The following is a 288,358-nucleotide window of genomic DNA, read 5'->3' on the forward strand; positions in this document are numbered from 1 at the left end:
CCGGGGCGTGCGCGCTGGGCCCGACGCCGTGCCTCCATGGAGGACCTTCCCATCGCCGGGCGCATGCGCCGCTGGCGCCACCATGATTGGCCGGTCAGGGACACGTAACTGGGGTCAGGAAGGTTATCAGCAGGTCCTGGCTGCTCCGTTCCATATCCCCTTAAGGAAGCGGCGTGGCAGAGCCGCGAAACGCGCGTCGGGGTCGTTTTCCGGCGGGATCCCTCTCCTCTGTCTCCCCCCTGAGCTGGTAAGCTGATCTGTGACCCTTTACTTATGCTCTTATGATTGTCTCCATTGTGATCCGATCGGATCACTGTGATATTTACCGCTGATCAGGCTTGCCACTTCATTTAGATATAGCACACTTAGTGCTTGTATTTTCATCTCTTGTATGTGGTAATTGCTTAGTGTGGGGATTATAGAGGAGTGGGTTTCCCTCCCACTCTTGTTATCCGTTGGAATTTATGCACCTGATATATTACTGATATGCAATTTTTTAATGTTTTGTATCAATAAAGAGTTGTTTATATTCTTACCATATGCTCCGGATTCTCCTATTTCTTATGTATATTATATGGAGCGGATTTGATTTGTCTGGTTATATATAACACACTTGTGTTCTCTCCCAGACTATTAATATGATATTGGGATTTGTATTACTATTAATTGTCTCTGTGTGTTTCACAGTTTTTCCCATTGCAATTATGGATTTCCGTGCACGTGACCGCACTTGACGTGCACAGCTCAACGAGGTGTTCCACGATAACATAGAAGGGGGTAATGATGGGCCCAGCAGGGAGCTGCAGGAAACTATTGTACGTTTCAAGGATCTTTTGCGCAAAAGAACGCGTATTTGGTGGAATCACGAATTTCTGGACAGATACATCCAAAAAGACCTCATCCCAAGGGGACTTCGTATACAGGTTTTTCCCTCATTCCCCATAGAGGATGAGGATTTTAAGGGGAAATGGGAAGATCTTACCAATAACTGCTCAAAGGGCTTTATGATCCTCCTCAAACAAATGAATCAGAAATCACTGGAACTTATGGAGGCTGAGATTGATGGCCTACAAGCCACCTTACATAAAGATATGACAGGAGATGCCCTCAAAAAATTAAACGATGAGGTCGACGCTGAGCTCCAAAGATGGGCCAGCGATATCCAGTCCACCAAAGCCAAAAAATTCCAGCGAGACGCCCAAGATAAACAACTGTCTCGAGTTTATAGATGGCGAAATCCAATTGGATGGTCTTGTGCCAGATCCAGGAACAATTATCAATCCAGATCTAGATCCACCTCTATACGTTCCAACAGATCCATCTATGATGATGATATAACTACTATTTCCCAACCCAGTGGCTCAACCTCTGTAGGATCTACTAACAACAAAAGAATGGCTACAAGACAATTTGCCAAAACTAAGACATCTGGAGGGAAGGCCGCCCAGGTAGGTACGCAGGGGCGGTTGCAGGTAGTTAATCTTTCCACACATGTCCTCTCGGCGGATCAGGTGGATGTTCTGGGTAGGGGCTTGACATTCTCTCCCACCAACTCTTTTAATTATTTTGCAGCATTAAAGGACCTTCATTTATTTTCACGTAAGCTGATCCTCAAGAAGCTTCATACCAACAGACATACCTTTGAGGAAATGAGTGATACTGAAAGGGAGACCCTTCGTGATTTGAAGGATTTGCTTGAGGAACAACACATACCGAGTTCAAGTAAGTTTCCACCTTCCACGCGTCCGAGATCCGCCAGATTCCCCCCCTTGTCCCTGTCACCGGCAATAGAAATCTTCACCAAACTGGTGAGTGAAGATTTCAAAAAACTATCCTCACAGCGGACGTTTGATAATTTAACGTCACAACAGCGCCATGCTATAAAACAACTCAAAGAAATGAAAGATGTAGTATTTAAACCGGCGGACAAGGGGGGAAATGTGGTGGTCTGGCCGTGTGTTAAATATGAGCGGGAAGTTTTCCGGCAGCTCAAGGACTCTAATACATACCTCAAGCTATCCTCCAATCCCATGGTCTCCTTTTCACGGGAATTACAAAATATATTGATTGGGGCCTTTGAGGCTAATATTACCAAACAGGTACTTGATGGATTGACCATCAAGTCACCCAGGGTCCCAACATTCTACCTATTGCCCAACATCCACAAGGATGCCCTCGACCCTCCGGGACGTCCGATCGTGTCTGGTATTGACGGTATTTGTGATCCCGTCTGTCAATTCATTGACTTTTATCTCAAACGACTTGTTGAGACTTTACCATCGTACATTAAAGACACGACGGACGTCCTGTCGAGGGTTGATGGCATCCTTGTGGATCAAGATACAATTCTTGTTACTGCCGACGTCGAGGGTTTGTATACGTGCATAGATCACTCCCATGGGTTGGATTGTGTTCGCCGCTTCCTGGGGGCCTCCGACCTGGACGGCCCTCTGTGTGAGCTTATCCTCGAGCTGGTGGGGTACATCCTCACCCACAATTTTTTCGTCTTTAAAGATAATTTCTATTTAAAGAAACGTGGCACAGCCATGGGCGCGGCATGTGTGCCCTCGTACACCAACCTCTTCCTTGGCGCCTGGGAGAGGGACATTTTTGGCGACGGGGGCCCACTCTCCGCTGCCCATGTGCTGTGCTGGTACCGTTATATCGACGACATTTTGTTTTTGTGGGGGGGGGTCTGCTCACCAGCTCGAGGATTTCATGAAGACTTTGAATAACAACATGCAGAATATACGGCTCACATATACCTCTAGTGAGGTTACGGTGGACTTTCTGGACGTCCGTCTGGAGGTTGATTCTGACCGGCGCATCCAGACGGATGTTTTCAGAAAGCCTACCTCTGTTAATTCTTTACTACATGCCACTTCTGCCCATTACAAAGCCACTGTGAGGGCCGTCCCGGTCGGACAGTTCCTCAGGATGCGGCGAATTTGCTCCTCTGAGGCTAGATTTGAATCACAGGCGAGAGATCTTAAACAGAGATTTGAGGATCGCGGCTATAGCCGCAGGTTTATCAAGGCCGGTTATGACCGTGCCCGCCAAACCCCACGGAGTGATCTGTTGCACTCTGCCACTCGACGTCGTGCTGAAGGTGGAGGTGATCACATCAGATTCATCCCCACCTTCAATCATGAGTGGGAGAGTATGCGTTCAATCCTCAAAAACCACTGGCCTGTTCTCAAGACTGAGCCCTCTCTGCGTGCTACCCTGGGCGACCTACCTCTCATGACCCCGAGAAGGGGTATGAATCTTGGCAATATGCTGGTCAGGAGCCATTATATTCCTGCACCAACAAATTCGTTCGGTACAAGTGGTCCTCGGTTGGGCTGTACTCCATGTGGGCACTGTCTTGCCTGTGCCAATGTCCTGCGCTGTTCTGATTTTAAATCTAGTGATGGGTCTAGAACTTTCCAAATTAGACAGCGTATTTCCTGCGGGACTACAAATGTTATATATTATGCCACTTGTCCGTGCCCGAGGATCTACGTGGGTCTTACCACACGTGAACTTAGGGTCCGTGTGCGAGAACATGTGCGGGACATTGGCGCGGCCAGGACAGTGTCCACATTGTCAGATTTAAAAACAGTCCCCCGACACTTTAGATCACATCATAACTGCAATCCTAAATTGCTTTCGGTTAGGGGGATTGACGTACTACATCTGGGCGTAAGAGGTGGTGACAATAAAAAACGGCTAGCACAGATCGAAACAAAATGGATCGTCTTGCTGGATTGTATGACCCCTAGAGGTCTTAACGAATCCTTGAGCTTTGCTCCTTATCTTTAGTAACTTATCCTGTTTACATTGGTGCCCAACTTTCACCTGCCGGATTAATTTCTTTGTTTTTAATTTTGTTTTTAATCATTGCTTTTCGCTCCTTTATTATCAGTAATCGTTTCCATCTATGGGCCTTCTACTGATTGCTGTCTCCTCCCCCTCCCCTTTGGCCATATGGATCCAACACTCCATCATCTCTGCAACTTTCTAAGATATGGATATCTTCTACGGACAGGAACGACCCGCTCTTTGGCTGCACAATATTAAAGGACTTATCGCATCTATACACCATCCTTAATTGTTTCGTTTTGTGTAAGATTATACCTGCATATGTATGTACAGTACTGATGTACTGATTTATATTTATATATTACTGTTTCCTTTTTTATTTGTGTGGCTTTATTGTTATACATCTGTTTTTTGTACGTACTATGTACTAGTGGCAGTGTCCTGTCCGGGATTTGGTTTACTATTGCTGGCCAATCTGGGCTCCGGCCTCTCTGTTTGACAGGCAGAGTTGCTGAGGCCCTGTGCTGACAATTACTTTTGATAGTAGTTTCGTCCTTTATGTCCCTTTTCCCTTTTTTCCCCCCCCTGGTGGCCAGATTATTTGGGCTCTGACTCTCCCTTATGATAGGCAGAGTTATTGAGGTTTCATGCCGGACATTATTTTTTGCGGCACTTGCTCTTTTTATAAGTTACTCCCTTTTGGTGGCCGTGCGCATCGCCCGGTGGATGAGCGGCTCCCTCATTTGGGTGGGCGTCTATGTGTTCTGTGCGATCGCTCTGGGTTAATCCCTGGGGCGTGCGCAATGGGCCCGACGCCGTGCCTCCATAGAGGACCTTCCCATCACCGGGCGCATGCGCCGCTGGCGCCACCATGATTGGCCGGTCAGGGACACGTGACTGGGGTCAGGAAGGTTATCAGCAGGTCCTGGCTGCTCCGTTCCATATCCCCTTGAGGAAGCGGCGTGGCAGAGCCGCGAAACGCGCGTCGGGGTCGTTTTCCGGCGGGATCCCTCTCCTCTGTCTCCCCCCTGAGCTGGTAAGCTGATCTGTGACCCTTTACTTATGCTCTTATGATTGTCTCCATTGTGATCCGATCGGATCACTGTGTTATTTACCGCTGATCAGGCTTGCCACTTCATTTAGATATAGCACACTTAGTGCTTGTATTTTCATCTCCTGTATGTGGTAATTGCTTAGTGTGGGGATTATAGAGGAGTGGGTTTCCCTCCCACTCTTGTTATCCGTTGGAATTTATGCACCTGATATATTACTGATATGCAATTTTTTAATGTTTTGTATCAATAAAGAGTTGTTTATATTCTTACCATATGCTCTGGATTCTCCTATTTCTTGTGTTACAATGTAAGTCTATGGATCCTCGTTCTGACGCTCCATAAGCTTATATTGTAAAACCCATTTCTGGGTCACACAGAGCACAGAGTAGCAGTATTTTCTTTTTTAAGTCCAAATTCACTCGAATACTAAACCTTGCAGACCAGTCGTCTTCACATATTGTGGACATTACTGGCTAAATGCTGTCAAAGGAATTAATTTAGGATCAGGCTGAAATCATTTGACTCCTGATTCTCTCCGGTTTCTAATAGACGTAGCTGCTTACATTGTAGCCGGGTGCTGGAGAGAATTACTCTCCGATACAAAAGAAACTTCTGTATGCTTCTTTAAGGCAATCTGTAGGTATAAAACTTGACACTCATATATGGTAAAGGGATGATTTTTATTGATGGCAACAATCCAGGAAACAAAGACGTTCTGGTCTATACAGTAGACCTTCACCATTATTCGGATTTCCCAGGAAACATTGATTGGTCAAAGGAGACAGCGCAATGGTCATGATGGGCCGTTGTGCTGACAATTTGCGCTGTCTCCTTTGACCAATCAGTTTTTCTTGGGAAATCCGAATATTGATGAAGGTCTACTGTATGGACCGGAACATCTACCGTATATACTCGAGTATAAGCCGACCCAAGTATAAGCCGACCCCCTAATTTTGCCACAAAAAACTGGGAAAACGTATTGACTCGAGTATAAGCCTAGGGTGGAAATGCAGCATTTACCGGTGAATTTCAAAAATAAAAATAGATCATTCTTGCCCCATAGCTGTGCCATATAGTGCTCTGCACCGTTCATTATTGCCCCATAGCTGTGCCATATAGTGCTCTGCACCATTCATATTTCCCCATAGCTGTGCCATATAGTGCTCTGCACCGTTCATATTTCCCCATAGCTGTGCCATATAGTGCTCTGCACCGTTCATATTGCCCCATAGCTGTGCCATATAGTGCTCTGCACCGTTCATAATTCCCCATAGCTGTGCCATATAGTGCTCTCCACCGTTCATATTGCCCCATAGCTCTGCCATATAGTGCTCTGCACCGTTCATATTTCCCCATAGCTGTGCCATATAGTGCTCTGCACCGTTCATATTGCCCCATAGCTCTGCCATATAGTGCTCTGCACCGTTCATATTTCCCCATAGCTGTGCCATATAGTGCTCTGCACCGTTCATATTGCCCCATAGCTCTGCCATATAGTGCTCTGCACCGTTCATATTTCCCCATAGCTGTGCCCCATATAGTGCTCTGCACCGTTCATATTTCCCCATAGATGCTCCACATATATCTGTGCCATTGCTGCTGCTGCTGCTGCAATAAAAAAAAAAAAGCCATACTCACCTCTCTTGCTTGCAGCTCCCAGCGTCCGGTCCCGGCGTCTCTCCGCACTGACTAATCAGGCAGAGGGCGGCGCGCACACTATATGCATCATCGCGCCATCTGACCTGCACAGTCAGTGTAGATAGATGCCGGGAAGATGGAGCGGCGCCCGGCGGCTGGAACGTGGACAGGTAAATATGCGATACTTACCTGCTCCCGGCGTCCGGCTCCTTCTCCCGGACAGCTGTCTTCGGTGCCGCAGCTTCTTCCTCTATCAGCGGTCACCGGCACCGCTGATTAGAGAAATGAATAGGCGGCTCCACCCCTATGGGAGGTGGAGCCGCTTATTCATTTCTCTAATGAGCGGTCCCACGTGACCGCTGAACAGTGGAAGAGCTGCAGCACCGAAGACCGTGGGACGGCAGGGGGAGCGCCAGGATCACTGGAAGCAGGTAAGTATGCCTCAGCGCCCTCTCCCTCTCACCCGCCGACCCTGCCGCCCACCTTGACTCGAGTATAAGCCGAGAGGGGCACTTTCAGCCCAAAAGTTTGGGCTGAAAATCTCGGCTTATACTCGAGTATATACGGTATTTGTTTTCCGGATTGTTGCCTTCAATAAAAATCATCTCTTTACCATATTTAAGTGCCAAGTTTTATATCTACATAATTTCTGAATAAGACCCAACTTGATGGCCTACTGCCAGGAGTGATGTGCTTTATAATTATCTTAAATGGAATACGTGAGCACCCCAAATTATTGGGGGAAAAGTTCCAATACAGCCACACTACCAGCTCCTTTGCCTGTGTAAGAGGGTATTGCTGTTATGGACAGTAACACTCTGCCACTTTAAGAGACAGCACCCCCTTGTCTGGTGCGATGGAATGTCCTACTTCCCCCTGCTATAGACGGTGAAGATAAACTGCCATAGGATGAGGGGAGGAGTTGAGCCTGAACTGTGTGTGTGAGCTGAAGCTGCTGGAGAGAACTGTGTGCTGTTTGCTACAAGAAAGGTCCCACAGCTTGGGACGAAGTTTACTTGTGAAATTTGCAAGACAAAGGTGGCTGTCCTGTGCTAGTTTGTGAAGCCACGAAGATACTGAGAAAGGGACTTACAGTTTCCAGGAGCATCCCTAGGATCCAGAAGCAAGGAGAAGACCACGTTTCACAGAGCTGACAGAAAGCCGTGCGCACCATCATATTGGACTTCTGGGGGCCCCCCTGGGACTGGACCTGAGTCCCCAACATCACCGTGAGTCTGTTCCTGTTTGGTGCACCTGTTAGGGCCTAGTGTAGGCTTCAGCAGTCAGTACACGGGAGCCGTGTGGCCTGCTTAGTAAAGGCCAGGGAGGTTATACATAGAGTAGCATCGTTATTTGTTAATTGTTTAAACTTGCTTGTGAGACATATTCTGAGTCTGTAATAGTTGTAGCACCGTGCTATTTTACAGGAAAGATAACACATGTACATTGTCTTTTGCCATTGTAAACCCCTGTTTGCATCTTCCTCGTTCCCTTCCTTCCTTACCTTCCAATAAATCTACCCTTTGTTGTTTGCACCTCATCTTGTGTACAGTAGTCTTCCTGCACCGTGGTCCCCTAGCCATCGCTTCACCTGTATCACACAGCATGGTGCCGTCGGTCAAGCAGAAGGTGGCAGTGCTTGGCGGGGAATAGAGCTGGAGCGACAGAGGCTTGAGATCTACCATAGCTCTTCAGCCTCATTTGCGTATAAATTAGAACTCAAATTTCTCATTAGCGGAGGAACAGACTGGCCATGTAAAGGTTTTGCTGGACTTGTCTTTGAAAAAGCTACATGTACAAATAAATAGTTTGGGGGATGAAATCCTGCTGACAGATTTCTGTTAAGCAATGCCTTGTAAGCTTTGTTTGTTACTATGCGATGAACTTATTTGCTGTAAGTGGCGAGTGAGTGAAACCTGGAGCGCTGCCAGTAGGAACTTGCTCCCTTGACTTTGTATGTAGCTGTTAAATATGAGAAGCATTAACCCTTTATACTCTCATAGTGCATACCTTTGTGTGCTCCTCCGCATTGTGGACAGGTGCAAAAGTTGACTACTTTTTTTGAATATACCCAATAGCTTACGACGATTTACTGTCCACTATTCCTCCGCTCAGTGTGTCTTGGATGCAGTGACGGAGAGCTCACTCGTCCAATCTAGAGCAGGGGCGTGCTGAGTTGTCACTATGTTGATTGACAGCTCAGCCATCCAATCTGAGACTGTGAGGTGCTGAACTTCCTTCAGGTGTTCCCTGACCTAAATGATAACGCAGCTAATTAGCTAAGATGTCAGTCTCAGATCTCTGCCAGTCATAGCAATTGCTCGGTGGAGCATGTTTGCCTTGTATTCCTGTGCTCTATTTATTGATCTATTGCTGCCTGACCTTGGACCTCGTTTTGACCATCCGTTTGTCTAGCCCCTTTGCTCTGAATCGCTACCTTCCTGGTATTCTGACCTCGGGCTGTGACCTGACTATGCCTTTGTCTTTCCCCTTTAGTTTACTAACAGCTCTCTTGGTATCTGACCCCAGAACATTTGACTACCCTTCCTCACAGCTTGTCCATGAGTAGTGACTAATATCACATTTACACCGCTATGGACCATTGAACCATCTAATAAAAAGAAAACGATTTTCAGCAGGGTCTACGAAGTATATGAAGTGCCGAAGATTGACATGATCCATGTAACTCCAATAACAACCAGTGATTTAGCCAAGTGCCGCCACTTCCACCCAAGGTAACTTTATTTATTACACAAATAGGACAGTTTACAACGCACAACATTAAAGTATATATAACAAAACAGACATTTTTTTGTTTAAAAAAAGTGCTTACACATCTCTTTATAAATAAATAGTACATTTGGAGTATTTTATGTTGATGGGTAACCTAACCATCAGATGATTAACCTCAACGCACAATAATGACTGCCCATTGGATAATGCTTTGTTGATGACCTGGATGTGAATAGACTTTATCCTCTGTCACCATGATCTTAGTTCCATCCCCAAACTGGTTGACTTCCAGGTTTTTATTGACATTTGTACTGGTACCACTGATAAATAATTGGCTGCAGGACATTATCTATTACTCATTTTTGCAGTGTATGTATGCAGGGAAAAAATAGCATAGTTTGTGTCATAGTACATAACAGTTTCTAGAGAAGCAATGACTTAGCGTTGAACTAGGATCGCCAAGTCAGTGATGCCAATGCCACTTCATAAGGTATGTAGCTTATCATCTTGGTTCTTGTATGTTTTTGCAACTTTTTGTCTTGGTTCTTGGATGTTTTTGCTGGTTTTCTTCATAAATTTGGGTATTTGCACTAACACCAACTGAAGTATCCTTCACCTGTAGACCCAGATGGTCATAGATCATCTCAAAGCAGTGTAGGCCTTCTGTCAACCTTAGAGGTCTAAGGCCTCATTCACACGTCGGTTTATCTCGTATGCGTGCTATCTGTATTTTTCACAGATAACACTCATATTTATAATACTGAATGGAGTCGTTCACATGTCCCAGATTTTTCACGGAATGGAAAATTAAGGAGACACGTCCAATTTTGATCGGAGTGTACGGTCAAAATCATCAACTTGGACAAGTCTTTGGGTTCGTGAAAAAATCAGACAGCACTTGGACGCCATCTAAGTGCTGTCCATTTTTTTACTTACTGCTAAATAGGAGTAGATACGGAAACGTCTTGTTTGGAGAAACATTGATGAAACTTTGACCCAACTCTGAAAGTAAAAATTTAAATACTGATGAAACTGTGATAAAAAAAAACCCTGATCAATCTCAGACCAATTTGCTTCTATGAGAAAATCACTGAAGTCTGAATGAGCCGTTACTGGTAGGACTCGCCTGAACCAGAGAATGGAAGGACAGCAGCACTCTGCCACCTTTGTTATTTTTTCCTACGTGACAGCGCTCTTGGTCATCCATCAATAGCCAGTCAGTAAAAAAGGGAAAGCCGGGAATGCCAAAAAATGATACCCTAAGTTATGCATAGAGCAAGGCTTGAGGGGCAGTGGTTGAGTTCAATGGACGCAAGGTATGGATATATGTCATATACTTCCACATTCTGCACTGGGTATAACAGAGTATCCGTATTGCCCCTCTTAGTTCGCCCAAAGACCTCACCAATCATAAATAAGAAGACGAGTGATTGACAACGCTAGACTGAATATCTCAGGCTGACACTACACTACTGAATCCTTGTGAAGGATCGCTACTAGACGAACTGTCGCCAATCAGGAGACGTTGAGGCAGGAAAGTTATGTAGCTGTTACTAGAAAAGGACAAAATTACTAATAAATAAGAGTGAATGATTGTAGGCAATTTTATAGTAAAATCAGTCCACGGAACTGTGGAGAATGTTTGCCGTCTGCCCACTGATGACGTCCATGTGTAGAATTGGCATTCAATGCTCGGCATAATCTGGCTGGCTTAGTTTAGGTAACTTATGATGGAAATACTGATATTGAACTGTATTCAGTTAGCGGACAATCACTTTCTCAAAATGCCTGACCTCGGTGATGGTTTCTTACCTTAGTAATAAAAAAAAGTGATATGATCAGCTCGCCCATCCACGAGCGCACAGGATCCCAAATCCAAGAAAAAGCAGTCCATAAAAAGATGAGCCAGCACTTCCAATAAAATGCATAACTTTATTACAAAATTAATTCCATCAGTAAAAACATAGTAGAAGGAAAAATCCCCATTCTGGAATGGATAAATGTGTCATCCGAGGAGAAACTCTCAAAAGAAGTCTTATTCATAACCAGGTTATGAATAGAAAGTATCATTTGAAACGCATCAACCAGGACATTATTTTTTTTCTCGGGACATTCTCCACGGATGAAACATTTAGTATCACTTTGAAAGGAGTCAACCAGGACATTACTGTAATTTTCTCTTGGGACTTTCTCCTCGGACAATACATTTATCTATTCCAGAATGTGGATTTTTTCATGAATTATGTTTTTACTGATGGAATTAATTTTGGAATAAAGTTTTGCATTTTATTGGAAGTGCTGGCTCAACTTTTTCTTACATTAGTGCCACATGTGTAATTACAGAGCAGACAACTTTGGGTGCAGTTCTTCAGATATTATCAGCATCTGTTTATTATCTAGGTGATAAGGAATGTCCTCTCTCCTTTTTATGCTCTGAATTCTCAACTTCACCATGAATAGGAAGTCAAACCAGGTACGTGACAATGATGCAGGTTTAACATTCAATATGAAAAATAACTTGGAAGTAAAAAAAAAAGCCCCATCAGGAAAATGCCTATCCATATGCCTTAATAGGTCACATACCCGTGATCGAAGGGGGCTGTTGGCTCTAGATACTCCTCAATTACCCATGACTTGTTGATTGCTTTGGGCACTATTTAAAGGGAGTCTGTCAGCACATAATAAAAGTTCAAGCCAAGTGCATCCTTGTCATGGTCAAACATTTCAGTGCAATTTCCCACCTATTTGTTTTCTACTTATCGCTGCCCTTCTGTGGCTCCTGAAAAGCCAGAGCTTTCAATCAATGAATTGGGGTGGTGGGATGAAAGCGGAGCAAAGATAGATGGAAAACAAGTAGGAGGGAAGGTGCGCTAAACCGTCAATGCTTAAAAGTGCACCGAGTGCTTACTTTTTCCATGCTGGAGCTAGAATAAAACGGGTGTCTTAACGATTTGTCGTAGAGATGAGTGAATGTATTCGAGTGGAACTTAATTCTACTCAACTTTTTGAAAAATTCACCTTCGTCAAAATACAAATTTTTTGTAATTTACTTTCAAGTGGACTCTGCATTATGGTGTCCGACCATAAAGGGCTATCGAAAGATTAAAAATAAAATCAACACTTATATTCAAGTAACCACTCACCTTTCCAACCTCACCATCCTCTATCCAGTCCTCGTCCCATTTTCTTATCACACTTCTCGTCCCACTAGTCCATAACTTCCAGCTCTGAAGAGACCAGGGACGGTTCTACACACATGCGCATGTATGGTCACAGGATTTCAGCGCAAGTGGCGGTGATAAGAAAATGTGCCGATGACCTTGTGGGACATTGTCAGGAGCGGAGGGACCGGAGAGTTGAGTGGTACAGTGAGCAAATGTATTTTTTACTAATTAAGGCTTTTTTTATGCTTTGGGGTCTGTGGAGACCTCAGAGCATAATAAAGGACATTCAATTTCCAGAAAATAACTTTGCTGTGTATTGAATTTCCTAGAAAAATCTGGCGCAATCTGGCGCAATCTAGCCTTATGGGAACCTGCACAAGAAAGAATTGTCACCAGGCCAGATTTTGATTTTTCGGGTGGGCTTCACCATGCTCCGTCCCGCCCTCGTTCTGCACATGTTTGCAAAGCTGGCAGGGAATGGCGTAAAAACACCAAAAGGCGCAAAACACTACATGAATCAGGCCCCATAAAATTCTATTGATCGATATACACATCCTTTTTAAAAATGGATTTGTGTTTTCGATCTGTGAGATTAGGATCACGTTCTATTCTCCGTTTTGCGGATCTGTCTTGGTCATTAATATGTGGGGATCTGTTAAAAATAGATGAGCGATGGTAGTCATACTTTTTAATTCTGTTTTCTGTCTGATGTTGCATCCATTTTTTTAACTGATCCATTGCTAAGAGTCAATGGATAATGGATTTGTGAATATAGCCTTACTGTGAAGAATGAGGACCTAGTGGTTTACTTCTGAAGATGTATTGCTTCTGTTGGACCATGACGTTGCATACGGGGTCAGATGTAGTGGATCTGCCAGGTGCATGAGGACTTAGACCCAAGAACATTACTTAAGCTCAGAAGAAAAACCTGGAGCCTGATTCAGAATCTGTACAATTAGTGCCTTCTTAAGGAGTAGAGGAGCCTTTGACCCCCTCAGACACCAGGTCCAGGTACGTCCCCTACCTCTGCATCCCCTATATATGGTCCTCTGATGAAGCCATGTTAATAAAAGATGTCAGAATTACAAAACAACAGTGGATGATTGTGGTTGACTAATCCACAGTAAGTGGACACGTGCGGTGTCGTGCATCTCATATTCAGTGACTGTTTACGCACCTGAAAATCTTGGCAGTGAAAGAGTGCTCGTAGAAGAGGTTGTAAAGTGTCTGATTCTCATTACAATCAATCCATCATTTACATAATTATTCCACCTTTTCTGTACAAGTATGACATAATTATGCCGAGTTTTTTAGCTAATTGCTAAGCGCTATTTTTCAGCTGATCACCGGTTTATTTGTAGAGCCGCTATGTCATGAAGTATATCCGCTAAATGTCAAAGACCCGGGAGAAATTTCCCTGCCTATTCAAAGGCATCTTTGTGCGCAGCATAGCGCCGTACAACATCTCTTAACAGAGGGAGTCCATTGTGAAGGATATCTGAAAAGAGGCCTCTTGGCGTTGACTGTGTTTATATTTGTAGACTCGTCTAAAAGCAGCTTTAGCAATATATATCCTCTAGGAAAGGTTGAATGGTGGTTACATGTATTTTTTTTTTTTTTAGATTTGCTAAGTAATTGGCAAATATTCTTGGCACGCTCAGCCAAGTGACAGAGGTGTATGTATTACACAGAGATGAATATAGCTGTTTATAGTCGCTTGTGTTAGCGCACAGAGGAAATTATTTCATTTTCATCATCCAGAGTTCAGTTGACTTAGTAGAAAGCTTTACTTATGCAAAATCCAATAAGATCACTGTATAGTCACAGCTTAAGATTCCAACCTGAAGTGGACATTCAGGCTGCCTAGACTAAATCGCACATTTTATAATCAGCCATATAAATACTGGATGAAACCCAGTACTCTGATCCTCAAAACCCCAATCTAACCTACAGTCAAGCAATAGATTTTCAGGTGGTGGTCCTAAGAGGGCTCTTTGGCTTGATGTCAAAATTCTTTGAAGATCTATGAAGTTCAGACCATTCAAGGTTCGTGATGGTTTGATAGTCCAGATTCACTTAGTCCTCCCCAGTTACTGAATATCAGAATAATCATGGATTGTAGGTTGATAGTTCTCCTGGAATTCATGTGTCCATTCCAGTTAGATTTGCAGCCCCTAGTCTACATCTTCCCATAAGTGCTTTCCGTTTTTGGACCTTCTAGTTGGACTATTTGACATTAGATGTGATTAGTTCTTCCTTTTGCGTGAATTCTTGAGTGCAACCTTGGATGAAATGCACTAGGACAAGCACAGAATACCTCTACTCTATCTTATCATATATTTTTGTCCACGAGAGAACAGGTAGGACTGGAAATTTACAGGCAAAAGAATGCAGGACATAGACTTCTAATGACTGGTAGAAAATTGATGGCTCCTACCCTGTAACATAAGAGTATCTTCGGGCAGTAGCAGGGCTTTGTGTCCCCATAAGGGGATATTGTCCAGTTTACCTTAGGCTGGGTTCACATCGCGTTGGAGCCACACGTCAGTGGCTCTGACAGGGCTTCCATCTGAAGTCCTAAAAATGGGATTTGGACAGAACCTCCAAGCAGGACCTTTCACTCTAATGAGTCAGACAGAGTCTTTTTATACTCTCTCCGGCATGGTCGACCATGCTTTTTTCACCTTCTCAAAAAGGCAGACTCTTCTGAAACAGCAGCCAAACTGAGGACAAAGTGAATGGCCATGTCAGGGGTTCCACCAAAATCTCATTTTTGGGGGGAGCTAGAGAAAGAATCCCGCTATGGAACCTAAGCACAATGTGAACCCAAGCATAGATATAGAACCTCCGTGAACTCTATTTTTGCCAGTCCTACAATACATAAGTCAAGAACCGTCTGTTGCCGCATCTAGTTATTATTAACTATATCTCCATCTTAGACTAGTAAAAGACTCACTCTGGTCATGAGCTTCATGGCCCTAATTTATATATTAATATTTTGCATATTATGCAAATTTCAGACTAGTGTAGAGAGCGTCACCTAAATTCAGCACCGACATACAAGATAAACATTAGATCACCTCTGAAGTCTATGGTGATGTAGGTTCATGTCATTAGAAGCATGGTGGTCCGATGTCCATAGAAGATGCTTTAATGTATGAGTGAAATGTCCTTCATAGGGTCCCTATAATTTTTGTATATATATATATATATATATATATATATATATATATATATATATTATATATATAATCTCCTACAAACACCTCTGTCACTTGTTTTTAAAATGCCACAAAAGGTCTATAGGTATGATTTTATAATATTGACTTTTTTACGTTGCTTTTACAGAAAATGCAAAATGGTTATGTTCTCCTAAATATGGTGATCTCCAGCCTATTGCCTGCTAGCTGCCGCAAATCTACAACCACAGTGTCCTCAACATGCTTCAGTTTGTGGCTTTTCAACAGCTGAAGAGACACTGGTTGACAACCACTGTTCGAGTACATGTATATATAAAAAAATTTTTTGAGGTGGATCAAAAATCATAAGTTTTTCAAGCCAAAACCATTCTTTGCTGCCTTTTCATTCAACATTGCCTAGCTTAGAGGATTTTCCTTCAGGATCCTCATCAAAGAAGTGACATGCACTTAATTTTTTCCAATGTGATGTTTTCAAAACCTCTTCAGAAAAAAAAAATCTAAGCTTAAATCCTCATATGAATAGCAAAGTGAATTTCTCATAGAATTGGAAGAGTTTTCCAAGAGTATTTCAAGATGTTTTTGAAGAGGATCCACTCCCAAAAATATTCCTAAAATATGTATGTTCACACTGAGCTTTTGGAGGAGTTTTTTCAGCAAGTCCAAATCCTCCTCAAAACTTGGAGTTTCCGTGCCGTTTCTGCTAAAAAAATTCAGCAAAAAGATTCAGTGTGCACATATCCTTTATTAGGGCTCGCGCAGACAGCTGTAGATTCTCTCATCCAAGAGTATCGGGCCAATTATGCAAATGACACTCTGATCCAACTCTGATCCAAGTGTGATCACAATGTGATCCGATTCTCTTGGATGAGAAGATGTTGAAAACAAATTCTCCATCTTCTCAATTGAGTCAGTGCGCGGAAATCGGACTCCAGCAAGAAGTCATGAGTGTAGTCCAATGTTTTCCATGCAATCATTGACTTGCATGGGTGCGATCTGAATATTGGATTAAACTTGCACATGCAGAGTCTGTCAGAGGAAAAAAAATGGACATAGGCTAACATCGGTCCAGGTGCGATACAATGTTTTGTCGGATCACACTCCGATCGATAATACCGCCGTCTGCGCGAGCCCTTAGGAAGGACTGTTGGCAACAGGGCCATGTCAATGACCACTGGAATGACCTGTAACGGTCACTCCAAGGCTGTATGGGGTAGAATAATAAGGGCTGCCTTTTTTCCAGAAGCATCCATAGTCTAGTAAGATCTTTTATCAGACAAGCCATAATTCAAGAGTCCCTGATTTGGGGTCAACTTTACGCAAGCAATAATTACTAGTAACATTTTGGATTCCTATGTGGTAAGACCAGAGCCATTTAGGTGTCTATGAACATACATGTTCCTTCTCTGGGACAGCACTGCAGAAACATTAAAAGAACCAAATGATTAAGGTCGTATGAAGGAGCTATCAAAATAAGTGAGAGCCCCATAAAGACGATAGGCAGCACTCAGGTGTGCACCGGTTTGATATTGCAAGCTAGATATCCTGCTCCAATTGTCTGGTTACCATGTTCCTTAGAGGATATAGCATGCACAGATCTTTTACAAGTCACCCACTTAGGGTGTGAAGCAGTGGCGATCCTAAAGCAAAAATCAAAATGCCCCCCACTCCCCCCCCCATTGTAGTTCACAGTTTTCAACCCAGGACAGAAGGACATGTTCTTTTTTCCCTCCACACCACTGTTCCTTATAAACTGAGCACCTGGAAATTATGGAGTTGGGCATTCTGACCTAATTAGTATGTTGCTTTAAATCTTTTCTTTCCATATTGACTAAACCGGTAACCCTGCTTGTCACTCGAAGGCCAAAAAGCACTGCTTGTCACCCATCACCAAAAAAAGTTCATGAGACCTTCTGAGTTGGATTCCCATAGAGCCACATTGCTGGTGAGCACAACAAGGAGTCATGAAAGCCATAACCACAATCATTCAGAGGTAATAATTTAGAATCTGCTCTACAACATATCAAAGATCTGAACATCAGGACGGTAGTACTAGTAATCACATGAGAAGAAAACCAGAGAGCCATGGGTAAAGGAATAGAAACTTTGGGAGGATAGACATGTTATGTTAGAAGTAGATCTAGGTGGTATTTTCTGTACCGGCAACCAACTCAAAACCAAAAAGTGGTTGGCCTGTCTCTCCACATGAGGCCAACCACTATTAAATGTGGGCCATCCAACCAGATTCAGGATCTCCGATGTGGTCCACCATCTATCTTCTTCTGATCTTTAATCTTGCCAAGTTCCTGAGGTCTCCTCATTTTGATGTAATTGGTCTTCAACACAAATGCAATGGATGAAAAATTCAGTCTGAGGGTAGCGTTCACTTGTACGTGTGCTATAAGTTAATACCAATGTCAAACTCTCTCACAAAGATGTGTTGATCCTTATTTGCTTGTCCCGGGAGGAGAAGTACATGTTGTTTTCAAGAAAAATGAAAGTTTCTGTTGTGTATTGTCCACTTTCCTCGAAAGTAAAAGTCAACTGGAACACAATGTCCTCTGTCCTAATCGCCCATCTCAATTGCATTCTTCATGACCCCGGCTTAAAGGGCTGTGTGTCATCACCAAATGGTAGAAGATGAAGTTCAGTACTGAAAAAGGATTACCTGCCATAATAATACAAAGACTAATTAGTAATTATAAAATCAATTACCCTTTGACCACTAAACTAGTGCCGGGGAAAAATGGAGTCATAATCCATAGTGAACAACTGGTTTGAGGAGCTAACTCCAAAGGGACTTTGGAGCATGAAATAAACAATAGCCATGCTTTTTCTCTACATTAGTTTTAATTAATCTCCTCCAACTTCTCTGTAAGGCCGTGTGCACACAGAACTTTGTTTGGAGCAGAAACTGAGAAGAATCGGAATAGTAACTCTCCAAATCCTCCTCAAAAATTCAAAACTCTTCACAAACTTGGAGTTTCTGCTCACTTTACGCTTCAAAGACTCAGCAAAAAAAGACTCCATCAACACATAGCCTTTGTTTATGTGCACACCGCAAAAAAGCAGCATTAAAAAAGCAGAAACTCAAAGTTTTTGAGGAGTTTTGAGTTTTAAGGAGAATTGTCAGCGTTTGTGCTCAGTTTACGCTCAGGTTTTGCTCCAAAAACTCGTATAAAGAATCAGTGTGAATATGCCCTTAGGGATATGTACACACTGAGGTTTTTTTGGTGAGTTTTTAGAGTGAAAACTTTGTATAACTTCCTCAAACGTGAAAAACTTCTCAAAATTTTGAATTTTCTGATCAGTTTTTGCTCCAAAAACGCAGTAAAAAGACTCAGAGAGCACACACTCTACTCGACTGTACTGGTCCATACGTATGATCGACTGTACTGGTCCATGCATATGATCGACTGTACTGGTCCATACGTATTATCGACTGTACTGGTCCATGTGCATGGTCAACTGTACTGGACCATATGTATGATCGACTGTACTGGTCCATGCGCATGATCGACTGTACTGGTCCATATGTATGATCGACTGTACTGGTCCATATGTATGATCGACTGTACTGGTCCATGCGCATGGTCGACTGTACTGGTCCATATGTATGATCGACTGTACTGGTCCACACGTATGATCGACTGTACTGGTCCATGCGTATGATCGACTGTACTGGTCCATATGTATGATTGACTGTACTGGTCCATATGTATGATCGACTGTACTGGTCCTTGAGCATGGTCGACTGTACTGGTCCATATGTATGATCGACTGTACTGGTCCATACGTATGATAGACTGTACTGGTCCATACGTATGATTGACTGTGCTGGTCCATGCGCATGATCGACTGTACTGGTCCTTGCGCATGGTCGACTGTACTGGTCCATATGTATGATCGACTGTACTGGTCCATGCGTATGATCGACTGTACTGGTCCATGCGCATGATCGACTGTACTGGTCCATATGTATGATCGGCTGTACTGGTCCATGCGTATGATCGACTGTACTGGTCCATATGTATGATCGACTGTACTGGTCCATATGTATGATCGACTGTACTGGTCCTTGAGCATGGTCGACTGTACTGGTCCATATGTATGATCGACTGTACTGGTCCATACGTATGATAGACTGTACTGGTCCATACGTATGATTGACTGTGCTGGTCCATGCGCATGATCGACTGTACTGGTCCATGCGCATGGTCGACTGTACTGGTCCATATGTATGATCGACTGTACTGGTCCACACGTATGATCGACTGTACTGGTCCATGCGTATGATCAACTGTACTGGTCCATATGTATGATCGACTGTACTGGTCCATATGTATGATCGACTGTACTGGTCCTTGAGCATGGTCGACTGTACTGGTCCATATGTATGATCGACTGTACTGGTCCTTACGTATGATAGACTGTACTGGTCCATACGTATGATTGACTGTGCTGGTCCATGCGCATGATCGACTGTACTGGTCCATGCGCATGGTCGGCTGTACTGGTCCATATGTATGATCGACTGTACTGGTCCATTCGTATGATCGACTGTACTGGTCCTTGCGCATGGTCGACTGTACTGGTCCATATGTATGATCGACTGTACTGGTCCATGCGTATGATCGACTGTACTGGTCCATGCGCATGATCGACTGTACTGGTCCATATGTATGATCGGCTGTACTGGTCCATATGTATGATTGACTGTACTGGTCCATATGTATGATTGACTGCACTGGTCCATATGTATGATCGACTGTACTGGTCCATATGTATGATCGACTGTACTGGTCCATATGTATGATCGACTGTACTGGTCCATATGTATGTTCAACTGTACTAGTCCATATGTATGATCGACTGTACTGGTCCATACGTATGATCAACTGTACTGGTCCATATGTATGATCGATTGTACTGGTTCATGCGCATGGTCGACTGTACTGGTCCATATGTATGATCGACTGTACTGGTCCATATGTATGATCGACTGTACTGGTCCATATGTATGATCGACTGTACTGGTCCATATGTATGACTGACTGTACTGGTCCATATGTATGATCGACTGTACTGGTCCATATGTATGATCGACTGTACTGGTCCATATGTATGATCGGCTGTACTGGTCCATATGTATGATTGACTGTACTGGTCCATATGTATGATTGACTGCACTGGTCCATATGTATGATCGACTGTACTGGTCCATATGTATGATCGACTGTACTGGTCCATATGTATGATCGACTGTACTGGTCCATATGTATGTTCAACTGTACTAGTCCATATGTATGATCGACTGTACTGGTCCATACGTATGATCAACTGTACTGGTCCATATGTATGATCGATTGTACTGGTTCATGCGCATGGTCGACTGTACTGGTCCATATGTATGATCGACTGTACTGGTCCATATGTATGATCGACTGTACTGGTCCATATGTATGATCGACTGTACTGGTCCATATGTATGACTGACTGTACTGGTCCATATGTATGATCGACTGTACTGGTCCATATGTATGATCGACTGTACTGGTCCATATGTATGATCGACTGTACTGGTCCATGCGCATGGTTGACCTGCGCTCCATTCACTGTCTATGGGACTGTTGGAAATATCTCGACCCTGTACGTGGCATCCTAGTTACATGTCAGCACTGGTTACAACTTATAATATGTCACAGCGGCCATTTTTCTCACATTCTCGGCGTACCCCTTTAATGTGATACATGTAGATCATGGATAAGTACGCCTACAGAGAGACGGCAATCTATAAATATCAATGGTGTCTTTCCTGTAAGGCTATGTGCACACGTCAGGATTTTATGCGGAAATTTCCTGAGCAAAACCGGAGATTTTCCGCATAAAATCTGCACTCATTTTTCTTGTGTTTTGCTCGCGGTTTTGTCTCGTTTTTTATGTGGTTTTTGTGCAGATTTTTTTGCGTTTTTTTTCCGGAGCTTCCCAATTCAATAACATAGTGGGAAATCCGCAAAAAAATCTGCAAAATAAATGAACATGCTGCGAAAAATCCGCGAATAATCCGTAACGTGTGCACATACCCTACATTCCTCCCCATGGGTGGCGGCCCTTACCTTGTCTCCTCTGTTAGACAGCGTGGCTTCCATGTCACTTTTGAGATGCACAGGAGGAGCAGCATAGGGAAGTCTGCAGTGCACCTGCCCACACTGTACCTGACCTGGAAAAAGGTCAATATCAAAACATGCTATTAATATAAATGGCAGCCATGAAAGAAACAACACAATCTATAGAAGTATACACATTCATGCCACTAATATACACAGATATTAGTAGCTCTTTCCACAGATAGCAAAGGGTGCAGTAATGGCAGTATACTGAATCCAGGAGCTTTATCTGGTAAAAATTGCCAGGTTACCGACCACCGCTGCGGTCTATCAGAGGTGGACTGTCCCTTAGTCAAGGATCCATCCAGCTTCCGTTCCCCTGTGCTCCTCTGATGCTGCCTCTGTTTCCACCATCAAACAGCGCACAGTTCCGGCCAGTGGTACAATGACTCTGCTGCTCCGAACTGTCAATCATTCAGCAAACAGGAATCCGCGAGGCTAGGGAATGGCGCACTCCTGAAGAAAGGAGAGGCAATTCACGGTTTTAGGCTGCACTACCAAAGTGAAGATCCTTGATCCAAAGATATATTGAGCCTTCATTTTTAATTCCACAACGCGTTTTGATGCCGGATTGGCGTCTTTATCTACAATTGATTTTTTGCACTTGATAAAGACGCCAGTCCGGTGTCGAAACGTGTTGTGGAATTAAAAACGCTTGATATATTTTTGGATAACGGCTCTTCAGTTCGGTGGCGCTGCCTACAACCATGACTTGTCTCTTCTAGTCGAGCATCCTGGTGAAGTTATTCCTCCAGCCACGGGGCAGCGCAACCGGTATTAACCTTTCACAGGACTTATGCCTACACAACTCGCTCAAGTGCGCGTATACCTTTTCTAAAAGATATCACCGTATGGTCTGGTGGTTCTACTTAAAAAAAAACTCAAATTGTAAATGCCCTGTATCCGGTCCGATGGGTGGTATTTCGTCTTCTTTCCTCTATCCCATCCTTCCCTGCTGTCCGCAATATTTTCGTGAATTCGAGTAGGTGTCCTCCATAGTTCACGCGTACGCAATGCAATCTTGCCTCGCGCACGCGCAGTATGCTTTGCCCATCTGCGGGCAAAGCCGAAAAGCATTACTGCGCATGCGCCGGCTCACTATGTCCCAGAAGTATTTTGCTGTGTTCCGGGACATAGGGCGCCAGCGCCGGCGCATGCGCAGTAATGCTTTTTGGCTTTGCCCGCAGATGGGCAAAGCATACTGCACGTGCGCAAGGCAAGATTGCATTGCGTACGCGCGAACTATGGAGGACACCTACTTACATTCCCAAAAATATTGCGGCCAGCGGGGAAGGATGAGGTGGAGGAAAGAAGACGAAACACCGCCCATCTGACCGAACACAGGGCATTTACATAGCCCACCAAATTCAGGTGACAGATTCCCTTTAAGGCATCTTTTGGTTGCTTCACCTCAAGGGGGTCTATCCTGGCCTATTTAAAGGGGTCGAAATTAAGAATTTCCAGCACTGGTGTTGAAAGCTCGGGAGGAGCTGAAACGTTCAGATTCTGACAAATAAAAAAAGACAAGATTCACAATATCTCTGAGTGCTGGGAATTCTTCCCTTCATTTATCTTATTTCCACCTACACCACAAGAAGTGGAGTGCCGATCACCATTTGGATTTTTTATTTAAATGGGTTGTCTGACAAATATAGCTTTATGTTGTTAGACTTTAGAAATACCCTGGTTTAGGGAAAGAGGGAAAAAAAAAAAAAAAGAGACAAGTGCGGCGCTTCCTCTGAGCGTAATACGTTTTTACCAACAAGTTAAAAACATTTCTTTTATTTGTAGTTATGCTCACCTTCTATCGGTAAGAAATGCACGTTGAGATTCTCAAGGAATCAATTCTTTAGGCAACTCTTCTTCGTATGTTGTATAATCCAATAAGGTGTGCAGCTCACTTTGGAGAACTATGTGTTGATCCTGCTTCAGATCCACATAGGTGGCAATTTCAAAGAGAAAAAAAAACTCCAAGTAAATGTGGCGCTAAGCACCTACGGATTTTTTGAATTCATCCACTTCAAGTGAAAAATGTTAAAAAATTCATTTATTTTCTCAAAATAAAATATATTTGTAAATTTTTTTAAAAAACAGTAGAACGCGTTTCGGCTGCTATTTTTACAGTGCAGCCTTCATCAGGTAGTAAAAAAACAAAAAGAACAAACAATACAATAAGCACTATATTTTTATAGTGCTTATTGTATTGTTTGTTCTTTTTGTTTTTTTACTACCTGATGAAGGCTGCACTGTAAAAATAGCAGCCGAAACGCGTTCTACTGTTTTTTAAAAAAATTTACAAATATATTTTATTTTGAGAAAATAAATGAATTTTTTAACATTTTTCACTTGAAGTGGATGAATTCAAAAAATCCGTAGGTGCTTAGCGCCACATTTACTTGGAGTTTTTTTTTTTTTTTTCTCTTTGAAATTTATGTTGTTAGATAGTGATATTTATAGATGATGTTACAGGACAAACGTGTGCTACAAGTCTACAGAATGGGCTGAATTTCTTAGGTTCTTCAGCTCATTTCCCATTCACTTTAATAGGAGCCGAGCTGCAGTACCTGAGAACGGCCACTATGCAGTGTATGGAGCTCTGTGTACATTCACTGGGAGACGCAATCGGCTGATCATTGAGCGTGTCGGGTGTCTGACCGCCACCGATCTAACATTGATTTCACAATAGGACAGGAGACATCATCAATAGACGAGTCCTAGACTTCTAGTACAAACGTGGGGGTACTTACTTTCTATATATCCATGTAATGTCACCATTCTGGCTCTTTCTGGACTGCTGAAGGGGGAGAAGTGAATGTCATCTGAAAGTGAAGAGGTGAGACGGGTTGGTGTAGGGCCGGGTGGAGGCACTGTATGCTGAGGCGTGTGTTTTTTATGTCGTGCTCGGCAGTTCTGAAACCAAACCTGGGGATTTTAAATTGTTTTACAAAAAAAATCAGCAAATACATATTGTATCAGTTATGGATGATACAAACTATGGAAACAATAAGTATATGTGTTCAACTTCTTGAGACTGAAGGAACAATTGACAAGGACATGGTATAGTGATGATCAACAACAACATACAGATAATCGACATCTACCGGTCTATAGAAATATCGGCACATTTATCCATGTAGCCGCCATCACTAGTAACGGTTATGGTGACAATCAGAAGCTCCAATTGTTATTGGTTATGTGTCAGAGAACATGCGCATCATCCTAAAGTCATGGTGACCAGGAAAAATGACCATAAATTAAAGGAATTGTCTCACTGGTCAACCACTCTTCCAAACAGAAGTTGGACTGGTGATCAGATGATACTTTGGGGCTGGGTTTCTTTGATCAGCTGTTATGGCCAGAGGAAGCTTTGTCTGGCCATGCTGATTTAGCATTACATACAGTCCCATGTATTTCCATCAGGACATCCCTGCTTAAAAACGATTTGTCAGTAGGATCGACCCTCCTAAGCCGTCTATATGGACTTGTAGGTCATAGGAAGCTGAATAAAATGACACCTTGATATCTGCGATCCGATGTCTTATTCCAGAGAAATTCACATCTTTCTTAATATGTAAATGAGCTGTTAAGATCTATGGGTCGGACATAGATCTCCCTGAGAATGTGTCTCCAAAGCGTATTGTAAATGAAAGGAGTCATTACCAGTGTGAGACCTGTAATGACTGACAGGAAAACCAAAGAAATGAATCGGAGCATAACTTGGTATACATGCAAAGTGTTAGAACACGTTCATACTGTGGCCATTTCATAAACAACCCCCTCACCAAAAATAAATAGAATATACCCTATAATAAGTGAACAAGAAATTAGTAATAGTACATATAAATAACATGGGGGACTTAACATTATTTTGATCAAAAAGCGTAAAAGCCATCCCACCACGACAAGGTGACTAATCGCAACGGTTCTATCCTGTCTCTAGTATTAAAACCTTACTTTATGCTATCTGACCTCAATGTGACCCTTTCTGTGACATACGTGCCCATATAGACAACTTAGGAGGGTTGATCCTACTAACAGTTTCCCTTTAAGACAGCCCTCTGCTAGAAAGTTGCTACGTGCCGCAGGATTGGCCACATCAGAGATTAGCTTCCGCTAAGGTATATAAAGCATCCAGAAATGTGGTGCAAGAGACCTTCCAATATTTCCCCTTTAACAGGATTGTGCAGGCCTTAGATATTGATGATGACCTACCCTTTGGATATTTTATCAATATTATATCAACGGTTGAACTAAGTAAATTGGAGCTGACCCACAGTACCCGGGAACTGAAACCAAACAGTGTATGGAGTTGCAGTTTCCCGATTCCGTACTCTAGTTCCAGATGAGTTCCAGTGTGTCGAGATCAGACCCCATCAATCGGATATTGATCACCTATTTTAGGGATACATCATCAATATCTAAGTTCTAGATATCATAGTTCATTAACATGGTTTTTGGTAATTTTACAGATAATTGCCTATCCATATTACCACTCCAATTCCCTAAAAGTTTGGGATGCTGTGTAACATGTAAAGAAAACTGTAGTGTAAAGAATTGAAAATATCTTATCACCCTATTTCATTCACAGACGAACATAGATCACAGATCAGAAGTTGAGCGTTGGACATTTATCCATTTTATTTGAAAAAATTAATTAGAAATTGATGGCAGCACCATCTCGAAAAAGTTGTGCCGTGACGGGTCTACCATTGTGTAGCATCGCTTCTTTTTACAACAGTCTGTAAACGTCTGGGAAGTAAGGAGACAATTGCCGGAGTTTTGGGAGAGGAATGTTGCCCTGTACTCATCTTATGTTGAATTCTCGCTGCTCCTCAGTCCGGGGTCTTGGCGGGAATTTTTGTTTCATAATGCACTGAATGTTTTCTATTGTTGAGAGGTCTGGACTGTAGGAGGCTGGATCATAACCCAAACTCTTCTTCTGTGAAGCCATGATGCTAAGATGGACGCAGTATGTGGTTTTCCATTGTCTTGCCAAAATATGTAAGGTCTTCCCTGAAATATTCAATGTCTGGATGGAGCATATGTTGTTCTAAAACCTTCAATATAAGCCTTGATAGCGTCTTTCAAGGTGTGTAAGCTGCCCATGCCATAGTCACTAAAGCTACCACATACCATCAGAGATGCAGGCTTTTGAAATGTGATCTGATAACAAGCTGGATGGTCCCTCTCCTGTTGAGTTCGCAGGACACGACGTCAGTGGTTTCCATAAAGCATTTCAATGTTCAATTCATCTCACCACAAAACAGTTTTCCATTTTGCCTCAGTCCATTTTAAATAAGCTTTGGCCAATTTCAAAGTCTTTGCAATTTTATCTTGAGGAACATTTTTCTGAAATTGTCCCACAGTTTTTAGACAAAGTTGTTCACAACTTCTGACCATCTTTGCCTTTGAGAGACTCTGCCTCTTGTCTATAACATGCTCTCTTTTTTTTAGTCATGTGACATTGTTGAAAATTGACCCTCCAACTGTTTTTCATTAGTACCACTTACTTTTCCAGCCCTTTGTTAGTACCGTTCCAACTTTCTTGAGATTTGTTAGTGTCGTCAGTTTCTAATTGAGTTAATTTTTTCATCTGAAATGGAAACATATGTAAAGCTCGTCTCCTGATCTGTGATCTATGTTCTGCTGTGAATAAAATATGGCTGAAACAGATTTCTAAATCATTCGATTCTTGTTTTCTTTACATTTTACAAAGTGTCTCAACTTTTTGGGGGAATTGGTGCTCCAATTGATTAACCATTCATGTATAAATGTTAAGGACCTATTCCAATCACCGGACATAAAGGCGGTGGCTCATTCACTGCAATACCTGGCACAGCAACGTTCATGACGATGTGGCCAACCTGCAGACCCTGGCACAATCATAGTCCGGTGGTCTTCAGTATGCCAGGCACTGTGGTGAAGAGGCCACTGTCCCATTGTTCTCCTGATCTCTGAGGGTTTCATGGGTCTGATCTACATTGATCGTACATTTGATGTTGTATGTCAAGGAAAACTTTTTAAAATATTTTTTAACAAATAGCTTTGCGTGTCTCATACTGACCTGGATAACTCTTCTGCTCAGTCCGGTCATATCTGCAAGTTTCTGAAGTGTTTGGGCATCGGGATTATTATCCTGAGCAAACTGTGCCTGCATCACCTGGAGAACAGAGTAGATTAGTGGCAGATTCCTGTACGTTCCCTGGCACTGAACCCGTCAGTGAATCTCATACCTGTAGCTGTTCTGCTGTGAATGATGTTCGGGCCCGTTTTGCTGGTTTTGGCTGACTGTCCTGTTCTGATGGTACTGCCCCCTCCAAAGTAATCCCATTTCCTGAAAATACACATATTTTTCACTTGTTTTAAGGCTAAGGGGGTCCTGTCACCAGCATATTTTCCCTGTACCTCCGAGTATTCTGCAATTCATTCATTTCACCATCCAGTTCCTGAGATATGAGTGCTTTTATTTGGTTCTAATTTTTATGTTGTTTTTTTTTTAAAGGGGTGTGGCTCATAGAGTAACAATGCAGAGTAGCCTAAAGACATGCCCATGAGGAACCTGTGAGCCACTCCCCTTAATAAAGATCATTAAAAATCAGCACTGAATAAAGGTCCATGGAATTGAATGGTGAATTTTAAAAAAAAATGGAATAATCAGGGGGCAGTGAGAATGAAATAAGAGCAAAAGCAGGATCCTTGACCTGGTAACAAGTCCTCTTTAGGCAATGATATACAATGTAATAAATTACATTATGACATTGATGAATGTCTACATTCGTCTATTCACACCACTTGTAATACAGATAAGTTTACGTGTTACCTACGTTAGTTTGATCTTATTACCCTACAGTTTCGGTGGGTGATGATTGATTTTTTTTTCACTTCGGGTGACATAATAGTGGTGACGTGTTTCTATTGTATTTTTCCTCTGATTGTTCCTCTCCTGGTTACAAATAGTGATGTAAAATACTGATCGAATACTGATAGTGTGAACATGGCCTTAGCTTGATTGACAGCGCTCAGTTGCCCAAAGTGAGCGCTGCCTGAACTGAATTCCTGGCACTGCGTATGCACACTGACACTGCAGGGTCTCAGCAAGCATGCGCACTCAAGATGAGTGCCGACAAAATTGTCTCCTGTTTGCTTCAGCCTCCAGATACTATGTGATGCTTTGTGCAGTGAATGGATGATGCAGATAAGGAGAGATGGATGAGACAGTGACCGCACTGATGCCTTGTGTGTACCAGTGCTCGCTGGGCTCCTGCAGTGTAAGTCAACCTAAGGCCGGGGTCACACTTGCGAGTTCAATGCGAGAAACTCGCGCATCAATCCCCGACACTGCCGCCAGCACTCGGGACCGGAGTGTGCGGCTGCATGTATTTCTATGCAGCTGAACGCTTTGGTCCCGAGCGCCGGCGGCAGTGCTGGCGATTGATGCGTGAGTTTCTCGCATCGAACTCGCAAGTGTGACCCCGGCCTAAAGGGAAGTGCAGTGGAGAAATTTTGTGCCCCTTCTTCTTTGCACACTCGCTCCGTTAGATTGGATGGAGACGTCTGTGATCAGCACTTTTCAAGTCTTGTCACAGATTCTCGATGGGATTTAGGCAAGTCAGAGGCAGAAAGCCAATCATTTATTTTGATAATGGATGTCGAATGGAGCAGTATAAACGCTACAGCTTTGTCCAGAGACCAGAGGGAAGTCCCATATTCTTCTGAGTATGTAATGTTAACCGTACTATCTATATATATATATATATAAAGCTTATTGAGTATAATGATTTGACATCCAGTCGGTGGGTCATTTACAGAAAAAATTCTGGCAAAAAAAAGTTTTCAAATTTTTGTTTGCCAAGGGTCTTAGGACTTAGGGTGGGGGACTATGGGGAAACATTGTCGTCCATTCTGTCACCCGCACAGCTGGCTGCCATGACTAATAGGTTAATCATAGCTCTGATGAATAACACACAAAAGAAGGAAGTCAACAATGAAAAAGAAAATAGTGCAACATAACAAGAGCATCTTGAATTACAGAGAAAAAAACTCAATATAGAATAGGCTTCAAAGCGGTGTCGACAACGTACCATTTTCCGCTGCCCTTTTCAGGTTTTCAATCATGGTGTCGTAATGGATCCTGCATAAAACCTTCTCTTCCACAAGGCCAAACTCTTCCCCTGTAGACAGCTGCCTCTTACAGGAGTAGCACGCAAAGCACGCTAGGTGGTACGCATTTCCCCGCGCTCTTCTCACCCAGTCACTGGCATAGATCTGTCTGCCGCATCGCGCACACTTCGTTCCAAATCGGCTGCAAATTAGAGAAAAATTTTGCAAATTTTGTAAGCATGCGCTCCGATAATTTTTTTTTTCCCCAATATATTCTGCATATAAATTTTATTTGTTAACTGGATTATACTAAGGAAATCTTTGGGAGCTAAATAGATTGAAGATTAATAATAAACACTGATACATTAATCACATTGATGACGGTATTACATGCAGACCCCAAAAGCCCCTTATATAAATACACATGTAGACCAGACTCCTAAATATATATAGATGTAGCCAAAACCTATTTAAAAATCTATATACCTCTGAATATATCAAACCCAAAAATAAATATGGCACGGCATCAGTTCTAAATAAATCCATACCGCAGAATAAATACTGTATATCTTATATTAGACCTCAGAATACAAGCCCCTGAATAAATATGAATACATACAGATCTAAGACCAGACGCCAAAAATTAATAGACCCCCAAAATAATTATTGGTGCGAGACCCTTTAATTAAGTATAGACCCCAGATAAAACCTTCATAATAAATATAGTCCATAAACAAATACAGACCCCAGACTAGATACCCAAAATATATATGGACCCCAAACCAGATCCCAAGTCCCTACACAGATCATCTTACACTGTCTGGCAGTCCCCATTGTAACCGAAAATGACCCCAATCTGACTGAATTTACAGTGGGGCAAAAAAGTATTTAGTCAGTCAGCAATAGTGCAAGTTCCACCACTTAAAAAGATGAGAGGCGTCTGTAATTTACATCATAGGTAGACCTCAACTATGGGAGACAAACTGAGAAAAAAAAATCCAGAAAATCACATTGTCTGTTTTTTTAACATTTTATTTGCATATTATGGTGGAAAATAAGTATTTGGTCAGAAACAAACAATCAAGATTTCTGGCTCTCACAGACCTGTAACTTCTTCTTTAAGAGTCTCCTCTTTCCTCCACTCATTACCTGTAGTAATGGCACCTGTTTAAACTTGTTATCAGTATAAAAAGACACCTGTGCACACCCTCAAACAGTCTGACTCCAAACTCCACTATGGTGAAGACCAAAGAGCTGTCAAAGGACACCAGAAACAAAATTGTAGCCCTGCACCAGGCTGGGAAGACTGAATCTGCAATAGCCAACCAGCTTGGAGTGAAGAAATCAACAGTGGGAGCAATAATTAGAAAATGGAAGACATACAAGACCACTGATAATCTCCCTCGATCTGGGGCTCCACGCAAAATCCCTCCCCGTGGGGTCAGAATGATCACAAGAACGGTGAGCAAAAATCCCAGAACCACGCGGGGGGACCTAGTGAATGAACTGCAGAGAGCTGAGACCAATGTAACAAGGCCTACCATAAGTAACACACTACGCCACCATGGACTCAGATCCTGCAGTGCCAGACGTGTCCCACTGCTTAAGCCAGTACATGTCCGGGCCCGTCTGAAGTTTGCTAGAGAGCATTTGGATGATCCAGAGGAGTTTTGGGAGAATGTCCTATGGTCTGATGAAACCAAACTGGAACTGTTTGGTAGAAACACAACTTGTCATGTTTGGAGGAAAAAGAATACTGAGTTGCATCCATCAAACACCATACCTACTGTAAAGCATGGTGGTGGAAACATCATGCTTTGGGGCTGTTTCTCTGCAAAGGGGCCAGGACGACTGATCCGGGTACATGAAAGAATGAATGGGGCCATGTATCGTGAGATTTTGAGTGCAAACCTCCTTCCATCAGCAAGGGCATTGAAGATGAAACGTGGATGGGTCTTTCAACATGACAATGATCCAAAGCACACCGCCAGGGCAACGAAGGAGTGGCTTCGTAAGAAGCATTTCAAGGTCCTGGAGTGGCCTAGCCAGTCTCCAGATCTCAACCCTATAGAAAACCTTTGGAGGGAGTTGAAAGTCCGTGTTGCCAAGCGAAAAGCCAAAAACATCACTGCTCTAGAGGAGATCTGCATGGAGGAATGGGCCAACATACCAACAACAGTGTGTGGCAACCTTGTGAAGACTTACAGAAAACGTTTGACCTCTGTCATTGCCAACAAAGGATATATTACAAAGTATTGAGATGAAATTTTGTTTCTGACCAAATACTTATTTTCCACCATAATATGCAAATAAAATGTTAAAAAAACAGACAATGTGATTTTCTGGATTTTTTTTTCTCAGTTTGTCTCCCATTGTTGAGGTCTACCTATGATGTAAATTACAGACGCCTCTCATCTTTTTAAGTGGTGGAACTTGCACTATTGCTGACTGACTAAATACTTTTTTGCCCCACTGTATATAAACCCTCCACTTTTTTGGCTTGGGACAGCAACATTTGGAAGCAAAATTTCTGCAAATTGTGACTGTGCTGGCAAATGCGTGAGCGTTGGCCTCTATGGATGGTGTCCCACATAGTTGCCTACATTTCTTTACCCCTGGTCCTTACGGTGGTCCTCCTCACCTATTGTGCCAGTATACAGCTGCACAAGGTACAAATGCAGTATATCAACACTTGCATATCAATGTCCCATGGTACGTACCATAAGCATACATCTATTTTTGGGACCCATAGGACAGACATTGCAAGCAATTGTTCTTCTGTGGCTAGACGCACTTCTAAAAATTCAGGTGAGCTCATATGAGGCAGTTGGTCGGTTAGTTTGACTAATTCGGAATAAGTTTTGCTCAGATATTGATCCGGCAGATTAAATTGGGAGACTTCAGCTCCTAATCCAGCAGAATTGTGAATGCTTGTCTAGGCTATAACTTAGGCCGGGATCACACTTGTGAGAAACTCGCACGAGTCTCGCATCTCAATACCCGGCACTGCCGCCGGCACTCGGGAGCGGAGCGTGCGCGTGGCTGCATGTATTTCTATGCAGCTGGATGCTGCGGTCCGAGTGCCGGCGGCAGTGCCAGGTATGGAGGTGCGAGACTCGTGCGAGTTTCTCACAAGTGTGATCCCGGCCTTAGGCTGCAGCTGAGGACTAACACAAGAAAAATAAAGGAATTCACTTAAAACGTTACTCAACTTGTCAGTTAAAATAATTACTACAAATAAACTGCAGTAATATAAAAAAAGACACGGGGGGGTCTGTCACTCTCTACTTCTCCTTCATGAGTAGTGTGGGCCGGAGTCTGTAACTCTCTACCTTTTTTCTATGTGTGGTGTGGGCCCTGTCACTTTCCACCTGCCCCTCATGTGCAGTTTGGGCTCTGTCACTCTCTACCTACCCTCCATGTGTACTGTGGGCCCTGTCACTCTCTACCTACCCTCCATGTGTACTGTGGGCCCTGTCACTCTCTACCTACCCTCCATGTGTACTGTGGGCCCTGTCACTCTCTACCTACCCTCCATGTGTACTGTGGGCCCTGTCACTCTCTACCTACCCTCCATGTGTACTGTGGGCCCTGTCACTCTCTACCTACCCTCCATGTGTACTGTGGGCCCTGTCACTCTCTACCTACCCTTCATGTGTACTGTGGGCCCTGTCAATTTCTACCTGACATTCATGTGTACTGTGGGCCCTGTCAATTTCTACCTGACATTCATGTGTACTGTGGGCCCTGTCACTCTCTACCTACCCTCCATGTGTACTGTGGGCCCTGTCAATTTCTACCTGACATTCATGTGTACTGTGGGCACTGTCACTCTCTACTTACCCTCCATGTGTACTGTGGGCCCTGTCACTCTCTACCTACCCTCCATGTGTACTGTGGGCCCTGTCACTTTCTACTTCTGCTTCATGAGTAGTATGGGCTGGAGTCTGTAACTCTCTACCTCTTTTCTATGTGTACTGTGGGCCCTGTCACTCTCTACCTACCCTCCATGTATACTGTGGGCCCTGTCACTTTCTACCTGACATTCATGTGTAGTGTGGGCTCTGGCACTCTCTACCTACCCTCCATATGTAGTGTGGGCCCTGTCACTTTCTACCTGACCATCATGTGTACTGTGGGCCCTATCACTTTCTACCTGACCATCATGTGTACTGTGGGCCCTATCACTTTCTACCTGACCTTCATGTGTAGAGTGGGCTCTGGCACTCCCTTCCTACCCTCCATGTGTAGTGTGAGCCCTGTCACTTTCTACCTGACTTTCATGTGCAGTGTGGGCTCTGGCACTCCCTACCTACCCTCCATGTCTAGTGTAGAAACTGTAACTCTTTTTCTGCTCTCCATATCAACTTGCTATCCCTGCCTAGTGTAGGCACTATTGCGTTCTACCTGCCTTCTATGTGTAGTTTACGGTTTGTCACTTTTTACTTGCTTTTCATGTGTAGTTTAGGCTATGTAACTCTCTAACTGCCCTTCATATGTAGTGCAGGGTTTGTCACTTTCTACCAACCAGTCCTGCATGTCTAGCGTGGGCTCTGTCACCCTCTACCTGTCCTCCATGTGTATTGTTTGGTCTGTCACTCTCTATCTGTACGAATAGTGCAGGATCTGTCACTCTACCTGCCATCCATGTGTAGTGTGGGTTCTGGAATTCCCTACCTACTCTCCATGTGTAATGCAGAGACGGTCAATCTCTATCTGCTCTCCATGTGTAGTGTGAGCTCTAGCACTTTCTACCTGTCCTCCAAGTGTTTTGTGGGGTCTGTCACTCTTTACCTGCCCTCCATGGCTAATGAGGACTCTGGCACTCTCTACCTGCATTCCTAGGCAGCAAACTGCAAGCCAAGTTCTGCAGCTTTGAAGGTTCCGCCCTCCACTTCAATATAAAATAAAACGCTCAAAAAATAGAAAAAAATGGCAATTTGCAGGGATGAAATATTTTTCTTCTCTCCCCTCTGGAAAGAACCCTATGTAACAGAAAAGATGAGAAGAAGGGTTAAAAGAAGTAACCCATCAGCTCTTCGTATGATGGGGAAACGGATGCCCACCTCTTTGACGTATGTCTGTGCAGTTCACATATACACAAAATATTCTAGCCCATCATCTACAGCATGTGTGGGGAACCTTTTTTTCTGCCAAGGACCATTTGGATACTTAAAACATTTTTAGCGGACCATACAAAATTATGAACATTTAATTAATCCCAATGTGATGGTTTAAACTGCCTTTATTTGATGAGGCTTGTGATCATGTGATCATGTTCATCACTGTTCAAGTAAAGTTTATGCAACTATAGCAGCAAGAGGTCTGCTGTATTCATCACATAGGCGACACCAAGACTGCTGTATATACATCCCATAGGATACACTTCGACTGCTATTTATACATCACTTAGTTAATAGTTAGACTGCTGTATACATCATAGCATACACTGAGAATGCTGTATATACATCACATAAGATACTCTGCTGTATACATCACAAACGTGACTCTGAAATGCTGATATATATATATATATATACTGTATACCACAACATCACATAGAAGACATCGAGACTGCTTTACAGTATATACACCCCATTGGATACAGAAACGGCATTATATACATCACATAGGAGACATTAAGACTCTGCTGTTTACATCACATATGAGACACAGACTCTCCTGTATAAATCCCATAGTATATATATATATATATACAGTGGGGCAAAAAAGTTTTCCAGAAAACATTTGACCTCTGTCATTGCCAACAAAGGATATATTACAAAGTATTGAGATGAAATTTTGTTTCTGACCAAATACTTATTTTCCACCATAATATGCAAAAAAAAATGATAAAAAAACAAACAATGTGATTTTCTGGATTTTTTTTTTCTCAGTTTGTCTCCCATAGTTGAGGTCTACCTATGATGTAAATTACAGACACCTCTCATCTTTTTAAGTGGTGGAACTTGCACTGTTGCTGACTGACTAAATACTTTTTTGCCCCACTGTATATATATATATATATATATATATATATATATATACATATATATATATATATACATACAGTACATACCAAAGGTTTGGACATACCTTCTCATTTAAAGATTTTTCAGTATTTTCATAACTATTAAAAATGTAAATTCACACTGAAGGCATCAAAACTAAGAATTAATACACGTGGAATTATATACTTATCTTATATTCTAGGTTCTTCAAAGTAGCCACCTCTTGCTTTGATGACTGCTTTGCACACTCTTGGCATTCTCTTGATGAGCTTCAAGAGGTAGTCACCGGGAATGGTCTTCCAACAATCTTGAAGGAGTTCCCAGAGATGCTTAGCACTTGTTGGCCCTTTTGCCTTCACTCTGAAGTCCAGCTCACCCCAGACCATCTCGATTGGGTTTAGGTCTGGTGACTGTGGAGGCCAGGTCATCTGGCGTAGCACCCCATCACTCTCCTTCTTGGTCAAATAGCCCTTACACAGTCTGGAGGTGTGTTTAGGGTCATTGTCCTGTTGAAAAATAAATGATGGTCCAACTAAACGCAAACTGGATGGAATAGCATGCCGCTGCAAGATGCTGTGGTAGCCATGCTGGTTCAATATGCCTTCAATTTTGAATAAATCCCCAACAGTGTCACCAGCAAAGCACCCCCACACCATCACACCTCCTCCTCCATGCTTCACGGTGGGAACCCGACATGTAGAGTCCATCCATTCACCTTTTCTGTGTCGCACAAAGGCACGGTGGTTGGAACCAAAATCTCAAATTTGGACTCATCAGACCAAAGCACAGATTTCCACTGGTTTAATGTCCATTCCTTGTGTTCTTTAGCCCAAACAAGTCTCTTCTGCTCGTTGCCTGTCCTTAGCAGTGGTTTCCTGGCAGCTGCTTTACCATGAAGGCCTGCTGCACAAAGTCTCCTTTTAACAGTTGTTGTAGAGATGTGTCTGCTGCTAGAACTCTGTGTGGCATTGACCTGGTCTCTAATCTGAGCTGCTGTTAACCTGCGATTTCTGAGGCTGGTGACTCGGATAAACTTATCCTCAGAAGCAGAGGTGACTCTTGGTCTTCCTTTCCTGGAGCGGTCCTCATGTGAGCCAGTTTCTTTGTAGCGCTTGATGATTTTTGCAACTGCACTTGGGGACAGTTTCAAAGTTTTCCCAATTTTTCGGACTGACTGACCTTCATTTCTTAAAGTAATGATGACCACTTGTTTTTCTTTACTTAGCTGCTTTTTTCTTGCCATAATACAAATTCTAACAGTCTATTCAGTAGGACTATCAGCTGTGTATCCACCAGACTTCTGCACAACAAAACTGATGGCCCCAACCCCATTTATAAGGCAAGAAATCCACTTATTAAACCTGACAGGGCACACCTGTGAAGTGAAAACCATTCCCGGTGACTACCACTTGAAGCTCATCAAGAGAATGCCAAGAGTGTGCAAAACTGTCATCAGTGCACAAGGTGGCTACTTTGAAGAACCTAGAATATAAGACATATTTTCAGTTGTTTCACACTTTTTTGTTAAGTATATAATTCCACATGTGTTAATTCATAGTTTTGATGCCTTCAGTGTGAATGTACAATTTTCATAGTCATGAAAATACAGAAAAATCTTTAAATGAGAGGGTGTGTCCAAACTTTTGGTCTGTACTGTATATAAATACATATATATATATATGTATATACAATATACTAGACCCCCAAAGGAACTTATCTAGATGTGTTGTGAGAACTTTGAACCCGCAAGTTTTTCATTAAAGTTTATAACGCAGAGCCGTGAAAATAAAAAATCTTTTTCTTCCCACAAAAATGATTTTTTTCAGCCCCCAGTTTTGTATTTTCCCAAGGGTAACAGGAGAAATTGGACCCCAAAAATTGTTGTCCAATTTGTCCTGAGTATGCTGATACCCCATACGTGGGAGAAAACTACTGTTTGGGCACACGTCGGGGCTCGGAAGGGAAGGAGCGTCATTTGGAATGCAGACTTAGATGGAATGGTCTGCAGGCTTCACGTTTGCAGAGCCCCTGAAGTACCTAAACAGTAGAAACCCCCCACAAGTGACCTAATATTGGAAACTAGACCCTCCAAGGAATATATCTAGATGTGTTGTGAGATCTTTGAACCCCAAGTGTTTCACTAAAGTTTATTATAACGCAGGGCCGTGAAAACAAAAAATCATTTTTTTCCCCACAAAAATGATTTTTTAGCCCCCAAATTTTTATTTTCCCAAGAGTAACAGGAGAAATTGGACCACAAAAGTTGTTGTCCAATTTGTCCTGAGTATGCTTATACCCCATATGTGGGAGAAAACTATTGTTTGGGCACATGTCGGGGCTCAGAAGGGACGGAGTGCCATTTGGAATGCAGACTTTGATGGAATGGTCTGCGGGCTTCACGTTGCGTTTGCAGAGCCCCTGATGTGCCTAAACAGTAGAAACCCCCCACAAGTGACCCCATATTGGAAACTAGACCCCCCAAGGAACTTATCTAGATGTGTTGTGAGATCTTTGAACCCCCAAGTGTTTCACTAAAGATTATTATAACGCAGAGCCCTGAAAACAAAAAATGATTTTTTTCCCACAAAAATGATTTTTTAGCCCCCAAATTTTTATTTTCCCAAGGGTAACAGGAGAAATTGGACCACAAAAGGTGTTGTTCAATTTGTCCTGAGAACGCTGATATCCCATATGTGGGGGTAAACGACTGTTTGGGTGCACATCGGGGCTCGAAATGGAAGAAGTGGCGTTTTGGAATGCAGACTTTGATGGAATGGTCTGCGGGCGTCACGTTGCGTTTGCAGAGCCCCTGATGTGCCTAAACCGTGGAAACCCCAATTCTAACTCCAACCGTAACCCCAACACACTCCTAACCCTAACCACACCCCTAACCCCATCACACCCCTAACCCTAATCCCAACCCTAACCATAACCTTAACCACAACCCTAACCCTAATCCCAAACCCAACACACCCCTAACCCTAATTATAACCCTAACCACACCCCTAACTCAACTGTAAATGTAATCCAAACCCTTTCCCCAACTCTAGCCCCAACCCTAACCCTAACTTTAGCCCCAACTCTAACCCTAACTTTAGCCTCAGCCCCAACCCTTGCCCTAATAGGAAAATGGAAATAAATATATATATTTTATTTTATTATTTTCCCTAACTAAGGTGGTGATAAAGGAGGGTTTGATTGAGGGTTTTTATAGTGGGTTTTTATGTTTGGCAGCTTTCACACACTAAAAGACGCTTTTTATTGTAAAAAATCATTTTTGCATCACCACATTTTGAGAGCTATAATTTTTCCATATTTTGGTTCACAGAGGCATGTGAGGTCTTGTGTTTTGCGGGACGAGTTGACGTTTTCATTCATCCCATTTTCGGGCACATGACATTTTTTGATCGCTTTTTATTCTGATTTTTTGTTAGGCAGAATTAACAAACACCAGCTATTCATGAATTTCTTTGGGGGGGGGGGGGGGGGAGCATTTATACCATTCCACGTTTTGTAAAATGGATAAAGCAGTTTTATTCTTCAGGTCAGAACGATTACAGCGATACCTCATTTATATATTTTTTTTATGTTTCGATGCTTTTATACAATAAAAACTATGTTATATAAAAAAAATAATTATTTTTTCATTGCTTTATTCTGAGAGCTATAACTTTTATTTTTTCGCTGTATAGCAGCTCATTTTTTGCTGGACAAGATGACGTTTTCAGCAGTACCATGTTTATTTATATCCGTCTTTTTGATCACGTGTTATTCCACTTTTTGTTAGGCGGTGTGATGATATAGCATTGTTTTTTGCCTCGTTTATTTTTTTTAAGGTGTTCAATGAAGGGGTTAACTAGTGGGACAGTTTTATAGGTCGGGTCATTACGGACGCGGCGATACAAAATATGTGTACTTTTATTGTTTTTTTATTTACATAAAGAAAAGTATTTATTGGAACAATATTTATTTATTTTTTTCTTTATTTAGGAATTTTTTTATTAAATATTTTTACACAGTGTCATTTTTTTTTTTTTTTACTTTTTTTTTACATTGTCCCAGGATGGGACATCACTATATAGTGTCAGATCGCTGATCTGACACTTTGCAAAGCACTGTGTCAGGTCAGCAATCTGACAGGCAGTGCAGAAGGCTTTTTCGGCTCATGCTCTCAGCAGGCGCTCACAAGCCACCTCCCTGCAGGACCCTGAAGGACCACCGTGGCCATCTTGGATCCGGGGCCTGCAGGGAGGAAAACGGAGGAGACCCTCGTAACAACGTGATCACATCGCTTTGTTCTGAGGGTCTCAGGGAAGCTTCCCTATGCCGACAGAATGCTGCGATCATGTTTGATCCGTGAACGCTCCTGGCACATAGTGCCAGATGTCAGCTGTGATAATCAGCTGACACCCGGCCGCGATCGACCGCACTTCCCCCATGAGCACCGCTGATCGCATATGACGTACTATCTCGTCCACGGGAATTAAGTCCCAGGTCACATGGACGGGATAGTACGTCCGATGGCAGAGAGGGGTTAATCCATAATAGTTATTAAGGTTGAAGGAAGACTTTAACCCTGCTGTTTTGTTTGCATTTACTATACACTTGTAGTGTTCCGGGTCACTATGACCTGGCTTATTAAACCTTGATTTTAGACACTCTAACTCCATTTTTTTTATACTTTTTGCTTACTAGACTGTTTGTGAACATGTTTGGTAGTAAAAAAAAAAGAAAAATGAACTAGAAATCTTTTATTTTTGTTTTTATTCTGAAAAAACAGATCCATCCAATGAGCAAAACGAAAATAGAAAACTACACATATTTTGTAAAAAAAAACCAAAACAAAACAATCAAATCAAATATTTTGTGATAAAAAATTAAAGATAATAAACATTACAATGTGAATATATTTACATGATCATATAAATTTACGGATTCTTGCATGACAAACAATACACATGATTTTTGCATAGAAATGTTTTACAGCCAGAACATGTTATACTCGTCTTGTTGTCACAAGTAGAAGGGCAATAGCTGCATCTTTTTCTTTTGATGCCGGAAGAGGCCATGGGGGTAGAAGCACACAGCTGCTCTCCATAGAAACTGAAAGGTAACATGTCTGGCCTAGCATATGTATACTGATAAGAGCAGAGAAGATAAGAACCCTTCTGAAAACAAGCAGATAAGCCAGGAAGACAGACTTACTTAGCAAAAAAAAATTATTTGCAAGACTTTACAGCTCAGCTTTACAAAAAAAATGTCTTAGGGTACGTTCACATTTGCGGTTTGCGCCGCAGCGTCGCCGCCGCAACAAAACGCATGCGTCGTGCGGCCCTATCTTTAACATTGGCGCCGCATGGGGCCGCATGTGTATGCGTTGTGTTGCGTTTTACGCCGCATGCGGCGTTAGGGCGCACCTGTCTGGGCGCGGCAAACGCAACATGTTGGATTTTTTGTGCGGCGCCGACCTTTTAAAAAACGCATGCGTCGTGCGGCCCTATCTTTAACATTGGCGCCGCATGGGGCCGCATGTGCATGCGTTTTGCTGCGTTTTTGTTTGCGTTGTGCGTTGCGGCGACGGCGCTGCGGCGCACAACGCAAATGTGAACTTAGACTTAGACAGCGCGTTCTGAGCAGTCTGTTCTGCGCATAATATACACGTGTAGTGCACACCTAGTGATCTCTCCGGATGCACTCTACATTTTAGAATAGACTGCGCACCAAAAATAATCAATATAAAGCCATTTTTATGGTGCGCAGATCTCAATGCATACCCCCGGTAGAGCGCGTGTACGACCCCATTGAAATAATTTAGGAAATAAATCAAATAATATACAATAGTAGATGCAATAAATAGACCCAACTGAGGTTATAACTCATTTATTTCACTGAAAATATGGCCTCACAGCTGTAAAAAACGATGTCGGGTCACTATGAGCCGAACACAAGAAGTGTAACTTTTTTCGTGTAGCAAAAAGTAAAGGGAAAAAAAAAAAATACTCATAGGTAGGTCCCACCAAATGAGGAAAAGTCAAGGAGTCTCAAGTTTTATAGACTTACAGAAAAAAATCTAAAATCTATGACCCGAACAGAACAGCAGGGTTAAGTCCATCTAGTTCAACCCATCGCCTAACCTAACATGCCCTAACATGTTGATCCAGAGGAAGGCAAAAAACCCATGTGGCAAAAAGTAAGCTCCACATTGGGGAAAAAAATTCCTTCCCGACTCCACATACGACAATCAGACTAGTTCCCTGGATCAACGCCCTATCAAGGAATCTAGTGTATATACCCTGTTACATTATAATTTTCCAGAAAGGCATCGAGTCCCCACTTAAATTTAAGTAATGAATCACTCATTACAACTTCATACGGCAGAGAGTTCCATAGTCTCACTGCTCTTACAGTAAAGAACCCGCGTCTGTTATTATGCTTAAACCTTCTTTCCTCCAGATGTAGAGGATGCCCCCTTGTCCCTGTCTTAGGTCTATGATTAAAAAGATCATCAGAAAGGTCCTTGTACTGTCCCCTCATATATTTATGCATTAAAATAAGATCACCCCTTAAATAGCCCCAAGTGTAATAACCTATCTTGGTATTGCAGACCCCCCAGTCCTCTAATAACCTTGGTCTCTCTTCTCTGCATCCGCTCCAGTTCAGCTATGTCTTTCTTATACACCGGAGACCAGAACTGTGCACAGTATTCTAAGTGTGGTCGAACTAGTGACTTGTATAGAGGTAAAATTATGTTCTCCTCATGAGCATCTATGCCTCTTTTAATGCATGGGCGGCAAGGTGGCGCAGTGGGTAGCACAGCAGCCTTGCAGCGCTGGGGTCCTGGGTTCTAATCCCACCCAGGACAACATCTGCAAAGAGTTTGTATGTTCTCTCCGTGTTTGCGTGGGTTTCCTCCAGGCACTCAGTTTCCTCCCACATTCCAAAGACATACTGATAGGGATTCTAGATTGTGAGCCCCATCAGGGACAGTGATGATAATGTGTGCAAAACTGTAAAGCGCTGCGGAGTATGTTAGCGCTATATAAAAATAAAGATTATTATTATAATGCATCCCATTATTGTATTTGCCTTTGTAGCAGCTGCCTGACAGTGGCCACTGAACATGAGTTTGTCATCCACCCATACTCCAAGGTCTTTTTCATTGACGGTTTTGCCCAGAGCTTTAGAATTAAGCACATACTGTAATTATACATCTTATTACTTCTACCCAAGTGCATGACCTTACATTTATCCCCATTAAAGCTCATTTGCCATTTATCAGCCCAAGCTTCTAGTTTACATAAATCATCCTGTAATATAAAATTGTCCTCCTCTGTATTGATTACCCTGCAGAGTTTAGGGTCATCTGCAAATATTGAAATTCTACTCTGAATGCCCCCTACAAGGTCATTAATAAATATGTTAAAAAGAAGAGGGCCCAATACTGACCCCTGTGGTACCCCACTGCTAACCGCGACCCAGTCCGAGTGTGCTCCATTAATAACCACCCTTTGTTTCATATATCTGAGCCACCTCTTAAGCCACTTACACATATTTTCCCCTATCCCCATTATTCTCATTTTATGTATCAACCTTTTGTGTGGCACCGTATCAAAAGCTTTTGAAAAGTCCATATACACTACGTCCACTGGGTTCCCTTGGTCCAATCCGGAACTTACCTCTTCATAGAAGCTGATCAGATTAGTCTGACATGAACGGTCCCTAGTAAACCCGTGCTGATACTGGGTCATGAGGTTATTCCTCTTCAGATATTCCAGTATAGCATCCCTTAGAATGCCCTCCAGGATTTTACCCACAGTAGAGGTTAAGCTTACTGGCCTATAATTTCCGAGTTCAGTTTTTGTTCCCTTTTTGAATATTGGCACCACATTTGCTATACGCCAGTCCTGTGGTACAGACCCTGTTATTATGGAGTCTTTAAAGATTAAAAATAATGGTCTATCAATGACTGTACTTAATTCCTGCAGTACTCGAGGGTGTATCCCATCCGGGCCCGGAGATTTGTCAATTTTAGTGATTTTTAGACGCCGACGTACTTCCTGCTGGGTTAAGCAGGTGACATTTAATTGGGAATTTTTATCACTAGTCATTTTGTCTGCCATAGGATTTTCTTGTGTAAATACTGATGAAAAAAAGTCATTTAGCATATTGGCCTTTTCCTCATCCTCATCCACCATCTCACCCAGACTATTTTTAAGGGGGCCAACACTATCATTTTTTAGTTTCTTACTATTTATGTAGTTAAAGAATATTTTAGGATTATTTTTACTCTCTCTGGCAATGAGTCTCTCTGTCTCAATCTTTGCTGCCTTGATTTGCTTTTTAAAGAATTTATTTAATTTTCTGTATTTATTTAATGCCTCCTCACTACCTACTTCCTTTAATTCTCTAAATGCTTTCTTTTTGTCACTTATTGCGCCCCTTACAGCTCTATTTAGCCATATTGGTTTCCTCCTATTTCTAGTATGTTTATTCCCATACGGTATATACTGTGCACAGGTCCTATCCAGGATGCTAATAAACGTCTCCCATTTTCTTTGTGTATTTTTATGTCTCAGGATATCGTCCCAGTTAATTGCACCAAGATCATCTCTCATCCGTTGGAAATTTGCCCTCTACTACACATCTTATTAAAGGATACATGAAAACTTATTATTTTGTGATCACTATTCCCCAAGTGACCCCCAACCCTTATATTTGCTATGCGGTCTGGCCTGTTGGTTAACATTAGGTCTAGCCGTGCCCCCCTTCTTGTTGGCTCCTGAACCAGTTGTCAGAGGTAATTGTCTCTCATAGTTGTCAGACACCGATCACCTTTGCTGGAACTGCAGGTTTCTGTTCCCCAATCTATTTCAGGGTAGTTGAAGTCCCCCCATAATAATGACTTCCCCTTGAGTTGCAGCTTTATCTATTTGCTTTACGAGGATATTCTTCGTTGCTTCCATTATTTTTGGAGATTTATAACAAACCCCTATCAGTAATTTATTATTTTTTCCCCCTCCCCTAAACTTTTATATTTTTTAATTTTTTTTAAAAAACTTTTTTTTTAAACTTTTGGCAAGCTTCAATAGTCTCCATGGGAGACTAAAAGCTGCCACAACCGATTGGCTCTGCTACATAGAGGCGATGATCAGATCGCCTCTATATAGCAGAATTACTCACTTGCTATGAGCGTCAACCACCTCTGGTTGTCATGCCAACCCACCGGTGACCCATGATTATGTGACAGGGTTCACTGGTGGGAGGATTTCCTGCCTGATGTCCGGAAGCATTTGTTAAATGCCGCCGTCAGAGTTTGACAACAGCATCTAACTAGTTAATAGTGGATCGGGATTCCACCCGTGGCTATTCTTTTTCTATGAGGTAGCGCGTGTGTATCATTTGTTATTCTGGGAACATGTCAGCTTTTCAAAACAGCTGACTTGTCCCGGGAAAGTTGTGGACTCAGGGCTGGAGCCTGCATCAAAGGGAGGGAAGCGACCTCCGCCGTACTAGTAAAGGTCGTAAAGAGGTTAATGGATGTCAAGATGTTTTTTTCCTGAAACTCTGTGCCCTTCTTTCTCTACACATACCTTTGATCATTGTGGCCAAAGAGTTCTATTTTAACCTCATTGGTACACAGGACTTGTTTCCAAAATGCATCAAGCTTGTTTAGATGTTCTTTTGCATACTTCTGATGCTGATGTTTATGGTGAGGACACAAAAGAGGTTTTCTTCTTATGACTTTTCCATGAAAGCCATATTTGTGTAGATTTCTCTGAACAGTAGAACAATGTACCAGAACACCAGAGTTTCATAAATCTTTCTGAAGATTTTTGCAGTCAAGCGGAGGTTCTGATTTGCCTCTCTAGCAATCCTACGAGCAGTTCTCATTAAAATTTTTCTTGGTCTTCCAGACATTATTTCTTAATTACATTTCATACTGAGTAAAGGGCAACTTGAAAACACTTTGCTATCCTCTTATAGGCTTCTCCTGCTTTGTGGGCCTCCACCATTTTCAGACATTTTAGACCTTTTCAGACCTTTCAGAGCTTTTAGACCTTTTAGAGACCATTTCCCCTTCAACTTGCTTAACTCTTCATAATAACAGTAATTTTAACCAAGGGTGCACAAACTTTTACATGCCACTGTACTTCATATAAGATACACTAAGACTTTACTATATATATTTCACAGAGAATACACTGAGAGTACTGAATGCATCAGAAAGGATACTCTGAGACTTCTGTATATACATCACAGAGGATACACTGAGACTGCTGTATACATCACATAAGATACACAGAGATTGCTGTATATAAAGTAAATATACCACATAGGAGATACTGAGACTGTTGTATGCATCGCATAGAAGGCAGTGTGGCTGCTGCAAACATCTCAAATGCCAGAGCAACTAGCGTGCTAATCCACTTATCCCGACATAATCCAACATTGCATACACTGCAGCACTCACTAGTGAACGCGTGTGCGTGTGCTCTACAGAAAAATTAAAAACAAACATACTGACCATTTGGATATTAAACCAGATAAAATCAAGAAGTGTATTTTACTTTTTAATTAAAAAATAACCTTTATTTACACATATAAACACGCAACAATAAAATAGTGCCTCTACACCAGTGACTAATAATTCTTAAAGGTCAGCTGAAAAATGTGAAAAATTAAAAAGCCAAGAGCTGGAAAAGCAGCCAAAGCACTGATGCCCACCAGGAATCTTCCGATGGACGGTTCAAATGATCTTGAGGGCCACAGGTTCCTTGCCCCTTATCTACAGTATGAATATTCAAATGATGAATGTACTTTCAGAAAACTTGATCTCATTTAGGATCGGGTGCTACATATTCAATCTGAAAATCACAAAATTTCAAAATAATGATGTCTGTAAGGAAAAAGGCTCAAATGAACCCATTGAGGAATTTTATCCCATGTTATACTGCAAGGCTCGTTAAAGGGTCAATTGTGCCTTGTAGGATTGCTACTTCCAATAGGTGGCGCTAGAGTTCACGTCTTCTTCCTCTATTAAGAGACAATTTGCATATTTAATTCCTCAGAGGAGCATGCAAGGCATTTAAGTCTCTTCATGCTGGCGTGCCAGACCTGGCATGTCACTCTCCATAAGGAGAAAACTTACCCCTTAGATCCCAGTCTTAGCATCTCACCCAGCCAAATCAGATCTCATACTTTGCAATGATGAGGAGTAATACCCCAAAACACCGTGTCTGCAACTTCAGATTCTGATTTGGCTTTTATCCTAAGTCATATTGCAAGGCTTGTTAAAAGGTCGATAGTCACTTGTAAGATTGCTACTTCCAAAAGAAGTCCTCTTCTTCTCTGAAGAGACAGTGTGCATATTTAATTTCCCAAATGAGCATGGAAGGCGTTTAAGTCTCCTCATACTGGCCTGCAAGACCTGGCATGTCACTCTCCATAAGGAGAAAACTTACCCCTTAGATCCCATTCTTAGCCTCTCACCCAGATCGCATACTTTGCACTGATGAGGAGTAATACCCCGAAACACTGTGTCTGCAACTTGAGATTCTGATTTGGTTTTATCCTAAGTCATATTGCAAGGCTTGTTAAAGGATCGATATTGATTACTACATCCAATAGGTGGTGCTAGAGTTCAAGTCCCCTTACTCTCTGAAGAGACAATGTGCCTATTGGAGGTGTAAAGATATAACCTTATTGTTACAACACGGGCACGAGAGAGGTTTTATAGTGATCTAAAAATCAGACAAGGTCATAAGACAGCCCTAAGCTGTGACCATCCATTAGGTGAAAGTTATGGTCAGAATCACAGACTTTCTGATCCGCAGCTGTGGGCAGGAAAATCACGGCTTGTTCACAGCAAACACAGAGCAGTCATTTGCAGCCGATCCCACATTTGTAACAGAGATAAAAATGGAATACAAACACAGAGCCGTACTTCATATGACACAGTACAAAAACAAACACATACTAAAGCAGCCCGCTCATTCATTACAGACGACATTTAAATTACACTTAATGTCCTTGTATTTGTTTAGATTTTACATTTTATGTTGGCGAAATTAAAATGTTTTTCTTTTTAAACATCAGAAAATTATTTAAAATACTTTATTATTTATTACATTTTCTGACCACTTTTTGTAATTCAATGAATATGATTCTTAGCTTTTAGGGGAAAGAAAAAAATGTAAATGAATTATTTTCCTACTCTGTTTGAACCAAATATTTATTAAAAGTGAATTATATTTCAATGGGTTGTTCTGTATACAACATACATCACCACTGTGCGCAGCAGGGACTCCGCTCCTCCCTCGCACTGCCACATTTTCTTGAATCCCACCACCTCCAGGAGATCAATGCTGTGCACCGCAGTGACACCCCCTTCTCCCAGCCCAGGACCCGCAGCATCTCCCCACTCCTGTCGCCGCCGACTTCATGCAGCGAAACCCTGCTCCTGCCTCCTGTGACCCCACTCACCACCCCCTGGTAAGCTAAATTCAGACTAATACAAACCCTCATTTTTACATTAAACATTATTTTTTTCCCTATTTTTCTCACCTAAATTTGGGGTGCGTCTTATGGTCCGCTGTGTCTTATAGTCCGAAAAGTACGGTAGATGCTTCAATACAAAAGAAAAGGTTGAGGTCTGACTATTGTGGCTATGTACATGTTAATTTCCTAAAAGCACAGAAATTAGGAATCTGACTTAAAGGGAACCCGTCACTGGGTTTTCACAATATAAACTACGGCCTTCACCTTTACCTCCTCTTTTACAGTAGTCTAACAACCTGCATATAAGCCTTTATCTCCCTCTTCATAGCCCCAAAAATACCTTTTATAATCCCCTCTTACTCGTAGTCTGGTCCATTGGACGTCGCTGGTCTTGCTCCGCACCTCCTCTCTCACCACAATCGCTGTCCTCCTGTCCTGCTTCATGTGAAAGATGCATCCTACGTCATCCACACAGCGCCCCCATTCTTGTTCCTGCTCATGTGTACTGAAGGCAGAGCAAAGTACTGTAATGTGCATGCGCCGGCTTTACTTCCGGCTCATTGGCGCTATTTTGTCTTCATCTGGCGCATGCACGTTACAGTACAATAAAGTGCACCCCGGCAAGAGTGAGACTGGAAGCACGGTGCGGATGACATAGGATGCATCATCCATATGAATCAGGGTAGGAGGACGGCAATTGCGTGGAGGGAGGAGGTGGCGATCAAGACCAGAGACGTTCATCGGATTGGACTGTGCTTTATGGAAGGGATTATAAAAAGTATTTTTTGGGCTATGCAGAAGATGTTGGAGACTCGTATGCAAGTTTCTAGACTGATGTAAAAGAGGCGGTAAATGTGCTTGACGTAATGTATGTTAGGAAAACCTGGCGACAGGTTCCATTTAAACAATAGGTCCTTTTCGAATTATACATTTTCTTTAAATTTCTAGCAGCATCCCTTCCATTACAGCCCTGTAACTAGATCCTCAGCAGATATGTTAGTGGTCATCCCTAGAGGATCTACTGGGCACATGTCCAGTGCCAAATGGTATTCATAGACTACTGGTTACAAAGGAGCCAGGAATAGCCCGCACATGTGGGTTTCCACGACCTCTTAGGTCTCTAATGTTCAACTTTGCAGGAAATTATGTCCTAAAGGAACTTTGTTGTTGTCCCTTTACCCCGTACCTGCACCAGGGGTGTCATCCACCAAACGACAAGTTGTATTTACTAGCGGGTCTCTACACAGAAGAGAAATTTTTTTCAACAAAAACAAATATAGTTTATGTCATTAAGCATACATAAAATGCGTAATATCTGTGTTTGTTTTTCTTCTTAATTTAGCATTAATTGTTTCAATGCAAATTAGATTTACATCCCCCGCCGAATGGAGTTCTTAAGAATGTTCGACAGATGTTGAGTAGAGGAACGGCAGTTCAGGCCCGTTGTCTCAGCTCTGCGGATACCCCTGCCGCCGCCGTGAAAAGGCTGGTTGCTATTCTAGCTGATTGCAAATTAGTTAATCAAGATCGATTGTTTCAGAGCAGAAAAAGACGTAGGATAATTAAGAAGAAAATTAGGCTTCATGGGAAACAAAAATGGAAAAAAAACATTCAGCTACATATGTGGCTTGCAGCTGAACATTAATAAACGAGGCTGCATTCTTATTATAGGGAGCCCCCATACTGTAAGTGATGTATTATGTAACTGGCGCGACATTGATAGATTTATGCTGCGAGTAAGGACAGAACAAAGCATTCAATGATGGCAGGCAAATCTAAAATGAAAATGGTCTTTTCCAAGTATTAGGTACAGTTGTGTGAAAAAGTGTTTGCCCCTTCCCTGATTTCCTATTTTTTTGCATGATTGCCACACTTAAATATGTCAGATGTAACAAATGTAAATATTAGACAAAGATAACCCAAGGAACCACAAAATGCAGTTTTTAAATGAAAGTCTTTATTATTAAGGGAAAAAGAAATCCAAACCTACAGGGTCCTGTATGAAAATGTAAGTGCCCCCCCACCCTTAAAACATAAATTAACCGTGGTTTATTACATCTTTGGGTAGCAGAATTCAATTTCCCCAGCCACACCCAGACCTGATTACTGTCACACCCATTCTCAATCAAGAAATCACTTAAATGGGACCTGCCTTATAAAGTGAAGTAGACCAAAATATCCTTAAAAGCTAGACATAATCCTGCGATCCAAAGACATTCTGGAACAAATGAGAAACAAAGTAATTGAGATCCATCAGTCTGGAAAAGGTTATAAAGACCTTTCTAAAGCTTTGGGTCTCCAGCGAACCACAGTGAGAGTCATTACACCTATGCGAATATTTTATGTCATTATTTAGTAAAGCTTTAAAAAGGGAAGGATCTGGTTAAAAATAAAAATGTACCCCCTACCCTGGTCAAGGGGTTGTCTAAGAATAAAAAAGATGACCGATTCCGGAATCTAGGCTCGTGACGCCATTTTATCCTGCATTTATGTATGTCACCCAAAAATTGGAAAAAAATGTTTTCTTTATTGTGTTTTGTATGTTTTCTTTATGCACTGAAGTACTGAGATCACGGCTGTCTTCGGAAACATTTTGGACCATTCAGGCAAATAATCAGGGCCCCCGAATTATTCATTCTGCCCATTAATCTACATTTTGTATTCTGTTACTTACATTCTTCCATAGCACGGCAGCACACTGCTTAATCATTGCATTATGTGATCTTAATGTAGCCTCTATATTCTATACTATATATTTAGTTTCTCCATGAAAGTGAGAAAACAGAATACTTAATTGGTGTGAAAAAAGGGCCCCGTTAGGAACTAGGCTTGCCCATTGTTACCAATCAAGGTATTTTTGGACTCCTTTTTTACCAAGTGCCCTGACAGTATCACCTGCACTGCCATGATGTGGCTTTAATTGATGTATTGTGGAGGCATTATCAATACTGCTGCACCATGCCAGCACTGAGACATCCTCTCCTCCAAAAAGGTGAAATCTAGACAACCCATACTACACCATCTACACAATATAATACAGCAGTGTTTTTCTACTAAATATAAGAGCAGCATGATGTAGGGGCAGAGGCCCTGATTCCAGCAATGTATCACTTACTGGGCTGCTTGCTGCAGTTTGGATAAAATCACAGTTTTATCTACTGCAGAGCTAGCAGTTTGCTAAATGCTGAGCTCTGCATAACCCCACCCACACCACTGATTGGTTGATTTCTGTGTACACTGTGCATAAGCAGAAACCTGCCAATCAGTGGTGGGGGGTGTGGTTGGACTACATGGCAGCAGGTTTACTAGTCCTCTAATGATGATCTCATGCTGATAAATCACTGATTTTTTCAAAACTACTCCAATCAGCCCATGACTGCAAACAGGGTCTTTGTCCCTACATCAGATTACATATTGGTGGAACAGATTTCCACATATTGGCTGCCAGATTAGATGGTGAAAACCTTGTGAAAGAATCCCTTTAACTGCTACATCTGACAGTAACCATAATAATGGGGTTTTCCTATCTATGTCATTTACAGCATATTGATTTTTTTAAATGTCCTAAATGTCTTATTAGTGGGGGCTGCCTACTGGGACCCCCCAACTACTAAGCTGCTATCACCAGCTCAGTTTAACACACTACTTTTTAAGCAGACCGGCAAAGAGTCACACAAAAGCCTCCGTTGTGAGAACCATTCCTCTCGAGCCAGCAGGCACCAGAATAATTATTAGTTATTACATTAATCATGAAACGCCGAGTTTTTCGCAGATGAATTTAATATTTTAAATAGTTACTTCAGGTTAAGCATGGTAATATAGAAAATGAGCTGAAAATTAGCAAGCAGTAAAAGGTTAGATTAAAAAGTATACTGTATTTTATATAGGCTAAAATTCTATTTATAGAGGAGGTAAAGCGAAATGTAATGGTCATGTAACAGTAATGTCAGGAGGTAATAAGCATCTAAGTGTGGCTGTACAAGTGTGCTGCAGAAATACACCAGGAATAAACCAGTGACCAGAGAGTACAAATAACCATTGTTAAATAAATGTACTTAGCTTTTATTTTCCCCACTTACTCTTTCACCATGCTGACATGTTCCCCTACAGTTTTTACTCCATTAATCCTCACCCTCCTTCGCTTTCCCTACACCCCAGCACCCGCTAAACAAATCATTATCTCTCCTTCCCTCTTACCTCCCTACCTGACCTCATCTGCTGACCTGCTCCTCAACATCACATCTCTCCCACTAAACCCTAAACCAGGCTGGCATCTCTCCTTCTCCCACCTATTCTCCCTCTGCCTGCTTCTACTCACTCCCAATACTGGATTCCCACAGCTGATACTTTCCATTAATTTCCCTCTCCTACCCCTCCCTATCTAATATGAAGCACCGCAATGTCTCCTACGTAAAACCCATGCCCTTAATGCCCACCCTCCTGCTCCCTATCTCTGGATCACTCTGCAATGCACGCTCCATGACCTCTTTACCTCTCGCAATCTTTCCTTCCTGGGCCTGAGCAAAACATGACTGACACCATCTGAAACCGCCTTCTCTGTTGCGCTGTGTTATGTGGCCTCTACTTCCCCACACTCGGCTCCCTAGTAACAGGAGTGGGTATTCTCCTTTCTACCAACTGCACCTTCAACCAATCCCACCTCTACCCTCCCTTATCCTCCCTTATTTTGAAATGCACTCTGTCCATATCTACTCTTCCTCCAACTTCCAAGCGGCTGTCATATACCGACCTTCGGACCTGGCCACTGCCTTAATTGACCAATTCTCCATCTGGCTTCTTAACTTTCTCTCTGCTGACATTTCCACCATCAAAATGGGTGTCTTCAACATCCCTACTGACAACCCCCCAGTCAGCAGCCTCCAAACTCCGTGGCTTACATAATCTTTTGGACTTACTCAGTGGTCCACCTCAGCCATCGACATTGACATACATTAGACCGTATCTTCACCCATCTCTGCTCCCTATCTACCCTCACAACCCTCCCCCCTATCTAACCACATCTACTCACGTTCTCATCCCTGTCCTCCTCACCTGTCAGCCATGTCCAGCAACTAGCGCACCCCAGAGAAACCTCGCACATCTAGACACCCACACACTAACTCTATTCTACCACTGTCATCCATATATTCACCCCATGACACAGACAGTGCCACTTCTTTCTACAATGCCAATCTCACATAAGCTATTGACTCGGTTACCCCTCTCATGCATGGCAGAGAGTGACGAATCAATAGACAACCCTGGCACAATAATATCACTAAAAAGTTTTGGCAAGTTTCCAGGGTTGGAGTGCTGCATAGCAATAAAACACATTCGCAAGATGACCTCACCTTTTTCAAACAAGCAACATTCGCATTCAAATCAGCCCTTACATATGTTAAACAGGCCTACTTCACAACTCTGGTATCGTCCTTATCCTACAATCCCAAACAGTTATCCAATCTCCCTCATCTCTGCTGAGGATTTTACCACACACTTCAAAAATAATATTGACCAAGCAAGACAAGTCTTTATTTTTCAGCCACCACAACCCCTTTGTATACCAAACCAATGCCCTTCCCCCATAACCTACCTCTCCAACATCACTGAAGGAGAGCTTACTCATCTCCTCTCCAAATCACACCTCCCCACTTGTACATTTGACCCCATCCTATCCCACCTCCTCCCCAACCTCACCACCACACTTATCCCATCCCTCACCCATCTCTTCAACTTATCATTAACTTCTGGTACCTTTCCTTCTGCTTTCAAACATGCCAAAATCACACCTTTCCTCGAAAAGAAATTACTCAAACTGACTGCTATGTCCAGCTATTGCCCCACATTTCTGCTCCTATTCACTTCCAAACTCCTTGAGCAGCACATCCACGCCAAACATTGCCCCCACCTTATCTAACTCGCTCTTCGACAACCTACAATGTGACTTCCATACCCATCATTCCACTGAAACTGCCGTGATCAAAATGACTAAAGACTTACAGCCAAAGCTAACAGACAATTCTCTATACTCCACCTTCTAGACCTGTCTTCTGTCTTCAACACAGTTGACCACTGCCTCCTACTACTGTCTCCCACTCCCACACTACCACATCTCCTACCTCCTGCCCGTTCTCTGTGGGCGTTCCTCAAGGCCATGTCCTAGGGCCCCTACTCTTCTCCATCTATACACTTGGCCCGGGACAACTCATAAAGTCCCATGGCTTCCAGTACCACCTATATGTTGATGACAAACTGGGGGCAATATGCTAGACACACTGGGGGCAATATGCTGGAGACACTGGGGCAGTATGCTGGACACACTGGGGGCAATATGCTGGACACACTGGGGGCAATATGCTGGACACACTGGGGGCAAAATTCTGGACACACTGGGGGCAATATGCTGGACACACTGGGGCAATATGCTAGACACACTGGGGGCAATATGCTGGACACACTGGGGGCAAAATGCTGGACAAACTGGGGGCAGAATGAAACTGGGGGCAATATGCTGGACACACTGGGGGCATTATGCTGGACACACTGGGGGCAATATGCTGGACACACTGGGGGCAATATGCTGGAGCACTGGGGGCAATATGCTGGACACACTGGGGGCAATATGCTGGACACACTGGGGGCAGGATGCTGGACACACTGGGGGCAATATGCTGGACAAACTGGGGCAGATTGCTGGACACACTGGGCAATATGCTGGAGACACTGGGTCAGAATGCTGGACAAACTGGGGCAATATTCTGGACACACTGGGGGCAATATGCTGGAGCACTGGAGGCAATATGCTGGAGCACTGGAGGCAGAATGCTGGACACACTGGGGGCAATACGCTGGACACACTGGGGGCAATATGCTGGACACTCTGTGGGCAATATGCTGGACACTCTGTGGGCAATATGCTGGACACACTGGGGGCAATATGCTGGACACACTGGGGGCAATATGCTGGACACACTGGGGGCAGGATGCTGGACACACTGGGGGCAATATGCTGGACAAACTGGGGCAGATTGCTGGACACACTGGGGGCAATATGCTGGAGACACTGGGTCAGAATGCTGGACAAACTGGGGGCAATATTCTGGACACACTGGGGGCAATATGCTGGAGCACTGGAGGCAATATGCTGGAGCACTGGAGGCAGAATGCTGGACACACTGGGGGCAATATGCTGGACACACTGGGGGCAATATGCTGGACACACTGGGGGCAATATGCTGGACACTCTGTGGGCAATATGCTCAACACACTGGGGGCAATATGCTGGACACACTGGGGGCAATATGCTGGACACACTGGGGGCAATATGCTGGACACACTGGGGGCAGAATGCTGGAGTACTGGAGGCAGAATGCTGGACACACTGGTGCAATATGCTGGACACACTGGGGGCAATATGCTGGACACACTGGGGGCAATATGCTGGACACACTGGGGGCAATATGCTGGACACACGGGGCAATATGCTGGACACACGGGGCTATATGCTGGACACACTGGGGGCGATATGCTGGAGACACTGGGGCAGAATGCTGGACATACTGGGGACAATATGCTGGACGCACTGAGGGCAATATGCTGGACACCCTGGGACAGATTGCTGGACACACTGGGGGCAATATGCTGGAGACACTGGGGCAGATTGCTGGACACACTGGGGGCAATATGCTGGACACACTGGGGCAGGATGCTGGACACATTGGGGGCAATATGCTGGACACACTGGGGCAGGATGCTGGACATTGGGAGCAGAGATGCTGGACATTGGGGGCAGGATACTGGACACACTGGGGGCAGGGTGCTGGACACATTGGGGCAGAGATGCTGGACACTGGGGGCAGAGATGCTGGACACGCAGAGATGCTGGACACTGGGGGCAGAGATGCTGGACACTGGGGGCAGAGATGCTGGACACGGGGAGCAGAGATGCTGGACACATTGGGGGCACAGAGGCTGGACACTGGGGGCAGAGATGCTGGACACACTGGGTGCAGGACTGGAGACAGATGGGGCAGGATTGGAGACATGGGCAGAATGTAGATACGGGGCATGATTGGAGACACGGGGCAGAATGAAAGACATGGGGCAGGATTGGAGACAGACCGTGCAGGATCATGGGGCAGGATGGATATGATGGAGACTGATGGGGCAGGATTTTGAGATCATATGGGGCAGAATGGATACTCATGAGGGCAGGTTGCATATGGCTGGAGCCAGGAATGAGATACACGGGGCCAGGATGGGGAATATTATTACCATAGGGGCTAATTAAGGGACATTATTACTGCAGTGATGTATTTATTTTATTTTTTGAGGACACTGTTTTAAATGGGGGGGCGGTCCTGTTACTGTGTAGAGTGACACTATGTTGCCTCTTTTTCTTCATGTGGTGTAATGTAGAAGTTGGAAAAAATTACGTAATGTGTTCTACAAGCGGAGCTCGAGATAACTGTGTTATTTCCTGCAGAGACGAGTCCTGGTAGGATGAAGTGATATCGGTCTGTGCTGGATGAAAGATGAAGGACTTCATCTAGAGACGTCACTGGTAAGTAAGTGTGCTACCTATACACTGACACTATACACTGTATACTATATATAGAGCTCCTGTGTATAATGTCACCGGTGATCACTGTATTACCTGTACACAGACACTGCATACTAAGTACAGATCTCCTGTGAATACTGGCACTTATAGTGATGGTATTGTGTTTTTTTTGTTTTTTGTTTTTTTTCTTCCTAACTGAAGGGTAAATTGACCAGATCAATGGATGTTTAACAGGTTATACAGTTAGGGCCAGAAATATTTGGACAGTGACACAATTTTCGCGAGTTGGGCTCTGCATGCCACCACATTGGATTTGAAATGAAACCTCTACAACAGAATTCAAGTGCAGATTGTAACGTTTAATTTGAAGGGTTGAACAAAAAGATCTGATAGAAAATGTAGGAATTGTACACATTTCTTTACAAACACTCCACATTTTAGGAGGTCAAAAGTAATTGGACAAATAAACATAACCCAAACAAAATATTTTTATTTTCAATATTTTGTTGCAAATCCTTTGGAGGCAATCACTGCCTTAAGTCTGGAACCCATGGACATCACCAAACGCTGGGTTTCCTCCTTCTTAATGCTTTGCCAGGCCTTTACAGCCGCAGCCTTCAGGTCTTGCTTGTTTGTGGGTCTTTCCGTCTTAAGTCTGGATTTGAGCAAGTGAAATGCATGCTCAATTGGGTTTAGATCTGGAGATTGACTTGGCCATTGCAGAATGTTCCACTTTTTGGCACTCATGAACTCCTGGGTAGCTTTGGATGTATGCTTGGGGTCATTGTCCATCTGTACTATGAAGCGCCGTCCAATCAACTTTGCAGCATTTGGCTGAATCTGGGCTGAAAGTATATCCCGGTACACTTCAGAATTCATCCGGCTACTCTTGTCTGCTCTTATGTCATCAATAAACACAAGTGACCCAGTGCCATTGAAAGCCATGCATGCCCATGCCATCACGTTGCCTCCACCATGTTTTACAGAGGATGTGGTGTGCCTTGGATCATGTGCCGTTCCCTTTCTTCTCCAAACTTTTTTCTTCCCATCATTCTGGTACAGGTTGATCTTTGTCTCATCTGTCCATAGAATACTTTTCCAGAACTGAGCTGGCTTCTTGAGGTGTTTTTCTGCAAATTTAACTCTGGCCTGTCTATTTTTGGTATTGTTGAATGGTTTGCATCTAGATGTGAACCCTTTGTATTTACTGTCATGGAGTCTTCTCTTTACTGTTGACTTAGAGACAGATACACCTAATTCACTGAGAGTGTTCTGGACTTCAGTTGATGTTGTGAACGGGTTCTTCTTCACCAAATTAAGTATGCGGCGATCATCCACCACTGTTGTCATCCGTGGACGCCCAGGCCTTTTTGAGTTCCCAAGCTCACCAGTCAATTCCTTTTTTCTCAGAATGTACCCAACTGTTGATTTTGCTACTCCAAGCATGTCTGCTATCTCTCTGATGGATTTTTTCTTTTTTTTTTTCAGCCTCAGGATGTTCTGCTTCACCTCAATTGAGAGTTCCTTTGACCGCATGTTGTCTGCTCACAGCAACAGCTTCCAAATGCAAAACCACACACCTGGAATCCACCCCTGACCTTTTAACTACTTCATTGATTACAGGTTAACGAGGGAGACGCCTTCAGAGTTAATTGCAGCCCTTAGAGTCCATTGTCCAATTACTTTTGGTCCCTTGAAAAAGAGGACGCTATGCATTACAGAGCTATGATTCCTAAACCCTTTCTCCGATTTGGATGTGGAAACTATCATATTGCAGCTGGGAGTGTGCACTTTCAGCCCATATTATATATATAATTGTATTTCTGAACATGTTTTTGTAAACAGCTAAAATAACAAAACTTGTGTCACTGTCCAAATATTTCTGGCCCTAACTGTAGTTTCACACAGCAACAATTTTTCTGGTTCAGGTATATGATGACCCCGTCGCATGACCTCGTCGCATGACCCCGTCACATGACCCCATCACATGACCCCGTCACATGACCGGGGGGCCCACAGTGTCTGAACAGCCCAGGGCCCTGGCTACCCTTAATCCACCCCTGCTCACTTTACAGTGTCAGCCTCTGCCCAATCCCCCCCATACCATGTCAGCCACAGAGACGGCAGTGCTTAAGATCATAGAAGCTGAGTTTAGGAGCTTACTTTCATTGCCAATGGAAGAGATTGTCTCTCTACAAGAAGCCTCGGATTAGACATGTAGTTAGTTTCATAGCTTCATCGTTTTGAGGTTGACAGAAGACACAAGTCCATTGAGATCAAATTAATCTAATATGTTTATCCAAGGAAGGCAAAAAGCCCATTGAAGTAGTGATTACTAAAAATGATAATTAGATGGCAGATAATGGAACACAAGTGCAATGTGAAGCCAAGGAAAACACAGTGGAGAAGGTGATCATCATAGGACTCATGACTTTTACATTTCTTGACCTTACTGATGCTAATCATGGTGTACTAGACCCATAACCCATCTACACTGTTTCCTCATAGCTTTTTCACCCTTGAGATTACAACAACCTCACACAGTTTACATTAATTGAATAAAACACATTTTACATTTTTCGTTTAGATAGGATCATTTCTTGTGAAAATTGAAAGTTGTGTCAAAGATTTGTCTAAATGTCTCAAGTTATGTGTACTCTGTAAAGAAATGGATTACTATTGGCATGGCAGTGAGAATGAAAACCCTAGAACCATTCAGTGAATACTTATCATCTCGGCAGCAAGGGCTCCAACTGTTTTGGTCTATTGATAAAGTGAATTTAAGGAGCTAATTAGAGATACAGATCAACAATTAAAATCTCTGGTCAAGGTCTTCAAATCGAGGAACATTTCACTCGCAACAAAAACATGACTTGTACATAGTCTGGTCTTTTCTGTGGAGACATACGGATGCTAAACTTGGATGATAAAGAAACAAGGGAAAAGAAGAATCGACGCCTTCAAAATGTGGTGCTGGAGAAGGATGTTATCAATACCATGGATGGCAAGAAGAGCAAACAAACCAAGCTAGACATGTCACTGGAAGCAAGGATCACCAAGCTACAACTTGCCTACTGTGGACACATCATACGAAGAGAGCAATCACTGGAGAAGGACATCATGGTCAGAAGAATAGAAGGAACAAGGTGAAGAGGAAGACCAGCAACCCAATGACTTGATACTATCAAGATAACGTTGTTGAAGACCTTGGTGGACCTATCTAGACTCACACAGGATCGATCTTCCTACAGATCATTCATCCATCTATCACCATGGCTCCAAATTGAGGCAAAGGCCATTAAATAATAATAATAATTAGAGATATCGTCATGTGTTACATACTAAATAAACATTCCATACTTTACCTTCATTTGTTCAAAGCAAATACAGTTAGGGCCAGAAATATTTGGACAGTGACACAAGTTTTGTTATTTTAGCTGTTTACAAAAACATGTTCAGAAATAAAATTATATATGTAATATGGGCTGAAAGTGCACACTCCCAGCTGCAATATGATAGTTTCCACATCCAAATCGGAGAAAGGGTTTAGGAATCATAGCTCTGTAATGCATAGCGTCCTCTTTTTCAAGGGACCAAAAGTAATTGGACAATGGACTCTAAGGGCTGCAATTAACTCTGAAGGCGTCTCCCTCATTAACCTGTAATCAATGAAGTAGTTAAAAGGTCAGGGGTGGATTCCAGGTGTGTGGTTTTGCATTTGGAAGCTGTTGCTGTGAGCAGACAACATGCGGTCAAAGGAACTCTCAATTGAGGTGAAGCAGAACATCCTGAGGCTGAAAAAAAAGAAAAAATCCATCAGAGAGATAGCAGACATGCTTGGAGTAGCAAAATCAACAGTTGGGTACATTCTGAGAAAAAAGGAATTGACTGGTGAGCTTGGGAACTCAAAAAGGCCTGGGCGTCCACGGATGACAACAGTGGTGGATGATCGCCGCATACTTAATTTGGTGAAGAAGAACCCGTTCACAACATCAACTGAAGTCCAGAACACTCTCAGTGAAGTAGGTGTATCTGTCTCTAAGTCAACAGTAAAGAGAAAACTCCATGACAGTAAATACAAAGGGTTCACATCTAGATGCAAACCATTCATCAATACCAAAAATCGACAGGCCAGAGTTAAATTTGCAGAAAAACACCTCAAGAAGCCAGCTCAGTTCTGGAAAAGTATTCTATGGACAGATGAGACAAAGATCAACCTGTACCAGAATGATGGGAAGAAAAAAGTTTGGAGAAGAAAGGGAACGGCACATGATCCAAGGCACACCACATCCTCTGTAAAACATGGTGGAGGCAACGTGATGGCATGGGCATGCATGGCTTTCAATGGCACTGGGTCACTTGTGTTTATTGATGACATAAGAGCAGACAAGAGTAGCCGGATGAATTCTGAAGTGTACCGGGATATACTTTCAGCCCAGATTCAGCCAAATGCTGCAAAGTTGATTGGACGGCGCTTCATAGTACAGATGGACAATGACCCCAAGCATACAGCCAAAGCTACCCAGGAGTTCATGAGTGCCAAAAAGTGGAACATTCTGCAATGGCCAAGTCAATCTCCAGATCTAAACCCAATTGAGCATGCATTTCACTTGCTCAAATCCAGACTTAAGACGGAAAAAGACCCACAAACAAGCAAGACCTGAAGGCTGCGGCTGTAAAGGCCTGGCAAAGCATTAAGAAGGAGGAAACCCAGCGTTTGGTGATGTCCATGGGTTCCAGACTTAAGGCAGTGATTGCCTCCAAAGGATTTGCAACAAAATATTGAAAATAAAAATATTTTGTTTGGGTTATGTTTATTTGTCCAATTACTTTTGACCTCCTAAAATGTGGAGTGTTTGTAAAGAAATGTGTACAATTCCTACATTTTCTATCAGATCTTTTTGTTCAACCCTTCAAATTAAACGTTACAATCTGCACTTGAATTCTGTTGTAGAGGTTTCATTTCAAATCCAATGTGGTGGCATGCAGAGCCCAACTCGCGAAAATTGTGTCACTGTCCAAATATTTCTGGCCCTAACTGTAGATGACATTATCTTAAAGGTGTCCTAATGAGGTTTGTCACTTGTAAATATCTCTTACTTAGATATTCCAGATCTTGAAGTTAGCTCAAAAGTCTAGAATTCGAGGGACCAAAGGAAGAAAACCAAACTGGGGCAAAATTTTCTAAGCATTTAGAACCAGAACAGCACAGCTCTGTACACTGGTTTGAGTCCAGATATGTACTGCCGATGAGCTCCTATTCTCTCCGATTCTGACATTGATGACCTATCCCAAGTAAAGGTCATTAATATAAATGTAGTGGACAGTCTTTTAATTCAAGAAATACATGATGATTTCATTTCTAACATCAGAGTATCATGACTCGAAGCGTAGCCGCATTTCTGACAAGGACTGAACCCCTTTCTTACGACTTGCATGTGCATCCATACTCCACAAGCTGATGGGGGTCAGTAACAATTATGGACCTGCATCAAAGGGATTTGAAATCATTTGCAAAATTCATGGCTTATCTCCAGGTAGGCCGCTAATATTAGATTGGTGGGGGTCTGACTATCTGAATCCCTTCCAGTCCATCCATTTAAAGATTGTCACTAGCAGGCACATGGTATATGCAGAAAAGAGGCCATGTTTAGACTGAATAGCTAAAAGCTTGTGGATCCATCAGTGACATCTTTGCAAGAAAAATGTATAATGCAGCAGCTTGACTTCCAGAATAAGGAGCCCCCATGGCACATAAACCCTTTTTGGCATGTAATATAAACCATTTTGGCGCTAAAATTACAATTTCGAACACCCAATCGAAATCGTTAACAAGCCGTCCTACAAGACGCACATTTATTCACAGGATAGAGCTCAATGTTTGGTCGCTGCCGGAGTTCCCACCACAATGATGACAATGAGGGTTCTGAGTAATGATCATGCAGTAAGAAGAATTTGGCCCCCATTCTAACAGGGGCCCCAGCAGTAGGGCCCCTGGAGGACTTTTGTTCTTGGTTGAAAGCCTATTAAACGCTACATTTTATAAAGGAAGATGATCAGCGAGTGTTATGTCACATATAGATCTCGGAAGGCGCCAACCATATTAGATATTTAACCATCACAACATCGATCAAGAGAATACGCATGTGGAGCCAGACAATGCAGCTACTATGGTGTCCCTGGAGAAAAGGCCTCAGATCAAGTTGACTCCATTGTAAAACCTTTTCAGCATGGAATTGAAATGGGGGCAAATAAGAACGTGTCCAAGGATGTCAGAAGTGTGGTGGAGTGTTAAAGGAAATCTGTTACAAAGTCTTTTCTACCTAATCTGAGAGCAGCATAATGTAGGGGTAGAGACCCTGATTCCAGCAATGTATCAGTTACAGGGCTGCTTAGTGTAGTTTTTATAAAATCATTGTTTTATTAGCAGGAGATTATCACTAGAGGACTACTTGGACTGCTGTCAGATAGTCTAACTCTGCCCACTCCACTGATTGGCTGCTTTCTTCCTACGCACAGTAGACGCAGAAAGCTAACAATCAGTGATGTCGGTAGGGTTATACACAGCTCAGCATTCAGAGAACTGGTAGATCGGCATCTGTTATGATACGATCTGTCGCAGCTCTGACAGAAGCAGAAGTTCTTAAAAATAGCAGTAGCAGTTGTAGCAATAATCCGTAGAAAAGTGGGAACAGTCTGGTAAGATAGTTCTGAGAACAAGAAGCTGAAGACTGAAACTAGACTAAATACTCAAACAATGAGTGAGGAATCCATGTGGCTTTAAGTAGGCCCAAATAGGAAAAAAGATGGATTCCACAGTGTCATGGGTTTACTGTGACAGAGAGGAGCTAGAAGACCACAGTGTCTAATTTATCCTACTCCTGCACTGATTAGAAGCACTTCACCTTCCTATTAAACGGTGCAGGTTTATTTTAGCAGGTCAGGGGTTAATCTGCTCAGATGAGAGCTCCTGGAAGCTTTCCTCCATTAAGGCTCTCAGCTGTTCACTGTTAGCCACTCCCATCTCCTATATAATCTGGGCCCTGGCTAGCACTCATTGCCAGAGCTAGCTTATGCTACATGGCTGGAGGCTGTTGGTTGTTATTGGAGAAGGCGTTTGGTGGATTTATCTGTGACTGTGCTTGGTTTTGAGTGTGTGATAATTCCCTCTCTTCTACTACTTTGGTTTAAACCTATCCTCCACTCTCTGATGCATCCCTCTGTAGTCTGTGTGAGTATATTTGTATGATTGGTATTTTCCTTTATCCCAGTTTGTATTACCTTGTTAATCTGGTTGATGTATTATGGTACACTACTACTCTTCTCTTCCCTAGGTGGGGGAAGGATACAGACTGAGGGCAGATTCAGGGGCTAAGGCAAGGTACATAGCTCCAGCATCTTCACAAACAGAAGTAATCTGGGGAATAGGGCGAGCTAGGGTTTCCCTAGCGTTAGGGACAGGGAAGGGGCCCCTGGTCCTGGGACACCCGACAACAGAGTTGTGACACAGAGGTTCAGAATCTGCCATCTTAGTAAAGGGCAACTGCAGAACACAGCAGCATCCTCCAGTGGTAAGGATTGGAATTGCAGCACAATTATGAAGGTGAATAATACCAGCCACTAGTGGTCAAACTGTAGAAGGACAACAGGAATCCTGACAACAGTAGATAAACAGTTTGAATCAAAGCTACAGCAAGCAGCCGAGTAATTGACACATCATTGGGATCAAGGTCTCTGCCCCTACATCTCAGACAGGTAGTGAAAGCCTGCTGACAGATTCTAGTTTTAGAGCAGCAGAAGGTAAGGTGTCCCGCTATCTCTATGTATGTTGACGCCACTGAAATGTGCCCCTCCGGTAACGTAGAAGCTCCAGCCTTATGTGCATAGAGCACTGAATGCACATAATAAGGACTAATGTTTTTTGAATCCTACTAACTACATTATACTGCATCTCCTACACATAGCATTGGCAAAAAAATAAATTAAAATCTTGTAAATACATAGTAACATAGTTAGTAAGGCCGAAAAAAGACATTTGTCCATCCAGTTCAGCCTATATTCCATCATAATAAATCCCCAGATCTACGTCCTTCTACAGAACCTAATAATTGTATGATACAATATTGTTCTGCTCCAGGAAGACATCCAGGCCTCTCTTGAACCCCTCGACTGAGTTCGCCATCACCACCTCCTCAGGCAAGCAATTCCAGATTCTCACTGCCCTAACAGTAAAGAATCCTCTTCTATGTTGGTGGAAAAACCTTCTCTCCTCCAGACGCAAAGAATGCCCCCTTGTGCCCGTCACCTTCCTTGGTATAAACAGATCCTCAGCGAGATATTTGTATTGTCCCCTTATATACTTATACATGGTTATTAGATCGCCCCTCAGTCGTCTTTTTTCTAGACTAAATAATCCTAATTTCGCTAATCTATCTGGGTATTGTAGTTCTCCCATCCCCTTTATTAATTTTGTTGCCCTCCTTTGTACTCTCTCTAGTTCCATTATATCCTTCATGAGCACCGGTGCCCAAAACTGGACACAGTACTCCATGTGCGGTCTAACTAGGGATTTGTACAGAGGCAGTATAATGCTCTCATCATGTGTATCCAGACCTCTTTTAATGCACCCCATGATCCTGTTTGCCTTGGCAGCTGCTGCCTGGCACTGGCTGCTCCAGGTAAGTTTATCATTAACTAGGATCCCCAAGTCCTTCTCCCTGTCAGATTTACCCAGTGGTTTCCCATTCAGTGTGTAATGGTGATATTGATTCCTTCTTCCCATGTGTATAACCTTACATTTATCATTGTTAAACCTCATCTGCCACCTTTCAGCCCAAGTTTCCAACTTATCCAGATCCATCTGTAGCAGAATACTATCTTCTCTTGTAATAACTGCTTTACATAGTTTTGTATCATCTGCAAATATCGATATTTTACTGTGTAAACCTTCTACCAGATCATTAATGAATATGTTGAAGAGAACAGGTCCCAATACTGACCCCTGCGGTACCCCACTGGTCACAGCGACCCAGTTAGAGACTATACCATTTATAACCACCCTCTGCTTTCTATCACTAAGCCAGTTACTAACCCATTTACACACATTTTCCCCCAGACCAAGCATTCTCATTTTGTGTACCAACCTCTTGTGCGGCACGGTATCAAACGCTTTGGAAAAATCGAGATATACCACGTCCAATGACTCACCGTGGTCCAGCCTATAGCTTACCTCTTCATAAAAACTGATTAGATTGGTTTGACAGGATCGATTTCTCATAAACCCATGCTGATATGGAGTTAAACAGTTATTCTCATTGAGATAATCCAGAATAACATGCCTCAGAAACCCTTCAAATATTTTACCAACAATAGAGGTTAGACTTACTGGCCTATAATTTCCAGGTTCACTTTTAGAGCCCTTTTTGAATATTGGCACCACATTTGCTATGCGCCAGTCCTGCGGAACAGACCCTGTCGCTATAGAGTCCCTAAAAATAAGAAATAATGGTTTATCTATTACATTACTTAGTTCTCTTAGTACTCGTGGGTGTATGCCATCCGGACCCGGAGATTTATCTATTTTAATCTTATTTAGCCGGTTTCGCACCTCTTCTTGGGTTAGATTGGTGACCCTTAATATAGGGTTTTCATTGTTTCTTGGGATTTCACCTAGCATTTCATTTTCCACCGTGAATACCGTGGAGAAGAAGGTGTTTAATATGTTAGCTTTTTCCTCGTCATCTACAACCATTCTTTCCTCACTATTTTTTAAGGGGCCTACATTTTCAGTTTTTATTCTTTTACTATTGATATAGTTGAAGAACAGTTTGGGATTAGTTTTACTCTCCTTAGCAATGTGCTTCTCTGTTTCCTTTTTGGCAGCTTTAATTAGTTTTTTAGATAAAGTATTTTTCTCCCTATAGTTTTTTAGAGCTTCAATGGTGCCATCCTGCTTTAGTAGTGCAAATGCTTTCTTTTTACTGTTAATTGCCTGTCTTACTTCTTTGTTCAGCCACATTGGGTTTTTCCTATTTCTAGTCCTTTTATTCCCACAAGGTATAAACCGCTTACACTGCCTATTTAGGATGTTCTTAAACATTTCCCATTTATTATCTGTATTCTTATTTCTGAGGATAATGTCCCAGTCTACCAGATTAAGGGCATCTCTAAGCTGGTCAAACTTTGCCTTCCTAAAGTTCAGTGTTTTTGTGACTCCCTGACAAGTCCCCCTAGTGAAAGACAGGTGAAACTGCACAATATTGTGGTCGCTATTTCCTAGATGCCCGACCACCTGCAGATTTGTTATTCTGTCAGGTCTATTAGATAGTATTAGGTCTAAAAGTGCTGCTCCTCTGGTTGGATTCTGCACCAATTGTGAAAGATAATTTTTCTTGGTTATTAGCAGAAACCTGTTGCCTTTATGGGTTTCACAGGTTTCTGTTTCCCAGTTAATATCCGGGTAGTTAAAGTCCCCCATAACCAGGACCTCATTATGGGTTGCAGCTTCATCTATCTGCTTTAGAAGTAGACTTTCCATGGTTTCTGTTATATTTGGGGGTTTGTAACAGACCCCAATGAGAATTTTGTTACCATTTTTCCCTCCATGAATTTCGACCCATATGGACTCGACATCCTCATTTCCTCATTTCCTTCGCTAATATCCTCCCTTAAAGTGGACTTTAGACAAGACTTTACATAGAGACACTCCTCCTCTCCGATTTTTACGATCCTTTCTAAACAGACTGTAACCCTGTAAGTTAACTGCCCAGTCATAGCTTTCATCTAACCATGTCTCGGTTATTCCCACTATGTCAAAGTTACCTGTAGATATTTCTGCTTCTAGTTCTTCCATCTTGTTTGTCAGGCTTCTGGCGTTTGCGAGCATGCAGTCATGATAATGTATTTGGACTCTATTATTGGCATCTATTTTTTAGGTGTTTTTTTTTTTTTTTGTTCCTTCTAAAAAATACATTAGCATTTAACTTGTTTCAGACTTTTTAGCGACCACACAAACAGCATAAATGGTCGAGCGTCAAACACCAAATTATTCAGAGGGGAAAAGAACAGAAAGGCTGAGCATATTCACTGGGGCTATTTATAAGATGGAAAGTAAGGACAATTACTAAAAAATTTACTGTGAATACAAATATTTCCTATACTGAGATGTATTTTAGCCAAATGCATTTGATAGAACAAAAGCCTAAATAATGTAAAATGAAAAGCAGATGTTAGAAAAGAAAGGCTTCGTATAGAAATAACAGCCTTGTATAGGGGCCGAGGATGTTGGACAGATGCGGCTAAACACTAAGCTAAGCCCATCGACTGTTTATTCTCACAGTTACTGCGATGAATGAGTAATTGTTTACAAGACATATTAATGGTAGTACATAGTAAGGACTTTCTTTGTCTTAAGGGATGTACATCTACAATGTATGAATTTTTATGGGGGTTATAAGGCAGTAAAGGGGGCTATAAGGCAGTTATCAGGGTTATAAGGCAGAAATGAGGGCTATAAGGCAGCTATGGGGGATATAAGGCAGCTATGGGGGTTATAAGGCAGTAATGGGGGCTATAAGGCAGCTATGGGGGATATAAGGCAGTAATGGGGGCTATACGGCAGTTATGGGGGTTATAAGGCAGTTATGGGGCTATAAGGCAGTTATGGGGGTTATAAGGCAGAAATGGAGGCTATAAGGCAGTTATGGGGGTTATAAGGCAGTAATGGGGGCTATAAGGCAGCTATGGGGGTTATAAGGCAGTAAAGGGGGCTATACGGCAGTTATGGGGGTTATAAGGCAGTAATGGAGGCTATAAGGCAGTTATGTAGGTTATAAGGCAGTTATGGGGTTATAAGGCAGTTATGGGAGCCATAAGTCAGTGATGGGGCTGTAAGGCAGTTATGGGGGTTATAAGACAGTTATGGGAGCCATAAGGCAGTTATGGGGGCCATAAGGCAGTGATGGGGCTGTAAGGCAGTTATGGGGGTTATAAGGCAGTTATGGGGGTTATAAGGCAGTTATGGGGGCCATAAGGCAGTGATGGGGCTGTAAGGCAGTTATGGGGGTTATAAGGCAGTTATGGGAGCCATAAGGCAGTTATGGGGGCCATAAGGCAGTGATGGGGCTACAAGTCAGTGATGGGGGCTATGTTCAGTTATGGGGTTATAAGGCAGTTATGAGAGCCATAAGGCAGTTATGGGGGCCATAAATCAGTAATGGGGGGCTATAAGACAGTTATGGGGGTTATAATGCAGTTGTGGGAGCCAAAAGGCAGTTATAGGGGCCATAAGTCAATAATGGGGGCCAGAAGGCAGTTATTGGGGCCATAAGGAAGTATTGGGGGTGAAATGGCAGTTATGGGGGTCAAAAGGCAGTTATGGGGGTCAAAAGGCAGTAATGGGGCTATAAGGAAGTTATGGGGGTTATAAGGTGGATATGGGAGACATAAAGCAGTTATGGGGGCCGTAAGTCAGTAATGGGGTTATAAGGCAGTTATGGGAGCCATAAGGCAGTTAAGGAGGTTATAAGGCAGTTATGGGAGCCATATGGCAGTTATGGGTGCCATAAGTCAGTAATGAGGGCTATAAGGCATTTATGGGGGTTATAAAGCAGTTAATGGGGCCATAAGGCAGTTATAGGGGCCATAAGGTAGTAATGGGGGCCAGAAGACAGTTATGGGGGCCAAGACGCAGTAATGGGGGCCATAAGGCAGTTATTGGGGCCATAAATAAGTTATGGGGGCCATAAGGCAGTTATGGGGGTCAAAAGGCAGTTATGGGGGCTATAAGGCAGTTATGAGCGCTAATGACCGATCTGCACTATATGGTCACCTTTTCTCTGTGGGTTAATCTACTTTTTTTAGCCAAGAGGGAGTGGCCTTTATGTCCACTATGGGAGTCTTCTCCCGCTATCTAAAACTGAATCTGTCAAAAACTCCACTCCCTCCACTAATCTACGTATGACTGATATTACCATTTCTGTGTGTGGTTCTACCATTACTCACCACAGTACACCCGCTGTCTTGGGGTCACGTTTGACTCAGATCTTTCCTTAACTCCCCACATCCAATCGCTCATGTCACCTACACCTCAAAAACATTTCTAGAATTCAACTTTTTCTTCCTTTTGACTCTGGAAAAACTCTTACTGTTTCTCTTATTCATTCTCGTCAGGACTGTTGTAACTCTCAACTAATCGGCCTCCCTCTTACCAAACTCTCCCCTCTCCCATCCGTCTTGACTGCAGCAACCAGGATCATATTCCTCACCAACCATTACACCGATGCCTCCACCCTGTGCCAGTCATTACACTGGTTTCCCATCTTCTACAGAGTTCAATATAAACTTATCACTCTCACCCACAAAGCGCTCCACAGTTCAGCACCACCCTACACCTCTTCCCTAGTCTCTGTCTATCACTTTATCAGTGCCCCCTGTTCCGCTGATGACCTAAGATTAACATCCCAAATAATCCGAACCTCCGTATCCCATCTCTGAGACTTCCCGCATGCTGCGCCAATTCTCTGAAATGCTCTACCCAGGACAATGCAATTAATCCCCAGCACCCACAATATTAGGCTTGCCCAAAAGATGCATTTCGTTACACTGGCCTATTGTCTCACCTCACTTACATAACTATTCCAGTTTTGCCCTTACAAAATTTTCCTCAAAATCTAGTCCCTTTTGAGGGACTGACTATGCGCAGTGAACCACTTCCTTGACTGGTAAAGCACTGTGGGTTTCGCTAATTTTTTGACAGCAGGACCAATGCTGACTTTAATAATAGTTGGTAAACAGTGACATTCACGACATTGCGATAAACAAATGATACTTTTTGATATCTGTATGAGTCTGCCGTATATAGTAAACTCTTTGATTGATGCTTATTTTCTATTGGCTAAAACACGTTATACGTTCATTACTGTGATTTACATTGTTCGCTGCATTTCGGTAATGGCCAGACCGTTGTGTGCAGACGAGGCTCGGATTTGAGTGTTGTGCGTCACTACAAGTACGTTCCTGCACAGCTACAGCCCTATAGGGACGGAACACGTGCAGCGACATGTTTTATCAGACCCGGAAATTATTCCCGGGTACGGCTTTGATTTCAGGTGATACAGCGTGTATGTGTCGCAGCATCCATTGTTAAATATTGACATCAGCGGCACTGAGCAATGATACATTACACCGTTATTCTTATACTGTTATCCTTTACCATACTTTTCGTTCCACCGATATATATGTGTATCAGATGATAGATTTAGTGACCTTCCCTGTCGTATGGTAGTAGTGACCGAACTTTGGTCTTGCAGATGTAGCTCGGATGTGAGCTTTTTCACATCACCATGGTTATGGACGGCTTTCTATGCGCAGCCGCAATCACTGCGGGACAGATCATGCACAGTGTAATGCAATGTGAGCTTCATGCATCTCTATGGTTACGGACGGTCTCTCTGCGCAGCCGCAGCTTTTGTGGGACTGATCATGCGCAGTGCAATGCACTCCTGAACTGGGAAGTGCTTTGCATCTGTGAGGTGGCGTCATCCCTGGCATGCAGTTCTTCAGCGTCCCAGAAGTCTGACGGAAGCGTGCTCTAAACTAAAGGTAATCGCCGCAGCTGTTTTTATGACTCATTCATTATTTATGTATTTAAGAATACAAGGCAGAGTACACGCTCAGCCCCTGACGAAGCCAACTTGCGGTGGCGATACGCATCGGGCATTCTCCAGTTGGTAGATGCAGTGCATTTTACAGGGGTTTTGGTGCAATATGGCGTGTGAATGTGCCATACAGGGATTTTTCCTACATGGTTATTTGTTTATCTAGCTTGGTACATGTTCAGTTACGTTTTTTATACCAACAGGTTATAATTCTATGTGAATAGTGGGCAGTTATTATTCCATATTATATCATATTGTTCCACTAACCAAGTAATAATCTCTCCTTCCCTCCTGCCTCCCCACCTGACCTCCTCTGCTGACCTGCTCCTCAACCTCAGATCTCTCCTAATAAAACACAAAACAAGCCGCACACTCTCCTTCTCCCACCTGCTCTGTCTCTCTCTGCTTCTCCTCACTGCTGGAGACATGTCTCCCAATCCTGGGCCCCCACAGCTCATACCTCCCATTACTACCTGCTCCTATTGCTCCCAACCCAATATAAACACCCGAAATCTTGCCCACCTCAAATCCGTGCCCATGATGCCCACCCCCCTGCACCCTCTCTCTGGATCACAATGGAATGCCTGCTCCATCTGCAATAAGCTCCATGTGATTCACAACCTCGTTACCTCTCGTAATCTTTTCTTTCTGGGCATCACCGAAACATGGCTGACACCCTCTGACACAGCCTCCCCTGCTGCACTATGTAACGGTGGCCTCCACTTCACCCACACTCCTCGCCCTGGCAACAAACATGGTGGAGTAGTGGGCCTTCTCCTTTCTTCCAACTGTACCTTTAACCCAATCCCACCTCTACCCTCCCTTATCCTCCCCTCTTTTGAAGTTCACTCTGTCCGCATCTACTCCCCCTACAACCTCCAAATGGCCATCATATACCGACCTCCGGGCCCGACCACTGCCTTTATTGACCTATTCTCCACCTGGCTCCTTCACTTTCTGTCTGCTGACATTCCCACCATCATCATGGGTGACTTCAACATCCCATTGACACCCACCAGTCAGCAGCCTCCAAACTCCTGTCCCTTACTTCATCCTTTGCACTTACTCAGTGGTCTTCCTCAGCCACCCACACAGACGGACACACATTAGACCTGGTCTTCACCCGTTTATGCTCCTTATCTAACTTCACAACCTCCCCTCTCCCTCTATCTGACCACTGTCTACTCACTTTTTTATCACTGTCCTCCTCACCTGTCACCCATGTCCAGCACCATGCACCCCCCCGCAGAAACCTCGCACACCTAGACACCAACACACTCTCTGACTCTATCCTACCACTGTCCTCTATATCCTCACTCCACGACACAGACACTGCCTCTGCTTTCTACAATGCCACTCTTGCATCAGCTATTGACATGGTTTCCCCTGTCATACATAGCAGAGTGTGACGAACCAATAGACAACCCTGGCACAATAAAATCACTAAAAAGCTTCGGCAAGTATCCAGAATTGCAGAACGGTGTTGTAAGAAAACGCATTCACAAGATGATTTCACTGCACTCAAACAAGCAACACTGGCATTCAAATCAGCTCTCACCACTGCTAAACAGACCTACTTCACAACCCTCGTATCTTCCTTATCCCACAACCCCAACAGTTGTTCAACACTTTTAACTCCCTCCTCCGCCCACCACTGCCCCCTCCGAGTTCCCTAATCATTGCCGAGGACTTTGCCACGCACTTCAAAAATAAGATAGACCAAACAAGGCAAGTCTTTGTTGTCCAACCACCACAACCCCTTTGTATGCCAGACCAATGCCCAAACCCCATAACTTCTCTCTCCAAAATCTCTGAAGGGGAGCTTTCTCATCTTCTCTCCAAATCACACCTCACCACTTGTGCACTTGACCCCATCCCACCTCCTCCCCAACCTCACCACCACACTAATCCCATCCCTAACTCATTTCTTCAACCTTTCACTAACTTCTGGTACCTTCCCTTCTGCCTTCAAACATGCCACAATCACACCTATCCTCAAAAAGCCATCCCGTGACCCAAGCACTATGTCCAGCTATCACCCCATATCTTTGCTCCCATTTGCTTCCAAACTCCTAGAGCAGCATGTCCATGCTGAACTTTCCTCTCACTTTGCATCTAACTCTCTCTTCGACAACCTACAATCTGGTTTCTGTCCCCACCATACTACTGAGACTGCCCTGACCAAAATTACTAACGACTTACTTACAGCCAAAGCTAACAGACAATTCTCTATACTCCTCCTCCTAGACCTGTCCTCTGCCTTCGACACAGTTGACCACTGCCTCCAACTACAGATCCTCTCTTCCTTTGGGGTCAAAGACGTTGCCCTATCTTGGATCTCCTCATACCTTGCCAACCGCACATTTAGCGTTTCCTACTCCCATACTACCTCCTCATCTCGCCCCCTCTCTGTTGGAGTCCCCCAAGGCTCTGTCCTAGGACCCTTACTCTTCTCAATCTATACACTCGGCCTGGGACAACTCATAGGGTCCTATGGCTTCCAGTACCATCTATATGCCGATGACACTCAGATCTACCTCTCTGGCCCAGATGTCACCTCTCTGCTCTCCAGAATCCCAGAGTGTCTATCAGCCATATCCTCCTTCTTCTTTCGCTTCCTCAAGCTCAATGTGGACAAATCTGAACTCATCATCTTTTCTCCATCACGAATATCTTCCCTACCTGATCTATCAAAATAAATGAAATCACACTTTCCCCTGTCCCCAAAATCCGCTGCCTCGGAGTAACCCTTGACTCTGCCCTGTCCTTCAAACCGCACATCCAAGCTCTCACCACCTCCTGTCGCATCCAGCTCAAAAATATTTCCAGAATCCGTCCTTTCCTCAACCCACACTCTACCAAAATGCTCGTGCATGCCCTAATCATCTCCCACCCCGACTACTGCAACATACTCCTCTGTGGCCTACCTTCTAACACTCTCGCACCCCTCCAGTCCATCCTTAACTCTGCTGCCCGACTAATTAATCTCTCTCCTCGCTACACTCCTGCTTCACATCTTTGCAAATCCCTTCACTGGCTCCCAATTTCCCAGTGTATCAAGTTTAAATTACTAACACTGAACCAACAAAGCCATCCATAACCTTTCTCCTCCGTATATTTCCACACTAATCTCTCAATATCTTCCCTCACATAATCTCCGGTCCTCCCAAGACCTCCTCCTTTCCTCCAAGCTTATTCGCTCCTCACTCAATCGCCTCCAAGACTTCTCCCGAATATCACCCATCCTCTGGAATTCAGTGCCCCAACACATCCGGTTATCCACTACTTTTGGATCCTTCAAAAGAAACCTGAAATCCCACCTCTTCAAGGAAGCTTACAGCCTGTAAAGACCACACGGCCACCTCAACACCATTGGAGCTACTGCAACCCTCGACCTACTGTCTCCTTCCCCATAATCCTGTCAAATGAAAGTCCGCAAGGGCAGGGTCCTCTTCCCTCTGTATAAGTCTGTCAGTGTTAGTTTTGTTTACTGTAAGTGATATTTGTGTTTTGATGTAACGCCTTCTCATGTACAGCACCATAGAATTAATGGTGCTATATAAATAAATAATAATAATAATAATGTGCATGGGCTAAGGGAGGGGTTGCTCTAAGCTTTATTACAAGCTACTCTGGGTTTTTCATCTGTCATGGTTTTGGTGACTTTTAAGCGTTTTTAGACTGTGTGTTTGTTTTTGTATTCAATAAAAATATTCAGTATGTATTTTGGTGATCCCCTGTTCATGGTCTACAGCTTTTTCTTCCATTGATGTTTCAAAATCTAGTCCCTTGCAGCATCTGTTCTCTCATCCTCTATGCATTTAATAGCCTTCTGTATGTGTACTTATACACATACTGGCTGGTGAGAGGTTCATGTGAATCCTCTATTTATTATATTGATGGCCTTAGTAGAAAGGGGGCACTGAGCTAGTTGTTTCAGGCCAAATTCAACTGGGTTGCAAGGACCAATGCAGGACTAACCTGTTGAGGAAGCCAGTTGTTAGACTGGGTTCACATATCAACTGTGTTTGCGCCATTGGTTTTTGCTGGACCTGTTGAAAGGTTAGGCTTAAACGTTCACCAAGGCACAATGGACCCATTTCGTGAGTGTGCGGTAATAAGATTGGCCTAATTAGTTAAGAAGCGCACGTCACTTAATGGCGTACTGGCACTGGAGTGCGCCTCCGTGCTCCTCACAGGAAATGTTACTCCATGTGAAGTGAGCTTTGCTGCACCCCTTCCCACCTGTGCTCAGTCTACTTTGTCGAATTTAGTTTAAAAATGCCTCAAAATGTTTGCGTAATTTCGAGTTGTACAAAAATTTTGCTATACTCAGTGTGTTACTGCAGAAATCTGGTGAAATCCATTCGATGATTTGGAGGGCAATTAGATCCAGAGCCCAAAGTCATGCAGATAAACGCTTCCTCCAACATTGCAGATCTTGCTCTGGATCCAGATCGAAACAACAACTGAAGAGTTAGACACCAGAAACAATCCCATAGAAAACAATCGTACCAGTTAAAAAAACAAGGTGCATGTGAAGAAGATGATGCACATGGTACCCTTGCCGGTGGAGCTGTGCTGCAAAGGTTGTTCGAGAAGCCGCAATAAAACCATGAGTTCTGGAACAGGAGCAAAACCCTCATACAGGTGAATGGTCAAAATTTGGACTAAGGTCAAATAACAGAAAACTATTAGCTGGACAAAGGCAGAGAAACACATGTGGACCAGGTGTAGAGTAACTATAACTGGCAATGGAGCTACGGGATTCAGGAACTTAGAAAACCAGCAGCCCTGACCATGACTTATGGCAAGAAACCAAGGAAAGAAGTTTACCCTCAAGCTCCCGAGACAAGGAAAGCAGAAACAGAGGGGATGTACATCGACATGGATGTCACAGAGGGATGAGAATTAAACCAAGGATCAAAAAAGGGGAAACAATCAACAGTTCATGGGCTGCCAAATTCTGCAACATAACTGGAGGCCCATTTTGATCTTTATCATAGTTCAACCTTTGTTTTATGTATAGGTCATTTTTTATTAATTTGTTATTTGCCGAAATAAAAGTAAAAAATGTTATCGTTGAATGTGTGCACCAAAAAGCCTAAATGAGCCCTAACAGCAATGTGGTTGTAATATTTGGAGTCAGTAGGGTTACTTAGCATGCTGGTGCAAACCCACACATAGTTCCAAAATTAGGTATAAACTAAGTACTTGCAGGGGAATTCTGATGTATGGCAGTGTATGCAATCGGGAGTCCCACAGAAGTTAGCGACTAACCGTTAGTGGAGGCACAATTGTACAGTAGGGTTAGAGAAGTTGGCAAATTGTTAGTTGACGGGAGAAAGAGTACGCCCCGAATTATCTGGAGTTCAACTAATAATAAAAATCAATTAGAAAAAGTTTTACAAATGAATTTGTTAAAATGTACGATAATCAAAGTTTCTATGCAAGAGCTTTATTTAATTTTATTAATTAATTCTTTTAAAAAAAGAGTCAAAACTGAATTCTGAGTCCTGTATAAAATCGTTTTTATCTGCTGGAAAATCCATTTAATAGCTTTCTATATTAAGGCTTAACGTTTTTAGAGTATTTGTTCCCTTTATTCCCATTTGTGGTGTTGAGAAGAAATACAACCTGGATTTGGGGCTCAATGTGAAGACAATAGTAAAGGCTTCAACAGATTAGAACGTTTGAAATATCAGAAAAAGCTCAGTTTCTTCTTGAACACTAAATCTGGAAGTTTGCAAAAACATAAGATGTGATTGACAGGAGTCCCACAAGGGGCATATCCCGATCTGCGACAATGACCATGACCCAAATTAACCTATTGATGACCCAGGGGACATGATGAACTTGTGGTTGTCTGCTCACTCCCCAGTTAATCAGAGCAGCATGGCTGACGTAAGTTGTCTGTTTCTCTTGCAGAGAGACTATCAGAACCTATCAATCTGGACGCCACAATAAAGGACTAGAAGGCAATCAATAGTAACAGTCACTTCAGGATTGCAGGTTATAAAGAAAGGTAGAAAAGCATGGCAAAGTACACAACTAATGGCCATGTTATTATTTTTTTAGGTTTTAAAAGTTGCTACCAAGCCAAAAAAAAGCATTTGTTTGTCTGGGCATGTTCCCACTGGGTAGTGGCTGGAACAAAGGCTCCTATGAAGGTACATTCTGCCAACCAGTGGCCCATGTAAAAGGGAAGATGGAGAAAGTAGTGTAGAATAAGACCACTTTCGCACAGTAGCATTTTGGCCAGTATTTTGGATTAGTATATATAAGCCAAAAGTGGATCATACAGAGACAGAAAGACTAATAGAAACATTTGCACTTCTTCTTGTGAAATGTTTCTATACATGGTTGCCTGACAGCTCTAAATCGGGCTTCCATAACGTACTTTGCGCTAGCTACTCCATCTGTCAATTCCCAGAGGAAGCATGGCCTTCAACCTTTATCCCCTGTAAAGGGATGTGGACTTACACAGGGTCCGTGGGTTGAGACCTCGGAGTAGCTGTTGGCCAGTGGAGCCAGTCAGAACCAGAAGGTAAAGAAAAGGGACAAAACAAATAGGCAGAAGAATAGCAAGAAAATGAGCCAAAGTCTGAAAAGGAACAACAGGAGCAGAGTACAGGGGTGTGGACCAGGTAAGGCAGAACTTATAACTGGCAGTGGAAGACAGGGATTTAGGAGTTTATATAGTGAGCAGGCCTGCCAGGGCTAACAGCAGGGTGTTAATACTAAATTTGGTTCTTTGCTCACCCTTCCCGGGTCCAATGACTAGTCTCCACCATTGCTCATGGTGTCTGTTATTTTCTGTCTCGATGACGTCTCGTCGGTAGCACAGCCAGAGACTAAGCTCTGAGCAGCCAGTGTCATCAGCTCGGAGAGAGCCGCTGAGCTCAATAATTGGCTACAACGCTATCAAGGTGACGGCAAACCTACAGACACTGAAAGCAACAGAGATTCAGCGCCGGACCCAGGGATGGTGAGTAAAGCACTGTTTGTAGCCAGTGACAGCTTATAGACATAGTGATAAAGGAATAAAAATCATATCAATCGATACGTAACTGTAATCAGTAAGTGCATTAGCATTAGAGATACAAATTCTAATAATCTTTGAAGGAATAAACACAGAAGAGTCTAAAATTTACAGAAAAGAACCCTGAACAGATATTTTTAATCATTCTCATGTCGGATCCCCCTTACTATACATAGAGGCTGAGAAAAAGTTCATTTTCTCCATATTTCGCTGTGGGCTTGAGTTGTTTTAGGATCTTTCTTTCATCCCCCTTTTGTTTATTTGCACTACAATGGCAGAAGAAAATTTCATTCCCATGTGTTATTTGCAGCGCGGCATGCTATTTTCCCAGGAATTACCAAGCACATGAAGAGAATGGTGAAAATTGTGTTCTGTTTTTTTTTTTAGCTTCCTTTAAAGAAGAAAATAAAAGGAAAAGTTGTATAGATATTTGTATTTTATGCGTTCATCTTAACCCCTTCGTGAAAAATTACATACATGTCGCTCAAGATGTTTGGGAAAGCACTGCAAATATTCTCAAAAACAAGGCATTTGATAGTTATACAGCCCTGCACCCCATCATTTTTGGTTATATATTGCAGCATTGACTAGTATTATAGAATAGTTTAGGGGGTTTTGGGAACAGTATTTGCATGCATGTTTGGATTGTAAACCATGTTGATTCCTTTCCCCCGGTATGCTGCCCCTAATGTAGAGTACGTGTCCCACTATACTATATGTACTGTATGCTATATGTATTTGCTCTGCTATGAGTCCTATCTAGTGGCAACAGTATTAGATCACAGACAAAATGTCTCACCCCTATTACATTGCAGAGTCTGAGTGTATGCGATGATGTGATGCATCTTCAGCCTGTCTCACTGCCTCCTGCTTGAGATAGGTTTTTTCCCTGTTAGCTCTTACAAGCAGGAGGCAGGGTAGACAAGTTAAAGCTGAATCTTAAAGGATGTCATGGGGAGATGACACACAGCATTAGCGTAGACATACACTAGATCACTGTTCTATTTTATTTAAAATTATATAAACAAATATACACTTTAATTTAATAGTTATGAACAAAAATTATGGTAAGGCCTTATTGCATCTGTCTGTATTTTGGATATAACCCAACCCATCTTCTGTTTAATTAATTTATAGGATTTTCTATGGTGCTGCAAGTTAGGTTAAGGAGAACCACAGTTGGTCTTACATTTGGAATATAGACAGTACTACGTACAACAATGTTTCCCAACTCCGGTCTTCAAGAGCCACTAACAGGTCATGTTTTCAGGATTTCCTTAGTATTGCCAGATGATGGAATTCTTGCCTGTCCTTGTGATGCAATTATCACCTGGGCAATACTAAGGGAATCCTGAAAACATGACCTGTTGGTGGCTCTTGAGGACCGCAGTTGGGAAACATTGTTGTACGTAGTACTGTCTATATTCCAGATGTAAGACCAACTGTGGTTCTTCTTAACCTAACTTGCAGCACCATAGAAAATCCTATAAATTAATTAAACAGAACTAAGGAAAAGTATGGAAGAACATCTCTCATACATTTTTCAGCCTTTTCCATAGCTGCTTTGGCTTCTTCGTCAATGGTTACACCCATGGATGAAGTATACACGGCACTACGCATGGCCCCGGAGTGCACTTCTGCTAATCTCGCTCATTATAGTTTGAAGGTTTATGATGGCGCCACCGTCACTTTAGATCATGCGAACAGCCAAAAGACGGCTTTGAATAATATAAAAAAATAAAAATTAAAGAGTAATTATTTATATATATATATATATATATATATATATATATATATATATATATATATTAGTGAATAGAAAGTTATGAAATTTGGAAATTACTTTATTAGGGGAATTATCTTCATTCCTATAAAGACAAATTGCATGTAAGTGGCTTCCAAATGTCTGCTTGTTCCCAGCCTACATACCGGTCTCCCATCTTTTATTAATATTCGGATGTTACGATTGTATTTGCCCTCTTTCTGCTCATATCCAATATGGTTACCCTTGTCATCTCATGTGACGCTCAATTAGGCCACTGCTTCTCTGCCGTGGGTAGCACTTAAGACCACCACTTCCTGTCCCCCCACATCCCCGAAGGTGTCTGCACAGAGCACTGCGTTCCACTGATGTCAATGGAACACTTGTTCCCTATACGCACTGTTGCCGTAACACTGGAAGTGACGTACTCGGTGGTGGAGGTCCCGCCCTCATGCGCTTGCTGGACACGGCGCAATGCATCCTCCTATGCTGCCATCATTGGCTCCTGGAGAACGCCACGGAATATTTAAATGGCACCTCAAGCACATAACACACTGACACCCTAAGAATCAATAGTGAAACGCGCGTCGGGGCTTAGGTGCAAAGGTTAAGCAACTATGATGGGTAAAAGGTTTTTCCGTCATCCTTTTACACACACATGTGGCGTCTACTAAATCATAATAACAATGTACTTGGCAATACTCCCATGCCTATATAGTGACTAGGCTATGATTCAGTAGATGAGAATTTGCCATAGCACATGTCACCACCTCTTTCCCCATCTTAGGAACTTTTGTGGGGTAACTTCATTTTTTGTGCATTATAATATTTTCTGTGACATAACTTTTGACCTGGGTTTTGGGATTTCCCTACTTGTTCTCTTATAGTGTATGCCTTCTGTTGCTCCATGATTGTACTGCTGCCCGCCTGTTTTCCTAGTGTCGTCATATTTTTAATGAAGAATCCCTCTTTTGTAGGACATATGAAATGGTTGGAGGCTTTATACTGAATGGGACTGATTATTTTATTTTATAGTATTTTTTGTGTGCCCTTTACTGTTTAGGTAGTGTTAAAGCAAAGCAAAAAGTGGAGTTTTTTTTAAATTGAGGCGGTAGAAAAAAAGTTAATTACTATTATCTCCTGCACTTTCTCATTTGAGATACATTTTCTCATTCTAATTGAATGGATTCATTAAGGAAGGAAGTATAAGTCATTGAGGCAGAAGTACGGGTGCAAGAGGTCAGGCAAGAAAAATAGGGAAGTGAGCGAAGGGAAAATAAGGATGAAAAATATTTACCCCGTCTCCATGTAGGAGTATTTTATGCATAATCCTACATTAGAGGAGACATTTACACTTTTTCTGTTTCTTATACGCTTGGATGATATAACCATTGGAAATACACAGAATATACGGCTCCTAACTTCTGGAGCTTTTATCTCCGAGAAGATGAGATTTCATCTGTCATCTATCAAGTCATCTTGAACAGACACTCCGCTGACTATCACATCTCCTCCCTTTCCTACTCACTGCAACAAAACTTGGCAGGGGGACGCTTCTTTTTTATTTTTTTTTTACTTTAGAGAAACAATTTTGCAGCCTGGTTAAAAGATCAGTAGAGTTAACTCTTAGTGTGAAACAGTATGGAGTCGAATTCACGCTGTAGCCCGTACTAAATAACGTATCGGGAAGTATACCTCTGTAAATCATAGCGGACTGGACAATATCATACTGTGTAGGGAATCAGCCAGAAGCGAAAAATGTTCCATGGGCCTCCAAAAAAAAAAACAGGGTCATACAAAGGAGTAATAGGGCACTGCAGATTTTGACCTCACTACCGTCCTCATATCTGCTCGCAGACGCTGAAGAAGGACCATTATTGGTCTGAAATGTGGCCACAATTCTTTTTCAGACCCTGATGATTTAAATAACATTAATTCTATAAGATCAACTGAGGTCTGGACTAAGTTAGTTTCATGGTTGGAACACTAGCCCTGGCTTCTATCCCAAAAAGGACCTGAGAACAGGTCAAAAGTAACCATACTTTTATTCCCATTTCTCTCCTGAGTATTCATATTTTGTTGTTGCTGTTTGTTTTTTATATCTGTCTTATAATTCCAGAGATATGTTCCCATTTTTTAGTGCTAATTTTTATGGACTTAAGTAAGGGGGAGTGACTTACAGGGTAAATTATGCACATCAGCCTAAAGACACGCCTACGAGGATCCTGTGAGCTCCACCCCCTTTATAAAGACCATGAAATTCAGCACACTATAAAAAGACCCATATCTATGGAACGGTATAAAAGATTTAAAAAAAACAAAAAAAAACAAACTGAATATTCAGAGGAGCAGCAAGAGTAAAATAAGAGCAAAAACGGTTCACTTTTGACTTGCTGACTTGTTCTGTTTAAGGTACTGTAATTTTGTGTCATATTTTTATTTTAAGGCACAATCCGATTTCAAAGAAATATTTTCACTCAAGATTGATCTCATATGTAAGACTTTCAGGCATTAATGAGAGTTGTATGTCGGGAGAATTTCTCTTCGTATACACTATATAAGTATACAGAGAAAAAGGTCACTTTAATGTATATATTTTTTTACTAGATTTCTTTGTATGGAATACCAACATATACCAGCCCCGCAAAGGCCAAAAGGACACTGTTTCCACTTCCTTAGGTTAATGAGGGCCTATGAATATATTGAACGCATGTGCCAAAAGCTTTCTAGGTTCATACAACAAACAGAGTGTGTGAAAGCAGCCTTAACCCCTTTACCCCCAAGGGTGGTTTGCACGTCAATGACCAGGCCAATTTTTACAATTCTGACCACTGTCCCTTTATGAGGTTATAACTCCGAAACGCTTCAACGGATCCTGGTGATTCTGACATTGTTTTCTCGTGACATATTGTACTTCATGATAGTGGTAAAATTTCTTTGATAGTACCTGCGTTTATTTGTGAAAAAAACGGAAATTTGGCGAAAATTTTGAAAATTTCGCAATTTTCAAACTTTGAAATTTTATGCAATTAAATCACAGAGATATGTCACACAAAATACTTAATAAGTAACATTTCCCACATGTCTCCTTTACATCAGCATAATTTTGGAACCAATTTTTTTTTTTGTTAGGGAGTTATAAGGGTTAAAAGTTGACCAGCAATTTCTCATTTTTACAACACCATTTTTTTTTAGGGACCACGTCTCATTTGAAGTCATTTTGAGGGGTCTATATGATAGAAAATGCCCAAGTGTGACACCATTCTAAAAACTGCACCCCTCAAGGTGCTCAAAACCACATTCAAGGAGTTTATTAACCCTTCAGGTGTTTAATAGGAATTTTTGGAATGTTTAAATAAAAATGAACATTTAACTTTTTTACACAAAAAATTTACTTCAGCTCCAATTTGTTTTATTTTACCAAGGGTAACAGGAGAAATTGGACCCAAAAAGTTGTTGTCCAATTTGTCCTGAGTACGCTGATACCCCATATGTAGCAGTAAACCACTGTTTGGGCGCATGGGAGAGCTCGGAAGGGAAGGAGCGCTATTTGACTTTTCAATGCAAAATTGACAGGAATTGAGATGGGACGCCATGTTGCGTTTGGAGAGCCACTGATGTGCCTAAACATTGAAACCCCCCACAAGTGACACCATTTTGGAAAGTAGACCCCCTAAGGAACTTATCTGGATGTGTGGTGAGCACTTTGACCCACCAAGTGCTTCACAGAAGTTTATAATGCAGAACCGTAAAAATAAAAAATCATATTTTTTCACAAAAATTATATTTTTGCCCCCAATTTTTTATTTTTCCAAGGGTAAGAGAAGAAATTGGACCTCAAAAGTTGTTGTCCAATTTGTCCCGAGTACGCTGATACCCCATATGTGGCAGTAAACCACTGTTTGGGCGCATGGGAGAGCTCGGAAGGGAAGGAGCGCCGTTTGACTTTTCAATGCAAAATTGACAGGAATTGAGATGGGACGCCGTGTTGCGTTTGGAGAGCCACTGATGTGCCTAAACATTGAAACCCCCCACAAGTGACACCATTTTGGAAAGTAGACCCCCTAAGGAACTTATCTGGATGTGTGGTGAGCACTTTGACCCACCAAGGGCTTCACAGAAGTTTATAATGCAGAGCCATAAAAATAAAACAAAATTTTTTTCCCACAAAAATTATTTTTTAGCCCCCAGTTTTGTATTTTCCCTAGGGTAACAGGAGAAATTGGACCCCAAAAGTTGTTGTCCAATTTGTCCTGAGTACGCTGATACCCCATATGTGGGGGGGAACCACCGTTTGGGCGCATGGGAGGGCTCGGAAGGGAAGGAGCGCCATTTGGAATGCAGACTTAGATGGAATGGTCTGCAGGCGTCACATTGCGTTTGCAGAGCCCCTAATGTACCTAAACAGTAGAAACCCCCCACAAGTGACACCATTTTGGAAAGTAGACCCCCTAAGGAACTCATCTTGATGTGTTGTGAGAGCTTTGAACCCCCAAGTATTTCACTACAGTTTATAACGCAGAGCCATGCAAATAAAAAATATTTTTTTTTCCACAAAAATTATATTTTAGCCCCCAGTTTTGTATTTTTCCAAGGTTAGCAGGAGAAATTGGGCCGTAAATGTTGTTGTCCAATTTGTCCTGAGTACGCTGATACCCGATATGTGGGGGGGAGCCACCGTTTGGGCACATGGGAGGGCTCGGAAGGGAAGGAGCATCATTTGGAATGCAGACTTAGATGGATTGGTCTGCAGGCGTCACATTGCGTTTGCAGAGCCCCTAATGTACCTAAACAGTAGAAACCCCCCACAAGTGACCCCATATTGGAAACTAGACCCCTCAATGAACTTATCTAGATGTGTTGTGAGAACTTTGAACCCCCAAGTGTTTCACTACAGTTTATAACGCAGAGCCGTGAAAATAAAAAATCTTTTTGTTTTCCCACAAAAATTATTTTTTAGCCCCCAGTTTTGTATTTTCCTAAGGGTAACAGGAGAAATTGGTCCACAAAAGTTGTTGTCCAATTTGTCCTGAGTACGCTGATACCCCATATGTTGGGGTAAACCCCTGTTTGGGCACACAGGAGAGCTCGGAAGGGAAGGGCTGGAATTGAGATCGGACGCCATGTCGTGTTTGGAGAGCCCCTGATGTGCCGAAACAGTGGAAACCCCCCAATTATAACTGAAACCCTAATCTAAACACACCCCTAACCCTAATTCCAACGGTAACCCTAACCACACCTCTAACCCTGACACACCCCTAACCCTAATCCCAACCCTATTCCCAACTGTAAATGTAATCTAAACCCTAACCCTAACTTTAGCCCCAACCCTAACTGTAGCCCCAACCCTAACCCTAACCCTAGCCCTAACCCTAGCCCTAACCCTAGCCCTAACCCTAACCCTAACCCTAGCCCTAACCCTAGCCCTAACCCTAGCCCTAACCCTAACCCTAGCCCTAACCCTAGCCCTAGCCCTAACCCTAGCCCTAACCCTAGCCCTAACCCTAGCCCTAGCCCTAACCCTAGCCCTAACCCTAGCCCTAACCCTAGCCCTAACCCTAGCCCTAACCCTAGCCCTAGCCCTAACCCTAGCCCTAACCCTAGCCCTAATGGAAAAATGGAAATAAATACATTTTTTTTTATTTTTCCCTAACTAAGGGGGTGATGAAGGGGGGTTTGATTTACTTTTATAGCGAGTTTTTTAGCGGATTTTTATGATTGGCAGCCGTCACACACTGAAAGACCCTTTTTATTGCAAAAAATATTTTTTGCAATACCACATTTTGAGAGCTATAATTTTTCCATATTTTGGTCCACAGAGTCATGTGAGGTCTTGTTTTTTGCGGGACGAGTTGACGTTTTTATTGAAAACATTTTTGGGCACGTGACATTTTTTGATCGCTTTTTATTCCGATTTTTGTGAGGAAGAATGACCAAAAGCCAGCTATTCATGAATTTCTATTGGGGGAGGCGTTTATACCGTTCCGCGTTTGGTAAAATTGATAAATCAGTTTTATTCTTCGGGTCAGTACGATTACAGCGATACCTCATTTATATCATTTTTTTATGGTTTGGCGCTTTTATACGATAAAAACTATTTTACAGAAAAAATAATTATTTTTGCATTGCTTTATTCTCAGGACTATAACTTTTTTATTTTTTTGCTGATGATGCTGTATGGCGGCTCTTTTTTTGCGGGACAATATGACGCTTTCAGCGGTACCATGGTTATTTATATCTGTCCTTTTGATCGCGTGTTATTCCACTTTTTGTTCGGTGGTATGATAATAAAGCGTTGTTTTTTGCCTCGTTTTTTTTTTTTTTTTCTTACGGTGTTTACTGAAGGGGTTAACTAGTGGGACAGTTTTATAGGTCGGGTCGTTACGGACGCGGCGATACTAAATATGTGTACTTTTATTGGTTTTTTTTTTATTTAGATGAAGAAATGTATTTATGGGAATAATATTTTTTTTTTTTTTCATTATTTTGGAATATTTTTTTTTATTTTTTTTACACATTTGGAAAATTTTTTTTTTACTTTTTTACTTTGTCCCAGGGGGGGACATCACAGATCAGTGATCTGACAGTTTGCACAGCACTCTGTCAGATCACTGATCTGACATGCAGCGCTGCAGGCTTCACAGTGCCTGCTCTGAGCAGGCTCTGTGAAGCCACCTCCCTCCCTGCAGGACCCGGATCCGCGGCCATCTTGGATCCGGGGCTGGAGGGAGCAGGGAGGGAGGTGAGACCCTCGCAGCAACGCGATCACATCGCGTTGCTCCGGGGGTCTCAGGGAAGCCCGCAGGGAGCCCCCTCCCTGCGCGGTGCTTCCCTGCACCGCCGGCACATCGCGATCATCTTTGATCGCGGTGTGCCAGGGGTTAATGTGCCGGGGGCGGTCCGTGACCGCTCCTGGCACATAGTGCCGGATGTCAGCTGCGATAAGCAGCTGACACCCGGCCGCGATCGGCCGCGCTCCCCCCGTGAGCGCGGCCGATCGGCTATGACGTACTATCCCGTCCAGGGTCAGATAAGCCCAGGGCACCTCGACGGGATAGTACGTCTAAGGTCACAGAGGGGTTAAAGAGGACTTTTCACTGGATTTTACTATTTAAACTGTGTATGTCCTTGAATTGGCACTGCTCTGCTGATTCTGGAACAGTTTTTCTTTTTTTTATGTGTCCCTCCATTCCAGACTTATACCCTCCCGGTAATAATGGTGTAAATATTTCCTTCAATCAATTTGGTCGTGCACCACAGAACTTCTCTAGGGGCGTGGCTGTGTTTTGATTGGCCAGCAGCAAATAAGGAAAAGGAAACGCCCACAGAGAAGTTCTGTGATATATGCCCACTTGGTTGAAGGGAAAATTTGCACCATTATTACTGGGGACCTAACTTTGGAAAGGAGAGGCACAGAACAGAAGAGAAATGAAAACTGTTACAGAATCTTTGGAGCAGCGGCAATTGGTGGAGGCACTCGGTTAAAAAACAAAACAAAAAACAATTCAGTGAAAGGTCCTTTTAACTCATGTAATAATTGTAGTTCTTCACTGTTTCATATACTAAACATTATTTTATATATACATAGTGTTAGGTGCCAGGATTCTGCCATTGCACAGGGTAGATCCCAAGCCTTTTCTGCCTCTGCGGTCTCCCATTTTGCTTCAGCCGCAGTGGGAGCTGCTCAGCAAAGATTTTTGGTCTCAGCATCTTGCCCAGACTCATGCTGTTCACTTGGTTACTACTGGCTCTCCAGCCAAAGTTATAGTAACTAGCAGTAGGCAGCGGCGAGAAGGCGTTCCAGAGACTAAAGTCCAGAAATCACCCTACTGAGAATGCTCATGAGGTGGCGACCTCCCATTGGTGGTCAGTCGTCAGCTGCTCGGGTAACGTGGCAGCTCCGGATTGGTCCACGAGCAAGGTCCTGTCTGTCTAGACTTGAACAGGAACGTATAAAAGGTTTCCTGGAGCACACGTCGGCATGCTAAGATCATTTATGTTTTATGAGTGTGTGGAAGTTAACAGTACTGTGGACTTCTCTGCGTGTGCTCAGGGCAGGCGTATAGTCTTTAGAATTCCGGCACCTCCGGAGAGGAGTTTGAGTGAATTCAGGGCAGGTGTAAAGCCTTTAGAATTCTGCCACCTCCGAAGAGGAGTTTGAGTGAATTCAGGGCAGGTGTAAAGCCTTTAGAATTCTGCCACCTCCGAAGAGGAGTTTGAGTGAATTCAGGGCAGGTGTAAAGCCTTTAGAATTCCGCCACCTCCGGAGAGGAATTCTTGTGCGTGCACACACTGTGTTTGTGTCCACTATCTGTTCCCTTGTCCCAGTGAGGGTAGCGCTCTCCAATGAAGTTAACGGTTAGCTCCGTACCTGCTCTGTTACTGTGTGCGAGTGACACAGCTCTACTGCAGAGCATCTTTTCTGTTGCTGTGTGCGATTGACACAGCCTCGTGTGTTATACACTCAGTGACATTTAAAACTCAGTGTAAGCTAACTATCGCTCGCTGTGTTGTTCGACCATTGTTCATATTAGCTGCAGTTTTCCTTCTCTGCACGGTGGACCCCGGGTTGCGATCGCACTTCATCTTAATTTATATTTAGTGCGATCCACCAACCCTAACACATAGTATGTGTAAAATAGAACAGCATATCAGTAAAGAAACGCAAGAATTCACGTTGTAGAGGGTCCATAACTGGGATGTGAGTGTGATACTGAGAACTACGAGAATTATAGGATCAGAAGACATAAAATGAGAAATAGAATAGAAATAGTAAAACACACAGAGTGTAAGTGTCTAAACACATGAGGCGTAAGCACTTGTTTTACCATGGCATGATACTGAAATGTTAAGGTACATAAACACATAAAAGTCATGTTTCACCAAGGGAACCTAGATTTCTGGTAACAGAACATAGATAATAAAATCCCTAATAGATGCCAAAGTTAGATGAAACAATGAAATATAAGCCAACCTACATTATATAAAAAAATCGAACCAACCAAAAAAAAAACCATCAGGCTATATTTTGTATTTGTTTTTGTAAGACATTGGTAGGTCGGCAAGTCAGACTTTTGTACATTGAAATCTCAAATGCATATAGGGCCACCACCCATCTATGGGTTCAGAAGAGTTAGAGCAGACATTAACACTTATTTTTTTATTCAATATGTATTGTCACCAACAGCAGAACACAGTAAAGTGGGCATACCTTGGAATATCTTGATGCTTTGTCATTATTTCACAAGAAACTTACAAGAAATGTTCCAGACACCAGTAGATCTGTGTGTCTCGGACTATACTCGCATGTAGGCAATCAGCGGGCAGGGAGAAACCGCCAGAGACCCGCCTGTCCGACTAGTCTGCGTTGTGGTCTTAGCCCCTGGTGGCTTTTAAGGTATGTTTTTCGATGAAACACTTCAGTTTTTCAGAGTCGGGCATACATGACTGAGATCATACACCCAGTGCCGGATACATGCTGCCCTCAGATTTGGCAACATGAACTTTAAGCATTCAAGGAGGGTTTGACAGCTCCTCTGACTTGTCTCCTTTACCACCTCTCCATTTATGTTCTTGGTACTGATGGAGATAGCCAACTGGTGGCCTAATGGAGAGCTGTACCCCGCTATCGCCATAAGTTCCAAAGTCAATGAATGGAGCCATGCTGCAAATGCAAAATCATTGTTCCATTCAAGTGTGAGGCAACGTTCTTGGGACTATCGGCCATTATCCCAACAACAACATTATCCTATCATATGAATAAGTGAAGTTCTCATTGTGACTCAACCTCTTATATGAATAAGTGAACCCTGTTAATAAAAAAACACTCAGAATTAAGACTTCTAGGATACAGTCTTAGGCCCCGATTCATCGTTTGCGGGGCTTTGGAGTCACTTTCCTTTTTATGTTTTGTGCTGTTACTGGTTTTAGCACCAAATTAATCAAAATGGTGCACACAATCCATGAAATTGATGTGAAGTCAAAAATGGGCTTTTTTCCTCTCTTAAACTGGTTTTGCAACAATGTGGCACTAAAAGCTGCAAAAATTGCGGCAACATACTAGCGGATGACTGGAGTGAAATTGTGCCAAATTTTGTGACTTTTTAAAAAGTATGGTTTTGTAGCCGATTCCAGCTTTGTGCAGGTCTATGATCTTGTCCCTGACATCCTTATAAAGCTCTTTGGTCTTGCCCATGTTGTAGAGGTTAGTGTCTGACTGATTAATTGAGTCTGTGGACAGGAGTCTTTTATAAAGGTGACTATGTAAGACAGCTGTCTTTAATGCAGGTAACGAGCTGATTAGGAGTGTCTAACTGGTCTGTAGGAGCCAGAACTCTTAATGGTTGGTAGGGTATCAAATACTTATTTCTCACTGCAAAATGCAAATAAATTTATATAATTTATACAATGTGATTTTTCTGGATTTTATTTTTGATATTCTATCTCTCAATGTTAAGATTAATCTACCCCTAAAATTATAGACTGTTCATGTCTTTGTCAGTGGGCAAACTTACAAAATAAGCAAGGGATCAAATACTTATTTCCCCCACTGTATATTACAACATTCTTGTCCCATCGGGAAATACTTTTCCTTTTATAGCCTGTTCTTTGGGTTCTCTACCATAAGAACTCATGATGCTGACATTATTTAGAAATAATGGTTTTTCCCACTAGGCAGCAAGTCCTCCTGACAAAGTCAGAAATCTCATACACACACATTGTTTTTTTTGTCATCAAGGATGTTGGCAATCGGCCTATTTTGATTCCCAGATAAGTAATATACACAGATGCTAAAGATATACCACCGAATTACATATTTGAGTAGAGTTTTATTCCTTTCTCAGTTAGTGGAAGCATTTTGCATTTTTTAACATTAATTTCAAAACAGGAATAAGAGCCCAATTTTTTTAGCAGGCCGAGCACTATAGGCAGGTGTGAAGTGGGATCGGACATAAATAGAATGACGTCATCCGCAAAAATGGCCGCCTGAATTGACTTCTTGGAAAATTGGATCCTGGAAAAAGTATTTGGATCCGATAAAATTCAGACTAAGGGTTACAGAGGAGTGGGGACACCGGACAACCCAGTCTCATTCCCTTTTCGAGGGGAAATGGAGTAGACAAAAAACCCGGAGAGTATACCTGAGCTCTCCAGAAGAGTATAAATTGCGAATGTAATTAACCCCTTTCTGACATCAGATGTACTATCCCGTCGAGGTGACCTGGGCCCGTATGACCATTGACGGGATAGTACGTCATATGCGATCAGCCAGGCTCACGGGGGGATCGCAGCCGATCACGGCCGGGTATCAGCTGATTATCACAGCTGACATCCGGCACTATGTGCCACGGAACGCTCCCGGCACTTTAATCCCGGAACACTGCGATCAAACAAACACATGGAAGCATCGCGCAGGGAGGGGGCTCCCTGCTTGCTTCCCTGAGACCCTCGAAACAACACGATGTAATCGCGTTGTTCCGATTGTCTCCTCTGTCCTCCTCCGTGCAGGCCCCCGGATCCAAGATGACCATGGGGTCCTTCCGGGTCCTACAGGGAGGTGGCTTGACGGTGCCTGCTAAGAGCCTCCTGCACTGCCTGTCAGATCTCTGATCTGACACAGTGCTCTGCAAAGTGTCAGATCAGCGATCTGACACTATATAGTGATGTCCCATCCCGGGACAAAGTAAAAAAGTAAAAAAAAAAAAAATTACACTGTGTAAAAATATTTAAAAAAAATTCCTAAATGAAAAAAAAAAAAAAATATATATATATATATATATATATTGTTCCAATAAATACATTTTTTTATGTAAATAAAAAAAACAATAAACGTGCACATATTTAGTATCGCCGTGTCCGTAACCACTCAACCTATAAAACTGTCCCACTAGTTAACCCCTTCAGTGAGCACCGTAAAAAAAAGAGGCGAAAATCAATGCTTTATTGTCATACCGCCGAACAAAAAGTGGAATAACATGCGATCAAAAAGATGGATATAAATAACCATGGTACCGCTGAAAACGTCATCTTGTCCCTCCAAAAACGAGCCACCATACAGCATCATCAGCGAAAAAATAAAAAAGTTATAGCTTTCATATTAAAGCAATGCAAAAATAATTATTTTTTATATAAAATAGTTTTTACTGTATAAAAGTGCCAAAACATAAAAAAATGATAAAAGTGAGGCATTCCTGTAATCGTTCTGACCCGAATAAAAAAACTCCTTTATCAGTTTTATCAAACACGGAACGGTATAAACACCCCCCCAAAAGAAATTCATGAATTGCTGTTTTTTGTTCATTCTGCCTAACATAAATCAGAATAAAAAGCGATCAAAGAAAGTCACGGACCCGAAAATTATACCAATAAAAACGTCAACTCGTCCTGCAAAAAACAAGACCTCACATGACTCTGTGAACCAAAATATGGAAAAAATTATAGCTCTCAAAATGTGGTGACGCAAAAACTATTTTTTGCAATAAAAAGCGTCTTTTAGTGTGTGACGGCTGACAAACAAAAATCCACTATAAATACCCGCTATAAATAGTAAATCAAACCCCCCCTTCATCATCCCCTTAGTTAAGGAAAAGTAATAAAATAAAAAATGTATTAATTTCCATTTTCCCATTAGGGTTAGGGTTGGGGCTAGAGTTGGGGTTAGTGTTTGGATTACGTTTATGGTTGGGTTAGGGGTATGTCAGGGTTAGGGGTGTGTTGGGGTTGGGATTAGGGTTAGGGGTGTGGTTAGGGTTGGGATTAGGGTTAGGGGTGTGTTGGGTTAGGGTTGAAATTAGAATTGGGGGGTTTCCACTGTTTAGGCACATCAGGGGCTCTGCAAACGCAGCATGACGTCCAATCTCAATTCCAGCCAATTCTGTGTCGAAAAAGCAAAACGTTGCTCCTTCCCTTCCGCCCTTCCGAGCTCTGCCATGCGCCCAAACAGTGGTTCCCCCCCACATATGGGGTATCAGCGTACTCAGGACAAATTGCACAATAACTTTTGCTGTCCAATTTCTTCTCTTACCCTTGGAAAAATAAATAATTGGGGGCGAAAAGATGATTTTTGTGAAAAAAAATGCTTTTTTATTTTTACGGCTCTACATTATAAACTTCTGTGAAACACTTGGGGGTTCAAAGTGCTCATCACACATCTTGATAAGTTCCTTAAGGGGTTTACTTTCCAAAATGTTGTCACTTGTGGGGGGTTTCAATGTTTAGGCACATCAGGGGCTCTGCAAACGCGACATGGTGTCCTATCTCAATTCCAGTCAATTTTGCATTGAAAAGTCAAATGGCGCTCCTTCCCTTCCGAGCTCTGCCATGCGCCCAAACAGTGGTTTACCTCCACGTATGGGGTATCGGCGTACTCAGGACAAATTGCCCAACAACTCTTGGAGTTCAATTTTTCCTGTTACCCTTAATAAAATAAAACAAATTGGATCTGAAGTAATTTTTTTGCGAAAAAAAGTTAAATGTTCATTTTTTAAAAACACCTTGAGGGGTGCAGTTTTTAGAATGGTGTCACACTTGGGCATTTTCTATCATATAGACTCCTCAAAGTGACTTCAAATGTGATGTGGTCCCTAAAAAAAATGGCGTTGTAAAAATGAGAAATTGCTGGTCAACTTTTAACCCTTATAACTCCCTAACAAAAAAACATTGCTTCCAAAATTGTGCTGATGTAAAGTAGACATGTGGGAAATGTTACTGATTAAGTATTTTGTGTGCCATATCTCTGTGATTTAAGGGCATAAAAATTCAAAGTTGGAAAATTGCGAAATTTTCAAAATTTTCACCAAATTTCTGCTTTTTTCACAAATAAACGCAGGTAATATCAAAGAAATGTTACCACTATCATGAAGTAAAATATGTCACTAGAAAACATTGTCAGAATCACCAGGATCCGTTGAAGCGTTTCAGAGTTATAACCTCATAAAAGGACAGTGGTCAGAATTGCAAAAATTGGCCCGGTCATTAACGTGCAAACCACCCTTTGGGGTAAAGGGGTTAAGGAAGGGGCCTGTTAATGACATTTTTGCTAAGACTTTGTATTACCACTCCCAATTAACGCTATCAAAGGCCTTTTCCGCGTCTAATGAGATGATCTCTGGGGAATCTGTTAAGTTAGTTGAGAAATCGATTTTGTCCAGTACCAGAAGTACTTTTCTGATATTTAAGGTGGTTGAGCGATCTTCTATAAAACCTGCCTGTACTGGAGATATGAGGGGAGGTAAAATGGAAGCCAGTCTGTCGTCCATTATTTTGGATATGATTTTAATGTCAGAATTCTGATTGCTTTTTTAACGAAGAATTTCTAAGGTAATGAAAGTTCCAGTGTACACTGTTGGAGCCATAATTCGGAAGTGTAAAGAGAATAATTTCGCCATAATCAGGCCATGACCAGGTGCTCCCCACATGATTTTAGAAAAAAAAGTGAAACGAATTATAACAAGAGTTGTTCAAGAGCAAAGGCTGTGGAGAGCTGCAAAAAGACCTGAAATCGGCAGGTACAGTTGCTTAAAAAAAACTATAAGTAAAGTACTCAACCAACATGGCCTGTATGCACGCTCACCGAACAACCTCCATGACCTGTATGCCCGCTCACCACACAACCTCCATGACCTGTATGCCCGCTCACCACACAATCTCCATGGCCTGTATGCCCACTCACCACACAACCTCCATGACCTGTATGCCCACTCACCACACAACCTCCCTGGCCTGTATGCCCACTCACCACACAACCTCCCTGGCCTGTATGCCCACTCACCACACAACCTCCCTGGCCTGTATGCACACTCACCACACAACCTCTATAGCCTGGTCAAATGAGACAAAAAATTGAACTCTTTGGACGCGATAATACACATCATTTTTGGAAGCCAAAAGGCACTGAATATCACCCAAAAAACACCATACCAACAGTGAAGTTTGGAGTTGGGAACAACATGGTGCAGGGCCATTTTTTAGCATACGGCACTGGCAAACTTCATGTAATTGAAGGAAGGGTGAATGGACAAATGAACTGAGACATTCTTGATAAAAATATGCTGCCATCTATCAGGATGATGAAGCTGTAACAAGGGAGGACATTTTAGCAAGACAGTGATCACAAATATGCAACCCAGGAAACTCTTAATTGCTTTCAGAGAAAGGAAATAAAGCTGCTAGAATAGTGGAGCCGATCACCGAACCTGAATCCAATAGAAAATGTATGGAAGGAACTAAAGCTCAGAGTCGATAGAAGGAACCTACGGGACCTTCAAGATATGAAAAGTGTTTGTGTGGAAGAATGGGCAAAAATCACAGCTGAGCAATGCATGCGACTAGTTTCTCCATGCAGGAGGCGTCTTGAAGCTTCATCGCCAATAAAGGCTTTTGTACGAGGTATTAAATAAATTTCAGTAACCGTGTTCAATACTTTTCTCTCTGTCATTTCTCATTATTACACATAACTAAATTTATGGACATGTATGGTGATTTCTTTCCCTGTGTGGATTGGACGGTTGTTACCGACATCTGGTGAGAAATTCATGACAATAGCACCATTAAAAGTACACTTACATAGAAAATTGGTGACGTGTTCAATACTTATTTTTTTCTTTACTACTAAATCCCTGACTTTATGCAAGAGCACCTAGAAGAGTGAATGCGGTTACACCTAATCTTGATGTAATTTACATTTCCCTTCTGTTCATTCATTTTGCATTTCGATAACTGAAAGAAATGAACTATTAACACTTCTATAGTTGAAAACATTATTACTGTACAGCATTTTTTCCACACCCACCCATCACTTTTGCACAGTACCATGTATATATATAAATATATATATATATATATATATATATATATATATATATATATATATATACACCGTATATACTCGAGTATAAGCTGAGATTTTTAGCCCATTTTTGGGTGCTGAAAGTCCCCCTCTCGGCTTATACTTGAGTCATATACCGGGAGGTATACTTACCTACTCCCGGCGCGGTCCCTGCAGTCCCTGCTTCTTCCAGCACTGCAGATTCTCCCTGTACTGAGTGGTCACATGGTGCCGCTCATTACAGTCATGAATATGCGGCTCCACCTCCCATAGAGGTGGAGCCGCATATTCATGACTGCAATGAGCGGTAACTGTGACCGCTCAATACAGGAAGAATATGCAACGGTGGAAGAAGCAGGGACTGCAGCGACCGCACCAAGAGCAGGTAAGTATACGGGGAGCGCAGCGCTGCGCGATATTTACCTGCTCCTTGCTCCGGTTCGGCTCCGTCTCCAGTGTCCTCTGGCTGTGACGCTCAGGTCACTGGTGCTGAGCGTCAGTGCTGGAGACGGAGCCGCACGAGGAGCAGGTAAATATTGAAAGCGCCAGCGTCCTGAGCAAGAGAGGTGAGTATGTGATTTTTTCTATTTATTGCAGCAGCAGCAGCATTATATATTGCACAGCTTTCTATGGAGCATCTATGGGGCCATACTGAACGGTGCAGAGCATTAAATGTGGCACAGCTTTATATGGAGAATCTATGGGGCAATAATGAACAGTGCAGAGCATTAAATGTGGCACAGCTTTATATGGAGCATCTATGGGGCCATAATGAATGGTGCAGAGCATTATATATGGCACAGCTTTATGTGGAGCATCTATGGGGCCATAATGAACGGTGCAGAGCATTCTATATGGCACAGCTTTATATGGAGCATCTATGGGGCCATAATGAATGGTGCAGAGCATTATATATGGCACAGCTTTATATGGAGCATCTATGGGGCCATAATGAACAGTGCAGAGCATTATATATGGGGCACAGCTTTATATGGAGCATCTATGGGGCCATAATGAACAGTGCAGAGCATTATATATGGGGCACAGCTTTATGTGGAGAATCTATGGGGCCATAATGAACGGTGCAAAGCATTAAATGTGGGACAGCTTTATGTGGAGCATCTATGGGGTCATAATGAATGGTGCAGAGCATTATATATGGCACAGCTTTATATGGAGCATCTATTGGGCCATAATGAACGGTGCAGAGCATTATATGGGGCACAGCTTTATATGGAGCATCTATGGGGCCATAATAAACAGTGCAGAGCATTGTATATGGGGCACAGCTTTATATGGAGCATCTATGGGGCCATAATGAACAGTATGGAGCATTATATGTGGCACAGCTTTATATGGAGCATCTTATGGGGCAATAAATAATGAACGGTATGGAGCATCTATTTTTATTTTTGAAATTCACCGGTAGCTGCTGCATTTTCCACACTAGGCTTATACTCGAGTCAATAAGTTTTCCCAGTTTTTTGTGGCAAAATTAAGGGGGTCGGCTTATACTCGAGTATATACGATATATATATGTATATATATATATATATATATATATATATATATATAGGTCCATAAGGGATTGAATGTATGCAATATTGTAACTGAAGAAATCTGGAACTTTTTAATGGATAAATAAAAGGTATATTTTACTCTACCATTGGACTGAACACTGGAGAAACAAAAAGTTTTTTCTTTACATGTGTGGATTTGTCCCAATCCATTTTCCGTGCGAACTGTAACCACAGGTTGGATGTATTCCTGTTTCTTCAAAGCGGTAAGCTGGCTTTGCAAAAAACTATATGTATATATATATATATATATATATATATATATATACATATATATACAGTACAGACCAAAAGTTTGGACACACCTTCTCATTTAAAGATAGGTTCCTTTTTGGATCTAGTATATAGTATATAAATATATATATATATAATATAATATACATATATATATTAATATACAGTACAGACCAAAAGTTTGGACACACCCTCTCAGTTAAAGATTTTTCTGTATTTTCATGATTATGAAAATTGTACATTCACACTGGAGGCATCAAAACTATGAATTAACACGTGGAATGATATACTTAACAAAAAAGTGTGAAACAACAGAAAATATGTCTTATATTCTAGGTTCTTCAAAGTAGCCACCTTTTGCTTTGATGACGGCTTTGCACACTCTTGGCATTCTCTTGATGAGCTTCAAGAGGTAGTCACCAGGAATGGTTTTCACTTCACAGGTGTGCCCTGTCAGGTTTAATAAGTGGGATTTCTTGCCTTATAAATGGGGTTGGGACCATCAGTTGTGTTGTGCAGAAGTCTCGTGGATACACAGCTGATAGTCCTACTGAATAGACTGTTAGAATTTGTATTATGGCAAGAAAAAAGCAGCTAAGTAAAGAAAAACGAGTGGCCATCATTACTTTAAGAAATGAAGATCAGTCATTCCGAAAAATTGGGAAAATTTTGAAAGTGTCCCCAAGTGCAGTGGCTAAAACCATCAAGCGCTACAAAGAAACTGGCTTACATGAGGACCGCCCCAGGAAAGGAAGACCAAGAGTCACCTCTGCTTCTGAGGATAAGTTTATCCGAGTCACCAGCCTCAGAAATCGCAGGTTAACAGCAGCTCAGATTAGAGACCAGGTCAATGCCACACAGAGTTCTAGCAGCAGACACATCTCTACAACAACTGTTAAGAGGAGACTTTGTGCAGCAGGCTTTCATGGTAAAATAGCTGCTAGGAAATCACTGCTAAGGACAGACAACAAGCAGAAGAGACTTGTTTGGGCTAAAGAACACAAGGAATGGACATTAGACCAGTGGAAATCTGTGCTTTGGTCTGATGAGTCCAAATTTGAGATCTTTGGTTCCAACCACCGTGTCTTTGTGCGACGCAGAAAAGGTGAACGAATGGACTCTACATGCCTGGTTCCCACCGTGAAGCATGGAGGAGGAGGTGTGATGGCGTGGGGGTGCTTTGCTGGTGACACTGTTGGGGATTTATTCAAAATTGAAGGCATACTGAACCAACATGGCTACCACAGCATCTTGCAGTGGCATGCTATTCCATCCAGTTTGCATTTAGTTGGACCATCATTTATTTTTCAACAGGACAATTACCCTAAACACACCTCCAGGCTGTGTAAGGGCTATTTGACCAAGAAGGAGAGTGATGGGGTGCTACGCAGATGACCTGGCCTGCACAGTCACCAGACCTGAACCCTATCGAGATGGTTTGGGGTGAGCTGGACCGCAGAGTGAAGGCAAAAGGGCCATCAAGTGCTAAGTATCTCTGGGAACTCCTTCAAGATTGTTGGAAGACCATTCCCGGTGACTACCTCTTGAAGCTCATCAAGAGAATGCCAAGAGTATGCAAAGCAGTCATCAAAGCAAAAGGTGGCTACTTTAAAGAACATAGAATATAAGACATATTTTCAGTTGTTTCACACTTTTTTGTTAAGTATATAATTCCACATGTGTTATTTCATAGTTTTGATGCCTTCAGTGTGAATTTACAATTTTCATAGTCATGAAAATACAGAAAAATCTTTAAATGAGAAGGTGTGTCTAAACTTTTGGTCTGTACTGTATAAACATACATATACTGTATATATATACACAGTGGGGAAAAAGGGGAAAAAAAGTATTTAGTCAACCACCAATTGTGCAAGTTCTCCCACTTAAAAAGATGACATCATAGGTAGACCACAACTATGAGAGTCAAAATGAGAAAACAAATCCAAAAAGTCACCTTGTCTGATTTGGCAACATTTATTTTGCAAATTATCCTGGAAAATAAGTATTTGGTCACCTAAAAACATGCAAGATTTCTGGCTCTCACAGAACTGTAACTTCTTCTTTAAGAGGCTCCTCTGTCCTCCACTCATTACCTGTAGTAATGGCGCCTGTTTGAACTTGTTATCAGTATAAAAGACACCTGTCCACAACCTCAAACAGTCACACTCCAAACTCCACTATAGCGAAGACCAAAGAGCTATGGAAGGACACCAGAAACAAAAATTATTGCCCTGCACCAGGCTGGGAACACAATCTGCAATAGGCAAGCAGCTTGGTGTGATGAAATCAACTGTTGGAGAAATAATAAGAAAATGGAAGACATACAAGACCACTGATAATCTCCCTCGATCTCGGGCTCCATGCAAGATCTCACCGCATGGGGTCAAAATGATCATAAGAACGGTGAGCAACAATCCCAGAACCACACGGGGGGAACTAGTGAATGACTTGCATAGAGCTGGGACCACCGTAACAAAGGCTACATCAGTAACAGGGACTCAGATCCTGCAGTGTCAGGCGTGTTCCCCTGCTTAAGCCAGTACATGTCCGAGCCCATCTAAAGTTTGCTAGAGAGCATTTGGATTATACAGAAGAATATTGGGAGAATGTCATATGGTCTGATGAAACCAAAGTAGAACTGTTTGGTAGAAACAAAACTCGTGTTTGGAGGAGACAGAATGCTGAGTTGTACCCAAAGAACACTATAACTACTGTGAAGCATGGGGGTGGTAACATCATGATTTGAGGCTGTTTCTCTGCAAAGGGACGAGGACGACTAATCCGTGTACATGAAAGAATGGGGCCATGTATCGTGAGATTTTGAGTGCAAATCTCCTTCCATCAGCGAGGTCAATGAAGACGAAACATGGATCGGTCTTTCAGCATGATAATGATCCTAAGCACACTGTCAGGGCAACAAAGGAGTGGCTTTGTAAGAAGCATATGAAGGTCCTGGAGTGGCCTAGCCAGTCTCCAGATCTCAAACCCATAGAAAACCATTGGAGGGAGTGGAAATTCCGTGTTGCCCAGTGACAGGCCCAAAACATCACTGCTCTAGAGGAGATCTGCATGGAGGAATGGGCCAACATACTACCAACAACTGTGTGTGCCAACCTTGTGAAGACTTACAGAAAAATCCTGTCATTGCCAACAAAGGATATATAGCAAAATATTGAGATGAACATTTGTTAATGACCAAATACTTATTTTCCACCATAGTTTGCAAAATAAATCTTGCCAAATCAGACAAATTGATTTTCTGTATTTGTTATCTCATTTTGACTCTCATAGTTGTTGTGACACAGATGGAGATGCTACAGAAGGTACGAAGGGGCGGACCTACTGGACCATAACAACGATCCTCCCACGGGCGAGCTGACCAGATGGATCACCCCTATACAGGGAGCGTTAGGGGCAGACCTGTGAGAGACTATCGCCACGGCAGCTGGAAGGCAGAGTGAAAGGGCTAGAAGTAGGACCCAGAAAGGTATACTAGACTAAGAGGACTAAGGCAGGACAGAGGGGTGGTACAAGAGGGCAGCACGAACCGGTAGGTATCTGAGGTGAGACTGGCGACTGGAACAAGGACGGTGCAGTGGACATGGACAAGCAGGCAGGACAAAGTAGGAGCCAACAGGATGAGGAACAGAGACGAGACCTAGAGGGATAATGGAAGAAGCACAAGGTCAGGTTATACGAAACGCTGGACAATAGTGCAGCCTAAATCACTTGCAGGTACAAATGAACACAAGGCAAAGTTTGGAGGAAAAGGCGGGTAAATAAGGCCAGCACTGTGAGAACTTCCAGGTTGGAGTCCTCCAGGAGATAGGAAGGACAGAGAGGCAGGGACACTCTCAGAGGTGTGTGCGCGCAGAGGAGAGGACGCCAGACGGGAACCTGCAGCAGTGGAGGCGTGCCGAGGCGCCGAAGATAGGTGAGTACAACAAGGGGCAGGGAGCCGCGGTGGAAGCAAGGATGTGACAGTTGTGGTCTATCTATGATGTCAATTACAGGCCTCTCTCGTCTTTTTAAGTGGGAGAACTTGCACAATTGGTGGTTGACTAAATACTTTTTTACCCACTGTATAAAAAAAAAAATATATATATATATATATACACAGTACATACATACTCTGAACCCCATCTTGACTGAAGAAACAGAAATGTAGAAATTTTTGCAAATTTAATAAAAAAGAAAAACTGAAATATCACATGATCATACTGTAAGTATTCAGACCCCTTGCTCAGACGCTCATATTTAAGTCACATGCTGCCCATTTCCTTGTGATCCTCCTTGAGATGGAACCACAAGAGAGAAAAGACTGGACCAATAATGGTATGCACACCCATAGAATTTACAAAAAATATATCAAACTTTAATTGCACCTCAGAAAAGACAAACACATAATAAAACCGCTTAAAACAAGGCCTGAATACAGGACCAAATGACCATCACCCATATATATAATGTATATGGAACAGCATAATTAACATATAAAGTGCTTGATCAAATAACAATAATAAATGTAGAAATTTTTGCAAATTTAATAAAAAAGAAAAACTGAAATATCACATGGTCATAAGTATTCAGACCCCTTGCTCAGACGCTCATATTTAAGTCACATGCTGTCCATTTCCTTGTGATCCTCCCTGAGATGGTTCTCCTCCTTCACTGGAGTCCAGCTGTGTTTAATTACAGTTTACTGATAGGACTTGATTTGGTCACGCACACACCTATCTATATAAGACCTCACAGCTCACAGTGCATGTCAGACCAAATGAGAATCATGAGGTCAAAGGAAGTGGCCAAAGAGCTCAGAGACAGAATTGTGGCAAGGCACAGATCTGGCCAAGGTTACAACAGAATTGCTGCAGTACTCAAGGTTCCTAAGAGCACAGTGACCTCTATAATCCTTAAATGGAAGAAGTTTGGGACCAACAGAAGTCTTCCTAGACCTGGCCGTCCAGCCAAACTGAGCAATCATGGGAGAAGAGCCTTTGTGAGAGCGGTAAAGAAGAACCCCAAGATTACTGTGGCTGAGCTCCAGAGATGCAGTAGGGAGATGAGAGAAAGTTCCACAAAGTCGACTATCACTGAAGCCCTCCATCAGTCGGGCCTTTATGGCAGAATGGCCCGACGGAAGCCTCAGTGCAAGACATATGAAAACCCACATAGAGTTTGCTAAAAAAACACATGAAGGACTCCCAGACTATGAGAAATAAGATTATCTTGTCTGATGAGAAGAAGATAGGCCTTTTTGGTGATAATTCTAAGCGGTATGTGTGGAGTAAACCAGGCACTGCTCATCATCTGCCCAATACAATCCCAACAGTCAAACATGGTGGTGGCAGCATCATGCTATGGGGCTGTTTTACAGCTGCAGGGACAGGACGACTGGTTGTCATTGAAGGAAACATGAATGCAGCCAAGTACAGAGATATCCTGGATGAAATCCTCTTCCGGAGTGCTCTGGACCTCAGACCTGGCCGAAGGTTTTTCTTTTTTAATAAATTTGCAAAAATGTCTACATTTCTATTTTATTTCAGTCAAGATGGGGTGCAGAGTGTACATTAATGAAAAAAAAATTACTTTTTTGAATTTTCCAAATGGCTGCAATGAAACAGAGTGAAAAATTTAGAGGGGTCTGAATACTTTCCGTACCCACTGTATATACACTGCTCAAAAAAATGAAAGGAACACTAAAATCCCACATCTAGATATCACTAAATGAAATATTCCGGTTGTAAATCTTTATTCATTACATAATGGAATGTGTTGAGCACAATAAAACCTAAAAATGATCAACGTAAATCACAACTAATATCCCACGGAGGTCTGGAGTTGGAATGATGCTCAAAATCAAAGTGGAAAATGAAGTTACATTACAATCTGATCAAACTTCAGTGGAAATGCCTCAAGACAAGGAAATGATGCTCAGTAGTGTGTGTGGCCTCCACGTGCCTGTATGATCTCCCTACAGCGCCTGGGCATGCTCCTGATGAGGCGGCAGATGGACTCCTGAGGGATCTACTCCCAGACCTGGAATAAACCATCCGCCAACTCCTGGACAGTCTGTGGTGCAACGTGACGTTGGTGGATGGTGTGAGACATGATGTCCCAGGTGTGTTCAATTGGATTCAGGTCTGGGGAATGGGCGGGCCAGTCCATAGCTTCAATGCCTTCATCTTGCAGGAACTGCTGACACACTCCATCCACATGAGGTCTGGCATTGTCCTGCATTAGGAGGAACCCAGGGCCAAACGCACCAGCATATGATCTCACAAGGGGTCTGAGAATCTGATCTCGGTACCTTATGGCAGTCAGGCTACCTCTGGCGAGCACATGGAGGGCTGTGCGGCCCTCCAAAGAAATGCCACCCCACACCATTACTGACCCACTGCCAAACCGGTCATGATGAAGGATGTTGCAGGCAGCAGATCGCTCTCCACGGTGTCTCTAGACTCTGTCACATTTGTCACATGTGTTCAGTGTGAACCTGCTTTCATCTGTGAAGAGCACAGGGCGCCAGTGGCAAATTTGCCAATTCTTGTGTTCTGTGGCAAATGCCAAGCGTCCTGCACGGTGTTGGGCTGTGAGCACAACCCCCATCTGTCCCCACCTGCAGAACCACTCCTTTATTGAGGGTGTCTTGATAATTGCCAATAATTTCCATCTGTTGTCTATTCCATTTGCACAACAGCATGTGAAATTGATTGTCAAACAGTGCTGCCTCCTAAGTGGACAGTTTGATTTCACAGAAGTTTGATTTACTTGGAGATATATTCTGTTGTTTTATTGTTCCCTTTATCTTTTTGAGCAGTGTGTGTATATGTATACAGTACAGATCAAAAGTTTGGACGCACCTCATTTAAAGATTTTTCTGTATTTTCATGACTATGAAAATTGTAAATTCACACTGAAGGCATCAAAACTATGAAATAACACAGGTGGAATTATATACTTAACAAAAAAAGTTTGAAACAACTGAAATTATGTCTTATATTTTAGGTTCTTCAAAGTAGCCACCTTTTGCTTTGATGACTGTTTTGCACACTCTTGGCATTCTCTTGATGAGCTTCAAGAGGTAGTCACCGGGAATGGTCTTCCAACAATCTTGAAGGAGTTCCCAGAGATGCTTAGCACTTGTTGGCCCTTTTGCCTTCACTCTGCGTTCCAGCTCACCCCAAACCATCTTGATTGTGTTCAGGTCTGGTGACTGTGGAGGCCAGGTCATCTGGCGTAGCACCCCATCACTCTCCTTCTTGGTCAAATAGCCCTTACACAGCCTGGAGGTGTGTTTGGGGTCATTGTCCTGTTGAAAAATAAATGATGGTCCAACTAAACGCAAACCGGATGGAATAGCATGCCGCTGCAAGATGCTGTGGTAGCCATGCTGGTTCAGTATGCCTTCAATTTTGAATAAATCCCCAACAGTGTCACCAGCAAAGCACCCCACACCATCACACCTCCTCCTCCATGCTTCACGGTGGGAACCAGGCATGTAGAGTCCATCCGTTCACCTTTTCTGCGTCGCACAGACACGGTGGTTGGAACCAAAGATCTCAAATTTGGACTCATCAGACCAAAACACAGATTTCCACTGGTCTAATGTCCATTCCTTGTGTTCTTTAGCCCAAACAAGTCTCTTCTGCTTGTTGCCTGTCCTTAGCAGTGGTTTCCTAGCAGCTATTTTACCATGAAGACCTGCTGCACAAAGTCTCCTCTTAACAGTTGTTGTAAAGATGTTTCTGCTGCTAGAACTCTGTGCGGCATTGATCTGGTCTCTAATCTGAGCTGCTGTTAACCTGCGATTTCTGAGGCTGGTGATTCTGATAAACTTATCCTCAGAAGCAGAGATGACTCTTGGTCTTCCTTTCCTGGGGCGGTCCTCATGTGAGACAGTTTCTTTGTAGCGCTTGATGGTTTTTGCCACTGCACTTGGGGACACTTTCAAAGTTTTCCCAATTTTTCAAACTGACTGACCTTCATTTCTTAAAGTAATGATGGCCACTCGTTTTTCTTTACTTAGCTGCTTTTTTCTTGCCATAATACAAATTCTAACAGTCTATTCAGTAGGACTATCAGATGTGTATCCACGAGACTTCTGCACAACACAACTGATGGTCCCAACCCCATTTATAAGGCAAGAAATCCCACTTATTAAACCTGACAGGGCACACCTGTGAAGTGAAAACCATTCCCGGTGACTACCTCTTGAAGCTCATCAAGAGAATGCCAAGAGTGTGCACAGCAGTCATCAATGCAAAAGGTGGCTACTTTGAAGAACCTAGAATATAAGACATAATTTCAGTTGTTTCACACTTTTTGTTAAGTCTATAATTCCACATGTGTTAATTCATAGTTTTGATGCCTTCAGTGTGAATTTACAGTTTTCACAGTCATGAAAATATAGAAAAATCTTTAAATGAGAAGGTGTGTCCAAACTTTTGGTCTGTACTGTGTATATATATATACGGTATATATTTGTTCACTTTTTGCCAAACATTTTTTTTCCTATTGCTTTCCATCTCATTGTGGATGCATGTACCATGCAGGTTATAATCAGAGACTAGAAGTGATTTTTCTGCATAGATCCGCTATGGCAGAGACGCTGGTAATGTACGGCTGAGGCAGGTCACTTGCGGAGGGTCAGCCTCATTTCCTGACATTGCCTTGTTTTCTTTTGAGCAAACAATTAAAAGTCGAAATGAAATCCACCGCAAGCTGTTAGTGTTTAAATGAACATTATCATAGCTAAGAAAACATTGTAAGCAATCAGACCCCACTCAGACACCGTGCTGCAAAATCAGCACCACCCAGGCACACAAGAAAGACCCTTCAAAGTGAAATATCTATTATTACACTAAACTCCTCGGCCCTTCGCACAAATAAATTCAATATTTTACCAATAACAACTGTCATTTATGCTACTTGGCAGGAAATAGGAGTGCAGGATCACAATGTTGCAGCGCGAGGGGCATCTAACCCTGACTTATCCTGCCAGCAGACTGCAGGATCAGGAGACAAATGGTTCGCCGTAGTTCTATGTATATTATTTCTTAAGTCGGTCCTGCTGTGCTTAGAGGATTTTCCCAGTCTTAATAGAGTGTATTCACAGTATAACAAAACACTTGCAACTTCCTATTATTCGGTGTGATTCCATTCCTATATTGTTAGTTTAAGATCTTTGATTTGCTGTTAGCAAAGAGGCATATTCTACCATTAGGGCTATACTAGTGCACGGAAAGGTAAGCCTTCATCGGGGTATCCACTATTCGGACAGCCTGTTATTAAATCAAACCGGGCCCCATGGAAAATTAAAACAACATATACGGTACTCTCCTCCCTCCTGGACTAGATGTCGCCTCTGCTTCTGCTGGTGTTCGCGTGACATTACTATGTCTAAGTGCTAAGTAAGAATGGCTGCCTACTTATTTTACATGCGATGCTGTTTTATTTAAGAAAGGGTTGTCCAAGAAATGGATTGAAATCGCACTGGCTACACAAAAGGGGAAACATAGTATATATATATATATATATATATATACACATATACAGTATATATATATATATACACACACACACAATAGTATGCCCCTAAATAATACAGAAAGATGCTTACCTAATAATTCTGCTATTGAATTAGTAAATAATACCACCACACCATGACCACATAGATCTACCAGAAAGGTTATTATAATCAATACCACCATACAGCGGTTACATACAAGTACAAACACTGCTTCTTTGCAGAGTATAGGAATTTTAATATTTAATATAGTGCCATCTTCTTTAGCGCTGTACACAGATTATCATCAATCTCAAATTAAAAACTACTCACAGTTAACATTTTCTCTGATTTGAATTGTTCACTTTGCTCTTTTTTTCCGTCTCACCCAGGCCGTCGTGAAGACTTCTCCTCATTAGAACTGTTGAGTTTAATGACCATACATCTTCGGCTCCTCGCTTTTCTAGCACATATCCGCACTCTACACAAACTTCCATTCCCGATCCTGCCTTTAATATTACCCTTCTTCTAAAAAATATAGCATTCCACGAAAAATAAAAGGACCAAAAAGATAGTGCCCCATGCTGTATTAGTGCCTTCTTTTACCCTGAACAGTAATAGCGCTCCTGATTGTAGGGCTCACAGTAATTTACTACTCAGTCTTAAATGCCTTCTCACAGTAATTTTCCCTCATAGTGCCCCTACACAGTAATAATGCCCCCTTAATATCTCTACAATGTAATGATGCCCACGTTTCTCCCCCAAAGCAGTAGTTTTTGTTTTTTTCTTTGATACCTCACACAGCAATGATGCCTTTCTTAGTGCCTCTTGCACAGTAAGTTCCTCCCTACAAACCTGCTCCCATCCCACCCCCAACTATTTCAAACTGCTTCAGATGGTCGAGATCTACAACAACCATTGATGATGCATTGGGAAGGGTCTGCAGCCACCAACAAATGTCAGATAGTGTCAGAAAGGGGAATCAAAGGGGAAGATCAGCCAGGGCATCAGCTCTTGCACAGTAAGTTCCTCCCTACAAACCTGCTCCCATCCCAGCCCCAACTATTTCAAACTGCTTCAGATGGTCGAGATCTACTACAACCATTGATGATGCATTGGGAAGGGTCTGCAGCCACCAACAAATGTCAGGTAGTGTCAGAAAGGGGAATCAAAGGGGAAGATCAGCCAGGGCATCAACTCTTGGGAACACGCTTTGGATTTTAAAGGTAAAGCCCTCTCAGTCAGGCATAGGTTTGAAACCCACGACTTTCAATATTAACCACATGCATAACATAACTTGTTAAATTTTGCAAAGCTCTTTTGTAAGCAATGAAAATAATGAAGAATTGAGACATAATAGTAAAACAGATCTTTGCCAAATGAAGAAGCAAAAGGTTATTTTTACAAGCTGTCCAAAAATTATCTCCGTTTTGAGATCAGTAGACAGCAACACATTCACTGTTTAGATAAAAAAAAAAGCAGCTATCGCAAGTTCTCAACAAGTCATATAATATCATCAATGTATTGGGAATGAACAGAAGTTTTGTTATTTGCAAAATGAAGAAACAATGGCGTATTTAGGGACTAGAAACAAGTGAAGAAGCAATGGCTTCTCTATGAGGAGTGAAAAAATTATCATTTTTTTGTTTGATCCAAAAACATATTTGCGATTCACAAAATGAATACACAATTACAATGGCTTTAATGAACCCCCCAAAAAATATCCCTATATTTAGGGAGTAGGAACAGGATAGCTTTTTTTAAGGGGATGAAGAAATATAGAAATATTATGGGGCAGGCAAGGAGATGTCTGCCCGTGTAGGGTCAGCACCGGTAGTACTATAGCACATGCGGCACTACCAGCTCCTGAGCTGACTGAAGATGGAGCATGTCATAGATGTAATTGTAAAATCTATCAGCCATCTTATAGTTCCATAGCGAATATTGAAGCAAGGATCAATTAACTTCTATATCACCCTTATGCGCAGGGTTCCCCCTTGCTGTGAACAGGTAATTAAAGAGGATTATCTGATGGTTTGCAGACTAAGGGTACCGTCACACTATAACATTTCGATCGCTACGACAGTACGATTCGTGACGTTCCAGCGATATCGTTACGATATCGCTGTGTCTGACACGCAGCAGCGATCAGGGATCCTGCTGAGAATCGTACGTCGTAGCAGATCGTTTAGAACTTTCTTTCATCGCTGGATCTCCCGCTGTCATCGCTAGATCGGTGTGTGTGACACCGATCTAGCGATCTAGCGATGCGATCCAGCGATGCGTTCGCTTGTAACCAGGGTAAACATCGGGTAACTAAGCGCAGGACCACGCTTAGTTACCCGATGTTTACCCTGGTTACAAGCGTTAAACTAAAAAAAAAAAAACAGCACATACTTACATTCTGGTGTCCGTCAGGTCCCTTGCCGTCTGCTTCCCGCACTGTGACTGCTGGCCGTAAAGTGAAAGCAGAGCACAGCGGCTGTGCTTTCACTTTCACTTTACGGCCGGCAGTCACTGAGTGCGGGAAGCAGACTGCAAGGGACCTGACGGACACCAGAATGTAAGTATGTGCTGTTTGTTTTTTTTTAGTTTAACGCTTGTAACCAGGGTAAACATCAGGTAACTAAGCGCGGTCCTGCGCTTAGTTACCCGATGTTTACCCTGGTTACCCAGGGACCTCGGCATCGTTGGTCGCTGGAGAGCTGTCTGTGTGACAGCTCCCCAGCGACCACACTACGATTTACCTACGATCACGGCCAGGTCATATCGCTGGTCGTGATCGTAGGTAAATCATATAGTGTGACGGTACCCTAAGCACGGCTAACAGAGAAATTCGGGGATATGACAAATTTATGGCTGGTAGAGAGATAGAGGTAGAGGTAGAGATAACTTATCACCTTTAGCCTCAGTGTGAAATGAAAGGCCAGCAGACTGCTTAAGTTAGACCAAAGTTATGAATATTGATGTTTGTATGAACGGCATAGATATGACAGATAGGAAAGACATATTTTTGGCATCGTGACAAAGTGGCAAACGTAATGCATTCTTACATCGCTGGGTGGACGCGGCAACACTTGCAAGTGAACGTAGATCAGATGGATGACAATATCCATGCCATGTTTCCTATCTATAGAAAGATATAATCATGATTGGAAATATGACATTAATATCTCCTGCCTGGGGCCTCCAGGGGCGAAGATATCATGGAATTTGGTAATACCACGATTTTATAAAAACTTAGCCACACGACCCATGACCAGCCCAGTTATACCTCACTGCAGGGGAGATATGTGTGCATGACTGCGTTAATAAAAGCAAATGCTGAACTATAACCATTGTCAGTCCTGGGGAACACAGTGTGTTGCGGTGCTGTTTCCAGAAGCGAAGTGCTGCCCTTTATAAGAGTCAGAGCTAATCCTGCAATATCAGGTCTAGTACATGTCCTCTGTTATCTTTATATTTCATTTAATTGTATATACCGTATTGTTTTGTTCCCATTTTGTAACATCTTTGTTTATTTTTGTAAACACTGCCTATTTTTAGAATTAAATATATAAAATCTAATAGCTTTGTTCCTCTTGCTCTATAAACCGCATCCCTGAAGCCATAGGCTATCTGTAACAGGAGTCCAAAAGATTGGTGGTGGCAACTAGTTCCATGTGTTATTGTGGAGCTTGGCAGTGACCACACAGGGGTATATGTATATTCCATGTGTTGGAATCGGATTTGTATATACTATACGCTCACTGTGAGTTCCCCAATAACTGTCCCAATAGTGAAAACGGCTGCGGCTTCGTCCGTCACTCATCAATCAATTACATAATTGTTTCCCCAAAGGATCTTTAAACCTCCACCGTGCATCATTGAGCTTGACAACCTCCTCCTCCAATGACATTCCCTCCTCAGCACTCCTATCTGGTTTCCAGGTCTTGCCTACCACAGATAAATCAACTGAAAGAATTTGTTCTGGTGAAATATCCTCTTTAGGAGACTAAGGGGCAGAACACATACAGGTGTCATTGATGGAACTGAAAGTCTGACATGTAAAACATTAAATGTTATGGCAGCAAGGAATGTGGATGAGCAGACTACAGATTTAAGCTGAGGGTGTCGCTGTCAGAGGTAACATCCTCCTGCTGTGACTGAGATGAGTGATGTGGCATACACGCTCCACTTCCTCCCGACTGAAATGCTTGTCAGAGGCAAAGGAGGATAATTGTGAATTGCTTTTGTACTAGCACTACTGGGATGAGTGGTGCCAACAGTGCCAGTGCTGCTGTTGCTGACGGATCTCACATTTTGAATGTGGAAGAGTTTTTATTTTTCTCACATGTTTACCATGAAGAAAAAGTATAAAGTTTATGTTGTCAAAAGCTATTGCTTTTTTTCTGCCAAACAACTATAACAAAAAAGAAAGCTTTCAGTTCAGAGCAGAAAAGCTATTAGGCATTGTCAGACACATCACCATGCTGGTAAGCAGAAGCGGAAAAATAAAGAAGAGGACCCCACTGCAAGAACAATATATGGGTCTTTTGCAGTCCAAAAGCTCATCAAAATGTACAATGTTGAATTGGACGTGATAGAGGACCCCCTTACCTCTTAAGCCCCTGTACTGCCCAGGTTGCACCAATGGTTTATTCTCAGCGAGGAAAGGAAAGTGTAGAACCTGGTATACGAGAGATGCCCTAATGTGGCTACCAGGTACACATGAATTGGCCAATTTATGCGCTAAACGCTCTCATTTTTTCATATTTCTAGTGCAGTAATGCAGTTCAACTTTCATGTTTCATGTTTGCATGTTTTAGCGCCGCAGTGTGCTGCCTTATTTATTTGACTGTATATGAGTTGGTGACTCTAGGTTCAGCACCTGTTCACACTTAGTCTATGTTTGGATGTGACGGTCAGTTTTTTGAAATTTGCACCGATGGTATGTCCATCCATGCTGGTAATTGAGAGAAAAGGAAGTTCCAGCACCTATGGTGCTGACAGAATCCTGAATGAAACTCAAAAACAGTGGATGATATTCTTATAATTGATTAATTGTATTCTTATCTATGTATTTCAAGCGATGTCACCGGTTGCATATAAAACTATGGGTTCAGCTATGTCATTCATTACTGCAAAGGTGGGAGAGAGAAAACAGACTGGATGCGATGCCCAAGGCGATGTGATTTGACCTTGGATTTGTTACAGCAGAATAAAAAGTAACTTCACCGGCTCTATAAAACTTGCTGTAGTGATTGATGTCCTCATATTCTCGGGATATAACTGCCTGCCAAGATTTGTGCCTGTGTTTACCGTATAATAATATATGTATACATCTAGTATGAGACTTTTATCAACAGAATAAGAAGCATCTTGGAAATTCTTGGCAAAAAAAAAACCCCAATACTTAAACCAAAATTTGATAGAAGCAATGTATAGGGCTCTGGATGCACTAGATGTAATGACATAAATACACAAAATTACTAACCAAAGTGTTAGAGTTACAAATGGATGGATGACGGTGTTGGAATTGGCAAACTTCCGAACCCGACTCTAACTCCAACCCCATTTTTCCACCCTCTAATTTAAACACCAGCTTAGTGTGCGTGCATGAATATATCAGCAGGATTTCACACCCCATTCTATCTATATCCACATGTAGTTCTCTCATATACAAGTCCAGCAATACCTTTACATGGCCGCCCCGTTCGTCTGCTAGTGAGAAATCAGGGTTTGAATTAATATGCAAATGAGTCTGAAGGACTATGGTAGATCTGAAGCCTCAGTCATTCCAGCTATGTTCGCCACTTACCCCTGCTTGACTGATGGCTCCTTTGCCTGAAGTCGGACAGCAAAGAAGCTGTCAGTCAAGCAGGAGGCGGAGCTGGACAGGGAATAGAGCTGGAGTGACAGAGGCTTCAGATCTACCATAGTCCTTAAACCTTTTTTCCATATCAATTTGATTGCTGATTTCTCAGTAATGGAGGAACGGACTGGCCATATAAAGGTATTGCTGGACTTGTCTATGAAATAGCTAAAAGCACCTATAAATACTTTGGGGGTGAAATCCTGATTACAGGTTCTATTTAAACTATATTTTTGTTGAAACATAGATTATTGCATTGAGGAAGTCTTGTCCCTGATTCACGTAGTCCAAGTTTCTGGGAGCATGATCTGACAGGTTCTCTTTCAAGAATATGACTTAAAAAATATAACAAGATATATACATAACATGAGTACATTACAGTATGTGTGTTTTCCACTGTCACTCAAATCCACAGAACTGTTACTTAAAGGGAATATATCACCATTAACCCCCCCTAAACCATCTATGTGGGCATGTAGGTCATAGGAAGTTGAATAAAATAATACCTTGATATCTGCGATCCGATGTTTTATTCCAGAGAAATTCACATTTTGCTTAGTATGTAAATGAGCTGCTAGGATCTATGGGCCAGACATAGATCTCCTTGAGAATCTGCCTCCAGAGCTTATTCTAAATGAAAGGAGGTGTCACCAGTGTGAGACATGTAAGGACTGACAGTCCGCTCTCCTGAGCTACTTGTCTCACACTGGTAACTCTTCCCGCCCGTAGATCTCAACAGCTCATTGACATATTATGGAAAAAAAGTATTTTTCTGGAATAAGACCTCAGTTCGTAGATATCAAAGTATCATTTTATTCAGTTTCCTATGACCTGCGTGCCCATATAGACAGCTTAGGAGGGTTGATCCTAGTGACAAATTCCCTTGAAACAGGAATATTCACCCCACCAGAAACCAGGAACTAAGGAAACTGAAGCAGACTGCATGGCTTTGAGCTGCTGAAAAGGCAACTTGAGAATAGTTCTGTAAGGTACATTGACGATTACTTTACACAATGACTAGATGGCTTAATTTTGTTGCAACTTTGGCATTTGATGTTGTATATCAGTCCATCCCCCCTACCCAGTTAATCCACACTGCTTTCAGATAATCACATTCCTTGTCGACCAAGTTAGAAAATGTGCCTAAAACACATAGTATATGTGGTGCAAGCCATGTAAGAGTTTTTGGTCCACACCAAGCCACAATTCTGTCGTTTTTAACTTGTCAATGCCAGAATCAGAGCTCATGTGCAGTCACCTCTCAAATGAAGTGCGCTCAAAGAAATGAACCACATAGTAAAGCATGGATCTCAACCGTCCTGGATTAAACGGGCCTGTCCTCGCACGTCAGGGCTTTGTCCCGGCTTATAATACTCACTAAGAATAAGCGGACCAGTGGAAGTTTAGCTTCTAGTACCCTACCAGAACCTTTTTATAAAGTCTTGTTGGGTTCCAGAACTTGAACCAGAGTCCCATTGAAAACTAAGTGGACCCAAACTTTTCAGCTGAAAAATATTCTCTCTCCTTCCCACGGAACGCCGAACAGTTAGTGTCCTGCGCAAAACGCCGACCACTTCTGACCGAAGTCTGTGCTCGGCGTTTAGCACCGGACACTAACTGTCTGCTTCGAACCCCGAACTTTTAAGTCTGTGCTCGGCGTTTAGCACCGGACACTAACTGTCTGCTTTGAACCCCGAACTTTTAAGTTCAGGTTCGCTCATCTCTAATACTCACCTCTCTCAGAAGTCTTCATGGACCATAGCTCCTCCTCAGGAGTCGGAGCCGTATCTTTCTGCTCAGTGCATAAATTGAGTTTTTCACACTTCTCCTTTGATCAGGTCTCCATGTTGTCAGCCAGCTGCTTTAGCTAGGAACCACAGCTCATAATGGCAAACACAGAAGACTTTGGTAATCTTGAGATGTACGGCAGGCAGTGCCCCAGAAGCAGATTATGCATGCACAGTGTATTTCTTTGTACTTGTATACTGAGGTGAAGAAAACGACAGATTTTTTTTGTTCCTATAAAACTACTAAAAATAATTTTAAAAAATTACAAAAATGTCATTTTCTCTTTTCCTGTGAGTCTCCCCAAGTCTCAAACCTTCAACATTCCAGGCAGGAGGTAAATATACTGAGCCGCAGGTTATAGTGAGTAGGGTTGAGCGAAACGGGTCGAACATTTTCAAAAGTCGCCGACTTTTGGCGAAGTCGAGTTTCATGAAACCCGATCCGAGCCCTGTGCGTGGTCGGCCATGCGGTACGCGACTTTCGCGCCAAAGTCGCGTTTCAATGACGCGAAAAGCGCCATTTCTCAGCCAATGAAGGTAAACGCAGAGTGTGGGCAGCGTGATGACATAGGTCCTGGTCCCCACCATCTTAGAGAAGGGCATTGCAGTGATTGGCTTGCTGTCTGCGGCGTCACAGGGGCTATAAAGGGGAGTTCCCGCCGACCGCCATGTTACTGCTGCTGATCTGAGCTTAGGGAGAGGTTGCTGCCGCTTCGTCAGAAGCAGGGATAGCGTTAGGCAGGGTCCATTAACCACAAAACCGCTTGTGCTGTAGCGATTTCCACTGCCCAACACCACCTTCGGTGTGCAGGGACAGTGGAAGCTCCTTTTTTTTTCTTCCCCCTCAGCGCTGTAGCTCATTGGGCTGCCCTAGAAGGCTCCCTGATAGCTGCATTGCTGTGTGTACGCCGCTGTGCAAACCAACTGCTTTTTTCAAAGCACAAATCCTCTTGTTCCTTCCTTTCTGCACAGCTATCTTGTTTGTTTGTCCACACTTTTTATTTAATTTGTGCATCAGTCCACTCCTTATTGCTGCCTGCCATACCTGGCTGAGATTACTGCAGGGAGATAGTAATTGAAGGACAGTTCCTTTTTTTTTTTTTTGTGGGAGATTAAGATTGACATTTCTGCTAGAGTGCCATCTCTGTCTGTGTCATCTCTCACTCAGTGGGCCATAGAAAGCCTATTTATTTTTTTGCTTGATTTGGGTTCTAAATTCTACCTGAAAAAATCAATAAATCAATCAGTGGGAGATTAATATTGGCCTTTGGGCTTGTGTGCCAGTCCTAAGCGTGCCATCTCTCTCTCTCTCAGATAGTGGGCCATAGAAAGCCTATTTTTTTATTATTTTATTGGGTTTATAAATTTTCCCTGGAAAAAAAAAAAAAGTGGGCGATTAATATTGGCCTCTGGGCTTGTGTGCCAGTCCTGAGCGTGCCATCTCTCTCACAAATAGTGGGCCATAGAAAGCCTATTTATTTTTTTGGTTGATTTGGGTTCATAATTCTACCTGAAAAAATCAATCAATCAATCAGTGGGAGATTAATATTGGCCTTTGGGCTTGTGTGCCAGTCCTAAGCGTGCCATCTCTCTCTCTCAGATAGTGGGCCATAGAAAGCCTATTTATTATTATTTTTTTATTGGGTTTATAAATTTTCCCTGGAAAAAAAAAAAAAGTGGGCGATTAATATTGGCCTCTGGGCTTGTGTGCCAGTCCTGAGCGTGCCATCTCTCTCACAAATAGTGGGCCATAGAAAGCCTATTTATTTTTTGGGTTGATTTGGGTTCCTAATTCTACCTGAAAAAATCAATCAATCAATCAGTGGGAGAAAAATATTGGCCTCAGGGCTTGTGTGCCACTCCTTACTCCTGTGTGTGCCATCTCTCACTCAGTGGGCCATAGAAAGCCTATTAATTTTTTTGCTTGATTTGGGTTCTAAATTCTACCTGAAAAAATCATTAAATCAATCAATGGGAGATTAATATTGGGCTTTGGGCTTGTGTGCCAGTCCTAAGCGTGCCATCTCTCTCTCTCAGATAGTGGGCCATAGAAAGCCTATTTATTATTATTTTTTTTATTGGGTTTATAAATTTTCCCTGGAAAAAAAAAAATGGGAGATTAATATTGGCCTCTGGGCTTGTGTGCCAGTCCTGAGCGTGCCATCTCTCTCACAAACAGTGGGCCATAGAAAGCCTATTAATTTTTTTGCTTGATTTGGGTTCCAAAATCTACCTGAAAAAAATCACTAAATCAATCAGTGGGAGATTAATATTGGCCTCTGGGCTTGTGTGCCACTCCTGACTCCTGTGTGCGTCATCTGTCACTCAGTGGGCCCTAGAAAGCCTATTTTTTGTTTTATTTGTTTTCTAAATTATCCCTGAAATAATCATTTTATTTTCTTTGGTTTCTAAATTATTCCTGAAAAAAAATCATTTTTTTTGTATTTTTTTTTCTCTGAAGTCTCCCTGAAAAAAAAAAAAAAAAATCTGTGGGAGATTCATATTGCCCCTTCTGCTTGTGTGCCAGTCTTGACTCCTGGGTGTGCCATCTCTCTCTCTCTCCCCAATTGTGGGCCATAGAAAGCCTATTAATTTTTTTGCTTGATTTGGGTTCCAAAATCTACCAAAAAAAATCACTAAATCAATCAGTGGGAGATTAATATTGGCCTCTGGGCTTGTGTGCCACTCCTGACTCCTGTGTGCGTCATCTGTCACTCAGTGGGCCCTAGAAAGCCTATTTTTTGTTTTATTTGTTTTCTAAATTCTCCCTGAAACAATCATTTTATTTTCTTTGGTTTCTAAATTATTCCTGAAAAAAATCATTTTTTTGGTATTTTTTTTCTCTCAAGTCTCCCTGAAAAAAAAAAAAAAAAAAAAAATCTGTGGGAGACTCATATTGCCCCTTCTGCTTGTGTGCCAGTCTTGACTCCTGGGTGTGCCATCTCTCTCTCTCTCCCCAATTGTGGGCCATAGAAAGCCTATTAATGTTTTTGCTTGATTTGGGTTCCAAAATCTACCAAAAAAAATCACTAAATCAATCAGTGGGAGATTAATATTGGCCTCTGGGCTTGTGTGCCACTCCTGACTCCTGTGTGCGTCATCTGTCACTCAGTGGGCCCTAGAAAGCCTATTTTTTGTTTTATTTGTTTTCTAAATTCTCCCTGAAACAATCATTTTATTTTCTTTGGTTTCTAAATTATTCCTGAAAAAAATCATTTTTTTGGTATTTTTTTTTCTCTCAAGTCTCCCTGAAAAAAAAAAAAAAAAATCTGTGGGAGATTCATATTGCCCCTTCTGCTTGTGTGCCAGTCTTGACTCCTGGGTGTGCCATCTCTCTCTCTCTCCCCAATTGTGGGCCATAGAAAGCCTATTAATTTTTTTGCTTGATTTGGGTTCCAAAATCTACCAAAAAAAATAACTAAATCAATCGGTGGGAGATTAATATTGGCCCCTGGGCTTGTGTGCCACTCCTGACTCCTGCGTGCGTCATCTCTCACTCAGTGGGTCCTACAAAGCCTTTTTTTTTTTTTCCTAAATTCTCCCTGAAACAATCATTTCATTTTATTTGTTTTATAAATTCTTCTGTAAAAAATAATTTTTTTTTAATTTTTTTTTTTTCTGAAGTCTCCCTTTTAAAAAAAACAAACACAAATCAGTGGGAGATAAATATTTACATTTGCGCTTCAGTGACAGTCCTGCGTGTGTGCCATCTCATTTGTTGCCAACAATAACAGAGTGTGTAACATTGTGGCTGATTTTCGTTGTGGTCTCACCCACCTGTAAAGGGGTAGCTAAATCATACTGAAGTTATAGCTCACCGTGTAAGTTGTGTGACAGCAACAAATACCGTTCGTTTGTTAACGTTTTTAAAACAATGAGGAAGTCTGGTGGAAGAGGTCGTGGCCGGGGGCGTTCATTGTCAGCTGGTAATGAGGGTAGTGGTAGTGGTGGAGCATCAGCTGGTCGTGGGAAAAAAAATATTGCACCTAAGTCTGGAGCTGTGGAGCCAGGTTCGTCGTCTGGCTACACAAGGCCTCGAACGCTCCCTTTTCTGGGAGTAGGAAAACCGCTTTTAAAGCCGGAGCAGCAAGAGCAAGTTTTGGCTTATCTTGCTGACTCAGCCTCTAGCTCTTTTGCCTCCTCTCGTGAAACTGGTAAATGTCAAAGCAGCGCGTCGTTAGTGGATGTTCACGGTCAGGGACAAGTCGCTTCCTTGTCCTCTTCAGCAAAAACAACAACAGAGAAGAATGCAGCAGGCGACACAACGGGTTACTCCATGGAGCTCTTTACACATACCGTCCCTGGCTTAGAAAGTGAAGCAGTTAACAGTCCATGCCCATTACAAGTTGAATCTGACATGGAGTGCACTGATGCACAGCCACAGCCAGACTACTATCCTGGTCCTTTGACTCAGACCACAACATTGCCATCGCAGGGTGCTGATCAAGAATCAGACCCTGATGAGACTATGTTGCCCCATCACGAACGCTATACCACCGACCGCCACGGTGACACAGACGAAGTTGCACACGAGCTACAAGAAGAGGTAATAGATGACCCAGTTCTTGACCCCGATTGGCAGCCATTGGGGGAACAGGGTGCAGGCGGCAGCAGTTCTGAAGCGGAGGAGGAGGGGCCGCAGCAGGCATCAACATCGCAACAGGTTCCATCTGCCGGACCCGTATCTTGCCCAAAACGCGTGGCAAAGCTAAAACCTGTTGGAGGACAGCGTGGCCATCCGGTTAAAGCTCAGTCTGCAATGCCTGAAAAGGTATCCGATGCTAGAAAGAGTGCAGTCTGGCATTTTTTTAAACAACATCCAATTGATCAGCGCAAAGTCATCTGTCAAAAATGTTCAACTACCTTAAGCAGAGGACAGAATCTGAAAAGTCTCAATACAAGTTGCATGCATAGACATTTAACCACCATGCATTTGCAAGCCTGGACTAACTACCAAACGTCCCTTAAGGTTGTAGCACCCTCGGCCAATGAAGCTAGTCAGCAACGCAACATCCCTTCCGGCAGTGTAGGGCCACCATTTTCCGCACCACCTGCAGTATCTGTGCATGTTTCTTTGCCAGGCCAAAGCCGTCAGGGTCAGGGAATCACCAGTTTCGTAGTAGGAAACACTGCATCTAGGGCACCGGTGGCAACAATACCATCTCCCACCGTCTCTCAGTCTGCCATGTCCACCGGCACCCCCGCTAGTTCCACGATCTGCAGCTCTCCAGTCCAGCTCACCCTACATGAGACTATGGTTAGAAAAAGGAAGTACTTAGCCTCGCATCCGCGTACACAGGGTTTGAACGCACACATAGCTAGACTAATCTCGTTAGAGATGATGCCCTACCGGTTAGTTGAAAGCGAAGCTTTCAAAGCCCTGATGGACTACGCTGTACCACGCTACAAGCTACCCAGTCGACACTTTTTTTTCCAGAAAAGCCATCCCAGCCCTCCACCAGCATGTTAAAGAGCGCATCGTCCATGCACTCAGGCAATCTGTGAGCACAAAGGTGCACCTGACAACAGATGCATGGACCAGTAGGCATGGCCAGGGACGTTACGTGTCCATCACGGCACACTGGTTAAATGTGGTGGATGCAGGGTCCACAGGGGACAGCAAGTTTGGGACAGTTCTGCCTAGCCCACGGTCTAGGAAACAATTGGCTGTAGCCGTTCGCACCCCCTCGTCCTCCTCTTCGTCCTCCTGCAGAAGCGAGAGCTCGTCCACAGACCGCAGTCGCACAACCACTCCATCCGCAGCTGCCACTGTTGCACACCAGGTCTCCCATTATGGGGCAGCTACTGGCAAACGTCAGCAGGCTGTATTGGCTATGAAGTGTTTGGGCGACAACAGACACACCGCGGAAGTTCTGTCCGAGTTCTTGCAGAAAGAAACGCAGTCGTGGCTGGGCACTGTAGATCTTGAGGCAGGCAAGGTAGTGAGTGATAACGGAAGGAATTTCATGGCTGCCATCTCCCTTTCCCAACTGAAACACATTCCTTGCCTGGCTCACACCTTAAACCTGGTGGTGCAGTGCTTCCTGAAAAGTTATCCGGGGTTATCCGACCTGCTCCTCAAAGTGCGTGGACTTTGCTCACATATCCGCCGTTCGCCCGTACACTCCAGCCGTATGCAGACCTATCAGCGTTCTTTGAACCTTCCCCAGCATCGCCTAATCATAGACGTTGCAACAAGGTGGAACTCAACACTGCACATGCTTCAGAGACTGTGTGAACAGAGGCGGGCTGTTATGTTTTTGTGGGAGGATACACATACACGGGCAGGCAGTAGGATGGCAGACATGGAGTTGTCAGGTGTGCAGTGGTCGAAGATTCAAGACATGTGTCAAGTCCTTCAGTGTTTTGAGGAATGCACACGGCTGGTTAGTGCAGACAACGCCATAATAAGCATGAGCATCCCCCTAATGCGTCTGCTGATGCAAAGTTTGACGCACATAAAGGATCAGGCGTCTGCAGCTGAGGAAGAGGAAAGCCTTGATGACAGTCAGTCATTGTCTGGCCAGGGCAGTGTACAGGACGAGGTAGCGGGCGAAGAGGAGGAGGAGGACGAGGAGAATGATGGGGATGATTATATTTTTAATGAGGAAGCTTTTCCGGGGCCACTGGAAATTGGTGGCGCAGCAAGGCCGGGTTCTGGTTTTTTGAGGGACACAAGTGACGTGGATTTGCCTGAAACTGCCCCTCAACCAAGCACAACCGCAGATTTGAGAACTGGAACTTTGGCCCACATGGCGGATTATGCCTTACGTATCCTCAAAAGGGACACACGCATAACTAAAATGATGAATGATGACGATTACTGGTTGGCCTGCCTCCTTGATCCTCGCTATAAAGGCAAATTGCAAAATATAATGCCACATGAGAACTTGGAACTAATATTAGCAACCAAACAATCAACTCTTGTTGACCGTTTGCTTCTGGCATTCCCTGCACACAGCGCCCGTGATCGTTCTCACACGAGCTGCAGGGGCCAGCAGACCAGAGGAGTTAGAGGGGCAGAAATCAGAAGTGGCGTTGGCCAGAGGGGTTTTCTGACCAGGTTGTGGAGTGATTTTGCTATGACCGCAGACAGGACAGGTACTGCAGCATCAATTCAAAGTGACAGGAGACAACATTTGTCCAGTATGGTTACAAACTATTTTTCATCCCTTATCGATGTTCTCCCTCAACCGTCATTCCCATTTGATTACTGGGCATCAAAATTAGACACCTGGCCAGAATTGGCAGAATATGCATTGCAGGAGCTTGCTTGCCCGGCAGCTAGTGTCCTATCAGAAAGAGTATTCAGTGCTGCAGGTTCAATACTAACAGAAAAAAGGACTCGTCTGGCTACCCAAAATGTAGATGATCTAACCTTCATTAAAATGAACCACAACTGGATTTCGAAATCTTTTGCCCCACCTTGCCCGGCTGACACCTAGCTTTCCTATGAAAAGGTCTTGCCTGTGGACTATTCTGAATGCCTTTTCCAATCTCGTAATTTTCAGCACCTGATTGTCCAGCATACGACATGTTAACACCTCACTAAATGGCCAAACTCCCCACACGGGGCCGTGGTATCGACACTTGGCGACAGCACCCGTGAGAGTGCAGTTTGTCTGAAGAGGTGGGTGAGCCCGCTTTTGGTCGACGGCACTGCCACTGGGTCCCTCCTAGTACAATAAAGTGTCTCTGGCGGTGGTGGTGCGCACCCAACGTCAGACACACCGTTGTAATATGAGGGGCCCTGGGCCTGTACCGCCGGCCACAAGACAGTTTCCCCCCACCCCAGCTCAAACAGTGCTCTACCACTTGCAAAATTATCTCACAGCTCCACCAATGTTTAGTCTATGCGCTGACATCCTTCAATGCCTGCCACTGACAATACCATTGTATTGACATTTTTGTTATGTTAGGCCTTCGATGCCTGTCTGTGGTCACTCCTTCCACTAGGCCTCCACTGACCACACCACTGCTGCCCGTGTATCCCTGGAACCAATTTAAAATTGCCTACAGCCATGTGTTATTATTTTAGGCCTTCGATGCCTGTCTGCGGTCACTCCTTCCACTAGGCCTCCACTGACCACACCACTGCTGCCCGTGTACCCCTGGAACCAATTTAAAATTGCCTACAGCCAGCCCAATTTTTTTATTTTAGGCCTTCGATGCCTGTCTGCGGTCCATTCTTTCAACTACTACTACACTGACCAGGTCACTGCTGCCCGTGTACCCCTGGAACCAATTTAAAATTGCCTACAGCCATGTGTTATTATTTTAGGCCTTCGATGCCTGTCTGCGGTCACTCCTTCCACTAGGCCTCCACTGACCACACCACTGCTGTCCGTGTACCCCTGGAACCAATTTAAAATTGCCTACAGCCATGTGTTATTATTTTAGGCCTTCGATGCCTGTCTGCGGTCACTCCTTCCACTAGGCCTCCACTGACCACACCACTGCTGCCCGTGTACCCCTGGAACCAATTTAAAATTGCCTACAGCCAGCCCAATTTTTTTATTTTAGGCCTTCGATGCCTGTCTGCGGTCCATTCTTTCAACTACTACTACACTGACCAGGTCACTGCTGCCCGTGTACCCCTGGAACCAATTTAAAATTGCCTACAGCCATGTGTTATTATTTTAGGCCTTCGATGCCTGTCTGCGGTCACTCCTTCCACTAGGCCTCCACTGACCACACCACTGCTGCCCGTGTACCCCTGGAACCAATTTAAAATTGCCTACAGCCAGCCCAATTTTTATATTTTAGGCCTTCGATGCCTGTCTGCGGTCCATTCTTTCAACTACTACTACACTGACCAGGTCACTGCTGCCCGTGTACCCCTGGAACCAATTTAAAATTGCCTACAGCCATGTGTTACTATTTTAGGCCTTCGATGCCTGTCTGCGGTCACTCCTTCCACTAGGCCTCTACTGACCACACCACTGCTGCCCGTGTACCCCTGGAACCAATTTAAAATTGCCTACAGCCATGTGTTATTATTTTAGGCCTTCGATGCCTGTCTGCGGTCACTCCTTCCACTAGGCCTCCACTGACCACACCACTGCTGCCCGTGTACCCCTGGAACCAATTTAAAATTGCCTACAGCCAGCCCAATTTTTTTATTTTAGGCCTTCGATGCCTGTCTGCGGTCCATTCTTTCAACTACTACTACACTGACCAGGGCACTGCTGCCCGTGTACCCCTGGAACCAACATCAGAAAATATAAAAATAAGTATTTTGCTTACAAAAAAGAAAATACTGGAGAGATATCAAATGCAGACATTTTAACATTAAAAACAAACACACAACTAAAATCTGGTACAGTACTAAAAATGGCCACCAGCTACAATTACTTTCTCCTGCAAGTAGTTAACTGAAAGGTTTTTTAAATTGAAAACACACATATGGCATCCACCGAGTGTTGTCCTGTCGCGTCTTCTTTATATTATTGCCGAGAAGATGCAAAACAATGAAAATAATAAAATCATTAATTACCAAAATAATAGAGAAAGTCAACACCACATTGCAAATAAACATTCATTCCAAATAAAGAAGCAGGGCGCGTCCGAGGGTGAGTATATACCTAATAAGAATATAATCACCCTCGGACGCGCAATGCTTATTTCCAACAGCCTTCCTTCCTAAGAATCAGCCCTTCCGTGGTGTAGAGAGACGTTGTGTTACACTCCAAGGTGTTCCCCAGGTTGCCTTTCCTGAGCTTCGATCTTCCGGCTCTCGTTTAGTAGTTGTTGGAAACTACGCTGCATTAGGCCTTCAAATTGGGTATGGGGTGTAGAGAGATGGTGTGTTCCACTCCAAGGTGTTCCCCAGGTTGCCTTTCCTGAGCTTCGATCTTCCGGCTCTCGTTTAGTAGTTCTTGGAAACTACACTGCATTAGGCCTTCAAATTGGGTATGGGGTGTAGAGAGACGTTGTGTTACACTCCAAGGTGTTCCCCAGGTTGCCTTTCCTGAGCTTCGATCTTCCGGCTCTCGTTTAGTAGTTGTTGGAAACTACGCTGCATTAGGCCTTCAAATTGGGTATGGGGTGTAGAGAGAGGGTTTGTTACACTCCAAGGTGTTCCCCAGGTTGCCTTTCCTGAGCTTCGATCTTCCGGCTCTCGTTTAGTAGTTCTTGGAAACTACACTGCATTAGGCCTTCAAATTGGGTATGGGGTGTAGAGAGAGGGTGTGTTACACTCCAAGGTGTTCCCCAGGTTGCCTTTCCTGAGCTTCGATATTCCGGCTCTCGTTTAGTAGTTGTTGGAAACTACACTGCATTAGGCCTACAAATTTGGTATGGGGGAAACATTGGCGCATCTGCGGTCCCTCCTTCCTCTAGGCCTCCACTGACCTGTCTACTGCTGCCCGTGTTCCCCTGGAACCAATTTTAAATTGCCTACAGGCAGCCCAATTTATTATGTTAGGGCTTCGAAGCCTGTCTGCGGTCCCTCCTTCCACTAGGCCTCCACTGACCTGTCTACTGCTGCCCGTGTACCCCTTGAACCAACATCATAAAATAAAATAAAAAGTATTTTGCTTATAAAAAAGAAAATACTGGTGAGATATCAAATGCAGACATTTTAACATTAAAAACAAACACACAACTAAAATCTGGTACAGTACTAAAAATGGCCACCAGCTACAATTACTTTCTCCTGCAAGTAGTTAACTGAAAGGTTTTTTAAATTGAAAACACACATATGGCATCCACCGAGTGTTGTCCTGTCGCGTCTTCTTTATATTATTGCCGAGAAGATGCAAAACAATGAAAATAATAAAATCATTAATTACCAAAATAATAGAGAAAGTCAACACCACATTGCAAATAAACATTCATTCCAAATAAAGAAGCAGGGAGCGTCCGAGGGTGAGTATATACCTAATAAGAATATAATCACCCTCGGACGCGCAATGCTTATTTCCAACAGCCTTCCTTCCTAAGAATCAGCCCTTCCGTGGTGTAGAGAGACGTTGTGTTACACTCCAAGGTGTTCCCCAGGTTGCCTTTCCTGAGCTTCGATCTTCCGGCTCTCGTTTAGTAGTTGTTGGAAACTACGCTGCATTAGGCCTTCAAATTGGGTATGGGGTGTAGAGAGATGGTGTGTTCCACTCCAAGGTGTTCCCCAGGTTGCCTTTCCTGAGCTTCGATCTTCCGGCTCTCGTTTAGTAGTTCTTGGAAACTACACTGCATTAGGCCTTCAAATTGGGTATGGGGTGTAGAGAGAGGGTGTGTTACACTCCAAGGTGTTCCCCAGGTTGCCTTTCCTGAGCTTCGATCTTCATGCTCTCGTTTAGTAGTTGTCGGAAACTACGCTGCATTAGGCCTACAAATTGGGTATGGGGTGTAGAGAGAGGGTTTGTTACACTCCAAGGTGTTCCCCAGGTTGCCTTTTCTGAGCTTCGATCTTCCGGCTCTCGTTTAGTAGTTGTTGGAAACTACGCTGCATTAGGCCTTCAAATTGGGTATGGGGTGTAGAGAGAGGGTGTGTTACACTCCAAGGTGTTCCCCAGGTTGCCTTTCCTGAGCTTCGATCTTCCGGCTCTCGTTTAGTAGTTCTTGGAAACTACACTGCATTAGGCCTTCAAATTGGGTATGGGGTGTAGAGAGAGGGTGTGTTACACTCCAAGGTGTTCCCCAGGTTGCCTTTCCTGAGCTTCGATATTCTGGCTCTCGTTTAGTAGTTGTTGGAAACTACACTGCATTAGGCCTACAAATTTGGTATGGGGGAAACATTGGCGCATCTGCGGTCCCTCCTTCCTCTAGGCCTCCACTGACCTGTCTACTGCTGCCCGTGTTCCCCTGGAACCAATTTTAAATTGCCTACAGGCAGCCCAATTTATTATGTTAGGGCTTCGAAGCCTGTCTGCGGTCCCTCCTTCCACTAGGCCTCCACTGACCTGTCTACTGCTGCCCGTGTACCCCTTGAACCAACATCATAAAATAAAAAAAAAAGTATTTTGCTTATAAAAAAGAAAATACTGGTGAGATATCAAATGCAGACATTTTAACATTAAAAACAAACACACAACTAAAATCTGGTACAGTACTAAAAATGGCCACCAGCTACAATTACTTTCTCCTGCAAGTAGTTAACTGAAAGGTTTTTTAAATTGAAAACACACATATGGCATCCACCGAGTGTTGTCCTGTCGCGTCTTCTTTATATTATTGCCGAGAAGATGCAAAACAATGAAAATAATAAAATCATTAATTACCAAAATAATAGAGAAAGTCAACACCACATTGCAAATAAACATTCATTCCAAATAAAGAAGCAGGGCGCGTCCGAGGGTGAGTATATACCTAATAAGAATATAATCACCCTCGGACGCGCAATGCTTATTTCCAACAGCCTTCCTTCCTAAGAATCAGCCCTTCCGTGGTGTAGAGAGACGTTGTGTTACACTCCAAGGTGTTCCCCAGGTTGCCTTTCCTGAGCTTCGATCTTCCGGCTCTCGTTTAGTAGTTGTTGGAAACTACGCTGCATTAGGCCTTCAAATTGGGTATGGGGTGTAGAGAGAGGGTGTGTTACACTCCAAGGTGTTCCCCAGGTTGCCTTTCCTGAGCTTCGATCTTCCGGCTCTCGTTTAGTAGTTCTTGGAAACTACACTGCATTAGGCCTTCAAATTGGGTATGGGGTGTAGAGAGAGGGTGTGTTACACTCCAAGGTGTTCCCCAGGTTGCCTTTCCTGAGCTTCGATATTCTGGCTCTCGTTTAGTAGTTGTTGGAAACTACACTGCATTAGGCCTACAAATTTGGTATGGGGGAAACATTGGCGCATCTGCGGTCCCTCCTTCCTCTAGGCCTCCACTGACCTGTCTACTGCTGCCCGTGTTCCCCTGGAACCAATTTTAAATTGCCTACAGGCAGCCCAATTTATTATGTTAGGGCTTCGAAGCCTGTCTGCGGTCCCTCCTTCCACTAGGCCTCCACTGACCTGTCTACTGCTGCCCGTGTACCCCTTGAACCAACATCATAAAATAAAAAAAAAAGTATTTTGCTTATAAAAAAGAAAATACTGGTGAGATATCAAATGCAGACATTTTAACATTAAAAACAAACACACAACTAAAATCTGGTACAGTACTAAAAATGGCCACCAGCTACAATTACTTTCTCCTGCAAGTAGTTAACTGAAAGGTTTTTTAAATTGAAAACACACATATGGCATCCACCGAGTGTTGTCCTGTCGCGTCTTCTTTATATTATTGCCGAGAAGATGCAAAACAATGAAAATAATAAAATCATTAATTACCAAAATAATAGAGAAAGTCAACACCACATTGCAAATAAACATTCATTCCAAATAAAGAAGCAGGGCGCGTCCGAGGGTGAGTATATACCTAATAAGAATATAATCACCCTCGGACGCGCAATGCTTATTTCCAACAGCCTTCCTTCCTAAGAATCAGCCCTTCCGTGGTGTAGAGAGACGTTGTGTTACACTCCAAGGTGTTCCCCAGGTTGCCTTTCCTGAGCTTCGATCTTCCGGCTCTCGTTTAGTAGTTGTTGGAAACTACGCTGCATTAGGCCTTCAAATTGGGTATGGGGTGTAGAGAGAGGGTGTGTTACACTCCAAGGTGTTCCCCAGGTTGCCTTTCCTGAGCTTCGATCTTCCGGCTCTCGTTTAGTAGTTCTTGGAAACTACACTGCATTAGGCCTTCAAATTGGGTATGGGGTGTAGAGAGAGGGTGTGTTACACTCCAAGGTGTTCCCCAGGTTGCCTTTCCTGAGCTTCGATATTCCGGCTCTCGTTTAGTAGTTGTTGGAAACTACACTGCATTAGGCCTACAAATTTGGTATGGGGGAAACATTGGCGCATCTGCGGTCCCTCCTTCCTCTAGGCCTCCACTGACCTGTCTACTGCTGCCCGTGTTCCCCTGGAACCAATTTTAAATTGCCTACAGGCAGCCAAATTTATTATGTTAGGGCTTCGAAGCCTGTCTGCGGTCCCTCCTTCCACTAGGCCTCCACTGACCTGTCTACTGCTGCCCGTGTACCCCTTGAACCAACATCATAAAATAAAAAAAAAAGTATTTTGCTTATAAAAAAGAAAATACTGGTGAGATATCAAATGCAGACATTTTAACATTAAAAACAAACACACAACTAAAATCTGGTACAGTACTAAAAATGGCCACCAGCTACAATTACTTTCTCCTGCAAGTAGTTAACTGAAAGGTTTTTTAAATTGAAAACACACATATGGCATCCACCGAGTGTTGTCCTGTCGCGTCTTCTTTATATTATTGCCGAGAAGATGCAAAACAATGAAAATAATAAAATCATTAATTACCAAAATAATAGAGAAAGTCAACACCACATTGCAAATAAACATTCATTCCAAATAAAGAAGCAGGGCGCGTCCGAGGGTGAGTATATACCTAATAAGAATATAATCACCCTCGGACGCGCAATGCTTATTTCCAACAGCCTTCCTTCCTAAGAATCAGCCCTTCCGTGGTGTAGAGAGACATTGTGTTACACTCCAAGGTGTTCCCCAGGTTGCCTTTCCTGAGCTTCGATCTTCCGGCTCTCGTTTAGTAGTTGTTGGAAACTACGCTGCATTAGGCCTTCAAATTGGGTATGGGGTGTAGAGAGATGGTGTGTTCCACTCCAAGGTGTTCCCCAGGTTGCCTTTCCTGAGCTTCGATCTTCATGCTCTCGTTTAGTAGTTGTCGGAAACTACGCTGCATTAGGCCTACAAATTGGGTATGGGGTGTAGAGAGAGGGTTTGTTACACTCCAAGGTGTTCCCCAGGTTGCCCTTCCTGAGCTTCGATCTTCCGGCTCTTGTTTAGTAGTTGTTGGAAACTACGCTGCATTAGGCCTTCAAATTGGGTATGGGGTGTAGCGAGAGGGTGTGTTACACTCCAAGGTGTTCCCCAGGTTGCCTTTCCTGAGCTTCGATCTTCCGGCTCTCGTTTAGTAGTTCTTGGAAACTACACTGCATTAGGCCTTCAAATTGGGTATGGGGTGTAGAGAGAGGGTGTGTTACACTCCAAGGTGTTCCCCAGGTTGCCTTTCCTGAGCTTCGATCTTCCGGCTCTCGTTTAGTAGTTCTTGGAAACTACACTGCATTAGGCCTACAAATTGGGTATGGGGTGGAGAGAGATGGTGTGTTACACTCCAAGGTGTTCCCCAGGTTTCCTTGCCATTGCTTCGGTCTTCCGACTCTCGTTTAGTAGTTGTAGAAAAGTACACTGCATTAGGCCTACAAAATGGGTATGGGGTGGAGAGAGATGGTGTGTTACACTCCAAGGTGTTCCCCAGGTTGCCTTTCCTGAGCTTCTATCTTCAGGCTCTCATTAAATTGTGGTTAAATGGAACAACTGCATTTGGCGTACTAGTTGGTTTGGGGCCTACTATCGGTGTCTGCCACTCCTTGCTGTTCTCCTGGTTTCCTGTCCTGAAATTCCATTTTCAGGCTCTCGTTAAGTAGTTGTTAATGTTAGACTGCATTTGGCCTACTAGTTGGGTTGGGGCCTACTATCGGTGTCTGCCACTCCTTGCTGTTCTCCTCCACTGAACAAAGCTGTGCCGCCTGTTTACTACGGTTGCCAATTTTGAACTGCATTTCGACTACTTACTGATTTGGCCCTACTCTCTGTGTCAGCCTCTCATTCCAGTTGTCCTCCACTGCAATGCCCCCTGGTTATTCCTGTGTTACCAATTTTGAACTGCATTTAGCCCACTTTATTCTTTGGGCCTATATCTGTGTTTCCACTTCATCGTGCCCATTGCCCAGCCAGTGATAGATGAGTCTGCTGGTACATTGACCCATAACGCAACATTCCCCGTGCATGCTACACAACAACATTGTGACCCTGCTGAAAGTCAGGTTGCTCTTCCCGCATACCATACCACCTTACACGGGGACAAAGAGGAAGGTGCAGATGAAAGTGCAGGTTCCTTCATCAGGTGGGGGGAGGAATACTAGTTGGCGACGTCACTGGCACAGGGCCTCTCATAGTACGCAAAAGTGTTGCTGCCGGTGGGAGGCGCCCCCGCCGTGCAAACACACCGCTGTACTTTGAGGGGCCCTGTGCCAGTGCCAATGCCAACAAGTGGGCCCCCCCTGCTTGCTCAGGATCACAGCACTTGCAAAGTTGAAATACTTACCTCTCCCTGCTCCACTGCCGTGACGTGGTCCAGATTTCCTGGGCCCACTAATTACTTGAACCAGCCCTACCCCACACAACTTTAGCCAAATGACCCCCAATTTCAAATGCCTTCCAATTATTATAAGGTAAATTACGCTTGACAAGCTTCATTAAGAAGAATGGATGGTTTTGACATTAAAATGGGCACTCTAGGTGTTTTCCTGGCCCCCACTCACTGCCGACTATGCTGCCCCATTGACTTGCATTGGGTTTCGTGTTTCGGTCGATCCCGACTTTACGTCATAATCGGCCGATTTCACTCGACCCGACTTTTGAGATAGTCGGGTTTCGCGAAACCCGGCTCGACTCTAAAAAGGTCAAGGTCGCTCAACTCTAATAGTGAGGTCACTGGGAGAATTTTGTATACTAGATCTGCATTGCAAACCCTGACTCTACAGGCAGTTTACATAGAGATACATCTGTACATAGCGGTATATTTTTATGTCTCTGTACTCTAGCAGAACAAAATTTTTTTTTCTTCCTATAAAATTACTACAAAATTATGAAAAACAATTACAACAATGTCAGTTTTAATTTGCTTTTTAAAAAATAAATAAATTATAAACATCACAAATCAGCAAATAACATGGTGTCCCTGTAATAGTAAGGACCCGCACAACACAGTGATCAAATTTTTTGCAGAAATTAGTAAATGGTGTAAAAAAAATGGCGCGATTTATATTTTTTCTCTATTAAACTCATAAAAAAATGTAATCAAAATGTAACGCTGAGGTTGTGTTCACATGTAGCATACATGCTGCGGTGTTTACACAGGTTTGTTTCAGCATGTTTTCTGCAGGTGTCCTCCGCACCACATGATGAAATAACAATCTTCTCTGATGAATGTTTGCTGCGTTTCTTTTATGCGTCTTCCACCATATTTGATGCGTTTTCTAGGTGCAGATATGAATCTGCATTTTTAATGTTTTTTTTAATAGTACAGAAAAGATTTGATTCTGCACTTGAAAATACAACGACGTTTTTTTCAGGCTCTACACAAAAGCTTATTACAGAGAAAAAAAAAACACCAAACCCGCAGAGAATGTCTTTAGACACACCGAGATGTCATGGAATCACATCCACTTTGCTTGGACATTTAGACCGTGTTCACATGTAGGGTAAATTATGCATTTTTTTCTGCTGCTTATTTTTACACAGAAATTCTGCTGTTTCACTGTCCAAGCAAAGTGGATATGATTTCCTGAAGACTGCGCCCCCTGTGTTCTAAAGACGCTGCTGAACTGTGCGGTTTTTGTATAGTTTTTTCTCTGGAGGCTTTTATGTGGAGTCTAAAAAAAACCAAAGGAAAAGCTCAAGTACTTTTTTAAGTGCAGAATCAAAAATTTTCTATACAGTACTATAAAAAGAGCCTAAAAATGCAGCAAAAATGTAATTAGCAGAGAAGATGATTATTGTGTAGTTTGGTACAGAGCCTGCAAAAAACGCAGTATTTCTGCTACGTGTGAACATGGCCTACAGACACAAAAAATGTGGATTTTGTATAGTGACGCTACATAAAGATGAGAAAGTTCTGACGGCTCTGACTGTGAATGAAGGAACAAAAAATAATTCACTGGTTCCAACTAGCGATGAGCAGAACGCACAGATGATGTCACACCGACCCTGGAGGATCAAAAGATGCCCTGGGCATGCTGGATGGTAAGAGATTTGTGGCCTCCCGTCCAGCCTCTACATACTACTGATCTGGACCGCTGGACCGGAGTCCCATGAATCAATTTGCTCATCTCTAGTCTCAACTGTCCCAGATACAGCAGACAGACCCGTATTTGAGTCTACGCCCTGCAGTCTTGGGCATCTAAATTTAACTCACTGCCATTTCCTCCTGGCAGGGTAGAATAATAATAGTAAATGGGCGTGAATTGGGGTGTGGCCATAGGCATGACCAAAGTTTGCCGCCATGCGCTACACATTGCCACATGATTTGTCCCACTTTTTGGCCTTCGAGAGCTGGGATGTATTATGCCATAGGTGATCTGTAAAAGGATACTTCAAAAGCAGCTCATGCACGTATACATGTAAAAAGAAAGAAAAATGGAGAATACAGATATAGCATCATGACTGTATGATAACAATGATGACCTCCTTGGTGTAATCAAGAATGTATTTGTGTAAAGGGGTGGCGGGGACCCTGAGTGCTCCCTCTCTCCTAGATGCCGGGCATGAGTACCCCGTGCAGTGCCCTGATGGTTTGCCTATGCTATACTGTTTTATTAATACTATGTGTAATGTGTGATGCTTTTTTATCCTATGCTATCCTTGTATTGTATATACTGTGTTGTAATGAACATGTTAACATGGATAGTAAGGGTTAACAAAAAGGGGCTGGGTTAGCAGCCTGCAAGATGCAGCAATTTCCTGCTTCTGCAGCAGTACCCGGGTAGGCTTGCCTGTGGCAGGGCGTGCTCCAACCTTGGGAGCATGACATTCCCCTGGAGAGTAGAAGTGCTGCTAAAAGGACTACATGGTAGCTGAAACGGGCACTAGGACTGAGGATGTGCCGTCCAAGAGACTGTTAGCTCCCAGGAGCTGATTTGGAACGAATGCTTCTGCTGCTGCTGTTGCCATTGGAGCAGCATCTTTGAATAGGGACAGTTCAAGAACTGTTATCATCTCTCTCTTCACTGTTATTAAAGTTCTATTGTTGGGAAAAAGCTGTAACTCCGTGGTGCTTCCTGGGACCAGAAGTCCAGCAGACACAGTGAGTACCCATCTCTGTGTGCAAGGTGCCGAGGTGAACACTGACTGTTGCTTAGTAGACTCGTCCACGACTACCACCCCATGCCACCTTGTTACATCTGCATATGGGAACGGATGAAGAAAATAAGAACAGTCAGAACAAAAAAAATGCTCATTCTCAGAGTTTTGCAATTCCAACAACCCATTTTGAAAGGCAATCCTCCTGCATGTGCTCATAAAGCTCAGAGCGAATGCCTGGGTTTTCAGGGTGACCCAAAAACATGGCACCCAGTGTGCATGTATCCACAATTACAAGTATATAAATGCAACAAAGGAAAAAATATAAGAAAACAGAGTATATAACTAAAAGCAATATATACAAATAATAAAAATTACCGAGAACGTAAATACTGACCATGGCTCAACCACCAGGCTATACTGAATAATACACGTGTTTGAGAATTAGGCTACGTTCACATTTGCGTTGTTGGGCACAGCGTCGTCGACACATACCGACGCATGCGTCATGCGCCCCTATCTTTAACATGGGGGGCGCATGGACATGCGCCGGTATGCGTTGTATTGCGTTTTATGACGCATGCGTCATATTGACGCACAGAGAGGGCGCAGAGGACGCTACTTGTAGCATTTTCCCTGCGCCAAAATTCCTGCTCTGTACGATCTTATGACAACGCATGCGTCGCAAAATGCTGCGTAGTGTACATGCGTTGTTGGTTGCGTCGCCGACGCTGCGCCCAACAACGAAAATGAGAACGTTACCTAAGTCTGGTGCAAAAAGACAAAATAATAAAATGAGAGAAATACAACATACTATTGTTACCCCAAAATATCCTCAGACTATTATTCATTTATTCATGTTGCTCACATGGCGGTAACATATGCCGCATCAGTCCCTGTCCTCATAATCTAATTTCTATATTGCAAACATACACAAACTGAGAACCAAACTATTTGGAAACCAATTGAAGGTGTTATCCAACTTACAAAAATATATTTTATAGAGAAGGGAATGTTATGGTATAATAGAAGAAGGAATACCGTATATACTGGCTGATCCTAAAAATACAACAAAAAATGTACAAATGGAATGAAATTGGAAATAGATGCATTATGATGAATTTATCTCTAGAAATGTTGTCTCGCATGTTACTTTCTCTCACCAACTTAAATCAGACTGTATAGGCACTTGATCTTTGATTAGAAAAAGGGTGCTCCTAAAAATGGACCAACATGAAGCGTAACGAAGACAGATAGAAGCAAGATGGAAGGAAATTAAAGTCTAACAAAGAGAATCTAATAGGACACAGAGGAAAAATGGAATCCAATAAAATAACTTATATAAACAAATAAATAAAAATTCTATTCTTTCTATTGAGGAGATCACATTGAGCAGGAAGCCTACAAATAAAGTTCTATAAACTAGGAATGAAAACACCTTATCTGTTTTAGAAAAGTCTAAAAAAAAAACAGAATAAAAATACAATACAAATAAATACTACAAAAATTATAAAATTATAAAAAGTTCAAAGTTTTTGCTGTGGATTACATTTCAAAGCAAAAAGCCCATAAGTAAAGTTGTTCCAAGCAAAGATTTTTTTTTAATGGCCTCCATGATAAATGTACTACATTGACCTTGATTAACCTTTACATTTTGTTGCAGCTGTTAATATCTGGATGGATTCTGATCAACTGTTTACAATGTCTAATGTCAATGTCGTGGTGATAAACTTCCACTGCATAGTGTGGACAGACATTGTAAAGATAACCTGAATAAAGGAAATTATATCATTTCTTGGAGATGTTGGATGCAGATGTAGGCAGCAATGATTAACTGATCAGTGAGCAAATTGTTGATCTGAGAAGATTGCATCCAGATCTGAATGAAATTCACATAAGGTGCCCTCAGATCCAAAAGACATCACTAGGGATGATCGAATAGCTTCAGATAAGAGCTTATCCGAATAGCTATAGCGCTTCCCAGATACCTGGAACGCTCTCGATAATCAGCTGTTCGGAAGCGCTATAGCTATTCGAATAAGCACTTATCTGAAGCTATTAGATCATCCCTAGACATCACCAATGTATTAGTGACAACTTACTCTTGATCGAAAATAGAATTTAAGTAAATACGGTCATGAAAAAAATAAGCCTACAGATGTTTGCATATGGGGGTCACATTAGACCTCAGCCATCATGGTACCCTGTTATTGTAGGTACAACTAAACATCAAAAGGATATTGTGGAGACGCGGGAGGTCAGTTGGTGCTCTAGTCTGCTAGGCCGAAACCGCATGGATTAGGGCTCATCTGTCACGCACAGTGCAGGAAATGCTAAGTGCAACATGAAGGGATAAGGGGAAGGGGACGAAACACTAGGGAAGGGGGGAGTGGAGACCCCTAGACAGATATAACATCACCCTGTCTGCCCCATCGTCTCTATATAGGTTCTGCACCTATTGTCGAGCAGGATACCTAATCCCTGCCTGACCCTGGTGATAAGCCCTGCATCGGAAAGGACAGGATGAGCGCTAGTCAATCCCCACTACTGCTAAAGACAGATAGGATACACAAACAAGGGGAACACTTGAGTAGACTCTTGAGAGAAACACAGATGTTCTCTGTGGAAGATAGCCAACTCCAATAGCTCCCAGCCGCAACAGGGAAGTGGAAATAGAAATTAACACCCGCTACTCCTAACAGCAGGTTGGGAGTTATAAACACCCAGATCCAGGTGTGACCATTAGAGCCGGGGAGGTGGCCAATGGGTCCTACTATCAGAAGGACCAGGCAGAAGTCTGCAAAGCAAACTGCTGAGACCTTCTGCAGACAGATGCAGTGCAATGGTCTGCAGCCTCTGACACATCCATGACATCATCCCACTGAATGTCTGCTCTCTTTTTACCAATACTACTCAGACAACAGGGTGAGAGTAAACAGTGTGGCAATACTTTATTGAACCACAAAACAGGCAAACACATAGAACAGTCCCAACAAAATATCCAAGATGGTGGAAAATTGCAGAGTCTCACCCTTCCGCTAACTCACCTGGATAAGGGCAGCTTTCAATTCAGAGCTTCCAGGGCTGACTACCACCACCTTTGGCACACACAGAGAGGAAGTAATGACAAGCTTAGGAAGCTGACAGTGCATTGAGGTACAAGGCCAGGTGACCAGAGGGTCACAACCTGGCTTCTCCAAACATCTCCATGGAGCCAGGTGACCGCTGCATCCCAATCCTGGATTTCCCAAATGTATCCATGAGTTCAGTAATGGTCAATGGAGCAGATCTGTATTCATTCAGCCGGGTTCATGGTCCCCTAAGCTGGAATCTTGTAGAATGTAAAATCTGTGTCACTTGCGATGGAGTCATGATGCTCTGGCTGCTATCCTGTAGACTGATCCTGACTGTGGTCTTGTAAAGAGTCTTTGGTTCTTTGCACCTCTGGATCTCTTGTTACAGAGGTATATCCACCTTATATAATTCACAACTATTGTCCTTCAAACCAGCATCCAGAGGTTAAGAGAAAGGTGTGACAAGATTAACTCACATTGTTTGAGTATTTCATCAATTTGCATATTTTTTCCTCTTCTGTTTTGCAAGTCAACAAGCCACAAGACCAACACAATGGTCAATCAACATATTAAGCAAACATCAAAAGAGGCAAACATCAGTTATTCAAAAATATAAAAAAATTAACGTTTAAGACTCATTCGACAACAGTGTATGGTTCTTGACCACCTGTAGAACCAACGCATAAATTAAAAAGTTAACATATAGAGAACAGTCTATGCCTCCTGGATTACTGAATAATTAAGATTAAATGCTTTGTCTTCACAAAAATTATTTTCCACTAAAACAATCTTGAGGATATCTGGAAAAGTCTCAGTGGCAATACATTCTTGTATGGTACCTATCCGCCCCTAGCTATAAATACAGCAGGCACGCATGTATATGTATACATTCTCTATGTGCTTGTTGATGTTTTTATAGACTACACCTATCGGCATATTTGCTTATCTGTTCCTGGGACAAATGGGCCTCGTGAAAGTTACAATTCCTTCCTTCGCGTCAGCTGTTCCCATTGGCAGCTTTATCTTTAGTACATGGTGCTAGTACATGGTGCCTCTCAGATTGCTCTTGAATTTACGTGCAGAGGCCATCTTTGATATTACTAATCCATGATATACTATGATTACAATGCTAGACGCCTTCTTCTGGTTCTCTTCTTTTCTCCATTGGTATATGTACAATGAGCTGTTTTGGGAATATACTGCCATGCTTAATTAATTCCAATATGACAATTAGACCATTAATTGCTATCATGAAGTCCAATACTGCCTTTATTTTTATACCCAATGTTTTATCTTCTACATTTTTTCTTTGTAGTAATTCTTTTCTATGTTACTGTTTAAAGATATTTTGGATTATTGGTTTTCCATACACAGTGATAATGTAGTATTGTATTTTTCCATATGCAGACACAATATGAGAAAAACGCCAAACTGGACAGAAATGTTGTTATATGTCTGAGTGCAATATGATTATATATATAAACTAAAGGATGAGCAGTATATAATTCATATTCAAATATGCAGTATTGCATTGCTGAACATAATGCATCCTTTCTACTGTCTGTTCAGTAAGGGTTAAAGAGACCTGTCACCAGGTCGAAAGTGGTCAGTTTTCCCATCTTATTTTATTCTTGTTACTCTGAATAATTGTTTTGGTTTTTTTTATTTCATTAAATCCAGCATGAGGTTCCAGAGATGCTTAAATTTTGCAACTTATTATGTTTTTTACCCATTGGCCATGGCTCACGGGATCCTCTAGGGCGAGTCCTTTGGCTGCTCTGAAAAATTACCCCCCTGAGCAACGCCCTCTTAATAAATACCATAAATATTTACATATTTGGAAGAATAATAAAAAGGCCCATATTTCTGGAACCATGGCGGATTTTTATAAAAATCGGAATAGTCAGAGGAGCAGCGGGAATGAAATCGGAGCAAAAACTGCCCGCTTTTGACCCAATGACAGGTCATCTTTAAAGCTTAGTCTGACTTTGCTGGGGATTGGTGCTAGATACCCACTGATATGACATTTATAATAATTCTGATTGACAGCCCCTTTAAAATCTTTGTGCAATTTGCAATGAAGAATGGGAAAATATGTTCATTGCCAACATAATGACTTTGTATACATCCAGAGATATCATTGCACTGATCTGATCCTTTTTTCCTGGGTATAATTTTGTGATGTCATTGTTTGTCTGTGTGGGTTTAATGAACTGGGAGCACAAAGACCCGTGATTTCCACAGGAAATCTCCCCTCTCTCCCTGACCACACGTGGCTAGGCTACGCTCCTGGGTACTGATTAGCGGATTGCCCTACACCAGCAGCAGGTTACAATAAGCCTCACTAACCCTAAACATCGGCACACATGCCAGCAGGATATGGTTACACGCTCGCCTTGATTGAAGCGGATTCATTTCCATTGCTAACAAAAGCATTTGTGTGCTGAGGAGCTCATCACCAACATCTGGGAGCGCGGCCTGATTTCTGGAAAATTCCTTCATTTTTATTTCACGTCAATGGTTTCAATATGTTGCAAGTTCTTGGAGTAAGATTTGGTAGCATAATTATTTATTCTGATTTGTGTTTACGTCCAATTATAAATGGCCTTCTCCATTTATTACCTACGAGCTTCCAATGTATAAAACCAGCGAGTCTTCCGAGCAACGAAATTGACAGATTGTGAACAGAATAATACGTGAAGAACCTAAGGAGACGTCAAGATGGAAGACCACATGGGAATAGCGATAAGGTATAGTTGAGCAATTAAAAGGCGTTATCCGCCCTAAGAAAGCCATTTTCAAACACCTAATCTGGAATATTCGATTAATAGAGGGGTCTGTCGATTCAGGATATGTTAGCGGATGCAGAGGGAGCTACAAAGAGGTCGACGTCCAGACACTACCCAAACGGAACATTGATATCATCCTTAATCATTCTTACCAGAAAATGGAACAATTGCTTCATGATTCTTGTACAGATTACAACTGATTGCTGGGAGTCTCAGAATTACTACATACTGTGGTCCAGTTATCGTTTTGGGATCTTTCTAACAAAAAGGATTACGCGAAGAGTTTGTGTTTTCAGATGATTCAACACAAGCAATATTGATGCAGGTCTTTGAATCGCCCTTGATCAGAAGTCTTCTTCCCTGCCGGGACCCCTGACTGATGATTATTATTGTTATTATGCATTGCTTGTATTGTGCCATCAGAGCTGCAAAACAGTGCTAACCACTGAGCCACCATGCTACCCTATATATAGTACAGTGGTAACCACTAAGCCACTGTGATGAAACTAGAAGCTCCAGACCCCCTTGCAAAATCTTCATTAGTGATCTTCTTTATAGTATTGGTCTTTGCAAATAAGCCAAAGAGACCTTTGGACTAATCCTGACGGTGCCCACCTTATCTACAAGACCCCTATGCAGCAGCCCGGGATGCACGTATGGTATGTTAGATAGCACATAGCTAGACTACTGAGCTTACACTAGTAACCTTGGGCTTGGATGGTGCCATCGGTGATCAAACAGTCCCTTGTACACTAGTATTACATGTGCTACATGATAGTTGACTCTGTTGCTGATTTTGCATTATTACCCTGAACCTTGAAGGTCTAGAGATGAACCGTTAACCCCTTTCTGACACTGGATGTAATAGTACGATGATGTCGGAATCCTTGCCTTTAATGTGGGCTCTGGCGTTAGCCCACATCTTTCCCGGCACATGTCAGCTGTTTTGAACAGCTGACATGTGCCTCTAACAGCTGCTGGTGGAGTCGCAATCCACCCGCGGCTATTCATCTGTTAAATGCTGCTGTCACTCTCTGACAGCAGCATTTAACTTGCGCTTTCTGGAAGCGTTCCGGAAATCCCGTCCATCAGTGTTCCCGTCACGTGACTGAGGGTCACCGATGGGTTAGCATGACAGCCAGAGGTCTCCAGCAGACCTCTATGGTTGTCAATGCCGGATTGCTGTGAGCGCCGCCCGATGGCCAGCGTACATAGCAATTGAGCAATTCTGCTACATATAGGTGATCTGGTCATCGCCTGGGTGCAGGCTCAGACTGGTCCACCGGAGAACTGGAGGATTCTCTGGTGGACCCAGGCACTGACACCTGCTGGCATACCTGCCAGCAGCTGCCTAGGGCCCCCACTGCTCCAGGGGCACCCAGCCAGTGGCTATGGGGCCCCTGAGTCAAGGGGGCCCGCCCTGTGCCAGCGTAGCAGCAGCTGGAGACAGGATCCTGTCCCCCTGCTAAAGCAAAATGAATATTCATGCTTCCCCACACCCCTATGGGCGTGGAGAGGTGTGAATATCATTTCTCTTTAATAGCAGGCAGCGTTAGCTGCAGGCTGCAGCTAACACTGCCCGCATGTAAAGCCGCACCACTGCACCACACACACAAAGCACCACACCACATACACAGACACACAGCGCAGCACATCCTGGCATCCTGCTTCCTGTCTGAGACAACCCAGCTGGATGTCATCATCATCCAGTGCGCTGTATCAGACAGAAAGCTGCCAGCAAGGAAGAGGCTACCGGGATGAGCTGCTGCTGCGGGGAGGTGAGCTGTGCTGTGTGTGTGTGTGATGAGCTGCTGCTGCTGCTGTGAGCTGTGTGTGTTGGTGTGTGTGATGAGCTGCTGCTGTGATGAGGCGTGCTGTGTGTGTGGTGAAGGACAATGATATTGGTGGGGGGAGACAATGATGAGGTGATGGGCAATGATGGTGGTGGGGGAAGACAATGATGGAGGTGATGGGCAATGATGGTGGTGGTGGGGAGACAATGATGGAAGTGATGGGCAATGATGGTGGGGGAGACAATGATGGAGGTGATGGACAATGATGGTGGTGTGGGGGAGGCAATCATGGAGGTGAGGGGAGGCAATGATGGAAGTGATGGACAATGATGTTAGGGGAGACAATGATGGAGGTGATGGGCAATGCTGATGAGGGAGGCAATGATGGAGGTGATGGGCACTGAGGGTGAGGGGGCAATGATGGAAGTGATGGGCAATGATGGTGGTGGGGGGAGGGAATGATGGTGGTGATGGGCAATGATGGTGTGGGAGGCAATGATGAAGGTGATGGGCAATGATGGTGGGGGAGGCAATGCTGGAGGTGATAGGCAATGATGGAGGTGATAGGCAATGATGTTGGTGGTGGGAGGCAATGATGGAGGTAATGGAATTGGCAATGATGGTGGTGGGGGAGGCAATGATGGAGGTGATGGGCAATGATGGTGGTGGTGGGAGGCAATGATGGAGGTAATGAAATTGGCAATGATGGTGGTGGGGGAGGCAATGATGGAGGTGATGGGCAATGATGGTGGTGGGGGAGGCAATCATGGAGGTGATGATGGAGGTGATGAAATGGACAATGATGGTGGGGAGGAGGCAATGACGGAGGTGGTTGAATGGGCAGTGATGGGGTGGTGGGGGAGAAGGCAATGATGGAGGTGGTGATGAGGACAATGATGGGCTGCATTTTACTTTATGAGGGGGCTACCTTATGTTCTGTGGGGGGACTGCATTATTCTTAGGGGAATACAGTATATTATGGGGAGCTACATCATACTATATGAGGGGGCTACAGTATACTCTATGGGGGGCTGCATTATATTCTGTGGTGGGGCTGCATTATTCTCTCAGGGGACTACATTGTATTCTGGGGGCTACATATTACTATATGAGGGGGCTACAGTATACTCTATGGGGGCTCCATTATATTCTGTAGTGGGGCTGCTTTCTCTCAGGGGACTACATTATATTCTGGGGGGCTACATCATACCATATGAGGGGGGCAGCATTATGCCCTATGAGGGGGTTACAGTATACTCTATGGGGGGTTCCATTATATTCTGTGGTGGGCTGCATTATTTTCTCAGGGGACTACATTACATTCTTTGGGGGCTACATCATACTATATGAGGGGGCAGCATTATGCCCTATGAGGGGGATACAGTATACTCTATGGGGGGCAGCATTATATTCTGTGGTGGGCTGCATTATACTATATGAAGGGCCTGCATTATATCCTATGAGGGTGCTACATTATATTCTATGGTGGGGACTGCGTTATACCTGAGGGGTTGCATTATATTTTGTGGGGTGCTGCATTATATTCTATGAGAGGGGACTGCATTATATTCTATGAGGGGGCAACATTATATTCCATGAGGGGGCTACCCCTCTATGATTCTACCCCAACCCCTGCTACATAATTAAGATGTGTACTACCTTACATTATACCTTAATATTAGCGCTTTTTATCACACAATTGGTGGTCTTGTATCTATTTCTATGTAGCTACATAGTGAGCCCCAAGAATGCTCCAGTCCAACGCATCCTGTTTGTAGCAGAGTCTATCAAAGTACTGCAGCTTCTAGCCTCCCATGGAGACTATTAAAGCATGCAAAAAGTAAAAAAAATGTTTTTAAAAAAATAAAAAAAATAAAAGTTCAAATCACCCCCCTTTGCCCAATTCAAAATAAAACATTAAAAAAACAAACATACACATATTTGGTATTGCATTCAGAATCGCCTGATCTATTGATATAAAAAAGAATAAACCCAATCGCTAAACAGAGTAGCGAGAAAAAAAAATCCAAACTTCAGAATTACTTTTTTGGTCACCGCTACATTGCAATAACGGGCGATCAAAAGATTGTATCTGTACCAAAATGGTATAAATAAAAACGTCAGCTTGGCGCGCAAAAAATAAGCCTTCATCCAGCCCCAGATCAAGAAAAATGGAGACATTACAGGTTTTGGAAAATGACACTATTTTTTTTTTTTTTACCAAAGTTTGGATTTTTTTTCACCATTTACATAAAAAAGAACCTAGACATATTTGGTGTCTGTGAACTCGTAATGACCTGGAGAATCATAATGGAAGGTCAGTTTTAGCATTTAGTGAACATCGTAAAAAAAAAAACAACTGTGGAATTGCCCTTTTTTTTGCAATTTCGCCACACTTCTAATTTTTATCCCATTTTCCAGTACACGATATGTTAAAGCCAATGGTGTCGTTCAAAAGTACAACTCATCCTGCAAAAACAAGCCCTCACATGGCAATTTAGACCAAAAAATAAAAAAGTTATGGCTCTGGGAAGAAGGGGTACTACTTCAAATTTAGGGAGAACTGTGATGTCCTGATCCTCTAAATTGACGCACCGTACAGGAACAGTTCCATCGTGTACAATGGCTAATGTACATGCCACCAAGAATCCCAAGGGAAGTTGCTCTGAGAAAGAAGGCTCAATTTGAATCTCAACTCCCTCCAATGGGATGCGAGCTCGAACAGGCAAAGTAAGTGAGTTCTGTTTGTCCGGGTGGTAGAATGAGCTTGGAAGAAGCGGGAACGATCACTTTTCCTAACACTCCTTCACAGCAAGATTTTTGAGCTTGAGCTGTACGCACTAACTGTTGGAATACTCTTCTCTAAGGAGTATGTGGACTCCATTGCTTCAGAGTCTCGTTAGAGGGTTCATTGATGAGGAGACTCCCGAATTCCTTCAAAACGTTCATCCCTAGAATGACGGTGTGTCCGCTACTCATTTCTTCCTCGGTTAACACCACTCCCTTTCGTCCCAGATCTTTGCCACAAATGGAGATTTCCATCCACGCCACCCCTGTGACCGGAATGGGCAGTTGGTTGGTAGCCATCAACTTTATCACTGGGCCCCACTCAGGCTGCCTTGCTTCAGGAACTTGTCACCGGAAGTAAGTTTCTGGCATCATTGTTACTTGTGAACCCGTGTCCACCAGGCAGTGCTCTGCACGACCACTGAATTCGGCCCAAACTAGAGGGCACACTGACGCTAAACTTGATGGGACTTCCACTACTCCCCTGCATCTGTTTTGCCTCCAGGTGGCATTCCCCCGACTCAGAGCCCATTAGTTTAACGGACTCTTCCCTGACATGTACACTCTCGCACCATATGTCCATTCTCGCCACAATTAAAGCAAGTGAGAGGTCTCTGTCAACAAAGCATTCTAGGGTCACAGTGGGACTCCGGGCCTTCCCTGTCCCCTGATGCATTTGCGACCATCTCTGACTTCTTTGTAACGTCAGCCAATTCTCCTTTAATATTCAGAAGTTCTTTCCTCAATTTTTCCACACCTCCCCGCTCTGGACCTTCCCCACCGGAACTGTCACCCCCTGCTCCTGTTCACACGTGCGTGCTTCACTTCCTATCTCATCATTAATACTCAGCAGCTTATGGACAACCTCCATACATCTTTAGCCCCCATCTCCTCCCTCTCCTGTCCAGACTTGGCATTGTCACACTTCAGTATTACACTGAAGAATGCCCTGGATGAAGCAGCACCTTCTACACGCAGAAAGACCCGACACAGACAACGACAGCCCTGGCACACAATGCAAACACGCTTTTTTCAGCGTTGCTCAAGGTGTACAGAGCAGCAGTGGAGAAAATCTCTCTTAGCAGAAGACTTCATCCACTATAAGTTCATGCTCAAAACCTATAACTCTGCCCTTTCTCTGGCCAAACAATCCTACTTCACCACCCTCATCACCTCACTATCCAACAACCCAAAATGACTTTTTGAAACCTTAAACTCCCTCATGAAACCTAAAGTACAGGCCCCCATCACCAATCTCAGTGGTGAGGATCTGGCCACTTATTTCCTAGAAAAAATCAACCACATCCATCAGGATATCTCAGCCCAATCTCCTCTGGGTCTGGATCCCCTTCCCTGCCGCACATCAAGCTCACTAGACATCTTTGAGTCTGTTTCAGAAGAAGTTTCCAAGCTCCTTGCTTCTGCTCGGCCTACAACCTGCAACAGTGACCCCATTCCTTCACCTCTACTGCAGACTCTCACCAGTGGTCACCACTCACCTGACTAAAATATTTAACCTCTCTCTTTCTTCAGGTATCTTTCCCTCCTCATTTAAACATGCCATCATTACCCCTTTACCTAAAAAGCCATCCCTGGACCAGAACTGCACTGCTAACTACAGACCTGTCTCTAACCTTTCCTTCATCTCTAAACTCCTGGAACGCTTGGTCCACTCCCGTCTAATCCGCTATCTCTCGGATAACTCTCTTCTTGACCCCTTACAATCTGTTTCCGCTCTTTACACTCCACTGAAATTGCCCTCACTAAAGTCTCTAATGATCTAATAACAGCTAAATCCAAAGGTCATTGCTCTTTGCTGATTCTCCTGGATCTATCTGCCGCATTTGACACTGTGGATCACAGCTCCTTCTCACTATGCTCCGCTCCATAGGCCTCAAGGACACAGCCCTCTCCTGGTTCTCCTCCTACCTCTCTGACCGCTCCTTCACTGTATCTTTTGCCTGCTCCTCTTCCTCTCCTCGTACCCTTACTATCGGGGTTCCGCAGGGCTCAGTCCTAGGCCCCCTCCTTTTCTCTCTATACACTGCCCCTATTGGACAAACAATCAGCAGATTTGGGTTCCAGTATCATCTCTATGCTGATGACACCCAGTTATACACTTCTTCCCCTGACATCACCCCTACCCTAATTCAAAATACCAAGGATTGTCTGTCTGCTGTCTCTAACATCATGTCCTCCCTCTATCTGAAACTAAATCTCTCCAAAACTGAACTACTTATGTTTCTCCCTTCTGCTAACCTCACTCTACCCAACATCGAAATTACCCTGCAGGGTTCAACCATAACTCCCAAGTAGCATGCCCGCTGTCTTGGGGTCATATTCGACATCGAACTTTCCTTTATTCCCTATATCCGATCACTCACTCGCTCCTGTCACCTGCATCTTAAAAACATCTCCAGAATCCGACCTTTTCTCACCTTTGAAACTGCTAAGACTCTTACTGTCGCTCTTATTCATTCCCATCTGGACTACTGCAACTCTCTTCTGATTGGTCTCCCTCTTACCAAACTTTCTCCTCTCCAATCCATCTTGAATGCAGCAGCAAGGGTCATATTTCTGTCCAGCCGATTCACCGATGCCTCCATCTTGTGCCAGTCATTACACTGGCTACCCATTCGCTACAGGGTCCAGTATAAACTCATCTCTCTCACCCACAAAGCTCTCCATAGTTCTGCACTGCCTTATATCTTCTCTCTCATTTCTCTGTCTATCGCCCTACACGTGCCCTCCGTTCTACAAATGACCTAAGACTAACATCCCCCGTAATCCGAACCTCGCATCTCCGTCTCCAGGACTTCTCTCGTGCTGCGCCAGCTCTCTGGAATGCACTTCCCCAGACGATCAGACTGATACCTAGCCCCGACGTATTCAAGCATGCTTTAAAAACCCATCTCTTCAAACAAGCCTACCACATCAACTACGCAGTAAACTAACTTTGCCCTGCACTTGATACTTGACTATTGCAGTTAAACACACGGGCTGATGACCGGATCATGCAGCTTTATATGAAAATCCCTATTTTTTATAATTGTCAGACCTGAAATAACAAGCACTTTTCACCTATTGTGTCCCCCCATTTCCTTGTAGATTGTAAGCATGCGAGCAGGGACCTCACCCCTAATGTCACTGTTTAAATTGTCTTAACTTATACTGAATTTATTGTCTGTACATGTCCCCGCTTTATTGTAAAGTGCTGCAGAATATTTTGGCGCTATATAAATAAAAATGATTATTATTATTATCTCAGAAAAAGTCACCCGAGGGTTTACCCGCACATGCTCTCTCAGGGTCTGTTTCTTCATCGTGTCCCGCAAACCCGTCACTAAAAGGTCTTGCAGCATTATGTCTGTAGGGCATATACCGACGCCATCCTTCATGACAATTGCAGTATATAATTCCTGCAGTGCGTTCATGTACTGATTCACGGTCTCCCTCTCCCTCTGCATGCGACTAAAGAGACGTGTTCTCAGTTCCCCTACGTTTGTGGGATCCCCATGGGTCTCTTCAAAAATTCACAGCACCTTATTAAAAGTGTCTTGCTCTCTGGGGATCCGCAACATAACTCGGGCTTCTCCATCTAATGCCATGATAGCCACTTCAGCTTCCAATGCAGGGGTCATGGGGTGCATCCTTATCATCCCCTTGTGTGCTCAGTCCAGCTCCACAACATGGTGTTACTTCCCGTAAACAAATTATTCAACATTGCCTCAGCGAGATATTGGACCTAAGGCCTCCCCAACTGCTTGGTCTGCCGACTCCGTGCTGTTGGACTGCATCCTGCCAACTACGCCAAGTATAAGGTTCTAGCAGGTATGCGGGATGCAGTAACGAGCAGGAGGCAGAGCAAGAGTTAACGGGAATAAGCGAATTTCATACTATATGTCTAACTATTTAATTTAACCAATTTTCTAATATACAGTGGAAACCACAAGTTTCCATACTCTATATAAAAAGACACAGCTGCATGTTTTTCTAAATATCTGACATGAAATCAGAATAAACCTTTCCCGTTTTAGGCCAATTAGGATTACCATAATTATTAATATTTACCAAATGCCAGAATAATGAGAAAGAGAATGTTTTATGGCATTTTTATTGCTTACTGCAAAGTCAAAAGTTTACATACACTAAGATTACTATGCCTTTAAACAATTCTGGACTAGCCATATGATGATGTCATGTTTATTGGAAACATCTGAGTTAATTAGAGACACACCTCTGGATGTATTTTAATGCACACCTGAAACACACTGCTTCTTTGTGCAGCATCATGGGAAAGTGTAAAGAAATCAGCCAAAATATCAGGAAAATAATTGTGGACTTGCACAAGTCTGGCTCATCCTTGGGTACAATTTCAACATACATGAAAATGCCTCGTTCATCTATACAAACAATTGTACGCAAGTACAAACAAGATGGGCATGTCCAGTCATCATACCACTCAGGAAGGAGACGGGTTCTGTGTCCCAGAGATGAATGCGCCTTGTTTCCGGTGTGCATATCAACCCAAGAACAAAAGCAAAAGTCCATGTAAAGATGATGGCGGAAGCTGGAAAGATTGTGTAAATATCCACAGGGAAACGAGTACTGCATCAACATGTGCTGAAAGGCTTCTCTGCCAGGGAGAAGCCATTACTTCAAAAGAAACATAAAAAAGCCAGATTAATGTTTGCAAATGCACACAGGAACAAAGACCTTAATTTTTGGAGACATGTTTCCTGATGAAACTAAAATTGAACTTTTTTGGTATAATGACCATCGTTATGTTTGGAGGAAAAAAGGGATAAGCTTGGATGCCTAAGAACACCATCCCAACTGTGAAACACAGGGGAAGCAGCATCATGTTGTGGGGTTGTTTTGTTGCAGGAGGGACTGGTGCACTTCACAAAATAGCATCATTAGAAAAGAAGACTATGCGGCAATACTGAAGCAACATCTCAAGACATCAGCCAGTAAGTTAAAGCTTGGGTGGAAATGTGTCTTCCATGTGGACAATGACCCAAAGCATACTGCCAAAATGGTAAGAAAGTGGTTTAAGGATAACAAAGTCAATGTTTTAGAGTGACCATCACAAAGTCCTGATCTCAATTCTAGTGAAATGTATGGAAAAAGCTGAAAAGGACGGTGCGAACAAGGCGACCTACAAACCTGGATAAGTTACACCAGTTTGTCAGGAGGAATGGGCCCAAATTCCGATCAACTATTGTCAGAAGCTTGTGGAAGGAGATCCCTGCAGATGTGACATTATATAGTGTATGAAAACTTCTGGTTTCAACTCTACTTCACATGAAAATGCCATCCTGTTCCCTATCTAGTCTATCCTTTTGTCTGTTTCATTTGAGTCACCCATCATGTACTGGGTATTCTGAAATGATGATCATCAGGTAGCCTGGGGCTGCTGACACATTCACTGCTTCCTTTTCTGCCCTTAAACGAAATGTCAAGGGGGGGGCTGTAATGGGCACAGCTTGATGGAAGCCCCCACATAACTGCGTTGCCGAGAGGAGGGGTTTGCAGTTTGAATAATAACAGGGATTGTCATGGGATTGGTGGGATTTTTGAATGGGGGGGGGCGTTTTTTGGTGGCACAAGGAGGCAGGGGCTGGAAAAGTGCGGGAAGAATTCATTAGTGCGGTGACTGAGGAGGAGAGAAGCCCACCCTCCCTCCCTTTTTTCGTGTTAGTTAGAGTGGAACAGCTTTTCGGTGGGGGTAGTCTTGGGGAAGGTTTTTGTTTTTTAGTCAGGTCAATTTCGGGGGGGGGGGAATTTTTTGTTAACATTGTCACAGTGGCGGGTTGGCGGGGAGTGGGGTTCTTGTAGTTGATGATGACGTTTTATGGGGTTGATCTGGCTTTTGTTTACGGGCTCTGGACGGGGGAGTTTACCTCGGGAGCTTTGGGGTTTGGTTTGCCCGAAATGGGTTACATGGTGCCCTCGAGCTGGTGGTCACGGCTGAGGGTAAAAAAGTGTTCGGTTTTAAATTTTTGTGGTGGCTTTCTGCCTATTTTTGAGCCAGATTTCTTAGCTCCAAGAACCCTCCCCTCAAGGTTTTACATATGCAATGGTATACATGTTGTTATTCATGTAATTGTTTGTTTAATAAAATGGCCGCTGTGGCCAACTTATCCAAAGAAATTTATGTGTTTCATTTTAATTTTAATAGTTGGCAGGCGGAGCTGTTAATGGGGCAGGGTATGGGGGTTAGGAAGATTGGGTACGGAGAAGACCCAGTCTTGGCGATACGCGGTCATGCAAGTGGCTGCGTATATCGGACGAGAGTCGCCAATGGCTGCAGGAGAAAAATCGCACGGCACACGGACCATGCGTATAGCGCCTGTATAATACACGCCTATGTAACAAAAGAAATCAGGAAATTTCATTAGCTCAGCGTGAGAAGCTCATCACTTTTGAGAAGGGATGTTATAAAGTGAAAACAAAAAGCAGCTCTACGGAAATCAACATGGCTCACACCAACAATGTGTAAATGATGCTGGTTCTGGTTCAGCAAAGGCCAGAATTGTGGGACCGCAGGGATGATGGCTATGAGGACCAGAGTCACCAGTAGGCAGCGTGGACCTATAATTGCGGCCAATGGTACCCCAGTTTTGAAGGCAGCTCACAGCAGGTTCAAGATGATATAAGTAACTACGGCATTTATAAACGGTACATTGGGATTATCTCAATTAGTGTTAATTTGTAGGTGAGGTCAAACACAAATAACTATTGAAACCAAATCATTATGTGTTCATTTTATTCCCACAAAAAAATCCACCAAACGCTATCATTTGTTAAGACAGCACAAACACCCAAAAAAAATAGACCCCATACTAGCAGTGATCTTAGAATACACACTATACATGTTATTGCATACAGCATCGTTTACCTATTACCTATTAATTTGCTATAATCTCCGACACTTTTCTTTTCAGTGGGTTTAGTGACAAGACAACGGAAGACTTGATGTCAGTCAACATAAAACAGCTGACATCAACCCCAAAAACATTAACCCACTTAGAAACACACCAGGGCAAGTGGGAAGAGCCGAGGCTAAGCTCCAGAATTGGCGCATCTATCGGATGCGCCATTTTGGTGGTGGCTGAGGGCTGATGGTATTAGTCTGGGAGGGTGCTAATATCCGTGGCCCTTACCACGTCTATTGATATCAGCCCTCAGCTGTCTGTTTAGCCTTTGCTGGTTATTAAAATTAGCGGAGACTACACATATTTTTTGGGGGGGTCCCCCATTTTGAACAACCAGTAATGGCTACAAAGACAGCTGTGAGCTGTTATTAATAAGCTGTGAAGATCCATGGATAGAGGCCACTTCCCCAGAATATTAAGAGAAGCTCACGTGTTGTGAATTCTGTGGCCAAGCTCCCTCCTGTGGTCGTGAGTGGTACTGCGGCTCGTTCTGTCTATAAGCTTTCTTTGGTGGATGAGAGTGGTACTGCGGCTTCTGAGTTTCCTTCCTCAGGTGATGAGGTTAAGTCGTTAGGTGCTGCTCTATTTAACTCCACCTGGTGCTTTGATCCTGGCCTCCAGTCAATGTTCTAGTATTGGTCTTGCTTCCTCCTGGATCGTTCCTGTGGCCTCTCTATCCTGCATAAGCTAAGTTCTGCTTGTGTTATTTTTGTTTGCTATATTTTCTGTCCAGCTTGCTATATTGGTTTTTTCTTGCTTGCTGGAAGCTCTGAGACGCAGAGGGAGCACCTCCGTACCGTTAGTCGGTGCGGAGGGTCTTTTTGCCCCTCTGCGTGGTTGTTTGTAGGTTTTTGTGTTGACCGCAAAGCTATCTTTCCTATCCTCGGTGTATTCAGTAAGTCGGGCCTCACTTTGCTAAATCTATTTCATCTCTGTGTTTGTATTTCATCTTTACTCACAGTCATTATATGTGGGGGGCTGCCTTTTCCTTTGGGGAATTTCTCTGAGGTAAGGTAGGCTTATTTTTCTATCTTCAGGGCTAGTTAGTTTCTCAGGCTGTGCCGAGTTGCATAGGGAGCGTTAGGCGCAATCCACGGCTACCTCTAGTGTGGTGTGTTAGGATTAGGGATTGCGGTCAGCAGAGTTTCCACGTCTCAGAGCTTGTCCTATGTTTTTGGTAAATGTCAGGTCACCTTGTGTGCTCTGAACTTCAAGGTCCATTGTGGTTCTGAATTACTTGTTCATAACAGTACTGGAGGCCCAAAGTACTAATGCTTCTCAATAGAGGGAAAAGAGAAGTTCTGAGACCATTTTTTTTTCTTTGCACTGTGTTCTGTCTTTCTTTTCCCCTTTACATCAGGGTGGTTCAGAACACAGGTGTGGACATGGATATTCAGGGTCTGTTCTCTTTGATGGATAATCTCACTATAAGAGTACAGAACATTCAAGATTTAGTGGTTCAGAATCCTATGTTAGAACCTAAAATTCCTATTCCTGAGTTTTTTTCTGGAGATAGAGCTAAGTTTTTGAATTTTAAAAATACTTGTAAACTGTTTCTGGCTTTGAAACCCCGCTCCTCTGGTGACCCAGTTCAACAAGTTAAAATCATTATTTCTTTATTACGTGGCGACCCTCAAGACTGGGCATTTTCCCTTGCGCCAGGAGATCCTGCATTATGTAATATTGATGCGTTTTTTCTGGCGCTCGGATTGCTGTACGACGAACCTAATTCAGTGGATCAGGCAGAAAAAAATTTGCTGGCTCTGTGTCAGGGTCAGGATGAGATAGAGATTTATTGTCAGAAGTTTAGAAAGTGGTCCGTGCTCACTCAATGGAATGAATGTGCGCTGGCAGCTATTTTCAGAAAGGGTCTCTCTGAAGCCCTCAAGGATGTCATGGTGGGATTTCCTATGCCTGCTGGTCTGAATGAGTCTATGTCTTTGGCCATTCAGATCGGTCGACGCTTGCGCGAGCGTAAATCTGTGCACCATTTGGCGGTATTATCTGAGCATAAACCTGAGCCTATGCAGTGCGATAGGACTTTGACCAGAGCTGAAAGGCAAGAACACAGACGTCAGAATGGGCTGTGTTTCTACTGTGGTGATTCCACTCATGCTATCTCCGATTGTCCTAAGCGCACTAAGCGGTTCGCTAGGTCTGCCACCATTGGTACGGTACAGTCGAAATTTCTTTTGTCCGTTACTTTGATCTGCTCTTTGTCTTCCTATTCTATCATGGCATTTGTGGATTCAGGCGCTGCCCTGAATTTGATGGACTTGGAGTATGCTAGGCGCTGTGGGTTTGTCTTGGAGCCCTTGCAGTGTCCTATTCCATTGAGAGGAATTGATGCTATGCCTTTGGCCAAGAATAAGCCTCAGTATTGGACCCAGCTGACCATGTGCATGGCTCCTGCGCACCAGGAGGATATTCGCTTTCTGGTGTTGCATAATCTGCATGATGTGGTCGTGTTGGGGTTGCCATGGCTACAAGTCCATAACCCAGTATTAGATTGGAAATCAATGTCTGTGTCCAGCTGGGGTTGTCAGGGGGTACATGGTGATGTTCCTTTTCTGTCTATCTCATCATCCACCCCTTCTGAGGTCCCCGAGTTCTTGTCTGATTACCGGTATGTATTCGATGAGCCCAAGTCCAATGCCCTACCTCCGCATAGGGATTGTGATTGTGCTATCGATTTGATTCCTGGTAGTAAGTTTCCTAAGGGTCGACTGTTTAATTTATCTGTACCTGAGCACGCCGCTATGCGGAGTTACGTGAAGGAGTCTTTGGAGAAGGGTCATATTCGCCCGTCATCGTCGCCATTGGGAGCGGGTTTCTTTTTTGTGGCAAAGAAGGATGGTTCGCTGAGACCTTGTATTGATTACCGCCTTCTAAATAAAATTACGGTCAAATTTCAGTACCCCTTGCCGCTGCTGTCTGATTTGTTTGCTCGGATTAAGGGGGCTAGTTGGTTCACCAAGATAGATCTTCGTGGTGCGTATAATCTTGTGCGTATCAAACGGGGCGATGAATGGAAAACAGCATTTAATACGCCCGAAGGCCATTTTGAGTACCTGGTTATGCCATTCGGACTTTCTAATGCTCCATCAGTGTTTCAGTCCTTTATGCATGACATCTTCCGAGAGTACCTGGATAAATTCCTGATTGTATACTTGGATGATATTTTGGTCTTCTCGGATGATTGGGAGTCTCATGTGAAGCAGGTCAGAATGGTGTTCCAGGTCCTGCGTGCTAATTCTTTGTTTGTGAAGGGGTCAAAGTGTCTCTTTGGTGTTCAGAAGATTTCATTTTTGGGGTTCATTTTTTCTCCTTCTACTATCGAGATGGACCCTGTTAAAGTTCAGGCCATTTATGATTGGACACAGCCAACATCTCTGAAGAGTCTGCAGAAGTTCCTGGGCTTTGCTTATTTTTATCGTCGCTTCATCGCTAATTTTTCTAGCATTGCTAAACCGTTGACTGATTTGACAAAGAAGGGTGCTGATGTGGTCAATTGGTCTTCTGCTGCTGTGGAAGCTTTTCAGGAGTTGAAGCGTCGTTTTTCTTCTGCCCCGTGTTGTGCCAACCAGATGTTTCGCTTCCGTTCCAGGTCGAGGTCGATGCTTCCGAAATTGGAGCAGGGGCTGTTTTGTCGCAGAGAAGTTCTGATTGCTCGGTGATGAAACCATGCGCCTTCTTTTCCAGGAAATTTTCGCCTGCTGAGCGAAATTATGATGTTGGCAATCAAGAGTTGCTAGCCATGAAGTGGGCATTCGAGGAGTGGCGTCATTGGCTTGAAGGAGCTAAGCATCGCGTGGTGGTCTTGACTGATCACAAAAACTTGACTTATCTGGAGTCTGCCAAACGGTTGAATCCTAGACAGGCTCGTTGGTCGCTGTTTTTCTCCCGTTTTGACTTTGTGGTTTCGTACCTTCCGGGCTCTAAAAATGTGAAGGCGGATGCCCTGTCTAGGAGTTTTGTGCCCGATTCTCCGGGTTTGTCTGAGCCGGCGGGTATTCTCAAAAAGGGGGTAATTTTGTCTGCCATCTCCCCTGATTTGCGGCGGGTGCTGCAAAAATTTCAGGCTAATAGACCTGACCGTTGCCCAGCGGAGAAACTGTTTGTCCCTGATAGGTGGACGAATAAAGTTATCTCTGAGGTTCATTGTTCGGTGTTGGCTGGTCATCCTGGAATCTTTGGTACCAGAGATTTGGTGGCTAGATCCTTTTGGTGGCCGTCTCTGTCGCGGGATGTGCGTTCTTTTGTGCAGTCCTGTGGGATTTGTGCTCGGGCTAAGCCCTGCTGTTCTCGTGCCAGTGGGTTGCTTTTGCCCTTGCCGGTCCCGAAGAGGCCTTGGACACATATCTCTATAGATTTTATTTCGGATCTCCCCGTCTCTCAAAGAATGTCGGTCATTTGGGTGGTTTGTGATCGCTTCTCTAAGATGGTCCATTTGGTGCCCTTGTCTAAATTGCCTTCCTCCTCTGATTTGGTGCCATTGTTTTTTCAGCATGTGGTTCGTTTACATGGCATTCCAGAGAACATCGTTTCTGACAGAGGTTCCCAGTTTGTTTCGAGGTTTTGGCGAGCCTTTTGTGCTAGAATGGGCATTGATTTGTCTTTTTCCTCGGCTTTCCATCCTCAGACAAATGGCCAGACTGAACGAACCAATCAGACCTTGGAAACATATCTGAGATGTTTTGTTTCTGCTGATCAGGATGATTGGGTGTCCTTTTTGCCTTTGGCTGAGTTCGCCCTTAATAATCGGGCCAGCTCGGCTACTTTGGTTTCACCGTTTTTCTGCAATTCTGGGTTCCACCCTCGTTTCTCTTCAGGGCAGGTTGAGTCTTCGGACTGTCCTGGTGTAGATACTGTGGTGGATAGGTTGCAGCAGATTTGGACTCATGTAGTGGACAATTTGACTTTGTCCCAGGAGAAGGCTCAACGTTTCGCTAACCGCAGGCGCTGTGTGGGTCCCCGACTTCGTGTTGGGCATTTGGTTTGGTTGTCATCTCGTTATATTCCTATGAAGGTTTCCTCTCCTAAATTTAAGCCTCGTTTCATTGGTCCATATAGGATTTCTGAGGTTCTTAATCCTGTGTCTTTTCGTTTGACTCTTCCGGCTTCTTTTTCCATCCATAACGTGTTCCATAGGTCATTGTTGCGGAGATACGTGGCACCTGTGGTTCCATCTATTGATCCTCCTGCTCCGGTTTTGGTTGAAGGGGAATTGGAGTATATTGTGGAGAAGATTTTGGATTCTCGTGTTTCGAGACGGAAACTCCAGTATCTGGTTAAGTGGAAAGGTTATGGTCAGGAAGATAATTCCTGGGTCTTTGCCTCTGATGTCCATGCTGCCGATCTGGTTCGTGCCTTTCATGTGGCTCATCCTGGTCGGCCTGGGGGCTCTGGTGAGGGTTCGGTGACCCCTCCTCAAGGGGGGGGTACTGTTGTGAATTCTGTGGCCAAGCTCCCTCCTGTGGTCGTGAGTGGTACTGCGGCTGGTGCTGTCTATAAGCTTTCTTTGGTGGATGAGAGTGGTACTGCGGCTTCTGAGTTTCCTTCCTCAGGTGATGAGGTTAAGTCGTTAGGTGCTGCTCTATTTAACTCCACCTGGTGCTTTAATCCTGGCCTCCAGTCAATGTTCTAGTATTGGTCTTGCTTCCTCCTGGATCGTTCCTGTGGCCTCTCTATCCTGCATAAGCTAAGTTCTGCTTGTGTTATTTTTGTTTGCTATATTTTCTGTCCAGCTTGCTATATTGGTTTTTTCTTGCTTGCTGGAAGCTCTGAGACGCAGAGGGAGCACCTCCGTACCGTTAGTCGGTGCGGAGGGTCTTTTTGCCCCTCTGCGTGGTTGTTTGTAGGTTTTTGTGTTGACCGCAAAGCTATCTTTCCTATCCTCGGTGTATTCAGTAAGTCGGGCCTCACTTTGCTAAATCTATTTCATCTCTGTGTTTGTATTTCATCTTTACTCACAGTCATTATATGTGGGGGGCTGCCTTTTCCTTTGGGGAATTTCTCTGAGGCAAGGTAGGCTTATTTTTCTATCTTCAGGGCTAGTTAGTTTCTCAGGCTGTGCCGAGTTGCATAGGGAGCGTTAGGCGCAATCCACGGCTACCTCTAGTGTGGTGTGTTAGGATTAGGGATTGCGGTCAGCAGAGTTTCCACGTCTCAGAGCTTGTCCTATGTTTTTGGTAAATGTCAGGTCACCTTGTGTGCTCTGAACTTCAAGGTCCATTGTGGTTCTGAATTACTTGTTCATAACACTCACGACTGTCTGCTGTTCCCTCAGCTGGTTAAGATACATTAGGGGAACCCCATGCCATTTTTTTAAATTTCTTTATTAATTAGCTTAATAAATGTACAGTAATCAACACACACCAAGCACTGATTATATATCTCACTCATATATATATTTCGATCTATATATCTGTCATCTATCGATATCGGAATTTAAGATTCTTTTATTACTTAGAAAAATAGCTTGAAAACGACAAAGAGAATGACAGCATGTAAAAATTGGTGTTAAAAACGGATTGCATATGCTGTTCTCAAGTACCTGACAGATTCAGGGAAGCTGTGGATTGCAGTTCTTTTCAATGTGTTTACATTCAGAGTATAAAAACAGCTGATTGGTGGGTTTACCAGGTGTCAGACCCCCACAGATCTCATACTGATGAGCTATGCCATGGATAGCAATGTACTGTAAAAATATACAGCACTCCTTGGTGCTTACATAGGATGCCAATCCATATACAACACCATCAAGAGGAAGATTCACACTAAATATTACAGTGAAAGAAACAATTTTTCTTTTTAATTAAATTTTTTATTAAAAATAAAATTTGTTACATTCACTGCAATATTGAGGGCCGCGTCTTTCACTACGCCATGAATTGTAAAGCCTATGGTGGCTGAGACCAATTTGTATGTCCAACAATTTTTGGCCCAAAACACCACTTCACCATTTTCTAACTTGACTCCCTCAGATGCAGTAGAAATGGTGAAGTTTTGGGGCCTCGTTCTTCCCTTGGGGATAGTGAAGAAGCGAGAAATTTGACAATTAGGAGTGTTGATGTTTTATATAACAGTCCAGTGTTCTGCATGGCTATGACATGTAAATGCTTTGGGGCCATCCACAAATTTTTGCATTACAACAATAATGCATAAAGTCTTCCCAGAGGTAACGCCAACTTTGACTGGCTTTTTACAAATTCGGTTAGTCCTTGATCACTTTAGCAACAAGAAAGGAAAGTTGCAGAAAGGTGTTGAGTGTGTTACAGAAGGGAGATAAAAAAGAACACCACTTGTCAATGTGACACCTGCCCCATCAAACCTGGCCTGCATATAAAAGAATGCTTCAAACTGTACCACTCAATCATGGACTACTAAATGTATTTCTGACTTACAAAACTCACATACGACAACCTGATGTACTTTACACAACTCACATATACCAACATGATGCACTCTACACAACTTATGTACACCAACGTGATGCACTCTATACAACTTATGTACATCAACGTGATGCACTCGATACAACTTATGTATGCCAATCTGATGCACTTTATACAACTCACATATGCCAACCTGATATACTCTACACAACTCACTTATGCCAGCCTGATGCAATCGACACAACTCACATATCTCTCACATTTAGTGTGACCAATATAATAAAATGATCTCCACTATGGTACTAGTATAAAAAACCACAATTTTATTTAGAGATAATTATATAAAACATGTAAAAATATGAATCACTACATGCAAAGAAGGTGCAGAATCCACAAAAGGGACTTTTCTACCATAGGTAGTCTCACAAAACTAGGCTAGACATATGCAAATAATTTCACAAATTGACCACTAATAAAGAAGCCTGTATACATATATATGGAAGTAAACATAGAGTATTAGCCTCAAAATCTATAAAGTAATGAGTATAGTAATACAAACATCTCTAAGGATGGAATAAGTTCATGCCCCTGCTGTTCTGATCTATGCTGAGCTCCAAATGTATACAGGACACATGTGGTAATGTCCAGAAGAAGCAAACGCGAAACGCGTGTCGGGGCAGAGGAACGCCGAGGTACGCTCACACGGCTGGCAGCAAGGTATTATACACTTTACATATAATATTACCACATGTGTCCTGTATACATTTGGATCTAAATAAAATTGTGCTTTTTTATACTAGTGCCATAGTGGAGATCATTTTATTATATTGGTCACACTAAATGTGAGAGATAGAATGTTGGTTGGTACATACACCCTTCCTAGGGGAGGGATTGTGTAGTATTACTTTGAGCAATGGTTTGTGGACATACAACTCACATATGCCAACTTGGTGCACTGTACACAACGTACGCATGCAACCACATTATAAAATTCACATACCAGGAAAACACTAAATCAATTCCAATATAGGGTCACTTGTGGGGATTTTCTACTGTTTAGTCACTTCGCAATGCAACATGACGCCCGTAGACCAATCCATCAAAATCTGTGTTCCAAAGTGCCACTCCTTCTTTTCCGAGCCATGTTGTGTGCCCAAACAGTAGTTTTCCCCCACACATGGGACATTAGCATACTCAAGAAAAATGGCACAACAAGTTTTGTGGTCTACTTTCTCCTGCTGTCCTTGTGAAAATGAAAAAAATTGGGGTTGAAACAACATTTTTCTTGGAAAAATCCATTTTTTTCATTTTCACAGCTTAACGTTGTCAAATTCTGTGAAGCACTTGTGGGTTCAAGGTGTTCACCACACATCTAGATAAATTTCATGAACGGTCTACTTTCCAAAATAGGACCCTATTTAGAAACATCAAGAGCTTTCCAAACACAACATGACATCCGCAGACCATTCCATCAAAGTCTGAGTTCTGAAACATCACTCCTTCCTTTTTGAGCCCTGCCATGCACCCAACTAATAGTTTTCCCTGACATGGGGTATCAGCGTTCTCAGGAAAAATTGCACAATAACTTTTGGGGTCCATTTTCTCCTGATATTTTGTGAAAATGAAAAAAATATGGGTAGAAAAGAACATTTTTGGGGGAAAAATCAAATCTTTTCATTTTTACAGTTCAACGTAAAGTTCAAGATGCTCACCAAACATCTACATAACTTCCTTGAGGGATCTAGTTTCCAAAATGGGGTCATTTGTGTTTTTTTTCACTGTTTAGGCACATCAGGGGTTCACCAAAAGTGACATGGTGTTTGCTCTCGATTACAGTTAATTCTATGTTCAAAAAGTCAAACGGTGCTCTTTCAATTCCGAGCCCTGCCATGCACCCCAAACAGTAGTTTTCCCCAAATATGAGAGAAGCAGACTATTCAGGAGAAATTGCAAAACTATTTTTGGGGTCCATTTTCTCCTGTTAACTTTGTCAAAATAAAAAATGTGGGTCTAAAAGAACATTTTTACGGGAAAAATTAAATTTTCTTTTTTAATGGCTCAATGTTACAAACTTCTGAGAAGCACCTGAGGGTTAAAGGTGTTCACCACACATCTAGATAAATTCCTTGAGGGGGTCTAGTTTCCAAAATAGGGTCACTTGCTCAGGGTTTTTAATGTTTAGGCATATCAGGGGCTCTCCAAATGTGACATTGCATCCGCTCTTGATTCTAGCTAGTTTTGAGTTCAAACAGTCAAATGGGGCTCCTTTTCTTTAATGCCCTGCCGTGCACCCAAACAGTAGTTTTCCGCAACATATGGAGTATCAGCATACTCAGACGTTTTCCACCACATACAGGTGCGTCTCACAAAATTAGAATATCATCAAAAAGTTAATTTATTTCAGTTCTTAAATACAAAAAGTGAAGCAATGCTGTGTTGGACACATCTATTTGGCTACTGGGAACACTGTCCATAATGTAATGTGGCACCTGCTGTAAGCACTTTAATTACCATCGAGATAGGATCTCTTCCCTTTTGAGACATTACTTTGGTCTAGGCAGGATGCATTTATGAACACTGTTGCAGGGATACATTCAGCATACTATTTAGGGTATAGATGGCACCTTATCTATATGCACACTAGCATTTTATGGATTTACTATACATCATATGTTAGTTTATACTTGATTCCTAATTTTCATCTCTATTGATTATCGTTGCCAAGACTATTCGTATCTACTATATAATTGTCTAAGGGTCACTTCCATCTTTCTGTCTGTCCTTCTGTCTGTCACGGATATTCATTGGTCGCGGCCTCTGTCTGTCATGGAATCCAAGTCGCTGATTGGTCGTGGCAAAACGCCCACAACCATTGCCATGACCAATTAGCGACGAGCGCAGTCCGGCGGCAACATGGCCGCTACTTCCTCCCCGCAGTCAGTGCCCCCTCCGTACTCCCCTCCAGTCACCGCTCACACAGAGTTAATGGCAGCGTTAACCGACCGCGCTATGCTGCGGTGTAACGCACTCGGTTAACGCTGCTATTAACCCTGTGTGACCAACGTTTTACTATTGATGATGCCTATGCGACATCAATAGTAATAAGATCTAATGTTAAAAATAATAAAAAAATAAAAAATTGTTATATACTCACTGTCCGTCGGCCCCTCGGATCTACAACAGGCCTTTCCCGCTCGCGACGCTCCGGTAACCAGTCCATGCTGCGATCTCACGAGATGATGACGTAGCGGTCTCGCGAGACCGCTACGTCATCATCTCGCGAGACCGCAATGCACTCTTGAGGCCGAAGCGTGCGACGAGCGTCGGTAACCGCTTTGCTTGGATCCGGGGGCTCCGGAAGGTGAGTATATAACTGTTTTTTATTTTAATTCTTTTTTTAATAGGGATATGATGCCCACATTGCTATATACTACGTGGGCTGGGCAATATACTCCATGGGCTGTGCTATATAATATAGTACGTTACTGGGCAATATACTACGTGGCTGGGCAACGTGGCTGGGCAATATACTATGTGACTGGGCAATATACTACGTGGCTGGGCAATATACTACGTGGCTGGGCAATATACTACGTGACTGGGCAATATACTATGTGGCCGGGCAATATACTATGTGGCTGGGCAATATACTACGTGACTGGGCAATATACTATGTGGCCGGGCAATATACTACGTGACTGGGCAATATTCTACGTCACTGGGCAATATACTACGTTACTGGGCAATATACTACGTGACTGGACAATATACTACGTCACTGGGCAATATACTATGTTACTGGGCAATATACTACGTGACTGGGCTATATACTACGTGGCTGGGCAATATACTACGTCACTGGGCAATATACTACGTGGCTGGGCAATATACTATGTGGCTGGGCAATATACTACGTGGCTGTGCTATATACTACGTGGACATGCATATCCTAGAATACCTGATGCGTTAGAATCGGGCCACCATCTAGTTGTTTATATAATTGAACATGTGTTCCTGTAGATTGAAATTGCAGTATATTTGGCATAGGATGTTCACAGTAGCTTGTAGCTTTTAATGGTGTATACTAAACTTTTTTGCTTCCATGCCTATATTTATAAGCTATAAATTTTAATTGTGTCCCTAAACAGCATCCCCTACATGATAATTTTGCTTATATTTATGTTTTGTATTTTTGAATTAATAAAATACAATTTTAATATGGATCACTTCTCAGAACTAGACCCATTTTTAACTGATTGTTATAGTTCATGTTTGTGTGTTATATGTAAAATAGTATTTATGGGTATAATAATCTATTGTTATGACTCCTTCCCTTTTCCCTTCCTTTTTTCCTATAATATTTAGTTATGTTAAATTATCATTATATTTAGCTGATTAATGTTTTTGAGGAAATATCTGTAATAATGTACAATGACTGGAAGCTAAATTGTTGTTAGTATGACCTTATTTAAAACTACCGGTAATTAAAAGTTTATGGTTTACAAAAAAAGAAGAAATTTTGTACAGCATGATAAAGGATATAAAAATTGAAAGTTTGAAAATTGCTAAATTTTTGCCAAATTTCTGATATTTTCACAAACAGTCAAGTCATAGTGAACAAATTGTACCAATATCATGAGGTGAAATATATCATAAAAAAATCTTCAAAATCATTGGAATACGTTGAAGCGTTCCAGAGTTATTACCACATACTGTAAAGTGACAGTGGTCAGAATTGTAAAATTTGACCTGGGCATGAAGGTGAAAACAGGCTGGGGGTGAGGGGGTTAAAATACGCAAAATGAATTGAGGAGAGAAACTCAATTTAAAATTATACATAGATTTAGCTATTCTTTTGATCTTCCAAGCACACCCCTCAAACCAGTGTCCAAAATGAAAGACCCCCTCCACAGATCTTTTACATGGTATCTGTCACGACTCTGTTATTGGGTGACCCATGACCAGGAGCTCCCTCCCTGTCCCTAACGCTAGGGGCACCCTAGCTCACCTTGCTCCCCAGATTACTTCTAAAGGTGAAGATGCCAGGGCCACGAACCTTGCCTTAGCTCCTGAATAAGCCTCGGTCTGTACCCTTCCCCCACCCAGGGAAGAGGGGAGTAGCAGTGCACCGTAGCACACCAACCAGATGAACAAGGCAACACAAGCAGGGTAAATGGAAAATATCAGTCATACAAATATACACTCATATATATCAGAGGTATGAAGCGGGGAGTGGAGGATGGGGGAAGACCAAAGTAGGAGAAGAAAGGGGATTATTACACACTCAAAAACTAGCAACAATCACAGATGAATCCACCAAATGTCTTCTCCTATAAACCACCAACAACTCTCCTCCCAGCCATGCAGCATAAGCTAGCTCTGACGATTTGCGTCAGTAAGGACCAAGATTATATCGGGGATAGGAGTGTCTAACCATGCTCAGCTGAGAGCACTAGCGCCCAGAGCTCTCAACATGGCAGATTAACCCCTATACTGCCAAAAGAAAGGTACTGTTTAAAAACAAGGTGAGGTGCTTCTATTCAGCGCAGGAGTAGGAGTAATCAGACGCTGCGGTCTTCTGGCTCTTCTGTGTCGCGGTAACCCCGTGACAGTATCTGGGCTTGTTACTGTTTAAGTAAAATCTAAGAACTAATTCAGTTGCTTCAAAAATATTTGGGAATTCAAACTACATCCCGCTCCACTTTGATATTATTCCACTACTTGAACAAGAAAAACGATGGAACACCAAAATTTCCATCTCCTCCCCAACTCCCTCATTTAATAATACTGCTTGCAAAAAAGGCTGCTGCTCAAATTTTGGCTGTGACCAACTTGTTCCAAAACCACATAGACCTACTGAAACATTTACTGTACTGTGTATGGCAAGGCTTGACACTGAGATAAAAAAAAGAGCGGGCGAGTAAATATTTAAAAAAAAATGGAAACCATTTATTTTGAAATACTGTAATTTGGAAGACATATCCCAGATCGTTGCACCATTCATTACGTCTACATTGTATAATACGGAGAAACTTAAGGGCACTCTGAACAAACTAACGTTAGACATCTAGAGATCTTAATTCTTTGATAATATCGGGTTAGTTTCTTTCCTGGCATAAAACATTGAAAGAAAAAGCAGGAAAGGGTTATAACGGAACAACAATCTAATGGTTTAGACCAAAGACAATCATTAAAATATATCAGTACTACAACCCCTGGCAAAAATTATGGAATCATCGGCCTTGGAGGATGTTCATTCAGTTGTCTAATTTTGTAGAAATAAAGCAGATCACAGACATGGCCCAAAACTAAAGTAATTTCAAATGGCAACTTTCTGGCTTTAAGAAACACTAAAAGAAATCAAGAGCATAAAATGTGGTAGTCAGTAATGGTTACTTTTTTAACCAAGCATAGGGGAAAAATTATGGAATCACTCAATTCTGAGGAAAAAAATATGGAATCACCCTGTAAATATTCATACCCCAAAATAACACCTGCATCAAATTAGATCTGCTCATTAGTCTGCATCTAATAAGAAGTGATCACATCTTGGAGAGCTGTTGCACCAAGTGGACTGACATGAATCATGGCTCCAACACGAGAGATGTCAATTGAAACAAAGGAGAGGATTATCAAACTCTTAAAAGAGGGTAAATCATCACACAATGTTGCAAAAAATGTTGGTTGTTCACAGTCAGCTGTGTCTAAAATCTGGACCAAATACAAACAACATGGAAGGTTGTTAAAGGCAAACATACTGGTAGACCAAGGAAGACATCAAAGCGTCAAGATCGAAAACTTAAATCAATATGTCTCCAAAACAGGAAATGCACAACAAAACAAATGTTGAAAAGTTATAATAATAATAATAATAATAATAATAATAGAAAAGCCTTCTTCTTTTACTGCTTATGGGTGCATGTATTGAAATGCTACCTACAATGTAAAGATATAAGTTTTATATTGCTTTTTTTGCTTACTTATTACACAAAATCTATAGCAAGAAAAATACAAACAGAAAATCCCTAAGGATAGCAAAATAAATAAAGATTTTATAGGTTTATATCACATAAAGTTATCAGGTAGCCATGCTGACTACACAGAGGTTCTGTATTATGAGGATCGGACATTTGACGAGAGTCAATCACTAATGACTGAACATGGCCGCCTACACAATATGATTGCAAAATAGAAAAAATATTAAAAAGGTTAAAAAAAATAAAACTGTATTTAAAAAACATAGCTGTTTTTTTTCCTCCAAAAAAACAGCAATACCCTTGTTCTTTGTCTGAGTGTTATAAACGCTCACAGACAAGGTGGGTGTTTTTCTGATATCATAAAACCCATTTGCAGCGGTAATAATTGTTTTTTAGTTATTAAGCATGATGTACAATAAAACATTATATTGTGGTACCATGTTAGCCAGCAAAATCGGTGTAAATAAATGGACTGAGGTCTAAGGAGTAATGTTTCTCTTTTTTTCAAAGAGTGACATACCAGCTCTGGCATGCCAAGGTAAGCAGACTTACTCACCGTACATTGCTCCTCTGGGAAATTGAATATACAAATTGCCTGTTCAGAGAGGAAGAGGACTTGAATTATCTGTTCGAGGGAGCAATCGTACCAGTCACTATTGACCCTTTAACGGGCCTTGAAATATGACTTAGGATACTTACGATAAAAGCCAAATCAGAATCTCAATTTGCAGACACGATGTTTGGGGCTATTGCCCCTCATCAGGGCAAAGTATGAGAATTGATTTGGCTAGGTGAGAGGCTCTGGACTGAGTTCTGAGGAGTAATGTTTGTCCTTGTGGAGAGTGACATACCGGATCTGGCATGCCAAGGTAAGGAGACTTGTACCTTCAAAAAGGGCACAAGTATAGTAGGAGTGGTACATTTTTGGCTAACAAGAAAAATATTTGCAGCTTTCAGAGCACAGAGGCTCCTTCATCAGGCAGGTTTACAAATAAGTGACTGATACAGGAGCACAATATTTATGAGATGTTACAAGTGGACATTTGTGTAGGGGTGGATAGGATGGTGCCTCCTAAAGATAACGTAAGGTTAGAAAATTAAAGTTTATGTTTCAAAATGGAGCCGTGGTGGTAGTGATGGTTTAGGGATCTTGTTTCTTGAGTTAGTCTGGTGGATGTGTGAAGCATGTCCATGTAATGGGTTATAAATCCAGGAGTTAGATTGAGTCCTTCTTAGAATAACCTTTCAGTATTAACACTAGAAGTCCCGGGAATTTCAAGATCCCCCCTGAAGTCCTGAGAGAGGGTCAAATGACCCTCAATCCATAGTGACACCTTAATTAGCATCCTTTCATTTGTAAATGTGCTCTTGCCTGAGGAATCTGCAGGGGGGATTATCTAAGATAAGAGTGTGTAAACAGAATAATGCAAGCTATTCCTGAGTGTGGGGTTGCTGCTCACAAGAAAAACCTATTTTGGTTTCTCCCTGAGTGTGGGGGAGAAACCTATTTTGTTCACAGGAAAGAAAATGGAGAGAAGGTACACCATTGCAGAGACATTGGAACTGATTCTCAGCAACACAAACCCTTCAGACTTAGATGGAGAAGACATAGTCCTTCAACCGGCACATGTGGGGTCTGTGCTGACACATGCCGTAGGCACGGACATACGGGACACATGTTCCCCTATGGCCCCATTCCGCACGAACTGTGTCTCTGTGTGGAGCACATGCGTGTCCGTCTGCTCCACACAGAGACATGTCCATTGTTTTGCGGAAGCACGGACCGCTTTTTGCCGAAAACATCCATGCACACAGATGTCATCCGTGTGACTTCCGTGTGCACGGACAACGGAGGAAAGTGAAAAGCCTAAAAATAAAGAATTTCATATTCACCTCAGTCCAGCGCTGACAGTTCCTCTCACTTCCGGTGCCGCTCATTAGGCTATGAATATTCACTTCACTGAGCCCAAGAGTGAACCGGAAGTGAGAGGAGAAGAGGCGCTGGAGGGAGGTGAGTATGTGGTGACAGCAGACAGCGCTATCTGTGGATTCACGGATAGCACACGGACATCACCCACGGTGCACGGGGGCCAAAAGGGATCCTGTTCTGCTTGTTTCAAAAACTGATGGAACAGGATGCCAAAAAAGGCAGTGTGAGTTACCTATTTTATTTCCTGACTATCTTTTTTATTTTGAACCAAAACAAAATGCTTATTTGAAATTATTTATCTTGCAGATGAGGAGACTCCTCCTCTACCAAAAAAGAGAGCTCGGTTGGCGAGTGAGCCGACAGAGACCGCAAAAGATGGCACAGTGTGGCATGAAGTACAAGTGGGAAAACATCTCCATTTGACCCCAATAGAACCGTACCCTACAGATGGAGAGCAAAGTGCTAAGGCCAGACGAAGTGTCCAGAGTCGCCTTCAGAGCTTCCTCTGTTTTATCAGTCTTGACATGCTTCGTAGCATTGAAGAATGGACTACTCAACATGCACGTCACACGGAGCAGGTGGATTGGTTCATGGGTCTCCCGGAACTAATGGCATTTATTTCAGTCATTATCTTGCGGGGGGTGACCAAGATTCCATCACTACGTGACAGCTGGTCAGCAAACCTGGGAAACCCAAGGATCATTGCCACTATGACCCGAAACCGCAGAACTGTAACCACGGACAATTTCTTTACATCATTGTCACTTGCACAACGACTGCTTAGCCGGGAAACCACTATCCTCGGCACAGTCAACAAGAGTCGCCGGGAAATTCCTCAATCTGCTAGACAGATGGACCGCACTGAATTCACCACTTAGGTGTTTTCAACCACTGGTGCCACACTGACAGTGTATGCACCAAAACGAAAGAAGGCTGTCTACATTCTCAGCAGCATGCACAGCGTGGTTGAGACTGAGGATACCAACAAAAGGAAGCCAAACACGGTCACACAATACAACCACACAAAGTGCGGTGTGGATGTAGTGGACCAAATGGTGCGGGAGTACAGCATGCGTGCAGGAACACAGAGATGGCCAGTCGCCGTGTTCTACAACATGATTGACATGGCAGCACTCAATGCTCATGTTCTTTATCAGGCGTGCACTGGGGTGCAGGAGAGACGGGTGGACTTCCTGGTTGAGCTTGCAAAAGAGTTAGGTGGCCGTCATGTGACTGAAAAGAAGGCACGCAAGGAGAAACTCCTTTGGCAACTTCCTTCCACACCCAGCCCTGGCAGAAGGGTGAAGTGTCAGGTAAACCATCGATGCACGAACAATTGTGCAACTGAGAGATGTGTTGACTGCTACAAATACATGTGTGGCAAATGTACCAGGGACATACCCAGGCAGTGCCAGGTATGTTCCGACATGTTCAGACAGACTGCTGAGTGAGTGCTGAAATGCTAGTCACACAAGGACATGCCACTCACACACACACAGCCCCCCACTGCAGCCTATTGAAAATATGTGTGGAATTGTTTTATTCCTTGTATTTTCTTAACATTTTTATAACAAAAATAAAAAGCATCCTTTGATGCGTGCTCCTTTACTCCCCTACCCCCATGTATTTGTCTTTACCCTTTCCCCTCTCCCATCTTCCCACTCCTCCACCAACATCCCTCCCTGTTGTATAATTTGATTATATTGTTTTCTTGTTCACATTTGTTTGGCCATGCCGCTTATACACTGCTCATCTTGAAAATGTGACTATTTGTTTGATGTTGGTGTGAAATAACCCTTTAGTGAAAAAAAAATCTTATTGGTTTTTAAAAAAAAATTAAAAGCATCAAAACAAATAACAGTTATTCTTTTGTATATTTTTCACACTAAAATTTCAGTCCTCTTGTGGGAATTTTTTTCGCGCCAAATTTGCACAAGAATGAACATGCTGCGATTTTTTTTCGTTAGTGTGATTGAGGCCTAAAGGTACAGTTACACGTTACGATCTCGTTAATGATATCATTTGAAAACGTCACATGATCACGTCGTTCATGCGATGTCGTTTTCACATCGTTGCGTGTAACGTGAAGATATCGGATGAACACATCGTTGTATCGCTGATCGCAGATTTGAGGTCAGGATCTCAAATCTGATGATCCTCGTCCAATTATGTGTCCGAAGATGTGCAGCATCGTTCAGTGTAACGCTGAGATGAACGATTTTGGTGTAAATTCTCCTATTCCTGCCATTGTGAAAAATCGTTCTGCAAACGTTTGCAATGAGGCTAACGCGGAGCCAAAATTTACATCGTTAACAAGATAGTTGCATGTGACGCCTCTTGGACGATGTGAAACTGATTGCACGAACGATGTGATCACGTGACATTTCTAACTATATCGTCGACGAGATCGTAACATGTAACGGTACCTTTGACCGCTGCGGATCCGCAGCAGTTTCCCCTGAATTTACAGTACAATGTAAACTTATGGGAAACAAAAAACGCTGTGCACATGCTGCGGAAAAATCCGCGCGGAAACGCTGCGGATTACATTCCGCAGCATGTCACTTCTTTCCTGCGGATTTTCACCTGCTCCAATAGGAAACTGCAGATGAAAATCCGCAGAAGAAACCGCAGTAAAAAACGCGATAAATCCGCAGTAAAACCGCAACGGGTTTTCACTGCGGATTTTGGAATTCCGCTGCGGAAAAATCCGCAGTGGAATTCGCAAAGTGTGCACATAGCCTTAGACACAAATGCTTCTGGTCATTACTCACAGCTGTACCTTGCTCTAAAATTTCTAATTCTCTATTTAAAATATATAAAAAATGATTAATTGTTTCAGCGCTTTTTTGCACAAATAATACTAAACTAAATACAATATGTATAGTCTTTATATTATCAAATACAATAAACTGAACAGAACTAACTTGAAACTTGAAACTACATGGGTAAAACTGGATGGAAAACAGCAAACAACCTCCTGTGGTGCAACAGTAATGGCCTTAATTACAGAACAAAAGACAGTGAATAGAGATAAGATAAGCTATAGATAAAATCCTTTAGGTCATTTGACCCTTCTCTGGGTTTCAAAGGTAGAAATGTCAAATGACCCGTCTCTGGGACTTCTAGTGTTAAAGGGGGTTGTCCCCTACTGGGACAACCCTTTCCAAATGCCTATGTTTTCCCCTTCTAAAATAATGACACCTATACTCACCTCCGGTGTCGGCACGGTCTCTCCCGGTGGCTGGCGGCTTTGCGTCTTTTTTCTATGATTTATACTATAGCTAGTGAGTGACCTTCTAGGAGAAGCCACCTCCAGACATGCTACTTCTCGTAATCACTTAACGGTTCCTGAACCCTGAAGGCGGATTCTAGGCAGAATTAACCTCAAACAAATGTCGTGCACATGTACCCTTAGAATATATCCACATAGGATGTACAGTAATAGAAAGAATCCATGAAAATCCTTAGCAAAATCCAGATACGTTATATCCAGATTTGTCATGTTTTACTTGTTCTCTATTACACATGGAAAATCCAGATAGAAAATCCAGAGTTTATCCATACTGTGTGAACCTACTCTTAAAAATATTGCATATTCAAATGAGTACAATAATTTTATATTATTGATCAAGTACTATCAAAACTACATAAAAAGTATGGAATAGAGACAGCCAAGACAAGGAGCAGTCTGAAGAGCGCCAAATACATGTTGCCTGCACCCTACTGACTACCAGTGGCGCAACTAGAGTCCAGTGGGCCGAAGTGTAACATTTGGACATGAGCCCCCACCTGCATGTTCATCAGATGTATGGACCCTTGTAGTGTTTCTGTGAAGATTTATGCGTTTGCCCTCTTTTGTAATAAACTCTCCCACCCTGTAATAATGCCCCTGATCATGTGCCCCTATTCTGTAATAATGTCCCCCATCCTGGTCCCCTTCCAGGTATAATGTCCTCCATGCAGAAACTTTTCCTGGTATAATGTCCCCATCCTGGGCCCCTTCCAGGTATAATGTCCTCCATGCAGAGACTTTTCCTGGTATAATGTCCCCATCCTGGGCCCCTCCCTGGTATAATGTCCTCCATGCAGAGCCTTTTCCTAGTATAATGTCTCCCATCATGGGCCCCTCCCAGGTATAATGTACACTATGCAGAGCCTTTTCCTAGTATAATGTCTCCCATCCTGGGCCCCTTCCAGGTATAATGTCCTCCATACAGAGACTTTTCCTGGTATAATGTCCCCATCCTGGGCCTCTTCCAGGTATAATGTCCTCCATTCAGGGCATTTTCCTGGTGTAATGTCCCCCATCCTGTGCCCCTTCCAGGTATAATGTCCCCCATGCAGAGCCTTTTCCTAGTATAAGGTCCCCCATCTTGGGGCCCTTTCAAAGACCTGGAGGATACCCATCAGATGCATACATTGAAGTTTTGGGTCTTCAGTGTAAAATTGTAGTGCCTTCTTATGTCAGAGAAGCCTTTGGGCCACCTCAGGAACTGTTGCCCTTATGGATGACTGCAACTTCTGCATTTCCTATAGCTACAGTTGTGGCCAAAAGTATTGACACCCCTGCAATTCTGTCAGATAATACTCAGTTTCTTCCTGAAAATGATTGCAAGCACAAATTCTTTGTTATTATTATCTTCATTTAATTTGTCTTAACCCCTTTCTGCCATTGGACGTAATATTCCGTCCATGTGGGGTGGGCCTTAATTCCCAAGGACGGAATATTACGTCCAGCGCGATCGGCCGCGCTCACGGGGGGAGCGCCGCCGATCGCGGCCGGGTGTCAGCTGCTTATCGCAGCTGACATCCGGCACTATGTGCCAGGAGCGGTCACGGACCGCCCCCGGCACATTAACCCCCGGCACACCGCGATCAAAGATGATCGCGATGTGCCGGCGGTGCAGGGAAGCATCGCGCAGGGAGGGGGCTCCCTGCGGGCTTCCCTGAGACCCCCGCAGCAACGCGATGTGATCGCGTTGCTCCGGGGGTCTCCTACCTCCCTCCCTGCAGTAAGTCCCGGATCCAAAATGGCCGCGGATCCGGGTCCTGCAGGGAGGGAGGTGGCTTACCAAGTGCCTGCTCAGAGCAGGCACTTGGTAACGCTGCACTGCTCTCAGACAGATCGGTGATCTGTCAGAGTGCTGTGCAAACTGGCAGATCACCGATCTGTATTGTCCCCCCCTGGGGCAAAGTAAAAAAGTAAAAAAAAAAATTTCCAAGTGTGTAAAAAAAAAAAAAAAAAAAAAAATCCTAAATAATGAAAAAAAAAAAAATATATTATTCCCATAAATACATTTCTTTATCTAAATAAAAAAAACAAAACAATAAAAGTACACATATTTAGTATCTCCGCGTCCGTAACGACCCGACCTATAAAACTGGCCCACTAGTTAACCCCTTCAGTAAACACCGTAAGAAAAAAAAAAAAAAAACGAGGCAAAAAACAACGCTTTATTATCATACCGCCAAACATAAAGGGGAATAACACGCGATCAAAAAGACGGATATAAATAACCATGGTACCGCTGAAAGCGTCATCTTGTCCCGCAAAAAACGAGCCACCATACAGCGACAACAGTAAAAAAATAAAAAAGTTATAGTCCTCAGAATAAAGCGATGCAAAAATAATTATTTTTTTCTATAAAATAGTTTTTATCGTATAAAAGCGCCAAAACATAAAAAAATTATATAAATGAGGTGTCGCTGTAATCGTACTGAACCGAAGATTAAAACTGCTTTATCAATTTTACCAAACGCGGAACGGTATAAACGCCTCCCCCAAAAGAAATTCATGAATAGCTGGTTTTTGGTCATTCTGCCTCACAAAAATCGGAATAAAAAGCGATCAAAAAATGTCACGTGCCCGAAAATGTTACCAATAAAAACGTCAACTCGTCCCGCAAAAAACAAGACCTCACATGACTCTGTGGACTCAAATATGGAAAAATTATAGCTCTCAAAATGTGGTAACGCAAAAAATATTTTTTGCAATAAAAAGCGTCTTTCAGTGTGTGACGGCTGCCAATCATAAAAATCCGCTAAAAAACCCGCTATAAAAGTAAATGAAAAAAATGTATTTATTTCCATTTTCCCATTAGGGTTAGGGCTAGGGTTAGGGTTAGGGCTAGGGCTAGGGTTAGGGTTAGGGTTAGGGCTAGGGCTAGGGTTAGGGCTAGGGTTAGGGCTAGGGTTAGGGCTAGGGTTAGGGTTAGGGCTAGGGCTAGGGCTAGGGTTAGGGCTAGGGTTAGGGCTAGGATTAGGGCTAAGGTTAGGGCTAGGGTTAGGGCTAGGGTTAGGGTTAGGGCTAGGGCTAGGGTTAGGGCTAGGGTTAGGGCTAGGGTTAGGGCTAGGGTTAGGGCTAGGGTTAGGGTTGGGACTAGGGTTAGGGTTAGGGCTAGGGCTAGGGTTAGGGTTAGGGTTGGGGCTAGGGTTAGGGCTAGGGTAAGGGCTAGGGTTAGGGTTAAGGCTACAGTTAGGGTTGGGGCTAAAGTTAGGGTTAGGGTTTGGATTACATTTGCGATTGGGATTAGGATTAGGGGTGTGTCTGGGTTAGAGGTGTGGTTAGGGTTACCGTTGGGATTAGGGTTAGGGGTGTGTTTGGATTAGGGTTTCAGTTATAATTGGGGGGTTTCCACTATTTAGGCACATCAGGGGGATCTCCAAACGCGACATGGCGACCGATCTCAATTCCATCCAATTCTGCATTGAAAAAGTAAAACAGTGCTCCTTCCCTTCCGAGCTTTCCCGTGTGCCCAAACAGGAGTTTACCCCAACATATGGGGTATCAGCGTACTCAGGACAAATTGGACAACAACTTTTGGGGTCCAATTTCTCCTGTTACCCTTGGGAAAATACAAAACTGGGGGCTAAAAAATAATTTTTGTGGGAAAAAAAGAGATTTTTTATTTTCACGGCTCTACGTTATAAACTGTAGTGAAACACTTGGGGGCTCAAAGTTCTCACAACACATCTAGATAAGTTCGTGGGGGGGTCTAGTTTCCAACATGGGGTCACTTGTGGGGGTTTCTACTGTTTAGGTATATTAGGGGCTCTGCAAACGCAATGTGACGCCTGCAGACCATTCCATTTAAGTCTGCATTCCAAATGGCGCTCCTTCCCTTCCGAGCCCTCCCATGCGCCCAAACGCTGGTTCACCCCACATATGGGGTATCAACGCACTCAGGACTAATTGGACAACAACTTTTGGGGTCCAATTTCTCCTTTTACCCTCGAGAAAATACAAAACTGGGGGCTAAAAAATAATTTTGAGGGGAAATTTTTTATTTTATTTTCACGGCTCTGCGTTATAAACTGTAGTGAAATACTTGGGGGCTCAAAGTTCTCACAACACATCTAAATAAGTTCCTTGGGGGGTCTAGTTTCCAATATGGGGTCACTTGTGGGGGGTTTCTACTGTTTAGGTACATTAGGGGCTCTGCAAACACAATGTGACGCCTGCAGACCATTCCATCTAAGTCTGTATTCCAAATGGCTCTCCTTCCCTTCCGAGCCCTCCCATGCGCCCAAACGCTGGTTCTCCCCCACATATAGGGTATCAGCGCACTCAGGACAAATTGCACAACAACTTTTGGGGTCCAATTTCTCCTGTTACCCTCAGGAAAATACAAAACTGGGGGCTAAAAAATTATTTTTGTGGGAAAAAAATTTTGTTTTATTTTTACGGCTCTGCATTATAAACTTCTGTGAAGCTCTTATTGGGTCAAAGTGCTCACCACACATCTAGATAAGTTCCTTAGGGGGTCTACTTTTCAAAATGGTGTCACTTGTGGGGGGTTTCAATGTTTAGGTACATCAGTGGCTCTCCAAACGCAACATGGCGTCCAATCTCAATTCCTGTCAATTTTGCATTGAAAGGTCAAACGGCGCTCCTTCCCTTCCGAGCTCTCCCATGCGCCCAAACAATGGTTTACCCCCACATATGGGGTATCAGAGTACTCAGGACAAATTGTGCCACAACTTTTGTGGTCCAATTTCTTCTCTTATCATTGGGAAAATAAAAAATTGGGGGCGAAAAGATAATTTTTGTGAAAAAAAAATGATTTTTTATTTTTACGGTTCTGCATTATAAACTTCTGTGAAGCACTTGGTGGGTCAAAGTGCTCACCACACCTCTAGATAAGTTCCTTAGGGGGTCTACTTTCCAAAATGGTGTCACTTGTGGGGGGTTTCAATGTTTAGGCACATCAGTGGCTCTCCAAACGCAACATGGCGTCTCATCTCAATTCCTGTCAATTTTGCATTGAAAGGTCAAACGGCGCTCCTTCCCTTCCGAGCTCTCCCATGCGCCCAAACAATGGTTTACCCCCACATATGGGGTATCAGAGTACTCAGGACAAATTGTGCCACAACTTTTGTGGTCCAATTTCTTCTCTTACCATTGGGAAAATAAAAAATTTGGGGCGAAAAGATAATGTTTGTGAAAAAAAATGATTTTTTATTTTTACAGTTCTGCATTATTAACTTCTGTGAAGCACTTGGTGGGTCAAAGTGCTCACCACACCTCTAGATAAGTTCCTTAGGGGGTCTACTTTCCAAAATGGTGTCACTTGTGGGGGGTTTCAATGTTTAGGCACATCAGTGGCTCTCCAAACGCAACATGGCGTCCCATCTCAATTCCAGTCAACTTTGCATTGAAAAGTCAAATGGCGCTCCTTCCCTTCCGAGCTCTGCCATGCGCACAAACTGTGGTTAACCCCCACATATGGGGTATCAGCGTACTCAGGACAAATTGTACAACAACTTTTGGGGTCCATTTTCTCCTGTTACCCTTGGCAAAATAAAACAAATTGGAGCTGAAGTAAATTTTTTGTGAAAAAAAGTTAAATGTTAATTTTTATTTAAACATTCCAAAAATTCCTGTGAAGCACCTGAAGGGTTAATAAACTTCTTGAATGTGGTTTTGAGAACCTTGAGGGGTGCAGTTTTTAGAATGGTGTCACACTTGGGTATTTTCTATCATATAGACCCCTCAAAATGACTTCAAATGAGATGTGGTCCCTAAAATAAAATGGTGTTGTAAAAATGAGAAATTGCTGGTCAACTTTTAACCCTTATAACTCCCTAACAAAAAAAATTTTTGGTTCCAAAATTGTGCTGATGTAAAGTAGACATGTGGGAAATGTTACTTATTAAGTATTTTGTGTGACATATCTCTGTGATTTAATTGCATAAAAATTCAAAGTTGGAAAATTGCGAAATTTTCAAAATTTTCGCCAAATTTCCGTTTTTTTCACAAATAAACGCAGGTAATATCAAAGAAATTTTACCACTATCATGAAGTACAATATGTCACGAGAAAACAATGTCAGAATCACCGGGATCCGTTGAAGCGTTCCAGAGTTATAACCTCATAAAGGGACAGTGGTCAGAATTGTAAAAATTGACCCGGTCCATAACGTGCAAACCACCCTTGGGGGTAAAGGGGTTAAATGAAAAAACACAAAAATAACTGTCCTAAAGCCAAATTGGATATAATTTCACACCAACCATAAAAAAGGGGGTGGACAAAAGTGTTGGCACTGTTTGAAAAATCATGTGATGTTTCTCTATTTTGTGTAATTAACAGCACCTGTAACTTACCTGTGGCACCTAACAGGTGTTGGCAATAACTAAATCACACTTGCAGCCAGTTGACATGGAATAAAGTTGACTCAACATCTGTCCTGTGTCCTTGTGTATACCACATTGAGCATAGAGAAAAGAAAGAAGACCAAAGAACTGTCTGAGGACTTGAGAAACCAAATTGTGAGGAAGCATGAGCAATCTCAAGGCTACAAGTCCATCTCCAAAGACCTGAATGTTCCTGTGTCTACCGTGCACAGTGTCATCAAGAAGCTTAAAGCCCATGGCACTGTGGCTAACCTCCCTAGATGTGGACGGAAAAGAAAAATTGACAAGAGATTTCAACGCAAGATTGTGCGGATGTTGGATAAAGAACCTCGACTAACATCCAAACAAGTTCAAGCTTCCCTGCAGTCCGAGGGTACAACAGTGTCAACCCGTACTATCCGTCGGCGTCTGAATGAAAAGGGACTGTATGGTAGGAGACCCAGAAAGACCCACTTCTTACCCCGAGACATAAAAAAGCCAGGCTGGAGTTTGCCAAAACTTACCTGAAAAATCCTAAAACGTTTTGGAAGAATGTTCTCTGGTCAGATGAGACAAAAGTAGAGCTTTTTGGGCAAATGCATCAACATAGAGTTTACAGGAGAAAAAAAGAGGCATTCAAAGAAAAGAACACGGTCCCTACAGTCAAACATGGCGGAGGTTCCCTGATGTTTTGCGGTTGCTTTGCTGCCTCTGGCACTGGACTGCTTGACCGTGTGCATGGCATTATGAAGTCTGAAAACTACCAACAAATTTTGTAGCATAATGTAGGGCCCAGTGTGAGAAAGCTGCTTCTCCCTCAGAGGTCATGGGTCTTCCAGCAGGACAATGACCCAAAACACACTTCAAAAGCACTAGAAAATGGTTTGAGAGAAAGCACTGGAGACTTCTAAGGTGGCCAGCAATGAGTCCAGACCTAAATCCCATAGAAGACCTGTGGCGAGATCTAAAAATGGCAGTTTGGAGAAGGCACCCTTCAAACATCAGGGACCTGGAGCCAGGTCCGGACTGGCCATTGGGCAGTTCTGGCAAATGCCAGAAGGGCCGGTGCCAGTAGTGGGCCGCTGCACACTGCGCCGTTGTCAGCGGGGCCAGCGCCGACTCGCCCCCTCGCCAGCGACGCTCCCTCTCCCATCATTCCCCGCTCTGCCTCTGACACTGCGGGTGCGTGATGACGTCATCGCGCACTCACTGTGTGCCAGGCAGTGTAGCAGCAGCCGCCGAGACTGGAGCAGGGAGCAGTGCGGGCACGAGGAGAGTGTTTTTTTTTTTTTTAACTGGACTGTGGGGCCGTTCTCGGGGAAAGGGGGGGCTGTGCAGGATACTACTACGTGGGCTGTGTGTGCTGTATACTACTGTGTGGGCTGTGTGTGCTGTATACTACTTTGTGAGCTGTGCTGTATACTACTGTGTGGACTGTGCTGTATACTACTGTGTGGGCTGTTCTGTATACTACAGTGGGCTGTGCTGTATACTTCTATGTGGGCTGTGTTATATACTATGTGGGCTGTGTTATATACTACGTAGGCTGTGTTATATACTACGTGAGCTGTGTTATATACCATGTGGGCTGTGTTATATACTACGTGGGCTGTGTTATATACTACGTTGGCTGTGTTATATACTGCGTGGGCTGTGTTATCTACTATGTGGGCTGTGTTATCTACTACGTGGGCTGTGTTATCTACTACGTGGGCTGTGTTATCTACTACGTGGGCTGTGTTATCTACTATGTGGGCTGTGTTATCTACTACGTGGGCTGTGTTATCTACTGCACAAGAGGTTGGTACACAAAATGAGAATGCTTGGTCTGGGGGAAAATGTGTGTAAATGGGTTAGTAACTGGCTTAGTGATAGAAAGCAGAGGGTGGTTATAAATGGTATAGTCTCTAACTGGGTCGCTGTGACCAGTGGGGTACCGCAGGGGTCGGTATTGGGACCTGTTCTCTTCAACATATTCATTAATGATCTGGTAGAAGGTTTACACAGTAAAATATCGATATTTGCAGATGATACAAAACTATGTAAAGCAGTTAATACAAGAGAAGATAGTATTCTGCTACAGATGGATCTGGATAAGTTGGAAACTTGGGCTGAAAGGTGGCAGATGAGGTTTAACAATGATAAATGTAAGGTTATACACATGGGAAGAAGGAATCAATGTCACCATTACACACTGAATGGGAAACCACTGGGTAAATCTGACAGGGAGAAGGACTTGGGGATCCTAGTTAATGATAAACTTACCTGGAGCAGCCAGTGCCAGGCAGCAGCTGCCAAGGCAAACAGGATCATGGGGTGCATTAAAAGAGGTCTGGATACACATGATGAGAGCATTATACTGCCTCTGTACAAATCCCTAGTTAGACCGCACATGGAGTACTGTGTCCAGTTTTGGGCACCGGTGCTCAGGAAGGATATAATGGAACTAGAGAGAGTACAAAGGAGGGCAACAAAATTAATAAAGGGGATGGGAGAACTACAATACCCAGATAGATTAGCGAAATTAGGATTATTTAGTCTAGAAAAAAGACGACTGAGGGGCGATCTAATAACCATGTATAAGTATATAAGGGGACAATACAAATATCTCGCTGAGGATCTGTTTATACCAAGGAAGGTGACGGGCACAAGGGGGCATTCTTTGCGTCTGGAGGAGAGAAGGTTTTTCCACCAACATAGAAGAGGATTCTTTACTGTTAGGGCAGTGAGAATCTGGAATTGCTTGCCTGAGGAGGTGGTGATGGCGAACTCAGTCGGGGGGTTCAAGAGAGGCCTGGATGTCTTCCTGGAGCAGAACAATATTGTATCATACAATTAGGTTCTGTAGAAGGACGTAGATCTGGGGATTTATTATGATGGAATATAGGCTGAACTGGATGGACAAATGTCTTTTTTCGGCCTTACTAACTATGTTACTATGTTACTATGTTACTATGTTACTGCGTGGGCTGTGTTTTATACTGTGTGAGCTGTGTTTACTACTTGGGCTGTGCTATATACTACGTGGGCTGTGTTTTCTATTACGTCAGCTGTGCTGTATTATGCGGGTTGTGCTATATACTATGCGGGTGGTGCTATATCCCGGGGGGGTATATTATTTTCTATGGGGGAGGTTGTGTTATATACTATGGGGGGCTGTATTATATTCTCTGGGGGGCTACATTATGTATTATGAGGAGGTGGGCTGTATCATATTCTGTGGGGGGCTGTATTAGATTTTATGAGGGATAATTGCATCAAACTCTTTGATGGGGCTGCATTATAGTCTATGGGGAGGTGGGCTGTATTATATTCTATTCGGGGCTACATTATATTCTGTGGGGGGCTGTATTATATTTATTTTCTATGAGGGGTGATTGCATCATACTCTGAGGGGGGCTGCATTATATTCTATGGGGGGTTACATTATACTCTGTGGGGTAGTTGCATTATACTCTGTGGGGTGGCTGCATTATACTCTGTAGGGTGGTGGCTGCATTTTACTATATGTGGGCTGAATTATACTGTATCAAGGACTATGGGGAATACGTTATACTATATGAAGAACTAAGGGGTGCATTATACTATGGGAAGTGAATTGTACTACATGGATGACTATGGTGGTGCATTATACTATATTGAGCACTATGAGGAGTGTATTATGCTATATGGAGCACTATGAGGAGTGTATTATGCTATATGGAGGACTGAGCAGTGTATTTTAATATATGGAGAACTATAGGAAGTGTATTATACTATATGGAGGACTGTGGTGCACATTATAATATATGGAGGACTATGGGGTGTATTTTACTAAACAAGTAAAATGCTGCATATTCAGATTGTTTTTGCCGGAACAAAAATTATTGTTCTCAGCAGCACATTGCTGACGTAAACTGTAGATGTGCTGCTGATAGCATGATACTGTATGGTGATCTGTTAGTGATCCATTAGTGATCGTTCTGTCCCATTATTATTCCCCAGCTGGTGGAAAGAGGCCGGGAAACAAGTGTTGAACAACTTCAGAATTGTCGATCAAACTCATTTAGCGGCCTGAACTCAGCGCATGTAAATACAACCGAAATGCTTTTGTGTGATGTGCAATATGTTAGCATTTGGGGCCCATTATAAACTTTTGCCTAGAGCCCCACTTTACCTAAAACCGGCCCTGCCTACAAGTGTACAAAGATATTATACAGTCCTCATGTGGCAAGTGGGCCTGTGTAACTTCAAATGCCAGGGCTGAATTTTAGTCTCAGTCCGGCCCTGCCTGGAGCAGTTTGCCAAAGAAGAATGGTCTAAAATTCCAGCAGAGCATTGTAAGAAACTCATTGATGGTTACCGGAAGCGGTTGGTCGCAGTTATTTTGGCTAAAGGTTGTGCAACCAAGTATTAGGCTGAGGGTGCCAATATTTTTGTCTGGCCCATTTTTGGAGTTTTGTGTGAAATGATCAATGTTTTGCTTTTTGCTTCATTCTCTTTTGTGTTTTTTTCATTTAAGACAAATTAAATGAAGATAATAATGCCAAATAATTTGTGATTGCAATCATTTTCAGGAAGAAACTGAGTATTATCTGACAGAATTGCAGGGGTGTCAATTCTTTTGGCCACAACTGTATACTTTATAGGCTGTATTCACTTGTTATTCGCTGTGTTCCATGATCCTAAAACACAGCACAGAAATATAAAAATTTAAAAAAAGTACAATACTTTTCGGAATATCAAATCTTGACGTAAAAGGCACAAAGCATCACAATAAACAGCAACATGCTGAGCTAGAAAATAAATATTTTAACATTCCCAGCTAGAAGGAGAAATGTGTACACCACTTGTTTCTACAGATAAATCTACCACATACAAGGTGAAAACACGTCTTGTTAGTAGAATAAATTCTATTATATGAAGGGTTAGAGGTTATATACAGAGAGAGAGGTTATATATTATCTTAAGTGGTCACAACACCCAGATTCATAAGGTCTCCTGACCTCATCTTCAGAATCGCGTAGTTAATTAAAAGGATAAACATAAAAGTCCCAGCTCCCACATCACCACTGATTGGCTGATTGCCTCTCGTTATGGAAGCTTTTGGTAGAAGCTGCTTGAATCAAAACCTTTCAGGTATGAACGGTGCCTGGACGATGACACAACGAGACTTATCAGGTTGATGTTAGACTTTGGGATCACAACTCAGCAGCCAACGCCTCTACAGGTTTTCATGGGTAATATGTTCCAGATGTTGGAGTTGGAAAAAGTACGGCAGGTTAGTTGTGGAAATATACGTGCAACGGATTAGATGTAGTGTTATGTAGCATTTTTATTTATTGGAGTTTAAAAGAATAGCCAAATGTTTGTGTGGACCCTGATTAAATCTTTTCCAAATATAATTTTTGCAAGTTGCTTATGTGGCAGGTTGCATGTAAAAAAAAATATTATTTTTTTAAATTACAATCAGTTTTTTCTTTTATAATTTGTGGACACATTGACTTTCAGTTATATTTTAAAGGTCATTTGTAACTGGACAGGCCTTACTACAAATGTTCTGATTAGAAGAACATGGAGTATGAAAAGGCAGAGGTTTCATGAATGTATATGTTAGGTGTCGGGATTCTTCCCCTGCACGGGATAGATCCCAGCCCTTGTCTGCCTCTGCGGTCTCCCATTCTGGTTCTGTGGCTGCTGCTCAGCATAGACATCGGTCCCAGCGTCTTGCTCAGGCCCGTGCTATATGGTTGGTTACTGCTGGCTCTCCAGCCAAGTCCTTTGGAACAGTAATATTCAGGTGCAGCCTGGCTCTCTGGAGTCTAAGTCCAGAGATCACCGTACTGGGCATGTCCTTGAGGTGGCAGCTCCGGATTGGTCCGCAGGTGATGTTAGCGTGAGTGTTTGGGGTGGAGCTTTGGATATAAAAGACTCCCAGAGACACCAGCGGATGCGCTAGTATCATTCACGTTATGTGTATATGTATGGGACATTGCTTCAGCATGGTCTTTGCCAGCATGTGCTCAGTGTTGGCAGAAAGCCATTAGAATTCTGGCACCTCCGGAGAGGAGTTTGTGTGTGTGGATTCAGGGCTGGCGTTTAGCCATTAGAATTCCGGCACCTCCGGAGAGGAGTTTGTGTGTGGATTCAGGGCTAGTGTTTAGCCATTAGAATTCCGGCACCTCCAGAGAGGAGTTTGCGTGTGTGGATTCAGGGCTGGCGTTTAGCCACTAGAATTCTGGCACCTCCGGAGGGGAGCTTGTGTGTGTGGATTCAGGGCTGGCGTTTAGCCACTAGAATTCTTGCACCTCTGGAGGGGAGTTTGTGTGTGTGGATTCAGGGCTGGCGTTTAGCCACTAGAATTCTGGCATCTCCGGAGAAGAGTTTGTGTGTGTGGATTAATGGCTGGCATTTAGCCACTAGAATTCCAGCATCTCCGGAGAGGAGTTTGAGTGTGTGGATTCAGGGCTGGCATTTAGCCACTAGAATTCTGGCACCTCCAGAGAGGAGTTTGTGTGTGTGGATTCAGGGCTGGCATTTAGCCACTAGAATTCTGGCACCTCCAGAGAGGAGTTTGTGTGTGTGGATTCAGGGCTGGCATTTAGCCACTAGAATTCCGGCACCTCCGGACGGGCAGTTTGTGTGTGTGGATTCAGGGATGGCGTTTAGCCACTAGAATTCCAGCATCTCCGGAGTGGGGTTTGTTTGTGTGGATTCAGGGCTTGCTTTTATCCATTAAAATTCCGGCATCTCCGGAGAGGAGTTTGTGTGTGTGGACTCAGGGCTGGCATTTAGCCATTAGCATTCCGGCACCTCTGGAGGGGAGTTTGTGTGTGTGGATTCAGGGCTGGCATTTAGCCATTAGGATTCTGACATCTCCAGAGAGGAGTTTGTGTGTGTGGATTCAGGGCTGGTATTTAGGAATTAAAATTCCGGCATCTCCGGAGAGGAGTTTGTTGAGTAATGCATTTCTGATTGTGTGACCACTGTTTGCCTTTTACCCCGTGAGCAGGCTACGTTCCCCTGTGAGGTTTCTAGGGCCATACCACCTTTCTTTGCGCCACGCTATTTCATTTCTGTGTGCGACTGACACAGCTCTGTTGTGGAGCATCTCTTCTATTTTTGTGAGTGACACAGCTCTGTTGCAGAGAATTTTATTCCGTTTCTGTGTGCGAGTGACAGAGCTCAGTAGCAGAGCAACTGTTTTGTTTCTGTGTGCAAGTTCAGTTCATGTGCTGTTCACACTGAGTGGCATTCAACCCTGAGTGTACGGGTAATCGCTCGCAGTGTATTCCATCATTATCCACTAGCAGCAGTTTCCCATCTCTGCACGATGGACCCCGGGTTGCGATTGCACTTTATTATTTATTTTATTTAGCGCAATCCACCAACCCTAACAGTATATTCTCTCGTCCAAGAGAGTCGGTCAATTATGCTAATTAATCACGGATCAAACTCTGTTCCAGGTATGATAAGAGTGTCAGCTTAGTGTGATCTGACTATCTCGGATGAGAGAATCAAAGCACAAGTCAGAAGATGGAGAGCAGAATTTCTCCATCTTCTCCATTGTGTGCACCTATGGCAATCAAACTCCACACAGATGTCATCCAAGTGTCGTCCAATATTTTCTACACATCCATATACTTGATTAGGTGAATGTGATCTGATTTGAGCTGCAAATCACAGCTTGATACAATTTTTTTCTCACGCCGAATTGGCATGTGAAAAAAAATTGCTGATCAGCACTGCCCTATAGTATAACAATGGGCTGAGTGCTATACAATAAAATATGGGCGAGCAATCGGTTAATGTATACGATCGTGTGAGCGAGCCGAGCTGACTTTCAGGATTGATTGGCAAGAAGGTACCACATTGTTGTTTCAGTGTCACTTCAGTGCCAAAATAAGCGACTACTGCAATTAAGTGGTACCTCATAGGCACCTTCATTTACGTGCAATGCACACTTTAGATCAGAAAAAGGAAAGTTGGGGGCATTGTCCTGATGAGATTTAAGCCCCCCATACACATTATACCCCCCCCATCACAAGATAAATCGTAAATATTTAGTATTTAGAATGACCACCGACAAAATGCCAATATCAAATACCACAGAAACATAATTACCAACATTAAACTAAAGCTCTAACATCTCATCCACCAGTATACGACAAAGCAAAATAATATCAATAGCCACAAAAAAATCCTATAAATGAGCAAGATTTAGGCAGGACCCAAAATTAACAAAACAAGTAATAAATCCTGTTAGAATCCAACAGAAGTTTACATTAACCGTGTAATAAAAGCCATAATCAACGACAACTTTAGGAAACACTGACTCAATTTTTTAAAATTACCTGAAATAATCCATTTTACAGAATATCTCCTTGTTTTTGATATAGCAGCTGTTGTGTTGCCTCAGAGAAGTCCGACACACTGAACACTCGAGGCATCGGACGTGCCATATTAAGTTATTCACCTGGAAGGAAGAAGGAACAATAATCAGGTTCACAGATTAAAAATCATTTTTTTTTAAAGAGAAACAGTCAGCAGGTCTTTGGTACGTAATTTAAGAGCAGCATAGTGTAGGGAAAGAGAGCCTGATTCCAGCGATGTGGCTGTGTGCTGTAGTTTCAATACAATCAGTGTTTTATCAGCGGGAAATTATTTCTGCAGGACTAGGTGTTGTGTGCCAAGCAGTCCAGCAAATATGTGTAACTCCGCCCCCACCACTAATTAGCAGCTTACTGACAGTGTACACAGGAATCTGCCAATCAGAGGTGTAGGTGTTATACACAGCTCTGAAGTTGAAAACATGGATTCTACCAAAACTACAGCAAACAGCCCAGTAAGTGATACATCACTGGAATAAGAGACTCTGCCCCTATTATGCTGCTCTCAGATTGTATAGCAAAAACTTGCTGACAGATTCCCTTTAACATCCCAACCACTGGCTGTTTTCAGGCATATTGTGGGGAAAGGAGAGTGAGTTCAGAGATAAAAATTACATGCTCCAATCTGTGTCTCGTCATCAATTTCTTTTTCATTGCGCTTTATTTTTTTGTGAACTGCCAATCAGTGCTGGGGGCGGAGTTACACAGATTAGCTGGACTGCCTGGCACATGAGACCTCTTCAGGCAGTGATAATCTCCTTATGATAAAACACTGATTGTATTGAAAGTAAGCCTAGTAAGTGACACATCCCTGGAATCAAGCTTCCTTGCCCTAAATAGCAAAAACATAGGAGTCCCCTATATTATAGATCAGAACTTTGCTGCTGAAGAACCATGTTCACCTTTGGGCTAATGACCTGGCACAACGAATTAAAGGTCATATTATTTGACCTCATTTATAAAAAAATTTTTTTTAAATATTATTTTTGAATAAAATTATAAAATCTCATTTTTCCTGCTGTTAAGTAGACTACAACTAGATTTCTATTTCCCAGGAGCCTAGGGCCGGATTCATCATTGCAGTTTTGCTTTTCGGACTGGATATCTCCTAATTAGCAACTTGCGTCAAAATCATCAAACCTGTTGCTCCTTTTTCCCAGTTGCCTTTTGTGCTTTAGTTAATTTTCTGAATTAATGTTGATTTTTCAGGTATTTTAGACTAATTCCTTAAAGGCGATTTTTTTTTTTTGTTAAATCCCTAGAGTTATTATTTGCCTTTAGTTATTTTGCAAAATGTGTGACTTTTTTTGTTAGCAAAAAAGGCTCAAAAACAGTTATACACAGAAAACAAGAATCAATTTTGGACTTTGCTATTGCTATTTTGATGAAAAAAATCTGTGAAAAAAAAGAAAAGTGACTTTAGGAACCCACAAGTGATGACTCGGGCCCCCGGTATTTGTTATTTTACACTATTGCAATTCTTGAATTTTTCTTGAAATACATATTGTCCAGCAGTTCACATAAAGGACACTATGGAGCTATATGGGGAGGTTGTGGTTGTAAGAAAAGACTTGACACATTTCCGTGTGTTTACATTACCGAGGCCCATCTGTCAGATCTGGTACGTATCCATTCTAAATAGACCCTGTGTAAACATGGCAAGCGCTAATCCAAAAAATTGTCATGGGACATCTCCATGCGAGGGCTAATCTTAGGGGTCATCCTTGGCTAAAGATCAAAGGAAGTTCTACCTGCGAAGGAGAGGAGCGCTCTGCGTAGTATAACGCACCCAGTCACTCTGAAAAATCTGTGATCGCCCAGAGTTAGAGACAATCTGACATGTTTACACAAAAGAACGACGGTGAAACAGAGTCTCGTCCGCGGTAGACGTCAGCAGAGGCCTGATTTCCTCCCTGATGTCAATTGCAATGGTTTTAGTATGGAGAAAGATGTCATATTGATGGCCATTGGCACACCGAGGCGTGTGGTTACAAAGGAGCGGATGGAAGGTGGATTGTCAAAATAGTATTGGATGACGTGAAAATTCCAGTGGAAAGAAAAATTTAAGAAAAGTTCAAAAGGGGAAAGGGGATCACAAGCAAATGTTGGTACCAAAGACGCCATCTGACACTGATGAAGACTGACTATGGTGATCGATGGTGTCAATAACAAAATGAGGCGATGTGACAGCGGGATCTATATTTATCTATCCTGACTCTATTGTGGATATTTCACATACAGTGTGTACGGAAAGTATTCAGACCCCTTTACATTTTTGACTCTTTGCTTCATTGCAGCCATTTGGTAAATTCAAGAAAGTTCATTTTTTCTCATTAATGTACACTCTGCCCCCCATCTTGACTGAAAAAAAACAGAAATGTAGAAATTTTTGCAAATTTATTAAAAATGAAAAACTGAAATATCACTTGGTCATATGTAATCAGATTCTTTGCTCAGACATTCATATTTAAGTCCATTTCCTCATGATCCTCCTTGAGATGGTTCTACTCCTTCATTGGAGTCCAGCTGTGTGTAATTAAACTGATAGGATGTGATTTGGAAAGGCGCACACCTGTCTATATAAGACCTCACAGCTCACAGTGCAGGTCAGACCAAATGAGAATCATGAGGTCAAAGCAACTGGCCAAGGAGCTCAGAGACAGAATTGCGGCAAGGCACAGATCTGGCCAAGCTTACAACAGAATTTCTGCAGTACTCAGGGTTCCTAAGAGCACAGTGGCCTCCATAATCCTTAAATGGAAGAGGTTTGGGACCACCAGAAGTCTTCCTAGATCTGGCCGTCCAGCCAAACTGAGCAATCACGGGAGAAGAGCCTTGGTGAGAGAGGTAAAGAACAACCCCAAGATCACTGTGGCTGAGCTCCAGAGATGCAGTAGGGAGATGGGAGAAAGTTCCACAAAGTCAAATATCACTGCAGCCCTCCACCAGTTGGGCCTTTATGGCAGAGTGGCCCGACGGGAGCCTCTCCTCAGTACAAGACATATGAAAGCCTGCATAGAGTTTGCTAAAAAACACATGAAGGACTCCCAGACTGAGACATAAGATTATCTTGTCTAATGAGAGGAAAATAGACCTTTTTGGTGATAATTCTAAGCGGTGTGTGTGGAGAAAACCAGGCACTGCTCATCACCTGCCCAATACAATCCCAACAGTGAAACATGGTGGAGGCAGCATCATGCTATGGGGGTGTTTTTCAGCTGCAGGGATAGGACGACTGGTTGCCATGGAAGGAAACATGAATGTGGCCAAGTACAGAGATATCCTGGATGAAAACCACTTCCAGAGTGCTCTGGACCTCAGACTTGGCCGAAGGTTCACCTTCCAACAAGACAATGACCCTAAGCACACAGCTAAAATAACAAAGGAGTGGCTTCAGAAAAACTATGTGACCATTCCTGACTGGCCCAGACAGAGCCCTGACCTAAACCCAACTGAGCATCTCTGGAGAGACCTGAAAATGGCTGTCCACAGAGTCACCTTTAGGGCTCATACTCACCTGCGAGAAGCTCGGATGAGTCTCGCACATCAATACCCAACACTGCAGCGGGCACTCAGATCGGAGCGAGCGGCTGCATAGGAATACATGCAGCCGCACGCTCCGCTCCTGAGTGCCGGCAGCAGCGCCGGATATTGACGTGCGAGACTCAACCGTGTTTCTCGCAGGTGAGTATGAGCCCATAGCTAATGAGATGTATGTATGCTAATGACCGCATATATTTAGAGATAAGCTGAGCCAATTATATTGTTACCATGTGTGACTCTTAAATACCTATATAAGATGATGTTATGAGATAATAAACAGAGATCTGCTTTGATGCTCAATGTATTAGAGTGGCTCCTCCGTGCACGTATTTAAATTTAAACGTCACACACTATGTGGAGACGACAGGCGTATATAAATCTTTAAGGATGTACTTAAAGGCAATCTGTCACCAGTTTTATTTTTAGAGCAGAAAAATGTAGAGACAGAGACCCTGATTCCAGCAATGTATCACACTGGGCTGTTTGCTGTAGTTTTTTTTTTTTTTTAAATCACTGTTTTATTAGCAGGAGATTATCACTAGAGGACTAGTAAACATGCTGACATATGGTTCAACTTCACTACCACCACTGAATGGCAGCTCTCTGCCTATGTACACAGAATGCTTTCAATCAGCAGTGGAGCCTGGGTTATACAGAGCTCAGCATTCAGAAACTGAAACATCTACAGCAGATAGAACTGTGATTTATATCCAAACTGCAGCAAGCAGACCAGTAAGTGATACATCACTAGAATCAGGGTCTCTGGCCCTACATTATGCTGCTCTCAGAAAAAAACTCCTGCTGACTGATTCCCTTGAAATGCAAAATATGTTTTATGAAATATGCATGTGCATTAACAGGGCTTCATATATTAGCTGGGTCCAGCCAATTGTTTTATGTGATTTGTTTCTAAGACCAGTAAAGTAGAACAATTTGTGCTCCCGATGCCAGGTAAAATACAGCAAGAAAAAAAACTATGAATTCAGTTCTGGTGTTAGTTTCCCTATAGTGTTTCACTTCCAATGTCTGAGGCAAAAAATAATGGATGACTGGATACAAGGGAAAATGACGTTACATATCTTTATTTGTCCATATTTCAGTAATATGCACAAAAGCAATTGGCCAAACCCGTCATACAGGACTCCAATGCAAGTTGTATGTTGTAAAGGGAATCTGTCAGTAGGATCGTCCTTCCTGAGCGTCTATATGGACATGTAGGTCATAGGAAGCTGAACAAAAAATATTGAAAACCTACATCTAAAAATACATTAAAATAGGATAAATCCAATTATTTTACTTATCTCCTGACGAAGCAACATGTGAAACGCGCGTTGGGGTGCTGGACAGTGCGATGTTTGGCAGACATGGCTTACAGTTGGTATGAGCTTTGATTTTTGATGGTCGGTACTCTTATGGGGTTTGTTGGCATATTTTTATGAATTTGTATTAGGGCTCATGCACATGTTTTTATTTTTGGTCCGAGTGTGCGTCAATAAAAGATTTATGTGATATGCCAACACAAAGTAGCAAGTATTTGTGAAGCACAAGTTCTAAACATCTCACAGAGCGCTGTTCAATCCATAATCCAAAAATCAAAGGCGTATGGCACAACTGCAAACTGACCAAGACATGGCTGTCCACCTACACTGGTGTCCCAAGCAAGGAGAGCATTAATTAGAGAAGCAGCCAAGAGGCCCATGGTCACTCTGGAGGAATTGCAGAGATCCACAACTAAGGTGGGAGAATCTGTCCATGGGACAACTATTAGTTTTATTCTCCACAAATCAGGCCTTCATGAAAGAGCAGCAAGAAGAAAATCTGTCTTAAAAGCAAACTATAAGAATTCCCGTTTGAAAATAGCCACATAGGGGACACAGCAAGCATGTGGGAGAAGGTGCTTTGGTCAGGTGAGACCAAAGGAGAACTTTTTGGGCTAAATGTAAAATGCTATGTGTGGCAGAAACTAACACTGCATATCACCTTGAAAACACCATCCCCACTGTCACACATGGTGGTGGCAGCATCATGCTGTGGAGAGGCTTTTCCTCAGCAGGGGCAGGGAAGCTGGTTAGTTGATGGGAAGATGAATGGAGCTAAATACAGGGCAATCCTGAATCCTTTAGAAAACCAGAGTGACGTTGAAAAAGACTTGAGACAAGGGTGTAGGTTCACCTTCCAGCAGGATAACAACCCTAAATCTCCTGCTAGGGCTGCAATGGATGGTTTAGATCAAAGCATATTCCTGTGTGTGAGCGGCCTACTCACAGTCCAGACCAAAATCACACTGAGAATCTGTGACAAGACTGGAAAATTGCTGATCACAGAGGCCTCCATCCAATATCACTGAGCAAGAGCGAGCGTGCAAAGAAGAAGGGGCAAAAATGTCACCTCTAGATATACAAAGCTGGTAGGGTCAGACCCCAAAAGACTGAAGCAGTAATTGCAGCTAAAGGTGGTCTTACAAAGTAGTGACTCAGGGGGATGAATACAAATGCACGGCACAATTATCAGTTTTATAGTTTTACAATAATTAGAAAACCTTGTATCATTTCTTTTACAATTTGCTAAGATTTGTTCCTTTGTGTTGGGTGTAGTGTGGAAAAGTTTACAGGGTGTGAATACTTTTTCAAGGCTATGTACGATTAACATACTACAAACACACAAAAAGGTCATTAAAAATAACGTAACTATTTAAATCGAATGTTTTGATCATTTTTAATCTCAGGGAATTATTGGTTGGGAAAAAGTAATAAACTAGCTTGTATGTGATGAAACGAGAAGATATTTGATAAATCTGAATTTTGCAAAAAAAAAAACATTGCGAATTGCAAAAGTATTTAGTGAATAAATAGATTGTAAAATAAGCAGCACCAGCACTTGTTTCCTTGAGAAAAAAAAAAAGTGAACTGGAAAACCTTAAACTATGTCCATATGGACCAGTAATGGAAAATAAAGTCGACTTTGTATGGAGAGAACATATCCCTTTTAAGTGATTGCCAGTCACCAGGAGGGGTTGAAGGTCGCCTGCCATTTCATCATGCATGCTTTACCCTCCCTCTGTTTCCTCTTTTGCAGCAATTATCAGAGAAAGTCATAACGTGAGTCACATGTGTTGTAAGAAAGTCCAAAATGTTTTTGATTTTGTTTAAAAAAAAATAAAAAAAACTGATCAAAAGTACGAGAAAGAGAAAACACTTGGCGCGTAATCCTAGGACTGTGTGTGTCCTTTATAAGATGTTTCTTAACATTTCGTTATTTATTAAAGATTCTTATGAAATATAACAATAACTTGCGCAAATAATATTAACACTTCACAGGAACAATAATATTCTACAGAATACCCGTTTGCTGTCAGGAGCAGATGCCCGCACTTTAGACAAATCTCGTCAATAAAATCATACCCCTGTAAATAAAGTTATGCACCATAAAATCTATATAAACATTTCATATTTTTTATTTGTTCAGTGCATCTAAACCAAAGGAAAAAAAAAACTGAGCAAATTCGCAGTTAGTCAGTAGTACAAAATTCCTATCCTTTTGTGTCTACAGATCCTACAGTTCTACAGGTCTCCAAGGTAACAGACAACAAACAAACCCTTTGTAGTCTGATCCTGTAATCCTACTTCCTTTACTCCGTCCCTCCATGTTTTGCTATCATATATTCAGTTCCCAAGCAAGATAGTTGGAACAAATGGAATAAAGTATGACTGTGAGATCAGAGTAAGGTTTGTCCGGGAAAAAATAGAAAATTTTCATTTTTCATCCGTATTGTCACTCATATTCCATTTGTTCTGTATGTCATTTGTGTGTAAATCAATTTTTTTACATCCATGTTATGTACATTCATTTTCATACATCAACATTAATAAAATGCGCAAGTACAAATACAGTTTCCAATGTTAATAATTGCAAAGCGCCCTTAAAACTTAGATTTTCTGGATAGGATATTCAAGATGCCGACAATTCTGCGGTCCTCGAAAATCTAAACTAAGCTTTTCATGGACGTCCTGTCCACTTTCTCAGGTACATAGCCAATCACACACTAACTCAGGGAGAGTGAATGGGTCAGGCACATATACGGGTAATCGGAGGCAGAAGGATCACTAGTGTATACGGGTCAGCTGCTCAAGTCAGGGACTGGAACTATCACTGACAAATGCTACCAGGAGTGGCACCAATAAATAGCCACCCACGAACCAAAGAGAGGCAGGAAAGCTTAACCTCTCCATAACCAGGCTGGGGAAGGAAAAGCAAGAAGCAAACCCCGGCCTGGATCATGACACTACCCTTCTAGATTAAATATATATATTTAATAGCTCTGTTCCTTTTGCTCTGTAAACCGCACCCCTGAAGCCATATGCTACCTGTAACGGGTGTCCAATCGGTCTGTATAAGTGATTGGTGGTGGCAGCTAGTAGTTATTTTGGCAGTGACCATACCAGAGTACATATATATCTTCCATGTGTTGTAATCGGCGGTGTATCTACCATATGCTCACTGTGAGTTCCCCAATAACCAGCCTAGTAGTGGAAGCAGCTGCGTCCATCAGTCGTCAGTCAAATGTGTAATTGTCCTGATGATTGGAGGAAGCAGAGTTGCGTCCCCTGATAAACTGGTGACAGAAGTGGGATCTGCATGACCCCTCGGTGTCATCCGTAACACTGTGCATTGTGTTCATTCTTTTTGTCATATTTTAACACTTTTTCCGGCAGGTTCCAGGTGGAATCTGCCTGAAAAAGACTTTGTGAGCACTTACCCTTAGGGTAGCTCCATAAATGATGGAAAATATGAATTTGGTATTTTGTTGCGAATCTGCAGTGAACGTCTCATGTCTTAAATGCTGATTTTGTTTCAAATTTGCATCAGATTGTAAAAATCTTGATAAAAAAAAATAAAGAACTGATGTGGATTTAACCCCTTAAGCCGCAGCCAATTTCTGCTTTTGGTTTTTCGTTTTTTTCCTCCCCTCCTTCAAGAGCCATAACTCTTTTATTTTTCTGTCCACATAGACAGATGAGGGCCTGTTTTTCGCAGGACAAGTTGTACTTTTGAATGACACCATTCATTTTACCACATGTGTGGGATGAGACGTTTTTTTGGGATAGTCGTGAGACTCGTGACATTTTGGTCGCTTGTTACAGCATTTTTTGTGTTATTGCAGCAACCCCAAAAAAACGTAAATTTTGTTGTTCTTGATGTTTACCGATTGGGTTAATTATTTTTTATATTTTGATAGTTCAGACTTTTCTGAAAGCAGCAATACCTTTATATGTGTATTTTTTACTATCTTTATTTTTAATGTTGGGAAGGGGTGATTTCAACTTTTATGCTTTTTTATTTTTTATTTTTTCCACATTTCACTGTATTTGTTAGTCCCCTTAGGGGCCTTAAAGCTGTGATTGTCTGATTGCTTGTGCTATATACAGCAATGCTACAGTCTGGCCGCATATAGTGAAAATCATGGTCTCCTTCAAAGTCCGGCCACAGGCAGAGTTTCAAAGGAGCTCCATAATGACGAGCACGGAGGTCTTAAGGAGAACCCCTGCTGACATGGCAACCCATTGACTATCCGTGATCACGTCACGGGCGCACTGATGGATGCGTGGAATGATGCGCTCCCATGCTGCTGTATGTTAATTCCACTGTTGATCCCTGGCATCGGCATTTAACAGGTCAACGATCGCGGACAGATCTCCACCCATGATTGTTAGAGGGAGGTCCTAACTGTAACACTCAGCCGTCACCTGCACCATATACCCGCTGACGGTGAACCATAAATGATATAATGGCAGTATTCAGTTGAGAAGGGCGTCTCCAAATCTCGGTTGTGGGGTCACACACAGCTTGGACCAGTGACTTGTGGACCAGGTTAAACCCCGTCAACCCACCTAACCCACCACTTACTTTTTTGCATTGACCCATGAACATTTTCCATGTAGCACCAGTAACCGTTGATTTGTACTTTTAAGATCAGTGGTTCTAATAATGTACAAAATCCGTACCTTGAGCAGGTATCTGTCTAGGATCTCCAACCCACAACTGGAGCAGATGTTCTTCCCATCTGAAGGTACAGAAGAGGAAGAGGAAGATGGTGGGGAGCACACAGATGGAGTTGAGGGAGGGCTTGGGGAAGAGTGGTCTTCTTTCTCCAAATTACATGGCAGATTTTCATCATCTGACTGTGACTGAGGAAAAAGAAATTGCGATTATTGACGAATAATTACAAATATATGTAAAAATATCATTATATATCCTCGTAATTACTGATGTAGTAATTTTCATTACTGTTTTCATTTTTCTGCTGTTCTATTTCCATTACTTTGCATATATAAACCCCTTTCCGATGATCCCCTGGGTTAGATATGAACCCAGAACATTAATGCATTAAACAATTTTTGTATGACCTGGCTTTGTTGTGTTTATTTACAATGGATAAGGAATGAATGGCGCTCACGATACATAGGAATCTCCTACAAACAGGGAGGATACCTACAGACTTGATGACTTGATGATCTGGTCCTTAGTTGGGTTTGTACCCAGGACCCCTGTGTAGAACCAGATTATAAGACCACTAGATGTTGCCCCGATTCAAACGCATCGGGTATTCTAGAATAGAATAGACAATTAGACCCTTAGACAACACAATGGCGGCACTTGACAGCAGTGGAGGACAATGATGATTCCAGAATTCGCGGCAGACTGTGCCCGTCGCTGATTGGTCGAGGCCTGGCGGCCTCGACCAATCAGCGACGCGGGATTTCCAGGACAGACAGACAAACCCTTAGACAATTATATATATAGATAGGAAGCTAGAGGTTGTGTGGGCTGGATAACCCCGAAGGGCAAGCCAGGGATTGTCATGCGGACTGCAAAATATAAAAAATGTTCTCTGCTCGTTTACTGACACGCATCAACAGAAAGATGATGTAGTAAACTAGGAATGAAACTAAAACAGGATTTTCTGAAAATGTTACTTGGAATTCTATCTCAGCAATGTTGTCTTATTAAATTCGCTATGGTAATTTTACTGTAGCATGTCTTTACAATAATGATTCCATCAAGGTGCATATAGCTCTGCGGCATGCCATGAGTGGCCATCTGAAGTCATCAGTGATTACATTTATTGTTCTCATACTGTGGCCCTTGGACCACCATCAATCACCTTAATTAATTAATTAAAGGGTAAGTAAACTTTTACAAAATGTTGTAGCTTCTCTGAGTGTCCAGCTCAATCCAAGGGGCAGAAGCATTCAACTTATCTTCGAGCACAAAGCAATGTTTAGACCCACTTACTTTCTGTTGAGCCAGTTCATCACTTTGATCAAACTCAACATTACTAAACATATCAAAAAACGTTTAAAAGTTTAGCACCCACTTTAAAGGGAACCTGTCACCCTGTTTTTTCAAGATGAGCTACAAATACCGTTAAATAGGGGCAGAGCTGTGCTTTACATTAGTGTATTTTGTGAGCCTTTATTCCCCACCTATGCTGCCGAAATACCTTTGTAAAGTCGCCGTTTTGGGCTGTCACTCACGCTGGTCAGGTCATATGGGCGTGGTGACAGCGCTGTTTCTCCCCCAGATCTCCGTTGGTGGCGTAGTGGTGTGCGCATGTCCAACTGGCGAATCCACTGCGCAGCTTGAAGGAAAATAGCGCGATCTGCACTATTCAGCCGTTTATCGGTGGGCGCGGCCATCTTTGTGAGGCCGCGCGTGCGCAGATGGTGCTTCTCGGCTTCCCAGGGCTTCAGGAAAATGGCCGCGGGATGCCGCGCGTGCGCACATGAAGATCTCGGCGGCCATTTTCCTGAAGCCGAGTTCGCATCTCCGCTGCAGGAAAATGGCCGCCGCGATCGCCATCTGAGCACGCGCGGCATCCCGTGGCCATTTTCCTGAAGCCCTGGGAAGCCGAGAAGAACCATCTGCGCACGCGCGGCCTCACAAAGATGGCCGCGCCCACCGATAAACGGCTGAATAGCGCAGATCGCGCTATTTTCCTTCAAGCTGCGCAGTGGATTTACCAGTTGGACATGCGCACACCACTACGCCACCAACGTTGATCTGGGGGAGAAACAGCGCTGTCACCACGCCCATATGACCTGACCAGCGTGAGTGACCTTTACAAAGGTATTTCAGCAGCATAGGTGGGGAATAAAGGCTCACAAAATACACTAATGTAAAGTACAGCTCTGCCCCTATTTAGCGCTATTTTTAGCTCATCTTGAAAAAACGGGGTGACAGGTTCCCTTTAATCTTTTGCATAACTAATGCTGCTCATTTTATAGATACAAAACATGTCACCCTTAAGTTTTTCTTTGTGACCCAGAACAGTAGAGATACCTACAGCATAATACACTTTAGATCTGTCCCCTTACCATGTTTGTTCCTTAGCGCCAGAAGTATTTTGGATAGCACCACCTGGTGACATCTGTCTTCTGCATCGTTACTGCTACATAGTAAACAGTAAGAGATGGTGCCAAAACAGTAGAAAGATTAATTTTCATGCCTATTATACCATAAAGTAATGGCGATCGTAAATGGATTAAAGTAATGGATTTATCCTGACTCCATACAGACAAATACCAAAAAGAGATCCAGAAATGTCAATGGGCTCTATGAAGTGACGCTGGTGTCCATCATATGGTCAATAATGCAATGCTTTGTGGTTTCTGCTATAAATCGAAACCAAGATGTAAGGGAGAAATAAAGCCCTTTAAAGGGAATATATTGCATCCCCAAATGCTAATAATTTGCAGATATAGGGTTATTCAACATGGTAGTAGTGTTACAATGCTGAAAGAGGGGCTATCAGGAGAAAATTATCTTTTATCCCTCCCGAGAGCCACCGGCTTTCAGTTATAGAGACATGCCTGGAGAGGGTACATTGATCGCTCACGCACCCGTGCATTTTGATTGACAGCCGGGTCTGCACAGACGCACTGCATCCTGAGCTGTCAATCAAAGTGCCAAGATGTGCTTACTGCTGCCGCTCACAGTATAGTGAGCAGTTACTGAAATCTCTCTGTGCACACCTCTATAACTGAAAGCCGGCAGCTCCCGGGATTAATAAAGTTTATTTTCTCCCAGCTTTGCAATGCTATTAACCTGCAGATTAACCCTATACCCTCCACATAAAATAAAATGCAGAATAACTTTATATCTGCAGATTAAAAGAAAATGTACATTAACCCTACAGTATATCTGCAGATTAAAATAAAAGGGTTTGAGAGTTGAACACACACTTGCTGTACTTTCTCTGCAGTGGTAAACATTTTGTAAATACTATGTATCATTTTTTCGCAAAACACGTAAAACACAAACGCTGGAGGAAACTGCAATGTCTCCGGAGCCAAGCTAAATAAACAAGAATGACATGTGGTAGGGGCTGGATTTTCAGCAATTCATCTCTTTCCTTGTGTATTTGTTTCATTACTCAACCCATTTATTACTCCATGGAAATGTCAGTGTTACATTTGGTACTAGCCCTAATATATTTGGCAGTGTTGTACAGAGATTGCCATAACTCATAAGCCATAATTCATGGACTGCCATCTCTACAGTCAGAATCTAATTGCAATATTTCAGACATATACTGTAGATATGGAACCAATTTCTTCGGAAGCCAAATAACTAGTATGGATAACTGGTAATAACCAGTATCTTTTGGGAGAGTGAGAGAAAACCAAAGTGCCTGGAAGAATGCCTCACAAATTCCATATAAAACAAAAGTGCTGCAAAGCAATAGTACTAACCACTGAGCCACCATAATAGTGTCTGTACTCCCCTTAAATAGGACCTTAATCAAACAAATTGAGTTAAATAACTTGTAAAACTAAAATCTCTGTGTTCCCATGATTCTACCTCTCTTTTCTGTTTTGTGCTGCGGCGCTCCATTGCAGAGATATTTATATCTGTTCTTTTTGGAGCGCAGTATGTGAAATCTCTGCTTGTAGTCCAACTGGACGTTTCTCAAGAGTCTTCTCTGGGGGCGTGTGCCTTCACCTCTCCCTCCCAGATGCTGCCAATCACAGCTCAGCAGCATCAGAGACTGCAAGACTGATAGATCAGCTGACAAACCGTGATTAACAGTGTCTGGAAGGAAAGGGTGAAATACCCGAGAGGAGAAACGCCGAGTTGCACTGCAGAGACTTCACATATTGAACTCCAGAGGAAACAAATGTGAATAGCTTTGTAATGGAGCCACACAGCACAAAAAAGGACAAAACTGCCAAAATCAGGGAAGTTTAGAGATTTTTAAAAGTCATTTAACTCTCATTTTTAAGCTAGTGGCAGATCCTTTTGAACGTCCCCCTATGTTACTGGTATCAGGATTATATTAGCAGAATATTGATAATCTGCAAGCGCTACATGTGCTCATACTCTTCAATATGACCCCCTACATCTGTCCCTTAGACCTTATATATATAGGGAAGAGTAAAAGCATAAGGCTGTGGCTCACAGACAAGTCTCAATAGAAATTCTCAGACAAGTCGCACAACCATAAACATCCATGCAACTTAGCTGTGACTTGTTGCACAACTATTTTATAGCTGTAAAAAAATCACCAAATTGAAGATCAGTTGCATGCAACTCGCATTTAAAGGGAAACTGACAGGTTCCCCATGCCCTCTAACCCACCAGCAGTAGACTATTTTTTGCTAAATACCCTGCCGATTCAGCCCTCTATAGTGTTTAACACCAAGATCCATTTTTTATAAAAAGTCTGTATAAATTGTGCAATTTATATGCTAATCAGGCCTTAAACCAGTCGATGAGGCATTGTTTTACCCAGACAAGTCGGCCATCAGAGCATAATATTACACCCTTGTGCAGAGGTGTCAAACTGCATTCCTCAAGGGCCGCAAACAGGTCATGTTTTCAGGATTTCCTTGTATTGCACAGGTGATAATTTAATCACCTGCACAGAATGATTCCAGCACCTTGTGCAATACAAGGAAATCCTGAAAATATGAACTGTTTGCGGCCCTCGAGGAATGCAGTTTGACACCTCTGCCCTTGTGGATATGATAGTATGATATGCAAGAGGCGGTGTCATCGCCAGCTCTTTGCAAAACTTGCCAATGGGTTGTCATTAGTGATGAGCAAGTGTGCTCACTCACTACTACTTTATACTTGATGCTCGGGTGCGCTCGTTACTTGATCGACTATCTCAGGTGCTCGAGCACCATGCTCGAGTCCCCACCATGCATGTTTCGCGCCTGTTGGACAACCAATAAACATACACGGATTGCCTGCCATACATGGCACCCGGAGATGCGATGCTTGATCTAGGAGAGCAAGCTTAGATAAGAGCAGGCTTATAGGTCAGGTTTAATTGCTATGGCAGTACTTGTATACCGCTGCTGCACCATTAAAATAACTGTCCTTTTCAGAGCTATATACTGATCTTTCTCTAGTAAAACCGCTGTTACCTGCATTCAGTGTAGGGATAGGTGGTGGAGGAGGGATAGTTTTGGATCAGAGGCATATAGGCAGGATTAATTGCCTTACAGTCCTTTCATATGTATCCTGCTGCTACAACCAAAAAACAAAAGTCCTTTTTTACGCTACATATTTTCTTTTCCCTATTAATACTGGAAAGTTTGCAGGTATATATTATATATTTCATTTAAAATGTTCAAGGTATGTGGTAAGGGAAGGGGTAGCGGATGTGCTGCTGGTGGTGCACGTAGAGGCCTAGGCTGTGGGCCAAGCAAAACTGTGCCTGCTGCGGTAGCACGGCAAACATTTTCATCCATGAGACCTAGCTTCCTGTTCTATATTTGCAAGGGGGCAGGACACCGCTCTTGAAGCCAGAACACTACGAAGCCAGAACGTACGAACCGGACGAAGCAGGACGCGAAACGCGCGTTGGGGCCATCAGGACAGCACGTGCAGGTCATGTATAGCATTCGTATTCCATCATTACTCAGCCTTAAAATGTATGAGACATGCTAAAGTCACTATCCTCTTTAATACAGTGTGAGGCCTGTAATATCTGCCATGTAGTAGCTATTAGGAGAGGCTCTTCTCATTAAGCACTAGGCACTTTAATAACATGGCAGCTAGGGTCAAAATACTTTTCCACATATTATAAAGAAGGGTAACAGAGATATCTATATGCACTGAGGGCGCACTATTGGTCATCTTAAATAGGCTTATTACAGTATTGCACTATACGTCTCTACTTCTTTGCCTTTGGGCATTTCTTTGCTACTAATTTGAAGACTTAATGCGGTTGCTTTGCATGGCTATGCACTTGTGGTCATATTTTGCATGTGCATTTTCTTGAGGACAGTATATTTTAACGTTATCTGTAATATGTAATCCAAAAAAAAAAAATTTTCTGTGAATTTAATAAAAATTTGTTAATTTTAGACCTTTAACAGTTGCTTCCTATATTCTCTTGTTGGTTCTCTTTATATTTTTGGGAAGAGTCATTTAAATAGGCCAGTTCTATATGTGAATCTATAAGTAGGAAAATGGTACAATTATATTTGTCAGTGGGTTTAGTTTTTTCCCCCTCTACTTTGTCATCCACTGTAGTCGTAGGAGACAGGGAAATACAATGAGAGATGGCCCAGCTATTAAGGTGTGTAGGAGGCATTTTGTTCTCTTATTTATTTTGCCTTATATACAAGTCATTATGCAGGAAGAATGTTTCCTAACATTTTTACCTGTAAAATCCATTTTATCTTTGGTTTTCTATGATTTATTGTCAGTCCATTAAAGTGGTGTAACCCTCTGACTGTCACTGGGAGGAGACAGAAGACCACTGATCCTACTCCTGTGCTTCTTTTTAAACTGTGTAAATTTATTTAGGCAGTGCAGGGGTTAATTTGCTCTTCTGAGAGCTCCGGATCTAGGGCTCTAAGCTGAGAACAGTTAGCCACTCTTATCCCCTATTTAATCTGGATCCTGACTGACACACATCCTCAGAGCTAGCTTATGCTGCATGGCTGGGAGGAGAGGTGTTGGTGGTTTTTAAGAAAAGGCGTTTGGTGGATTTATCTATGATTGTTGCTAGTTTTTGAGTGTGTAATAATCCCCTTTCTTATCCTACTTTGGTGTTACCCCATCCTCCACTCCCGATGCATTCCTCTGTTATATGTCAGTGTATATTTATATGTTTGGTATTTTCCATTTTCCCTGTTCGTGTTACCTTGTTCATCTGGTTAGTGTATTACATTGCACTGCTACTCCTTTGTTCCCTAGGTGGGGGAAGGGTACAGATGAAGAGCAGACTCAGGAGATAAGGCACGGTATTTGGCCCCGGCATCTTCACCTTCAGAAGTAACCCAGGGAACAGAGTGAGCTAGGGCGCCCACTAGTGTTAGGGACAGAGAAAGAGCCCCTGGTCCCAGGTCACCCGTCAACAGAGTCCTGACACTGACAGCATTGTTTTCAGCAGTAATATGGGAGTCAGAGATGCTTCCAGGGTTCTTCCCCATTCTGCTCCCATGCCAGTTGAGTGCTGTTTCCATCCATTTCAGTGATTTTCCTGCCTCCCCAGCCCTCCTGTTAGGGTCTTCTGGAAAAATGCTTGGGTTTCCCATTGACTTCCATTATACTCGTTACTCGAGTCAAGCCCGTCCGAGCATCCGACCTGCTCAAATCCAGTACCGAGCACTCGAGCATTTTAGCTGACCCATGACATCCAGGGGTCAAGCATTTGCTGATAAATTGAACCAAAATCTGTGGGGTTTAGACTATTCCTTCTCTTACTCAGAATCAAGGATTTAAGTTTTGGATCTGGTATTTTCAAGAAACAATAATGACGGGATCCGCACATCTACTCATTTCAGAAATTCGGATGTCAGCAGCTATCTGGATTTTTTCAGTGGACATTTTCCAAAATGGATTAACAATGTACCTTATGGTAAGTATTGGCACAAGAGGGAAAATTGCATGAATGATGGTGATTTTTAGAAGGAATAAGCATACCCCACTGATATTTTGAGAGATGCTCATAAAAGAACGAGAAAGTTGAAACAGGCTGATTGCCTAACTAACATTTAATCTGAGGACAATCGGACACAAGGAAAGAATTCTCCAGATTGCAATAAATTTAAATATAGTTTTGTCACCACCTTTACTAAGTTCCATGGCAGGAATAGGGAGACACTTAATAAAAACTGGTTTATACTGAAAAAGGACCTAAGATCTCACTCAAAAATCCAAATGTAGTTTTTAGGAAGAATATGAATTAAAAAAAAACATATTGCACCGAGTCGGATTAGTAATAAGAGAGCATTGCCACAGATTAATGGCCAGTTATCCCTCTTTTCCGAATTGTTCAGAGACTTATTGTTGTGGGGCGCCTAAATGCCAATGTTGCTAAATAGTTGTAGGAATTTTTCATCTACAGAAGAATTTTTTTTCCAGCAATTTCTGAATTGTAATACCTCCTTTGTAGTTTATTTGCTTCAATGTAGTTGCACCCTGCAATATGTGGTTCATATCAGAGTGAAGAAACATTGATCCAACATCAGGCTGGAGAAACAAATCACAGATGTCTAGAGCTTTTCTCCATGAACATAAAAAAAAAAACAACAGTTTACAGCTATTAATATTAGAGCATATTTCTGATAAATTTATAGATAGATTCCAGAAATGTATCAATAGGGAATCATTCTGGATATTTAAATTATCCACATTTTATCCTAAGGGTCTTAATGAATGCCTAGAGGATAATCTAGTACTAATCATGATTTCATAGCTGTGATAACACTGTTTTATTATTATAATAATCATTGTGTAATTTGTATCATTGTAATTTTTTTTCTATTTTTATCTATCATTTGAGGTTTTTTGTAATCTGTTTCCCCTCGACCTGCGGTTGGGGTTCTACATCTGAAGAACAGGGTTAACAAACTCAATTGTACCTGTTATGTCACTTTTGATCGCTATAAAGATCGTACGTGACTTCCTGTTTACCCCTACCTGATGAAGGGGACGGTCCACCCCCGAAACGCATAGTTCTACAACCAAATGAAACCTTTTACCTTCAATTGGTTTGTTGCCCCTTCCTCTCCTGGCTCTAATATCAGTTCCTTGCCTAGGTAATTGGAAAGGGCAATCAGAGCAGAAGCCTGGGTCGATCCAAATGAGTCCTTTACAGTGTTGTGCCTGTTCAGCTCTACCACTTCAGGTGAGCAAATCCCAGTACACCAAGGTGTTTACTTTTCCTCAGACTGATTCACACATAGAGCTCCTTCCGTTTTTTTCTGTTGCACCTTGGTAATGAGATACCTTTTTATAGGTTATCAGTATGTTTTGCAGCAATAAGGTTGCAAAGGTCTTGAGGCAGCCCACTGGTTTTACCCATTATGAGATGTTTCTTGTGTGACACCTTGGTAATGAGACACCCTTTTATAGGCCATCAGTTGAACCAGCTGATATTATTTTTCACTAAGTGGCAGAATTGCTTTCTAATCACTGATAGATTTCAGCTGGTGTCAGGACTTTCCATGGCATTTTGCACCTTTCATTCTTCATGTGTTCATTACTTTGTCCCTGCGTCCGTTATTATTACACATACAGTGGCATGTAAAACTTTGGGCACCCCTGGTCAAAATTTTTGTTATGGTGAACAGTTAAGCAAATTGAGGATGAAATGATGTCTAAAAGGGTTAAAGATAAATTTGACACATTTCCTTTGTATCTTAGGCAAATAAGAAAAAAAAAGCATCTTTTACATTTTAAAAATCACAAAAAAACACCTTGCATGGTTTGTAACTAATAGCACCCGCTTTTGAAAGTATAACAGCTTGTAAACGCTTTTTGTAGCCAACCAAGAGTCTTTAAATTATTGTTTAAGGGATTTTCATCCATTCTTCCGTGGAAAATTCTCACAGTTCTGTGAGATCCCTGAGTCACCTTGCATCCTCTGCTATTTTGAGGTCTAGCCACAGATTTTCAATGCTGTTCAGATCAGGGGACTGTGAGGGCCATTGTAAAACCTTCAGTTTGCGCCTTTTGAGGTCGTCTATTGTGGATTTTGATGTGTGTTTAGGATCATTATCCATTTGTAGAAGCCATCCTCTTTTCTACTTCAGCTTTTTTACAGATGGCCTTATGACTGCAACAAGAATTTGTTGAAATTTCATTGAATCCATTCTTCTTTTTATCAATGAAATGTTCCCCGAGCCATTGGCTGCAACACAACCACAAAGCATGATTGATCTACCCCCATGCATAATGGTTGGCAAGATGTTATTTTCCTGAAATTCTCTGCCCTTTTTTCTCCACACATACCTTTGATCATTATGGCTAAAGAGTTCTATTTTAATCTCAGTGGTCCATAGGACTTGTTTCCACAGTGCATTAGGGTATGTTCCCAAGGTCAGGAACCGGCACTGCCTTGGACGCAGAACATGTCCGTTCTGTCCAAAGTGCTGCCGGCTTTTGAACGCAGGTGATTCCGCATGTGTTCATTGAACCGTGCGAAATCACAGCGCCCAATAAATTGGACGGGAAATGTATCTTGCGGAGACTGAGCATCTCCGCAAGATACATAGGCATGCTGCAGTCTTAAAAGACGCACCTCATGTCCGTCTCCACAGGGAAGCTGAAGGCATCCCTGCACGCATAGTGTAGATGGGATTTCTTCAAATCCCATCAACTATGCTGTAACATGTGGCCGCTGCGGGTTGGACGCTGCGGATGTACTGAGTTTTATTGTGAGGACACAGGTGAGATTTTCTTCTTCTGACTCTTCCATTAACGCTGTATTTGTGCAGGTGTCTCTGAACAGTAGAACAATGTACCAGAACTCCAGAGTCTGACAAATCTTTCTGAAGGTCTTTTGCTTCTATTCTGATTTGCCTCTCTAGCAATCCCATGAGCAGCTCTCACTTAAATTTTGCTTGGTCTTCCAGACCTTATCTTGACCTCCACTGTTCCTGATAACTGCCATTTCTCAATTACATTTTGAACTGATGAAAGGGCATCTTGAACACACTTTGCTATCTCTTTATAGCCTTCTCCTGCTTTGTGAGCCTCCACCATATTCAGAGGACTAGGAATCTGCTTAGAATAACCCATGGCTGCTGTTTTTTGGTAGGAGGTTAGAGGAGGCTGGGTTTTTATAGAGCTGGGAAATTTGCATCACCTGACCTTTCCTAAGGATGATAGTAAACAAGCCTTAACCCTAACAGGCTAATTAAGGTCTGAGCACAGAAATCTGCAAGGGTGCCCAAAGTTTTGCATCGGACCATTTTCCTTTTTGTAATTTTTTAAATATAAAAAATTACAATATATTTATATTTTTGCCTAAAATACAAAAGAAATGTGTATTCTGTAACTTTAGGCCTTTTAGAGATTATTTAATCTTCAACTTGCTTAACTGTTCACAATAACAGTAATTTTGACCAGTGGTGCCCAAACATTTCCATGTAATTTATGGACATCTGTAGTTTGATTTCTTTGCCTGTTTGAATTGGATGGGTAGTTCTTGATATCTGGTGAGAATTCCATATCAGTAGCACCTTTAGAAATATATTTACTTAGAAAATAGGTGACGTTTTCAACACTTATTTCACCCGCTCTGTGTCCTCGTGTAGCCCTAGCATTAGTCTGACTACTCATGAGACAAGAGGTAGATCTTAACCTCATGCACCGAGTACACAAGCTAGCTAAGCTACAACTTCTTAATCATTGCTTTTTGTATTGAAATGGGATATAAAGCAGGAACATATCCAACACTGAAAAATAGAGAAAATTATTGTACTTGTCTGGTATTATTGTAGCTGATAAATAGATAAAATGTCATTATTTGTGCAAGTGATAAAAATGTTGCAGGTTCTGTGAAATGAGGCAAAAGGGTCTGCTTTTTCAAAAACAGCGCCCCTACTGTTCATAGGTTGTGTTTGGGATTGCAGCTGAGCCTCTTTTATTTGAATGGCTTTCCATGACATGAGATCTTCTCATTGCTAGATTCTGATTTATGGAGGTCTTCGAATGATAAGGGTGAACAAGTCAGAGCTGTTTTTGTACGTATAACATTTGGAAATGTTGTTTATTGTCATATTATAGAAGTAATGTGCAAATGGTGCACACATGTGGCGGAGGAAAGGTGCAGACCCTCAGGGCACCAGGCGAAGCGATTATCAGTGACAGGCTTTCAGGATCTCATTGTAGTGATTGACACGGTAGTTACTTAAATGTGACAAACATAAGTACTTAGATAATCTTACGGCTAAATACAATGAGAACAAACAATCACAAATAGTCATTGACTGATAAATATTTTCTTTTATTATTATCAGCTATGATAAATTACGAAAACTAATTATGTGCATATTTTACTACTAACATGACTGCCATATAGCGTGGGATGAGATAAAATAAAATATCAGAGTCAGTTCCCATTCCCTGTAAGGCTACGTTCCCATGATGAGTTTTTTACGCTGCATATTTTTAAAAAAATGCAAGTAATCTATATTACGTAATGGATGCAGAACTGATGCAGAAAATCTGCGACATCAAAAACTCAATTAAAGCTCATTGTGGGAACGTAGCCTTATAATCACTCGAAAACTTAAAAAACAAACCAAATACTGAACGTGTGAACGAAAACAAAGAAGCACAGTTTTTTTACGCTGAAAATTTTTTACTAGATTCAGTGATGAACTGGCTTTTCCTCCCTTGTCTTTAACCCCTTCATGACCTTTGGTGTAAGTTCATGTCATAGTTGGGAAGGGGTTCGCGACCGATGACATAAATGTAAGTCATAGCGATTGTGCAGACACAGGAGCTGTTTCCATGCGATTGCCACGATCCAACTGTCATGGCCATGAGCTGTGCCCGCACCACAACCTTGGGCCTTTTAGTGACCTAAATGTTGCAATCGATATCTCCCTTCTGATCGTTCCAATCGGCCCCCACCGGGTCTACCAGCTGCAGCAAGCCTGTTAGACCATACCAGAAGCATGGTCTAAGAGAGTCATTTCCAAAACAGGGTCACTTGAGGGGGATTCTATTCTTCTGACGCTTAGGGGCTCTGTATATTGAGCCCACAAACTATTCTAAGACATGTCAAATAGCGCTCCGTCCCTATCGAGTCTCCACGTATGGGAAAGCAGCACTGTACAGCCACCTACTGGGTATTTCCATGTTCAGCAGAAATTGTGTGAAAAATTTTGGTGTTAATTTTCCACATTTTCCCATGTGAAAATGTAAAATTTGGGGCTAAAACAACATTTTTTGTGGCTAAAATGTAATTATTTTTTATTCACCAACCAATGGTATAAAATTCAGTGACCCACCCGTGGCGTGAACATGATCACTGCACCCCTAGATGAATTCATTGAGAGGTGTAGTTTCTAAAATGGGGTCACTCATGGGGGGTTCTGGTGTTCGGGCACCTCAGGGGCTCTACTAATGTGACATAGCACCCTCAAACCATTCCAGAGAAATCTGAACTCCAATATGGCGCCTCTTTCCTTCTGAGCTTTGCACTAGGCCTCAAAACTAGTTTTCGACTACATAAGAAGGGGTATTGGCGCACTCAGAAGAAATTGGGTAACAAGTTGTAACATTTGTTTTCTCCTACTATCCCTTCTGAAAATTTAGAACTTTGAGCCAAAGCAACATTTTAATGGAAAATAATGGTATTTTCCCTTTTCAAATGTTATACAATTGTGTGAATTCCCTGAGAGTGAAAAATGCTAACTACACCCCTAGATGAATTTCCTGAGAGCTGTAGTTTCCAAAATGAGGTCACTTGTGGGGGGTTTGTACACAGACAGCTAGAAAGTCTAAAAATGCACCAAATTTATGAACTACTATGATAAATCTGGGTCATTACAAGACTGTCTAGTCTAAGTATAAATTCATTAAATCGGTAAACGGAACAAGAAAAGGAATCAAAGCCTCAGAATTCCGATTTTTTTTTGGAGACACCACAACATGGCAATACAGTGAAATAAGAGGAGATTAAAAGATCATGTCTAACCCAAAATGGTTTCAGTAAAAATATCTGCTCTGGGCACAAAAAATAAGCCTCATATCCTGAATAATGAAAACGGCGACAGAAGCTCCAAAATTTTTTTTTACAATTTTCAGAATTTTTTTTACCACTTAAAAAGTAACAGTCAATTTAATTTATATTTCATAAATTATTAATTTGCATGAAAATAAATTATTAAAATCAGGGCTGTGGAGTCGGTAAGCCAAACCTCCGACTCCTCAATTTCCATGACTCTAACACCGACTCCAACTCCACCAAAATGGACTCCGACTCCACAACTGCAACTGTGGAGTTGGTAAGCCAAACCTCCGACTCCGACACTTCAATTTCCATGACACTGACTCCGACTCCACCAAATTGGGCTCTGATTCCGACTCCACAACTCCAACTCCGACTGCACAGCCCTGATTCTCAATTCTCGGGTAAAATCTGTGTTCACTGAAGACAGATTGTTACAGTATTGAAATAGGAGATGACAGTTACTACTAATGAAATTCACTGTAGGCGTGAGGGGGAAGAGGGAGGAGCTCAGCTCTGATTGTCGCTCCTCCCTCTCCATAGAATCTCATCAGTACTAACTGCAATCTCCTGTTTCAATGCTGTAAAAATCTGTTGCCACTGAATACCGATTTTACCAGGCCAAATTTTACAATTCTGATCAGTGTCACTTTATGAGGTAATAAGTCTTGAACACATCAACGGATCCCACTGATTCTGTTTTTTTTTGTGACATATTGTACTTTACAATAGCGGTAAAATTTGTTTGATATAACTTGCGTTTATTTAATAAAAAGCTGAAAATTTTGAAAATTTTGCAGTTTTCAAACTTTTAATTTTTATACCCTTAAATCAGAGAATTATATCACACATAAATAACATTTCCCACATGTCTACTTTACATCAGCACAAGTTTTGAAACATTATTTTTTTTTGTTAGGAGATTATAAGGGTTAAAAATTGACCAGTGAGTTCTCATTTTTTCAACAAAATTTGCAAACCATTTTTTTAGGGAACCAGTACATTTGAAGTGATTTTGAGGGCTCTATATGATGGAAAGTACCCAAAAGTGATACCATTCAAAAAGCTGCACCCCTCAAAATGCTCAAAACCACATTCAAGAAGTATATTAACCCCTTAAGCCCCGAGGGTGGTTTGCACGTTAATGACCGGGCCAATTTTTACAATTCTGACCACTGTCCCTTTATGAGGTTATAACTCTGGAACGCTTCAACGGATCTTGGCGATTCTGACATTGTTTTCTCGTGACATATTGTACTTCATTTTAGTAGTAACATTTATTCGATATAACTTGCGTTTATTTGTGAAAAAAACGGAAATTTGGCGAAAATTTTGAAAATTTCGCAATTTTCCAACTTTAAATTTTTATGCCCTTAAATCACAGAGATATGTCACGCAAAATACTTAATAAGTAACATTTCCCACATGTCTCCTTTACATCAGCACAATTTTGGAACCAAAATTTTTTTTTGTTAGGGAGTTATAAGAGTTCAAAGTTGACCTGCAATTTCTCATTTTTACAACACCATTTTTTTTTAGGGACCACATCTCATTTGATGTCATTTTGAGGGGTCTATATGATAGAAAATACCCAAGTGTGACACCATTCTAAAAACTGCACCCCTCAAGGTGCTCAAAACCACATTCAAGAAGTTTATTAACCCTTCAGGGGTTTCACAGGAATTTTTGGAATGTTTAAATAAAAATGAATATTTAACTTTTTTTCACACAAAATTTATTTCAGCTCCAATTTGTTTTATTTTACCAAGGGTAACAGGATAAAATGGATGCCAAACATTGTTGTACAATCTGTACTGAGTACGCTGATACCCCATATGTGGGGGTAAACCACTGTTTGGGCGCATGGCAGAGCTCGGAAGGGAAGGAGCGCCATTTGACTTTTAAATGCAAAATTGACAGGAATTGAGATGGGACACCATGTTGCGTTTGGAGAGCCACTGATGTGCCTAAACATTGAAACCCCCCACAAGTGACACCATTTTGGAAAGTAGACACCCTAAGGAACTTATCTAGATGTGTGGTGACCACTTTGACCCACCAATTGCTTCACAGAAGTTTATAATGCAGAGCCGTAAAAATAAAAAATCATATTTTTTCACAAAAATGATCTTTTCGCCCCCAATTTTTTATTTTCCCAAGAGTAAGAGAAGAAATTGAACCTCAAAAATTGTTGGCCAATTTGTCCTGAGTACGCTGATACCCTGTATATGGGTGTAAACCATTGTTTGGGCGTATGGCAGAGCTCGGAAGGGAAGGAGCGCCATTTTACTTTTCAATGCAAAATTGACTGGAATTGAGATGGGATGCCATGTTGCGTTTGGAGAGCCCCTGATGTGCCTAAACATTGAAATCCCCACAAGTGACACCATTTTGGAAAGTAGACCCCTTAAGGAACTTATCTAGAGGTGTGGTGAGCACTTTGACCCAACAAGTGCTTCACAGAAGTTTATAATGCAGAGCCGTAAAAATAAAAAATCATATTTTTTCACAAAAATAATCTTTTCGCCACCAATTTTTTATTTTCCCAAGGGTAAGAGAAGAAATTAGACCACAAAAGTTGTTGTGCAATTTGTCCTGAGTGCGACGATACCCCATATGTGGGGGTAAACCACTGTTTGGGCGCATGGCAGAGCTCGGAAGGAAAGGAGCGCCATTTGACTTTTCAATGCAAAATTGACTGGAATTGAGATGGGACGCCATGTTGCGTTTGGAGAGCCCCTGATGTGCCTAAACATTGGAACCCCTCACAAGTGACACCATTTTGAAAAGTAGACCCCTTAAGGAACTTATCTAGATGTGTGGTGAGCACTTTGACCCAACAAGTGCTTCACAGAAGTTTATAATGCAGAGCCGTAAAAATAAAAAATCTTATTTTTTCACAAAAATGATCTTTTCGCCCCCAATTTTTTATTTTCCCAAGGGTAAGAGAAGAAATTAGACCACAAAAGTTGTTGTGCAATTTGTCCTGAGTGCGACGATACCCCATATGTGGGGGTAAACCACTTTTTGGGTGCATAGCAGAGCTCGGAAGGGAAGGAGCGCCATTTGACTTTTCAATGCAAAATTGACTGGAATTAAGATGGGACGCCATGTTGGTTTGGAGAGCCCCTGATGTGCCTAAACATTAAAAACCCCCACAAGTGACACCATTTTGGAAACTAGACCCTCTAAGGAACTTATCTAGATGTGTTTTGAGAGCTTTGAACCCCCAAGTGTTTCACTACAGTTTATAACGCAGAGCCGTTAAAATAAATTTATTTTTTTTTCGCAAAAATTTTTTAACCCCCAGTTTTGTATTTTCACAAGGGTAACATAATAAATTGGACCCCAAAAGTTGTTGTCCAATTTGTCCTGAGTACGCTGATACCCCATATGTGGGGGGGAACCACTGTTTGGGCGCATGGCAGAGCTCGGAAGGGAAGGAGCGCCATTTGGAATGCAGACTTAGATGGATTGGTCTGCAGGAGTCACGTTGCATTTGCAGAGCCCCTGATGTACCCAAACAGTACAAACCCCCCACAAGTGACCCCATATTAGAAACTAGACCTCCCATGGAACTTATCTAGATGTGTTGTGAGAACTTTGAACCCCTAAGTGTTTCACTACAGTTTATAACGCAGACCCGTGAAAATAAAAATTCTTTTTTTTTTCACAAAAATGATTTTTTAGCCCCCAGCTTTGTATTTTTACAAGGGTAACAGAATAAATTGGACCCCAAAAGTTGTTGTTCAATTTGTCCTGAGTACGCTGATACCCCATATGTGGGGGGGAACCACTGTTTGGGCTCATGGCAGAGCTCGGAAGGGAAGGAGCGCCATTTGGAATGCAGACTTAGATGGATTGGTCTGCAGGCGTCACGTTGCATTTGCAGAGCCCCTGATGTACCCAAACAGTAGAAACCACCCACAAGTGACCCCATATTGGAAACTAGACCTCCCATGGAACTTATCTAGATGTGTTGTGAAAACTTTGAACCCCCAAGTGTTTCACTACAGTTTACAACGCAGAGCCGTGAAAATAAAAATCCTTTTTTTTCCCACAAAAATGATTTTTAGCCCCCCAAATTTTTATTTTCCCAAGGATAACAAGAGAACTTGGACCCAAAAAGTTGTTGTCCAATTTGTCTCGAGTACGCTGATACCCCATATGTTGGGGTAAACCCCTGTTTGGGCGCACGGGAGAGCTCGGAAGTGAAGGAGCACTGTTTTACTTTTTCAATGCAGAATTGGCTGGAATTGAGATCGGACGCCATGTCGCGTTTGGAGAGCCCCTGATGTGTCTAAACAGTGGAAACCCCCCAATTATAAATGAAACCCTAATCCAAACGCACCACTAACCCTAATCCCAACTGTAACCCTAACCACACACCTAACCCAGACACACCCCTAATTCTAATCCCAACCCTAATCCCAACCGTAAATGTAATCCAAACCCTAACCCTAGCCCCAACCCTAGCCCTAACCCTAACCCTAACCGGAAAATGGAAATAAATACATTTTTTTTAATTTTATTATTTTTCCCTAAGGCTAGGTTCACATTGCGTTAGGGAAATCCGTTTAGCACTAGCGGATTGCGCTAACACAATGTCTTTTTAGGTGTCGTGTTTAGTGGTCGCGTTAACGTCCCCGCTCTGGAAGATCGGGGATCGGACCTCGGGCGCGCCGCGGACGCTGCAAGCAGCGTCTGAGGCGCGCCACAAAAGAATGGCACCTTGCTAGCGCGAGCCGAAAATGGCACGCTCTAGCGATGCGCTACACCTGAAAATCACATTGCTGTCAATGGTTGTGCTAACGGACCCGTTGCACGGCGTTAATTGTGACATTTTCGCCGTGCAACGCTGTCCGTTAGCGTTAACCCATTAACGCAATGTGAACCTAGCCTAACTAAGGGGGTGATGAAGGGGGGTTTGATTTACTTTTATAGCGAGTTTTTTAGCGGATTTTTATGATTGGCAGCCGTCACACACTAAAAGACGCTTTTTATAGCAAAAAAGTTTTTGCGTCTCCACATTTTGAGACCTATAATTTTTCCATATTTTGGTCCACAGAGTCATGTGAGGTCTTGTTTTTTGCGGGACGAGTTGACGTTTTTATCGGTTACATTTTCGGACACGTGACAGTTTTTGATCGCTTTTTATTCCGATTTTTTTGTGAGGCAGAATGACCAAAAACCAGCTATTCATGAATTTCTTTTGGGGGAGGCGTTTATACCGTTCCGCGTTTGGTAAAATTGATGAAGCAGTTTTATTCTTCGGGTCAGTACGATTACAGCGACACCTCATTTATATAATTTTTTTTATGTTTTGGCGCTTTTATACGATAAAAGCTATTTTATAGAAAAAATAATTATTTTGGCATCGCTTTATTCAGAGGACTATAACTTTTTTATTTTTTTGGTTATGATGCTATATGGCGGCTCGTTTTTTGCGGGACAAGATGACGTTTTCAGAGGTAACATGGTTATTTATATCCGTCTTTTTGATCGCGTGTTATTCCACTCTTTGTTCAGCGTTATGATAATAAAGCGTTGTTTTTTGGCTCGTTTTTTTTTTTTTTTTCTTACGGTGTTCACTGAAGGGGTTAACTAGTGGGCCAGTTTTATAGGTCGGGTCGTTACGGACGCGGCGATACTAAATATGTGTACTTTTATTGTTTTTTTGTTTTTTTTTTATGTAAAGAAATGTATTTATGGGAATAATATTTTTTTTTTTCTGCTTTATTTAGGAATTTTTTTTTTATTTTTTTTTTTACAAGTGTGGAAATTTTCTTTTTTACTTTTTCACTTTGTCCCAGGGGGGGACATCACAGATCACCGATCTGACAGTGTGCACAGCACTCTATCAGATCGGTGATCTGACATACAGCCGGGCAGGATTAGAGCTGCAGCTGCAGCCTGATCCTGACCCGGAAGTGCTCCCTGCAGGACCCGGATGCAGCCCGGCGGCCATTTTGGATCCGGGGACTGCAGGGAGAAGACGCTCGGTACACGGTGAGCACATCACCGTGTACCGATCGTCTCAGGGAAGCCCGCAGGGAGCCCCCTCCCTGCGCGATGCTTCCCTGCACCGCCGGCACACCGCGATCATCTTTGATCGCGGTGTGCCGGGGGTTAATGTGCCGGGAGCGGTCCGTGACCGCTCCTGGCACATAGTGCCGGATGTCAGCTGCGATAGGCAGCTGACACCCGGCCGCGATCGGCCGCGCTCCCCCCGTGAGCGCGGCCGATCGCATATGACGTACTATCCCGTCCATGGGAATTAAGTCCCAGGTCACCTGGACGGGATAGTACGTCATATGGGATTAAGGGGTTAACAGTTCGGGTACTTCACAGGAATTTATAAAATGTGAAAGGAAGAATGAACACTTTACTTTATTTTCACAAAAATGTTACTGTAGACCCACTTTTTATTTTCACAAGTTAACAGGAAAAAAATAAACCCCAAATTTTGTTGTACAATTTCTCCTTAAAATGCCAATAACCATATGAGGGGGAAAACCACTGCTTGGGCGTATGGCAGGGCTCAGAAGGGAAGGAACGCCACTTGACTTTTTGAATGCAAAATTTGCAGGAATAATTAGTAGATGTCATGTCACGTTTGGTGTTCCCTAATCTGCCTGAACAGTGGAAACTCCCCCACATGTGACACCATTTTGGAAACTAGACCCCCTCAGGAAACATCTAGATGTGTGGTGAGCACCGTTAATTCCAAAGTGCTTCACAAAAGTTTATAACAGTGGGCCGGGAAAATAAAACATCACGTTTCCCACAAAAATGTTTTTAGCCCCAGATAAAAAAATTTTGCATTTGTAATAAAGGTAACAGGAGAAAATGCACCAAACAATTTGCTGTGCAATTTCTCCTGAGCATGCTGATACCAAAAATGTGGAGAAAAACTAATGTTTAGGTGCACAGCAGGGCTGCGCCATTTGACTTTTTGAAAGCAAAATTTGCTGGAATAAACAGCGGACACCATGTCGTGTTTTGAGAGCCCCTGATGTGCCTACACAGTGGAACCCCCACAACTGACACCATTTTGAAATCTAGAGACCTCAGGGAACTTACAGTTATATGAAAAAGTTTGGGCACCCCTAGTAATCTTAAGCTTAATGTTTTATAAAAAAAAAAATTTTTGCAACAGCTATTTCAGTTTCATATATCTAATAACTGCTGGACACAGTAATGTTTCTGCCTTGAAATGAGGTTTATTGTACTAACAGAAAATGTGCAATCTGCATTCAAACAAAATTTGACAGGTGCATAAGTGTGGGCACCCCACCAGAAAAGTGACATTAATATTTAGTAGATCCTCCTTTTGCAATAATAACAGCCTCTAGTCGCTTCCTGTAGCTTTTAATGAGTTCCTGGATCCTGGATGAAGGTATTTTTGACCATTCCTCTTTACAAAACAATTCCAGTTCAGTTAAGTTTGATGGTCGCCGAGCATGGACAGCCCTCTTCAAATGATCCCACAGATGTTCAATGATATTCAGGTCTGGGGACTGGGATGGCCATTCCAGAACAGTGTAATTGTTCCTCTGCATGAATGCCTGAGTAGATTTGGAGCGGTGTTTTGGATCATTGTCTTGCTGAAAGATCCATCCCCTGCGTAACTTCAACTTTGTCACTGATTCATGAATATTATTGTCAAGAATCTGCTGATACTGAGAGGAATCCATGCGTCCCTCAACTTTAACAAGATTCCCGGTGCCGGCATTGGCCACCCAGCCCCAAAGCATGATGGAACCTCCACCAAATTTTACTGTGGGTAGCATGTGTTTTTCTTGGAATGCTGTGTTTTTTGGCCGCCATGCATAACGCCTTTTTGTATGACCAAACAACTCAATCTTGGTTTCATCTGTCCACAGGACCTTCTTCCAAAAAGAAATTGGCTTCTCCAAATGTGCTTTTGCATACCTCAGCCGACTGTTTGTGGCGTGCTTGCAGAAACGGCTTCTTTCGCATCACTCTCCCATACAGCTTCTCCTTGTGCAAAGTGCATTGTATAGTTGACTGATGCACAGTGACACCATCTGCAGCAAGTTGATGCTGCAGCTCTCTGGAGGTGGTCTGAGGATTGTACTTGACCGATCTCACCATTCTTCTTCTCTGCCTTTCTGATGTTTTTCTTGGCCTGCCGCTTCTGGCCTTAACAAGAACTGTACCTGTGTTCTTCCATTTCCTTACTATGTTCCTCACAGTGGAAATTGACAGGTTAAATCTCTGAGACAGCTTTTTGTATCCTTCCCCTGAACAACTATGTTGAATAATCTTTGTTTTCAGATCATTAGACAGTTGTTTTGAGGAGCCCATGATGCCACTCTTCAGAGGAGATTCAAACAGGACAACAACTTGCAAGTGGCCACTTTAAGTAGCTTTTCTCATGATTGCATACACCTGGCTATGAAGTTCAAAGCTCAATGAGGTTAGAAAACCAAAAAAAGTGCTTTAGTAAGTCAGTAAAAAGTAGGTAGGAGTATTTAATTAAAACAAGAAAATGATAAGGGTGCCCATATTTATGCACCTGTCAAATTTTGATAAATGCAGATTGCACATTTTCTGTTAGTACAATAAACCTCATTTCAAGGCAGAAACATTACTGTGTCCAACAGTTATTAGATATATGAAACTGAAATAGCTGTTGCAAAAAAAAAAACAATTTTTATAAAACATTAAGCTTAAGATTAATAGGGGTGCCCAAACTTTTTCATATAACTGTATCTAGATGTGTGCTGAGCACCTTGAACCCCCAGGTGCTTCACAGTAGTTTATAATATAGAGCCATAAAAATAAAAAAAAATCACATTTTTCCCACAAACATTTTCTTTTAGTCCAATTTTTTTTTTTTTTCAAAATGTAACAAGAAAAAATGGACCCCAAATTTTGTTGTGCAATTTCTCTTGAGTGTGCAGATACCCCATATATGATGAAAAACTACTGTTTGGGAGCACGGGGCTCAGAAAGGATGGAGTGATATTTTGTAATGCAGATGTTGATGGAATGGTCTGCAGGTGTCATGTCACGTTTGGAGAGCCCCTGATGTGCCTAAGCAGTGGAAACCCCCACAAGTGACACCATTTTGGCAACTAGATCTCTCAAGGAATCTATCTAGATGTGAACCCACAGAGGCTTCACAGAATTTTGCAACATTGATCTATGGAAATGAAGAAAAAATATTTTTCACCCAATAATATTGTTTTAGCCCGAATTGGTTTCATTTTCACAAGGATAGCAGGAGAAAATGAACCCCAGAATTTGTTGTGCAATCTCTCCTGAGTACACCGATACCCTGTACGTGGTTGAAATCTACATTTGAGGCACATAGCAGAACTCAGAAGGGACGAAGCACCAGATTGGAGTTCACATTTTGCTGGACTGGTTTGACGGTGCCATGTCACATTGTCAGAGCCCCTAAGGTGCAAGAATAACAGAACCCCCAATAAGAGACCCCTTTTTTCAAACTACACCTCTCAATGAATTCATCTAGGGGTGAAGTGATCATATTGACACCACAGGTGGGTCACAGAATTTTATACCATTGGGCTGTGAAAAAAAAAACAGCAGTGGATGTTGCTGAATGAAAATTGCAAACTGCCATTGTAGTGACCAGTACACTGTAGTGACCTGAAAATTGTAGTGACCAGTGCATTGTAGTGACCAGTACATTGTAGTGACCAGTACACTGTAGTGACCAGTACATTGTAGTGACCAGTACATTGTAGTGACCAGTACACTATTGTGACCAGTACACTATAGTGACCAGTACATAGTAGTGACCAGTACACTATAGTGACAAGTACATTGTAGTGACCAGTACACTATAGTGACCAGTACATTGTAGTGACCAGTACACTATAGTGACCAGTACATTGTAGTGACCAGTACACTATAGTGACCAGTATATTGTAGTGACCAGTACACTATAGTGACCAGTACATTGTAGTGACCAGTACACTATAGTGACCAGTACATTGTAGTGACCAGTACATTGTAGTGACTAGTACACTATAGTGACCAGTACATTGTAGTGACCAGTACACTATAGTGACTGTTGTGAATTCTGTTGTCGGGCTCCCTCCTGTGGTCATGAATGGTACTTCAGCTGGTTCTGTCCATGGACTTCCTCTGGTGGGTGTTTCTGAGTTTCACAGGTGACGAGGTTAATTCGTTAGCTGCTGCTCTATTTAACTCCACTTAGATCTTTGCTCCATGCCACCTGTCAATATTCCAGTATTGGTCTAGTTCACTCCTGGATTGTTCTTGTGACCTGTCTTCCCATCAGAAGCTAAGTTCCAGCTTGTATTTCTTGGGTTTGCTATTTTTCTGTCCAGCTTGCTATTTAATTTGTTGTCTTGCTTGCTGGAAGCTCTGGGACGCAGAGGGAGCGCCTCCGCACCGTGAGTCGGTGCGGAGGGTCTTTTTGCGCCCTATGCGTGGTCTTTTTGTAGGTTTTTGTGCTGACCGCAAAGTAACCTTTCCTATCCTCGGTCTGTTCAGTAAGTCGGGCCTCACTTTGCTAAATCTATTTCATATCTGTGTTTGTATTTTCATCTTTACTCACTGTCATTATATGTGGGGGGCTGCCTTTTCCTTTGGGGAATTTTTCTGAGGCAAGGTAGGCTTTATTTTTCTATCTTCAGGGCTAGCTAGTTTCTTAGGCTGTGCCGAGTTGCATAGGGAGCGTTAGGCGCAATCCACGGCTATTTCTAGTGTGTTTGATAGGTTTAGGGATTGTGGTCAGCAGAGTTCCCACGTCCCAGAGCTCGTCCTTATTATCAGTAACTATCAGGTCATTCCGTGTGCTCTTAACCACCAGGTCCATTATTGTCCTGACCACCAGGTCATAACAAGTGACCAGTACATTGTAGTGACCAGTACACTATAGTGACCAGTACATTGTAGTGACCAGTACATTGTAGTGACCAGTACACTATAGTGACCAGTACATTGTAGTTACCAGTACACTATAGTGACCAGTACATTGTAGTGACCAGTACATTGTAGTGACCAGTACATTGTAGTGACCAGTACACTATAGTGACCAGTACATTGTAGTGACCAGTACATTGTAGTGACCAGTACATTGTAGTGACCAGTACATTGTAGTGACCAGTACACTATTGTGACCAGTACATTGTAGTGACCAGTACACTATAGTGACCAGTACATTGTAGTGACCAGTACATTGTAGTGACCAGTACACTATAGTGACCAGTACATTGTAGTGACCAGTACACTATAGTGACCAGTACATTGTAGTGACCAGTACACTATAGTGACCAGTACATTGTAGTGACCAGTACACTATAGTGACCAGTACATTGTAGTGACCAGTACATTGTAGTGACCAGTACATTGTAGTGACCAGTACATTGTAGTGACCAGTACACTATAATGACCAGAACGTTGAAGTGAACAGTACATTGTAGTGACCAGTACATTGTAGTGACCAGTACATTATGACCAGTTTGTGCTTCTGGATACATGCACTCATAAATTAGGCGGGCTCTGATCACTACAGATATACCAAACACGTGGATGAAAAATGTGGTTTAGGCATACTGTGGGGCTAAGAAGGGAGGGGGCATTTGGATTTGAAAGTGCAGAACTTGCTGGATTTCTTTTGGGGTGCAAGAAGCCATTTTGCTTTTTCAGAGTCTTTGTACTACCAGTAACGTGGAAGCCCTCTATGTTTCCATTGACAGGTGATGGACCTGAGTGGGGACTTGCTTTTTTTTATAGACTGATTTGAAGCTTTTATTGGGAACATGTTACATAATGTTAGGGATCACATTTATCCGGCAATCTATGCTGACCACTTACTTTAGGGTTTCCATCTAAATTTCTGAGTGGCATGATTCAGATGAGACCCCCAAAGAGATCCATTCACTATAATGAGGCAGCAGAGTTACTCTGGGCTCTGTCTAGCCTCTGTTCAAAGTTATCCTTCTTTTCAGAAGTGCACAAAACTGGGGCCGACCATGCCTTTATGTATGCCTATAATGACAGACACAGCAGGATCACAAGCCAGACTGCATCCACAGTGCCTCGATCTACTCATTATAGGGAATCTTCCGCCGGGATTCTGTCTGAATTACGTATTTTAGAGATTTACATGGAAAGCAAAATGAAAAAATCAGCAACAGGTGAAAAATTTGTTTTATTTATTTTTTACGTCGTATAAGTGATTAGACGACTTTATTCTTCGGGTCGGTGCGATTACAGCGAAACCAGATTTATATCCGGTTTTTATGTTTGGCTGCTGTCACACACTAAAAGACTTTTTATTGCAAAACTAGTTTGTGCATCACTATATTTGAGAGCTATAATTCTTCCATATTTCTGCCGACAGAGTTATGCTTGTTTTTTTGCGGGATGAGCTGATGTTTTTATTGGTACCATTTTTGGGCACATGATATTTTTTGATCGCTTTCTATTCCAGTTTTTGGGAGGCAGAATGAACAAAAAACAGCAATTCAGGGATTGTTTTTTTTGGGAGGGCGGGATTATGCCATTCCGTGTGTGGTCAAATTGATAAGGCAGTTTTATTTTTCGGGATACAGATTACAGAGATATGACAGTATATCTTTTTTTTAAAAGCATGTCCAACTTTTTACTTGTAGATTTTCCGTATCTAATACAAGTTTATGGGAAAAATCTGCATCGAAAACTCAGCGTATTCACAAGAGAAATTGACATGTTGTGGATTTGAAACGCGCACCGCTGTGGAGCAGTGAAAACACGTAGCGTCAGATTTATGAAACTGTGTAAAACACAATCTGTTCTGTTGCCCATAGCAACCAATCACAGCTCAGCTTTCATCCTATATTCTGCTTTTGAAAAATAAGAGCTGTGCTGCGATTGGTTGCCATGGGCAACAAATACATTATTTCCCTGTAAATGTGCCCTTATGTTTCTCCATGTAATCATAATCAGAGCTACGTAACATGTATGAACGGTACCTTTTATAACTTTGTTATTTGTTGCTGGGACCCCCTCACCAGAGTGAGGCGCTATTATTCCTGACTCTCTATTCATTCTCTATAGGACTGTTGGAAAATGCTGATCCAGTAGTCCCATAGACACTGAATGGTGGAGCTTATGCACTGCTAGAGAGATATGAGAGATAACAGTGTCCCGTTCTGGATGTGCATCCCACCGGTCAGAACCCACCCGATGAGACGTGATCATCCATCCCATGGATAGGTGATAGCTTCTTCCAATGGGAATACCCCTTTAAGGCAAGTTCACACTATGGGCAAGTCATCATTGATTTTACGCCAGATTCAGGCATAAAAAAAGTTGCAAAGAGCAATTTTTTAGCCCCATCATAACTAGCAACCAGGCAACCCCCACATGTACTCAGCCTGGCTAGTAGCTGTAAATCATTCAGCTGAGGTGAGAAAAACTAAATCTCCGAGCACTAACAAATACTCGGAGGACCCCCCCGAGCATACTCGGGAAAACCCGAGCAACAAGTACACTCGCTCATCACTAGTTGTGAGGCCAACCATCAGTTCAGGCTTTACCCCCTATTTCTGCATAACCATCAGATTGAGGGCAGTAACAACATTTCCCACCACAAAATGAGCACATAGACAACGGCTCAATGCTTTCAAAATAATAAAAAAAAAAAACCTAAAACTTCAAATGAACCTTTACACAAAGAAAGATTTAGCACGCATTTAGTCAACCCCAGATGTATAAGTTCATATGGTCCCTATAGATCCGGGGCAAAATTTGGCCCTTGGCCCCTTGATACCTCCACCAGCATGCTGAATATATGCACGGGCTCCTGTAACATTACTAGATCCTATAAAAACATATGCGCTGGGCCATTGTTAAAAAAAATAATAATAAAATACAAGAATTACCCAAAAATGCAGCAACAAGATCATTTTCTAAGTAATACTTCTAAACAGTAGACAGTCACCAAATAACAAATATTATCTCCATATTGTTACTGAGCAATGTTCGTTACAAATAACAGGGTTAAATACCATATATTAGCACCACACAGTGTCTGAATGCAACCACCATCCTGTTACTTAAAGGGGTGGTCCGAAATCAAAGGTGAATTGCATACTAAATGTCTATGTGATTAAATAATCAAACCACTTTGTTAATGTACTTCTGTTATTAATTTCCTCTTTACTCTATCTTCTTATCCTTTTTTTTATTTTTGCTTCCAATTAAGTTTTGCTTGAGTATCCCAACGTGTACTGGGGATTCTCAAATGTGATGTCATCAGGCGGCTGGTTGTACGGTCACTGCCCCACCCTGAAATGAAGCATCCTCAGTGACATATGGTTCCTGGGTCTTAGCTAGACAGTGCTCTACTGAGCATGCCCTTGGTTGTCAATTCTGACACATGCTCAGTATGCGATCCCTGCTCGTTGTGCTATATTTCATTGAATGCACAGTGGCAGTGCGCTCCCTCATCAGGTCCAATGAGCAGTGATGAGTTGGAAAGAGAGTGCACTGTCACTGAGCATTGAAAAGGAAACAAAGTGGAAAGCAAGGAGAGCAGAAACCAGCATAGCCCCTGAAACAAAGATCACTAATGACGTCTCGTTTCAGGGCAGTTATGTCCATTTCAGCACCCTGATGAAGTCCTGTTTTTAGGGTGGTAACGTCCATTTCAGTCCCCTAATGAGGTTACTGTTTGAGAGTCCTGTTTTGAAGTACATTAGAAAAGTGGTTCAAGCATATAGATAGGAGACATTTAGTATGAAATTCACCTTTAGTTTCGTACAATCCCTTTAACAAAATCCACTACCAAATACAAAGACCAATATACCAATAATACCAAATATAAGGTTTAAGCAAAATATGGAAGACTCATTGAAGAGACGGCTGTGCCATAAAATATTTTCCTTTATTTGGGGTTTAACCATTCTGCAAGTCCCAACGGATGGACAACCATCGATCAGCAACAGGCACTACTGTACGGACACTAGTGTGTGGCTGGAACGACACTTTCTGAACGTCTAGACCAGGACAAAATCACTAAATTGACCCAAAGTAATCCCATTTCCGTTGAAACCTTTTCATGGGTCTTTGGGGACGCAGATCAAAGGGGTAAGGGGTCTATGTAGGGTCTGTGTTCCTTCACTGCCTCATTTCTACGCTTGATGACTTGATGATGGGAGTAATTTTTGCCACTTTTAGGACTGACAAACATCATTACAGTTTATCACAAACGCAGAACTAGAACACAGTCAACGGGGTCAGACTGGCCACAAGAAGACCCCCAGCCTAACCCAATCATTGTGAATCTAAAGAAAATTCATCAATTATATCATTATAGCAAACAGCAATTATTCAGGTTTGGTTTGGAATCGTCTGTATATAACGTTTTAGCTGAACGTGTCTCATTTGACACATTTTGATATATTTTGCTTTTAATATACATACAAGCCCGCAAAATATAGAGCGTAAGAAAATAAATCAAAATAATGAAAATCTATAAAATTACAAAAATTAAATCAATGTAAATAAATGATACAATCAGAAAAAAATGATAAAAGTTAAGCCCTAAAAATAATAAAAGGAAATAGAACTATATAAAATAAAACAAACAAATAATTAAAAAAAACTAATAAATACAAAAATAATAAAAAAAATTTAAAAAATAAATCATAATTATTCATTTAGAGACTGAATATGTGAACAATAACAACTACTAGGTTAACACAAAAAAATTAGAAAAGTTGCAAGGGAATTAATCTTGCAGGGATATTTCTGAATAAAACAAGCAAATAATTAAAAAAAACTAATGCACACAAAAATAATAAAATAATTAAAAAAATGAATCATGATTATTCATTTACGGACTGAATATGTGAACAATAACCACTATTAGATTAACAGAAAAATAATAGAAATGTTGCAAGGGAGTTAATCTTGCAGGGATATTTCTGAATAAAACAAACAAATAATTTAAAAAAAACGAATAAATAAATACTAAAATAATAAAATAATAATAATAAAAAATCATAATTATTCATTTACAGACTGAATATGTGAACAATAACCGCTATTAGGTTAACACAAAAAAATAGAAAATTTGCAAGGGAATCAATCTTGCAGGGATATTTGTGAATCTATCAGTTTTGTTAATTTTTTGCCAGCTTCTATGTAAAAAAACCCATCAAATTCAAGCTTTTGGGTATCATCATGGCAGATATATTGAGATTTAAGTTATTAAGTTGCGGGTGGAATGAATACACTGACTAGCCCTTCAGTAACTGCAGATGGGACTGGAGGAAAACAGGGTGTGCCAAACCTAATTCCCATTCCGAAATTGTCAATATCAACACCACCTGCAACCACTCAGGCATTGCCCCTGCTGGTAACCCACGTCAAAGACAATTGGACTACTTTACATCTTCACGTTGCATTGAGTGCAGTTAGATCACTAGAATGGCATGATATTATGAATGGGGAACATATTCTGGAAGAAGAAACGCCATTGCTAAAATTGTTAAACCCTTCAAACATTATATACATATTTACATATTTCAGAATAAACCAATATATGCTCAAGATTAATCCAATCCTTAGGTAAGGAATTCCATTAATAAAAGTAATGCCTAAAAGAAAACAAGAACGGGAGCTATCACAAAGGAAGACTTAGGATACGTACACGCGACACCTTTTTCAGGTGGATTCTACCTGAAAAAGCGAAGCGAAACCGCTGCCAAAAAATTAACACAAAAAACAATTTTCTGTGCACATGTCTTTTGTTGTTTCCTTTAACCTCTTAATGGTTAAAAGAAGTTCCATGTTCATTTTTCTAGCTGCCTAGGTTGGAAACCGCCCTCTCTTTATAGTTGAAAGTATAGAGAAAAGACGCTAACAGTTGACCCGCCACAAAAAAAACAAAGGTAAAACCGTCAAAAAAAGATAAAAAAACAACTAAAAAAACTGCTTTGCTTAGAAAAACCTAGGCAGCTCCAGTGTTGGAACTAAGAAATTGGGTGCACATTCCTTAAAGGGATTGTCCACCACTTGACAAACCCGTTTCAATTAGGAAAGTACGACAACATTTTTGGACATACCTAAAAGAAATCAATTGCGGAAGGTTCCAAGAACAGCTGGAGATACCATCGAGCAAGAAGCCATCACAAGTCCTCTCTCTGACGGACACAGAGTACTGACCAGTCTGCTGGACTTACTGTATAGTAGTAATATATAGTAATAGTGGTATGGTAGTACCATGCCACTCTTACTATAGACGCAGAATAGTTATGTAATAGTAGTATAGTAATAGTGTGATAACATAGTATAGTTAGTAAGTATAGTAATTAAATAGTAGCGGAATAGTAATAGTTTTATAGTAGTAGTAGTAGAAGAAATATAGTAATAATGGTATAGTAATAGTAGTAGTAGTGTCACAGAGTTACCGCGACAGAGAGGAGTCAGAAGACCGCAGCATCTGATTTCTCCTACTTCTGCACTGATTAGAAGCACTTCGCCTTCATATTAAACAGTGAACATTTCTTCTAGCAGTGCAGTACAGTTAATCTGCTCAGTTGAGAACTCCTGGAAGCTTTCCTGCATTAAGGCTCTCAGCTGTTCACTGTTAGCCACTCCCATCTCCTATATAATCTGGGTCCTGGCTAGCACTCATTGTCAGAATAGCTTATGCTCCATGGCTGGAGGTTGTTGGTGGTTGTTATTTGAAAAGGCGTTTGGAAGATTTATCTGTGACTGTTGCTAGGTTTTGGGTGTGTGATAATACCCTTTCTTCTCCTACTTTGGTTTAACCCCATCCTCCACTCCCCGGTCCATTCCTCTGTTATATGTGTGTGTATATTTGCATGATTGGTATTTTTTAAGTTCCCCTGTTTGTATTACCTTGTTAGTCTGGTTGGTGTTTTACGGTACACTACCACTCCCCTCTACAGACTGAGGGCAGATTCAGGAGCTAAGGCAAGGTACGTGGCCCCGGAATCTTCACCATCAGAAGTAATCCAGGGAATAGGGTGAATTAGGAAGGAGCCCCTGATCCTGGGACATCTGACAACAGAGCCGTGACAAGTAGCAGTAGTAGTAGAAGTAAAATAGTAATAGTAGTATGGTACTATCATTCCAGTATTATTATTAAACAAGCAGAATAGTTACTGTATGTAATAGTAGTATAGTAATAGGTAACAGTGGTAACATAGGAAAGTAGTAGTATAGTATAGTAGTAGTAAGTATAGTAATACAATAGTAGTGGTATAATTGTACAGTAGTCACAGTGGTATGCTATTTTATCAGTAGTATAGTTATATATTAGTAGTATACTAATGTAGTTGTAGTGATATAGTATACTAATAATACGTATAACAATGCAATAGTAATGTGGCAGTGGTATAGAACTATAGTAGTAGTATAATAGTGTATTACAGTAGTAAGTATGTTGATATAGTAGCAGAGTATTAGTGATAGTAAGGTAGAAGTATAATCTAGCAGTAGTATGGTAATATAGTTGTAGTGGTATAGTAGTGTAGTATAACAGTAGTATAATAATATACTTAAGTTGTAGTGTACTAGTAGTAAAATATAAGAAAACAGTGGTAGTGTAGTAGTAGTATAGTAATATAGTAGCAGGATAGTAATATGGTAGTAGTACAGTAGTGATGGTATAATAGTATAGTTATATAGTAACAGTATGGTAAAAGGAGCAGTAGTGGTGTTGTAGGATAGTATAGTAATACAATAGTGGTGTAGTAGTGGTATAGCAATGTAGTAGTATAGTAATATAGTATAAGTATAGTGGTATAGTAATATAGTTGTGATATAATAGTATACTAGTAGTAAGTATAATAATACAGTAGTGATAGCAGGGGTATAGTGCAGTAGTAGTAAGTATGGTAATATGGTAGTAGTGTAGTAGTGATGATGTAGTACAGTTATATAGTAGTAGGATAGTAATATAGTTGTAGTGATATAATAGTACACGAGTAGTAAGTATAATAATACAGTAGTGATAGCAGTGGTATAGTGCAGTAGTAGTAAGTATGGTAATATGGTGGCAGTGTAGTAGTGATGATGTAGTACAGTTATATAGTAGTAGGATAGTAATATAGTTGTAGTGATATAATAGTATACTAGTAGTAAGTATAATAATACAGTAGTGATAGCAGTGATATAGTGCAGTAGTAGTAAGTATGGTAATATGGTAGAAGTGTAGTAGTGATGATGTAGTACAGTTATATAGTAGTAGGATAGTAATATAGTTGTAGTGATATAATAGTATACTAGTAGTAAGTATAATAATACAGTAGTGATAGCAGTTGTATAGTGCAGTAGTAGTATGTATGGTAATATGGTAGTAGTGTAGTGATGATGTAGTATAGTTATATAGTAGTAGGATAGTAATATAGTTGTAGTGATATAATAGTATACTAGTAGTAAGTATAATAATACAGTAGTGATAGCAGTGGTATAGTGCAGTAGTAGTAAGTATGGTAATATGGTAGTAGTGTAGTAGTGATGATGTAGTACAGCTATATAGTAGTAGGATAGTAATATAGTTGTAGTGATATAATATTATACTAGTGGTAAGAAGTAAGTATAATAATACAGTAGTGATAGCAGTGGTATAGTGCAGTAGTAGTAAGTATGGTAATATGGTAGTAGTGTAGTAGTGATGATGTAGAACAGCTATATAGTAGTAGGAAAGTACCGTAATATAGTTGTAGTGATATAATAGTATACTAGTAGTAAGTATAATAATACAGTAGTGATAGCAGTGGTATAGTGCAGTAGTAGTAAGTATGGTAATATGGTAGTAGTGTAGTAGTGATAGTATAGCAGTATAGCAATAGTATAATAATATACTGTGGTAGTATAGTAATACTGTAGTAATGTAATGGTGGTGTATTAGCAGTAGTATAGGGATATAGTGGTATAGCATTGACTCCGGTGGGTTTTCCTGCGGGGAGACGCATTACATAATGACCTGCTCTGATATTACTGTGATTGCTATGTAGTCATACACATTATTTTACCTACACTGGACCTTGTCGGGTTTGACAGTTACATATAATTTGAATGTATCTGAATAATGATGGATTATGGAAGACACAGAAATCTGCCCTGAAATGAAGCGATCGCTCCCAATCCCCCGACCCTTATATTCAGCTCCTCATTCATCCTTTATGCAAGGAAGAACGGACACAATTCTCCAGGCATCCACCACCAAAGGGAAGAACCGTAACCCGAGGGACAGACCTGCAGAACATGTACCCCAGACGTATCGCACTGCGCGCCCAAACATCCGCACCCGGCATAGGCCTCCAGGGTATACCTCATGTGTGTACAGCTGTAATGGCATATACTGGCCAAATATACACCAAAATCACCGCCTGGTTGCAGATATTTGGCTACTGATTCTTCACAGGAATCGAAGATCCTTTTACTGAGTGTTCGATTTTATAGTAGTGCGAACCTGGAGTAACAAGAGTAACTACAAGACGCTGATACATGCAAGAAACACCAAGTGTCCGCGCTTCTATCCCACAATGCTATTCCGTTTTCCATAGATTTTTTTTTCTATTCATCATAAATCAATCCTAAAAAAATGATAATAAATTAATCAATGAATGTCAAAAATTTACGCCAATTACAATCTACAAAATGTGATTTCCTAAAGTTAGAACATTTCACCTGAGCAAAGCACATGAACATCTGATTATTGGGAATTAACAATATATCAAATGTTTTTAGACATATATAATATCAGTCAATTCCCTTTTATGTAGGGTTCATAATAAATATAAATTATAGCGGGCTTTAAACAAAGTCCTTTGCGTTTAGAAAAAGCTTAAAAACATTTAAATTTTTAAGAGAGGAGAAATTTTAATATTTTAATGATATTGATACTAGTCAGTGTTGGTAATGTATGGATCCGTTTTCTTATCATTTCCGTCCTTGTGTCACCCGGGGAAATGATCTATGCAATATCATATTACCAGGAGAAGGCGATCGTATCTAATATCTGAGCAATATTTGACTCTAAGGAACCAACATTTATCCCAATCCAGAATATACAAAATATGTTTCATAAAGTCTGCCGGACTTAATTACATATAATATACAGGAGAGAATTAGGAAATTACAGTAATATTCATGTGTGTAATCAGAGTGTAATTAGTAGATGAACCTTGGAAAAAAAAAAAATATATATATATTTATATATGTATCTTTATATCTATATATATTATTTTTGCATTATTATTATTTTATTATTTTAGAAATTCTACTTTTATCACACTTGTCGAATTAAAATTAGAAATCTTTTAAATTCAAGATATGTTTAAATTAGCAATGCATTATTTTAAAAATTCTGTCTGCAATGTAACTTTAATTTAATGTATTTTGTTATGACTACCATTGTTTAATATTATGTAGTAGTATTATTGCTGCTATTGTCATTATCACTATTTGTTAACGGTCTTATTTCCGCAGCAAATCTGACGCTTGTGAACATCTTAATCTCTTAAAATGTTAGACACAAGTTTTTCTTGCAAAATGCCAGGAATTAAATACTTCTATTAAATGTAAGATATTTATCCGACTGTAACTGATCGAAACCGAAATGGAAACGTATCTACAATACAAAGCACATTATTAAGTTTACATATCATATTTTCTATTACACATGTATCTATGCAAAATAAACAAAACAGCACTACTGAACATATTTCCAGAAATAGAGAACTTTATTAGCCCATATGTGGCGACATTTCAGCTAAAAAAAAATGCAATCTGTTTATCTAATCTATCTATCTATTATCCATCTATCTATTATCTATCTATTATCTATCTATCTATCTATCTATCTATTATCTATCTATTATCTATCATCTATCTATTATCTATCTATTATCTATCATCTATTACCTATTATCTATCTATTATCTATCATCTATTATCTATCTAGCTATCTATTATCCATTAATCATCTATCCATCTATTATCTATCTAACATCTATTATCTATCTATCTATTATCTATCTATCTATCTATCATCTATCTATTATCTATCATATATCATCTACCTATCTATCTATCATCTATTATCTATCTATCTATCATCTATGATCCAACTATCTATTATCTATCATCTATTATCTATCTATCTATTATCTATCATCTATTATCTATCTATTATCTATCTATCTATTATCTATCTATCTATCTATCTATCTATCATCTATCTATTATCTATCATATATCATCTATCTATCTATCTATCTATCATCAATTATCTATCTATCTATCATCTATGATCCAACTATCTATTATCTATCATCTATTATCTATCTATTATCTATCATCTATTATCCATCTATCATCTATTATCTATCTATCATCTATTATCTATCTATCTATCTACCTATCTATCTATCTATCTATCTATCAATCATCTATTATCTATCATATATCATCTATCTATCTATCTATCTATCTATTATCTATCATCTATTGTCTATCTATCTATTATCCATCTATCATCTATTATCTATCTATCATCTATTATCTATCTATCTACCTATCTATCTATCATCTATTATCTATCATATATCATCTATCTATTATCTATCTATCTATTATCTATCTATCTAGATTCAAAAAAGGAAAGCAGCACAAAAGGATTGAAAAAAATAAGTGGACTTTAATGCCTGAATGGCGTGGCAATGTTTCGGATGTAATATCCTTTCTCAAGCCCTATCTATCTATCTATCTATCTATCTATCTATCTATCTATCTATCTATTATCTATCTATCTATCATCTATTATCTATCTATCTATTATTTATCTATCTATCATCTATTATCTATCTATCATCTATTATCTATTATCTATCTATTATCTATTATCTATCTATTATCTATCTATCTATTATCTATATATCTATTATCTATCTATTATCTATCTATCTATTATCTTCCTATTATCTATCTATTATCTATCTATATATCATCTATCTATTATCTATCATCTATCTATTATCAATCTCTCTATCCATCTATTATCCATCTATCTATTATCTATCATCTATCTATTATCTATCTATCTATCTATTATCTATCTATCTATCTATCATCTATTTATTATCTATCATCTATTATCTATCTATTATCTATCTATTATCTATTATCTATCTATCTATTATCTATCTATCATCTATCTATTATATATTATCTATTATCTATCTATCATCTATTTATTATCTATCTATCATCTATTATCTATCTATTATCTATCTATCTATCTATCTATCTATCTATTATCTATCTATTATCTATCTATTATCTATCATCTATCTATTATCTTTTATCTATCTATTATCTATCTATCTATTATCTATTATCTATCTATTATATATCTATCATCTATTTATTATCTATCTATCATCTATTATCTATCTATTATCTGTTATCTATCTATCTATTATCTATCTATCTATCTATCTATCATCTATTTATTATCTATCTATCTATTATCTATTATCAATTATCTAACGATCTATCTATTATCTATTATCTATCTATCTATTATCAATCATCCATCTATTATCTATCTATCTATCTATTATCTATCTATCATCTATCTATTATCTATTATCTATCTATCTATCTATCTATCTATCTATCTATCTATCTATCATCTATTTATTATCTATCTATCATCTATTTATCTATCTATTATCTAACTATCTATCTATTATCAATCATCTATCTATCTATCCATCTATCATCTATCTATTATCTATTATCTATCTATCATCTATCTTTTATCTATTATCTATCTATTTTATCTATCTATTATCTATCTATTATCTATCTATTTTATCTATCGATACTCAACCTATTTGTCTAACTCTCATCTAATACCCTTTTTTTCTCTTTATCGCTCTCGCTATATATATATATATATATATATATATATATATATATATATATATATTTAATTATTTAGTTTTAACACGGATAAAGGGTAAGAAAATAATAAACTTCTCGTTGAAGGAAAAATAATTGCGTTCACTGTGTGAATAATTATTGTATATACTTGAAATCATTGAACACCAAGGTGAATACATTTATCGCTTGGTTGGGACAGGGCCGCAGAACATATACACAATGTATCACACTCTGCGGCCAAACATGCGCCACTGACATCCGTGGCTGTATGGTATACGCTTCCTATGTATACATCAGTGCTGATAGGTAATATTATTATTATTATTATTATTATTATTATTTATATAGCACCATTGATTCCAGGTATAGGTAGAATTGCATATTTACATTTAAAATTGAAAAATAAAAATTGAAAAAAAAAATGAGATTGAAAATTGATCATCGTTAAAGATTGTTTGTGAATCAAGCAGTGATAATTCTGGTGATATCTACCAATGAGGCCCAGGGAGCGTGTATGTGTCTGTATGACAATAAGTCCTATATTTATAAATGTATCATGTATCTATGCAGAAGCACCACACCATACTGATCTGCAGCGAATGAATGTGCAAAATGGTGTTGGAAAGTACCTGAAATGTGACAAAGACCATTAGTATTTGTAAACTGCTCAGACCACTACGACCTCAGCAGACTCCGAAGGATTCTTTAAAAGAATTGCTTTGGAAATAATTTGCTAATTCCATCCAAAGTTGTAGAATACAGTTGGGCAGAGCGCTCGCTAACAACTATCCTTTATGTCTGTGTGCTACAATGTGACAGCTGTATAAGTGGCCAGATGTTATCCGCATTCTCAGAACAACCAAACATACAGACATTCCGTACAATACACATGTATCCGAAACGTGAAACATGGACGCAATATTGTTCTTATTAAGTAAATGTGTGAAGTGATGAGTGATTAACCCTATTATGTAATGTTGGAAACAGAAAAAAAAAAAGAAAGATCCTTCATTAACCTAGCTAATTAACCTTTTTTTCCACTACTTTACCATTCTTATTGAAGTTTGCCTCCACCGGGTATAGTATAAATGCCTAGAATCCAAAGATAAGTCCTTCTATACAGAAAAAACTGATTGAATGCACCACTAAGCCCAAGAAGACTCTACACCTCTCTCACCTTTCCGTCCTCCGAAATATGTAACGATTATGAATAATGTAAGGTCACAGGGACAAGAAAAGGAGACAGAAAGAAGGGGAGCAAGAAGAAGGACAGAGGAGGAGTAAACGGGGAATATCCAGTAGAATATTCTATTCATGGAACTATTTTTTTTCCTGCCTCATAGACTTACCGCACTGTTTCAATACATTTCTTATATATAAAAGCCTCATTTTATTGCACATTCTTTTTTTAATGACAAAACAATTAATCGCAACATCCTAAAAATAATGAATACTGCATATAAAAAAAATTTAAAAAGTGGATTTATTCGAGTCGATTAAAAAATGGAAAATCTAACATGTGGAATAAGAAAACATCCGAATATTAGGAATAAATAGGAGACTCTCTACAGGGGGGCAGATGTATGGCCGGACCGCATGGAAGAGTTCTGGTTACTGCTTAATCTATAGATCAAGTCATTCAATTGGAAAATGGATCATAGCGGATTATTTTGAGTTTAAGATGAATTATTAAACATCTCATTCATAGGAAAAAAATGATATTTTTTTATTAATGATCATTAAGTATTATTTGTTGGATTGTTCTTTAAATCTCAGTACACTTTGAATTTAATTTTATATATTTTTTTTTGCATTTTTTGTGATAATTTATGGCATCGGTAATGAATATAATAATTTCAGGTTGTATGTATTTTTTATATAAATGATCATTAATTATTAAGTATTATTTGTTGGATTCTTCTTGAAATCTAAGTACACTTTGCTTTTATTTATTTATTTTTTTTTTTTGCATTTTTTGTGATAATTTATGGCACCAGTAATGAATATAAATATTTCAGGTTGTATATACTTTTTATATAAATGATCATTAATTATTAAGTATTGTGTGTTGGATTCTTCTTGAAATCTTAATACACTTTCCTTTTATTTATTTTTTATTTTTTTGCATTTTTTTGTGATAATTTATGGCACCGGTAATGTATATAATTTCAGGTTGTATATATTTTTTATATAAATGATCATTAATTATTAAGTATTATGTGTTGGATTCTTCTTGAAATCTTAATACACTTTCCTTTTATTTATTTTTTTATTTTTTTGCATTTTTTGTGATAATTTATGGCACCGGTAGTGTATATAATTTCAGGTTGTATATATTTTTTATGTAAATGATCATTAATTATTAAGTATTATTTGATGGATTCTTCTTGAAATCTAAGTACACTTTGCTTTTATTTTATTTATTTTTTTTGCATTTTTTTGTGATAATTTATGGCACCGGTAATGTATATAATTTCAGGTTGTATATATTTTTTATATAAATGATCATTAATTATTAAGTATTATTTGTTGGATTCTTTTTGAAATCTAAGTACACTTTGCTTTTATTTTTTTATTTTTATTTTTTGCATTTTTTTGTGATAATTTATGGCATCGGTAATGTATACACCGTAATAATTTCAGGTTGTATATATTTTTTAATCAGTTTAATCAGGTTCTATTTTTGAACTCTCAATCTTGATTCCCATCGGATCCAATCTGTATTAGTTTCTATCCCCAATAATTGAGTGGAATATGTGGATTTTTAAAAAAAATCAAACATAATAAATAAATTCAATAATCAATGAGGCCTAAAGGTGGATGATAAAATCGCTGCAGCTGAATGATGGAGAGAAGCTTTAGGGGGTGCAGAGGTATCCAAGAGCTGGTCCCCCAGAGGAGACCAAAGACCCCTCTGAATGGCCCTGCTACAAATGATGCGTTACGGCCCAGTTACACTTTCCCTACATATGGAACAACTTGACCATAAAGATGCTGACAGTAAACTTAGACTTGCACTGGATATTTATAAGTAAAGAGCAGAGGGACATCTCTGCCAGAAGAGGAGTCCTCAGCGGTGACACCACCCTGCCTGGAAGACATTACATGGGGCTGACAACACTCCACATCATAATGATGAAGATGGCCAATAAATAAACAATATTATTCCTTTACATTGCCCCAGATATGACAACAGGGCTTACAAGTGATTAATGACAATAATATGGCGCCTGTGGGGCATCTAGCCCTAAACCAACCGTCACATGTATAAGATATGGTAGTTATCATCCATACAGGGACTTGTTCTTGTTTGTTTGATTCACGCATAAATATTATTCTCTCCGTACATCCGGGGTGTAATATATAGTGTAAACATGCCACTATCTGAGCCCTCGCTGCAGATCTACATCACAATGGGCCTCAGTAATCAGGACGGTGGGAAACTAAAGGGAAACAACTGATCCATGATCCATTGTCAGCGCTTATGACTGGGGGTCAATATGTCTCCTCCATACAGTGCAGGACGTGCTCTCGTGTAAGCACATCTATATACATGACACGGCTCATGTTCTGCTGGGCGCAATGTATGGATTATATAGTATATCTGATTCATGGCCTGTATGGAATCTATAGAATGTATAGAATATATCTATAGGATGCATGGACTATATCACATCTTCTTATACATACCATATACTGATTATATGAATCACAAATGTTCTTGTGACACATACAGTGAGCAGGTAATATATTCTATGTCATCGATAGACTCAAAGGTTCTGATATATAGAGTATATGGGTATTTATATCGGATCTATAGACTGAATTAAATGCAAATGTTGGTCTGACATATACAGTGTATGGATAATATATTATGGGTTATATATTATAGATTATGGATTACATATTATAGATTATGGATTACATATATATTATGGATTACATATTATATATTATGGATTATATATTACATATTATGGATTATATATTATATATTATGGGTTATATATTATATATTATGGATTATATATTACAGATTATGGATTACATATATATATTATGGATTACATGTTATATATTATGGGTTATATATTATGGACTACATATTATGTATTGTATATTGGATTATATATTATGGATTACATATTATATATTATGGGTTATATATTACAGACTATGGACTATATATTATATATTATGGGTTATACATGATAGAATATGGATTATAAATTATGGATTACATATTATGGATTATATGTTATGGATTACATATTATATTTTATGGGTTGTATATTATATATTATGCATTATATATTATAGATTATGTATTACATATTATATAGTATGGATTATATATTATATATTAAGGATTATATATTACAGATCATAGATTATGGATTATATATTATGGATTATACATTATATATTATGGCCTGGGTTATATATTATGGATTACATATTATATATTATGGATTATCTCTATCTATCTATCTATCTATCTATCTATCTATCTATCTATATATATATATGGATTATATATTATGGATTATAAATTATGGATTATATATTATGGATTATATATTATGGATTACATATGATAGATTATGGATTATAAATTATGGATTATATATTATATATTATGGATTATATGTTTTTCTGATATTTACAGTGTATTGTTTATTTATTGTATTTTAATCTTTGAACTACATGGATTCTATATCATATTTATGTTTATACCTGATATATGAATTGTATCTGATTTATACAGTACATTCCTTTTTGATCTACACACCGTATCTATTATTTTTGATGTTCTGATCCATTGACTGGATGTTGTGTTCTGTTGACTTGTATTGTATTGTGTTGTGTTGTGTTGTATTGACTACATTATTTATTCTGACATACAGACTACATGGATTATACATAATCGTTTCATGTACTGAGTGAATGGATATGCCAGATTTATATTTGTTTTTTTTAAATTTCAATTTTTTTTTTACATTTATCTTTGTGTAAAAGATAAATAATGTAAATTTATCCTTATTTTTTTTTTTCAATTTGGATATGTGGCAGAACAAAATCAGGACCTAAATGAAACTTTACATATTGCTTCCGATGTTTTGTCTTCACATATTATTTACTGTTTTCAAGCAGATAAAATTTATGGATTCTGTATTTCTTTTGATCAATAAATTGTGTGGATATTTTTTTGTAGACTAAATAGATCATTTAATATGTCTTGACCTATGGGACATAATACAATGTATAATATATAACCCCTTCAAAGCAGAGCAAAATATAGTCCATACATTATTTAGCCTAGAATACACTATATGATATAAATGTGTGTATGTATGCATGTATGTACATATATATGTAAATGTGTGTGTGTATGTATATATATATATATATTTATATATATATATAGTGTATTCTGCACTAAAGAATGTATGGGCTAAATGTTGATCTGATTTAAAGGATTAGATATTAAATATTGTATATTGCATTCAATCCATGAACTGCTTGTATTTCACAGTATTATAGATAATATGAATAATTAGGCTATGTATAAATATAATGTGTATGGTTCAAGTATGTATTATGTATTGCATTCAGAACTACATAGATGTACAAGATATTGTATTATATATGGTTTATTTTGTATCTAGAGATAGAAAGGATTGTTATAATGTTATAAAAACATTAAGATACATGAATAGATAGACATTGTTCTATATATTCACATATATTCTATAGATGCACACAATGTATAAATACATACATCTCAAAACATATAGAAGTACATATTATTGTGTATATTGTATATAGACAGAGTGCAATATTAATATGCACACAGCATGAATTTTATACAGTTTACAGTATATATAGTATATATCTATATATTGCACATCATTGGTGTGTATATATATATATATATATATATATATATATATACACAGTATATATATATATATATATATATATATATTATACAGACCAACTTTATGATGTGCAATGTATACTATATACACTGAATAAAATTACTATATAAAATTTTACCTAATTTATCAGAAGATATATATATATATATATATATATATGTCCGGAAATGTGTTGTAGGTAATAATCACCAATAATGACTGATGGTAAATTTGGAAATATTTCCAATGAATCGATAATATGAACAGTCTTCAGGTCACCATACAGTATATTTTTATGGTTATTAATGTGTATATATATATATATATATATATATATATATATATATATATCCTAATTTCCCAGCAGTCAGTAATTCTTGTGTACAGCATATTTTCTGACTGTTATTCTCTTTATAGTTGTCTGGATTATATTCTGTACTTTATGTATAAACTGTAAATGATTCCTTGGCTATCTATCCATTGTATACAGATATTATTGTAATCTCATGGTTTCTTACACACTTGGCCCCAGGATGTTGAGATTTCTTTGCTTTCTCTCCCTGTAATTCTATAGTAAGGGACAGGACACAGTGTGCGGGACTGACAGGAAAGTCCCAGGACTCTGAGGACCGCGTGTTACTGCCGGGACCGGGAGCAGGAGGGACACTGCACACGGCGGGAGCCGGGATGATGCCGCCGCACAGCGGACTTGGGCCTTGTTCACACTCCGTGCGCCAAAACGCCAATAATAACAATCCTGATCCTGTCTAGAGATCGCCGGGGATGAGCCCGGAGGGAGCACCGTGTGAGGGGCGATCTGATCGCAAGAACTCCCCTCTCCGCCCTCCACAGACCGCACAACTAAAGAGGGAAGAGGAGACCCCAGATCTGCCCGACCATCAGGCGACACCTGCAGACATGGCGTCCAGTATAGATCTCCACAGAAACGCGGACATTAACCCCTTCCTGGTGGCACGTCCGCTCCCAGGACTGCACTGAGGGACAGACACCGATCACTGTCCTAAGTGATCGGCAGCAGCCAGTGGTGTGAAGCACCGTCCATGCGGCAATAGAGCCAGTGACCAGAAACACTGCTGGAAGTGTACAAGATCCCAAATGATCAAGATCTAGAAACTCGTGTATATATATATATATATATATATATATATATATATATATATATATATATATATATATATATATATATATATATCAATGTGTGTGTATTTGTATTACTCATATTGTAATTTCAGGAGTTGATTGTTGTTTAATAATTTTCAAATATAATACTTTTCTGCATCAATCGAATTTCAGGGTCATTCAACAAATTATAGGCAAAACTCTTCTCAATAAAATAGTATACACATATTTGTTTCATCTATCTATTTATTATCTATCTATCTATCTATCTGTTATCTAAGTATGTCTATTATCTATCTATTATCTATCTATCTATTATTTATCTATCATCTATTATCTATCTATGTATCATCTATCTATCTATCTATCTATCATCTATTATCTATCTATCATCTATCTATTATTTATCTATCATCTATTATCTATCTATGTATCATCTATCTATCTATCTATCATCTATTATCTATATATCACCTATTATCTATCTATTATCTATCTATTATCTATCTATCTATCTATCTATCTATCTATCTATCTATCTATCCATCATCTATTATCTATCTATAATCTATCTATCTATCTATTATCTATATATTATATATCTATTATCTATCCATCATCTATTATCTATCTATCTATTATCTATATATTATATATCTATTATCTATCCATCATCTATTATCTATCTATCTATCTATCTATCTATCTATCTATCTATTATTTATCTATCTATCTATCTATCTATCTATGATCTATCTATTATTTATCTATCATCTATCTATCATCTATTATCTATCTATCTATCTATCTATCTATCTATCTATCTATCTATCTATCTATCATCTATCTATCATCTATCTATTATCTATATATCTATCTATCCATCTATCTACTATCTATCTATTATCTATTATCCATCTATCTAATGTATATCATCAATTCTCAATCTGTAAAATTAATCATAGAACAGATATAAATCTACATTTTTCCTATGTACAGTTCACAAGTGAATAGTATTACAAATGCCATTAATGATTTACTGCAAGTTCAAAGATATATAAAGAGAAAATTAGATCGTGTTCCCACATAAACTAAAACTCGCCATGCTTTACTGTAGAGTAGTCAATAAAAGAGTTACAGGGATAGATGTGTAGATGAGAAGAAAGAAAGAAAAGAAAGAAAGAAAGAAAGAAAGAAAGAAAGAAAGAAAGAAAGAAAGAAAGAAAGAAAGAAAGAAAGAAAGAAAGAAGAAAACTTGCTATAAATTAAAATTAAATCGTGTAAGAACGATTGACGATAGTTAAATAAGATTGATTATATAGTCAGATAAATATGACTGTTACAAATAAATGTATATGTTTAGGAAATCAATACATGGAATAATTGATATTTAATAGGTAGGTAGATAATAGATAGATAATAGATAGATTATAGATAATAGGTAGATAATAGATTATAGATAATAGATAGATAATATATAGATAGATAGATAATAGATATGTAAATAGATAGATATATCATGAATAAATAGATAGATGAATAGATAGATAATAGATAGGTAAACATATATATATAGATAGATAGATAGATAATAGATAGATAGATAGATAGATAGATAGATAATAGAAGATAGATAGATAGATAGATAGATAGATAGATAGATAGATAATAGATAGATAGATAATAGACAGGTAAACAGATAGATAGATGACAGATAGATAATAGATAGATATTTAGATAGATAGATAGATATATAATAGATAGATATATAGATAGATAATAGATAGATAATAGATAGATAATAGATAGATAGATAATAGATAGATAGATAATAGACAGATAATAGATAGATAGATAGATAGATAGATAATAGATAGATAATAGATAGATAATAGATAGATAATAGATAGATAGATAGATAATAGATAGATAGATAATAGACAGATAATAGATAGATAGATAATAGATAGATAATAGATAGATAGATAATAGATAGATAGATAATAGATAGATAGATAGATAATAAATAGATAATAGATAGATAGATAATAGACAGATAATAGATAGATAGATAGATAATAGACAGATAATAGATAGATAGGTAGATGATTGGTTACAGCTGTGTCCCCCTGTATTTTGCTGTGTGGTCATGCACACCTCCTGACTGCCATGTCCCCTGTCTCCCCAGGCTCCCCCACCTATCAGTGATCCATCAGCACTGTGTACTGTCTCTGGTTAGATGTGTCAGGTGTGCTTACCATGATGTGGGGGGTCCTGGTGCCCAGACTCGTGGGGTCCTGCTTATGGTGAGACATCACCTTCCCCAGGATCTGCCACCACGTTCTATTCCCTGCAGCCCATACACAGAAGCTCCAAACAACAAATAAGAACTTTCCAGGAGGCATTTAAACCATTTCCAACAAAAGCTGTGTCTCTTTAATGAAGCAATTTGAATCTAGATTGATTTTTTTTGCTGCACTTAACCCATGCCTCTTGAGGTAATCGTTTCGTTCCCATGTAATCCAAGGCAGAGGAGAAAAAAACCCACAAACTACCTGCAATTAGAAATTGCACAAAATGCCCAGGATAAGAGGCAGCAAGTGTCAATTTCAGCTGTCACTCAGGCAATCCATCAGGCCACCCAAAGAATTGCAAATTTCATTTTTTTTGTTAATGGTTGTAATTAAAAATCGATTTTTTTTCTCTTTACGCACAAAAAAAGATACATTTGGGTAAATGATCTGTACTTTGATTTATTTTATTTTTTTTTTTTACAATAAACCTGGGACCAGAGTGAACTCAGCCAATGAAATAGTATAGGAGCAAATTGTGGCGAATTGCCCCAGAGCGCTATAATGAGGCCACCACCTGCCCGGGGGCAGCACATCCAGCTCACCTTTCCTGCAGAGGCTCCTTCAGGGTCCAAGCTGGTCCCCTCTGATTGAGGGGGGACATTTTCATTTTTCCAATACATGGAGAGAAAGCAAAGCAAAATCAGCAATGATGATAATGTCCCAAAAAAAATGGTAAAATCCTCCCAGTGTTCAGGATCTGGTGCAGAAAGGATGTAGGGCTGTAGACCTCATGTCCAAGACTGAGGTGTCTGCCCACAAGAAGGGGAGATGTGGCTGCAAGTGGGAAGTTAGACCAGGCTTCCTTGCACTTTCCTGTTGGATAGAGCTGAGAGGCAGGAAAGGAAGGGAAGGAACATTACAGGCTGGGAGGGAGGTCTGAGAACAGCAGCTCTGAGGTCCACCTTCCAGGGGAGAAGACCCAGGAGAACCTGTCAGACATTAATCCTCAGGTGATGGGAACATCTTGGAGTCCTCAGCTGGGAGCACAAGCCTGGTCTTCCTCTAGACTTTATAGGGCACCAGTGACTTCAGGTTTCTTCACCAGACCATTAAGATCTGCTGCATTCAGCTCTGATTCCTGGACCCCAGTGCCCTCAGGAACATTTGTAGGTGTATTAGCAGCAGAATATTAGTCTTCTGGGGGAGTTTGCCACTATTAAGTCACTTACAGACCTCCAGCTTCATTTAGAGGACACCTGATCCATTCATCACAATGATGCAGACTTGACTTTATTCCCCTCCTCCCCCTGATTCCTCACATGATCCCCCCAACTGCTCCATGTACTGAGCATATCCCCCTGCTGAAATAATCATTGGATATTATACTGTGCATGTACTTCATGGTTCACTCTTATGTATCTATTTATCTTACTATATATATATTTTTATATTTAAATTTAAATATATATATATATATAATAGGCGTGTATATATGTACATATATATATATATAATAGCTGTGTGCATATATAAAAGAATATATGTATTCTTATTGCATTAGAATTTATGGGTACTCGTGAGTGATATCATTATTTACATTACACATCCTATGAATTGGTTTTTTAAATAATATGTTATATTAGGTATTAACTATATAACTACTTATGTAGATTAATATGCTTACGGTACACACACATGTATAGATGGATAGATGTGTATATATATATATATATATATATATATATATATTACAGGTGCTTCTCGCTAAATTAGAATATCATTAAAAATGAAATTTTTTTAAGTTGTTCAATACAAAAAGTGAAACTCATATGTTATACAGAACCATTACAGAGTGATCTATTTCAAGTGTTTATTTCTGTTAATGTTGATGATTACGGCTTACAGCCAATGAAAACCCAAAAGCCATTATATCAGTAAATTAGAATACTCTCCCTGACAGAAGTTATGTCGCTTATCCATGTTATGTAAATAAAAGCTAAGCTTAGAACCTGACGTTAAATTAATCCATTGGTTGTATAAATTATTCTTTTGAAAGCTGAAACCCTCCGAAATGTGGTTTAGGTTAAAGGGAACCTGTCACCCCGAAAATTGCGGGTGAGGTAAGCCCACCGGCATCAGGGGCTTATCTACAGCATTCTGTAATGCTGTAGATAAGCCCCCGATGTTACCTGAAAGAGGAGAAAAAGACGTTATATTATACTCACCCAGGGGCGGTCCCGCTGCTGGTCAGGTCGGATGGGTGTCTCTGGTCCGCTGCGGCGTCTCCCATCTTCATTACAAGATGTCCTCTTCTGATCTTCAGCCACGGCTCCGGCGCAGGCGTACTTTGCTCTGCCCTCTTGAGGGCAGAGGATAGTACTGCAGTGCGCAGGCGCCGGAAAGGTCAGAGGCCCAGCGCCTGCGCACTGCAGTACTTCGTCTGCCCTCAACAGGGCAGAGCAAAGTATGCCTGCACCGGAGCCGTGGCTGAAGATCAGAAGAGGACATCTTGTAATGAAGATGGGAGGCGCCGCAGCGGACCGGAGACGCCCATCTGACCTGACCAGCAGCGGGACCGCCCCTGGGTGAGTATAATATAACGTCTTTTTCTCCTCTTTCAGGTAACATCGGGGGCTTATCTACAGCATTACAGAATGCTGTAGATAAGTGTTATGACCTGGTGGTAAGGACAATAATGGACCTAGTGGTTAAGAGCACACGGAATGACCTGATAGTTACTAATAATATAGGACGAGCTTTGAGACGTGGGAACTCTGCTGACCGCAATCCCTAATCCTATCACACACACTAGAAATAGCCGTGGATTGCTCCTAACGCTCCCTATGCAACTCGACACAGCCTAAGAAACTAGCTAGCCCTAGAGATAGAAAAATAAAGCCTACCTTGCCTCAGAGAAATTCCCCAAAGGAAAAGGCAGCCCCCCACATATAATGACTGTGAGTAAAGATGAAAATTACAAACACAGAGATGAAATAGATTTAGCACAGTGAGGCCCAACTTACTGAACAGACAGAGGATAGGAAAGGTAACTTTGCGGTCAGCACAAAAACCTACAAAAAGACCATGCAGAGGGCGCAAAAAGACCCTCCGCATCGACTCACGGTGCGGAGGCGCTCCCTCTGCGTCCCAGAGCTTCCAGCAAGCAAGACAAAAATCAAAATAGCAAGCTGGGCAGAAAAATAGCAAACCAGAGAAAAACAAGCAGGAACTTAGCTTCAGCTGGGAAGACAGGTCACAAGAACGATCCAGGAGAGAACTAGACCAATACTGGAACATTGACAGGTGGCATGGAGCAATGATCTAAGTGGAGTTAAATAGAGCAGCCAGCTAACGAATTAACCTCGTCACCTGTAGAAGGAAACTCAGAAGCCGCAGCTCCACTCACAACCACCAAAGGAAGCCCATGGACAGAACCAGCCGAAGTACCATTCATGACCACAGGAGGGAGCTTGACAACAGAATTCACAACAGTACCCCCCCCTTGAGGAGGGGTCACCGAACCCTCACCACAGCCCCCAGGCCGACCAGGACGAGCCAAATGAAAGGCACGAACCAGATCGGCAGCATGAACATCGGAGGCAAAGACCCAGGAATTATCTTCCTGACCATAACCCTTCCACTTGACCAGGTACTGGAGTTTCCGTCTCGAAATACGAGAATCCAAAATCTTCTCCACCACATACTCCAACTCCCCCTCAACCAACACTGGGGCAGGAGGATCAACGGATGGAACCACAGGCGCCACGTATCTCCGCAACAATGACCTATGGAATACATTATGGATGGCAAAAGAAGCTGGAAGGGTCAAACGAAACGACACAGGATTGAGAACCTCAGAAATCTTATACGGACCAATGAAACGAGGCTTAAACTTAGGAGAGGAAACCTTCATAGGAACATAACGAGACGACAACCAAACCAAATCCCCAACACGATGTCGGGGACAATGTCAAATTGTCCACCACATGAGTCCAAATCTGCTGCAACCTATCCACCACAGAATCTACACCAGGACAGTCCGAAGACTCAACCTGCCCTGAAGAGAAACGAGGATGGAAACCAGAATTGCAGAAAAACGGCGAAACCAAAGTAGCCGAGCTGGCCTGATTATTAAGGGCGAACTCAGCCAAAGGCAAAAAGGACACCCAATCATCCTGATCAGCAGAAACAAAGCATCTCAGATATGTTTCCAAAGTCTGATTAGTTCGTTTGGTTTGGCCATTTGTCTGAGGATGGAAAGCCGAGGAAAAAGACAAATCAATGCCCATCCTAGCACAAAAGGCTCGCCAAAACCTCGAAACAAACTGGGAACCTCTGTCCGAAACGATGTTCTCCGGAATGCCATGTAAATGAACCACATGCTGGAAAAACAATGGCACCAAATCAGAGGAGGAAGGCAATTTAGACAAGGGTACCAAATGGACCATCTTAGAGAAGCGATCACAATCCACCCAAATGACCGACATCTTTTGAGAGACAGGGAGATCCGAAATAAAATCCATAGAGATATGCGTCCAGGGCCTCTTCGGGACCGGCAAGGGCAAAAGCAACCCACTGGCACGAGAACAGCGGGGCTTAGCCCGAGCACAAGTCCCACAGGACTGCACAAAAGAACGCACATCCCGCGACAAAGACGGCCACCAAAAGGATCTAGCCACCAAATCTCTGGTACGAAAGATTCCAGGATGACCAGCCAACACCGAACAATGAACCTCAGAGATAACTCTACTAGTCCATTTATCAGGGACAAACAGTTTCTCCGCTGGGCAACGGTCAGGTCTATCAGCCTGAAATTTTTGCAGCACCCGCCGCAAATCAGGGGAGATGGCAGACAAAATTACCCCCTCTTTGAGAATACCCGCCGACTCAGGAACACCCGGAGAGTCGGGCACAAAACTCCTTGACAGGGCATCAGCCTTCACATTCATAGAGCCTGGAAGGTACGAAACCACAAAATCAAAACGGGAGAAAAATAGCGACCAACGAGCCTGTCTAGGATTCAACCGTTTGGCAGACTCCAGATAAGTCAAATTCTTGTGATCCGTCAAGACCACCACGCGATGCTTGGCTCCTTCAAGCCAATGACGCCACTCCTCGAATGCCAACTTCATGGCCAACAACTCTCGATTGCCAACATCATAATTGCGCTCAGCAGGCAAAAACTTTCTAGAAAAGAAGGCACATGGTTTCATCACCGAGCCATCAGAACTTCTTTGCGACAAAACAGCCCCTGCTCCAATCTCAGAAGCATCAACCTCGACCTGAAACGGAAGCGAAACATCTGGCTGGCACAACACAGGGGCAGAAGAAAAATGACGCTTCAACTCCTGAAAAGCTTCCACAGCTGCAGAAGACCAATTGACCACATCAGCACCCTTCTTGGTCAAATCAGTCAACGGTTTAGCAACACTAGAAAAATTACTGATGAAGCGACGATAAAAATTAGCAAAGCCCAGGAACTTTTGCAGACTCTTCACAGATGTCGGCTGAGTCCAATCATAAATGGCCTAGACTTTAACAGGGTCCATCTCGATAGTAGAAGGGGAAAAAATGAAACCCAAAAATGAAACCTTCTGAACTCCAAAAAGACACTTTGACCCCTTCACAAACAAAGAATTCGCACGAAGGACCTGGAACACCATTCTGACCTGCTTCACGTGAGACTCCCAATCATCCGAGAAGACCAAAATATCATCCAAATATACAATCAGGAATTTATCCAGGTACTCTCGGAAGATGTCATGCATAAAGGACTGAAATACTGATGGAGCATTGGAAAGCCCGAATGGCATAACCAGGTACTCAAAATGGCCCTCGGGCGTATTAAATGCTGTTTTCCATTCATCGCCCTGTTTAATACGCACAAGATTATACGCACCACGAAGATCTATCTTGGTGAACCAACTAGCCCCCTTAATCCGAGCAAATAAATCCGACAGCAGCGGCAAAGGGTACTGAAATTTGACTGTGATCTTATTAAGAAGGCGGTAATCAATACAAGGTCTCAAAGAACCATCCTTCTTGGCCACAAAAAAGAACCCTGCTCCCAATGGTGACGACGACGGGCGAATATGACCCTTCTCCAAGGATTCCTTTACATAACTCCGCATAGCGGCGTGCTCTGGCACAGATAAATTGAACAGTCGGCCCTTAGGAAACTTACTACCAGGAATCAAATTGATAGCACAATCGCAATTCCTATGAGGAGGTAGGGCACTGGATTTGGGCTCATCAAACACATCCCGGTAATCCGACAAAAACTCCGGGACTTCAGAAGGGGTGGATGACGAAAAAGACAAAAATGGAACATCACCATGTACCCCCTGACAACCCCAGCTGGACACAGACATAGATTTCCAATCCAATACTGGATTATGGACCTGTAGCCATGGCAACCCCAAAACGACCACATCATGCAGATTATGCAACACCAAAAAGCGAATATCCTCCTGATGTGCAGGAGCCATGCACATGGTCAATTGGGTCCAGTACTGAGGCTTATTCTTGGCCAAAGGCGTAGCATCAATTCCTCTCAATGGAATATGATACTGCAAGGGCTCCAAGAAAAAACCACAGCGCCTAGCAAACTCCAAGTCCATCAAATTCAGGGCAGCGCCTGAATCCACAAATGCCATAACAGAATAGGATGACAAAGAGCAAATCAGAGTAACGGACAAAAGAAATTTCGACTGTACCGTACCAATGGTAGCAGACCTAGCGAAACGCTTAGTGCGCTTAGGACAATCGGAGATAGCATGAGTGGAATCACCACAGTAAAAACACAGCCCATTCCGACGTCTGTGTTCTTGCCGTTCAGCTCTGGTCAAAGTCCTATCACATTGCATAGGCTCAGGTCTATGCTCAGATAATACCGCCAAATGGTGCACAGCTTTACGCTCACGCAAGCGTCGATCGATCTGAATGGCCAAAGACATAGACTCATTCAGACCAGCATGCATGGGAAATCCCACCATGACATCCTTAAGGGCTTCAGAGAGACCCTTTCTGAAAATTGCTGCCAGGGCACATTCATTCCACTGAGTGAGCACAGACCACTTCCTAAACTTCTGACAATATATTTCTACCTCATCCTGACCCTGACACAGAGCCAGCAAGATTTTCTGTGCCTGATCCACTGAATTAGGTTCATCATAAAGCAATCCGAGCGCCAGAAAAAAACGCATCAACATCACGCAATGCCGGATCTCCTGGCGCAAGGGAAAATGCCCAGTCTTGAGGGTCGCCACGTAACAAAGAAATAATGATTTTCACTTGTTGAACAGGGTCACCTGAGGAGCGAGGTTTCAAAGCAAGAAACAATTTACAATTATTTTTGAAATTCAGAAACTTAGATCTATCCCCAAAAAACAAATCAGGAATTGGAATCCTAGGCTCTAACATCGGATTCTGAACCACAAAATCTTGAATGTTTTGTACCCTTGCAGTGAGATTATTCATACAAGAGGACAGACCTTGAATGTCCATATCTACACCTGTATCCTGAACCACCCAGAGGTAAAGGGGAAAAGAGAGACAAAACACACTGCAAAGAAAAAAAAAATGGTCTCAGAACTTCTCTTATCCCTCTATTGAGATGCATTAATACTTTGGGCCACCTGTACTGTTATGACCTGGTGGTAAGGACAATAATGGACCTAGTGGTTAAGAGCACACGGAATGACCTGATAGTTACTAATAATATAGGACGAGCTCTGAGACGTGGGAACTCTGCTGACCGCAATCCCTAATCCTATCACACACACTAGAAATAGCCGTGGATTGCTCCTAACGCTCCCTATGCAACTCGACACAGCCTAAGAAACTAGCTAGCCCTAGAGATAGAAAAATAAAGCCTACCTTGCCTCAGAGAAATTCCCCAAAGGAAAAGGCAGCCCCCCACATATAATGACTGTGAGTAAAGATGAAAATTACAAACACAGAGATGAAATAGATTTAGCACAGTGAGGCCCAACTTACTGAACAGACAGAGGATAGGAAAGGTAACTTTGCGGTCAGCACAAAAACCTACAAAAAGACCACGCAGAGGGCGCAAAAAGACCCTCCGCATCGACTCACGGTGCGGAGGCGCTCCCTCTGCGTCCCAGAGCTTCCAGCAAGCAAGACAAAAATCAAAATAGCAAGCTGGACAGAAAAATAGCAAACCAGAGAAAAACAAGCAGGAACTTAGCTTCAGCTGGGAAGACAGGTCACAAGAACGATCCAGGAGAGAACTAGACCAATACTGGAACATTGACAGGTGGCATGGAGCAATGATCTAAGTGGAGTTAAATAGAGCAGCCAGCTAACGAATTAACCTCGTCACCTGTAGAATGAAACTCAGAAGCCGCAGCTCCACTCACAACCACCAAAGGAAGCCCATGGACAGAACCAGCCGAAGTACCATTCATGACCACAGGAGGGAGCTTGACAACAGAATTCACAACAGATAAGCCCCTGATGCCGGTGGGCTTACCTCACCCGCGATTTTCGGGGTGACAGGTTCCCTTTAAGAAAATAAATTGGCATCAAGGCAGAAATATTGATCAGTTAATGGACACAGAATGGTCAGATTTTGGCAAGACAAAAGTTTTGTCGCCCAAAGAAAGTAATGTGATATTCAAACAAATAATTAACTTAAAATACAAATATATGTTGCATAACATTGGTGAATGAAGTTGTGGTGCTATTAGAGTCATATTTAATATTTTGTGTGACTTCTATGAGCTTGAAGGACTGCATGCATGCGGTTCAACAATGATTCATACAATTTATTAATGAAGTCTTACATGCCTCCCTGAGTTCATCTAGATTCTTTGGTTTTGTCTTTCAAGCTTCCTCTTTCATCCCACCCCAAACATGCTCAATGATGTTCATGTCTGGTGACTGGGCTGGCCAGTGCTTGAGCACCTTGATCTTTTTGCCTGGAGGAACTTTGTTGTAGAGATGGATGTATGAGATGGAGCACCATCCTGCTGCAGAATTTTATGATTTGGAATATAAGAGGTAGCTAATTATTCTTGATATTTTAGGCTATCGATATTGCTTTCCACCTTGCAAATGTTTTACACACACCCATACTGAATGTAACCCCAGACCATGATCTTTCCACCACCAAATTTAACTGTTTTCTGGGTGTATTTTGGATCCATACGGGCTCCAGTAGGTCTCCTGCAGTATTTGTGGTGGCTGTGGTGTAATTCTACTGAAGATTCATCAGAGAAATCCACCTTCTGCCACTTTCCAGCATCCATCTGTTTAGCAGGCTGTGGGACTTCGCAAATGCTGCACGGTTTTTATTTGCCTTTTGTTTAGTGCTGGCTTCTGGGCACTGATTCGACCATGGAGGCCATTTCGAGACAGAATCCTACAAACTGTTCTAGTTGACACAGGGACGTGAGGTGACCAGGCCTGTTGGAGCTCTGCTGCAGTAGAAGAGGGGCTTGCTTTGGATTTTCTAACCAACAAATGTTCCTCCTGAGTTGTCTTGCGGGGTCTGCCGGACCTGGGCTTGTCAAACACATTTCCATTCTCTTCAAATCTTTTTTAAATTTTTTGTACTTGACGCTGAGACACGTTAAAGGTACCCAGATTCAAATGAAGAGGAGGAAAGCGCCACACCAGGAAGTGAAAAAAGCAGCTCACATTTTATTCTGCCTCCTGCGGCCTGTTAAAGGTACCAGCCACCTCTGCAGTGGATCAGGTCTTCAGCCTCTTGATAATCCAGGCTTTGGTCGCAGGGTGGATTTTTGGCATGTTGTCAGAGCTCAAGTTGCAGTTCAAGTGAAGGTCTGGGGTGCTGGGTTTCTTTTTATATACACACTAAGTAACCGATCACTTACTGAGCAGAGGTGAAGATGTAAACTAGGATTGGTGCATTATATGACCAGGCGACAAAACTTTTGTCTTGCCAAAATCTGACCATTCTGTGTCCATTAACTGATCAATATTTCCGCATTGATGCCAATTTATTTTCTTAACCTAAACCACATTTCGGAGGGTTTCAGCTTTCAAAATAATAATTTATACAGCCAATGGATTAATTTAACGTCAGGTTATAAGCTTTTATTTACATAACATGGATAAGCGACATAACTTCTGCCAGGGAGTGTATACTAGGCTACCCATTATAGGACACTATATACTGAGTTTCCCCAATATAGGACACTATATACTGGGTTACACCAATATAGCACACTATATACTGGGCTACCTCAATATAGCACACTATATACTGGGTTACCCATCATAGGACACTAAATACTGGGTTACCCACTATGGGACAATATATACTAGGTTATCCACAGTAGAACACTGCATTTTGGGTTACCCACTACAGGACACTATATACTGGGTTACCCACTATGGGTCACTAAATACTGTGTTACCCGCTATAGGACACTATATACTGGGTCATCCACTATAGAACACTGTATTTTGGGTTACCCAGTGCAGGACACTATATACTGGGTTACACAATATAGGATACTATATACTGGGTTACCAACTATATTATTATTATTATTATTATTATTATTATTATTATTTATTTATATAGCACCATTAATTCCATGGTGTACATGAGAAGGGGTTACATCAAAATACAAATATCACTGCAGTAAACAAACTAACAATCACAGACTGATACAGAGGGGCTAGGACCCTGCCCTTGCAGGCTTACATTCTACAGGATTATGGGGAAGGAGACAGTACGTTGAGGGCTGCAGTAGCTCCGATGGTGTTGAGGTGGCCGTGTGGTATTTACAGGCTGTAAGCTTCTTTGAAGAGGTGGATTTTCAGGTTCAGTTTGAAGTATCCAAATGTGGTGGATAACAGGACGTATTGGGGCACAGAATTCCAGAGTATGGGGTATATTCGGGAGAAGTCTTGGAGGCGGTTGGGTGAGGAGCGAGTAAGCATGGAGGAGAGAAGGAGGTCTTGGGAGGACCAGAGATTATGTGTGGGAAGATATAGGACACGTTATACTTGGTTACCCCCTACAGGACACTATATATTGGGTTCCCAGTTACAGTTTACATTGTGAAATCTGATGACAGATCTGCTTTCTTGCTAATATTTGACAAATCATTATAAGTAATAAGGTCTAATAGGTTATTTGTGAAATAACTCATAAGAAAAAGGCCCGAATGGCAAGTGATTGGCTCGAAAGTCCAAAGTCTTCTTAAACGAGGATGTCTTCTACTTGACCCTAGGATCCTTTAGTCTAAAATCTGCATTTAGTGGAGGATGATCTGACAAGTCCGTCTGACCTCGCATGGGGTTATTGCCGTTTAGTAGAGTTGAGCGACCTTGACCTTTTTAGAGTCGAGCCGGGTTTCGCGAAACCCGACTATCTCAAAAGTCGGGTCGAGTGAAATCGGCCGATTATGGCGAAAAGTCGGGATCGACCGAAACACGAAACCCAATGCAAGTCAATGGGGCAGCATAGTCGGCAGTGAGTGGGGGCCAGGAAAACACCTAGAGTGCCCATTTTAATGTCAAAACCATCCATTCTTCTTAATGAAGCTTGTCAAGCGTAATTTACCTTATAATAATTGGAAGGCATTTGAAATTGGGGGTCATTTGGCTAAAGTTGTGTGGGGTAGGGCTGGTTCAAGTAATTAGTGGGCCCAGGAAATCTGGACCACGTCACGGCAGTGGAGCAGGGAGAGGTAAGTATTTCAACTTTGCAAGTGCTGTGATCCTGAGCAAGCAGGGGGGGCCCACTTGTTGGCATTGGCACTGGCACAGGGCCCCTCAAAGTACAGCGGTGTGTTTGCACGGCGGGGGCGCCTCCCACCGGCAGCAACACTTTTGCGTACTATGAGAGGCCCTGTGCCAGTGACGTCGCCAACTAGTATTCCTCCCCCCACCTGATGAAGGAACCTGCACTTTCATCTGCACCTTCCTCTTTGCCCCCGTGTAAGGTGGTATGGTATGCGGGAAGAGCAACCTGACTTTCAGCAGGGTCACAATGTTGTTGTGTAGCATGCACGGGGAATGTTGCGTTATGGGTCAATGTACCAGCAGACTCATCTATCACTGGCTGGGCAATGGGCACGATGAAGTGGAAACACAGATATAGGCCCAAAGAATAAAGTGGGCTAAATGCAGTTCAAAATTGGTAACACAGGACTAACCAGGGGGCATTGCAGTGGAGGACAACTGGAATGAGAGGCTGACACAGAGAGTAGGGCCAAATCAGTAAGTAGTCGAAATGCAGTTCAAAATTGGCAACCGTAGTAAACAGGCGGCACAGCTTTGTTCAGTGGAGGAGAACAGCAAGGAGTGGCAGACACCGATAGTAGGCCCCAACCCAACTAGTAGGCCAAATGCAGTCTAACATTAACAACTACTTAACGAGAGCCTGAAAATGGAATTTCAGGACAGGAAACCAGGAGAACAGCAAGGAGTGGCAGACACCGATAGTAGGCCCCAAACCAACTAGTACGCCAAATGCAGTTGTTCCATTTAACCACAATTTAATGAGAGCCTGAAGATAGAAGCTCAGGAAAGGCAACCTGGGGAACACCTTGGAGTGTAACACACCATCTCTCTCCACCCCATACCCATTTTGTAGGCCTAATGCAGTGTACTTTTCTACAACTACTAAACGAGAGTCGGAAGACCGAAGCAATGGCAAGGAAACCTGGGGAACACCTTGGAGTGTAACACACCATCTCTCTCCACCCCATACCCAATTTGTAGGCCTAATGCAGTGTAGTTTCCAAGAACTACTAAACGAGAGCCGGAAGATCGAAGCTCAGGAAAGGCAACCTGGGGAACACCTTGGAGTGTAACACACCCTCTCTCTACACCCCATACCCAATTTGAAGGCCTAATGCAGTGTAGTTTCCAAGAACTACTAAACGAGAGCCGGAAGATCGAAGCTCAGGAAAGGCAACCTGGGGAACCCCTTGGAGTGTAACACACCCTCTCTCTACACCCCATACCCAATTTGAAGGCCTAATGCAGCGTAGTTTCCAACAACTACTAAACGAGAGCCGGAAGATCGAAGCTCAGGAAAGGCAACCTGGGGAACACCTTGGAGTGTAACAAACCCTCTCTCTACACCCCATACCCAATTTGTAGGCCTAATGCAGCGTAGTTTCCGACAACTACTAAACGAGAGCATGAAGATCGAAGCTCAGGAAAGGCAACCTGGGGAACACCTTGGAGTGTAACACACCCTCTCTCTACACCCCATACCCAATTTGAAGGCCTAATGCAGTGTAGTTTCCAAGAACTACTAAACGAGAGCCGGAAGATCGAAGCTCAGGAAAGGCAACCTGGGGAACACCTTGGAGTGTAACACACCCTCTCTCTACACCCCATACCCAATTTGAAGGCCTAATGCAGCGTAGTTTCCAACAACCACTAAACGAGAGCCGGAAGATCGAAGCTCAGGAAAGGCAACCTGGGGAACACCTTGGAGTGTAACACACCCTCTCTCTACACCCCATACCCAATTTGAAGGCCTAATGCAGTGTAGTTTCCAAGAACTACTAAACGAGAGCCGGAAGATCGAAGCTCAGGAAAGACAACCTGGGGAACACCTTGAAGTGTAACACAACGTCTCTCTACACCACGGAAGGGCTGATTCTTAGGAAGGAAGGCTGTTGGAAATAAGCATTGCGCGTCCGAGGGTGATTATATTCTTATTAGGTATATACTCACCCTCGGACGCGCCCTGCTTCTTTATTTGGAATGAATGTTTATTTGCAATGTGGTGTTGACTTTCTCTATTATTTTGGTAATTAATGATTTTATTATTTTCATTGTTTTGCATCTTCTCGGCAATAATATAAAGAAGACGCGACAGGACAACACTCGGTGGATGCCATATCTGTGTTTTCAATTTAAAAAACCTTTCAGTTAAATACTTGCAGGATAAAGTAATTGTAGCTGGTGGCCATTTTTAGTACTGTACCAGATTTTAGTTGTGTGTTTGTTTTTAATGTTAAAATGTCTGCATTTGATATCTCACCAGTATTTTCTTTTTTATAAGCAAAATACTTTTTTTTTTATTTTATGATGTTGGTTCAAGGGGTACACGGGCAGCAGTAGACAGGTCAGTGGAGGCCTAGTGGAAGGAGGGACCGCAGACAGGCTTCGAAGCCCTAACATAATAAATTGGGCTGCCTGTAGGCAGTTTAAAATTGGTTCCAGGGGAACACGGGCAGCAGTAGACAGGTCAGTGGAGGCCTAGTGGAAGGAGGGACCGCAGACAGGCTTCGAAGCCCTAACATAATAAATTGGGCTGCCTGTAGGCAATTTAAAATTGGTTCCAGGGGAACACGGGCAGCAGTAGACAGGTAAGTGGAGGCCTAGTGGAAGGAGGGACCGCAGACAGGCTTCGAAGGCCTAACATAATAAAATGGGCTGGCTGTAGGCAATTTAAAATTGGTTCCAGGGGAACACGGGCAGCAGTAGACAGGTCAGTGGAGGCCTAGTGGAAGGAGGGACCGCAGACAGGCTTCGAAGGCCTAACATAATAAAATGGGCTGGCTGTAGGCAATTTAAAATTGGTTCCAGGGGAACACGGGCAGCAGTAGACAGGTAAGTGGAGGCCTAGTGGAAGGAGGGACCGCAGACAGGCTTCGAAGGCCTAACATAATAAATTGGGCTGCCTGTAGGCAATTTAAAATTGGTTCCAGGGGAACACGGGCAGCAGTAGACAGGTAAGTGGAGGCCTAGTGGAAGGAGGGACCGCAGACAGGCTTCGAAGGCCTAACATAATAAATTGGGCTGCCTGTAGGCAATTTAAAATTGGTTCCAGGGGAACACGGGCAGCAGTAGACAGGTAAGTGGAGGCCTAGTGGAAGGAGGGACCGCAGACAGGCTTCGAAGGCCAAACGTAATAAAATGGGCTGGCTGTAGGCAATTTACAATTGGTTCCATGGGAACACGGGCAGCAGTAGACAGGTCAGTGGAGGCCTAGTGGAAGGAGTGACGGCAGACAGGCATCAAGGGCCTAACATCATAACATTGGGCTGTTGGCAATTTAAAATTGGTTCCAGGGGTACACGGGCAACAGTGGTCTGGTCAGTGGAAGTCTAGTGGAAGGAGTGACGGCAGACAGGCATCAAAGGCCTAACATAATAACATTTGGCTGTTGGCAATTTAAAATTGGTTCCAGGGGTACACGGGCAACAGTGGTCTGGTCAGTGGAAGTCTAGTGGAAGGAGTGACGGCAGACAGGCTAAGAAGGCCTAACATAACAAAATTGGGCTGGCTGTAGGCAAGTTTAAATTGGTTCCAGGGGAACACGGCCAGCAGTGGCCTGGTCAGTGTAGTAGTTGTAGAAAGAACGGACCGCAGACAGGCTTCGAAGGCCTAACATAACAAAAATGTCAAAACAATGGTATTGTCAGTGCCAGGCATTGAAGGATGTCAGCGCATAGACTAAACATTGGTGAAGCTGTGAGAGATAATTTTGCTAGTGGTAGAGCACTGTTTGAGCTGGGGGGGGGAACTGTCTTGTGGCCGGCGGTACAGGCCCAGGGCCCCTCATATTACAATGGTGTGTCTGACGTTGGGTGCGCACCACCACCGCCAGAGACACTTTATTGTACTATGAGGGACCCAGTGGCAGTGCCGTCGACCAAAAGCGGGCACACCCACCTCTTCAGACAAACAGCACTCTCACGGGTGCTGGCGCAAAGTGGCGATACCACGGCCTCGTGTGGGGAGTTTGGCCATTTTGTTAGGAGTAAACATGTCGTATGCTGGACAATCAGGTGCAGAAAATTACGAGATTGGAAAAGTCATTCAGAAGAGTCCACAGGCAAGACCTTTTCATAGGAAAGTTAGGTGTCAGCCGGGCAAGGTGGGGCAAAAGATTTCGAAATCCAGTTGTGGTTCATTTTAATGAAGGTTAGATCATCTACATTTTGGGTAGCCAGACGAGTCCTTTTTTCAGTTAGTATTGAACCTGCAGCACTGAATACTCTTTCTGATAGGACACTAGCTGCCGGGCAAGCAAGCTCCTGCAATGCATATTCTGCCAATTCTGGCCAGGTGTCTAATTTGGATGCCCAGTAATCAAATGGGAATGACGGTTGAGGGAGAACGTCGATAAGGGATGAAAAATAGTTTGTAACCATACTGGACAAATGTTGTCTCCTGTCACTTTGAATTGATGCTGCAGTACCTGTCCTGTCTGCGGTCATAGCAAAATCACTCCACAACCTGGTCAGAAAACCCCTCTGGCCAACGCCACTTCTGATTTCTGCCCCTCTAACACCTCTGGTCTGCTGGTCCCTGGAGCTCGTGTGAGAACGATCACGGGCGCTGTGTGCAGGGAATGCCAGAAGCAAACGGTCAACAAGAGTTGATTGTTTTGTTGCTAATATTAGTTCCAAGTTCTCATGTGGCATAATATTTTGCAATTTGCCTTTATAGCGAGGATCAAGGAGGCAGGCCAACCAGTAATCGTCATCGTTCATCATTTTTGTAATGCGTGTGTCCCTTTTGAGGATACGCAAGGCATAATCCGCCATGTGGGCCAAAGTTCCAGTTGTCAAATCTGCCGATGTGCTTGGTTGAGGGGCAGTTGCAGGCAAATCTACGTCACTTGTGTCCCTCAAAAAACCAGAACCCGCCCTTGCCACGCCACCAATTTCCAATGACCCCGGGAAAGCTTCCTCATTAAAAATATACTCATCCCCATCATCCTCCTCATCCTCCACCTCCTCTTCGCCCGCTACCTCGTCCTGTACACTGCCCTGACCAGACAATGGCTGACTGTCATCAAGGCTTTCCTCTTCCTCTGGTGCAGACGCCTGATCCTTTATGTGCGTCAAACTTTGCATCAGCAGACACATTAGGGGGATGCTCATGCTTATTATGGCGTTGTCTGCACTAACCAGCCGTGTGCATTCCTCAAAACACTGAAGGACTTGACACATGTCTTGAATCTTCGACCACTGCACACCTGACAACTCCATGTCTGCCATCCTACTGCCTGCCCGTGTATGTGTATCCTCCCACAAAAACATAACAGCCCGCCTCTGTTCGCACAGTCTCTGAAGCATGTGCAGTGTTGAGTTCCACCTTGTAACAACGTCTATGATTAGGCGATGCTGGGGAAGGTTCAAAGAACGCTGATAGGTCTGCATACGGCTGGAGTGTACAGGCGAACGGCGGATATGTGCGCAAAGTCCACGCACTTTGAGGAGCAGGTCGGATAACCCCGGATAACTTTTCAGGAAGCACTGCACCACCAGGTTTAAGGTGTGAGCCAGGCAAGGAATGTGTTTCAGTTGGGAAAGGGAGATGGCAGCCATGAAATTCCTTCCGTTATCACTCACTACCTTGCCTGCCTCAAGATCTACAGTGCCCAGCCACGACTGCGTTTCTTGCTGCAAGAACTCGGACAGAACTTCCGCGGTGTGTCTGTTGTCGCCCAAACACTTCATAGCCAATACAGCCTGCTGACGTTTGCCAGTAGCTGCCCCATAATGGGAGACCTGGTGTGCAACAGTGGCAGCTGCGGATGGAGTGGTTGTGCGACTGCGGTCTGTGGACGAGCTCTCGCTTCTGCAGGAGGACGAGGAGGAGGAGGAGGAGGGGGTGCGAACGGCTACAGCCAACTGTTTCCTAGACCGTGGGCTAGGCAGAACTGTCCCAAACTTGCTGTCCCCTGTGGACCCTGAATCCACCACATTTACCCAGTGTGCCGTGATGGACACGTAACGTCCCTGGCCATGCCTACTGGTCCATGCATCTGTTGTCAGGTGCACCTTTGTGCTCACAGATTGCCTGAGTGCATGGACGATGCGCTCTTTAACATGCTGGTGGAGGGCTGGGATGGCTTTTCTGGAAAAAAAGTGTCGACTGGGTAGCTCGTAGCGTGGTACAGCGTAGTCCATCAGGTCTTTGAAAGCTTCGCTTTCAACTAACCGGTAGGGCATCATCTCTAACGAGATTAGTCTAGCTATGTGGGCGTTCAAACCCTGTGTACGCGGATGCGAGGCTAAGTACTTCCTTTTTCTAACCATAGTCTCATGTAGGGTGAGCTGGACTGGAGAGCTGGAGATCGTGGAACTAGCGGGGGTGCCGGTGGACATGGCAGACTGAGAGACGGTGGGAGATGGTATTGTTGCCGCAGGTGCCCTAGATGCAGTGTTTCCTACTACGAAACTGGAGATTCCCTGACCCTGACTGCTTTGGCCTGGCAAAGAAACCTGCACAGATACTGCAGGTGGTGCAGAAAATGGTGGCCCTACACTTCCGGAAGGGATGTTGCGTTGATGAGTAGCTTCATTGGCCGAGGGTGCTACAACCTTAAGGGACGTTTGGTAGTTAGTCCAAGCTTGCAAATGCATGGTGGTTAAATGTCTATGCATGCAACTTGTATTGAGACTTTTCAGATTCTGCCCTCTGCTTAAGGTAGTTGAACATTTTTGACAGATTACTTTGTGCTGATCAATTGGATGTTGTTTAAAAAAATGCCAGACTGCACTCTTTCTAGCATCGGATACCTTTTCAGGCATTGCAGACTGAGCTTTAACCGGATGGCCACGCTGTCCTCCAACAGGTTTTGACTTTGCCACGCGTTTTGGCCAAGATACGGGCCCGGCAGATGGAACCTGTTGCGATGTTGATGCCTGCTGCGGCCCCTCCTCCTCCGCTTCAGAACTGCTGCCGCCTGCACCCTGTTCCCCCAATGGCTGCCAATCGGGGTCAAGAACTGGGTCATCTATTACCTCTTCTTGTAGCTCGTGTGCAACTTCGTCTGTGTCACCGTGTCGGTCGGTGGTATAGCGTTCGTGATGGGGCAACATAGTCTCATCAGGGTCTGATTCTTGATCAGCACCCTGCGAGGGCAATGTTGTGGTCTGAGTCAAAGGACCAGCATAGTAGTCTGGCTGTGGCTGTGCATCAGTGCACTCCATGTCAGATTCAACTTGTAATGGGCATGGACTGTTAACTGCTTCACTTTCTAAGCCAGGGATGGTATGTGTAAAGAGCTCCATGGAGTAACCCGTTGTGTCGCCTGCTGCATTCTTCTCTGTTGTTGTTTTTGCTGAAGAGGACAAGGAAGCGACTTGTCCCTGACCGTGAACATCCACTAACGACGCGCTGCTTTTACTTTTACCAGTTTCACGAGAGGAGGCAAAAGAGCTAGAGGCTGAGTCAGCAAGATAAGCCAAAACTTGCTCTTGATGCTCCGGCTTTAAAAGCGGTTTTCCTACTCCCAGAAAAGGGAGGGTTCGAGGCCTTGTGTAGCCAGACGACGAACCTGGCTCCACAGCTCCAGACTTAGGTGCAATATTTTTTTTCCCACGACCACCTGATGCTCCACCACTACCACTACCCTCATTACCAGCTGACAATGAACGCCCCCGGCCACGACCTCTTCCACCAGACTTCCTCATTGTTTTAAAAACGTTACCAAACGAACGGTATTTGTTGCTGTCACACAACTTACACGGTGAGCTATAACTTCAGTATGATTTAGCTACCCCTTTACAGGTGGGTGAGACCACAACGAAAATCAGCCACAATGTTACACACTCTGTTGTTGTTGGCAACAAATGAGATGGCACACACGCAGGACTGTCACTGAAGCGCAAATGTAAATATTTATCTCCCACTGATTTGTGTTTGTTTTTTTTAAAAGGGAGACTTCAGAAAAAAAAAAAAATTAAAAAAAAATTATTTTTTACAGAAGAATTTATAAAACAAATAAAATGAAATGATTGTTTCAGGGAGAATTTAGGAAAAAAAAAAAAAAAAAAGGCTTTGTAGGGCCCACTGAGTGAGAGAGGACGCACACAGGAGTCAGGAGTGGCACACAAGCCCAGAGGCCAATATTAATCTCCCACCGATTGATTTAGTTATTTTTTTTGGTAGATTTTGGAACCCAAATCAAGCAAAAAAATTAATAGGCTTTCTATGGCCCACAATTGGGGAGAGAGAGAGAGATGGCACACCCAGGAGTCAAGACTGGCACACAAGCAGAAGGGGCAATATGAATCTCCCACAGATTTTTTTTTTTTTTTTTTTTTCAGGGAGACTTGAGAGAAAAAAAAATACAAAAAAAATGATTTTTTTCAGGAATAATTTAGAAACCAAAGAAAATAAAATGATTGTTTCAGGGAGAATTTAGAAAACAAATAAAACAAAAAATAGGCTTTCTAGGGCCCACTGAGTGACAGATGACGCACACAGGAGTCAGGAGTGGCACACAAGCCCAGAGGCCAATATTAATCTCCCACTGATTGATTTAGTTATTTTTTTTGGTAGATTTTGGAACCCAAATCAAGCAAAAAAATTAATAGGCTTTCTATGGCCCACAATTGGGGAGAGAGAGAGAGATGGCACACCCAGGAGTCAAGACTGGCACACAAGCAGAAGGGGCAATATGAATCTCCCACAGATTTTTTTTTTTTTTTTTTTTTTTCAGGGAGACTTTAGAGAAAAAAAAATACAAAAAAAATGATTTTTTTCAGGAATAATTTAGAAACCAAAGAAAATAAAATGATTTTTTCAGGGAGAATTTAGAAAACAAATAAAACAAAAAATAGGCTTTCTAGGGCCCACTGAGTAACAGATGACGCACACAGGAGTCAGGAGTGGCAGACAAGCCCAGAGGCCAATATTAATCTCCCACTGATTGATTTAGTGATTATTTTTGGTAGATTTTGGAACCCAAATCAAGCAAAAAAATTAATAGGCTTTCTATGGCCCACAATTGGGGAGAGAGAGAGATGGCACACCCAGGAGTCAAGACTGGCACACAAGCAGAAGGGGCAATATGAATCTCCCACAGATTTTTATTTTTTTTTTTCAGGGAGACTTTAGAGAAAAAAAAATACAAAAAAAATGATTTTTTTCAGGAATAATTTAGAAACCAAAGAAAATAAAATGATTTTTTCAGGGGGAATTTAGAAAACAAATAAAACAAAAAATAGGCTTTCTAGGGCCCACTGAGTGACAGATGACGCTCACAGGAGTCAGGAGTGGCACACAAGCCCAGAGGCCAATATTAATCTCCCACTGATTGATTTAGTGATTTTTTTTGGTAGATTTTGGAACCCAAATCAAGCAAAAAAATTAATAGGCTTTCTATGGCCCACTATTTGTGAGAGAGATGGCACGCTCAGGACTGGCACACAAGCCCAGAGGCCAATATTAATCTCCCATTTTTTTTTTTTCCAGGGAAAATTTATAAACCCAATAAAAAAAATAATAATAAATAGGCTTTCTATGGCCCACTATCTGAGAGAGAGAGATGGCACGCTTAGGACTGGCACACAAGCCCAAAGGCCAATATTAATCTCCCACTGATTGATTGATTGATTTTTTCAGGTAGAATTATGAACCCAAATCAACCAAAAAAATAAATAGGCTTTCTATGGCCCACTATTTGTGAGAGAGATGGCACGCTCAGGACTGGCACACAAGCCCAGAGGCCAATATTAATCTCCCACTTTTTTTTTTTTCCAGGGAAAATTTATAAACCCAATAAAATAATAAAAAAATAGGCTTTCTATGGCCCAGTATCTGAGAGAGAGAGAGAGATGGCACGCTTAGGACTGGCACACAAGCCCAAAGGCCAATATTAATCTCCCACTGATTGATTTAATGATTTTTTCAGGTAGAATTTAGAACCCAAATCAAGCAAAAAAATTAATAGGCTTTCTATGGCCCACTGAGTGAGAGATGGCACACACAGGAGTAAGGAGTGGCACACAAGCCCTGAGGCCAATATTTTTCTCCCACTGATTGATTGATTGATTTTTTCAGGTAGAATTATGAACCCAAATCAACCAAAAAAATAAATAGGCTTTCTATGGCCCACTATTTGTGAGAGAGATGGCACGCTCAGGACTGGCACACAAGCCCAGAGGCCAATATTAATCTCCCATTTTTTTTTTTTCCAGGGAAAATTTATAAACCCAATAAAAAAAATAATAATAAATAGGCTTTCTATGGCCCACTATCTGAGAGAGAGAGATGGCACGCTTAGGACTGGCACACAAGCCCAAAGGCCAATATTAATCTCCCACTGATTGATTGATTGATTTTTTCAGGTAGAATTATGAACCCAAATCAACCAAAAAAATAAATAGGCTTTCTATGGCCCACTATTTGTGAGAGAGATGGCACGCTCAGGACTGGCACACAAGCCCAGAGGCCAATATTAATCTCCCACTTTTTTTTTTTTTCCAGGGAAAATTTATAAACCCAATAAAATAATAAAAAAATAGGCTTTCTATGGCCCACTATCTGAGAGAGAGAGAGATGGCACGCTTAGGACTGGCACACAAGCCCAAAGGCCAATATTAATCTCCCACTGATTGATTTATTGATTTTTTCAGGTAGAATTTAGAACCCAAATCAAGCAAAAAAATTAATAGGCTTTCTATGGCCCACTGAGTGAGAGATGGCACACACAGGAGTAAGGAGTGGCACACAAGCCCTGAGGCCAATATTTTTCTCCCACTGATTGATGTTGTGATTTTTTCTGGTAGATTTTGGAACCCAAATCAAGCAAAAAAATAAATAGGCTTTCTATGGCCCACTGAGTGAGAGATGACACAGACAGAGATGGCACTCTAGCAGAAATGTCAATCTTAATCTCCCACAAAAAAAAAAAAAAAAAGGAACTGTCCTTCAATTACTATCTCCCTGCAGTAATCTCAGCCAGGTATGGCAGGCAGCAATAAGGAGTGGACTGATGCACAAATTAAATAAAAAGTGTGGACAAACAAACAAGATAGCTGTGCAGAAAGGAAGGAACAAGAGGATTTGTGCTTTGAAAAAAGCAGTTGGTTTGCACAGCGGCGTACACACAGCAATGCAGCTATCAGGGAGCCTTCTAGGGCAGCCCAATGAGCTACAGCGCTGAGGAAAAAAAAAAAAAAAGGAGCTTCCACTGTCCCTGCACACCGAAGGTGGTGTTGGGCAGTGGAAATCGCTACAGCACAAGCGGTTTTGTGGTTAATGGACCCTGCCTAACGCTATCCCTGCTTCTGACGAAGCGGCAGCAACCTCTCCCTAAGCTCAGATCAGCAGCAGTAACATGGCGGTCGGCGGGAACTCCCCTTTATAGCCCCTGTGACGCCGCAGACAGCAAGCCAATCACTGCAATGCCCTTCTCTAAGATGGTGGGGACCAGGACCTATGTCATCACGCTGCCCACACTCTGCGTTTACCTTCATTGGCTGAGAAATGGCGCTTTTCGCGTCATTGAAACGCGACTTTGGCGCGAAAGTCGCGTACCGCATGGCCGACCACGCACAGGGGTCGGATCGGGTTTCATGAAACTCGACTTCGCCAAAAGTCGGCGACTTTTGAAAATGTTCGACCCGTTTCGCTCAACCCTACCGTTTAGGATTCTAGTTTGAGCCTTTGGTGTTTTTTTTATTCAGCATCCTGAATTTAGAATTTCACCAGGAGATCCAGCTCCTTGACACATCAACTTAAGTCGTGGCTGCAGAGCCTGCGTCCCCACCTGGTGCATCTGGGCAAATGTGAGGCCCTAGACAAACGGGGGAGGCCACTTGCCATTGGGGACACCAGAACTTGACGTGTTCAGCCTGTGAGTCAGGGTGGCCCGATGTCAGTGCCTTGCATCGTATTCCAACTGTTTCAGCATTATGGATGCTGAAACAGTTGAATACAATGATGGGAGAGAGCCATTACCTGACGCTGCCTCTCTCATCATTCCCCCTCTGCGTCTGAGCTCTGTGACGTCTCAGCGGAGAGGGTGTGATGACATCCCTACAAGTGCGCCTTCTGTGCCGAGCAGTTCAGAGGGTCAGAAGACGCTGAGGAGACTGGAGCATTGGGAACGGGAAGAGGTAAGTATTTGATTATTTATTTTGTATGTGTAGAGCAATATATGGGACCCATTATATTGTATGGAGCAATATACGGGACCCATTATACTGAATGGAGCAATATATGGGGCCAATTGTACTGTATGGAACGATATATGGGGCCATTATAATGTATGGAGCAATATACGGGACCCATTATACTGAATGGAGCAATATATGGGGCCCATTCTGTATGGAGCAATTTATGGGGCTAATTGTACTATATGGAGCAATATATGGGGCCATTATACTGTATGGAGCTCATTATACTGCATGGAGCAATATATGGGGCTCATTATACTGTATGAAGCAATATATGGACTCAATATTCTGTATGAAGAAATATATGGGGCTCATTATTCTGTATGGAGCAATATAGGGGGCCAATTGTATTGTATGGAACAATATATAGGGCCATTATACTGTATGGAGCTCATTTTACTGCATGGAGCAATATATGGGGCCAATTATACTGTATAGAGCATTACATGGGGCCCATTATACTGTATGGAGTAATATATGGGTCTCATTACACTGTATGGCGCAATATATGGGGCTCATTATACTGTATGGAACAATATATGTGGCCCATTATTCTATATTAAGTTATATATGGGGCTCATTATACTGTATGTGTATGGAGCAATATATGGGGCCCATTATACTGTATGTGTATGGAGCATTGTATGGGGCCCTGTCACAGGGTCCTTTTCCGATACAACACAATCAACAGAGCGTGGGAAGTGTGAACAATCCCAAAACGTTTATTATAGGCAAAGCTAAAAGGTCCATAAACAATCCACCACACTGAGGATACAATAGTCCAGAACACGAATGCAATTCAGTAACAGGATAAAATGTCCAAGGAGATGAGAGTCCAATAATCCAGTAGAGTAAAATCAATATGCTTCCCTTTCTCTCTTATGTGCTGAGTTCACACCATCCTCACCACACAGGAACTGACTTCCCAGCTCCTGTCCTCCCCAGCCCCCTCCTTATGTCCAGGGGTAGTCAGACAGGTTGGGGTGGTTTTCAGGCCTCCCAGACCTGACAAAAGTGCCTCTGGGATTAGGCACTACAGGGGGTCATCAAGAGGCAAAGATACAGTCAGGCTGCAGACAGTAAAGGCCCCTTCACATTAAGCGACGCTGCAGCGATACTGACAACGATCCGGATCGCTGCAGCGTTGCTGTTTGGTCGCTGGAGAGCTGTCACACAGACCGCTCTCCAGCGACCAACGATGCCGGTAACCAGGGTAAACATCGGGTAACTAAGCGCAGGGCCGCGCTTAGTAACCCGATGTTTACCCTGGTTACCTTCCTAAAAGTAAAAAAAACAAACAGTACATACTTACCTAACGCTGTCTGTCCTCCAGCACTGTGCTCTGCACTCCTCCTGTACTGTCTGTGTGAGCACAGCGGCCGGAAAGCAGAGCGGTGACGTCACCGCTCTGCTTTCCGGCTGACTGACGCTCACAGCCAGTACAGGAAGAGTGCAGAGCACAGCACTGGAGGACAGACAGCGTTAGGTAAGTATGTACTGTTTGTTTTTTTTACTTTTAGGATGGTAACCAGGGTAAACATTGGGTTACTAAGCGCGGCCCTGCGCTTAGTTACCCGATGTTTACCCTGGTTACCAGTGAAGACATCGCTGGATCGGTGTCACACACGCCGATCCAGCGATGTCCACGGGAGATCCAGCGACGAAATAAAGTTCTGGACTTTGTTCAGCGACCAACGATCTCCCAGCAGGGGCCTGATCGTTGGTCGCTGTCACACATAACGATTTTATTAACGATATCGTTGCTACGTCACAAAAAGCAACGATATCGTTAACAATATCGTTATGTGTGAAGGTACCTTAAGTGAGCTAATTCAATTATCAGCCTTTTGGAAGGTAATTGAGACTCTAGACAATATAATACACGGAATGATACAGGGCAACAAGAGAACACTATAAAAATCAGTAAAATAGAAATGTACACAAAATGATACCCACATACCATATCACTACCTCTTCCCCTCATAATAAGTGAGCATGCCATGAGGTCAACACAGACCTCTGGCCTGCTCACTTTAGTCCACATTGTTCAATATTTTATAGTTCCTTGTACAGTGACAGGGGTAGGTCGGCCTGGGGAGCCAATGGTTCTTCATGTCGAGACAGTTCATCGGCGTTCTGGTGTTGGCTTCCCCGCTTGTATTGGATGGAGAAGCTGTAGGGTTGTAAGGACAAGCTCCACCGCAGCAATCTTCCATTGTTGCCTGATATGCGGTTCAGCCATGTGAGGGGGTTGTGGTCTGTAACAATTGTAAAGTCTCTGCCATACGAGTATGGCTGCAATTTTTTTAGCGCCCATACGATGGCAAGGCACTCCTTTTCAATAGTGGCATAGGCCACTTCCCGATCCAGAAGTTTCCAACTGGCAAAAGCAACAGGATGTTCTTCTCCGGCGGCGTTCACTTGGCTAAGTACTGCCCCAATCCCAAAGGTGGATGCATCTGTCTGCATGAGGAACCTGCGCTTATAATCAGGGGCAGCCAAGACAGGAGCAGTGATGAGGGCGGTCTTTAACGCTGAAAAGGCATCCTCGCATGCAGTCATCTATGTCACATTCCTAGGCATATTCTTGCAGGTCAGGTCAGTTAGGGGCTTGGCCAAGGTGCTGAAGTTAGAAACCAGAAGTTAGAAACAAATTTTCGATAGTAACCAGCAGTTCCTAAAAATACAAGTACCTGCATTTTACTCTGGGGTCTACACCAGTTGCTAATGGCTTCCACCTTGGCAGGCTCAGGCCTTAGGGTCCCACCCCCTACTCTATGCCCGAGGTACTGCACCAAAGCCATCCCTATTTGGCATTTATCAGGGCGAATGGTCAGTCCTGCAACAAGGATAAAGTCTAGCACTAAGTCTAGCCCAAGTGTTTAAGATGTTCCTCCCAGGTGGTGCTAAAAATGGCAATGTCATCTAAGTAAGCACAGGCAAAGTCCTGACATTGTTGTAACAGTCGATCTAACAGTCTCTGGAAAGTAGCAGGGGCACTTTTCATCCCAAAGGGCATTACCTGGAACTCAAAAAGCCCAAATGGAGTAATGAAAGCCGAGCGCTCCTAAGCGTCCTCCGTTAGGGGTATCTGCTCAAGTCTAACGTGGTCACAAATTGGGCACTGGCCAGACGATCCAATAGATCATCAATCCTGGGCATGGGGTAAGCATCACTCTTGGTAGCATCATTTAATCATCTGTAATCAATGCAGAATCGTGTTGTACCATCCTTCTTGGGGACCAGGACGACAGGAGTGGCCCAAGAACTGTGAGATGGCTGAACAACTCCCAGTTGTTTCATCTCCTCCAGTTCGTTCTTTTTCATTCCTTGAACAGCCTCTGGAACCCTGTAGGCAGCCTGCTGGATGGGGCGTTGTCCGGGGGTTTCCACATGGTGGCTGGTGAGAGTAGTCTTCCCCGGCTTTGAGGAGAAAGCAGCAGCCCTCGGCCTTAGTACGGCAAAAATATCGTCCTTTAGTATAGCCGATAAATGGGAGCCCAGAGGTGCTTGTTGCAGTGATCCTCCCGCTTGGGAGACCTGGAGCACATCGGGGAGATACTCATCGTCAGCGGTATCACTAGGGGGGTGGCAGATGGCTAGAACAGGCAGAGATCGGTCGTGGAAGTCTTTTAGCATGTTAATGTGGAAGGTTTTCTGTCGTTGACCACTAGAGTTCAGGGCAATAACGTAGTTAGTGTCATTCATTTTCTTGACAACCTGATAAGGACCTTCCCACACTGCTTGAAACTTGTTGGCAGGGGAAGCAGTAATCCTGAGCACTTGTTGTCCTTCCATAAATTCCCGGGTCCTGGCATTACGGTGATTCCAAGATTTTTATCTGGACTGGGCCATTCGCTGGTGTTCTTTAGCCAAGGTAGCTGGGCGAGACGGTCTCTGAACTCTAGAACATGGGGAATGATGGGCATTCCGGTGTCTGAGATATCGCCTCCAAATGTTCTTTCAGAAGAGTGAGAGGCCCACTGACCTTCGGGCTAAACAGTAGTTCAAAGGGAGAGAACCCCGTGGACTCTTGGGGAACCTCTCGATAGGCGAAGAGGAGATGTGGCAGGTATTTTTCCCAGTCTTTTTCAACGTCAACAAAAACACTCAGCATATTTTTTAGGGTTCCATTAAAGCGTTCACATAGGCTACGTTCACATTAGCGTTACGCTAATGTGCGTCGCTGTTGCGTCGGCGACGCAGCGGCGACGCAGCGGCGACGCGCCCCTATGTTTAACATAGGGGACGCGTGCGTCTTTTTGCACGCGTTTTCCGACACGTGCGTCGTTTTAGACGCTAGCGTCGGACGCAAGAAAACGCTACAAGTTCTGTGCGTCCGATTTCGTCAAAAAACGACGCTCGTTTTTCCGTGCGTCGCCGCTGCGTAACCGACGCAACAGCGACGCGACGCTAATGTGAACGTAGCCATAGTCCGTTGGTCTGCGGGCCGTAGGTCTGCGGGTGGTATGGGGTGGTGCGAATGGCTCGAACACCACAGGCATGCCAAATGGACTGGACCACATCTGACATGAACTGAGTGCCTTGATCCGATAATATTTCACTAGGAAACCCTACCCGGGTAAAGATGGTAACAAGGGCCACGGCTACCTTTACTGCTGTAATACTGGACAGGGTCACAGCTTCAGGATATCGAGTGGCATAGTCCACCACTGTCAGGATATACAGTACAGAGCAAAGGTTTGGACACACCTTCTCATTTAAAGATTTTTCTGTATTTTCATGACTATGAAAATTGTACATTCACACTGAAGGCATCAAAACTATGAAGTAACACATGTGGAATTATATACTTAACAAAAAAGTGTGAAACAACTGAAATTATGTCTTATATTCTAGGTTCTTCAAAGTAGCCACCTTTTGCTTTGATGACTGCTTTGCACACTCTTGGCATTCTCTTGATGAGCTTCAAGAGGTAGTCACCGGGAATGGTTTTCACTTCACAGGTGTGCCCTGTCAGGTTTAATAAGTGGGATTTCTTGCCTTATAAATGGTGTTGGGACCATCAGTTGTGTTGTGCAGAAGTCTGGTGGATACACAGCTGATAGTCCTACTGAATAGACTGTTAGAATTTGTATTATGGCAAGAAAAAAGCAGCTAAGAAAAACGAGTGGTCATCATTACTTTAAGAAATGAAGGTCAGTCAGTCCGAAAAATTGGGAAAACTTTGAAAGTGTCCCTAAGTGCAGTGGCAAAAACCATCAAGCGCTACAAAGAAACTGGCTCACATGAGGACCGCCCCAGGAAAGGAAGACCAAGAGTCACCTCTGCTTCTGAGGATAAGTTTATCGAGTCACCAGCCTCTGAAATCGCAGGTTAACAGCAGCTCAGATTAGAGACCAGGTCAATGCCACACAGAGTTCTAGCAGCAGACACATCTCTACAACAACTGTTAAGAGGAGACTTTGTGCAGCAGGCCTTCATGGTAAAATAGCTGCTAGGAAACCACTGCTAAGGACAGGCAACAAGCAGAAGAGATTTGTTTGGGCTAAAAAAACACAAGGAATTGACATTAGACCAGTGGAAATCTGTGCTTTGGTCTGATGAGTCCAAATTTGAGATCTTTGGTTCCAACCACCGTGTCTTTGTGTGACGCAGAAAAGGTGAACGGATGGACTCTACATGCCTGGTTCCCACCATGAAGCATGGAGGAGGAGGTGTGATGGTGTGGGGGTGCTTTGCTGGTGACACTGTTGGAGATTTATTCAAAATTGAAGGCATACTGAACCAGCATGGCTACCACAGCATCTTGCAGCGGCATGCTATTCCATCTGGTTTGCATTTAGCTGGACCATCTTTTATTTTTCAACAGGGCAATGACCCCAAACACACCTCCAGGCTGTGTAAGGGCTATTTGACCAAGAAGGAGAGTGATGGGGTGCTACGCCAGATGACCTGGCCTCCACAGTCACCAGACCTGAACCCAATTGAGATGGTTTGGGGTGAGCTGGACCGCAGACTGAAGGCAAAAGGGCCAACAAGTGCTAAGCATTTCTGGGAACTCCTTCAAGATTGTTGGAAGACCATTCCCGGTGACTACCTCTTGAAGCTCATCAAGAGAATGCCAAGAGTGTGCAAAGCAGCCATCAAGGCAAAAGGTGGCTACTTTGAAGAACCAAGAGCATAAGACATAATTTCAGTTGTTTCACACTTTTTTGTTAAGTATATAATTCCACATGTGTTACTTCATAGTTTTGATGCCTTCAGTGTGAATGTACAATTTTCATAGTCATGAAAATACAGAAAAATCTTTAAATGAGGTGTGTCCAAACTTTTGGTCTGTACTGTATTTTTTCCCCGACCGGCTGGGGTGGGCCAGAGGACCTATGATGTCGACTGCTACACGTTGAAATGGTTCTTCAATTATGGGCAGGGATTGCAGGGGTACCTTATGTCGAGCTCCTGGATGCCGCATTCGCCGGCACATATCGCAGGTGTGGCAATAATGGGCTACCGACTGCGAGATGCCAGGTCAGTAAAAACTTTTGGCGAGTCTCTTTTCAGTTCTTTTCCTCCCTTGATGCCCAGCCAAGGGGATGTCATGGGCCAGTTGGAGTAGCTGTGCCCTGTACTTCTGAGGCACAATGAGCTGCCTGGTCGTTGCATCAGGGTTGCCCTTGTCACTTACCTTTGTTACACGATAATACAGTCCGTTTTCTCGAGTGAAGCCATCCCCATTATCTCCCATGTGCCCAGTTTCTGCACTTAGCCTAAGGGCTGCTAAGGTAGTGTCACCCTCTATTTCTCTCCTAAACTCCTCTCTATCCCAAGACTCTCCCAATGTAGTAGCAGTGAACGTATTGCTTACCAACTCTGATGCGCTTCGTGCTAGTTGCTCCCCGGTAAGGTCCGGATGACGTAGTGCTTGAAGGGCCTGTAGTCAGATGACTGCTCCCAGAAATTGGCACTGTAACTCCCCAATGTCGTTCCCAAGGAGGATATCTGCAGGAAGTCCTCCCATAACTCCAATCCAACACACTTTTTCTTCACAACCATAATCCAAATGCACAGAAGCTCGCTGTATATATTTCCGAACACCCCCCGCCAGGACAATGGGAATTCCCGGAACCTGGTGAATTGCCTCGGGTCGAACCATACGAGGGTCAACGATAGTCAGGAATGCCCCCGTGTCTCTAAATCCTGACACTTTGTATCCATCAATTAAGACATCCTGCAGGTAGTGTTGCCATTGCTCTGGGTAGCTAAAAGACAAAGGCCGGAGTCTGTACACTCCAGGAGGGGTATCTATGGTGCTGTGGTCGGTGGTCCACTATGGTGGGGGTGGTGGTATCTCTTCCTCAGGCAGGATGGAGTGCACAAGATGCACTGGATGAGGTGGGGCTGCGTGGGGCTCCATCTGAATCCTTGAGGGATAGCCAGACTGCAAATGTCCAGGTTGCTCACACTCATAACATCTCCTCTCTGTGATACCCCAGGTCGTGGTCGGAACTGTTCGGGCCCAGGATGGTGAGGCGTGATTGTCATCGGCTTGTGACTAGGTGGAAGGGCAGATATATAGTCGGAGGGGGACGGGGCGCCGGAGCAGGCCGTGATTCATTGTCCAGAAGCCTCCTCCATTGCGGTCGGATAGTAAGGGCTTCATCGGCCAGGGCTGCAGCTCTATCCACGGTACACGGCGTGTGCTCCCGGGCCCATTCCCGTACCACTGCGGGGCACTTGGTAAGAAACTGTTCTATAAGGAACGCCTGTATAACATCTTCCACAGTAAAGGCGTTTTCTGCTTACAGCCATCTCCAGCATGCCTGGGACATCTTATGTACATACATCCTAAATGATCCCCCGTAGTGCATGGGAGGTCTCGGAACTTGGCCCTATATGAGTCTGGGGTGATAGCATGCTAATCCAGGATAGTCCGCTTTACAATGTTATAATCATGATTCCGCTGTGATTCAATGGTTCGGTAAGCCTCCGCCATGCTACTGTTCAGGAGTCCCAGTAACAAACGCATCCAGCCAGAGTGGGGCACCTCCATCACAGCACAGTGGTGCTCAAAGTCCTTGAAGAACCCCTCCACATCTCTGGAAGCCTCATGAAATGGCTTAAACTCTGTCTGGGTGATCCGTACAGGCTCCCGGATCGTTGGGTTACATTGTGTTACTCCCTCTTTCAAGCTCCATTGCTTCTTGTCTCCGCTATGCCCGGCGGGCAGCCTCCTCCTTGTACTCCTGAGAGACGCCTGGGTCCAGAACCACCATATCTTCTTCATACCACACCAACCACTGGCTTTTTTGGGTGGGGATCCCTGTCTCCAGTTCTTGTCCTTCAGACACCTGGGAGGAGGTGGCCGGGCTAACACCCACCAGTAGGCAATTAAGGCTTATTTAGTCAGTCCTTGGTAGTTCAGGCCCAGGTCTCTGGCTCTCTCCTGTAAACTGGATACAGTCCAATTTCTGTACTCACTCTGTGGGTGGTTCTCCATTGGGTTACACTCTGTTGATCCCACTGCTGCCACCAGTTGTCACGGGGTCCTTCTTTGATACCACACAATCAACAGAGCGAGGGAAGTGTCAACAATCCCAATACCTTTATTATAGGCAAAACTAAAAGGTCCATAAAGAATCCACCACACTGAGGATACAATAGTCTAGAACACGAATGCAGTTCAGTAACAGGATAAAATGTCCAAGAAGATGAGAGTCCAATAATCCAGCAGACAGAGGATAAAAAATCCATACGCTTCCCTTTCTCTCTGATGTGCTGTGTTCACAACATCATCACCACACAGGAACTGACTTCCCAACTCCTGTCCTCACCAGCCCCCTCCTTATGTCCAGGGGTAGTCAGACAGGTTGGGGTGGTTTTCAGGCCTCCCAGACCTGACAAAGGGGCCTCGGGGATTAAGGCACTGCAGGGGGTCATCAAGAGGCATAGATACAGTCAGGCTGCAGACAGTATGTGAGCTAATCCAATTATCAGCCTTTTGGAAGGTAATTGAGACTTTAGACAATATGGGGAATACACAGAATGATACAGGGCAACAAGCGAACACTGAAAATCAGTAAAATAGAAATATACACAAAATGATACCCACATACCATATCACACCATCACAGGCCCATTATTCTGTATGGAGCAATATATGGTGCCCATTATAATGTATGGAGGACTATGTGCTTAAAGGGGCCCACTGAGACTTTTTCTCCAGGGTACCCAGGAAAACCTGGAGCTGGCTCTGCGTGGCTGCTTAGCATTTTGGTGGATGTCCTATTTACTTGGCTGTAACCAACACCAGACTTACCTTTATGTTCTCTGGGAATCACTTCTATGTTCCCTGGGAATCACCTCTATCTTCTCTGGGAATCACCTCTACGTTCTCTGGGAATCACCTCTACATTCTCTGGGAATCACCTCTACGTTCTCTAGGAATCGCCTTTATGTTCTCTGGGAATCACCGCTTTGTTCTCTGGGAATCATTTCGACGTTCTCTGGGAATCACCTCTATGTTCTCTGGGACTATCCTCTATGTTCTCTGGTAATCACCTCTATGTTCTCTTGGAATCACCTTTGCATTCTCTAGGACTAATCTCTATGTTCTTTTGGAATCACCTCTATGTTCTCTTGGAATCACCTCTATGTTCTCTGGGACTAGCCTCTATGTTCCTGGGAATCACCTCTATGTTCTCTGGGACTTACCTTATTGTTCTCTGGGAATCACCTCTACGTTCTCTGGGACTAATCTCTATGTTCTTTGGGAATCACCTCTATGTTCTCTAGGAATCACCTCTACGTTCTCTGGGAAACACCTCTACATTCTCTGGGAATCACCTTCACGCTCTCTGGGAATCACCTCTACATTCTCTGGGAATCACCTCTACGTTCTCTGGGAATCACCTCTACGTTCTCTAGGAATCACCTCTACATTCTCTGGGAATCACCTCTACGTTCTCGGGGAATCACCTCTACGTTCTCTGGGAATCACCTCTACGTTCTCTGGGAATCACCTCTACGTTTTCTGGGAATCACCTCTACATTCTCTGGGAATCACCTCTATGTTCTCTGGGAATCACCTCTATGTTCCCTGGGAATCACCTCTACATTCTCTGGGAATCACCTCTACGTTCTCTGGGAATCACCTCTATGTTCTCTGGGAATCACCTCTATGTTCTCTGGGAATCACTTCTATGTTCTCTGGTGCCTTTATGCATTACACAGATTGCCATTTATCTGAGTGTCCTGCATTTCAACCTAAGAGTGCTGCAGGGAAAATGAACTTTGTGGCTGACAGGAGGCAGTCTTCCTAATGGTCACACATTTCACGCAGCCATGCCACACAAAGACCAATAACTGTTACAGCTGCTTTACATGACATGTCATAATTGGATATTAGATGGCTTGCGGATGTTGTTCATGTTTTTTCTTTATTTTATTTTATCTTTCCATTCTCCTTGTTATCCCATCCACTGCAATGTAGGTAATGGAGAATGAATGCAGGATCAGACTACATAAAGCTTATTTGCAGTCTGTAACTGTGAAGACACAAATATCTGCATAGGAGCTGCATACATAAAACAACTCAGATTTTTAATCACGATAATTTTTAAAGCTGCATCATTTTTTATTTTACAAAACACTGTAGAAAGTTTGTACTTATTACTTTAATACCCTTTGGACCACAAATAAAATTTTACTAAATCGCTGCTTCATCTTTATTCTGTTTAATATACCGTAAATTATTTTCATTTTTTTTTTATTCCTTTTAATATTGGTTATTGTCTGTCTGGTATAACAGGAAGTTAAAATCATATGGGATGTATTAAAGGAACCCTGCGCTAATAAACTTAGGTCAGTCTTTATCCTTACACGCAAGACTTCAATCAGTTGTTAACTTCACAGTACGAGATCCTGGCAGGATAGTGCAGCGTCTCGTCTGGCTCTTCCTGGCGATCTTTTCTATGCTGTTATTTTGGGACGTGGGCTTTCATGGTTTTTGCCCTTAAAAAAATTGGGTAAAAATATCTGATAAAGGACTAAAATGAATTCAATGCTCCGTCCTCACCATTGTGGAAATACCAACTCATTCTTCATGATTTAGATGGTGACAATCTGGCCTATTGTTTGGGACTCTGGTCTCCTGGGGTGGAGACTGTGAGCAGAGAACCCCATGAACAGCAAGAATTAACCTGTGGCCCCTTAATTTCCAAAAAACCGTAAGAGAGAATGTAAAGTTAAGCCCTTCTCTGCCTTCGATCATTTCATTTGTAGACCTGGGGGTCCAGAGCCAATGAATGCAGTGACTGTTTTTTTTACTTATGTGCACGGTGGCTCAGTGGTAAGCATTGTTACATTGTGGTGTTGGTGTCATAGAGGCTACATTTGATGTTGTGCCAAGCCTTCTTATCAAAAGAGGCATTGGGGAGGAGGCGTTTCTCAGTGTTCTGGTCCAAGGGCCACAGACTACCAAAGTGGCTGCTGGACCACGAATCCAGGATTCATTTTCCTTAGCTCAAGACCGTGGTTTATAATAGGGATGTGATATCTCTCCATGAGAAAGCACCATTGAGGTGTGAGGCAGAGGAGCAGGGGCTCATTATATCATGAATTTGGGCCAGTATTGTCCCATCACGTCTGTATGTATAGTGCTTTTGATTCTCTATTCTTTCTGCTACACACCTGTCTTGGGTACCCCGGGCTCTGCTTCCTTCCCCTTGATCTGCTGCCCTCTGTTGTGCTCCACGTTGAGGCTTGCAGGTTGCCCAGCATGGATCAGTGACATCATCTCCGTTGTCCTATTTAAGGCACATTGTCAGACACCTGTGTCTTGGGATTGAGACTCTAGATCTCGATGTTTTGTGTGTTTCACCTTCCATACATACTGTGCTTTTGTTGCTTCTATCCCTGCTTGGTTTCACTTCATCCGGCCTGCTGCTCCTAAGATTCCAGAGTGTGCCAAGCACTCGCTGCCTAAGTGCCTTCCAGCTTGCTGCTTCAACGCCTGGGGTCCGTGTGCCCACCCTGACCTGGGCCTTAGAGGATCCACCTCACCTGGCGAGCCTTGAGACTATCATGATCTGAGGTGCTTGTGCCTTTACTACTGCACCAATTAATATATTGCAGGGGACATATATATATATATATATATATATATAATGAGGAGATTGTCTTAATTTTCATTCATTAACTATAACCATACATCACAGATCGCTATTATGTAATGGATTTATTTCACAATATTTATTGCCTTTATATTCATTTCCCACCTTAACATCTGCTGCTCTGTGTACATTTTTTATTTTCTGTCTGTGTCTTGAGAATTTTTTTGAATGATTTTTTTTTCAAATTAATAATCAATTTGTGCATCAATAAAGTTTATATGTTTGGTATTTTTATTAATTTTAGTGCAAACCTTTAGCTGAATGAGGCCCAAAATGTGTTAGAAAGTTGTAGACCTTTCCATTTATACAGTGATTATGCATTATTTATACAAAACCAATAAAACAATGTAAGGCTGTGTGCTCACGGAGGTTTTTTTTTTTAAAGTTTTCGAGCGGAAACCCTCCAAAGGCTTTTTTTTTTGCTGTGTTTTCAGAGCAGAAACTGAGCGGAATGTTTTAGAAGTTTTGAGACTTAGAGTTTCTGCTCATTTTCCGCTAGGAAAACACAGCAAAAAGACTTCATATCCTTAACGGAAGCAAAAGTTTTTTTGTTTTTTTTTTCAAAATGATCAGAATGTGTTAAGAAAATGAAAAAAAGCAATATTCACTTAATCAATCCATGTTCTGATGATGACCAGTCCGTACATTCTGCTGCAGTGATGATATCCCATGACACCGTAGGCTTGGACTGGCCAACAGGAAAACAGGAGAATCTTCTGGTGGGCCGTTGTGCAGGAGTGGGCCACCACCCTCTTATATGAGTACGACTTGGCTCTATATACTTTATTCACTATGTACAGATAGAGGCGGCATCTTACTCACTTATCAATCTACCCAGAACATTGTTATATAAATCTGTGATTGAGGATGTCATTTTTGCATGTAGCTGAAAAGTGGGGCCCTAGAGTTGGTTACGGGTGGGCCCTTGGCACCCCAGTCCGACATGGACTTATTATTGGTTGCAAAGATGGAAGCGTCGGAACTGGAGAAGGGAAGATCGCTATGGTGAAAATTCTTTAATTTTTTCTTTAACATATATATATATATGTATATATATATATATATATATATATATATATAATATATAAGAAATACTCCCCAAACAATCCCTTTAAATAGAAAAGACTTTCTAAAAAAAAAAAATTCCTTAATCTCTTTAAATAGAAAAGAAGATGCAAAACAAAATAATTTCTACAGAAATAAACATAAGGAAATTATTAAAAAAAATTAAAAAAAGGTGTAATTTAGTTACAATGTTTAACAGATGTCAACGTATAGAAGACAAACGTGTACGAAATATCAACATAGATGCAAAATAGATTTCGAATTTTTTTTTTATTGTTACACCCAAAACGAATTGGTCTTGAAAAAAAAGTCAAAATGGATTTTGGATCTTTGGGTTCACTCTCGAGGAGTTAAATTAAGGCAAAAAAAAAAAAAGCCTAAAGGATCCATCAGTTTTGATTATTTTCACTGTGTTTTCCTAAGAGATGAGTATTAGGCTGTGTATATCCTAAACTATTGTGATTCCATTCCTGTCTTCTTCCAGAATGATTATGTAATCTCCAGTCCGGAGAGGACAATGCTTTATAAATGAGAATATCGCATGCTAGGCTGTAATCTGGCCTGGGAGATTTGGGCCCCTCCGGTAATATGATAATTCCATGCAGATCCTGCGGGCTCCGACATAAAGGACACACATTCAGTAACTTGATATGATGAAGTCTCGCAAATGATGTTAGTTTTTTATTCGTTGTGACAACTTAATTGTGCTGCGAACCAGAATCAGATGAAAGCCCTTTTTTCATAAATAAGATCAAGTTCAGATCATGATCAAGAAAAGTTGCTAACGCTGTTTAAATTAAGAACATCATTCCGTCCTTAGATTTAAAGCTGGCGTTCACTATTACGGATTTTTTGGAAAAAAAACAAAACAATTCAATGTAATAAAAAAAGATTTGGATTGAAAACCAGAGAAGGAATTAGTTGATCTTTTGTGGTCTATTGTCATTTTTTATTATATAAGACAACAATGGGGGTCCATAAATTGGGAAGTCATATTTACAACCTCTGTCTGCGTACCGTATCGGGGTATATGGACATCATGAAGGGAAGTATCTCGCTCTCATCTGCCCACTAGGAGTCAGAGATGGTGGGTCCGGACCATTAATATGTAGGCCAAATGAAGCTGAATGAAATGATACCTTGATATCTGTAATCCGACGTCTTATTCCAGAGAAATCCACATTTTTTTCTCAATATTTAAATGAGCTGTTAAGATCTCTGGGCCGGACATAGATCTCCCTGAGAATCTGCCTCCAGAGATGACAGAGGGTGATACTAGTGAAAGACATGGAATGACTGACAGTCTGTTCTCCTGATCTACCTGTCTCACACTGGTAATGTTCCCTTTCATTTACAATGAGCCTTGGAGGCAGATTCTCAGGGAGATCTATGTCCGGCCCATAGATCTTAAAAGCTCATTTACATATTGAGAAAAAATGTGGAAAACCGTGGATTTCTCTGGAATAAGACATCGGATTGCAGCTATCAAGGTGTCATTTTATTCAGCTTCCTATGACCTACATGACCATAGAGACAGCTTAGGAGGATTGAGCCTACTTACAAACTGTCTCTAATGCTGTGAAGACTTAGCAGTCACTTTATAAAGTGGTGATACTAAGTGGTAATGGGAGACATTTCTTTCCATTTTCTTTAGACCATCCCAATTGTTAAAATGGGACCAGTCATAACACTAAAACCTCCTGTATTTTTATTGCGTCACCAAAATAGCACTTACAAAAGTTGGGCAGATCAATTTGCAGAACTCCGGTCCATCAGCCAGGTCAGTAGTCTATGCTCGGAGGACGGGAGGCTTAAATATCTCTTACTTTCTGGAATTCCCGGTGCGGATTTTGCTTATCTGGCCAGGAGTGACAGCATCTTTGCATCAGAGATAACTGACCTGACTTATGGACCGGAGTCTTGAGAATTAATCTCCCCAACTCTAGGTTTTACCCATCGAGGCATGGACTCCACAATATTTCTGAAGGCGTCCTGTGGTATCTGGCACTAAAATATTGGCGGAAGATCCTTCACATTTTGTAAGTTGTGAGAACTTAATGGATAAGACTTGGTTTTATAGTACATCTTCTTGATGCTCGATTGGATTGAGATCTCGGGAATTTGCAGATGAATTCAACTCCTTGAACTCTTTGTCATGTTCCTCAAACCGTAACTGAACAGGTTTTGCAGTGTGACAGACACATTATCCAGATGAAAGAGGACAATGCCGTTATGGAATACTCTTGCCAATAAGGACATGCGCTCGATACGTGCAATATTTAGGTAGGTGACATGTCAATGTAAGGCTACGTTCACATTAGCGTTGCGCGCCGGTGACGCAACGGCGACGCAACGCTCGACACACAAAAAACGCGCGCAAAAACGCTGCGCTTTGCGACGCGTGCGTCGTTTTTTGACGAAAATCGGACGCACGAAAAATGCAACTTGTTGCATTTTCTTGCGTCCGACGCTAGCGTCGGAAACGACGCACGTGTCGAAAAACGCAACCAAAAAAACGCACGCGTCCCCTATGTTAAACATAGGGGCGCGTCGCCGCTGCGTCGCCGACGCAACAGCGACGCACATTAGCGGAACGCTAATGTGAACGTAGCCTAACATCTAAATGAATGCCAGCACCCTAGGTTTTCCAGAAACACATTGTCTTGCCATGAGCACCACATTTCTACGGCCAGTTTAGCTTCTTCTATGGTATATGTCAGTGCTATATATTCTCCAGGTAAGGCCGGGATCACACATGCGAGAAACACGTCCGTGTCTCGCATATGAAATCCAAGCTCTGGCGCCGGCACTCCAGAGTGGAGTGTGTGGCCGCATAGCAACACATGGAGCCGCACGCTCCGCTCTGGAGTGCCGGCGCCAGAGCTTGGATTTCACATGCGAGACACGGACGTGTTTCTCGCATGTGTGATCCCGGCCTAAGAGAAAACCACACCTAGTTGTCCACATAATTGACTTTCCTTGGCCCAGTTTAGGTAGATGAAAACCACTGCATTTTTATGGACATTGCATGAGTTCCTAAAACAGGAAAGGGTTGAGTTCAAGGCCATACATTGAGCTCAGAAGACAAATGATTACGATGTTAGTAGCATGTCACAATACCAAACAGCATGCAAATTGTTAGCATTTTTTTACCATGTTATTTTTTGTTTTTGTAGAGATAAAGTAGATCACTTCATTGAACTTCATTTGTACAAGCAGCATGGGACAAAAATGCTTCAAAACCACTCCAAATTATGGTAACAGCAGACCATGAGGCTCTCCATCGCAAAGTGTATGGACACCCTAAGAGTTTCACCTGCTTTGGATTGCAGTAGTGGCCCCCTTACCTCTTTGGCCCCGGTTTCTCCAATGGTATGCCCGCCCCATTACACTAGAGATGACTTTTACCCTTTCAAAGTCCAGGGTCGGGGAACTTGTTCCTCTGCATCCAAAGCTTGGCATTGTGCATGTTGAGTCCAGGCTTGAGTGAGTTCTGGAAACCAATCCATGAAGATTTTGCCCAATAGCCTCATGTTGTTGCGTTCGTCTGTAGTTTGGGACTTGACGGTGAGTGTGAATTTTAGATGTTTTGTGTTTGGTAAGTCATTTTTCATCTTCCTAAGAGATTCCCTGCTTCTTCGTAACCAAGAGAATATCGCATGTTTCAACTACAAAATGTTGACTAAACACGTTTTTAACAAAGCAGAAACGTCACGGATTAGTCACCTTCTGAAGTTTGTCGGCTATATGGCACTCCTGATTTCACGAGCATCCTGGTAGGGTTTTACTCCATGTCTACATGAGTAATGAAGAAAAGATATGAGAAGCAGATGAAAGCATTTATCCAAAAAGAGAGGTATATAGCGCCAGACAGCGACGGAGGTCGCCTCTCCATCGCGTTTCAGTCCACTTCATTACCTGCTTATCCCCTTTACTCTATATTTACGAAGGCTTGAGATGTTCGGTTTTTTTTCCAATTGCCCAAGAATACATTCTCTTATCTACTTATCGGATTGGATTAACAAGTTTTCCATTGCTGTAGTTGTCCTCTTCAGCTAGGGTGACATTACATTTTTACCGGATATCGGTGTTAATGCTTTTTATCTGCAGATTAACCCTATATCTGCGATAGTGATGAGCGAAGGTGCTGGGATAACGTGTTATCCGAGCATGCTCGGGTGCTAACCGAGTGTCTTCAGCATGTTCGAGTTCCCGCAGCTCGATATCTCGCGGCTGTTCAACGGCCTCAACACATGCAGGGATTTCCTAACACACAAGTTCCTAATGTGTTGTGTCTGTCGAACAGCCCCGTCGACTTGAACATATTTTTTGAACATGCTCGGATCCCACTTATCCGAGCATGTTAACTCATCACTATTCCCTATATCTAAATCTAGTATTTTAACCAAAGAGGTGTGGTCTTAAAAAAAAAAAAAGTTTCCACTGAAAACATATGATGGCCACGCCCGTTTGACTAAAACTAATAATAATCTATGAGTAAAAACTAAGACCTAGCCCCATATGATGCATTTTCACAAGTTTTAAAAGGGGGCTGTCCCCTACTGGTCAACACTTTTAAATGTTAAAGTGCCCTAAATAAGATAAAAAAAACCCTCAATATACTCAACACCCGTGTCTTGCAGGGGGAATCTCTGGAGCCAATCAAAGGCCACTGATTGGCTGCAGACCTCATAAGGGAACTATGTAGGCTGCACCCCATCAGTGGACATAAGACACAGCACTTTTGTATGTTGTGCTCTTTTTTATATTTTATCTGCGACTCATTAGGACTTATGGTGTTATCCCGTGGTGGACAACCCCTTTTAAGTATAATTTCCACACGTTACCTTATAGTAGGTGAACCCTCGATTAGGTTTCAAAACTCTACGGAATAACAATATAAGATTTAGTAATTGATTAGTGTGACCCCATGGCCGTATGAGACGTCCATGGTGTTACTGGATCGCGCACGTCCCTGTGATGGTCTATGGGGCCATTCTCCTGTCCTCATTTTTCACGGACCGAAAAAAAAAAAAAATCGCTTCGTCATGTTCAATTTTAATCTGAAGGTTGGATCAAAATCGGCAATTAAAGTCTACAGGTCTGTGGAAAAAACTGGACCGCACTCAGATGACTGATTTTCATGGACTGTCACATAGGAGAAGGCGCAGGAACATTTTTTTTTCCTCCGAAAGGAATGACACTTGGACCTCACTGTGATAAAAGCAATCGATCCGTGAAAAAAATGAAAGCCTAATGCTGCCTAGAAAGATGGCGAGACTTCTCTCCGTGCTCAGACCCTCTGAATCATCCAGTCTTTTTATTATTTGGAGGAAAGTGCCAGCTCTTCTGACAAGATTGCTTTTGAAAATCCTTGCATTCTCCATACAATAACCAATCTGCAATATGCTGTTCCTCTATTATACCTGCAGGAAATAAATGAATAAATTGACAATACTTCGAAAACGTTTATTCAGTCATACAACCATGCCACGTGTGCGTCCATACCACAAGTACTACCATGCCACGAGTACGACCATGCCACGAGTACAACCATGCCACGAGTACGACCATGCCAAGAGTACGACCATGCCAAGAGTACGACCATGCCAAGAGTACGACCATGCCAAGAGTACGACCATGCCAAGAGTACGACCATACCAAGAGTGCGACCATGCCACTAGTGCGACCATGCCACGAGTGCGACCATGCCACGAGTACGTCAATGCCCATTGATCAGAGGAATAGTAGCAGCGAGTTGTCAATTTATTCACACATCTCCAGGAAGAGATGATGCAACATAATTCGAAGAAAAATTCTGCAGCGTTATTTTATAGGAATATTTGGGTCGAATGATGCGTCTTACCGATTGGTAATTTCCCGCACATCACCAATTGTCCCCTAAATATTATACAGTGTGTGCACCCAATGATCCAGGAAAATGTCACCTTTATAGATTTTTATTTAACATAGTGCAAACATTACAATCTACAAGGCTCGACACGTGTAGCATCCTAATATCACATGAAGAAACGGGCGGATCTGGTAAAAAATAATAAATTATAGTGTACAGAATGGAGTTTATGTTCCGCAGTGCAAGAAAACGCATTGTATGGTAATGTACGGTGGTCAGAAAACACCGCAAACTGTATACAGAAATACAGACCACACCGGTGCGGGCCCTGCCCAAACTACCGACTGGAGGCAGCATGATGATTGTAGCACTTTGTATTTAGGTGAGGGGTCCAGAAGAATAATTTAAAGAGGGGCACCGGGCAAATGTGATCCACCATGTAGTGTGAGAGGTGGGGCAGCGTATCCCACTGGGGTCCTGCTGACCATACACCAGATACAAATTGCTTTAATGGTAGATGCTCATTAAGGGGGTTCTCCGGGACTGGGCAAAAGTCCCCAAAAAGGCGTCAATTGGTGGGATAAAATAATAATAGACCAAGCACTCATCCCTAAATCCCACTACTGTCCTAGCCTGCTGCTTCAATCCTCCTTGTCTGTCACTGCTTGCTTGGCAGCAGACATGATATGTTGTCTACAACACGACCGCTGCAGCCCATCACAGGAATCAGTGGCCAAGTATGCTGTGATTGGTGGGGAAGATTGCTTCAACCGGAGAAATCTTTTATTACAGAATTTTATCCACTTTCCATCCCTTGAGAAAATGTTACCCCATCCCAGGTAACACATTTATAAAGGGTTATTCCCATCTTCAGAAGTTATCACCCTGCTGATGACGTCTAACTTACTGATCGGTGGGGCTCTAAACTCCGGGACCACTAATCCAGAGAACAAGGCCCCGCCTGAACGTCCTCCACCGCTCCATTCATTGTCTATGTGCCTGTGTGAGACAGCGCCAGGATTTTACCGGCAGTCCTGCAGAGCCCTGTTATTGGCATCGGTGGAGACCACCGGTTGCCAAAATCCCACCGATCAGCAAATTATAATGATAACTTCTACAAATGGGAATAACCCTTCAGTGGTAAATTCATGTTAGTAGAGATGGGGGAATTAATTTCAGTGGATTGAATTCTTCTCGTATTTTACAAATCCCTTTATTTTCCAGAACACAAATTTTTTGCAATGTGCTCCTTGCAAATTCAGAAAAATTGCGGCCAACTAAACTGCACAGGGCAGGCAAAAGGTTAAATAACAAACCAAAAAAAACATAATACTCCCCTTACCGACTGGCTCCCCTCCGTATGGTCATTGGTGCATTTCCTTACAACCATAGCCCACTGCATCTTCACACTCTAGGCTGGGACTTCTAGCTACGACTAGTTAGTCCTGGTCTAATGTGTACAGCGACGTCACCCCGACCTTACAACGAGCATGTGCAGAGATGACTCTAGGCCAGGACTTCCGGGGACAACTAGGCTCGGGCGGTCTCAGCTCATGCTTGATGCAACGTAGCAGCAACGTCAAGCTTATGTCGCATGCTCTAAACAGGGTCATACTGCTCCTAGTCCCGGCTCGCACTCCCGCACCTAGTCTCGGCTAGCCATCCCGTGCCTAGTCCCGGCTGGCCATCCCGCGCCTAGTCCCGGCTGGCCATCCCGCGCCTAGTCCCGGCTGGCCATCCCGCGCCTAGTCCCGGCTGGCCATCCCGCGCCTAGTCCCGGCTGGCCATCCCGCGCCTAGTCCCGGCTGGCCATCCCATCTAGTCGTCCCTACCTAGCATGATGGTGCAAGCGGACGGTAGTGGTAAGAAGATGTGCAGAGTACCGTACAGGGGAAAGTAAGTGGCGGAGGTGAGTATTCATAATTTTTCCTAAATATATTATGCCTGGGTTCTCTCCAGGCCCCAAGTGAATAATAAGTGACATTAAATTTCCTCGACAACAAATTATCTGCAAATCATATTTCCTGATAAAATCAGCACGATAGGGAGAATTTGACTCTGATGGCTCATCTCTGGCCAGGACCTGTGTGCAATGATTAGAAAGAATACTTGTTCCTTTGCGGTAATCCGGACGTGTCATTGATCGTCTCCTCACACCTTCTCTTACGATCATGCATTTATGGCTTGTAGACTTATTGCAGACACGGAAAAGTAAGAGAACGTAATGAGAATCTTGAGAACTTCTCTCCCAGTTTCCTGTGATTTGCAGGATTGTCCACTGATGAAGGGCCCTGGTCACACCAGCATCGCAGCTGCTGTTCATACTGGTGATGTGACAGATCGGACTGTCAGGAAATCCCACTGACTCATAATTCAGTCCACCAGGTGTCAGATATTTCGACAGGAAAGCTGCATTTTTGCTGTCAAAAAAAATCTGGACCTGATGATGAAAAGCGGAAAATGTAGACAGCGAAACACAAGGTACTGTATAATAAGAGCACGCACGACACAAGATCATACATAGAAGAGAGGCGCGTAGAGGAGGCCGGGGCGCCACCAGCCCAACACTGCTCTCCGCCACACAAAATTCAAGTCTGCAAGGAAAAGGTTTCATGAGGTCTGTGTTATTGTGATGGGCATGATTACGGGGGTCTGTACACTGGGAGGGTGGGTGGGCTCAGAGTCTGTGGAGCTCCGTGGTGGGAATCTGGAGAAACGCTGATGTCATCTCTTCGTTTTCCATGACGTTCTGGAATATGGGGTGCTCCTTTTCTTCTCCGAGGCTTTAAAATAAGAATAGGATGGCTGCCCAGGGAGCTCGTGGTCGGGATTTTCGGCCATCATCTTCAGTTT

The 288,358-nt window shown here is 42.2% G+C and overlaps 2 protein-coding genes across 3 annotated transcripts in view; both read right to left on the minus strand.

Annotated features, from left to right (window-relative positions):
• Window positions 1-17,385: 17,385 nt before the first annotated feature.
• On the minus strand, window positions 17,386-243,380 carry LHX6 (LIM homeobox 6). The gene is made up of 9 exons (XM_069755548.1): window positions 243,161-243,380; window positions 195,276-195,458; window positions 185,695-185,816; window positions 29,840-30,060; window positions 27,992-28,092; window positions 27,823-27,918; window positions 24,506-24,680; window positions 21,708-21,811; window positions 17,386-18,259 (listed from the first exon to the last, which is right to left on the minus strand). The coding sequence occupies exons 1-9, from the start codon at window positions 243,236-243,238 to the stop codon at window positions 18,239-18,241; spliced, it is 1,101 nt and encodes a 366-aa protein (XP_069611649.1). The 5' UTR covers window positions 243,239-243,380; the 3' UTR covers window positions 17,386-18,238.
• A 42,215-nt stretch (window positions 243,381-285,595) lies between these two features.
• The window catches only part of RBM18 (RNA binding motif protein 18), a 53,255-nt gene continuing 50,492 nt past the window's right edge, over window positions 285,596-288,358 (minus strand). The window contains exon 6 of one of the 2 annotated variants that reach the window (XM_069748535.1): window positions 285,596-288,358. This exon is cut by the window's right edge and continues 31 nt beyond it. In XM_069748535.1, coding sequence (XP_069604636.1) covers window positions 288,230-288,358 — 129 coding nt within the window. In that variant the 3' untranslated portion in view covers window positions 285,596-288,229. The other variant, XM_069748536.1, reaches the window with a different exon arrangement.

This window comes from Ranitomeya imitator, chromosome 2 (assembly GCF_032444005.1).
Source record: "Ranitomeya imitator isolate aRanImi1 chromosome 2, aRanImi1.pri, whole genome shotgun sequence".
Lineage (NCBI taxonomy): Eukaryota > Metazoa > Chordata > Amphibia > Anura > Dendrobatidae > Ranitomeya > Ranitomeya imitator.

Bases quoted from the DNA above. Each gene is read 5' to 3' on its own strand.
- LHX6 (XM_069755548.1), bottom strand. From the start codon at position 243,238: ATGTATTGGAAAAATGAAAATGTCCCCCCTCAATCAGAGGGGACCAGC. The intron at 195,459-243,160 runs GTGAGCTGGATG...CTTTTTCCTCAG, and splicing joins AAGGAGCCTCTGCAGGAAAG to TCACAGTCAGATGATGAAAA. The intron at 18,260-21,707 runs GTAAGGGCCGCC...TTATTATGGCAG, and splicing joins TGTCTAACAGAGGAGACAAG to GTAATCCTTTTTCAGTACTG.